A 271,435-nucleotide genomic window follows, 5' to 3' on the forward strand; every position below is an offset into this window, starting at 1 on the left:
AGGAGCCCTGTGTGTGCTGCAGATCTCAGCAAAGCTGCCTTCAGCCAGCACCTACAAACAAGGGGCAAGAGGGAAAAAATAGAAACTTCCAACCTCTAAATCCAAAAGAATTTGTAAATGTGACCCAGATAAACATGACACAGGATGGCTTCCCTGAGTCAGCAGAGAGACTCAAACACCAGCTCACCCCACCTTCTTCTCCACCCTGGCATGTTGGAGAAGCCTGCAAGAGCTGGGGGGTTACTGCAGCACCCCTTTGCCCCCCCAGAACTGCTGCAGCCTCCAGCATGGGTGTGTGCTGCGAAGCCAAAGCTCAGCAGCTTGAAATCAGGAAGGAGGAGGAGGAAGTGGCACCATAAAATACCTGTAACTGAGTATAAAGCTGAAGATGTAGGGCTCCCCTGCTGCCTCTGCTCCAGTTTCTTGCAGATTGACTGTGCACCCCCAGCCTTACCACTTGGAATTACTGTATTATTACCATTACTAAGGTGATAATTTTCATTAACGACTTAACTGCTGGGAGCTGCAGCAGTCCGGATTTTCCATCACAAAGAAGGTGTAGCTGGCTGCAGGGTCCCCCAGGGCCATGCAGGCACTCCTTCCCCCGGCATTCAAGCTCTGATGGAGCTAAATAGGCCAGGTAGATGCCCTCTACCCTGTGCAGAGGGAGGCCAGCACTCCTTTAAGTCTGCTTAGCCCTGTGATCTGCTAACTCTGCCTTTAGGACAAGCTGACAGTCCTCTGGTTGGGTCAGGCTCACTCCACCAACCACGGACAAATCGGAGATTAGGGCATCCAATGCTGAAACACCTGCAGATGGCCACAGGCACCTACCAGCAGGGGCACTTGGAAACTGGGAGCTAGAGAAAAGTACGAGCCTGTGCTCACTAGCCTTGGGTAGAGTTACAGAGAGATGGTGGTGAGTAAAGCGATGCCATGCTACTGTTACTCCTTGGATGGAGATACTCTAGGACAGAAAGCACAGCCTGCAGGTGCAATGCCCCATGCAGGGGGTCTGTGCTGCTGCTGGGCTCAGGCTGTTTCTAGTGAAGTCAGTCTGCAAAGATGAATTTCCTGGGGAGAGCAGAGGCCATGGGCTACAGCTGGGAGTGGTTGGACTTAGATGGGCTGAGTTGCTCTGTGAGTTATGCTGTTGTCATCCCTGACCACTTATTGAATCTAGTCATCTTAGTGCAACCCAGCAACACGTCTCCAGGGCAGCTCAGCATGGAGATCACACTCAGTGAGCCTTCACCAAAGGTCTCCAAACCCATCCCAAATTTCCCCAGACACCCTGATCCACAGAGGTCACTTTTGACTATTGGCAGAGCTGCCCAAAGGATGATTGTGACACTCTGTGGTGCTTGCCAACAAAACTTGGCATCAGTAGCATGTGTCCCACTGCCAATCCAAGGGGTTCTGTTGGCCAAGAGGAGCAGGGAGTGCCTGGGAGCACCACCAGCCTGCCAGGGAGTGAAGGAGGGCAGCGCTCCCCTCCTTGCCATCAAGATGGTCAAAAGCCCAGCTGTGTTGACTGGGCATATTCTTCACTGACGCAGACCACCTTGGTCCAGCAGAGTGCCTGCATCAGCTGCTCGTCATCAATTCAGATATCCCCCTCCCCTCTTCTCAAGGACTTCTGAGAGCAAAAGGCTTGTGGCTACAAAGATTTACACCCCCTTGGCAAGGGTTAACCTCATCTGGCAGCCACTATTGTCTCAGGACAACTTGTCAGTCTGTGCGAACGTGCTGTAATGGATTTGAAGTAGATTGCTCAGCCCACGGAGAGGGTGATGCTGTATTTATTGAATAGACATTAAAAAGAACATTTCTCAATTTCTCAGCGCTGAACTCGAGGTCAATGGATCTTTTTGGCACTGACATGCTGAGTCAACTCCTAGCTTAAAGCTTTTAGAAGGACCAGGGTTAGATGAAAGGATTAGACTCCATCTTTAGCGTTTCCCTGGCAAAATTGTTGGGTGCTAAATCATTTGTGTTGCTGTGTGGTGCTTTGCTTGGCCTTTCCCTGTTACCTTGGAAAAGGAAAAAAACTTCTCCTTTTTTGGATTGAAAAGACACAAGTTGATTATTTCCACTGTGCTGCACTGAGATGAGGTGGATACAAAGTGTGTTGGGCTCCAAAAGACACTGAGCTGTGAAGGAGAAAGCATCTCTGCAGCAAGGTGAGGTGCCATCCCCACCTACCCGATGCCAACAGGGCGCTTGGCTCACTGGGTGCTAGCAGATTCCTTGGGCACTAGTGAGACAGCTTTTAATAACCAGCTAGCAATCCATTGCAGCACTGTGATGCTGGTTGCTGGCTGGATGGTCTGTCTTGGGCACAATGCTTGTGGGAGCCATCTGAGGGGTTTGGAGTTGAGGGGATGAGGTTGTGTTGTGCTCACTGTTACCTAGGCAGACTCTGGAGCAGTGCACCGACCGCAGTAGAGGTTTCCGTGGATGCCGCCCTCCTTGGTGTCACTCGTGCTGCTGCCATTCCCTGTGCTCTCTGGCAATTTTGTTAAGGTACTTCAGTGTCACACTAAGGGCAGGCAGGTCTGGACAAGTCTGTCTAGCTTGTGAGCAAGCCTTGGAAAAGGCATTTTTGGGAAGAGTATGGAACACAGAGTGGTGAGGGATGAGAAACTGCTGCTGTGTTCCCGCTGTGCTTCTGTTGTCAATCATGCTGGCTGCCTGGCAGAGAAGCATGGCTCCCACATCCATCCCATGCCTCTTGGGAGGACCATGCAGGTGGACTGGGCAGCATTTGCTTTATCAGAGGAGGAGGATGTCAGCCTTAGAATCTTAGAGGCCTTTTCCACCTGAAACAGTTCTAAGATCATCCACTCCAACTGTTGACCTAACACTGCCATGGCCATTAAGCCATGTCCCAAAGTGCCATGTCCAAACGTTTCTTGAACACATCCAGGGAGGGTGACTCCACCAGCTCCCTGGGCAGCCTGTTCCAGTGCCTGGGCACTCTTTCTGGAAGGAATTTCCCCCTACTATCCAATCTAAACCTCCCCGGCACAGTTTCAGGCCATTTCCTCTCGTTCTATCACCTGATATGAGGGAGAAGAGACCTACCCCCACCTCACTTGCAACCTCCTTTCAGGTTGGAGCCTTCCTCCAAAGCACTGCCTTCTGTTGCAGCCATCCTGTTTACAGCCAGCATGTTCCATCCTGGCAGCTCTCCCGTGGTCTGCAGAGCCCCATCCTGCAGTCCTTTCTCAGGCCTAATCCCAGTTGCAGCCAGCACCCAGATAGGGTTTCAGGGTTCCTGGTAGTGGTGCAACAAATAAAATGCAGTCCGCCTGCATCATAAAGTCCAATAAAAATGAAACTGAACATCCACTCTGCAGACAGCAAGTACACTGTAAATTTATGAGATCATATCTCCTGGAGGACAGGGTAGTTAAGGGGGGAAGGAAGGGGCTGGCAAAAATGGGAGAGCACGGCCAAGGGGTAGTAAATATGCTTTCAATAATGAAGAGGCCCGATTACCCTCTTTGCAATAAAAACGTGCACAAGGCAGAGCTGCTGTAAAAATTACTCCCGAGCAGCCTGGCGCATTTGCACCTTGTCATCTTGTCAGCTCCATGCAAATTTGCACCGCGCCTGCAGCCGGCGTGGCTCCCCTCTGCAACACTGAGCTGCTGAGGACCGGGTGAGGGTCCTCCCTTCCTCCCTCCCTCCCTCCCTCCCTCGCCATTTCATTTACAGCCCTCCTCACCCCGGCCCTGTCCGCCACCCCCTCCCACCCTGCAAAATGCACTGATTTGCCCGTAACCGTGGCAACCAGCACGGATGCAGGATGCAGGGACGGAGCGGAGGATCGCCAGGGTGCCACTCGTCCTGGGCTCCTCCCCAGCTGCAAGAGGGTGGTGGGAAGGGCAGGGAGATATGGGACGTGGGAGAGCTTTGCCTAGCCCAGCCTCATTCCTGGCTGCATTTCCAGGTGGCATTTCTCCTTTTTGGGGTGCCTTACCTATCCTTCCCATGACTGATGGTACCTCTAGAGCTGTCTAGAGCACACCGGCTGCAATTTGGCTTCCTGTATTTAAAGCAAAAGAACAAGCAGCACCAACCAGAGCAAAGGCTGAGGTCTCATGTCTTTCAAGGTGCTCTGTCGAGTGGTATGGGTGAGGTGATGTAAACAGCAGAGAAACAGCTGCCAGTTGCCTGAGAATCAGCCTGAGCTGTCCTCAAATAAACCACTGCTGGGCCCAGAAGAAAGCAATTACACAGGGACTTAACAGAGCTGATTTAAGAAAGCTGCAGTAATTAAACCTCACACACTTCAGGCTGCGAATTCAGCTCCGACTGCTACCAGGATCCAGTCTTGGAAGGTGAATCTTTTTGGTAGGAGAAGCTGAGTGGATTTAAACTGGGGTAATTCTCCCTCCTCTCTTCCCTGCCTCTTGACCTAGAACCATAGTATATAATCTTAGAAAGCATTGTGTTGGAAGGGACATTCAAAGGTCATCTTGCAGTAAGCAGGGACATCCCCAGGTAGATCAGGTTGCTCACACCCCTATCAAGACTGACCTTAAAATTTGTCTCCAGTGCTGCAGCCTCCACTGTGTCCTTGGGCAACCTGTTCCAGCATTCCATCATCCTCATAGTAAGGAACTTCTTCCCAATGTCCAGTCTAAATCTACTCTTCTCTAGTTTAAAACCCCTGCCCCTAACCCCATAGGTATATGCTTTGTGAACAGTTATTAGGCGTTGCTCTTGCGGGTGGTCTCGCAAAGCAAACACAGAGCAGAGCAAAGCTCCCAGATCTGTTGCTCTCTGCACCAAGATGCACAGCCCAGAGCTGTGTTACTGGGGAACCTGGCAGAGACTTGACTGCTGAGGACAATTTACTAACTTGCTCTGGCAGCCTCAGTGTACAAAATACTGTCCTCCACGGTTCACAACCCTGGTTCGAAGCCTGCTAAAGCTAATGGGAGCCTTTCTTTGGCCTTCAATGAGCTTTGAATTGTGCTGGTGAGGTGGAGGGGAAGCATTGAGTGTCAGGGCCTTATTAAGGATGGATCCAGCTGGGAATGGGTGCTCCCCCGTGGAGGCAGCCCATGAGCCCACTGTGGTGCATGAGCCCTGACCCACTGCTGGAAGCACCATCCGCTAGCCCTCAGCATGCCAGCCGTCGCTGCCCGAGTCACAGGCTTTAGGGATGGAAGAAAGGAGTTGTGGTTATGTAGCTTGACCTCTTCCATTCAAAACAAGATCAAAGGAGGGCTAAGAAAAGGCAGGGGAGGCTGTTGCTCTCTTTAGCTGAATGTAAGATGAATGGGAGAGGAGCTGCAGACTTTGGCTTGCAACAAAGCCACACAATTCAATTAGCAGGAGAAGTCAGATTCTGGAACTGTGACACTAAAGGGATATGGCTGGAGCAGGGAAGGCAGGCAGGGACATTAGAGACAAGGCCTCTTTCCCATCTCATGTCTGTTTGTGTGGGAGATCAGCAAATGAGGGGGATTAGACTTGCTGCAGGTCTCCAGCTGGTGGTTAAAAGGGAAAAGACCATGACAATTACCACAGGGATGGATCTCCAACACACCAGGTAAGAATCTTTAGTGTGCATCTGGCAGCATCATTTAGTTAATCTGGGCATATGTGTTGCTGGGGAAAGAAGATGGTGAGTGGCCATGACCAAGAGTGGAAGAACAGGAAAAAGCCTGTTTCTGATGGTAATTCCTGTAGGAGAAGCCAGATAGGAGTGTGAAAGGTGACCTCTTAGAGCTGCTGGGAAATGACTGAACTGATACTGAGAAGAAGGGGGAAGGAAGGAGAGTGCTCAATCCATGTACAGATCTGAGGACTCCAGTGCCAGCCCATAATGCACAGGTAAGGAAGCTGATCTTGAGGGGGAAAAAGTTGTTAATCGTAGTCCATCACAATTTCTTGTGGGCACACCTCAGGCTATGGTTTTGCAGGAGGGAGGAAATGAAGGGAAAGAGTTTGGATCTGAGAAAGAAACCTGGGGGAAATGAAAAGTAGGTCAGGCCATGGAGATCAAGTACAGAAGTGCAGCATCTACACACAGAGACAAGATCAGATGAGCCAAGGCACATGGTGAGATGCAATTAGCATGGGACATCAAGTGTAACGAAAGATCATTCTAGCAGTACATCAGCAGTCACAGGCAGACCATGGAGGTGTTGGTTTGGTACTCAGGAACAGGGAAAGAGCTCAGCAGATGATGCCAAAACACTGGCATCACATTTGTTTTCCCCCAAGAAGGTTGGTTGTGATCCTAGTCAAGTGCTAGGGAAAAAGGCAGCTATCTTTAAGAAGAGACAAAAGGAGGAATGGGAGAATGATGCAGCTTCACTCTAACTGCAGGTACCAGTAAAGGACTGGGCCTGTAGTCAAGCTTGTGAAACTTAGGAGAAGGGCATGAGACCAGGTGAAAGAGAAGGCTTCAAAGGAAATTGCATCCTGGCTTCACTGGGTGTGGCTGACAGGGTGGTCTCACAAGTGAGGGAGAATCATGGTGCTCAAGGATATGGCATAGTAGTGGCCCTGGTAGAGTTAGATAGTGGTTGGGCTTGGTGATCTTAAAGGTCTTTTCCAACCATAGTGCTTCTCTGAAATGCTAGAGGCTGCCAAAGTGGCCAGAAATCAGACTCTGAGAGGACCTGCCAGAAGTTCAGTGTAGTGCTGAGAGAAGCTGTCAAGAACAGGTGCACAGGGCAGGTCCCACATCCAGCGATGCTTTGTGCTTTCCTTTGTAACCTGGGGTGATGGAAAGGGGCTACAGTTTCCAGCTGATACCAGGCCAGTTGAGAAGGCCACAGTGCTGGAACAAGACTAGCATGCAAAATGACTCAAAGTGGAGACAGGATCTGAGAAAAAAGGTGTGACTTGAGCAAACGTTGGTTTGGGCTTTCAGAAGTAACCTTAGTGGGTGGATTGGTCTGGCAAGTGCAGATGAATAGGTGCTGCTCCCATCTAGGTAAGCAGCATGAGAAGGAGGCTGCCTGAGAGAAAAAGAGGATGCTGTACGGAGAGAAGAGCAGACAAGAACAGGCACAATCAGTTAGGAAATAGGACATGGAAGGTGGCTCAGGTATCCTGCCTGCTCTCATCTCCTTTGGGAAGGGCTGGGGTAAAAAAGTGCAACAGTGCAGTTCGTACAAAGAACTTTTCTTAAGGTTTTAGCCTCCTGAGCTGTGAAAACTCCTTGCGAGGTCATACTGAAGTACAGCAGGTTGTGACCTGCCCTGTGCCATGCGTGGGGAAGGGAGAGCTCTGATGGTTACGCAAGCAAATATCGTCCGTGGTGAAGGGATGGAGCTCTGCCCCTTTCCCACAATGACCTTCATAAATGCTGCACCATCCTCTGAAGCTTTGTGGAGATTTCATAGAGGCAAAATGTCCCTGAGCAGGTGCTGGCGTCTGTGTGCTGCTACTGTCTCAGCTGAAAACAGGCTGGGAAATCACTCCATGAAAATAGCTGTTTGTTGCCATACCAAGGCTGGTAAACCTTTGGGGAGGTAATTCCGGGACGCTGACATTAGAAGAGAATATGCACCTGGCCTTCCTGAACTTGAAGCACACTGAGGAGAGCAAGCACAGCTGTGCTGAAGGTATTCCTGTGAACGGAGGGGGTGTCCCAGGTTCGGTTGGTAAATGGCTACTTCATCTGCTGCCACCCACCATGCTTTTCATGGGGCACAGGTTTTTCTGCAGTGTGGGATTGAGGGAGTTTATTTGCCTCTGCCATATTCAGGTGAATCACAAAGGCATCTTGGAGGGAGAGAACTGAAAGAGATCTTCAGAAGAAGAAGGTGGCAACAGGTTACTGAGATGCAAGAAACCATGCTAGACCATGCCAGCACTTGGGTTATGTCTCCTGCACAGCTTTGGCCTGATCCCTCAGTGTTTTACAGTCCCATTGCCCAAGCAGACAAGGCCTCTTGCAGGTAGGAAAGCACCTGGTGTGAGGACCATCCCTTTCTCACGGCTCACCTAAATCCTAGAGCTCTCAGCTAGTTCTAGGGCCGAATAGAGGCACCCCAAATCCCCACGGTATGGGGGAGCCTGGAGGTGCATCCCTGGGATGCAGTTCTGCCTGTTGCAGAGAGAATATTTCGTTTCAAAGCCCGGCAGATCAGATGCAGCTGGGAGGTGGAGCTGTGCTTATCTCTTGCCTTGTCCAGAAGTTTGAGCAGCGGAACAAATGATCTGGTCATGTTTTTATTGTTCTTCTCCCCCTCCCTTCTATCAAGGAACCATAAACCAGAGATAATGTACAGTTCTCCTTGGCTAATTGTGCTGCCCAGCCACCCGAACGCCATCGCCCCGTGGAGCAAATGCCCTCCATCTTCTCGGCTCTCCCCGAGCCGCTCGGGGACGCGGTGCGCGCCGGCTGCCTTCGCAGCTGGCTGCCGAGCCCTGAGACTCGAGTTTTCCCCGAGGTAATCATTTACTGGGATGCTAATTGGGCCGTCCGCAGAGTGAATTAAAAGGACGCTCCTCCACCAGCTCAGGAGCTGTGGGAATCCTGTGGCCGTGCCCAAAGGGTAGGGGGGATCTGCTGGAGAAGTAACTGGAGCCTGGGAGCCTATTTGCAAGGAAATGAAACTACAAACGTGTCGAAAAACAGCCGCCGGGCTTCACATTTCAAACCCAGAGTGGCATCCAGTGGGTCTGAAAAGCTGTTTAGCAGGTGAGTGCTAGCAGGAAGCACCGTCTCACTTTTGCTGCAGTATTAGCTATTTTCTCTCTTCATTACAACAAAATTAAACGGGGAAAAAATGACTAACTACTTAACTCAATGTAACTAAACCGACTGCAAGCACCCAGTGCTAGGCAAAGCGTTTCTCTCACAGTTCATTTCCACACACACACACACTTGCAGAAGATCCATTTCCAGTAGGTTTAACCCAGAGCTGCCTGTTTTGCTGTGAGGGGCATGGGAAAAAAACAACCCACAACACAAAACGCACAGGACCTTTAAAATCAATACTTTATATTGCCTGGGAACAAAAAAAAAAAAAAAAAAAAAAAAAAAAGAAAGAAAGCTTTTTATTTAGTTTTTTTTTAAAGCCCAACACTTTTGATGAGAAGATGTCAACCATGGCTGCGGCTCCCCGAGGAAGCTCCCTCTACGGGCGATGCTGCAGCAGCGTTGCTCCAGCTCCACTGCTACATCCTCTGCCCGAATCCCACGGGCCAGCTCTGCACAGTGGGCATTAACACTGTAGGAGCAGCTGAGGCTTCCAGACTGTGAAACCTTTAGATTAAATCCTCTCTCTTTTAATTCCACACACACACACCCGCTCTGGAAAAACAGGGATTAAAAAAAAACAACCAACCAACCAAAACCCAAAACAAAACCAGGAAGTGATGGTTATCGGAAGCAGGAGGATGCTCTGGTGCCAGCATGGGGTGCAAGAGGCTGTGCAAGCACAGTGCAAAGGGATGAACGTGTTCAGCTCCAAATGGAAATTTTCGTCTTGTGTTTTTGTGGCTAAAAGCTGCAGCTGAAAACTGCAAAACAGTTTGCAAGAAACTGCTTCCGAATTTCTGCTCGTAAAGGAGATGGGGGCTCGGCGCCTGGTGGGGAACCTAAAGCCCTTTGCACAGTCTCCTCCACTGCAGTCTGGGCTCTGTCCGGTGGTTTTTCAGCCACGTGTGTGCCAAAGTGCTGAAGGCGTTGATGGTGAGCTCAGTCTGCCTTCCCACCACAGCCATGATGGAGAACTGTGTCTCTGACCTCACCCAGCAGCAGAGCTGGAAACATGGAGCCTGGAGGTAAGGATGCCAGTGAGTCTTCTCCCTCACTGACTGCAAGTGGCAAAATTGGTGGTGGCTCCAGATGTTCAGCTTGATTGGACCAAGCCAGATGCTGATCTCCTAGAGCAAGGCAGGGGCCAAGCAGTGGCAGCCATACACTGGTAGCATTGCTCAGGACAGCAGCTGTGGGGTGACACAACCCAGCTCCCAGCTGCATGCCCTCCTACGGGCATTTCAGCTTTGAATGTCCAGTCAAAGTGCACTGAATTCACACACACACACACACACACAGAGGTGCTAGAGTGAACAGTTAGGGCAGCTATTTGCCAGGTGGCAATGGGAAATGCTGAATTTTAATCCCATATAAAAGTCTAGCAAATGCTTCTGCTTTGCATTGCAATGAAAAAAAGCAGAATCTCAGAGTTGCCATCAGAATGAGAATAAAATGGTGCAGAGATATTCTGATTCTGAAATATTGGCACATCTGTAGAGCCAACTGAGAGCCAAAGGGAGAAACATGGTGTTTGTGAAATCTTGCTTTCAGAAGCTGCTGCCTTGGTGGAAGATTTGGCAGGAGGTGTGTCCCGGCACTTGGCAGTGCAGAGCTGAGGCTCGGCAAGCTGAAGCAAAGCAGTTGGTGTTAGTGGCAGAAGATGTGGCCCTTTGGAGCACAGAAGGTATGATTTGTTGGTTGGTTGGTACTGAAGAGAAAACTGGTGTGCTTTCCTCATCTGTTGTCATTCTCCTTCTGCAAAAGATGTTTCCTCCAAGTGACGATGTGATCCAGTGGTCCACCCCAAGGCTTGCAAGCAGTGGCTGGGGTAAGTGGCAAGGAGGGTGTCCTGCTCCATGGCAGCCCATGGATTTCAGCACTGCCCTAGAGGTGCTGAAAAGGCTGAGCCTGTCACAGGGAGGTTTGGGTAAATTTACACAAGTGTTGCTCAAAACGTGGTACTAGAGAGAGTTGATTTTTATCGCTCGTGTTGAAGTCTAGAGAATACTCTCCTCTGTGATACAGTGCTACAAGAAATACCTTAAGCTGATGGAGCAGGGCCAGAGAAGGGCAACAAAGGTGCTGATGGCTCTGAAGAAAAGGTCTCGTGAGCAGCAGCTGAGTGAACTGTGGTACTTCAGTCAGGAGAAGAGGAGGCTGAAGCAGGGATTCGTTGATCTATACAACTCCCTGGAAGGAGGTTGCAGTGAGGTGAGGGTTGGTTTCTTTTTCCTACTATCAAGAGACAGAATAAGAGAAAACAGTCTGAAATTGTGCCAGAGTGGATTTATGTTGGGTATGAGGAAAAACTTCTCTACTGAAACAGTGAGGCATTGGAGCAGGCTGCCACGGGAGGCAGTGGAGCCACTGGCCCTGGCATTCAAAAAATGTGTAGACTTGGCACTTTGGGACATGCCTTAATGGCCATGGCAGTATTAGGTCAATGGTTGGACTGGATGACCTTAGAGGTCTTTTCCAGCCTAAACAATTCTGTGAGTCTGTGCTCACTGGACCAGGGCTCCTTTGCAGTAAAGACTGATTGTGGGCCACAGCAAGACAACTGTCGGTCTTGACACCCAGGCTTAAATCTGTAACTTCTAGCCCAAATTCCCCCCACATTATTAGGGTGTTAGGGGAGGGATGTAAAAATGTAGAACTCCTTAAAGAAAAATGCATGTCATCATCTCTGAGGACAGCTGTGCTGTCCCCAGCATGTGGCCCTGGAGCTGGCAATGATGGCACGGACTGAGTGGTGTCTGAGCTCAGGGATGCCCATGACAGCTCTGCCAAGCTGAGTTATGTGGAGTCATCATGTTAACATACAGGCAGCCAGGAAGATGGGAAGAATACCACCACGCAGAGAACTGTGTTCCCCCCACTGAGCAAAAGACTCTGTGCTTCTATCTAGTTACTATAAAACAGTTTATACTCCTTGTTTGTAAAAAAATAAGAGGGGAAAAAAACCCAAACCCATATCTCACTTCCTCTACTGACAGGCTATGGAGGAAAATAGATGGTTTCTTCTGCTTTTCATATTTCAAACCAAGCAGGCCCCAAAGAAAAGGCAGCAATTAACCACAAGTACCAGCAATATGCTCCTTGTGTTTCCTCTCTCTGGAATTGCCTATGAAGAATCAGTTTGGTGCAAGCTTGTCTACCATCATCTTAAATCTTTCAGCAATGATTTTCCAAGTGAGGCAAGAAAGCAATATAGCTGCCACGCTCACCTTTCAGACCTCTGAGACCATAGAGTCATTGAACTGCTGAGGTGGGAAGAGACTTTCGAGATCATCAAGTCCAACTGCTCACCTAGAGTTCACAATCCCACCACTACTGCTAAGCTGCTACCACTAAACCACATCCCTCAGCACCACATCCACAGGTGTGACCTGTATCACATGTTAAGTCAGGATTTAAACCGTTTACATGTAGTTAGAAATAGGTATTGAATGGTAAGCAGATACTTGACCACAGCTGGAGCAACCTCCACAGAATCACAGATTGTTAGCGGATGGAGGGGCCACCCCCCTGCCAGAGCAGGATCACCTATAGCAGATCACAGAGGAACACACTCAGATGGGTTTTGAATACCTCCAGAGAGGGAGACTCCACAACCAGCCCTGGGCAGCCTGTTGCAGTGTTCTGTCACCCTCACAGTGAAGAAACTCCTCCTCATGCTAACATGAAATTTCCTATGCCTCATATACAGGAGAAGTGAATTCTATAAGCTAAAAAAGAAGGGCAAAATGGTGAAAAGGATATTGACCATGGTGCAGGCCTCTCGTGCCCTGGAATACCTGTGTGCTTGCACACACAGAGATGTGTTTTTCATCTTGCCCTGATACTGTGATACTGTGACCTGCCCTGTCTCTCCAAGTGGCAAGAGGAGAGATACCGGAGCACTGTTTTGCCCACTTCTCCTTTATCACCTTATCATCAACTGCTTGGGCTCTCACCACCTAACTAGCGCTCGCTGTGAGACCAGAGGTAGCTGAACCCTCAGCAGGAATCCAGGCCTGCTGGCTCCTCCTCTACATTGCCTGCACCTAAGCTGGCAGCATCCTGTGACTAACTCTTCTGGACTGGATTTCTCCAAGGGAGGACCAGCGCTTAATTTGGCTGACTCTGCGCTCTGCAGGAGCTCTCATCCATGCCAGCTTGAGTCCTAGCAAAAACCCATCATCATTAGTCCTGGCACGGAAGAGCTCGGACACTCTCCACCGCCGTTCCTGCAGGCTGGGACGTGCTGCACGCTCCCGCAGACGGAAATCCCCTGCTCGGCTCCATTGCAGCCATCAGCCTGCACGCTCTTCTCAGCGGCACTTCTGCCTGCCGCTCCGGCAGGCCACCGCGGTGGGGCCAGAAGCAGCAGCTTTCCCAACGGTGTTGGGGGAGATGACACCACGAATTTGGCTGCACCAGACCTCTGGGCAGGGCTCCCTGCAGTGGGTGTATGGGGCCCACGGGCTTGTTTCTAAGGGTGTTGCCCTAAGTGGTGCCATTTGAGAAGTACCCCAGCTTCATCCTCTAACGAAGTGGTTATGGCAGAGAGCCAAGCACACGCTCTCCTTCACCAGGGTCTTCACTCCAGCTTGCAGCAGATTTTGTCTGGTGTAAGGCAGGGCTTTGGGGTAGGGAGAATCAGGCCAGTGTGCATTTCTCTTTGCTAACACATTGGCAGCCTCTCAATGAACAAACCACTAGAAAACAAATCTGGAGCAGCCCTCGGCTGTAGTGGCCAGACCTCGTCTGTTAACTGGGCTGAAGAGTACCAGCTGCTCGGTTCCTGCCCCAGGGAAGAGAGGCCCTTCTGCTGTGGTCTGGGGACTAGAAATGAGCCTGAACCAACCCCTGCAAACTGGGATGGCTTTTAGACTCCAGCTCTGTCTCCAAATCCAAATTTCATGGCTTTACATGCTCCCTGAACCAATGTCTTGGCTCCAAATACCTCCCTGCTCTAAAAGCACAAACACTATGGTGATGACAACTCTTTTTCTGTCCATCACTCTGTAAAGTGCTGACCTTGAGGTGCTCTGGATTGGGTTTCTCCATCTGCATGGCTGCAGCCAGGGCAGTGCTTGCATTTATACTCTTTTTTTTTTACCCCCCTGGCAGTGGATGCTGGCTTGGCAAAGTGACCTGCATGGTTCGTGCAGCAGTCTGGGGATGTATGACTTGAGGTCCTGCACCCATAAGGGCTTCCTTGCGCCAGGCTATGTTGCAGGAGGAGCTGTGCTCACAGGTACAAAGCCTTCCTTGCCCTAGGAGGAGGCTTCAAAGGTGGCAAAAGAGCAGTATGTAGGGTAGGTGACACTGGAGGCTCCAGGGCCAGGAGCAGCTTGGCAAGGGTGAGTGAGGACAGAGGAAGGAGTGTGTTATTTTGGCTCTTGCAAGGCGTTTTAACTGTGCTTTTGGGAAAGGACCAAGCCTGGAAGCAGTCTTGCCCTTCCTGTGTTTTCTAGTAGCATCTGGCAGCAGCAGTGTAACATCAGCACTTAGACACCAGCTGCGGTCAGGCAGGGCTCTGCATCTGCTGGTAGAAAGCAAGAGATATCCCAACTGCAGATAGAAGAGAGCTGGTGGAAGGAACTTATTGTCCCAACTGTCTAAATCTCACTTGCTTTATGTAGTCAAAAAGACATTGCTCAGCCTTGCTGGGCAAGTGAGGGGAGAAGCTACACTTGTGCCACTTGAAATTTTCTCCGTGCCCTTCAAATGGGAAGTGGTGGTTAAATTCCTCACAGTGAGTTCATCCCAGGTTTGCCCTTTGTGCTGGTGACTGCAGTGGTCCCCACCCTCAGTAGCCCGAGGGCCACGATATACTGCAGAAAGCGTTCAGGGTGTTTCAACACCCCTGCCTTCGCCTGGTGGCTGAGGACACAGCTATCCCTGGGTGAAAGGATGCAGCAGCACTGAGCTATGGCACAATACACATTGCAAAGTCTTGTCGGTGGGGGATGAGATGGATCAGCCAAAGTCCTGAACAGTCCCCAGCAGCACGTCTGAGGTGCCACCACGACCCCAAAGCTGTCGCAGCAGGTGGGCTTGTTCCCTGCACAAGTTGGTGCTCAGCACTCGCCCTGCTGCTGTCTCCCACCTCTCCTCTCCTCCTAGGATTCCCCTCCTGAAGCCGCCTCAACCTGCTGTGGCACCTTCTGTCAAACCTTCATGCGTTTGTCACCAAAATGTTTTGGCAGCAGCAGCATCTCTAGGTTTTGACATAATCTCGACAGGAGACTTTCTCAATTATTACTAATGGAACATTATGCTCCTCTTTGGGAACTCCTGCATGAATAAAAAGGGTCATTAATGACATCTGCACAGAGCCCGGAAATTATTAGTCAATGCTGATACAGTTTTATTTTATTGTTTCAATTTTTATATATCTATTTTCTTAAGCTCCTGGTAATTTCCCACCTTGCCTCCCACCCCCTTTCTCCACAGCCTCCCGTGCGAGCCAGAGCTGAGCTGGGTTATTGCCAACGTTCTTGCTTTTGTGCAGGTAAATGCTATTCCCCTCCCACCCTTGCTTCCCTTTTATTCCCTCTTGGCTTCTTTAAAGATTGTAGCTCTCGTTTCAGTCCCAGGAGATCCTGTCGAAACTTCTTCTGGGCTAGATTTTATTGCCAGTCAAGCTCAAATACTTCTTGGACTTGGAGGAGAAATCAATATTGCCCTGGCCCTACCAAGGCAGTGCTGGAGGGGGAGCAGTAGGACCACATCCTGCTGCCCATGGCCATCAGGGCGGCCTATCGCCTATCACGTGCAGGATGTTGGTGGCACAGGAGAGATGCTGGCAGGAGGGATTGGAGGTGTCCCTAGGTGCTGCACAGCTGAATGTGACAGGGATGCTCAGCTTGGAGCACTTTGTTGGACTTTCTGGATAGCAGATACTAGCTTTTCATGTTCTCCTGCTCAGCACCCCTGAAAATACCCCAAAGCAGGCTTTTTCTTTTTTCTCTTTCTCAGAACGATGGAGTAGTTTTACAAACTGCTGTTTTGCAAAGTAAACAAGCAGGCACCTTGTCCCTCTGCACACTGAGGACCCCCTCACCTCCAGCACCTCCCATGGGGACCTTTGCATCCCAGCTCATTCTGCTGGCTGGCGACAAAGAGACGCAAGCCTTTGCAGAACACGTTGCATTGTGGGGTTTTTAGGTGACCACCTAAAATCCCAGCTGAGGTGAATCCAGGCTGACAGTACTGTTGTTTTTTCTGTGCTGCTCTCAGCACAAAGGTAGCTTAACACATCTTAGGGAGGCATCCCAGCCAGGGAAGGCTTTGCAGAGTGCTTAAAAGGAAAATCAGAGTGGCGTGGTGTTGAGTGGAAGCAACTTCCAACATGAAGGACGTCAGGAGCCAGGGGCTGCCTGCTCACAGGAACATCAAGTAGCTGATGCTTGATGTGAAGAAAAGAGGAAATTCGGGATATGAAGTCTAAAATTGGGAATTTGGGATGTGAAGTCTAAAAGGAGAGAGGCAAAGCTGGTAGAGCTAGATAATGGCTGGACTTGATGATCTTGAAGGTCTTTTCCAACCAAAATGGTTCTATGAAGGCCTTTGTGATAGGGCCCTACAGAAAAGTGACAGAAGAGGAATCTCTGCCCTGAGCCATGTTAAATGCATCTGCAGGTCCTGACTGCTGAGGAGGGGACTGGTGCAGGTGCATGGTGGCCTGGAGGCTGCACCCGTCCCATGTCACATGCCAATAACAGGTTATTGGCTGATGGCAGTGTCAGCGGTGTGTCCAACAGGACAAAAACCTGATGCCATTCCTTCTGCTGTGCCAGCACATATGGTTTGGAGACACAGGGAGGCTCTTTCTGTAGAGGAAAGGGAAATGTTTGGTCAATGTTTAGGCTTTTTGAGGGACCTCCTGTGGTCTGTGGAAGTGGAGAAAGGCTGATGTCTTTGTTAGCTCAAAGCTTGTTTATCTTTTCTGGGTTGGTATTGGCCAAACAAGCTGCAGAGAAGTCGGATACAGCCTTCGGGGAGGATCTCTGCTTCTTGCACCTCCTATGAGACGTCCATCTTCACACTAGACATCTCTAACACTGGTGTATCCAAGGCCCATCTCCAGGTCATAGCCTGGAGGAGACATGGCTGCTGTGGGGCCTAGCTTGCTCAGCAAGACCCACGCAAGGCAAGGATCACCACCCAGGGTGAGGGGTTTGGCCTGGATGGGAGATGTCACTGTTCTCCCAGGGCACACCTGGGGTTTGGACTCATGGCAGAGCTACTGCATATCCCTGGCTAAGGTCGTGCAAGGATTGCTGGTCATGATTCCAACCTGTCATTTAGGGTAAAAGGTTGATGCAGTAACTCTGAAAAGAAAACTGCTAAACAAGAAATAGACTCCTTTGAAAAAAAAGGGGGAAAAAGTCCCTTGGAGAAAAGATATTTCAACCCCTTTTTGATTTATGACCTACTATAGGATATTGAGACATTATTTACAATCGATATATGCTCCTGCAAGACTCCCACTGGAGCCATAGACCCTGCCTGTTAGAGTGGAGACCAGTCAGGCTGCTCCACTGGAGGTTCCAGCCATGTCCTGCTGGAACAGGCTATAAAGCTGGACACAGCTGTATATCTTTCCAAAAGTGGACCTGGTTACACATGTCTTTGGGCAGCTGACACAGGGATATAGTTTAGGGCTAAGACAGCAGTTCAGTAGCAGAAATCAACATTCCTCAACCTCGCCAATAACAAAATCTCCTGCACAACACAAGAGCTCCACAGCCTTAAAGGTGCAAAATGGAGTTGTTCAGCTGAGTTACGATGGCAGCGGGCCAGTTCCGAAGCAAGCGCTGGATTTGAGTCTGGGATTTTTATCTTTAAAGGGGGATTTGCAGACACTTTAAGGAGGGGGGAGGGGGGTTTTATTCAGCGTAAAATTGCGTCCTGGCCAAATTCCAGTTTGGGTAATTCCGTTCTCCTTCTGCAGTGGCTGCAGGACAAAGAGCCATTCATCACGCTCCAAAGTGCGGCAAAGGGCTCCCGCGTTCCGCCGCAGAAGTGCCTGCGCTTGAATCCAAGCGAGAAAGTTTTCTCCCCCTTGCTCAAGGCTGCTCCAGAGAGTAATGGAGCTTGGCACTACTTTAGGATCCTTTTGGGTGAGATACGGGGGCAAGAGCCCTGTCACGCGCCGCTCAGCCTCCATCAAATCTGGGTAAGTAGGGCACTCAGCAAAGCAGGCTCCTTCCAGCTTCCCCTGGCTTGCCTGTCACCTTGAGGACATGCTTGGCTTACCCGAGCGCCTCCAGAGCTCCAGGGGACCTGGCTGGAGCAGGGGAGCTGGAGTTCCTCTCTGCAAACCTGCCATTTTGGAAACACCAATAGGCAAGAGGCTGGGCAGCATCCAGCGGGGCGGGACTCAAGGCCTTGGGGTGCATTCCAAAGCGACTCTGGGGAGCCCGGAAGGAGGCAGGTGCTCTGCCTTCCTCCTCTGAGATCTCCACACAGTCAGAGAAGAAATATTTGCAACTCTTCCTCTGGCTTTCCATCCTAGAGGGGAACTTCCGCAGTGGACTACAGCTTTCAGCAGAAGCAACTGAGCAGCCAAGTAACAGCGTTGCTGCCTTATGCCGCTGGTAGGTCTCTCTGCAGCCGCTCTCTGGTTGTTGGGGCAGAGCAAGGGCCCATAGCAGTGCTCAGGTAGAGACCGTGCAAGGAGGCAGCAGCAGCTAGGTGGGGTGAGGTAGCATCTCTGCCTGCCACCCACTAGCTGACCTGCCAGAGAGCATCCTTGGCCTATGTGCCTTTAGAGTGTCCCTTTAAAGCAATTTGTAGACTGTTATCCTGTATCATTAACCTAATTAGTGTAATTGCCGCCATTTATGTAATGAGTATAAATACTGGAGGAATCCCATAATTAGAAGATGTAATTAGGTAATTAATAGATGACATGGTAACAAAAATCCAGGGGAAACTTCGCAAGGTGGACACTGTGCGTGTGTGTGTTTGTGCATGCGGCTGCTCAGACGTGTCGGCAGTGCTGGGGCCTGTCACAGATGTGCTCTGCAGCTGGCTTCAGCCTGGACCCCCTCCATGCTGCGCCGACAATGCACCTTCAGGTGCTATGAGGAGGCTCTCTTAGATCTCTACAGATCTAGCAGGCAGGCTCTGGAAAGCCAGGATTTACTTAAGAGGCTGATCAGAGCTGTGGCTGTTGCTTTGCCGTGTGGACACTCTTTGCTTTCGGGTCCTGGGAGAAGCAAGGTGAACGTAGCAGAGGTGCGAGACTTGCCCCAGGCTTGGAGTCAGGTTTGCCTTGTGATGCCTCTCTGCTATAGCCAGAGCTGGAGCTGCCTAATGGTCAGCTCCTGCTCCAGCTCCGCCTGACTGGAGGGATGAGAAAGAGCCTCAGACTTGTACTCAGCTGTGTGATAGTCTCATTTTAGTTCTTCTATGGGTTTGGCTGGGAAAAGTGATCAGAACTGGAAATTGTGTTAGTGCTGTGGAGAGCTGGTAAGGCTCCTGCTGTGCCTCAGGAAGTTCATCAGCTGTAAAAGTTTTAGCTGGACCCTTTCTGGTTGTTGAAATGTTGACTTTCTCCTGCTGCTCTTTGTTTCTTGCTCTTCAAAGCCTGTTCATACTTCTAGATCCAAATGCATCTGAAGAAAGTAAGTCACAGTTTAGAAAAGGGATTCTTTGTTATGTTCTTGGTTTGGGTTTTTTTGATTGTTGCTGGTTTTGTTCTTGCATGAGATGATTTGGATTCACAGCTGACACCTGCCAAGAGCAGTTGCTATGACCAGCTTTGTGGCAGAAGAAGTCTCCACATCACAAGCACTCTAATGTTGCTGAGCAGTGGCTGGCTGAAGGGACCATCAGCCCAGGATTTGAGCAGGTTTCCCCCCTTCAGATCTGAACATAAAAAGAGGAAGAGTTCTTGAAAATGCCAGTGGGACCAGCCAGGCCAACTTTGACCCATGTGACAGAAAACATCTTTCAGCCATCAGAATCCAACCCCCTAAAGCAAGCCTTCCATCCAGCCCTCCAAAAAGTAGGAAGGCTCTGCATCCTCCTCACAAAGCAGCTTCCTTTGACACCCTGGAAGGTACTACAGAGTGGCTGAAGGTTTCAGTCCTTCCTTCTGGCCGGATCTGAAATGTGCTCTCCCCCCAAGCTGTTCTCCCAGAAACTGCTGATTGACTTTTTGGAGGAGTCAGTTCCCTTCTCTCTTTGACTCTTCTACTCGTTGCCTCCTAGAGGAAGACTCGGTGATCTTCAAACAACCCTCCTTCAGGGAGCCAGAAATAAGCTCCTTCCCTGCGACTGATCTTGTTGGGACATTTTGCTCACGGTAGTGGTCATGGAGGTGTTGGGTGGAAGGTAGAACTTGATGATCTTGGAGGTCTTTTTCCACCTTAATGATTCTATGATTCTGTGATTTTTATGGCAAGCTCCGGTGCTGTCCCTGAAGATGTGAACGACGCAGCAACATCTAATGGCAAGTTGTAGACCTGGGGCCCTTTGGTCTGGGGAACATATCTCTGGGAAGACCAGTGTGATGCTGAGAACTACATGGATCCTGCTGTATGCTAGAGGGAGAAAATGAACTTTAAGGTCTTTTGTGGATTCAGCTGTGCCTAAGAGAGTGCATGAGCCAGAAGCACGTTGGCTGCAGGGCATCTCCCCTCCAGAGGCCAAGGCTCTCCACATGCCGTGTTGGTTAACCTGTGCATTCTTATTCTGAAGAAGCTGTCGACCTTGTGGCTTTTACTCTTGGTCTTTTCACCTCGTTTTTGAAGTAAGTCCTCTCCAGTAGTTAAGGTATTTTGCACTTCTTGGTGGAGAACTAAAGCTAGCAAGAAGCCACCCCAAGACGTGCAACACTGGAAGCACTAGCAGATAGGACAGGTCAGAGGGGAGAATGTGCAGGCGTTGAGTGGTCAAAGGCTGCTGAGTCCCCAGGACCAGCAGCTAGAGGGAGATATGAATCCACGCTGAGGGACAGCCTTGTTCCTGTCTTCACTCCAAAGACAATTCTCTTGCTTGCTCACCGTTTAGGGTGCATGTACGAGCAGCCACAATGCAGACTTCATTGCATGACATAAGTAATTCTTCAGATCAAAGACTTTTTAAATGGCTCCTGGTGGAATTTCTGGAAAAGTATTCCTTAGTCCTTGTCTCCGTGGGAAATTTTATCAGGTGTGTTGCAATCAGTGCACACAGGTCCACTTACTCCAGGAAGGCTCTGTCTAGACATTTTAATTCCAGTATAAAAAGGGCCTTTTTTACCTTAAGCTGAAATTTGCTTGCTAGTGCCCTTTACTAGGGCCTGCCTCAAGAGTTTAAGAGCCTTCTTCTATGTAGCACTAAGTTTAGGTCTGTTTGAATTCCCACCCTATCCCAAGGCCAGGGGTTTCTGCTCCTGCTATGACTTTGGCTCATGAAGGTGGATTAGTGTTTGGCAGCTCTCTGTGCCCAAGCTAAATGTATAGTTTTGCAGAGCATTTCTGCAGTCCTTCAGCGCTATCCTGCTCTACGCCTCTCTGCTTATGGTTCCCTTGTTCCATGGTCCATGTCCTCCCACTCCAGTGAGATGTGTCCCATGGGGCACCATTCAGTGAAGTCTTCTCCAGCCAAACCTCCTGTTTCTCTGAGGAAGCTGGCTTGTGGGGTTGCTTACTGAAACCCAAATTTGCAAGAACCATGTTGCATTGTGGCTCTTCTCGCACGTTGTGAGCCAAGTCCCAAATGATCCCGGTTTCAGAACTTACTTTAAGGCCACGAAGACTCTTGAGATCAGCCCACTGGCTTTGCAGAGCTGAATGGAGGTGCTGCAGCTTCCACCCTGCAGTCATAGAGAAGTGGTTCCTGGATGTCAGCTCTCTGAACGATGACCTATGAGGAGTACTTGCCCCGCTCTGCTCTGGACCACCCTATGGCTATGGATCAGTGTTAACTTCTACATGTGCTTTCCTTGCCTTTACCTTTATGAAGTACCAAGCATTGACTTATTCCTGGGGTCATGTCCAAACTAACCTAATACAGACCTTTAACATGAGTGAGGAGCAGCCATAGCTTGCCACCTGCTCTCCTCCTATGATGAAAGCCCTTTTGGCTGTGTTTCTGTCTCCCCTTCAAGATCTAACTCTGCCTGAGCTCTGACAAGTTTCATTTTGGTCTTGTATCTCTTGATTTCCTTTGCTGACCTCTCCCCCATCTCATTGCTTTTCCCTTGTAGTCCTGATGCTAAGTGTGAACACCCTTTTCCTATTAAACATGATTCCAGGATCCAAGCCTTGCTCGAATGCTTGTCCCACCTGCATTTCAAACTCCAAAACTCCAATTAAGCAATATTTGGAATTTCCTCCATGGTCAAGTCCTTAAGCTCCTCGGTCACGTCAAGCATGTTAATAGTGGATCGGTTCTGACCTAGCTCTGTGCATCTTCTCCGCTAGGTTTGATTTAGCTATCCAGGATCAACCTGAAGTTGTCTTCTAGAAATGGCCAGCTGCTCGTCAAAGCCATAGCTAAAGAAGCTTCCAAGGAAAACCCCAGTAGTGGGTAGAGGCTTGGGTGTAAGGAGCCTGCTGGGAGCAGTTGTTTGGAAAAGGAAAAGAGAGCAAAACTGTAACTGGGAGCAGTTAATTATACTCCTGTCAAAGATTTCTCCTGGTTCAAAGCAGAATGGATCTGAGGAAGTCATGTGGCTTTTCTTAGGTGAGAGGATCTCAATATTGCTTTTTGCTTTGGGTTTGTCTTTTTTCTTCTTAACTATCACTGCTATTAATCTGCAGATTTATTGGCAGCCAGGAGAGTGTTGCAAAACAATTAGCCTGTGCTACCTTACAGTAACCCTTCCAAGAAGGTGTTCAGATAGAGAATCTCCATGAACTGGTCACTGATACCTTCCAGGTCAGAGTTAGGGCTGTTGCTCTGTAATGAACTCTGTATTTCTTCCTAATTCTTGGGAAAATGAGCTGGGGAGATAGAGTAAGATTTATGATGATCTTAATTAGTTATTTCCTAGCTTTCAAAATGTTTGGGTTTGAGAGATGATGTGATAGATAATTAACTTGTTGTCACAGAGTGACTTTTCAAATGAGATGTTTGCTCTCGAGATGCTCTTCCTCTCGAGGCGCATCGGGTGCGCGCCACTGTATGCACACACGTGCCTCTCTGCACCGGCAAGTGCACGGGCGTGGCTGCAGGGGCAGGGAGCACAGGGCAATGTTCTGCCATTGGCCACCACCCTGGGCCCCATCTCAGCCTGAGCAGAGGGTGCAGCCCTGCTGCGCAGGGTTTGAGAATTCACCCTCCCAAAATAAAATCTACCAGAAATTACCCCCCAATAAAATTTACCAGCCTGGCTCAGACAGCTTGGAAGTAAGCTCAAGGTATGTTTTACAGCAAGCTAAATCTACAAGCATGTACACACAAGGTATTGACATGTATTCACAATTACATACAATTTACAAATGATACAGAGGGCTGCGTGTCAAGAGGGAGGCCACAAACTGCTGCATTGTGAGCCATGACAGGACAAGGGGCAATGGATGTAAACTACACCACAGAAAGTTCCACCTCATCACAAGGGGAAACTTCTTTACTGTGAGGGTCATGGAACACTGGAACAGGCTGCCCAGACAGGTTGTGGAGTCTCCTTCTCTGGAGACTTTCAAAACTTGTATGGATGCATTCCTGTGTGACCTGTGCTAGATTCCATGGTCCTGCTCTGGCAGGGGGGTTGGACTCGATGATCTATGGAGGTCATAGAATAGAATCAACCAGGTTGGAAGAGACCTCCAAGATCATCCAGTCCAACCTAGCACCCAGCCCTATCCAACCAACCAGACCATGGCACTAAGTGCCCCAGACAGGTTTGTCTTGAACACCTCCAGGCATGGTGACTCCACCACCTCCCTGGGCAGCCCATTCCAATGCCAATCACTCTCTCTGTGAATAACTTCCTCCAAACATCCAGCCTAGACCTGCCCTGGCACAGCTTGAGACTGTGTTCCCTTGTTCTGTTGCTGCTTGCCTGGCAGAAGAGACCAACCCCACCTGGCTACAACCTCCCCTCAGGTAGTTGTAGACAGTCCTGTGATACAATCCTCCCTGCTGGACAAAGGAAGCCCAAAAAGGGCCAACGCTGCCACCTTCTCTCCCTCCAGACACAAACCAAGCAAGAAGCAAGATCTCACATGTTACCTGGTCAGTATTCAGTCATGCACAGAGGAGCAGTGGAGGAGTCGGAAGGCAAAGTGAACAAAGAGTGAGAACTTGTTCATACATTGCTGTTTTATCCCTCTTGGCAAACCAGCGAATGCTACAGACCTTAGCATTATTTTCTTTGGACAGCCAGTGCCTTGCTCATTCACTCTGTATTCAAAAGAATGCCCAGAAAGTTCCTCTCTCTTGTTTAGAACTTAAAACCAGAATAGAACCTTAGCTCTGAAACTGCTACACCTGCCAAGGGGATTACTACTGCTGTGTGGCTGCTCTTCTTGCTGTGCTTGTCCTTCCCCTCTTTCTGGAAAGAAGATCCACAGAGGGGATGGGAATTACCACTCTACCCTGCCCTCTCCTGTGTGGGCTCACAGGTGAAGGCCAAAGATAAAACATCTTTGTTTTTTTTGTTTCATGAGATGCCCACATCAGCTACAGGTGCTTGCTCTTATCCCAGCAGTGGGGCAGTCAGGAGGGATGTGTTTGTAATACTTTTTTTTTCCTGCTTTGCCCCCAAAACCAGGAGAGGACAGCAGCCCAGCTCCTCCAGTCCTGCACTAGCAGCTTTTGGGAAGTCCACCAGGGACACCTGCCAGTAACACAGCACTGCTAAAAGATGCAGGTTGGTGACATTTTTTTGCTGAACTAGTACACTGTAAATGAAAGGAACTGTACCCCTCATTGTTGCATCCCTTGGGGCCAGGGAGATGTGGAGAGAGACTCCCCAGGGAAGGCAGAGGGCAGGTTTGCAGTGACCCCAAAGGATGCTGGATGTAGTCCCTGAAGCTGTGGCTGCTGCGATGCCTCGTTGCTTCGGGGACCAGAGCTGCTGTAGAAAGAGAGAGGTCACCTGGAAGCTGATCTGTTTTTCTTTTTCTTTGCCTTTCTTTCACATTTTTCATCAAAGCTTTATAAATAACAGACAAAACCCCTGGGGATAAACCTCCCAACCAGCTGCCTGTTGCAAATACTGCAGGAAACAGGAGGCTGGGGGGCGGGGAGAGGGAAGGAAGACTAAATTTGGTGGCTTTTATTTTTAACAAGGGCTATTTCAATCTGTTTTAAATCCTAATAATAATAAAAAACTGTAGAGCCATGAGAAACTTTTGCCAGTGCAGTGGGAGCCAGCGAAGTTGAGCAGGCACTCCGGCCGGCACGGCACAGACACGGCATCTGTGCCAGCCTCTGCTCTGATGGCTCAGACACAGCCAAGGCCGTTGCAGGGACAGAGAGCTTAGGGACAAAGATGAAGTGATGTTTTTTCAAGGCCTCTCCAGATTTCTCTAGCAAAGCCAAGAGAGGCTCAAACTTACCAAAGCAGCTGAAAGGATGCATCTGCGAGGCCTTGCTTTTCTGCAGGGCTGTTGTTTCTGGGTCCCTGGTGCAGCGCAGTAAGGTTAATAAACCCAAACAGCTGAGCAGAAAGCAAACTCCTCCTTTCCTTTTCCTTCTTGAAAAATTCCATGACAACCTTGTTCCTCCCAGCTGGCCCTTCCTAAACCTTGCTGTTTGCACCGCGTGAAGTCAAAGCGTATAAAGTGACATGGCAGCATCCCCAGGCTCCCCTGGCACTCTTTGGAGAGTGAGGGTGTTAACCTTTGTGTCCTGGCCATGTGCCAGGGTAAGTAATTACATTTGGCCTCCATAAATTAGCCCCACAATTGCAGCCAGGGAGCTGCAGCATCGTTTCCTCCTGGCTGCATGGTGATAGGTGTTGACTGACCTGCTCCACCCCAGCACTGGTTGCATCTTGGTGTGCAGATTGGTGTGGAGGACAGACAGGGGGAGCAGCATGGTCTTCCTCATGCTAATGCTCTGTCAAATTGCTCTGGAGCTACGGCTGCTGTGCAACACCTGCATTCAGTTCTGGGCTCCCCAGTTCTGGAGGGACAGCAATCTACCCGAAAGAGTCCAACAAAGGGCTACAAAGATGGTTAAGGTGCTGTAGCACTGCCCTATGAGGAGAGGGTGAGGGACCTGGGGCTGTTTGGTCTGGTGAAGAGAAGACTTAGAGGAGATCTAATGAATGTTTGTAAATATTGAAGGGCTGGGGGTCAATAGGGAGGGCACAGGCTCTGCTCAGTTGTGCCCTGTGATAGGACAGGGAGCAATGGATATAAACTACAGCATCGGAAGTTCCACAAAGAACTTTTTTACTGTAAGAGTCACGGAGCACTGGAACAGGCTGCCCAGGGAGGTTGTGGAGTCTCCTTCTCTGGAGACTTTAGGACCCATCTGGATGTGCTCCTGCGCAACCTGAGCTAGATTCTGTGGTCTTGCTCTGGCAGGGGGCTTGAATTCGATGATCCATGGAGGTCCCTTCTAACCCCTGACATCCTGTGACCCTGTGAACAGGTCTGCTCCTCACCTATGAAGGGGTCTGCTTCTCAATGCTCCTACGTTTGGGAAAGGGAGGGCAGGGAAGGCAGAGCTGAGTTGGATCAGGCTCCCTACCCTGACAGAGTGACCTGATAAATTGCCACCAGTCAGCTGAACCTCAGTAACAGCCTCTCAGCTCACAGCTAAAATTAGCTGAAGAGGCATGAAGAGAACTGCTGAGAGCTCCCCGGGAGCGCCTGAGCAGCGCTGGCCGGGCAGGGACGCGCGGTGGCTTCGGCCGCCAGACTCCCTGGCCCGGGGTTGCCTCTTCTGCCTGTGGCCTGCTCCCGCCGCGCCCCAGCACTGGCTCGGGGTCAGTCCCTTCTTCTGGCACCCATCTTAAGGGGCTTCCGCGGGTGTCTGCAGCTGGAAGGGGCCGCGGGCGCAGGAAGGATTAACGTTGGGCGCAGTGCGCGGGAAGGGTTAAGGTGAGCCTGGGCACAGCGTCAGCCGCGCCCAGCCGCCCCGCGCAGACGCCGCCCTGCCCTTGGCGAGCCCCAGCTGAGGCAGAGCCTGTGCACATGGAGGGGAGGAGAGTGCAAGCAGAGTTGGGGGGTCTGAGCAGGAGGAGGTGTGCGGGCATGTTCCAGACCACCTTTTGTTGTTGTCCCTTTCAAAGGCTGGCTGCTTGGTCTTCAATCGTCAGGGCTGGGTACTAAGGACTTTGGGATGACCGCACCTCCTCTTCAGGGAACCCAGCAGCCGCCGCATGTGTGCCCTTCCCAGCCTGGCAGCACAGGCCACGGCTCCCGGGGTGGCCTGCAATGGAGTGGTTCCACCTTTGCATAGCTGTTCTGTGTGTGGGAAAGGATTTCAAGAAACAATTGACCAAATGAAACCTCTGTAATGCTTCTAAATACTCAAACACATTAGACATGCCTGCCCAGCTCAGAGATAAATTAGAGCTATTATCACTAGAGCCCAGACAAACAAACGGAGGGCTCTCTCCAAACAGCCCATTCACTCAAGAGACTGGATTTACAAGGGTCAGGGAAGCAGCATGAGCTGCAGGCACCTGCTTTCCTCTGAATCTCATTTAAACTGGCTGTATTGACGGGTGCAGGAGAAGGGAAGAGAGCACCCCCCCTGTCCTTTGGGACCTGGGGAGTCACTTCCATGTGGGAACAGCAGAGCCATGACTGGCATTTTGCACTCCATGTCCATAGCCAAAGCTGGAAGTCAGACTTTGATCTATTTTGCTTTTCTCCTGTGTGACAGTTGGGAGAATGAGGTGCTGGCGCATGTCAGGGAAGCCAATGCCACTTTGCTTTGCCCTTGGGTTTTTGTTTCTGCTTCCAAGGAGGGATGGGCAGCTGAGTTGGTGGAAAGGTGGCATTGAGAGAGAGGTCAGTTCAAATCAGCATCTTGGCCATCAGGAAAACTGCCTGAAAGGGTAAACAGAAGCCAGAGCGTGTATTTTAGGCTTGGTTTTGCATGGCAGCTAAAGGAGGGAAGGAGCAGATGCAGAGACTAAAAGGAGTAAAGAGAATTGATTATTACTCTGCTTCCCTGGCTGCGCTGGGCAGCCTGGGCTCTGGCGCAGGGAGTGCGGCAGCACAGCTTGCCATGGCGGCCAGCAGCACCGTGCCGGGACTCAGAGCCCAGCTCAGGCAGGGTGTCTGGAGAAGGGCCATAGCCAGTGCACAGTGTCAGCAGCTGGCCAGGCCCCACAAGCCAGACTCGGTGTAAGAGGAGGAACGGGGCTGGGAGGACAGGCCAGGCTGCAGGGCGGGGGCTCTGCAGCGCCACGACCCTGAGGCGCTCTCCTGGCAGCTGAGGCCAGCATTGCCCGCAGAGGCTGTGGCAGAGGGTGTTGTTACTCTCTGAGAGGTGCTCTTGAACCCAAAACGGTGGTCCTAAACCGGAGTGTCTCTTTTTGGAAGGCATCCAGTCTCGGTGCACGGCCTCTGACTGATGATGAATTTGCCATTTCCCTTGGTAACCAGACCTGGTGATTAACTCCCCTCGCTGTTCGGAACTGTCTTTTATTTCCCAGTCAAGGTTCCCTCACTCAGTGTTGTCAGCTCTCACTATTTATTTTGGGCTTTGCTGCTTACTGTGCTTTTTACCTGCGAGCCTAACCAGCATGCCAGTCTTTTCACTCTCTGTCTATCTGAGATCAAGTCACGACAAAGATTTTCTTTGACTGCTGAGCAGACAGAGCCCTTTCAGTCCTTTGCAGGGTCGAGCACAGGCAAAGCAAAAGCTGCACTCACCACTGCCTTAAGCATCTCCCAGTGCGTGGGATTTTATTTAAAGTCCCAGCCTCTGCACTTGCACCATTACAAGGATCTTCCATTTCATTTTGTTTGCAGAAACCTGAAAACGTGACCCAAAAGATAAACAAAAATAACAGTACTTTTTGGATTTTACTTTAAATGCATCAAGAGTTTTGTGATGTTCTGGTTTATCGCTGGTTTGCCAAGAGGGGTGGTCAATGCTGGGTTTAGGACTAAAGTAGCAAAGCTGCAACCTTGTCGAGGACACCAGAGAGTTTCAGGGATTTCTCCTTGCATGTGTAGGTAGTTCTTGCAGGTAGAGTAGACATCAGCCCCAAATCCCCACAGCTCTTCCACCTGAGCAGTGCCAGAGTAGGTTTGGTTGATGCAAGTGGCCCATCTGGCCTCATCAGTTATGAATTTCAAGTCTTCATCATCTGCAGGTCTTCTGCATTGCTGGCTGGGCTGAAGGGCACAAACAGCCTCACTGTCAAGGTCCTGCATGTGGAGAGAAAGGGAGTTTGTTTTCCAGCTTCTTTGGAGGGTCAGAGCTCTGCTGGGTTGTCAGCCTCCCTTTGCTGAGCAAATGTGCTTCAGTGATTCCGCAGCTTGGGCTTTGTTTGTCTTCTACCCTGTTTGTCACCCTCCCCATGTCTGCTGGCACAGTGCTGGATGAAGCACTGCGGGGGCCACCTCTGCACAGCTGCAGGGGTTACGGCTGGCTGTGGCAGCACCCTTGGGGAAAGCTGGCAGGTCCTCTGACAAGTACAAACCAGGAGTGTTTCAAACTGAAACAGAAAGATGCCTTCTTTAAAAGTATTGAAATCATGTGTCTCCCCTTTCCTCCTTCCTCTCCCTCTATTTCTTCCCAGGAAAAAACTCTTTGTGAAGTTGAATCCAAAGGAATAGTAGCTTTGAAGGCTGAACCCCAGCTGGCTTTCTGGTGATTTAAAATGTCAACAAGCCCTACTGATTGCAGCCTGTCCCTCTTGTTTCCTCTAGCCCTTGCAATGAAGCTCTACCACATTCTCCACTTCCAGGCTTCAAGATCTGGCCACGGTTACCTGCTATTTCTGCTGCTCAGATGACTCCAGAGGCTGGGAGTTTTGGAGCATGCCTCTAACCACTGTGGGCACTGTACATGTGTGTTATCCCTTCCTTGAAAAGATCAATCTGTTGGTTGGGACCTGCAATGTTTGTGTATCTATTATCAAAAAACGAATCACTTAAAAAGCTGCATCAAGTAGGGATTGATGCCCTAGGGGCTGGTGGAAAACCTATGCTCAGGTTCATGTGGGGACTCCTACAAGGTGAAAGAGAGACTCGTGGGTAGCATATGCCAGTGGTTGTTTTGTTTGCTTTGCATTATATGAGGCCTAAATGAGGGTCAATAAAATACTCTTTGATGGGAATATAGGACAGCAGTGACTTGTGTTGTATGAAATTATCTGAAGAGGTAGGGCTGTGTCCATCTGGCACAACCTGCTCAACTGTGGAGAGGCTGCTTTGCCCCAGTTTTCAGAGCAAGATGCTTTGAGATGCCCAGCCCTGCTCTCACCCCAATGCCCAGGTGCTAAGGGTCAGAAGAAAGACTGCTAGAGGCTCAGCTCCTTGGAATATTACCTTGCATATTTACATGATGATGAGGGAGATGTTTGTGTTTAGATGTCAGTGAATTAAGGAATTAGAAGACAAAGAATAAAACTAATGGTCTTTATTTTCTGAAAAGCAGACACAGTCTTGGCTTTCATTTACTGCAGGAGCAACTGAGAGGTTTTCCTAGCAGAGATCAGAGCTCCAGCTAGTGAAACACAGTAAGAAAGAGATCATGCCTCAGGCAGGAGGCAGACAGACAGACAGACAAGACAGTGCAAGGGAAACAGAAGCAGTGGCTGGTAGTTCAGCACGTTTACAGGAGCCAAAGAGCGGAGTGGAATCACAGGGCCAGCCCTAGCAACCCCAGGCCACAGAACTGGCCTCCTCCATCCCACAGCAATGCTCTTAACATTGACCAAGACATATTTGTTCTTGTGTTGCCCCTGGAGTCGCTGGCTGAAAAACACTTCATGAGGAAACAGAAACACAATGTGTTATTATTTTTTAGGCTACAGTCATTCACACATATTCTCTGCAAAATGGGTATCCTCCCTCTTTTTTTGTCTTCAGCTGCTTCTGCCTGCCTACTATTCCCTGCCTATCAGGCATCTAGCAAAATGAGACACTGCTGATCTTGTCTGGGGAGCTAAAACAGTGCAAATTACCCTCATCTGGAAACCCTTTAGGTTTAAACCTGAGCGCTGCACTTCTGCTGTAGCTCTGTGTCCAAACTGGTGGAGCTAACGACCTGAAGCCTTGGGGAAGTTTGGACACAGGCTGCAACTCCTTCTCCCGGTAATGCACTTCTCAGTGGATTAGGAGAAGCTTCCCTGGCAAACTGGGAAGGAGTCCAAGGCATGGAGCTGGTGTGATAGGAACTGACAGGGCTGGAAATTTGATTTCTGAGTCTTTGTGCCTGTATTCCTTGTGAAAGAAGAGGAGAGAGGGAGCCAGGAGTACTTTGAATCCTGCAATCATTAAAACCAATTCCACTTTTCCTGCCCCTGCCCACCTCCTGATATGTGTGTGAAACAATCTTTACAGCTACACAGCCATCAGATGGTATCGACCTGGCTGTGGAAATTGCTATTGACTGCTGCTGGTGCTGCTCTCTGCACTTCCGTGGCTTTTAAAGTGACACTCTTCAGGTGACTTCACTTTGCACTTGATACAGCCTGGGAAGCTGTGCCTCAGATGGGCTGAGATGAGCATGTGTGGGATTTGCATGTGCCTGTATGTGCAATAAACACCAGCTTCTCTCTTTAGCCAGGAGAAGGACACTCAAGCAAGCAGGAGAGGCTCACTGCACAAACGCTAAGCCTAATGGGAAGATCAGAAATCTGACTTTTGTTGTTTAGGTTTTTTTCCTTTAGTCCATCATGAAGGATTTCCTGTGTCTTGCCACAGGTTTTCTGTGCTTCATTTCCAGCACTAAGCCAAGATAATTTCTTCTATCCTTATGAAGGATCCATCTGGCCCTACATTAGCTGGGCACTATATATGTATATTGATTTCTTGTTTTAAGGGGCTCCTCTGATTCCACATTATGTATTCTCTCTCATCTGCTATAGGTTACAAAGGGGGAAAAACAACCTAGGAAATATTAATATTTGCCTTTTAATGCAAGTGTTTTGTGCAGCCTAAAGAACTCCTTTCATCATGAAACATGAGAACAAGGCTCTGGCTCAGGACTGCAAAAATGCACAGTTTGTTTTCTCTGAGGCAATTTAGTTGACGGTATTTGGTTATTCCAGCACTTGGGGGTTGGAGTTAAGCTGCGATGAGGTGAGATGGCAGAAGTCCTCTGTAAAAGTAACAGACTGACCCCAGCTCCATAGAGTAAATCCAGAGCAATACCATTCTCACATGACTGGCATCACTCAGTGTTTCTGGTGTAGAGAAGGATCTGGGCCTGAACGGAGTAAGCCTACCTCTGTCTACACAGACAAGGTTGCTGTAGCTTGCCTCGGTCATTGAAAGGACTCACTTTGATAACTTAATATCAGAATGCAGGTGTCTTCACCACAGCAGACCAGCCTTTGATCCTAGTGAAGATATCCCCTGCTATTGCTTGGGTTCACCCACCCACAGATGCATAATGCACTGTGCAGGGAAGGTCCCTGGCTGCCTGTGGTGAAGATATGGCAGAGGCTGTCTTCTTCCAGAGCACAGTGGAGCTCCTGAGAGTTCCTTTAGGTACTGCTCCGGGGCCGATGGCAGCACTGTGGCCTCCAGAACATCCACAGTCCATCAGCCAAGCACTGTCTCGGAGGATGCTTGTGGTGGTTTAGGCTGCAACCCACCCCCCCCCACTTTTGGAAATGCCCCAGCTAACTCAGATGTACTCTGGGAATATAAATGAAGCTATTTATTTACAGCAGCACAATATACAAGCAGCTATTTACAATATATATACAGTTATATACAGAAATATACAAAGGAAAAGTAATACAGAAGCACCGCTCCCCTCCCAGAAACCTGAGTCCCCAGGAGGGGTTTTCTGCCACCCCTGCACCTCCCCCTACCCCTCTCAACCTTACCCCAAATCCTGAGAAAGAATAGAGGTGCAGCCAAGAGGTTAAGAAGGGAGGTTAGTGGCAGTGAGGTTAAGGAGATGTGGCTCGGTCTGAAGGCAAAAGCAAAGTGAGAACAAAATGGAGAAATGTTATCTAATGTTTACTTCTTGTTCTCTCAGTTCTCAGCGGGACTGTGAGAGAAGAGACACAACCATTGTTTTTCTTTTTCACAGCTAATTATCTAGTTCTTTTCACCAAAACATTCTAGCCTTTTTCAAACTAGCACAGTGCTACATTATATAGGTTACAGACATAGGCTGAATGTGCTTTGGTAAGTTACAATTCACTGTTGAAGGAGTAAAGCAAGGTGCCAGCTGCAACAGTCTGCCCTCTGCTCTAGACGTGGCAAAGCCTCCATCGGAGTCCAAGCGGCTATTGTGAAGAAATGATTGCTGCTCTTTCTCATAAAATACTGCTTTTGCTCCTCCTCTAGACTCATGTCTTTGACTTCAGCCACATGGCAGTGCCTAGGAGCAGCAGCTGGCCAGATGTGTCCAGAGTATGCATGCAAGGAATCCTCTTTCTTGTCATCTGGAACAGTGACAGCCAGCTTGTGAGCCAGCCTCTTAGCTCAAAAGCAAACAACTACTGCTGTTAGCTCTGAGCAGTCCCTGGCAGCCTTGCTTTTGGGTCACAACACTGGCAAGTTGCTAGTGTCACAGACACATGCCTGTCATTTCCCCACTCTCCAGCCCAAGCCCTGGGAAATGCTCTCCCTGGTTTACACTGAGCCTTGGGGTTCACATCATGAATCTGACCCTTCTCAGCCTGATTCTGTGTCAACCAAATAGGAGGAAGAGCTGGAAATAGAAAAGGGTAGATGTTGAGAGAATATCTTGACAGGGTGTTTTGCATTCCCAGCTGCCATCATTGAGCAGGCTGGGAAGGGAGATGGAGCAGGACTGAGAGATGGGGTTAATTGGGAGTCAGACCTGCTGGTTGCTGTGGACAGAGCTGAGGGGTTCTAGGCAAAAGCAATAGGAGGCCTGGCCTGGAGGGAATTTAAGATGGCAAATACTGCCCTGTGTGCTTGGGGCAGTTCTCTGAGAAAAAGGTATAAGGCACCTCTGGGTGAACACATGTCCCTTTGCTGCTTTTGCATCTGCTGCCCACTCCTGGGGTGGCTGCAGGTCAGTCATGCTTTTCAGTTGGTGAGTGGACAGTTGATGATTATAAAACTCTGACTTTCTTTCCTGCAAAATCAGAATGCTGTGGCTTCCTTTGACTTTACTCCTTTTCCTCTCTGCCCAAGGCAGTCTGCATCTCCTTGGCCACTGCTTCCATTTCTATCCTCATCCTCATCCACCCGACAGAAAGCCAGTGCTCTTTCCACGGGAGCTATGGGGGCTCGTGATGATTTGTCTTTCCCTTGATTTCTGCCAATGTCTTTCTCTCTGCCCTAATTCTTGTATTGCTCCAGAACTAGACTGCCCAAGCTGGGAAAGAACAAATACCTGGAGGAAGGGGCTGAGCTGCCTGAAACACAGAATGAAATTCAGCTTTTTTAAATTTGAGGCCGGGACAACACGAGTTGAGTGGGGTCTTCCCAGCCTGGGCCTTGAAATTCAGGCTTCCATGCAACACCCACCTGGGGACTCTAAAATCTGAAAGCCAGGTCTTTACTGAAAGCACATTGGTACTGCTTCAAATGAGATTTATTGCTTTACATTCCTTGAGGATCTTTCCTAGGACTAAGGGGAAAGCAGCATGTTAGAGTAGACTTTAGAGTTTCACGTGTCCTTTCACTTTCACCAGTGCCAAAAACATGGTGCCTTCATCCTTTCTTCACTCTCTGGCAACTGCCTTCTGGCCCTCATCCAAAATCCACACTGCTTAGGCACCTTGTCTAAGACTGTCACCTCCTTTGGCTCAGCAGGACCTTCTTCCGAAGCCACCATCCCGGTGAGCTCGAGTTTCTGTTCCCAGGGCCGTGCCTTTCCTGTTCAGCGGGTGCTGAGACGATGGTGTCAGTGGGCCAGCCAGTGAACGTGATGCCAGTGCCAGGTGGCTTTGAGCTCGCTGCAAATGTGAACAGTTTTTGCTCTGCAGGCTTCACTCTCATTCAGAGCTAGTGACAACCTGTCCTTTCTAGCTTCCCCTCTGGAGAACAGTGTCCAGGGAGGACAGCCTGCTCCCCCAGTGCAGCTTCTAGCTTAACGTGTTCCACAGTAACCAGGTGCTGCTGGAGTATATATCTGCCCTTATCAAACAAGCAGCCTTTGATAATTTTTCTTTCAGCCGGGCTTAACCTGCCTAAATCTTTCTGGGGTGAGATAAGATATGTGACTTGACAGCAATTCTAGGTGAGATTTTTTCCTCCTGGGAAAGCATGGTAAGAAATTAAGCTCCGTGGGTTTTCTGCCCAGTCAACTAGCAAAAGTGAAGTCCTTGAAGAACTTGGGTTGGGAGTGGGGGCAGGAGAACTGCTGCTGTGATTATTCTGTGGTTATTCTCGCTGCAGCACTGCCTCCATACAAGTGAAAGGCAAGTGCTTTTGACGCCTCTTTGTGACCTGGAAGCCACAAGGAAGTAGTGGTGGCTTGTATTCTTGAAAGACAAGGTCACCAGCAAAGGTGGTGCAAGTGTCTTTGATTTGGCTGACTGTATACAAATAATTTCCATTCACAGGAATTAAAGTGAGCAACCCAGTTTTAGGTTGCTGGCTGTTTGAAATTTGGGGCATTTCAAGGTAGTGTGCAATACAGGGATATTACTGGGAAAGCTGCTGCTAGGAGCACTAGTGAAAATGGATGTCTGCTTGTGAAGCCTATCTGTCCTACAACCTTCAGGGCTTGCCAGGGGACGTGTTTCCTGGGCTGTGAAGAACCAATATGGGACACAATCATATATCAGTGATTATATCGATCACTGTCTCAGACCTGTTCAGTCAAGGGCACTAGCACCTTTTGGAGAGGAACTGTTGCTCCTGCTCTGGGAGTCTGGGCAGGGTGTTGAATGCATGGCAGTGACTGCATGTGAGGGGAAGTGACCCTTTTTTTTAGGGAACGCTGGGTCCACGCTCAAACCAATTAGTAGAATGGAGCTGGGCACAGTGCAGGAGGGACCAGACTGATAATAAGCAAAGTGCTCAAATATGGGAAGTTGGGGAAGAAGCCAAATGAAAATGAAATGAAAGGCTAAGATCCAACTTCAGCAGTTGTGTAGAAAGGATAGGACAGCTGATAACAGGAAAGCTTGCAGGAACACTGGGTCAAAACCCTTGTGAGAGAGACTGGAGGAATCTGTGAACAAGCCAAGGGGGCAATTTTATCAAAGAGAAAGTCAGCAAATTGGAGCTGTCGGCTTGCTTACCACCAGTCTCCCACTGTGATGTCTTTGCTCCCTTCTTTGTAGTGATGGCCAACTTGAGAGGTGCATGACATGGTAGGGCTCTAGCTCTGAGAGCAGCCCATTGGAATGGGCTGCCCAGGGAGGTGGTGGAGTCACTGTCCCTTGAGGTGTTCAGAAAAAGCCTGGATGAGGCACTTAGTGCCATGGTCTGGTTGCTTGGACAGGGCGGGGTGATAGGTTGGACTGGATGGTTTTGGAGGTCTCTTCCAACCTGATTGATTCTATGATTCTAAGTCTTCTTGGCAGACATTTGCACAGGGGAACACCTCCCACCAACTTTACTGCTGCAAAGGGAAAGAGGGCATTTATTTTACCCCTTGACTCAGGGCTGAGGATGACAACTGTTTTTGAGTGGAGCCTCCTTTAAAGAAGGTGAAGTTGGAAACCTGTAGGTGAGCCTCCTCCTTTGCAGCCTTTCTCAGCCTTGGAAATCTGTGGAAAGCATAAGAGAGGAAAATCAACTTTTACCTGACAGTGTACTCCATAAAGACCATTTGAAGGCAGATCAGATTCTGTGGTGGAAAACACCCCAAAACCATGAGCCTGCATCTGAAACACAGCGAGAGTAATGCTAGATATCTCTAGTTCATGAGAGGCAGCAGGCATTTCTTTCACTCTGTTCAAGGTTGATACTATGTGATCACCTTTGGATGTGAACCTCAGTTCTTGCTAGAGGTTCACAGAGGTAAGGCACTTCTTGTCCCTCTGTTTCCTCATCTATGAAAGAAAAACAGAGACATACCTTCTTAATAAATCACCTGAGAGTAGATGTAGCACAAAAGTGAGCCCACTCTGATGGCCGTGCAGAGAAGGTCTCATTTGGAGGCCTGGCTTGAGAGATCTCGTGGAGAAGCTATGGAATGCTCTCATGTGTTTGTCCCTCTGAAGTGGCTTTCTCTTTTAAGAAGTGTGGTGCAGAATGTGAGGCACACTCGATAACAGTGAATTTTACGGCTCTTTCGCATCCTTTGAGGAACATCAGTATTGGCTGAAAGACAGAAAAAGACCTTCTCTCTGTTGAGTCCAAAATGGATCTGCTTTTATTGGAGGACTGTATCACTGCTTTTGTTGATATTTCCTTTGATAGCTTTTACCTGACCTGTTTTCAAATTCCTTGTTGCATTTTGTCAGTCTTCAAAAACTGCCTTTCCTGGCTGAAATTCAGGTTTGGGCTCCAAACAAACGAGGCCAAAAAGATTTTACATATGGCTTGCTACAATGTGGAAGTGCCCAAAGCAGGACGTTCTGCAAGGCAAGCCACCTATTTATTCCCAAGAGGGCAGAGGATTTACTTTAAACAATGCCACTTTCTTTTCAATTACAGATGGTTGTGTATTGGGGTGTGTGTGTGTGTGTGTGGAAATGGCATCAGTTTCTAAGGAAGAGCACGTGAGTGCCATTAAAGGATATGTTGTGCTGTATCAGAAGGTAGCATTTAAGCCAGGGAAAGACTGACTATTGACTATAACTCATTGTAATTATGCCATCTATTTCAAACATGTAAATAAGTTTGGTAGCGCTTACATGTTTATGTCAGCTGTTGGGAGAAGTCGTTTCTCTTTTTGGTAAACTTTGGATGGTGGAGAATTTTGCTACTTGCATTTGAATAAGCCACAAATGAGTTTAGAGTCAAGGAATTTTTGCATGAGGTGAAGCTGAAACCCCTCTCCTGTGGCTGTACTGTTTTAGCCATGTGCAGTTTGTTTGCAATAGTTTGTGAACAGGGAATGTTAATAAGCAATGCATGAATTAAGACATGCCTTTTGTAACAGAATACACCTTGGCCGTGGTAAATTTGCTGTGATGCAAAGGATTGGGTGTGAGGCTAGGAATGGGATGAGTGGGATTCCATTTCTGCTGTCTGGGCAGCTATTCCCACCTCCTTTAAGAGGGATCAGAAGTATTTGGTTCCTTTTCAAAGGGCTTGGAGGTCTACAGATTGAGATGACTCCAGAAGACCCAATTTTTGTGCTGAAGTCTAAGACACAAACCCTGCAAACCCCTGGAATGCTGATTTAATCTGGCACCATGAGTGAAGCTGTGTCTCTGCTAAAATTGATGAGAAAACTCCCTTCACATCTGGGAACTGGGATTCTGCACCAGGGGAAATCACTACGAGCCTGTTTCCCTTCCCTTTGACATTTTCTGTCCTATCAAAAGCCAGAGGAGCAAGGAAGAAGGTTAATGACTAAATTGACAAACAATCAGTTCAAAGCAGCAGCACAGCATTTCCTGGAAAATGTAAGAATCTCCTCTGAAAACCACTTGAGAAGGGACACTGCCATGCTTCAACCCAGAAGAGACCTTCCATACAGAGCTCACTGTGTCATGGGGGCTGCAGCCGCTGGGAAAGGGGAAGGGCTCTGGTTGTTTGCTGTTTGGGTTTTTTGGTGTTAGGTTTGGTTTTCTTTCCATGGACTATATTAAAGGAAAATTGCAGAAGATCACAGCTAACAGCGAAATGCACTGCCACAGAGGTGTCTCAGGTAAAGCTCCTCTGGCAGTTTGTACACTGTTTGGACTCTGGGTTGTCCAGACTTGGGCAGGAAAGCAAACAGATCCATGGCTCTCCTCACCAAAAAAAAAGCCACATGCCAGGAGACCCTTTTTCATTCTGCTGAGGAGCAATGAGGAGGAGATGCTTCCCTTGTGCTGAGAGAACAGAACGTGTTTGGCCTCCGTTTTCAAGGGCTCCATTTGCCACAGCAGTGGTGCATTAACAGCTTGATTTTGCTTTAGTAAATAATGGGAATTATGCTGTGGCTGAGCCAAGATTTTAAACAAGAGGCTCCCATAAACATTTTCCTCAGGAATCTGTGATAAACCAAAGATAGGGTTAGATGTACATGGGGGCAGTGGGGCCACCAGACTTGGAATCCGGCCATCTGCTTCACCGTTGAAACAAAACCACTTTATAGCAACCACAGAGGAGAGAAGAGGAAGCGATGCAGCTTGGCACATACACTTACACTATGTGTGGTGGAAATGTTTATTCTTTATTTCAGAGAGATTTAGTGGGTGTAGAGATAATAGAGCACAGCGCTTGCTGGTGTCTTGGGGAAGGAGGGGTGATGGTGTTTGGGTTTTAAGGGAGTCCAATGTCAGCTCCCATGAGGAGTATTTTCTGTAATACCTATTGCAATCTCACGCACTTGGAAGGCAGGAGGAGACAGAAGAATGAAATGTGCTTTTCAGGAGAAAGGCCCCAGGATTAGCTATCTCTGACAAGAGGGATTTTACAGACTCCAGCAGACAGCAGAGCCAGAGTTCTGGCCAGTTCTGTGTTGGCCCAGTGGCTCCTCCAAGGCCCGGTGCTGGGATGCCTGTCTTGGAGCGGCTCTGATCCACCGTATGAGATGCTGTGGGGCAGGTTCAGACTCCCCAACCCCACAGACAGATTGCCTCGCCCGCACATTTGCCTACACACGCCAGCTCCCCTAGGGCCTTCTGGCTCCTCCTCTCTTACGCCTACCTGGTACGCTGAAGCATGGTGTCATGACCTGGAAGTCAGGGGAAGGATCTGCAATGCAACAGAATCTGTGGGGTCAGCAGGCCACCACATCCTGTGGTCCCCAACGTGCCTGTTTATTCCCCCCCAGCCATCGCTCCCTTTTCTGCTGCACACATTCAGCTCTGCTGTGCTGCCTCTCCTTAGAGCCACTCAGAATCAAACCCTAAAGACCCTGGACTGACCTCTGGGGATGGAAGAGCTCCTGCCAGAGTTTGAGACATCTCCTGTCTAGACGTGGTGTGCAAGCACGTGAAGGGATGACTAAGCGTCTGAAAGTTTGGGGCTTTGGAGAGGAGTCCCCTTGGCTCCTCGTCTCTTGGATAAAGTTCGGTTTCCTTTGGAGCTGTGCAGATAAAGGACATTTTCCTCATTTTTATCCTCCCCCCTCTTTTCTTTTTTTAAGTAAAACTGTGTAGAGAAGTCTTGGGTGAGAAAGCAGAAAGCTTTGATAAAGTTTAGCAAATTGAGAAACACAAAGAATGTGTTGGGTGAGACGTTTCATAGCGACAAAACCCAAAACATCTCACTTTGCCATCTACCGCTTTAAAACATTTCCACGGTTCGAAAGGAATCTCACAACGAAAAGCCATGTTTAGCTTGAAATGACAGAAAGTGCTTCACAAAAGAGTGGAGGCAAAGCAGTTGTCTTATAGATGATTTTCTTCTCTTCGCAGTCCACCTGATGGCTCTTACCCCAACCTGCGCAGAGGTCAGCAGCTGGGACTGAGCCTGTCTTCCCTGGCTCCACGAGAGGCTTGGAGTTGGCAACCCTCAGATCTCAGAAAGGAACAATTGGATGAGATCACCCCCCACAAGAAGCTCTCATCTCACTGTAACTACCTTTCATTTATTCTTTTAAAAATACGCATTTTTAGGCAGGCCTGGCCGCAGGCCCAGCCCTGCTCGCCAGCTGCTGGCCACAGCACACCTCGCTCAGGTCACAGGGAAAACAGAAAGGGGCTTGGGAAGACCTTGCCCTCTGGAGTGACGCCTTCGCATGTAGGTCTGAACGGCAGTCTTGGTGGCCCTGGGACCTGTGCTTGCTTCCCCTGACCTGTCTGGGCAGGTGGGGGACAATCAGGTGTGGGAAGTGGCACTGCTAGCCCACCCTGTGACGTGTCTGAGGTCATGCTTGTGGGACCATGTGGGTCAAGGAAGAAACAGCATCATGAGATGCCAGTGGTTGGAGTTGCAGCTAAGCATCTCCCTGGGGGTTACGCAGAAAGGGGACCCTTGCATCCACCTGGGTTACCAAAGTGGTGCTGGGAGGCAGGGTGCGGGCAGGGGGCTACGGGGAGACACAGCGGCTGCCTGAGGAGTGCTGGGGGCGGTGGGGGGCAGGGAACGCTGGTCATGGGGTCACAGGGAGGGTGAGGGGAAATAGGGTGCTGCAGGGCTGAGGGCAGGTGGGCCGAGGAGAGATGGGGGACCGAGGGGTGCCTGAGGAGAGCACAGGTTGGGCTGAGCGGAACAGCTCTAAGGGGAGGTGGAAGACAGGCTGGAGCCGGGGCTGCGGACAAGACAGGCACAGCTAGGCAAGGCTGGCGGTGAGGCCGCCCTGGGGGCGCAGGCAGCCCGCGCCGCCCCTTCTCCCTGCGCTGGCGGCCGAGGCCGCTTTAAGGCGCGGGCGGGGCGCGGCCCCGGCCCACCTCTGAACCCGGAGATTGACGGGAGGCCGCGGAGGAGGCGGGCGGCCCGCGGGGGCCGGCCTTCCCGCCGCCGCTGCCAATGGCGCTGGGGGGGCGGGGAGGCGCCGCTGCCCCTTCCTCCCCCCGCCCCCCGGGCTTCTCCGTGCCAGTTTGAGGAGTCCGGAGCCGAACAAAAGCAGGCGGCGAGGGCCGGGAGCGGTGCGCGCAGGCCCGGCGGAGGGGTCGGAGGGGGGGCCCGCTGCCGGCCGCGAAGCGCTGTGGGCAGCTAGCCCGCCCCTGAGCCCGGCCTGAGGGTGGGGGGGAAAGTTTGGAGTCCTCCTCTAGAGCGCGGGGGGTCTCCGCCGCGCTCCGGCCCCAGCGCTGCCATCGCGGGCGACCGCTCCGCCCCGCTGCGGCCGTCGCTGTTGCTGCTGCCGCCGCCGGCTCTCCGGGCGCAGACCCTGCCCCGCCGGCTCCTGCCCACGCCGGCCGGCCTGCCCGCTGCCTCCCCGGGCGCGGGGCTGAGCTGCCCTGCTTTTGGAGTCGCCGCCGTTTCCCCTCCCTTCCCCGGAACCCCCCCTCCCTGCCTTTCTCCCTCCCTCCTCCCTCCCTCCCTCCTCCCTTCCTCCCTCCCTCCTCCTCCAGCAGCCAAAGGGATTTTTTTCCCCTTTCTTTTCTCTCTCTCCTTTTTTTTTTTTTTTTTTCCTTCCCCCCCCCCCCCCCTATTTTTCCCTCCTCCTCCTCTTCCTCCCTGCTGCGGAGCCGGGCGCCAGCGTGAAGGATAAATAAAAAGCGAAGAGAAAGAGGCTGGGGAGGAGGAGGAGAAGGGGGGGGGGAGCAAAGAAGAAGAAAGCGAGCAAGAAAAGAAAGCGAGGAGCCAGGCGGCCAGCCCAGCCGCGCCGCTCCCGGCAGCCAGGGCAGGAGGCGGCGGCAGCGGAGCGGGGGCCGGCGGCCGGCGATGGATGACCAGCCGCGGCTGATGCACACGCACAGCGGGGTGGGGATGCCGGGGCACCCGGGCCTGTCCCAGCACATGCAGGATGGACCAGGCGGGGCGGAGGGGGAGGCAGGCAGGAAGCAGGACATCGGAGACATCTTACAGCAGATCATGACCATCACGGACCAGAGTTTGGATGAAGCGCAGGCCAGGTGAGAACGACGGAGGGAGGGGGCAGGTGCCGGGGAAGTTTTCCGGCCCGGCCTTTGTTGTCCGGGTGGGGAAGCGGGCCCGGCCGCGGGAGCACCGCGCACGGACGGGGGCTTCTGCCCCCTAGAAATTCGGGCAGGAGGAGGGAAAAAATGGTGACAAGTTAATCCTTTCTCATCTCCTTTTTTTACCCCTCACCCTTCCAACTTCATGGCGGTTTACGGGGATCGTAGCGCCTACAGCCCGCGCTCTCCCTATTCCCTTCCCCTCCGGGGGTCCCAAACTCGGGCTCGACCGGGGCGGGCGGCCTGGCTGTTGCCAGCCTTTTTTGGGTTGGGGGTTGATTGAAGAGGGAGGTGGTCGGTGAAGCAGGCTGTATGTGCTCTGGTCTCCTCCAGAAGCGGGACAAAGTGCTGCTTAAAAAAAAAAATAGGGGCGTTAATAATGTTCTTTTTCAGGGGCCTGTAGTAGTGGTGTCGTTTATAAGGCCGTGGCTTTTTTGACTTGGGGGATGCATATCATCTTTTCTTAATTCCGGAGGTATATGGAAAAGAAAAAAGGGTGTAAAAACCTGTAACTGAATTTCCCCATTGTAGAGGAGTGTAGACCTAATCTGCACCTTCAGAAGTGCCAGCAGAAGTTGAGGGAAGGGAGGTGAAAAAAACGCCCAAATTTAGGGCACAGTGAAAGGCATCATAATAATTTATAAAGGAAAAAAAGTTGCCCTGAAATGCCTAGCATCCCTATGAAGTGTTCTGGGCTGCAGAGCTGCTAGGTATGGTGTTCATCGCCCTGGCATTCATGCCCCGAGCCGGAGCAGTTTGCTAGAATACATTGTTCCTAGAAAAATGCACTGCACAGCCCCAAAACTTGCATAGTGAGAACTTCCAGAAGGATAAAAGCAGCCCCTAAACCTCAGCTTACGTCCTCCCACCTCCAGAGCCTGTTAAAAGCTCCTGCTTAACGAAGAGGCTTGTTGCTGGACTGATCTTATTAATTTTCTTATGTTCTTGCCGGGGCAGAGTAGGTGTGAGGAGGAGGAGGAAATCATGCACTTTCTCCCCAGCCAGACCTGGGGCAGTGAAGGGATCATCCTTCAGAAAGTTGCAGGAATTGTGCGTGTTCCTGCCTGGATGATTTAGTGTAGTTAATCAAATCAATAAAACCAGAGCAGAGCTAGGTGAGGGCTCTGTGGGTTTGCCTTGCTTGACTATTTCAGCTGCTTCCTCACATGCTCCTTCTTTTTAAAATTATTATCTCTAGCGCTGAGCTGCCAAGCATGCTGTATTTGTCAGCGATGTTTGGTTCTGCATTTCCTCCATCCATCCCGCTATTGCGTGGTTATTTTGTTGCCTCTCTTCTTTTAATGAAGTTTTGGGGAGATCCAAAGTGCCAGTGTGATTTGTAGGAGGGCCCCTACAGCATATGTACGTGATTTGTGTGTACCCAAATGTCTGCACCCATCTGGGTGTGCTGATAAGGGGATGCTGTGGTTCTGCAAGGGTATATACCTTTGAGAGACTTCGTCAGAGACATAAATCTTTTTAACATGTTGTGGGTGGTGGGGTAAGTAGTGTGAATGTTTGCCAGATGTTCACATCGTCGTTTGCGTGTAATTTCGGTTGGTAAACAGAAATCCTGTAACGGGCGCCTGATAGCAGCAGCCCTTTCTACAACTAGGCTCTTGGCTAAATAATTGAATGGCTTAAGGGAAAATAATAAAACCATGCTATTTCTTTGCCTCCGCGGGCACATAGGATGTTTTAAAACCGGCAGGCTAAAGCCACCCCCCCCCCCCCCCAAAAAAAAAAAACCTCCCTCCCCAGAAAGCACAGAAGAAGGGTCAGCTCTGCAAGAGCAGCAGCTGAAGAGAGGTATTGGTAGCATGCCCTCCCCTTCCCCGAAGCAGCTCGCTGTCTGTTGTTAAATGTGCTTACTGTCCCAGTTGTAAAGAATTAGATTTTAACACCTGCAAATAAGCTGAATGTAAGTAGCGTGGAGGCAGAGGAATGGGTTTCTTTCTTCATCCCTGCCTGTGTGCTCCACGCTGGGCGATGGAATTGCCTGAAATTGACAGCTCTAAGCGGAGTATGTATCCAGTGCTGGGGCAAAGGTGGGGTTATTTCCCCTCGGCCTTGCAGTACGAAACTAATAAAGCACATGGCTCGATTTAACATTGGAGATGGGGGACAGAGCCTAATGCTCTCTGTCTTGAACAAGACAGCTGAACCGAGCTTGGCTCCCCAAAGCTGCTGGCTTCGGCTCGGTGCATTGCCTGGCTCGCACCGGCGGTGGGAGCCGCTCGGTGGCAAAGGCGATTTTCAAGCCATTCCTAAATTGGCATAATTCATCTCCTCTGCGCTAGATAAGTGCTTGCTTGCGGCACTGGCGCTCAAGTGCTTGCACGGGAAGGCAGTGAGGCCGAGGGGGCCTAATGGTATCTCCCCCCACCTCTGCACGCACATGCCAGCCGGTGTGGATTTGGAAAGTTGTTCCTCGTGGTGAGATCCTAACCTCCCCCTCCCCTCTTCTCTCTCCAGGAAACATGCTTTAAATTGCCACAGGATGAAGCCAGCCCTTTTTAATGTCTTGTGCGAAATCAAAGAAAAAACAGGTAGGAAACCGATGCTGTTGGTTCTGTGTTTTTTTTTCGCTCTGAGGGTTTCATTCCACCAAGTTTGTGGCCCTCCCTCCTCGTGTAGCAGTATTGAAGTGGGAAGAAATAACTTGCCGGTATTTAATGCTTCTGGCAGTGGACTTGCATGGTGTGGTTTGTGTCTGGAAGGGAAAATATTATGGTTTAATTTCTATTGTATGGTCTCGTTTTATTTATTGCTTTTTCTGGAGAGAATCAGAAATCAAACCCTGTGCAATTCCTCTCTTGCTCTAGTTTCTCCTTTAAGACATGGCACTGCTTAAAAAAAATAATAAATCCTGAAGTGCAGAGTGGGGAGGGGGAGCCTCGACAAAGGGAAATTGTGCAGTTTTGCTGCTGTTTCTGTTCAGGTAAACAGAAGGGTTTCTTGCTTTATTTTTTTTAAAGAAAGGGTTATAATGCTCTTGTCTGCCAATCATCCAGGCTACCTCATGTAAGAGCCAGTTGTCAGTTGCCTTTAGTGAAGGCAATATATTAGATTGTTAGTTACTTTAGGGTACTGTTGTTTTATGGCATGGGGTGTTCTCAGGCTTCTAAAGCAGCTAATGGCATGAGTGCCTTGGTTCTGCTGTTTCCCACTTCCCAGACCTCCTACCATGTACTAACACACTTATAACACATCCCAGGGGGGCATTTAAATTTTAAAAGCAACAATTAAAAAATAGCAGTCATCAATCAAGGGTGATCTTAAACAGCAGATGCTCAGGGAAGGACATTTAGCAACACTCACCGCTTACATATTTGTTGGATTTTTTTTTCATTATTATAGAAAATGGTGGGGGGGATACGTTGGAAATTTAGTAAGGGGAGGTGAGTTGAGTTGTCTCTGCGGTTGACCTTCTGAGACAGAGTTGAACGGTGGGCTTTTGCATGCCGGTCTAGCTGCCTCGTTTGAGCAGGCTGCAAAGTACTTGACTTCTTTCCCCCTCCTCCCCTTTTACAACAAGGACTGTAACAGTCAATAATTCATATCTAAACCATATAAGCAAGGGCATGACATGAATGAAAGTGACAATAAATATGATTGCACACCCAGTTGATATACATTGATAGTTACACATAAAAGGGGAACAGCTTTCAGAAACCTGAATCTCTTTTTTTTTCCCTTTCATATATATATAAAACCTCCTAGTGTGAGCAGCTGATTGAAAATACAATTACATGACTCTTGCAATATATCTGAAATGACTAAGGGGCCCTTTGTTAAACGTTGTTTGTGCAGCGTGTAGTCCAGACAAAGCACCGACCGATGGCATTCGGCTCTCTGAAGTCCTCACGGCTGTGTGGCCCGGTCTGACCTTCCAGAGGAGTCCTTCCTTATGGACTTCCCATTAATATCAAGCAATGGGATTGGTATAGGAATCTCCATACCATTTTTATCATGTAATGTGAGGGAGGCTGCCTGGAGAGAAATTTCACAGGTTTTATAGTGTGAATCACCCCAAAAAAGAAGAGCCACCAAATTCCTTTCCCTCTTTTCTTCTTTACCCTTTTATTTAGTGTGAGACAAAGGAAATGTTTGTCTGTCTTTTCTCCACGTGTTTGCTGCTGCTTACCTTGCCCGTGCCGGCGCGCATTTTGTCAGGGTAACTGATTAATCCCAGTTTGGCTTTGCTACTGGTGCAGTTGTAAAGTTTAAGGGATGAGGAGTCTGTTAGGACCGAAACGTTGTGGAAAAGCCAGGTGACCTCAGGGATGCTGCGGGGGTCCTAGCAGGATGGGGAGCTGTACTTATCTGCAGTGACTGAGTGGGATGATTCCTGTCTCCTAAGGAAAATTAAGAGGGATGGTGTAGGGTGAAACATGCTGCTTGGAAAAAAAGAATTTTCAGGTGTCAGCTGGGGGTGTCTTTTTTTTTTTGCCTTTTGTTGCTGTTGTGCCTGTGTTACTTGGCTGTGGGGCTGCTGTATAGAGGTTCCCAAAGAGGCTGTTGGAACTGGCTTTTAGAGTGTTGTTTATCTAGCCCTGGATATATTTATGGTGAATTATTTTACTTTGCAAATTCAAAGACCTCCTCCCCCTCTGCATCCTCAAAAGTCACACTTCCTAAGGAAGCAAATGGCTGGATGGTTTGGTTTGGTTTTGGTTTATTTATTTTTAATTATTGCTCTCTGGGCTCAAAGCTAGGAAGAAGTTAGCCTTGGTTTCTTTTTTGGGGGGGGCTGAGGGTATCGTCTGCTTCTGGTTGTTTTCTCCTTCCTTGCGGGCAGCGATGTGAAAGTTGAGCCAGCTTCTCTCTTCCCACTCCCATTTTTGCCTGTGTCGAGTTTTGAAATCCTGGTGACTGTTTGTGGTCACTGGTGGGTGTTTGGAAGTGCGTGTGTACATCTTCCCCCCAGGCATTACGATGTGCAGAAATGTGCGTTGAGTTACCCTGCTGCCTGATTTAAGTGACTCCAGAGCCTAACGGAGATTTTACCACCATCTCTCGCAACGTTATGGCTAATATTTCATAGCCTTAACGTTGTCTCGAGCAAACCCAAAGTGTCCATAAAGTTCTTAGAAAAGGAGCTCGTCTTGTGTTGCCCAGAGTTCCCTTTTGCACTTGAGCTCTTCATTTATCGCCAAGCATTTATAAACACTTTAAAAAATAATTCTAATAACACACACACACACAAAGCTCGGTGGGTCGTCTTTTGTCTGTGACCCGGAGGCTTTCTTTTGTGGTGATGTGTGTTTAGAAGTAACAGAAGTTGAGAGGCTTGATCTGAGCGGGAGCACATGGAGGGGGGAGAGGAAATTGCTGCTTAAATATACGTATAAGTTGTCGGCGTTCATTTGGTGTATTTTCACTTGCTCTTGGTGGCTTTGTTGCGAGGGAAGGGGCCGGACTGCCTTCAAATGGCTGGCTGGCTTTTTGGAATAATAATTATGGAAATGGGAGGCATTGTTGTCCTAAATACAATTGATTTCTCCGTCAATAGGGATTGAAATCGGAAATTGCATTGCTGATTTACAGAAAGTTTGGAGACAGGGGGAAGGGCTCTGTCTTTATGGCTTTTTTCCCCCTTGTTTTTTTTCTCTCCTTTTTTAAGCTGTTCTCTGCATGAGCAGAATAGCTAAGCAGAAGAATCAGGCAAGGCGTATGCAGACGTGGGGTCCTTGGATGGCAAACTGGAAAATATCTGCTGTCAAAACGCAGCAGCATCTATTTCAGCTGTGAGCCTTCCCCAACTCCCATCTCGTTCGGCGGGGACCGGCGGGGAGAGGCTGAGCACAGGATATATGACCATTTAATCTGATTCCTCCTCCTTAAGAGCTTTTCCCATCCTTTCACTTTCTCTGCTGTTTTGGGGGAGGTGAAGGCATCCGGCAAATTCTGCTTCTTAAAAAGACCCTGACTTTGTATTTGAAATACCCTGAATTTAATTTTCTTTAACACTCCCCTATTCTGTGCTGAAGGAGTTCGGGTTTAAAAGGCAAATGTACATGGGGGGACGTATGGAGTGGAATATTTATAGACAGCACTGATTAACTGTGCAATTGTTGCTGAATAATGGGTTTGTTTTTTCATTTTTTTAAATTTTAGAACATAATAGCTATATAAGGTGCCTCTTAGCTACCTTTCCCTGTGCATTATCTTCACCAAACTTAACTCAGATCTTTGGAGGAGGTAGGGTTTTTTCCCCCTTCTTTTCTTCTTAACACCCCTTTGTTCTCTCCAGATCTGTGTTCAATTAACACCCCCATCACAGAACTGTAGTCTCTCTTTTTTTTTTTTTAAATGTCTGTTACTGTATTTCACTTCTGACACCTCTCTTATTATTCTTGCCTGCTATTTCTCTTTAATATAGCAATTACGATATAGGGTTTCTTTCTTCTTCCCTCCTTTCTCTTCTCCCCCCTCCCAACTAAAGTCCCACCAAGAGCAGCACAGGGAGAATAGAGGTGGCCGCGATACAGTGTTTTTGGGGTGCAGGACAGAGTTACTAGTGGGGAACACTGGCAATCCCATGGCCCCTGGGATTTTTTTTTGCAGAGCAGGATGGGGCAGCTTGGTTTCCTTCCCCACCTTCCTTGGCTCTTCTCTAGATTTTCAAATCCTGTCCTTCTTACCTTGCATTTCCACTGAGGTTTCCCAAAGCACAGGGGAGAGTTAAATGCCCCAATCCAAGCTTCAGCACGATTTGTGCACCTAAGGCTTCGTTCTGCTCCTGCAAAAGCTCATCGTGCGAGTGCTCGCAGGGGATCGCGGTCCCTGCTCTGCTCTCTGCAGGTCTAGTTCTTGCCTGGCTGCTCTCTCTCCTGCCTTTCAAAGGGGAGGAAACTTTTGCTTTGATATTTATTATTGTATTTTCCTCTAGTAGGAAGGTTTTGAAGGCAAAAGGGATGCTTCTCTCTAGGTGGGGTCTGTGGGGTCTGTAGGGGTAGAGTCTTTCAGCTTCCTGGCATGGCTGCTCATGAGGGCAAGTAAAACATTTTGGGAGAGCAGGGCCCGGAGCCAGCACTGCCCAAAGAAGCCTCCTTGGCTAAATTGCTTCCAGAAACCTGACACTTTCATGGAAAGGGAGGGAAGGGAATTTGCAAGGGGATGGAAGATAGGGATGGTTTGGAAGGGAAGGCAGCCTTTGGGAGCCTTTGGCTTGGTGGTGGAGGGCTGTGTTACTGCAAGAAGAACGACTACCTCTGGGGACTGATTGGGAGGAGATGAAAAACAGTCATCCTGATATGTCTCCATTCCCATCCAAGTAGGTCGTGATGGCTGGAGGGAGCAGGGTGTGGAGGGTTAGACCTGTGTCACTGCAGCAAGTCCTTTTTTCAGGCTCTCCACTTTCAGTGTGGTGCTGTCCATCAGGGATTTTCCAGGGATGGACAACTCCAGAGGATGATATTTGCAAGGAGATTTCTACTTTTCCTTTTTAATTTTACATTTTTCCCCTTCTCCCCTGGTAGCATGTGGTTGGAGCTCTTTGAACAGAGTAGGCTTAATTAGTTTAATCAAAATTGGCCTCCTGCAATCCTCCAGGGGAGGAGATGGGAAGCACAGGGCTGCCAGTGGGCTCTTCTTCCACCTCCTCCCCTTCAGCTCTGCCAGCAAAGCAGAGAAACCAGGCCCGACTCGGTACAGTGTAACCTCTCCTGAGGGACTCCCCACGATTTAGGGAGTGCAGGAGCAAGCATGTTTGGTTTTGCTTCAAGGCTTGTTGGTTTTGTTGGGTTTTTTTTTGTGGGTGCCTGAATTTGAATAGACTTTGCTGTGACTGCAGCAGACTGGGAGGATACTCTTGGAGTGTCTGCTGGGTCCCAGCACTATCTGCCCCATTTGTTTGCTGCTGGAGGATGGATAGGCTTGTCTTCCTGCCCTTTTCCCGTGCTCCCACGTCTGCCAGCCTTTGCCCGCACCAGCCTCCCTAGGCTTTGAGTAGCAGTGACTGTTGGGTGTGTGTCTGGGGAAGCAGGGTGCTGGGAAGTGCTGTGCCGGCAGCCTGCTCTGGCAGCCTTGAACGAGGCACACGGGAGAAGGAATTTTTGTGTTCAGTTAATGCATGCTAGAAATATACCTGCACTAACCAGATGTGGGTGTAAATAACAGCTAACCAGAGCATCCTCCTTGCTGCCACGGGTCTCTCCTGTTCGTCTCCCCTTGCCTCTGCCTGGTCTTAGCAGCAAAGTTGTGTGGGTCAGTCCAGGAAAAGATCTCATTATTTGGCCTTGCAGCTCCAAACGAACAACTCGGAAGATATTTCAGGCCTAAATTTCTCCAGGGGACGATGGTTCAAGTTCTCCTATTTGAGACCTGCGAGGGGATTTCCCCCTCGGAGCGCTGTCTGCAAGCAGAGCTTTTCTAAACGATCTCAAATGTTGCATTTACTCCTGTTAGCAGGCGCGCAGGCTGCGTGCCGGCCCTGGTTTGAGGGCAGCAGCTGCAAACGAGACGTAGAGAAACTCGAGACAATTTCATCATGGCTTGTTTGTTGTTGGTTTTTTTCGGTTTGGTGGTGTGGTTTTTGTTTTCTTCTTCCCCCATCACAAGGAAATTACTGGGTGCAGCAACTGTTTAGAGGAGTAGGGTGGTGGTTTAAACACAAACGGGTTTGTTTGCGGCGAGATACACTAGGGCTGTGCTGGTGCTTCTGCTGAATCAGAGCTGGGGATTTTGACGAGGAGAAGGGAGGAATACGGAATTCCTCCTCTGCCTTTGCTTCAGCACCTCATTCCCCAGCTCCTTCAATCTAGGAGGTTGCTGCTTTCTCTGCTAATGGAGCTCTGCAGAGGGTTTTGTGCTGTCTCGGAAATGAGTTGTGAAGTGTTTTGCTACTGTTTTATTTTTCCTTCCTTTTACGTGGTGCTTTGGGAGGCAGGAGAGCCTGTCGTATTTGCTCAGTACACTAGGGGGTTGGCTTGCAGCTGGTGTAAAATGCCAGGTACCCACTTGGAACGGAGGTTGACTTTGTGTCTGTGTTGTTTTGGTTTGTCTGCTTTTAACATTATTATTCCTACCTTGCATTTCGGTGGCAGTTTTCCTGTACAGCTAATGTCACCCTCTGGTAACACATGCTTTGTTTTGTTTTGGGAATTACTGGGGATGGGGGAGGCTGAGTCACAGATTCTGGCTTCACGGACCCCAGGACAAGATGCCCCTGCTGGGCTCCATGCTTTTGGGCTGAATGTTTAGGCTTTTGGGTGCTGGGCAGGGGAAGATGATGCTCCTTTGTGCTGCAAGGATGTGCACTGTACGGTGCACAGGGGGACTTGGTGCTGGGCTGGGGTTTGGAAAAAGGTAATGTGATTTACAGCAATGGATCTGGTTAATAATCTCCAGCAGCTTCTGTATACTCAGGGGCTGCTTGTATTCCCAGCCAGGTGTTTGCAGACCGGATCAATATGGTCCTATTTGCATGGGGCTGTCCATAATCTAATAGAACAACCTCAATCTGCGTCCTTTGCTTTCCCTGAACATCCACTCAGAGATGATCCCGGTCTGGTTGGACTGGCAAGTGATCCCCACGGCAGGAGAAGCTCTTTGTGAACTGTATGGCCCCTGGACTACCAGCCCAGGAGTTGCTTGTGGTGCCCCAATGCTGCCAGTGGGTACTGGGTGCAAGATTGTGCCCTGCAGCAGAGCCTGAGCTGTGTTACACCTCTGCTTTTTGGGTGCATCAAATGTCTGTAGGCTCTGCGCAGTGCTTTGCAGGCTGTTACCTCCCCAGCATGCTCCAGAGGCATTGACATCAGGGGTCTTCCAGGAAATCCTTCCTCTTGCCATGTTGTTTTTGGGAAGCATCTGCTGGGAACCCTATTTGAAACCAAAAATGATGATTTTCCAAGCTGGGCAATCAGCAGCTTCTGGTGGGAACTGTCTCCAGAGGGGTTGCATCCCCCGGCGACTTAAATAATACGAGGTGGCGGGCGGTATAGGGATAAATTACAGAAAGCCTTGGCCCGAGGAGGCCGTGGGCTGAATACATTTAAGTGTGGTGTTGTCAGGCTGGCAGCAGGGCTGGGGAGGAACTCGGGTGATGCTTTCTTCTGGTGCTGGGGATTGGTTGGGCTGGGATTGCTGGTTTGTAACTATGTCGATGTTAAAAGAAATGGGTGGGGGGAATAGAACGGAAGAATTAAATCTCTCAGCCTTCTGTCTGTGAGCCCTGCCCCTGTGTATTTTTTGAGATGTAAGCTGGAACAGAAAGTCACCTCTACCAGCTCCTGCGATGGTGGCAAAGCTGAGGTGGCAGGAGAACTGGCAGCAGGATGGAGGGGATGTCTGCTGGGGGAAGCTACCTCACTGGACTGCTGTGCCTGCCGAGGAGCAGTGTGCTGCTGCTGCTTCTTGGGGTTCTGGGGAGGATGCCAGCACAGATAATAGAAATTCCCTCTGACACCTAGGGTGAGCAGCACATTGTCACCGTCCTCTCCCTGTCCAGCCTTTTATTTATAGGAGAAGCCTTTCCCAAAATAGCTTTTCTGTGTGCCCTAAACTGATAGGCTGTTTCACGCATGCCACCACCATCCCCTACCCCCTGGCCTCTTACTTTAAATATAACAATAAATTAAAAGGCTCTGGAACAGCCAGTGCTGTGAGGAGCCCCTCTGATCTAAAATGTTAACTTTACTATTTTATTTCAGCCTGTGTGAGAGCCGAGCAGAGCTACCTTTGCAAGTGAGCTGAGCCGCTCTAAATGCTGGTCTCACCTAAGCACAAGCACAGAAACTCGGTTCATCTCCATGTCCCATTTTTGGTTTTGCAGGCAGCAATTTGTAACACCACATTTGGCCCAGCCTGGCTGGGCTGCCTGTCCTCGTTTTATCAGAAGAGGAGAATCAAGTTTCTCTCCTGGTTGGATAGCATTTTCAAATTCCAGAGTGATGTCGATTAGTAGAATTAGCAGTGGCAGGTTAACCGGCAGAAATACCCTTCCAGTTGCAGAGTGCTTGTTGCTGGTCGCTGCTCTTTTCCCAACTCCAGTGGTGCTGGTCCCAGACATGTCTCTGCAGCATGGGGATTTTTCTCTTGGTTCAGCATAACTGTTTCCTTTTGACATTTGATATTTACAAGGCTGGAGCCAAAATGAAAGCAAATCTGCCCGTAACTCTGGAGAGTGTGCCTTTCTAATTTCAACCTTCATGTTTCAAAACCCGAGCTGCTGGTGGGTGTATGTTTGTTTACACACATCCTTTCTTTTTATTTTTTTCTTCCCACCCTGCACAGTGTTTTTTCTGGCAAAACATTAATGATACAATACCTGGGGCCTCTGGATGGGTCAATCTCCAGTTGTAAGCTTTGAATTTGGCTTTTAACTCCCAAGTCTCTAGTATTAGTAGTTGAAAGTGTTTTAACTTAATCTCTTGTGTTTGAGAGGGGCATGTTTATATCCAAAAGTATTGTTGTAATAATACTATTGCGAATACTGCAATAACATGATTACTGCAAATCTCTAGGCAAAAGGCACAGTTCATGGGGTGAAAGAAATGAGTTGGAAGGAGTTGCAGCTGTCAGTTCTGACTTCATAGCACAGGACACTGTTTCCTCTCTGGTACATGTTGTGTGAAGCGTGTGCTTTCCAGAAGGATGTTTGGCCTTGTGTAGGAAACTTTCAGGCCGTGGGATGTGCTGTACCACCCTGATGGAAGTGACACTTTGAAGGGTTAGTGACCCTTGTTTTGCAAAATGTCACCTCTTCTGATATGATTTTGTGAAGCTTCTGGCTGCTGAGAGCAAGGAGCCTGCAGCGGCCCTGCTCCTGGTGCAGTTGCAAGCAGGGGGGGAGCAGGTGGCAGGAATGATGTTTTTGGCAAATGCATTATTCCTCTGGAAGATCCTGGCTGTTAGATCTGGTCAGCAGATGTGGAGTGTTGATCGGTATCGGTGGTGGGTAGGGGAGTTGCAATGTACTTCACTAATGGAGAAAAACCCAAGGAGCTATTCCCTGATTTATGCTTTCGGTGATGTGAAATGAAGCAGTCTGAAGTGCTTTGCTTAGCAAGCTTTTAGCAGACCACTTCTTCCTCCCTGCTTGATGCAGATTTTTCCAGAGACCGTATCTCAGCTCCATCTCTGGGAAGGCAGAGGTGCCTGGTGGGGCATGAACCCCTGAAACGCATCCGGGAAGATGCAAAGCATTGAGCAGGGGAGGAGGGAGTGAGCAATGCCTGCTGTAGCTCACTCCAGAGCCCCGGTGCAGTTCTGTCCCCAAGTGGCTGAAAAGGTCATTTAGCACAATAGCAAACAGTTAATTTTTTTTTACCCTCCCTCAAATAGTCAAATTCTCATCCTTCCTGTGCTGCAGGAGTTTCTGGAGGGGGTGCCCAGGGAAGGATTAGCAGCAGGAGTGCCTGGGCCTGGACTGTTCCTCTCCCGAAGGCCCCTGGCTGCTATTTGCACAACTTGGGGTCTGCCTGCAGCTGGCATTTCCCCCGTTCAGTGGAATTTACTTTCTGCCTGGCAAGGGCATTGGGTAACATTTGCGCACCTGGGCCACTTAAGCTGCAGAGGGGCTGGGGGATGCTGTGAGAAGGTCAGGGGTCTCTGCTTTCCCCATGGGCAGGAGGGAGCAGGGAGTGCAGCTGGTGGGTATTGCGTCCTCCACCTAGGCAGCAAGTGGGAGGGTGAACATGGTGTTATGCAGCCTGGTGGTACCTGCACAACCATTGGGATGCAGTTCTGATGCGGGGCTGTCCCTTGCTGTGCAAAGCTCAGACCCTGCCTGGTTTCTTCTTGCCAGTGGATGGGTTGGGCAGCCAGGTCTGGGCAGCGGGTGTTTGGTTGGTTTCTGTGGCAGGGGGTTTTTGCAGCATTTGTCTGGGAGGGGCGCAGCCTGGGGTGGGATTTGTCCTTAGAAATGGCTCTTCTGCATCCAGATAGAAAGCTGTGGGATTCTGATGCGTGGGCTGTCGAGGGTAGGATGGCACATGCAGTAGAATGATGGCATGGCTGAAGGTTTTAGGGACACTATCTCACAGGCAAATAGGGATTGTTTATTGTGATTTCAAATCCACAAGCAATATGGGAGGAAATGAGGCGCAGTGAAGGGTGGTGTCAGGGGAAGTCCCTGGTCTTTCCATGCTTCCCAGGCAGGTGACAAAGTCCACGTGAGTGGAAGGATGGCATTTTATTTCCCTTTTATTGCAGTATTTGGCCATGGCCTCTTGCAAAGGCAGTGCACCTGACTGGCTGGGTCCTGGGGGGTTTAACAACCAGGGCAGAAGGTGAGTGCTGGAGGGCTATGACACCATGGTGGTTCCAGCCCCAGTTGGGAGCTGTGGACACAGCTATTGGAGCATTTCAATCCTTTGTGCCAAGGAATGCAGCTATAAGTGAGGGCCGTGGATGGACCTGCTTCATCACCTGTAGGCTGCGGTGGAGAAAGGAGCTGGAGCTGTGCAGTTAGGAGAGGTCCCTGAGGTTTGTGTTTGAAAGAAGCTTTGCTAGAGTAATGTTTAAGCTGTTTAATTAGAAGGCTGTCTGCTGAAGAGGGAAACTGCCTCTGTAGGGGTTTCTGGTTATGCCATGTGTCCTTTTCCTGGACCCTCTTGCTTTATTTTGTGTTCATTGCCTTTGCTTCACCATTTTGGGGATATCAGGTCTGCTACCCTAGAGGCAGCCAGGCTTCTATTAGCACCCTTGAGTAGTGATGCTCTCTTTCCTTGGGAGGCTCTGTCCAAGTATTCTTCTCAGCCTCTTGCCCATTGCATGTAGTCAGCAGCCCACTGTCTTCCTCTTGACACATCTTCTCCCTCTGTGCAGATGCTAGTATTGAGTTTGACCCTGATCAGCATGGTTGCCCTTGCAGGCTCCTGGAGGAAGCCCATCTCTGTGGCTCTCTGGAGGGCTTTCTTAGCCTTGATGTGGAGTGTTGAGGAGACCTAAATAAAGATCAAATGAGAAACATACAGAGACAAATGGGAATCAGATTTAGGAAGCAGACGAGACAACCCTTTGGAAAGGGCAAGGGGGTTGTTTGCTTTAATCAGCCTCCTTGGGTTTCAGGCAATAATAAAGCAGATTTGTTTTCTTTAACCTTCTTTTCCCCCAGCCTCCTCTGTTTTCCTCTATTTCTCTTTCTGTTCTCTTAAGAGCCCTGAGTCCAGTAGCCCTGAGCACTCACCTTCTGCAAATGGTCAGGCCAATCCATGTGATTGCTTGTCGTCTTTTTTTTCACCTCCTTCTGTCTAGCTCTCTCTTTTTGGAGCTTGTCACCTCAAGCCAGGCTGCCTTGGCTGGGCTGCTGGGAACAGGTCCCTCCCAGCACCAGAGGAGCATTTCGAACTGCAGTGAGCAGAACAAACTCCTCCAAATGGGCTGAGGTTTTCTGTGGAGTTGATTTGTCCTGGCATGCTCTACTGTGTACTTGAAAGGCAGTCGCTAGGGGCCTGGCCATGCTTGGAGGAGATCAAAGTTGCTCTGTTGGAGGTCCTGGGCAGTGCCTCTGAGACGCTTGAGTTACCTCCAAAGGTGGTGCTTGGGGACCTATCAGTGGCTGGGGTTTGAAAAGAAGGACCTTGTCTTCCTGCCCTTCAGGAGAGGGTTGTTCCCATGCAGAAATGTGCTTCCTTCCCCTTCTCCCTTTTTTCCATAGGCATAATCTTCATGCACAGCAGGTGTATCTTGGGAGGGTTGAGGCCCTGTGTAGCTGTGGGTCAGTGAAGTCCAGCCTTTGATCCCTTCTACTTCCGAGAGTCCTGGTGGTGAGTAATCATCACTCCAAGCAGAGGCCAGGCTGAAGCTGGGATCACTGGTTCCCAAGACCATCTGTGCAGCTGTCTCCTGTGCTGGGCACTGGGCAAGGGAAGTTTCTCCTACCTTGAAGGAGAAAATGTGCCCAGCTGGGGTGGTTTCAGCAGTGCCATCTGTAGCTGAGCTGCTGCAGCATGCAGGGCTGTTGTGGTTGTGTCCCAGGCAAAGCTTCCTCGTGCAGCATTGTTTTTTCCATGTGCTGGTGGCTGGTAGACAAGGAATCTGGATAACCTCTGGCATGTTCTGGTGCATTGTTTTCATGCACTCTCCTGGGCTTTGTAATTAATGTCTGATTAAGGTCTGATTTAGGTAAGATTTCCTATTCTGGAGAGTAAGGTCACCCACCCTGCTGAGATGTGCTAGAGAGAGGCTGGTGGTGAGCAGCCTCCAGTGTATCACGCTCCAGGCAGAGGTTTTGGTGGCGGTCAGAATTGTGTACCAGTCGGCCTCAGGGGTGTCTTCCTGTGTTTAGTGGGTGATGGAGCACTTTGTCCAGTGCACACTTCACTTTCAGTGCTCAGCAGGTCTCTTGTGAAAGCTGCAAAGCTGTGTGTGCAATTGCAGTCGTTTTCCTGTATGGCTTGGCAGACCTTGCATGTAGACTTCGCTGGTGATCTTCGAGGGAGCCTGCGTCTGATCCCAGTGCGGGCATCTTGCTGCTTAGTGAGAGCCGTTCAGGATCAATTTGTGGTGCCAAGGAGGGGCTGATTCAGTTAACGTTTGCAAGACTACCACAGGCCTTTCCAGTTGCAAACTGGTCTGGCTCTGCTTTGAAAAGCAGAGTGAAACAAGTAAGACTATCATGCCCTGTGGTGGCTTTTCCAGGTCCCTGAGGTCAGCACAAGGGAAATAACCTCTGTGGCAATGCAGGGTGAGCATCATGCCTGAACAAGGGTTCAGGGCAGCAGAAATCATGGTTGCAAACCTCCACCCCAGTGTGTAACTGCACTGTGGGCATTCATCTCCCCTACCTCATGCAGGTGGGTGCTAGGGGAGCACACAGGTTCTTCAGTGTTCTGGTTGCATCCCAAAGCTCCTGATCCTAAGCTGCATTTCATCTTCCCATGGTTCCAGAGAGGTCTGTGCATAAGATGCTTCATGTTGCTGCCAGCAAGCTTCCCTTTAACCGCACCACGGTGAGGCTTTCTTTAAATTGTATTTTATTAGGAAATTCCCATTTGGTTGCTTTAAAAAGCCAGCCCTTGTGGCTGGCCCCTGGCCCACTGCTAACAGATTTGTTTGAGAAAAGGCTGCGTTGGCATCTTGCTTTATTGAACATGCCTCCTGGGAAGGCAGTTTGAATATCCTTCTGTCTCCTCGGAGCAGGGAGCTCTCAGGACTGCCTGCCGCCATGGGGATGGGGAATGCTCTCCTCTCCCTTTCCCTCCCACCCCTGCCCCTTGTCTCTCTCTCTTTTTTTTTTTTTTTCCCTTTTACTTTCCAGAGGAGAGAGAGCGCTATGCACCCTGCGTCCCGTTCCATGCAGCTTTTCTCTTTCCCCACGGAGTTCATCCAAAGTTCGTATCCAGACGATGAACAAAGTAGCTCAGACCTTTTCCTGACTCCTCACCCTTTGTCCTCATCGCTTAGTGACCGACAGGAATCAAATGCCACAGACAGGCTGATGGGACAGGGCTGTGTGAGAGTCCAAGGAGGAGTGGAGCTGGATAGACAGAGGGCTCGTGTTTAAATTCTTCTCCCCTTCTCTCTCTCCCAAGAAAGGAGAGCAGCTTTCCCTTTGAAGGGCAGAGGGAGGTGTAGCTTATCTTTTTGCCAGAAAGCAGATAATTTTTTAGTGACAATAGACATAGGGAAGAAGGACCGGATGGAGTTAGCCTCAGCGTTGCACTGGGCGTGCCTCCTGCCGGGAGAGGGGAAGGAAAGGGCTACAGCCTTCTACAGATCAGAGGGATGGAGGCTACTGGTTTGTCTACATCACCTCTCTGTGGACCAGAGGCTTTGGGTTCAGTCCTGGCCCCCAACTGTTTTAAAGGCTGCATTGTCCTGGCTTGGTCTTCCATATTGCACAGAAAGGTGGTTTGGTCTGGTTTTGCCTTGTTCTTGCATCTCACCTGGCTTGACAGCTACCCTTGGGGGCAGTAGGTGGTACCCCACGGAGGGCGTAGGGGAGTGAGGTTTAATGTCAGAGGCCTCCCCCTGCCAGCAGGCAGCATGTGCAGGCTGGTCTAGTTGGGCAGCTGCATGAGTCGGGCTTCTCACTACTACCAAAACCTGGGAGGGGGCTGTTAACCATGCTGGCATTGGTGTGCTCAAGAGACTTGGTTCAGCCTTTCAGGAAGGGGAAGGAACACTTTAGCCTGTTTGTTTGTTAGCACTTGTCTAACTCATTCAGCTGTCAGAACTGGGCTGACTCCTGATGGGTATTTTTCCCTCTTCCAAATGTCCTCACCACTGTTCACCTGCTTTCCTTTTTTAAATGAAAAGTAACGATAACAGCGAAGTCTGGAAAGTTCCAGACGAGGAAAGGATGGCAGCACCTCATGGCAGAGGTGTTGTGGCAGCCAGGCTGGCTGTAGCACCAAGTGCGGCAGAGGTTGGAGGGTAAGGATCTCAAGCCTCCAGGGAGAGGTCTCCATAAAATGCATGATGACCTTCACTTGGGGCTGCTCCTCGAGGTGCTGTGATCCTGCAGAGAGCAGGGCTCTGCTTCAGTCCTGGGTCTTCCTGTGACTGAATGCATTGTGTCTCTCTGTGGCAAACAAGTATCCTCTTCTCAGTCTCCTAAGGGGAACCTCCTGGTGCAAGTCTGGCAGGGTGGCAGGTCTCCTAGAATGTGTTGCCTCTTAAGTCTCTGGAGCAGGTTCCAGGGATGTGATGTGCAGCAGGCTTGGGACCACCCTGTTGGCAAGGAGATGAGAATATACCTTGTATAGAGCAGCTCTGTGCCTGACTCATGCAATTGGACAACGAGGGGGAATGCTGCTGTCAGAAAGTGTTTACATTTGGTCCTTAAATCTTGGGAAGTGCCCTGGAAGCTTTGGGTGAGAGGAGGATCTCTTGAGTTTGTTTTGTATGTGCAAAGAGATTGGTCATGGCTTAACTGAGCAGGAACAAATGTTATCTCCTCTGTTGGCAGAGAAGAAACCAAATTGCTTGGCAAGTCCCGGGAGTGATCAGGGATCTGGGTCAAGTCTCTGTCCCCAGCCCTGGCTGCAGCATTTCACTGGGCTCTGGCCGCTCTCACCGAGCCTGCTGCTGGCGCTGCTTGCAGAGGTCATCTTGGAGGCGGCGGCAAGGGGCTGGGGAGGTCCAGCATTTGCCCTCTTTTGTTTGCCGATTTTGCAGAGCTTGCTGATCTGGGCCCTGGCCAGCTCGTCTGACTCACAGGAATCATTTCACGAGTCTCCTGCACCCTCCATTACCTGATCCGAGTGCTTCCTGGCGTGTCGGCTCTCACCGCCATGCCACCGCCGAGCAGCGGCCGTGAAGGGAGCTGTGCACTTGTGCAGCTTGCGTCTGCCGCAGGCTGCTGCAGAGTGCTGCTGGCAGGGACTGGAGCCCAAGTCTCCCCTGTCACCCTTTGCAATGTGCCCTTTGCTAGCAGCCACCTTTCGTGGCCCTGCAGATGGTCTCTACATCTCTTTACAGAGACACTAGCTCTGTTTGAGAGGCTAACTACAGTTCTTGTTTAAGAGGAGCAAGCTTGGTGGCTTTGTCCCCTGTACTGTGTTACTGGTAGCAGTAGTACTGGGTGCTGTAGGAGGTAGTTTGGGGGATTCACTCTCCTCTTCTCTGGTTGCTGTAGGGCTGCTGTGTTTTTATTCATAAATGCAACTGGTCAGACTCAGAGGAGGATTATGGCAGTGAGAGAGACCTTTTACTATCCACAGGCGACTTCCAGCACTCTGCTGTCTCTGCTAAATGAGGTAAGTCAGCAGGAGGTGACCAAAGTCGACTCAGAACTCCATATGCTGCAAAGTCAGGTCCCTGTTGAGCAAAGGTGGGTGTGAGACACTCTTGGAAGTGCCGTGCCCTGTGAGCTGGGCAGCAGCCTGGAGCTCCTGCCTTCCCGTTGTGCTGTGAAGTATTTTCTTTGCATGTGTCTTTCCCTCCTTGCTGCCACAGGGAAGCGGCTGGGGCATGTTCCCAGCCCAACCTCGTACCCCTGCCAGGTGCTTGGGTTGGCAAAGGGCTGCTGTTGCATCAGGCTGGGCTGCACCCAGTGAGCGTGGGGGAAAGGTCCCCGTGCTTGCAGCAGGAGCATCACTTAGAGTTCCACATTGTGGCTCCTCCAGGAGCTTGGGGAAGTCTGTGGTTCTGTGGCTTGTTTCCATGTGCCACATGTGAATGTTCCCTCCTCTGAGTTCTGGTAACTTGCAAGAGTTGGGTGTTTAGTGGCATTCTGGAAGCCCCAAGCCATCTTGGTCAAGTGGTCTGTGTCTGAAGTTTGCAGGTACCTCGTGGAGAGCTCTAGAGTACAGAAAGGAGATAGTTTGGTACAATCAGGGACTGGCATACCTCAAGAGCTACAGAGCAAACCTCAATTATGGACTGGGTGCTCCTGGACAGCCAGGCCTGGTACAGTAGCAGGAAGATGCTTTTAGGCTCTGCTGAGCAGGCTTGGGGTGGCTTCTTGTTTTGTGACAGTAAGCTGTCAAGGTCTCCAGAGAGGGGAGTTCTGCATCCTTCCAGATGCCTGGACAGTGGGAGCAGGCTTGAGCAGGACTGGGCTGCACCCATCTGGGATGATGGCTGAAGTTTGGGTCTCCTTGAGCTTGAGCCTCCCACTTGCAAGCCCTCGGTGCGGCCTGTTGCTAAAAGGGGAAGGTGATGTTCTGAAACGGCCCTCCTGGGTGACTTGGGACCTTTTCAGCAGAGTTGGAGGCCAAGGGCCGGTAAAAATTAGCTGCTTGTTTGCAGTTGTGGGTTTTCCCCATGGCAGGAGTCTGCACATGAGCCTCCACCAGAAGGGGCTTGGGCTATAGGGGAACACTGCTGTCTGCCTCGATGTGGTGGTGTCTGTCGTGTGACACAGCCTCATCGAGACACTGCAGCTGAGCTCTCCAGCCATCTCCCTCTACCTCTGTTTGCCTCCTCTGTGGTGGTGCCTTTGTCAGCCTGCCGGAGTCCTGCAGTCAGCCCCCCTGAAGTGCCAGCCCTGCCGCGTTCACGTCCTGGCCCCACTCCCTGCCTCTGCCCCAGCATTTATCAGCAACCTCCCTTCCCTCCCAGCCGCCAAATTCCTTCTCCGTGCCGTCATCCTCCGGCCAGAAGCCGCCCCGTCCCCTCTCTCTCCCTCCCTCTCTCCCAAACCAGCCCAGAACTGCTGGGCAAACATTTCTCCTGTTGTTATTACAGTATTCCCATCTGCATACTTAGTCATAAACCCCTTTTAATTCCAGCCTTTTTCTGGGGCGGGGTTAAGAGTTCAAACCCATCATTTTTCTTTTGGGGCCGGAGGCTTACAAAAGCAGCCCGCGGCGAGATTGTTCAGGAAGATGGGGCCAAGAGTGAGTTTAGGGGGAGGAAAAGGGAAAGGAGGCTGTGGGGAGTGGGACTACACACAGATGCTGGCTGTGCATCTCCCCCCCCGCCCCCCACCTCAGGGCATGCTTTGGATGAGGTTTGTGTGAGGTTGGCGGGGGGGGGGGGGGTGTGCTTTCCACCAGCCACCTCCTACTTTCCCCATCCTGTTATTCTCTGGAAAGCTAGAGAAGGATGAGGCTCACCCATTCGTGAGGAGGTGTCAGGTCGTGCTGTTGCTGTGTTGCCTTGTTTGCTGAAGTCTTTGGATAATGGAGTGTCAAAAGCTGGAGAGGAGGGAGAGTGCAGGGTGGGCACCAGCCCTGGCTCTGTGCAGAGACCCTGAGGAGAGCCCCCAGGGCACAAGGTGCTGTCGCTGGTACTTCAGTGATGCTAAGGATGGTGCCCAGCTCACCCCATTCTTACTTTAAAAGGCTGCTGCTCCTTGTTTGGGGTGGTGAGGGCCCTACTTCAGGAGTACTGGCAGTCCCTGCACTTAGTTCCCACCCTCTGCTGGACGGGCCCAGATATCTTTGCATTTCTCCCCAAAATACTGGGATCTGTGGCTTACAAACTGACCTGGGCTTAGTAGGCAGATGTATTATCTCTTCTCCCCGTTGTAGGCTGGCTGTGTTTAATGCCCTGCATTGAAAGGGTTCCCAGGTGCTGGTGCTTCCCACCAGCTTGGTGCCACCTCATTGTGAGGTTTTCCTGTCCTCCATCTGCTTTTCTGTGTCCTGGGTGGTGTGGGCAAGGGAGTGAGGAGCAGAGGGCTCACAGAGGCCTTCCTGTGCAAGGTTCAGTGCCTGTCTCCTGCCCATACTGCTGCTGCAGTCCCTGGACTGGATGCTGACCTGGGTCTGATGGGAGATGCACTTTCCTTCCTCTCCCCCACTCTGGATGTCATGCAGTTACTATCTATGGGCTTGAGAGACATTGGTATCTTCCAGTCCATAGACCTCTCCCCCCACATTAAAAGGTCTTGAGGAGGAAAAGAAATACTAATATGTATTTGGGTTGACAGAAGCATCGTACTGATTTGTGCAGCTCAATTTCCCAACATCTTCCAGTAACCAACTTTTCTTGCTTTACTTTTGAGAAGCATGAAAAAGATGGAAAGGTCTCATATTTACATTTTTGAAATGAAGGCCTTTGCCCTTTTATTAAAAGTATTTCTCTGAAATATGATCTTAGTTTAATATTACAAATACCTGAAGGACAGATCCAGCTCTCAATTGATGCTGTTGCAAAAAAAAAAAAAAAAAAAAAAGTGCCCCCAAACCAAACAGCACAAAACCCAAACAAAAAAAACCCAAACTCTTGAAAGAGCAGGTACCTGGGCAGTTCTGTTTGAGAGTTACTCAAAGGCAGGAGTGCCAAAGTGAAATTTGCAAGAGCAGCTTCCCTTTCTCCTTCTATCGTTTGATCTCCGGTGGTTATGCCACGTGGGCTGTCTGGCTTATTGTGTGTGATCTTTCTCCTGGTTTCCTAAGATGCATGGATGGAGGGTTCCATGTTCCTGTAGCTATTAAGCAGCCACAGGAAAATAATCTAAGTAACATGTGCTGTGTTTTTTAGGAGAAGCTTTCTTAAGAGCTTGCCCCAGTGTAGATGGGCACCATGGTCTTGCAGCTGTATGCGGGCGGATGGAATTGTGGGGCTATCTCAGGCAGGATGGGTGGTTGGAATTTGTATGCAGATTGGCTTTACTCCCGATCCCCTGCCTTGTCATGAGAACTGCACTTCTGGGTGGAGAGATTTGTTTTTTTTCCTATGTGGATTCTGGGTGGTTATTAAGCTGCTGTAGAGGGAAGCTTGTCATACCAGAAATTTGGGTTCAGTCCCCGATAATCCGAGGCACTCGTCCTTCTGATCAGAACAGTTTGGTCTCTCGATGTGATAAGAGTCAGTATGTCTTAGACCTGCACTTTGCTTTTTGCAAGTGGAAAGGCCACGCTGTGAGCAGAAGCTGCTTGTGAGCCCTTCCACACGCCTCTGCCGCGGGGAGAGGGAGCGGCTGGAGCTGGAGGCTGCGACGCTCCTCCAGCTGTGAGCACGCCCGGGATTGTGCGCTGGGAGCGGGGTTCTGCCTACCTGCCCTCGGCATGCTTGGCAAGCCGCGGCTTGCACGGCGTGGCGGGTCCTGCGCCCAGCCTGCCTTGCCTGCTGCATCCTCCCCCTCCTGCTCTAGAGGGTAGCTGGGTGGGTCGTGCTCAGCCACCCACTCCGTTTGTCACTCTCAAGGGGTGCTGCTCCTTCCTCCCCTGCTGCATGGAGTTTTGGAGAGAGGACTTTTCCTCTTTCCTGGTCAGAGGATCTGGCAGTAGGTGCTTTGTTGAACTGTGCTGGCTGCTCAGATGCCTGAGCAGAGGCTTTGCAAGGCACGCGTGGTGTTCATTAGACTCGTTTAGCAGGAAGCTTATGTCTTAGAAAAGGACTGGCTGGCCTGCTTGGTGTGGGGCAGGAGAACAGGCTTAGCTCTTGCGTGGGAGCCAGGAGAGGTGTAGGTTTGGTTTCTGTCATGACATGTTGTTGAGTGATGGTGGTCAGGTCACTCTGCTTCCTTGTTGGCCTGCTTGCACGGCAGGGACATCTGTCTCTGCAGATCTTAAGACTCTTTGATCGATTCAAGCAGCTCAGGTTGTTGCAGAGAGGGGAGCCTGCCTGTTGTCCTTTGCCTGTAGCCTTGCATCCTGCAGAGAAGGTCTGGCTGGGTGATGCAAATCACACCCCTTTACTACCAGGGACTGGATGGGATATTGGGTAGGAGAGAAGCACTGGCAGAGTTAGTATTGAGTTTTCTTCTGAGGAACAGAAGCCATTGATCTCAGAGGCATTGGAAACCTTTCCCCGCTTTCACATATCCACCCCCAGAATTTGAGTATTTGCAGGTGTTGCTCACCCAGGGTGCTGAAGCTGTGTATTGCAATACCATCTATCTCCCACACAGAGCTGTCTCCAGCAGAAGGAAAGCCTGGTGCATGGAAAGGCAGTGGAATTACGTGACCTGTGTCTGAAGATTTCCTTAAATCAGGATGAATTCTATGCTCATTTTGTGTGTGGTTTCTCATTCTTCTGCAAGCAGGGTCCTTGCCTGCCTAAGAAGTTGGAAACATGGAGTGTGTGCACTCCTTTTCCCTCTTGCTTCCCACACAAAAAGATGGATTTGAGATTTCTCCCCTCCCCAGGCTCACCTGTGCCTTTTGCTTTTCTGCTGCCCAGTGCCTTAATTACAGCTGACGAAACACTGCCAATAAATCCTGGGAGAGGTCACCCCTGTCACATGCCAGCCCTGGGACAGGGGACGTGCCATCCCTGCTCCCTCTCTCCCATCAGCATGTTTCCATCACTGCTCCTTAAAGCTCTTTCCCTCTCTTAACGTGCTGCTTGTGTAATTGTTGGCTGTTTGTCCGCTAATGATTATAAATTAGCGGCCGAGTGTATAAAAAGTTAATGAAGTTCTGCCGGTGGAACCATTACGCCTTCCCAGGCTGGCACGTACAGGTCGGCTGAGCCGGTAAGAAAAGCCAGACGCCGAGTCCGGCCTTTCAGGGGATCAGGTTTCAGCTCCCTTGCTCTTTCCCTGCTGTGGGTTTTTTTTTCACCTTGCTGGATGGAGCCAGAGTTGAACGTTGGGAATCCCGAAAGATGGCAGGTGATATTTTTCTTTGCCAAGGAGTGCGAAGTCACCAAACGGCTTGCTTGTCCCCACCATCGCTTATTTCCAACCCTCTTGTTCCACTGTATTGGCGTGGAGCCAGGGCACATCCCCTGCTTGGAATCATCAAATTGTTTCAGTTGAAAAGACCTCTGACATTGAGTCCAGTCACCAAGCCAACGTCACCATGGCTGTTAAACTGTGTCCCAAAGTGCCAAGTCCGCGCACTTCTTGAACGCCTCCGGAGATGGCGACTCCACCAGCTCCCTGGTAGCCTCTTCTGATACCTGACCACTGTTTCAGTAGAGACATTTTTCCTAATGTCCAACCTAAACCTTCCTAGATGCTTGAGGTCTGAGGATTCTCTGGACCTCTCAGTTCTGGCATGTAGCAGCTTTTCTTCTGCACATGGGCTTCTTGGGTGGAAACCAAACATCTCAAACCCCTTGAGCATCTGACCATGACATCGCAAGAATGGCTTCTTCCATTACAGCGCTCATGGGCAAGGTGTCGGAGGTATTTGGAGAAGACAACTATAAATCTGCCAGCCCCTAATTTAGTTTTCTACATTGTTCAGAGCTTCAGCAGGACTTTAACTGTGTGCCCTGACATTTCTCTCCGTGGAGGCAGGTTTGACACAAGGCTTGCTGAAATGGCTGAGTGGTGTGGGGGGAAAAAACAATGGAGAAAGATGATGATATCTTCCTTTCTGCATGTGCAAGTGAGATTTTCCTTTGGAGGTGCCTCTCAGGCTCTGGCACCCCTTCTCTCTAGAAGAGCTGTAGGAACTTGGCAGTGGGGCTGTCTGCTGTCATCATGAAAATTCAAACTGGGAGCAGATACATGTCTGCTCTGTGTGTCTCCGAGAAGCCCATACGGTGTTCTGGCAGCCAAACCCTGGAGGGTGTAGCTGCTGGCCTTGGGATGTGGCAGGCTAAGAGCCTGCCCCTGTAGCTTGCCCGTGGTGGAGGCTTTTCCTGGGCAGCAGTTGCTGTGGACTGGGAATGGAAGGAAAATGAATCTTGTTCAGAGCTTCTGGGAGACAGGACAAGGTCTGCAGAATCAGAGGGACTGTGCAGCCTTACAGCCAGTGCCTGGTTTGGGATGACCTGTGACCTAGCTGTGCCATGTGATGCTTGAGTGCCTTACAGAAGGTGCCATCTTTTCCACTAGACTCAGATTTTTCCCAGATGGGATTTTCTGTGCTCCCGTGGCACTTTTCCCAAGCTTAAGGGTGTGAACACTAGTCCCTGGCTGCCTTCCAGGCTGAGCGATCACTTTTGACATCCCTTATTTTATCCCCCTGCTGCTGGGTTATGCTCAGCAGGGCTCCTTCACAGGGCTGGTGGCCTCCCTCCCCTTCGAAGGAAGGTGCATGTGAGGGCGCTGAGAGGAGGGCGGGAGAAAACGTGAGCCTTTCTGGACCTCTGGGCTATGTTTCAGGGTGGGCTGGAGTCACCAGCCGAGCTGCCTGTCTGTATAGTTGGCACGGGGCAGGAGACAGGCTGCTTGGAGTCAGTGGATGCCTTCCTTTTGATTCAGTCAAATGTTGGAATGGCCTCTGGATTTTGGGACGAGCTCAGTGAACCTCTGTCCAGCTGCTGGCACAGGGATTAACACTGGGAGGCGTGGGTGAAAGCTGGGGCCCCGAGGAGTGTGGTGGAGGCCTGGTGGCCTTGGGCACGTGGTGGGGATTATGGGCAGATGTCCTCCCTGCCGCTCGCAACCCTGGTACTGGTCGTGCCTTTGGGGCTTGGATGCAGGGTTCTGGGATCTGCGTGGCAACCCCTGTGACACAGCCAGAGGAGGAGGGGAGCTACAGATCTCCAGTTCTGGGTGCAAACCTCTTGATGGAACCCCCATGGAAGAGACATCAGCCAGGAGCTGCCGCTTTTCACGAGCTGCTGATGGTGAGAAGGGGAGGCCAAGGAGGGCCCCCAGCCGCTGCTCTGGAGGCCGATGCCTGCCCCGGGCTGGCTTTCGGGGGCGCAAGCATTCCAGGAATTTGTGAGGAATTAGGGGGTGGGTGAGGAGGAGCAGGAGGACTCCTGCAACATGAACCATCTGGCCCCCTCGGTCGCCCTGCGCGGCAGTGTCTGGGATGAAGGAACTGATGGAAGCCAGACGTTGTTTGAGACAATGAAAGCGTATCACACGTTAATGAGAGAATACGCTGGCAGCGCAGCGCCTGGGCCGGGCCGGGCGTGCTCCTGCTGCTCCCCGGCCCGTGCCCGGCACGGTGCCCCGCTGCCCGGCCGCAGCAGCTGCTTTCCCCTCTGCTGTGGGCTTGCTCAGCAAGCCCAGAGTGCTGCCTGCCAGGCACAGTTTTAAGCAGCGGCAGGGTTGAAGGAGAGCAACGTTTTGCTGGGGTGCATGTCCCATCTTGCAGTGAAGGAAAGCATGGTCCCGCTAGGGAGACGGAAAGCAACCTGCAGCCTTCCCCTGCACGTGGTCTAGGGGTGCTTGATCCATTTGCACCTCCTTCATTCCTCCTTACGTACTTATCCCAGGAGCCTGCAGGGCCTCAGGCTTGTGCAGCTCTTCTCTCTCAGTAAATAAAGTGGTTTAGGGCCGGTTTCCTGCCTCCCCTGCTGCAGAACTGCCCTGCAGCCTGTGCCTGGCCTCCCTGAACTCGTGCCTCCAGGACTCAATGCCATGCGTTGCTGCTGCTGGTTTATCAGACCCTGCAGGCTCTGATTTCCTTCCTCTCTTTGTTGACTGATCCCTGTTCCTGCAGGGATGGATTAGACCCTCTCTGATGCTCTTATGGCAGGGCATACAAGCTGGCTGGGGTGGTCGTGGCCTGGTAGGACCACTCTGACTCCTGTGGTTGCCTTCTCCTAGTTGTTCTTGGGGCTGGTTATGGGTGTCTGTACGTCCTCTGCTCCCCATCCTCTCCTGCGAGGGAGATGGGTGCCCTTGGGAAGAAAGCCAGGATGAATTCTTACCTAGAGGACTCTACTGACTATCCAAGCTTAAAGTCAGGCTCTAATTGATCCTACGATTGTACTTTCAGGTCCCTTGGCACCCTTTGTGCTGTGAGTCTCCCCTTAGCAAGGGTCCTGAAGGTGGGAATGGGGAAGTAGAGAGGCCAGTGGGGGGACACGTCTGGAATCTGTACCTCCCAGCCTAACATTTTCAGAGATCTTTCTTCACCTCGGGCGGGAGTGGGGAGCTGAAGGTCCACGACAAAGGCTGCTTTTCTTCTCCAGGCTGATGTTTTCTTAGTGTTGGGTTACACCCCCCTCACTTTGGGGGTGGGTGGGAAGGGGGCATTGATAGAACTTGACACAGCCTACATGATGTAATGTTATTTTTTCGGTACTGAAATGAGGCAGTTTTTCACTCGAGGTCAGCAGAATTTATGTCAAGCTCTGATGGAGGGAGGGAACCTGGGCTGGGGGTATGGGGCGGGGTCCTGGGCCTGACCTTACGCACCCTGGCACCCCTGCCAGCCCTGCTCCAAACCTTGCTGCCTGCACAGAAGTAACAAGAGCACATCACCTCCAGACCTTTTGCTGTTCCCCTTGCCTGGTGCTCAGACCCGAATATTTCAATTAGAATGTATTCTATCAGGAGCAAGGAGTCAGGGCAGCCCACTGCAGCCCCTGCTTTTTGGTGCTTGGGTCCTCAACATCTGTTTCCTATTGCAGGCTCTTTGGAAAAGAGAGCTGGCCCCTCCTCCCATCCCCAGTTTCAGTCCCTATGGAGACCAACATGCGGCTTGGCTTTCCAGGGGTTTGTGTCTCAACCTCCCCTAAGCCTAGATGAGGTTTTTGCTCAAATGAAAATAAACAAACTAAGCTGATTGCAGGCAGCAGGGAGGCTCTTATCTTGCTACATGTATCAGGCCTTACAAAATGTGATCACCCTCGGAGCAGGTTGAGGATGGGGTCTTCAGCCTTACCCAGCCAGGAGGGAAAAAAGGTCGGTAGGCTTGCTGCGTAAGTAGGGTTTGGTGGTGGCAATGTGCAGAGGAAAAGTTGTTTTCATCTTACCGAGAGAAGCTCTGCTTGTTTCTCCTGCTTGAGAGCAAGTGATGCCCCCAGTGTGAGCCCTTCAGCTTGTTGGTGTTGTGACTGCCCTGAGTCGTGACTTGTGTCTTAGCTACTAGCTCGGCTTTCTGTCACGCTCCTTACAGCCGAGATGGTCCAGAGCACGGGAAGCTTCATGTTGCTTTGAGCAGCTGTGGTCTGGATGTGAAGATGTTTGGTAGAACTGTCCCAAGTGGATGGGATGGTTGATTGTGGACCCTGTCAGGATGAGGTCTCCTGTTCCACAGGAGCATTGTTGTGGTTCTCAGCATGCGTCAGTGTTAAAATTGTTGACGTTTTGGAAGAAGCAGTCCCCACTGATGTGGTTGTGAGCTCCAGGAAAGCTGGGACACAGAGGACTTGCATATGGAGGGGACCTGTTGTGGCATCAGTGACCATCTAGTTTGACCTACGGGTGGCTTGGAGAAGCCAGAGCATGGAGCACTTTGTACTGGACTGGCTGGGGAAGGCAGTGTTTTGATGTTTCAGCCTTCCCCAGCCATGCCAATGCCAGCCTGGGCAGATCTGGTGGACTCCTGCAGCATAAAGAGGAAGACAACCCAGAAAGGTTTTCTACTGTATCAGTAGAGATGATGGGTCTGTAACCCCTCCTGGTGTTCTCTGGGTGATCAAAAGTGAAACAGCTCTAGGATGTGAAGTTACTGAGCCTGTTTGCTGTAGTTAGTTAAATCTGTCTGCTTTGTAGTCTGAATTCTCCTCTCTGACCCCCCCCTTCAGTCTGCCAAGCAATTACACTCTGGATCTGGAACTGCAAGAGCTGTCAAGGTCCCCCCTGAGGGAGCTGCACCCCTTGTGAGATAGTGCCGTGCCCCCAGCCCAGTTGTGGTGGAGTTCAGTGGAAGGATAGGAGATGGGTGGGTGAGAGAAGGGAGGTCAGAGGATCGTGTTTCTGGGAAAGCTGCTGTGCTGCTGGCATTTGTCATGGAAAGCTGGAGGTTGCAGCCATGTCCAGATGTGGAGAGATCAACCTAGTGCCCTCCTGCATGGGGAGGGGAGAGGTTCCTCTCTGGCTATTTTAATAGAGCACTGCTGCCATTTGGGATTGCAGGAGGGAGTGGGAAGATGGAGCATGGGGTTGGGAGGGATAAAGCCGGTTGAAAAACAACAGGGAAAAAATCTGAACCTGCAGTCTGCAGGAGCTGACTCTCACTGTGTTTGAGGGTGTAAAAGGAGGTTGTTTCCTTTCCCTTTCCTGAAGCTTTTTCCTGACCTCTTTCAAATCACAAAGCTGTGTCAGGCATTAGCGGCTTTTCTTTTTTGTGGCTGTTGCTTTTGGCCTGAAAGGCAGGAAGCAAACAAAAGCAGTATGTGCTGTGCTGACTGCTGTAAGCCCCTCTCCCCAGAAGAGTGGATGCATTTCAGTGCAATGTTATGGTTGGGGCAGCAGGGAAGGGAGGCTGCTCGACTGTGAACGAATACATCTGCTTGCTTAGGGAGACCTCCCAGTCCTGCTCTGGGGTGTTGCTGACTTCTGAAATGCCTGGGGTGAGGGTGGTACTGGAGCTTTGGCTAGGCTGATGATGGGGTGACTTCTGTGTTCCCTTCCATATCTTGGCCCAGGGTAGGCACCTGTATCACCATCCTGATGCCAAGAGTTGAGAGGAGGTATAGACACTCTCTGACTTTCCTGGGGCTTTTCCCAGATAGCAGCGATGGGGAATTAAGCCCCTTTGCCAACATTCCTGTTCCTGTAGGCTACCAACTGGTCCCGCACTCTCCTGTTCTGTATTTTATCTTCCTGATGATAGTTTCCTGGCTGTGATGCTCCTCTACTATCAGGACCAGCTGCTGCACAAAGGTGCACGCATGTGCGGGACACAAAGGTTGTGCACATGAATGAGTGGAAACTTGAGAAGAGTCTTGAAAGCCTTTATCTCATGGAAGAGGAATTTTTTGACGAACAGTCAGAAATTCATCCGTCTTCTCCTTGTTTTGGCAGTGGTGTCACCCAAAAGGATGTGTCCTACCCATTTCTTAGGGACGTGGCAGGGGAGTGTCTCTTCAGCTGCGCGCAGAGTCCCTGGGCCGCCTTCACCAAGCTTGTTTTATGTCTTTGTTCTAATAAAAAGTTGTGTGCTGCCTCAGCTTTCCAGGCTGTTGCTGCGGTGGTGGTGGTGTTCACTCTCAGCAGCTAAAGAAAACCTCTTGGTTGTTTCCTTGACCAACCTCCCCCACCTTTGTATTAACATTTGGACAAAGATAGCTGCATCTGTGGGCTGTTTTCACTTGCTTTGACATCCTCACAGCTTTAATGAGAATATAATTTCTAATGTGGAGGAGCAGTGGCCTGGCTTGCAGTGGGGTTTGCTCCCCACATCTCGCCAGACAGCAAGCGATGTGTTGGGAACAAACTCGGCAAACTTGGCGCAGGCAGGGGGAGTGTAAGTGAAAGCTAATTGGAAGCAGCCCTGCCTTGCACTCTGCTGGAGCTATTTACAATATCTTTCATGCGGTGACTTATTGAGTTATTCAGTCAAAGGAAAAAAAAAAGCCCTTGCTTATTTATAGCAACAGTGGTAACCACTGATACATGAGCTGGCTTGGACATGGAAGCATCTGTCCTGGTCAAACCTTCAGCTATTAATTCACATCTTTCATTCCCCAGACCTGGATGCATTGAAGCACATATGCAAATATTGCTGTTTGGAGTCACTTTTGGGTAGTTTGAGGCCTTTCAGGCCTTTCTCTTGGGCTCCTGCCTGAGGTCCCATGTCATTGCACCATCCTGGGCTGCTGTCTCTCACTCCCTCCCACTGTGCCATGCCTGGTGGGTGGTGGTGGTTTTCCATCATCAGTTTTTACTGGGGTGGTTGCTCAACGTTGCGTAGTCTGAGCTGGCTGGGTGAGGGTGGTGGCTGGCCTCACATCAGGCCAGCTTTGTCTTGACCCTCGGGAGAGGGAGCGCTCAGTGTTAGTTTCAGAGGGAGGTGTGTGTGTATCTTGCGCTTAGTTTTGGCTGTGAGTGTCCTTGTGCTCAGCAGGGCTGGCCTAAGTCAGTGTGAGGTGTCCTCGGGTCATCCAGCTGGGAAGAGTTTGACTGGGGACACAGCTGCGCTGTGGGGCTCAGCACTGAAGTCTTGAGTGGACCCTGCCCATCATCCCCATTTTATCCAGGCCCCAAAGACCATGTTAGCAGACCTGTGATTGGGAGTTTTCCCTGACTTGTGCTATATCCAGATGATGGGAATGTTAGTGTGGGGAAGACACACGGTGTATGTGATATATCCATCTGCCTGGAAGTACTTGTTCCACCTTCCACATCACCCCAGTTTCCCAGGGGTTGGTTTCTGCCCTCGTGTCTCGCCGATCTTGTTTTTTTTTTGTCTTGTTCAAGCCTGGCACCGATGCTTTTGATGTCTGCAGCCTGCTCTCTGCACGGCTCCTGCAGTACCAGCCCTACGCCTTTCATTACCGCGTTAACAAACTCGAGTTGTGCCTAACGAGGACGCCTCATACGTTATGCTAATGATCAAGAGACATGTTAATGATATTTTAGAAGCCTAATTAGTGGAATATATAACTATATGCAATTTGGTAATGGACTGTGACAAGAAGTTGTTAAAAGGGGGCTTGACAAATCCAGTTGCATGTGGCCTCAGACAAACAGTTGCTGGGAATAGATGATGAGAAGTGGGGTCTCTGCGTGTGTGCATGCATTTGCTTGCATCTCTCCTCCCCATCCTAAGGGGTGTGTGCTTTTGGTGCCTGCACTCGTCAGCCTGACTGACACAAGCTGGGGTTTTGGCTCTGAATTTTCTGCTTCTTGAACTGACGTGACCAAAGCTTCAATTTATGGGCACAGTAATTTTCTCTCTCCATCTGTCGATATCTGCACACATATGTATAAAACACAGTCGGTGAGGCTGCGCTGTGTGCGGCCGAAGCTGTGGTGGACTTGCTGTTTTGTGCTACTTGAAAAGAGGCAGAGCAGTTGGTGGAGCAGGACCTTGTGTGCTGTATGGTCCCCTGACCATCGCATATAATGGTAGCTCTTTCCAAGACACATACAGAGCTGTTCTTGAGCATCCGTGACTTCTAGTCCGTGGGTGAGGACCAAAAGTGATGTGGGACTTCAGTCAAGTAGATCTTGAAAGCACTGCCCTAGCTATGAATGTTAGCAGAAAGTGGGTTCCTTGTTGGCCAATTCTCTTTCCTAAACAGTAGGGAGAGCAGTCTGGCTGTAGATGTCTCTCTCTGGACAATTGCAGATACTTTTCAGGTTTTTTGGGTCAATATGCTTTGGCGCAAGCATGGTTGTAAAGCTGGTTGCTTGGTTCAAAGCCAGGGCTGAGTGTTTTGAATTCTGACCCTCCTGCCTTGGCTGGTTTTGAGAGTAGCTTGAGTCTTAAGAAAACAAGCTAGATATAAGCTCAAAGAAGTGCCAGCTGGAGGGGGTGATTTGGTGGCCAGCACCTCTGATTGGACTCTGGGGCCTGTCTTGTGTGGAAAAATGCAGAATCTGTGCCTTAGAATCACGGAATTGTCAAGGCTGGAAGCAACCTCAAGCATCACTTAGTTTCACCCCTGCTGCCATGAGGAGGGACACCTCACAGTCTGTCAGGTTGCTCAGAGCCTTCTCCAACAGGCCTTTGAAAACTTCCAAGGGTGGGGCCTCCACCACCTCCCTGAGCAGTCTGTTCCAGTGTCTCACCCCCCTCATGGTGAAGAACTTAGGCTTCCCGTGTTGTGGACAGGAGCGTGGATGACCATCTAACAATAGCAGAGTGGCTGTTAACCCATTTCAGACTCACTGGGGTTGTAGACTCCTTCCTTGTGTATCTGGCATCTTTTCTGCTTCGTAGAAGTGAAGCCTCCTCCTGGCATCCTATGAGAGGGGAAACGTGGTTTCTCTTCCAGGTTCTGCTCTGTCACTGCTGCATGACTTGGAGCAACTTCTGGTGTTGCTATACTGGAAACTTTGATGTGGGGACAGCAGTGGGAAGTAAGCTGAAGAGAGGACAAAGGGTTAACAGTATTAATTCTTGTCACTTATGAAGCAGTGCCAGTTACTAGATCTGATTTCTTGATACCAAGCCTAATTCTTGTCCGTCCTTAATGACTTCCCAGTTCTCCCAGCTGTATCCTGAGAGCTGCACCGTTTCATTACTTTGTGCCTCTTTGCATGTGTGACTTCTGTACCTGCCCTAAAACCAGGACTTTAATAAGATTAAATTCCCATTTAAACTCTTGCTTGCTTATTATGCGAATATATGCACAGTGCCTTTCTCTGGGAAGGAGGCCCTGCACTGAAGGGACAGGAGAAGATGTACATAGCCTTACAAAGGGCTTCCAAGTGGAAAGTTGAGAGGAGTGGGATCAGATGGTCTTGTGCAGTGTGGAGATAAGCTCCCATCCTGAGTGTTCATCTGGGCAGCATGGGTGTCTGTGGTCCAGGGGCTGCTGTCTGTTTCAGCTAGAAGTGATGATGCATCTGTCACGAGGAACTGACCCTAAGGCAGCTCACTGCCAGTGGGGCTGCCCAAAATGTTTGAATTGAGAATTTGCAGCTGCTTTGAAGCTTGGAGAACTTTCATTCTATTGATTTTCCTCCTCTCTTTTTTAAAAGATGTTAAATTTCTTTTACTTATTTGGTTTTCTTTCCCCCTGCTAATAACTAAATTATAATGAGGCTCCCAGTGGGACTTAAAAATATATTTAAAAAAAAAAAAAAAAAGCCTCCTGCAGAAATTATTCCCCCCCTTCTCTTCTTGCCAGTGCAATCCTTTCTGCATAATGGCTCTTTGTCTCGCTGGCGGATAGGCACAGGGGAGGCCAGGACTCGGCGGTACGGCAGCAGTTGCGTACCGAAGAGTTTCTTGCCGTCCTTGGCCAAATGGCACAAAGTTCCCCTTGGAGGGGGACTGCAAACTGTGCACCCCCGAGCCCCAGGAAGCCTGTGCATTTCATGCCTGGGTACCGCCCTGCCTGGTTTGTGCTGGGCCTCAGATGAGCTCACTTCATCCAGCATCCCTGCTGTGAGACAGGTATAATAAAGTAGGAGAATCTTAACACTCCGCAATTTCATTCCATGGATCAAAGATCAAAGCAGAGGAATACACAGTGACCATAAAATTAACTGCTTTTTCAATTTTACAATGCTTTCAGTGATAAAGAATCATATAAATTTAATATTAATTAAACACTTAGCTTTTAACCTCCTCCTGCATCTACTTTTGGCTCCTTGTTGGGGAAAAATTAATTGGGCATCTTAAATCTTGCATTACTAAATGCTTTGACAGGGGGTTTCAAAAGCACTTAGAACTCGAGCGAAATGTATTTGCACCATTCGTCCTTCCACTCACCTAATTGAAAATCTTGGAGGGGAAAAGGAGGGGGCAGGGAAGAGGAAAGAAAAAAAAGTACCCTTTTATGAGTTTGTTTCTAAAAAGGAAGAAAAAGGGGGGAAGGAAAGAGGCATAACTTATAGCTGCTCTTACGATCTCGGCTTTAATTCAATCCCCGTCACACTTAGCACCTCGCAAAATGGAAGCGATTGATCTTCTATTACAGATGGCCTATCGATCAGGAGCCGGGGGCTGGCGGCACGCTGCCGCTTGTGCCCGGGCACAGTCGTCTCCCTCGCTGCCCTCCGGCTCCAACTCTGTCCACATTGTGCGTTGGTTGTGCGGGGAAGATACAACCATCACTGTGCGTCTCTGCCTGCCTACCGGTATGGTAATGTATGTTATTAGCTTCCCAACCACTGAAACGCAGCTGCCTTTGGGGTAGAGCCCAGCAAGTGGCTTTTTAGTGGCAAACAGCAACGCTTCATGAATGTGCGAGGAAGGAATTGCAAAATACTACCCTCACGATCCAAACCGGAAAGGTTCAGTGGGAGGAAAGCTCTTGGAAATCAGTAATGTTGCAAAAGACCTAAGGAGCACAGCAGAGAGCAAATTAGATGTGTTATTTGCAGTGTGGTTTGGCAAAAAGGGTAGCAGTGGGCTTTCTGGGCTGCAGAGGCCACACTTGATAGAGCAGCAGAGATCTTAGTTCCTTTTCCTAGCTGGGTATGGCATGTGTCTCTAGACATCTTATTAATGCAACGATTCTGGTGAGATAAATGGAGTTTCAGGAACTCCAGATGTATGAGATTGGAGCTGGGGAGTTACAGACAGAAATACTCCCTTCGTGGTGGAGCCTCGTTAATTTCCATGGCAGACCAGGAGACCCACCAGCAGCCACTCTCCAAGGGGATGTTAGGTGCTATCACATGGTAGGAAACACCTTGATGGAGAGGAATGTAAGAAAATAAATGAGTGAGCCACTCCAGGATGTTGAGTAGAAGCTTTTTAGTTGCCTCTTTGTACCGTTCCTTTGCCCAGCATCCTAGAGTTCCACAGGCTCTTTTGTAAATGCAAAAGAGTCTTAGCAGCAGCAGAACCTTTCGCAGGCTTTTCTCCTGAGGTCTTGGCTGCAGCTGGTGGAAAGCCAGACTCTTGGTGTGCACTAATGGAGCTGTGCAGGCATGATGCAGGCAGCTTGATGGTGAGCCTGAGAAATTGGAGATGCCCCTAAAGCAGCTATGTGAGTGAATGTGGTCCAAGACTGAACTTCAGGATTGAGATTTTTGAGCAGCATGGAATGAATGATTGCCTTGTTGGTCCTCTATCTGGGATCCTCCTTCTGAGTTTGAACTCAGACATTCCCCTTGATTTTGGGGATGGTTATAGTAGTATTTTTTAAAAAAAAGACACCCTCCCCTTTGCCAAGTACAGGGAGCAAGTCCTGCCACTTTGCTGCTCTGTGGAGGAGGAGTGTGGGTCTGGGTCAGATGGTGCAGAGCTGCTGAATGGACGACACAGAGCTGTCCCTGAGCTAGGATCTGGGTGGTGAAATTCAGGGTGGACAAAGGATGAATTGAAAAGCAAGGGCAGGGTCTAAATAGCATTGCTGGGGATTGTACTACAGGGGGCAAAAGCTGTAAGGAGCTGGAGGTATTTTGCAGCATCCAGGTGGTTGGCTCTGGTATACGTAGTTCCTTTTGCATTTTGAGCTCTCTTCTTTGCAAGATTCATTCCAAGCTGAGGAAATGGGGGAAAGCAGAATAACCTGGTGCAGATCATCATGGACACATTCCAGGAGGCTGTTCTGTTGGATTGTTTTATTTTTTTCCCCCTTTTTTTCATTTCTTTGAGGATTTCCCCATCCCATTCTTGGCTGGTTGAGCGCCTTTTTTTTAGTGGGGATCTCATACATGATGCTATCCCTGATGATGATGCTGAGAACCAGATGGTTCAGCAGACCAGTTTGAGGACTAATCATTTAAAAGGCTGGTGTGGCAGTGCCTGAAGCAGGCAAAGTTCCTTGCTGGAGCAGCGAAGCCTCTGCACACAGTAGCAGGTGTAGGAGACAACAGGATCTTTTCTGTACCATTTTAGGCTGCTGGAAAAAGTGCCTAAGTTGTGGTACTGGTCTTTTATGACCAAGCAGTGCCTCATTTTCTTTCCCCTGGAAATCAGGGGCCTCACCTCTTCCCTTGCTGACCCTGAATCCCTGAATTCAGTCCTGGGAAAATGAGTTGTGATTTGTGTGTCCACTTTGCCTGCTGGGGTCTCGCCCTTTACTTATAAGCAAAGGGGCTGACACTTGCACGCAGAGTTTTGATGGACTGATTTATTCTAAAATCTCTTGGGTTGGATGGAATGGAGGAATGAAGGAGCTGTAGTGTTGACACTGCAGTGACTCCACACGGGCCCTTGCAAACGGTGTTTGGGGTGGATGAGGAATGTTCCTACCTTCAGGTGTGTAAATAAATCCCAGGCTTTGCATATTTTGGATATGGCAGACAGTCCTCGCTTGCAGACTGGTGTGTTCAATAAACATGTTTTCAAACAAGACTAGACAAAGATTATGCCAATATCCAAAGACACTTCTGAAGTTTGATGCTAAGCATTCCATGTCACCATGGGTAATTATTTGCTTCCATCTTCCCCCTAGAAACTACCAGTGCTGGGCTGGAGGCTGGCTGTTACTTAAATAAAAGGCTTAGGTTACCCCCAGCTCTCTGTATGCAGCTGTGGAAATGCTTTGATACGGCTTATCCTCCAGGATCCATAAGAATAGTCATTGAGAAACCACATTACACCAGCGAGGATTTCCTAAGTAGTCCTTTGTGCTTCAGAGTGTAAGATAACGTTAAGGAGAGGACACAGTGCAGTGCTGCTCCCCTGCCATCCCCAGCAGCAGCAATAATGAGCTGAGAAAAGTGCTGTGGGGATGTGCTCTGCTTCCCTCTCCCCAGTGGTTCCAGTTTTAAAGGTTTCCATTTCTTTAGGATTGCCAACAGAAGGTTGCATGGGTGAGGGGGTGCCCTCGAGGCATGGTTGGTGACCCTGCTGTACGCTAGTGTGGTATAGACAACATGGGACCTGGGGCCATGACACAGCTTTTGATGGGGCTTTGCATGGTCAGAAAGGTGATGCTGTGAAGGAGGCTGGGGGGAAGATACTGGGGCGGGATCAGCAGTGATTTTAAACGAGGGTATTCCTGCTGGTGATGGAGGAGCTTTACCCATTTACACCAGCTGGGACTCATCTTGTTTTTGTGCTGCATGCCTGCAGCTGCTCGCAGGGCAGTGAGCGTCAAGCTGCTGGGTTTGGCTTGTGTTTAAACCCTTTTGGTAGTTTCCCTGTATTGCTACTGGGAGAAGCTGAGCAGCCTTGTTCCTAGCCAAATTGGAAAAGCAGACCTGGGATCTCAAACAACTGAAATGCTTTAAAAAAATTTGGTTGTTCTTCAGAATCTTAAACAGAGATGTGCAGAGTGTGTGCCTATGGCACGCCTGTGTGCATGTGCAGCTTGTGGTGGATGTAACTCAAGCCTCGTCAAAATGATTTCATGCTTTAACGAAACTGAGACAAATGCAGGTTTTGGTAAGAAGGGGAAATATTTCAGCTTTGGTTGGTGCCTGAAGCAAAGCAGCTTTGAGTGGTGAAGCTGGAAGGGGTCAGGATTGCTACAGTGCCAAAGAGGCTACAGGCAGCACAGTCGAAGGGTGTTTGGAGCATTGTTGCAGGTGCAAGAGGTGTTTGGAAAAAACCTGTATCAACCAAAACCTCTTTAATTCATTGTGAGCAGTAGGTAAATGAAGCCTGGTCTGCATGGTGATCCTGTGGCACAGAGACTGGCTGGTCTGAGTGTTTGAATATGGGGCACAACTTGCCTCAGCAGCCTTTACCCCAGTGTAGGAGTCTGCTGTCCTGCAAAGCTCCCCCCATCTCAGTATATACCCTGGGCTCTTTTGAGGGGGTGTATAATGAATCCTGAGTTTGCTGGTTTCCTCTCTCTTGTGTTCAGGCTCTTAGTGGTGCAGCGCAGCAAGGGCCTGAAGGCAGATATGGTTCAGTACCGGTCACTTTGCCAGAGCTGGCAGGAGGAAGAAAGTGTTTGAATCTGGGTCAGTCACTCATTGATGCTCCTTGGGGAGGCTCTAGTTTCTTGCTCGTATGAGAATGGGATTGCCCAGTTACGTTCAGAAAGGCTGTGAAATGTGAGGGAGCTCTTGTTACCTGCTCCAGCCACGGAAAATTAACTCTGTGCCTGCAGTTTGCTCTGGGGAACTTAGCAGTCTTTTGGCTCTAATTCATGATATTTTCTTTGGCTTCTCCCTCTAGTCCCTTTCCGTAAAAGTAAGTAAAAGGGAAAAAAGGTGGGCAGTGGAGAGGGGAAAGTGGCTGCAAAAGAGCGAATACACCAGCAAGGAGTGTAGACCTCGTGAAGCCTTTGGTCCCACCAAGGGCAGGAACAGTGTAACCGAGCCAAGATAGGCACTGCAGGCAAAGCCTGCCCATGCTGCCGCCTGCTGCTGTAAGAGTGCTTCATTCCTCCACAGAGAGTATGCTCACTTCCTTCAGCCCTTGGAAGAGGGCTTAAAGCCAGCGTCATCATAGCACCAACAGCACTTCCATCTCTGCCTGAAGTGAGGTTGCTTGCACCCTGCCTGCCTTCTTGCCAGAGCCATATCTCCATCCACCCAAGGCCCATTTCTGCTTGGCTCCGACATGTGGAGCTTCATGTCCTTGCACCTCTGTTGAGTGCAGAAAGCTCTGTGCTGCGGCTGGGTGCACGGAGGGGAAAGGAGACCCTGATGCCCTGCTGCAGGCAAAGCCCCATCCCCAGCTTCTGGGGACATCAGTGCTGGCCTCCTCTGCCTGCTACCCGCTCCCCCTCCTCCTGCTCTCCTTCCTGCCATCGGAAGGAGGGAAAGAAAAGGAGGAACAACCATATGAAAAAAATGTTAATTTATTAATCACAGAATATATAGCAGTTCATCTGAAATGCTGTTGCTATGCCAACACCCTGGGAGTTTATTTTCTTAATCCAGGAGCGAAGTGTTTGGTCCCCCGCTCTCCTGCTGAGCTATTTGAATATGTTGCTGCTGCCGCCGTATCTGTTTAAAAGGGGGAAGGAGGAAAAAGGCAGGGGGAAAAAAAAAGTAGGCTAAACCACCAAAGCAGTCAGATGCAAAGCAGTAAGAAGCCTTTCTCAGTACGACTTAGTAAAAATGACACAAATTAATATACTCTACTTAAACCAGACCAAGATTAATGCTTCTCTTTCAGAGCAGCTTAGTCCAACTGTCACTCGACAAGCGTTTGTCGGACAAAATCAACACTAATCAACATTTATTCCTCTCTTGCCCTTGGGTCTGAGGAGCGTAGAGCGGGCTGCGCCATTCTCCGGCTCGTCTCGCCACGCTTTTCACCCTCCATCCAGCACCGCCATATATCACCCTTCCTCTCTGTGCTTCTGCTCGTACGGATCCACACGCTCAGCTATCAGGCTACATTAGAGGCATGATAGATTTTCTGTTTTAATTTACATCTATTATATTACAACATAACCGATCTTGATACAGTGGAGACCAGTGTCTCCTACAGCCAGACTCTTTGGGAAGCTTTCTGCATTAACTTATTAGGGCTGGTTGAAAAGTGGCTTTGGATAGACTCTCCTCACCTCTGAGTGTTGAGTGAAGGTGTTGTGGTGCATCTCACTGCAGGGAAGCCTGTGGCTGTCCTGCTTGGCTTGCTGTGGAGCTGGGATGCAATGGCTTTAGAGAGGATGGGCTGCCGAGAACTGCTTGGTGCTGTTGCTGCAGATTGGACACCAAGGTGCTTTATAACTGAAGCCTGGACTACACCTTGCCGTGCTCTGTGGTGCTGCCTCAGACCTTTTAATGGGATGGTAGGGAGAAGGACTGAAACCAGTTGTTTTGGGAGGGTGAGGTCTCAGCATACCTCTTGGGTATCTTTCCACTCTGTGCAGGGATGCCAGAGTGCTGAGTGTCCAGCTCATGCAGGGTGGCAGGCTTTCATTAAGATTCACAGCTCGTTTCTGGTGCCATGTACTGGTTCCTGCTGTACTCGTGAAGCTGGGGAAGGGACAGGGTCCGTGCTAAGGCCTACCTGGGCAGATTTCACTAGATCTTGGGCAGGGTTTGGGCTCTGTCTGGCTTTCCCTTTGAACATTAGATTTGCCTTGTCTGGTTGTCCAGAGGGTCTGTGGGGAGCAGAAAAAGGCAGGAGAGTGGAAGAAACTGGAGCATGTTGTGCTTGTTTCCTCTCCGATGAGCAGAAAACTGGTGAAGGTCGTGATGCTGCTGCACCCAGCTTGGCCTGAAGAGCTCTTCCTGCCCTTGCAGCTTTAGGGTTATTAAAATGGGAGGGAAGGAATCCCTCCTCCACTTTCCTGTTTTTTACTGCTTGTGTTCAGTGCTCTCTTCCTCTGATTTCCCTGGGCAGAGCACTCACTTGGGTGATCTATATTTTTTTCCAGTGCAAGAGACAGCTGCATAAGCCTTGGAGAAGACTTTGCCTTACAGTCTCCCAGTTGGAGTGTATAGGAGTTAGGCTCTCTTAGGCAGGCTAAAACAAGGTGATCCTTGCTCTCCTTAGCCCAGAGGACAGCAAACAGTTTTGCTTCAGAGACCGAAGGAGTAAATGTAAGCCAGATGAGAAACAGCAAGAAACACAATGTTCAAACAACTTTCTCTTCAGGTTGTGTGTGCAGATACAAATCCATCTAGGGAGGTAGTAAGCTCACGTTTGTAAGGGTGTCCAGAACAGGTTAGAAGAATATTTGTTAGGAATATTCTGTTCCACTGTTGGAGAAAGGGTCAGTCTGTTTGTGTCTGCCCACCACTTCCTCTGCTGATTTGGGGTGTGAGAGGCCATTCTGGTGCTGGGTCTCTCAGTAGAAGATTGATGCTGATGTGGTTAGCATGTGTTGTACTCCAGCTGATTGTAGCTAAGAGGATGAGGTTTGACCTGTATTTGGATTGTTGGGTGTAACCCTGAGCCTGGTGCTCACTCTCATGGGTTCTTTGTCCCTGGGTGTCCAACACATGATGTTCCCATCACTGATCTTGTCTCCGTAGCATGCTGTGGGTGATGAATCAGTGCTCCCAGGGACGGGATCCAGTTAGAAAGTTACAGTCCGTCTCTTGGGTCAAAGCTGGGGGATTTTGCTGGGGAATCCTATGTTCCACTTTTGCCATAGGTCCTTTTTGCCCATGTTGCCAAATGTGGTTTGGAAAGCGTGATTTCTTCATGGAGAAGAAGGCTGGTGAGAGCTGCAAGACAGACTGTTGCTGCTCTTCTCTGCTCTTGTGACCTCCATCAGATTTGCACGGAGGCTGCTGGCAAAGCGTTGGAACATGCTTCTCAGCCTGGACTGAAGACTGGGTTCAGGGAGCTGGTGGGATCTCTCTGCCTTTCTCTCTCTGCTGGTGTGAAGGAAGATTTGATTAATGTGGGCACTTTAGCACAAGTGCCATTTTCCAGGCTGTAGCTCTTGGCACAGGGAGTGCTGCCGGACCGGAGCAGAGGAGAACTGCAGGCAGTGTTTGTGTGCTGGGCCCTTTATGGCATGCCAGGAGGGGAGCACCCTGCTTCTCCCGTCCCTGCTCTTCGCTGCTCAGCAGTAAAGTAAATGATGCTTGGTATAACTTTGCACTTGCAGGATTGCAACTCAATTTGAAAACAGCCCCAAACTCCAGAACCAGGAGGGGCTCTGTAAGCAAGCTCATCCCTGCAAACCCACTTCGTTAATTTTAATGGTGGGAGAAATTCTCCAGCTGGAGAGAGAGGGGAGGCAGAGATGCTGAAGCTGGAGTGCCAGCAGCCCTCAGGGATGGGAGGACAGCAGCAAGTCCTAGCCTGTGGGAGATTGGCCAGGGACAGACTTCTCTGAGGAGTCCTGGCTCTTTTGATGACTCGTAAATTAGCTGGGCTCCCGTTCCAGCTCTGAACAATGGTCTTGAGCAAAGGCGCCAGGGACCACAAGGCTGGGTGGGGACTGTTTGCTCCAAGGCTGCTCCAGGCTGTGGGGCTCTGCCAGCTCCTCAGGGAGGTTTTTGGAAAGTAGATAACGTGCCCAGGAATTAATGCTGTTTATAAAGCACTTGGAAGAGGGGAAGTGCCATAGAAGCACTGTAACTAATAGAAACTGTAAATGATGTTCTGCCTGGACATTGTCGCAGCTGATGTATATGTAAGGAAAAGCACCTCCATTAGCACTAGGGAAAATTGTTCCTCCTCCAGTGCTGGGGCTAAAGCAACCAGATTTATTTCTCTTAATTGTCTGCAGGACCTGAGGTCTACCTGTCCCTTGGTCCTGGAAGTAGGTTGTGCCCATGAACAGCAAAGCTTTGCTGAGTGTCCTTGCTTTCAACAGATGCTTAGCTGCCTGTGCTTGAGGTGCTCTGTCTCTGTTGCAGAGATGGCTCAGATCTGGCTGATGGAGAAGCTTGGGATGATTATGATTCATAATCGTGATCAAAGCTGCACAAGTCTGGAACAAACTGGTCATTACTTGAAGAAGTGGGCAAGTTTGCCGTGGGATGGTTCTGGGCCAGGATGGTCGTGGGGCCTTTGCATCCTGGTAAAAATGAGGAAGAAGGCATCCCTTTGGTGGTATCATACGAAGTGACAGTGGAGAGATGTTCCTGCTCCCCTCAGTGAGATATGCAAGCTGATTTGGGGCAACTAGTATGAAATGGGTGGAACTGGTGCTGTGTACTGAGCATGTATTGTCCTTGCAAAACTGAAGGATTCAGGCGCTGTTTTCCAGCCTAGATGTCTCACATAAAGCCAGGTCAGAGCTGTTGTCAATACCTTCTGCTGCAGTGCTGTTTCCAAGAGATGTGCTTTTTAATGACATATTTATGCTGCAGAAAGTCTTGCGTTTGTTTTCTTTGAGGATCTAGCACAAACTGCATCTGTCTAACCCATGCTCTCATTTACCTCACTGTGCTGGGGATGGGGTGAAGTGAAGAAAATCTCCACCACCTTCTCGTTGTTGTGAACCTTTTCTTCATGTTTCTGGTGATGTGTTTCCGTAGCTGTGACTCAGGAGCTCTGGTCAGCACAGCTCCCCCCGACCTATTCTCCCAGAGTGAACTGGGGCTGGGCTCCGGGATCCATATATAGCTCTTGGAGACATTCTCTGAGATGCTGGCTGGTTTCTGTCCAGCTTTGGATGTACTTTGCTCACTGAGAAGCTGGGCTATTCCCTGAGCCGGAATATGGTGTTGGGCCCTGCCCAAGTCTGAAGGCATTTGCCTTATAAGCATAGGAACAGTCAGTTTCTATACAAATGTTTTTGTAAGGGCTGTAAACCACGGTGCTTTGGAGTGTGAGCCAGCTGCTGCACGCTGAGCTCGCAGGAAACTTCCCCATGAGCATCTCAGCCCAAGCTCCTTCTCCAGGGGGCTGCTTCTGATGGTGTCTGCAAACCCGAAAGCTGCTTGCGCCAGGAATGGTCTGGCAGCAATGGGCAAGGGATGAGGTGAGACAGGGCAAGGCTTACCCTGCTCCTGCTGGCTCCTGGGTGCTGTTGGCATGGTCAAGCAGCCCTGAAGGAGCTGGGTGATGACACCAACCACCTCTCCCAGGAAATTTGTGGATCTCTGTATGTGTGCAGGTAACCATGGTCCCCCAAGAGTGTCATCTTTCTGTGGCAGCCAGGGTGACTTTGGAGGCAGAAGATGGCATAGCAGGACTTAGTAAGTGACTGCCTCCTGGGTCACCGCCTGCCAGGGTCACCTGGCTGCTCAGCTGCATATTAGGGATGCTTTTCCCTGCCGGTGAAAGGGCAAAAGAGGGATCCTGGTGGAGGAGGAGGAGGGAGGGGAGGACTGGCAGCCCCTCTAGACCTCACCCACTGGGCTGGCTGTGTCTGGAGCAGGCCCAAAGGAGGTGTGGGAGGAGTCAGGGCAGAAGGGAGGAAGAAGAGGGTGCAGATGTATTTCATGAGCCTGAGCAGGCCTTTCAGGGTTGCCTGTGCCTCAGTGTCCCCAGGTGTAAAGCCAATGCTATTGCAAATCATCTTAGCCGTTCTGTCTTGTTTTTTCATGCAAAACACTACTGAACCTGGGTTGAAAGCAAGGTCGAAAGGGGGCCTGTGTAGCAGCGAGTGACAGGCCAGGTAGGAAGCCTAGTGGCCAAAGCTGACTTTTTTTCTGCAGAGCCACGGCTGGAGCAGGTCTCCCCACGGGAGGCAGTCAGACCCATCTGTGTTTAATGGGGACCACACAACACGGCAGCTGGCCCCGGGCCCAGAGATACTCTTGTAACTTAATAGTGCCCTGTGGAGGCATAGTGCTGTAAAGGGGCTACAGAGGTTTTAAAAGGTATTTAGGGGCCTGGGGCTGCAGAAGAGGGGTCCTGCAAACTGTTTAAAATCTGCATGCTGCCCACCTTGGGCATCTGCCCTTACATGCTCCCAGGCTACCGGGATCATGTTCCTCCAAGGGAGAGCCTGGCCGCAGGCTGCGGGGATAGCAGATGCTTTCCTCTGCTGGGGCCTCGCCTCCAGCCGCAGCGGGCGACAGTCTTGAAAGGTCTCCAAAGTCTGCCAGAGTGACTTGGGGAGCCTGGGTTAGGATGAGTGCTCTGAGTCACAATGGCTTCTCTTCTGGTGATTTTGTCCTGAGAGCCATTGAGGCCCTGTTGACCCTGCACAAAGTCTCCTTGGTGGCAAGCACTTGCTGTCTGATCTCAGAGAAATGGGGTGGTTTGAGGCGCTCCACCAGGGCTGGTGCTCAAAGCCCTGCATTTCTCCTATGTGGTAAAACAGGGCAGGAGAACAAGCTGATTCAGCAGAGAGGCCCTGTAGAAGGTGTTTGGTAGAGCTTCTAGGTGTGCTTTTGGGGTATGCAGGGAGACCTGTTTCTGCCTGGTGTCCCAGCACAGCTGCTGTGTGCTGTTCGCTGAAGGGGGATGGCTCTTGGGAGGAGCTTGAAGGAGACGTGCCTAGCCTGCCAGGTGGGGATATGGGGAATGCTGGGGGCTGGGAGCTGTGAGGACATCCATCAATCTGCCCAGCTGGCTGCTGGAGGGGTGTCAGAAGGCAACAGCTTTCTGTCGCTGCTGACCTGGGTTGGGGTTGAACTTCTGACCTGGAGATAAAAGCCTTTCTCCTCCCTCCCTGGCTCCAGTGCCCTTTTCCTTGAATTGCCCAGGCTCACACGCCTGCACCCAGCCAGGCCCACAATGGAGAAAGGTCACTTATTGTGCTGCTGCCCTTCTGCATCCTGTTTTCCTTGGTACCCTCACCATAAGGCCATCTGGCTCCACCAAAAGCCTACCTGCCTCCTGCTTTCCTTCCTTGTGCTCTGCTTGCCACGTCTTTCACCGTCAGCTTGCGGAAGTGTGCCAGCAACCGTGGAGCGCCAAGGTGAAAGGAGAAGGGCTGATGGCCCTTTGGCTGGAGATGTTGCTGTGCTTTCATGACACAGAGGCAACTTCATGGAATTCCACCCTGTGTCCTTGGAGCCGACAGAGCTGGGAAGTCTTAGGCATGGAGATGTGAGAGGTCTCCCCATGCTTGTCCTCCTTCTTGGTGCCTCAGCTGGGGAGGGAGGAACAGAGTCCGTGCGAACACGTGTTACGTCTGCCGCTAATTCTGCGATTGGAAATGAAGCAACAAAGGGAGGTGGTGCAGCATGAGGATAGTTTAACCTTGATAAAACAGTGATTTCACCAAGGATGATGTTCTCCCATCTATCTTCATCCATCAAGGCGCTGCTGAAATATGCTGATGAAGCCTGTGGCTTGGAGTACAGTGCAGCTAAATGGGGCGTTGCAAGCGCTCTCTGTCCCCCCGTGACAAGGTGCTGTTACTTACTGTCCAAATTTAGTACAGAGAACAGCATGAACCACTGCCTTTTGCTCTGTGGGCCAGGGTGGGATGTGGCCAGGGCTGTGTCCCCTCTGGAAAGTCAAAGATGATGGTGGCATCTCAGCATATTGCTTAATTTCCCCCTTGCCTTTAGTGCCAGTGAGAGTGCGAGCACAGGCGCAGGAAATGAATTCTACTCCACTGTATAAATGCCTTTCCCTCCCTAGCAGAGGGCGAAATTCAGCCATGACATAGGCCAGGTTTGCAGGTAAGAAGAGGGTCTTGTTGCCTCTGGTTGAACATCAGCCAGTGGGTCTGCTCTGTGGAGGCACTGGGAAATCCTAGGGCATTGCTGCTGTTGGGCTCCGGCGCGTTTTGCCCATGTGCTGCGGCGGAGTAGCAGCAATTAAGCTTTGTTTATATGGGGTTTCCCAGCTTGCAGGGTGGGAGGTGACAGTACGTGGGTGTGAGCACTGCGTGTGAGCTGCTCCTCAAGTTTTGGGGATTAGCAGCGTGGGCCAAGTGCCACAGTCTTTTTTGGTCAGGTATCTGAAGGCGGTTTACTGGCTGCGTGTGAGCGCAAATGTCGATAGGTCAGCAGTAAACCGAGCCCCGTAACCTGAGCTGTTCTACCCGATCCTGCTGGGGCCGGCTGCCTCGCCAGGGCGACGTCACACGCAGCCCCAGAGCTGTCAACCCGGGTTTCAGCGACGGTGTCCCTGTGTCTGAGCTGGGCTGTGGCAATGCCAGGGCAAGGTGGCATCTCCTCGCTGGAGGAAGGAGCAAGATGGAGCTGGCAGGGAGAGTTGCTCTGTTTCAGCTGTGCTGTGAATGCTGCAGGGAGATAAATGACTGAGTGCTGCTGCTGGCCTGGGTCCATCCTGACACCAGGTGGACCACAGGGTTTAAGATCCTTTCCGAGTGCAGGCACGGCTCGTCTCCAGCCAACCCTTCCTCGTGCAACTGGAGTTTTTCTTCCTGGGTTGTCCTTCCAAGAGCTGACAAGGTGTGTGTTACCTCCAGGCCTCCTTCCAGACTTGTGCTTGCCATGTGGTAAAGTTGTCTGTAAAGCTTGTACTGTCAGCAGGGCTCTGACGCTGCTCCAGAGCTGCTCTCTGTAAATTGCCCAGACAGGTGATGCCTCCTTACAGACAAGGCATGTGGTGAAGGCTGGGTAGCTCACTCTGGACACTGAGAGGGTAGCTGTTGAAGGACATGTCCATCCAGCCCAGCGCAAGGCTGGCATAACCTGCTATGAGGAGGACAGCCTGATTGAAGGCTGCCACCCCTTGGATTCGGAGACCAGAGCACTGTGATTTCACACCCTTAGAGCTCACTCTGCCTTTAGTCTTCTGGGCACCGTGCTTCATGTCAGACCTCTGTCAGTTGTCACCTAAGATACCACTCAACTACAGTAAGACCATCTGCAGCTCAGCTGTCTCCAGGCATAGGCAGCACCCTAGAGCTAGCTAAGCCCACATTTCTCCTCTATCCCTCCAGCAAGCTCACTGGTTGGTTATTGACAACTCAAACTTTGTGCTGATTTCTCTTCTCCTCAGACATTTCATGGGATACCTTGGGAGCCAGTGCTTGGGGTGGTTGTCTGATGCAGGGCATAGCCTGGTCAGCTTGTAGCATGGCTGTTTCTTCCCCTTCTCAGCCTCTTGTGCTCCCATTCTCTCATTGCTGCTTCCACTCCTGATGCATTCAGGAGCATTTGGGGGGGGGTGGGGGGGGGGGAGCTGACAAAAGAAATGAATTATGCATAAGGAATTAATTTCCTTGATGAATAGGGACTTAAAAACTCAATTGCCATTCGCTTTCAAGGGATGCTTGGGGGAGTGGGGGGTGAGAATAAAGGCAGAGGATGGAGTGAAGAGTGAAAAACTGAGCCTGGAAGTGTTCCTGGCCTTTGAGTGGACTTAGGGAAACAGCCCTGGGTCATTTAAACCATATGATGGGTCCCATGTTCCCATCAACGTGTGGGGTTCTTTGCTGGGGTGGAAATCAGGGTGGTGAAGATGCAGCAAACCTAGCAGTGCATCTGTTAGAGCCATCCCTTGCTGAGAATGGGAAGAGAAAGGGGCCCAATGAGGATTTGGCAATGTAAAGGATGGGGAAACTGAGGCAGGTGTGTATGTATGACTTGTACAGGCCAAGGTCCAATACAGGAGTAGTGCTTGGGGCTGTTGTGCTCCAGAAATTTGCCTTTTTTTTTCCCCTCATGTGCCCTTCCCTCTTTCATGCTGCTGTGTCCTGGGAGCAGAGCCAGCAACTGGGAGCACTAAAAGCACTGGAGTGAAGATGCTGTAAAAGAGCCTTCTGTAAGCTTTGCCCAGTAAGAAAAACTTGCCCCTAGACCAAAGCAGAAAATCCAAATTCCTGATGGGAAGACAGCATCTGTCAGCCCAAGTGATGTGCCTGGCATCAGGCAGATGTGCTCTTGTGCTCTGTGCTTGTGCACCTGGGAAGAAGACTCTTCTCTTGCTGGAGGTACGGGACAGGCCAACGTTTTGGAGGAAAGAAAAAGTCTGGTTTTGATGCCAGACATTCTTTGGTTGAGAAGTATTTCACCTTGCAGAATACAAGAGGTATTGGTGGAAGGTCTGACATGGCTGTTGCACTGGCCGATGAGACGGTGGGCAGAGCGAAGCAGAGAAGGAAGCCGTGCTGGGCCCTCAGCTCGTTGGCAGAATTAGCACTGGGCAGGTCAGTTCAGTGTTCTTGTCTTCCCCCAGGTCTGGTTTCTCAAGGCCTGTGTGGCTCTTCCAGGTCTATTGCTTCTCTTGGCTCTCCTGCCACCTGTGCAGCTTGGAGTAGCCTTCTCAAATGAAGAGCCCCATCCTCCTGAAGAGTACTTTCAGGAGAGGGGACTAGGAGCTGGATGAGGAGGATGCTCGAAAATGGTGTTTGGAGATGGAGGAGAAGCTGCGCTGTGGCCTGTGCTGGAGGCTAAGCTGGACAGCTGTTGGCCAGCTCTTTGCTGGTGGGCAGCAACTCTGCAACCATTCTATTGGGTTTTAGACACACTCTCTGATGGTCCTGCAGACCCAGATCCTGCAAGGGAAGCAGGCTGTCACTGTCCTGACCTGGTATCCTTGCAGTCCAGCATCAAAAGTGGTGAGCTGATGTAGACAGATAGTTTTCTCCTAGGACTCGCACTGTTCCTGCCCTCTGCAACTTGCATGTTGCCCTTTAAATGTTGCTGTCTCACTAGGACTCGCATACCTGGATACTCATGGACTTGGGATGTAGGCTTGCAGGTCAGCACAATTATTTTCAGAATTGGAGAGCATTGTCAACATTGAGAGAAATGGTGCCAGGAATGGTTCTGGGTTCATGTAGCACCTTGGCGTGCCAGGAGCACTATCTGTGCCTTGGGATGTGTCCCTGTGCTGCACATCAGTCTTGTGGAACAGCAAAGCTCAGTCCTCTCTTGCTTGTTGTGCGATGAGCCTGGGAAATTTGTGCAATACCTGTCCCACCCAGCTTCCCTGTGCTGGTCGGGAAAGGCAGAGGTGTGCTTCAGGCAAAGATGGCATCTCCAAAACCCCTGGGAGCAGTTTTGCAGAGTTCAGGATTGTGCTGTCCATCTGGAAGGAGGTGGCCTGAGTTCCTCCTGCCATGGAAGCAAACCGAAGGAGGGTGAATGCCTGGGGAAGGGTGGTTTTAATCTCTTCTCTTTTCCATCTCCTCCTTGGCTGCTTTTCCCTTTCCTGGGCAGAGGGGATTTTGGAAGCTGTCGCTTTGCATCGTATGGCTGAGGAAAGGTCTCTACCTGCCTTATTTTGTCCCTTTCGCTGTCAGGGCTGACAGTGCTCATGTTTATTTCATCCGGCGTGGCGGCTGTCTCGTTTCCCTATCCTCCGATGTCATTAGCGTGCCGAGAGCAGGGCCTGCAGTGCTCAGCCTAATGAATTCCACTGTGGCTCTTCCCTCCCCACCTCGTTACCAAAGCTCAAGGTGTCAAATTAAACCCGGCCGGGGAAAGGAGAGAGCAAGGCACAAAAGGAGAAGGGGAGAGGGAGGACGCATGTTGTAGGGGTTCCTTTGGCTCTAGGTCTTCTTCTTCCACCTATTTTTCCTTTAAGCTGTGTCCTTTGCACCTGAGGTTGCTTTTTGAGGCTTGGATGTGTTATTGTACCAAAGGTGGTGACTTTGCCCACAGCCCTGACTCTGCTTCTGTTCGGGTGGGAGGAGGAATGTCTTTTTTTTGTCTCTGCTTGGCACCCTTTGCCCTTGCTCAGTCCTGTCCATGCTGTCTGGCCACATGGGAGACATTGGTGGGTGTGAAAAAGTGCCATTTTAAAATCCAGGTGGTGGTTTCTGCACTCCTAATGCACCTTCTGGGTTGTGGCCTCAAGCTGGGATGAGTTTTGCAGGATGTTTTAAATGAAAGTTGTCTGGCAGAGAGGCACCTGTGCGTTCTGGGTGACAAGCGGCTGAGTATGAGCTAGCAGCATGCCCAGGTGCTCAGGAAAGCCAGTGGCATCCTGGCTGGTAGTAGCTGGGATGCTGGGAAGCCAGGGCCCTCTGACACCCTGAGTTTGACATGTTGGGTCCACTGGTGCATGCTGCTGAGAGACTTAGCTTGGAGAACTCCAGCCTGTGTGACCAAGTGGCACTTGCTGTACAGGAAGGTGTAATGGCCTGTGGCATTTGTTTTTTGTTTTGCCTTGTTTCCTGAGAGAGGACTGTGTGGTGAGAAGGGGGGACAGGCTCCTGCCCCTGTCTGTGGAGTGGAGCAGTGTCCCTGTCTGCCTGAGGAACCTGCCTGTTGATCCCTCAGCCTGAGGAACAGAGCAAGTGCTCCACCACCAACCCCAGCAAATCTTAGGTGAAAGGAAGAAGATCCAGAGGAAGGGGAGGCCAGATGTGGCTGTTACCTCCTCCTTCAAGCTCACTGAAGGAGCAAGAGCAGGATGTGGGGACATGTGATCAGGCAGGCTCAGGCTTTGGACCTGTGGCCTGGATCTGTGGCTTGTGGTGGTGACTTTTAACCCTGTGTAAGTAGCCAGGATGCAGCTGAATGCACCGGGAGGTGAGCAGAAATTTCACATGCAATTGGAACTGCAAAAGGAGAGTGGAGGGAGAGGCAAGATTTAATCACCTCAGCTGGCCCTGGGCCAAGACCACCAAGGTTCAGACACCTCTCCGTTGCAAGAGATGCTGGGGGAGCATAATTGGCATAAGTCATCAGCCATTTGGCACCCTGTGGTGTGTTGTCTGTGCAGTGTCCCAGTGCTGCAGACTGGGGAGTATTAAGGCTTTTCTGGAAAGAGGCTGAAAGCCACTGACCTGGGCAGCTCCTGAGGCTGTGTTGTGGTACTAGGTGTCAGTGGAAGGGATTCCAAAACTGCCAGCCAGCAGGTGAAGGAAACAGTCCTGGTGGGTTTTGTCTGTGGTTCCTGGTGCATTGGCCACTTCCTTGGCAGGTTGGCATAGAGGCTGAATGGGTATTTCAGGCCCTGTGCAAATGTCCTCCTTGCCCGACCCCACTTGCTTCTCAATAAGGACATGGGACCAGAGATGCTGTGAAGGCAGGACGAGCCTCTCCAGCAGCACCTGGCTTGCTAACTGCGGTGTCTTGCATGGGCCGTGGTGAGCTCCCTGGACTGGTGTGTTGCTGAAGATCTGCAGAGGAGTTAAGTGATTTGAAAACTTGCTGAAGGGACAGTCTGTGGTAAAGCAGGAATGTTTCTCTTGCTCTGTCCTGGAAGAAGGCAGGAGAAAAGCCAGGCAAGCATCCCCTTGGCCCCAAAGACTCTGAAGAACAAATTATGCAGCAAAAAGGGGTAAGTGTGGCTTAAAATGGACTCAGTCTATCAACCTGTTGCATGTAGATATTGCCACTTTTTCTCACCATGGGAGGCACTGAAATGCAGCCAAGTCATCTTGATTTGAGTGGTTCATATTGTGTCCTCTCAGCTGGCTGGTAATAGTGAGTCTGTCCCCTCCTTCTTCTCTGAAGACCTGGGAGATTAAAGTCTTGTGTGACCTGAACAGCCTCTTTTATTGGGAAAGCAGGAAGGTGTTGTGTGGCAAACACCTGTGTGATGTAGGGGTGTCTGGGGGTTTCAAGGTGGCTAGGCCAGGCCAGGCTGAAGGTACATCTGGCTGAACCATGCTTGTCGCTGAAGCCTGGTTCAGGAGCAAAAAAGGATAAATCAAGAGTAAAGTGCCTCTTTGCTGGTGTCCCTCCCAGACCCCTGCAGTGGGCAGCAGTATAGCCAGCAATGCTCAACACAAGTTCTCTCACCCAGCTGGGTGGCTTTTGTTTTGATCAGTGTGTAAAGCTGCTTGTGTGGTGTGTGACAGGGGACAGGTCAATCTGCACTGTGCCTTGACTTCTCCATCTGGGCACAGAGGTTGATAACACGTTTCCTTCTGCTCTGGAGTGTGGAGAAGACAAGTTCATTCAAGCACTTTGAAGTTTTCTGAAAAGCACTGGAGAAGGACAGAGGTTTATTAATTGTTGCTGAGAATATCTGTCAGTCCTGTGTAAGGAGCTGCTGGGTGAATTTCTGCTGTCTCTTCTGTCTAGAAGAAGGTAGTGACAGTACTGAAACGACGAGAGTGGGGCTGTCATTCTCATGGAAATCAGTCCTGCCGGCTGACAACCTCCCAGTTTAGAGGAGCTGCATATCCAGGTTCTGATGGGACGTAAGGCTCCGCCCTGGTGTGTAGCTGTGGAGGCCTGTCCAGCCTTTGCCTTCAGGTGGAGCTATGAACATGTAGACATTATTTGGTTGGCAGTGGCCTTTTTTTTCCGGAAAGGACCTGCTAGCTGGGCTTTGGGTGCTCCTTGTTCCTTTTGACGTCATCCGATGGGAGACTTGAGGTGCAGGTGAGTTGGCAGTAATGGGGAGTTGTCACAGCATGTGCAAAACAGATGGCTCTTGGGGATGATGGATTCATGCCTGACTAATACTTGGCCTCAGTTACCTGATAAACCTCTCCAGAGTACTAAACCGTAATTTCTCTGCAGCTATTAGACTCACACTGAAGCAGGTATTAAGTTCTCATCTGGCTCACACTCTGGTTTGATGAGCATCTCGGGGTCTGCAGCTCTGCTGGGCATGTGTTGCAGGCACAGAGCTTGCTGCTTTGTGGTGCTGCCTAAAGAGCCTGTCCCTTACAACTTGGGAGTGGAGGTGCAGATATCCCTGCAGAACCATGGAGCCTTTCTTCCCTCAAGCCAGGCCATTGTCACCTCTTTGCTTTCACCCTAGTGAAAGTCTGTGACGCTTACTGGTCTCACAGGGTCTGACCGTTCTGATGGGGTGCTTTGCCTTGCTTGAAGTGGCGCGGTTCAAAGTGAACGTGGTGCTGGGAACTTGACTGTGGTAGACAGTGTGTCCTGTAGTTTTGAAGCAGGGAGATTGCCACATTCTGAAGTTGAAGACGACAGGGAGAGCGGCAGTATTCCTTGGTGACGAATCTTGGTGGGGTAGCAAAGTGTCCCTGACAACGAAGACCATGGCAAACCAACTCACCTCAAACACTGTGTACGGGTGAGCACTGACCACTACCATCAGAGCCTGGGCTGTGTGCCTGCCTCTGCTGAAACGCCTCCTTCCTCCCTGGGTGCTGCTGTGCATCTCCGTCCACTACTCCAGATGGGCTCCGTGGTGCCCTTCTGCCGCAGAGTTGGATGTCCCAAACTCGTCTTGCTCAGCCCTGCACTCTCCCACTCCTGCACTGACACTTGACATCTTTCTCACTGAATTTGGCAGTGCCGGGCCAGGCTTTCTTGCCAGTGTGGCAACAACCACGGCTCCCAGCTTGTTAGACTGAAAGAATGTGCCGTTTTAATTAATGATATGTAAATATCCTTGAATGGGCCGCATTTGCATATTAAGAGAGATTTGCGGAATCTGCGGAGTAATATATTTTAATTAAGGATTAATTAAAAATAATGGGAATTTCATTTCGCCTGGCAGAATCCGTTTAGATCTCCGCACATGTCTGCTCGTGAGCCCAGTCGGAGCGCGCTGCCGGTGCCGCAGCCCGCAGCTGGGGCCAGCCGTCAGTGCCTCTCCTCTCCCAGCCGGGTCCCCAGCCCGCCGGCGGAGCTGAGCAACCGGTCCCCTCGGCCACTCGGCCCAGCTCTGGGTTTTGGGGCTGCTTTTTTATATTCTTTATGGCAAAATAAGCAAATGGCTGTGAGACACGGAACACTAGTTGTGTTGGCAATTATGTTAATAGCATGCTATTAGGCTATGATTCTATATGAGCAATTGGGGAGAAGAAATGCCTTACTGAGAGAGAATGATACAACAGACGTCTGTCTTATTGATATAGCTCCAGAGGAGCTTTCTGCATAATTACACTCGGCCACTTTTTGGAGGTGGGGGAGAAGCTGCGGCCATGGGATGGAGAGGAGAGCAGCCCCCCAGCACTCGCCTTCCTCTGAGGCAGGGATCCAATGGGATGCCCTCAAGATGCTCCTCCAGGTAAGGATTTGGTACTTGGCTGCAACAGGCCAAGCGTCCAGTTGTCCTCTGAGCAGTTTGCTCTGGATTGCACTGCAGAAGAAGGCATGTATCCCGCACTGGTGGCTGAAGGGACGCTGTAGAGATCTGGAGACCTTGGCAGAAGCCAGAGCTTGGTGAATGGACCTCAGGCCTTGGTGACTAGACCCCAAGGTTTGATTGCTTTGAGACATGGTGATGGGAAGTTCAATGGAGAACCTCATGGCTTCATTTGCAAAGCTGGCCTGACCAGTTCATGCCAAACCAAAAGATACGTGACTCCAGTGTGTCTGATGAGGACCAGAGGGTTGGTGAGGGTTGAGGTGGGTGAGGAACAGGATAGAGGGACAGCAGTGGAAGAGTGAAGGTGCTGGTCCCTCCACCCTGCTTGTTTTTTCTCGATGCTAAGCCAGCTGCAGCATACTGAATGCAAATGGAGAAATGCAGTTTGTGGTAAGTGTCCGCTAATAAATAACCTCTGAGTCTTCTCCCTATCAGGCAGTGACATCCTGCATTTCTCTTCCCCGCTGCACCAGCCCAAGACATTTAATGATGTGGTGCTCCTTACGGGATGTGCCGCCCATGCTAAATATCTCCAGCCTTCACAAAATGGTGGGCAAGGGAGCCCAGCCAGGCTCTGGCAGCCCCACAGCTCTCCCCTGCAGACCTGGGCAGAGAGGTGGATGGTGGCGGTGGAGGTGGCGGCGGCAGCAGCAGCACGGCACCCCTCCTCCCCCACTGCCAGTGCCTGGCTCAGACCCCTCCACCGCACTCACCCGCAGTCACTGGAGGATTTCATTAACTGCACGAAGTAAAAAATAATCAATTTCAGATGTTCCCAGTGTTTGTGGTAATGGTCTCTCTAACCATTCTGATTAGCCGAGTGAAATGGAATTTTTCTTTTAAATTACACGGCGTTGACGTTAAATATAGGCAAACTTTGTGTGCGGGGGGAGGGGCAGCCCTTTTGCATTCATCCCTGCCCGCCACTCGCCTTATCTTTCCATCTCACCAAAATCTCCAGCGACTTCTTTCTGCTGCCCATTGGCCCAGGATATTTTTTTCCTCTAGGCTGTGTGAAATGTTTTGGGCTGGGTGTGGGGGAGTACATCTTTCCCCTTTATTTATGTATATATATATTTGGGGTTTTTAAAAGTGTTTTCCATGGTGCTTTTGGCTGCAGGCAGTGCCACTGCCAGGCCAGTCTCCTTGCCCTCGTTCTCTCGGCTTCTTGCCTCCATGCCCTTGGCTGCGTGCATGGTTTTGCGTTGCTGTTGCTGCTCTGCTCCTTTGCTTTGCAGTTTCCCTTCGGCGTCCCGCGCGGTGCAGTCCGCAGTGAAATCGATAGCGAGAGCCATAGCCGTGTGCCTTGGGGACCAGCCTGGGCTCCTTCCTCCTGGTGCTCATACTAACCTCCCTTGCCTAGCCCTTTCTCTCCCCAGGCTGAAATTTTTAGGCTCCAAACGAGTCTGCAGCAGCCCTTCCATTATTAATTTTATCCCCCCCTCTTTTATTTATTTTTCATGCCTTTTCCCCCTGCCTCCCTTTTCTCCCCCTCTCGCCAGTGTGTGGCGGTGGCTGCGGGCGGGCGCCGGTACAGCACAGCCCAGCCCGCGCTTTGGACTTCTCCTTTTGATAAGCTGTCATCCCCCAACCCCGCACGGGGATTTGATCAGAGCGCTCTCTCGACCCCGTGGAAGACATTAAACACCCTCCCAGACCCTTTTCTCTGTCTCCATCTCAGAACCTTTCACTCTCCTTTAATGAGAATTTCTCCTAATTATTTCAGTGGCTGCAGCACAGGGACCGCAGTGTAGTTAGATCTTGATACCAGGACGTGACTGTTATGCTGATAAAGGCAAAAGATCAATAATTTAGGCCCTAGCGTTAATGGCAGAGCTGAGAGCTTAAGTGTCTGCATTCAGGTTTAGTCCTGAAGCTTCCTGGACTATTAATGATTTCCAGAGGAATTCCACCCCCCTCTTTCCCTGTGCTGCCGTTGCTTTTTCCCCAGTCCTGTCTCTTTTTAACCCCCCTCTCCTCAGTTTTTCTTTTATCGTTGGTTTTTTTAAGTTGTTTTCCTGCTCTGCAGCCCTTCTGCTTTGCTTTTGGGTTGCCCCTGAACTTCCATCCCTCAGTTTATCTGAGGGTGCAGTGATGTGTTAGGGCACAGGATGAGGGAGTGGAACCTGGGCTGGGGGTAAGCACTGAAGGGGGGGTACAAAAATATCCCCATTTCCTCCTGTTTTGCTTTGGAGGGTGCAAGATGAGGCCCCCTTAGAAGGTCAGCACCACGGCTGTTTCTGGGTGATGGGTTGGGTTGCCTTCTGCAGTAGCTGGAGGTTTCCATTTGCAGTGGAGCTGCCATGCAGTGTGGTGTTGCAGTTTGGGGTTACCTTCAGCCCCACATGGGCCCATGCCCTGGTCACTCATCCTGTGACCCCTGCCACAGTACCCATGGGTGTATGTGGAGGGGGAATACACCACTGGGCACGAAATGCTGCTGTGCTCTGTTGTCTCTGTTTCCATACACACCTGCCAAGCCCTCAGTGCAGCCCCTTTCCTCCTCCTCTGTGCCCTCAAAGACCATTTTTTGCTGCAGAAACTCCTGTTCCTGTCCTTCCAGGGGGCTGTTGGCAGCAGGAGGGAATGTGCGCTGTGTTTTCTCTGTAGAAGCATGATTCCTACTTCCCTGACCTTGTCCATTGGGAAAGATCCTGGCACCACTTGGTGCAGAATTTGGTTTGACCCAGGGATGTTGCTGTTTTGGGGTGTGACAGGGGAACATGAAATGTATCTGCCAAAAATTCCAGTGCTCTGTGCTTCTTTCGTCCCAGCACTACAATCCATTTGCCTTCTTAACGGTTGGACTTGATGATCCTGGGAGTCTTTTCTAACTGGAATGTTTCTGTGATTCTTGCTCCCTGGGTTTCCTCTCCCAGACTGGGGCATCTGAGTCAGTCTCTGGTTGTCTGGGAAGTGTTTGGAGGCCCAGGATGGATAGGGGGAAGTTTGAGAGAAGAGGGGTGGGAAATATTAACCAGTTTTCTAGTGAGTCATAAGCACTTTCCTCGGCTGCTTTTTTTTTTCATTCTGAGCCTGTTAGTACTTGAGGATTCAGGAAATACTGAGTTGATTTGAAAGAAGATGACAAATGATGAAGGGAAATTGAGGGATAAAGACTGTTATTTAGCCATGAGGAGCCTTGCCTGGGAAACACTGCAATACACATTAGCTGGTTAATGGGAATTTTGCCTGGCTTATCTGTGTCCTGATAAGGGGAGAGAGATCAGAGGTATGTGGATTTTGTGGCTGTCCTTTGCTGCAAAGGGGATGGGGAGGATTTCTTCAGACTTGCAGTGTCCATTTGCTCTGCTGCTCCAGGCCTCTCCTGAGGATCACTGCCTCTGGCTTGGCACTGATCTCGCCAGTCTTCCACTGCTGTCCCTGATCTGGGCAGGAATTGGCAGAGCATCTGCTGTCCCTAGCAGTGTCAAGAAGCATCTCATATGTTCTGAGTGCCACAAACCAGGCACCTCAGGGCAGCTGGAAGTACTGACTTTGTTTTCTAAGGATGTCTTAAGCTGTGGAGGATGCCTCACCATTAAGGCTCGATCTTTCCTGAGATTCAGTGATACTGTCTGGTGTGCTTTCTGATACAAAATGCTGCTAGTCTCGTCTCTACCAGGACTCCCAGAGCTTTGAGAGGGGAAATGACCAAAAATGTGAGTATCCAAGAGGAAGCTGGCAGTACTGTGAGTGCCAGTGAGCTCTTCCAGCTGCAGAGCTGAGATACTGTCTGGTTTCTTCCTTTCCCTTTGCTAGCAGCTGAAGGGCCATGCTGGCATCCAGGGGATGACAGTGTGCTCCTTTGCATACCCGTGGCTTGGCTGGGCTTGGACAGGCAGGACAGGCTGGGGGTTGGTGAGAAGCCCTGTAGCTCCACAGTCTACTGGGCTCCACCTAGCAGGCTCATCTTGGCAGGGCTAGCCAGAGGATAAATTAGTTTCAGCTTACTGTAGTCAGAGAAGTATAGCAATATAGCTGAGGACATGGAGGGAAAACGTCTAGGCAGTGCAAACAGGCTTGTTGGTTTTTATGTGGTGGCATTACTTGGGGTTGGAGTGAAGACCCTTGAAAGCAGGTCTTTAAAGAGGACAAAAACCGGTGGTTCCGTGGCGTTGCGAAACGCGCGTGCTCACACGGGCACATGCGCAGCGTGCCAGCGCGCAGAGTGCCGGGTGGCAGAGGTGTGGGAATCTGAGGTGCTGGCCTGGTTGATGCAGGCTCTGTTGTTGAGGTGCTCCATGGAGTAAAGGAGCCCTGTGGTGACATTTCTTCATGCCAAGTAGGGATCTACTCCTGATTATTGAAAAAACCCAAGGGCCAACCTTGCTGGAGACATGTCTGTGTGGGATCTAGGGCCAGTCCTCTGCTGTCACAAGCGGTCACCTCCTGTTACCCAGGCAAGAAACCTGAGCAGTGTCTTTGGGGCCATTTTGACATTCCTTCTTACCTTTTCTGGTGAGTCTCCATTTATTCACCTGTGCTGGAGGTACCACAGCCACCCCACCACCTAAGTGTTTCCCAGTCATGTTCTGTGTTTACACCTGGGTGTCCATGTGCCAAATTCATTTGATTCCAACAGGATCATCCTTATGCAAGCCTGCCTGAGGCACGTGTTGGGTTTGCTAGGCTCGGTTAAGAGGCTGATTTCGGGATGCTGCGGCCTTAGGCCTTATAGATTGAGTATCTGCAGAGCTTGTCTCAGCAAGCTGTAGAGAGGAGAGGACTTTGAGGACAAATAAGAGTAGATGTAGGTTTTTCTAACCACCAGACTGGTGGCAAAGGAGGGAAGGATTCCCCAAAGCTCCACTGCTGTTTGTTGCGGATAGCCCTGGGGAGCAGGTATTTGTATCTGCAGCGTTAATGGAGAGGCTGAATTGAATCATGCATGCCGTCGGGGGAGCGGTAAAAGCCATTTACAAAAGAAGCCAGGAGAAGATCAGTAGAAACACACACAAACCCTAAAAATCCCAATGTGATGCCTGAATAATCACCCATTTGTCTGGGGAAAGAGATTAATCCAGCCAGGGTTCAGTTTAACAGGATTATTGAACGTGGAGGGGAGGCAGAGGGAGGGAAGGATCTGGGATTTTCCATGCAACTTCAGACCATGGATCTTTCTTTTCCAGTGGCCCTGACAGAACAGGCAAGCTTCAGAATCATAGAATCATAGAATCAACCAGGTTGGAAGAGACCTCCAAGATCATCCAGTCCAACCTATCACCCAGCCCTATCCAGTCAACCAGACCATGGCACTAAGTGCCTCATCCAGTCTTTTCTTGAAGACCCCCAGGGACGGTGCCTCCACCACCTCCCTGGGCAGCCCATTCCAATGGGAAATCACTCTCTCTGTGAAGAACTTCTTCCTAATATCCAGCCTATACCTACCCTGGCACAGCTTGAGACTGTGTCCCCTTGTTCTATTGCTGGTTGCCTGGGAGAAGAGGCCACCCCCCACCTGGCTACAATGCCCCTTCAGGAGCTGGGATGGCTTTGCTAGATGTCAAGGGTGAGGTGTAGCAGGATAGTTGGGATGACAGAGGTCTGACATGGTCCTTCACTTCATGTTGTCCCTCTGGTCAGCTTGGTTACCCAAGGATCTCTTTGGAGTAGAGACTGTGTTTGATGCTGTGTGCTCATGGGGAGCTGAAACTGGAAACCAGGCAGGTTTTAACTCTGCTACCTCAAAGAAATACGTATTTTGTCCAACCAATCTCATGAAGTCCAGTTGTGGTCCCAAAGGGCTGCAGACAGGTCAGTTGTGTTCATTGCAATGCTACTGGAAACATCTGACTTGGGAGAAGTTCAGACAGAAACCCAGGGAGAATTTTAGGCAGGGATATAGACCTTCATTAGCCTCTGATGGGCAAGGAAGGGACTTCAGCTGAGGCTGGGTTAGTCCGTCGATATCAAGGGACAGTCCTGTCTCCTGAAGCACCTGATGCAGTGCCACTGAGCCGGAAGATGAGCCGACGAGGGAGGCAGCCAGGCTGGATGGGCAGGGAGCTGCTGAAGGAATTAAAGATTAAAAAGAGAGTGTATCACCTTTGGAAAAGAGGGGAGGTGTCCCAGGAGAAGTTCAAGGAAGTTGCTAGGTCTTGTAGAGGAAAAATTAGAGAGGCAAAAGCCCACTTGGAGCTCAGGCTGGCCATGGCTGCCAAGGAAAATAAAAAGTGTTTCTTTAAATATATGAATGGCAGAGAAGGGCCAAGGACAACCTCCAGTCCTTACTAGATAGAGATGGGAACATAGTAACAAAGGATGAGGAAAAGGCAGAGGTGCTTAACACCTTCTTTGCCTCAATCTTCACTAGTGGGACAGGTTGTCTCCAGGACAGCTGGACTCCTGAAGTGGTGGATGGAGTCAGGGACCAGTACAGTCCCCCTCTAATCCATGAGGAAGCAGTAAGGGATCTGCTAAGTCACTTGGATCCTCACAAGTCCATGGGACCGGATGGGATCCACCCTAGGGTGCTGAGAGAGCTGGCAGCTGAGCTGGCCAAGCCACTCTCCATCATTTATCAGCAGTCCTGGCTCACTGGAGAGGTCCCTGAAGACTGGAAGCTGGCCAATGTGATTCCCATACACAAGAAGGGTCGTAAGGAGGAGCCAGAAAACTACAGACCTGTGAGCCTGACCTCAGTGCCAGGCAAGGTCATGGAACAGGTCATCTTGGGTGCCATCACAAAGCACCTACAGGATAGCCAAGGGATCAGGCCCAGCCAGCATGGGTTTAGGAAGGGCAGGTCCTGCCTCACCAACCTGATCTCCTTTTATGATCAGGTTACCCGCCTGGTGAATGTGGGGCAGGCTGTGGATGTAGTCTACTTGGACTTCAGCAAAGCCTTTGACACTGCCACAAGAAGCTCCTAGCCAAGCTGGCAGATCATGGTTTGGACAGATTCACTCTGTGCTGGATCAAGAACTGGCTGGATGGCAGAGCTCAGAGAGTGGTGGTGAATGGTGCCACATCCAGTTGGCAGCCAGTCACAAGTGGTGTTCCCCAAGGATCAGTGCTGGGCCCAGTCCTGTTCAATATCTTTATTGATGATCTGGACGAGGGCATTGAGTCCAGCATCAGTAAGTTTGCAGATGACACCAAGCTAGGAGCAGGTGTTGATCTGTTGGAAGGTAGGAGAGCCCTGCAGAGGGACCTGGACAGGCTGGATGGGTGGGCAGAGGCCAATGGGATGAGATTTAACAAGGCCAAGTGCAGGGTTCTGCACTTTGGCCACAATAACCCCAAGCAGTGCTACAGGCTGGAGACTGAGTGGCTGGAGAGCAGCCAGGAGGAAAGGGACCTGGGGGTACTGATAAATAGTAAGCTGAAGATGAGCCAGCAGTGTGCCCAGGTGGCCAAGAGAGCCAATGGCATCCTGGCCTGCATCAGGAACAGTGTGGCCAGTAGGACAAGGGAGGTTATTCTTCCCCTGTACTCAGCACTGGTCAGGCCACACCTTGAGTACTGTGTCCAGTTCTGGGCCCCTCAATTCAAGAAAGATGTTGAGGTGCTGGAACATGTCCAGAGAAGGGCAACGAAGCTGGTGAGGGGCCTGGAACACAAATCCTATGAGGAGAGGCTGAGGGAGCTGGGCCTGTTTAGCCTGGAGAAGAGGAGGCTCAGGGGTGATCTTATTACTGTCTACAACTACCTGAAGGGGCATTGTAGCCAGGTGGGGGTTGGCCTCTTCTCCCAGGTAACCAGCAATAAAACAAGGGGACACAGTCTCAAGTTGTGCCAGGGTAGGTATAGGCTGGATGTTAGGAAGAAGTTTTTCACAGAGAGAGTGATTTCCCATTGGAATGGGCTGCCCAGGGAGGTGGTGGAGGCACCGTCCCTGGGGGTCTTCAAGAAAAGACTGGATGAGGCACTCAGTGCCATGGTCTAGTTGACTGGCTAGGGCTGGGTGATAGGTTGGACTGGATGATCTTGGAGGTCTCTTCCAACCTGGTTGATTCTATGATTCTATGATTCTATGCTGATGAAAACCCTTTTAATGGGCTAATCCCCTAGAAGGTGTTTTCTGTCCCTGAGTGCTTGGCGGCCTTGCCAGTTCTCATGGCAGTTCTCCTGTTGTAAGCTCCCTTCAAGGCATTAATGTGTTTTCTTCTTAAAACAACTTTTAGCCAAGGAGATAATGTAGATGAGAAGGGAGCCAGTGCTGCTGCCTCTACATCATCCCCACAAAGTGGATCACACAAAAGAAAGTGAAAGGAGAAATGTTTCTATGGCATTGCCAGCATTCATGTGCAGCTAGGTAACAGCATGTGCATGTGCCTGCATCCCTTTGTGCCTGCTGTATGACAGAAAGCAACCACAGTGTCTCTGCAGTGCTTCCAGAGAGCTGTTGATATGCTGTCAGGGGCTGTAACTTCTAGATCTACCTTATGTTCAAGGGGTCTTGCATATTCGGTGATCAGAGAAGCAGGAGAATAAAAGTGGGAGCAAAACGAGTGGGCAGCTCGTTGTGTGGTGTCTTCCTCCATGCTCTCACCTGCCTTGGCTCTTCAAGTGGGTATTTGTTTGTCTTTTGACTCCATTTTTTGCAAGCAGGGGGACTGTGCTGGAGCTTCCCCCTTCCTTTTGGGTAGCGATGAGTGTGTTTAGGGAGAGGTGGGTTAAACAAAGCCCTTGACATCCACATAAGCAACAGGTCACTGTTTCATAAAGGCATGATTTTCCTGTTATGGTGTTTCCGTGTCTCTTAACTCACAGATGAGTTGTAACAAGCCTTTCCTCAAGGAGCATCACCTCTTACAGCCCTGAGAGTAGTAAAATTGATGTCTTTCCAGCCATTCTTTCTTCATCTTGTCCTGCTCTTCACTGTGCAGCAGGACCCCACGCCCTTTTCTGGACTTTGTTTGCTTCCCATTTTTCCACTCTAAGGCATCCCCACTCTCCATCCCTGGCCTTCTTTGCTCATTTCACTGCACAGTTTCTGCCGGCTCAATTTATCCAGCAGTGCTTGCTAGGAGCCAATGGTCAGAGATGGAGAAACCAGAGACACTTTCATCCTTACCTGCTGTTCCGTGAGGAATGATGTGTAGATGAACAGGCATGTACAGCCTGTGGATCTCCAAAACCATGTAGAGGAGTGCAGGCTACCAGTGAGCAAATCTGCTCAAACATTTGAATCTTCATGTGTTAGCTAGAATAGCGTTTGGGTTGGAAAGAGATATGTGTGATGGGTCCTCACCAGCACATCTGGCCGCCTGGCCCTCTGAGGCAAGCTGTATGGACTAGGCAGAGTGTTTTTGAAGTGAGGTCTGGCTTTTGGTACTGGACTGAGAATCCCCAGTCTTTAAGAGGTTGCTCTGCAGCACAGCCCTGGGGAAAGTATTGCTGTTATTTAATGTGATGGACATGGTGGACTGAGGAGTCTGGAAAGACCCAGGGGGCTTCCAGCACAGATATCTTCCTTCCATCTCCAGTGTGTTCTGTGGTTTGTTGTAGTTGCAAACACTCATCAGAGCCTGTTCTCAAGGAAATATTTCCCAGTGTAGGTTGGGAGCCTTTCTCTGGAGATACATGGGATTGCTGAAGGCTGCACCCCAAGGTAAGCAGCCAAGTAGAGCCACCTCTTTCCTAACATCTGCTCCTTCTTAAGTCATTTAAATAGTAAATAAACTCCAGCAGGTTTTGCAGAGGGGTGAGGTTGGGGCTCTGCTTGGCCGTCACTTCTCCATGCTGGGGCTGTGCTGAGCTAGGAATGAATGATTGGGACTCAACAAAGTGTTTAAACACCAGAATTGAAATTAATGTCCCCTCATTGCTGGTGAGGCTGCCAATACATTACAGCAAGCACCTTCCCAAAGTGAAATGAATGTTTGTTTATCCTCATGAAATATACATCAAAACATGTTGGTGGGAGAGGCCACTAACAAGAGAACAGGCCAGCTCTCTTTAATTCCCAGCTGTGAGCAGACGTTGCTCCTCTCCTCTTTTCTCCTCTGTGGGCTTTATTTTTGAAGCCTAACCTGTCCACAGCTGTGTATCCAAAAGCATTAATATGGCTTTAATGAAAACTCGGGTTGATCTGTCCAAAGATATTGATGAGCAGTCCTCAATCGTATTAATCTTCTCATTGCGGGAGGAAATGAAGGTGGTGAGCAGGGCCATCAGGTGCTGCTGGAAGACAAGGGTGAGCTGGGAGCAGGGATGGCTACCACTGCCTGGCCCCACGTCTGGAGTTGGACCTTTTTCTGGCTGCAGGTTGAGTTTCTTCTTCTGGGGCCGGGGGCAGTGCTTTTAGAAACTGGAACCAGAGTGGCTGTGCCTTGGCTGGACTGCACGCCGCAATTCCAGGCCGGTATTTAACATTAGAATCATTAAGCTTCCGCCAATAAATCCATTACTGTTAATTATATTGAAGAGGCTAACGATCCGTCGACAATATTCCACCATCGATTGCCATTCGTGTTGAATGGCCACCTCGCCTTTGGTCCGTGCCAGGCCACGTTTTGAGGGGCTCCCTCCTCTCCTTGGCAGCTTTGGCAGCGGTGTGCTGCTCCTGCCGCCCCCTTCTCCCCCAGCGCAGGCCGCTCCTTGATAGGAGCGCGCTGCACTTCTTTATGGCTTATGGCAAACTGCCTTGATTACTTCTACTGTTGTACCCATTATGTGAATTAAATATGTATTCAGTTGCATGCTGCTTGCGTTGTTATTGCAGGGTGACATATGGTAGTGACTCAATTAGAATGAAACTAGCATTAGATAACCCTTCTGATTACATGCATCCCAACCCGCTCGGCAGCCTGGCTGTTGCCGCCGCTGCTTTGCCTGATCTCCCGTTATCGGCAAGCCGTGGGTTTCATTAGCTGTTAGCACCTCCAGAGGTGGGCTGTAGGCAGGAGCATGGCAAGAGGAGGCTGTGCAGGATGAGGCTGCGGCCCGTGGGCCCTCAGCTGCAGCTGGGCCCATGACCTCTTGCAGGAAGGATGCTCGCAGGGATACTTACAGCAATGTAGAAGTGCTTGCAGTGATACAGTGATGCTTGCAGCTATGCAGTGATGCATTGCTTGCACACTAGCTCTCTCCCCCATGGCCTACCATCATCACCCTCTTTACCTTTTCTTATGGTAGCACCTGGGTTTTTAGGAGCCCAGAAGCACCTGAGCTTGGGCCCATCCACTGGCTGCCAGCCAGGTGTGCTGTGATGGATAGTGCCAGGGCAGCACAGCCCTTTGCAACCAGCTGTCTGTGCCTAGGCAAAGCTTTTGCAGAGTTGGAGGATGTCCTCAAGCAGCTGCAAAGAGGGCTTACGTTTGGTTTGGTAGATGGCTGCTTCTGGCTCTGGTAAGTGCCACCAAGCTTTCTGTAAAGGAAAGGCATGACAGAGCTGGTGATTTTATTTTCTTCCATGTAAATCAAGTGCCTGGTGAGAAATGTCTTGATAGGAGCTGATCTTTTTAGCTTCTGGGATTGGAGATCACAGGGTGGTGGTGGGTGGCTTTGGCACTGCTGCCCTCTGGTGTGCACACTGACTGCTCCCTGGGGTGCCTGGGACGACTGCATGTAACCAAAAGATTTTCTGCTTCCTCAGTTCCCTTCTGTCCTGCAAAAACCAGCTCAAATCTTAGGTTTCTTGAAGCTAGCAAGGATGGATTCCTTGCACTGTTTCTGGCCCTGAGAAAACTCTTCTGTGGGCACCAGCAGAAGATGCTGTTGGTTCTGCAAGTGAGTCTCCAGCTTTGAATTTTGGCAAGAGGAAGCCTGGATGTCTTAGATGCACCACACAGCAGCCAAACTTGGCATGACTACTGATAGCCACTGGATAGTCGCATGCACTGTGTGGCCCTAGAGTTTGGAGGGTAACTGAAAGAAGGTGTGAGCACCTCCTGCTGCCAAGCTCACTGCTTTTACTCTGTAGCTTGGTGAAACTGTTTGTCAGCAAATCCTGACACAAATAGAAAACAGATTAATTATATAAACATGATTGTGTTGCAGAAACAAATCTCAGTTTATGAACCCCTTGCAAATGCTTCTCTGCGAAGGATGCTCGCCGGTCGTGCTGCCATCGGTCCCAGCACCCAGCGTCTCCTCCGGAGCTGGGCAGAGGGAGGGAGCTTTATAAATCGAGTAGCGACAGCGATCAGGCAGTAAATAACACACTTCCCACTGACAGGGCTTAGCTAAATACAAATTTTATCTGGGCACGTATATAGCTATTGAGGGGGATAGTTGTGAATGGAAAATAATACAGCTTGAAAAAAGGGGGAAGGGAGGAAAAAAGGCACTTGTGGATTTTTTTTCCCACATCTGAGCTCAGAGTTTGGTTTGCATCTTTCATTGCTCCCTAATTCTTTGTATTTCTGCTGCGTGCTCCCCGTGCGAGCGTGCCTCTGTGTGCGCACACGTGGGCCTGCATGCACATTATGCTGTCAGGCCTCTGCGGGAAGCTTTATTCTTGCTTTTGCAAGTGGGATGTTTCTTTTCGCAGCGGAATAAAGGCCTTTCCCAGCAGAGGACTGGCAGGCTGTGGCAAAGATAGTTGCTCCTGCAGTCCTAATCTTTTGAGCCCGTTCCGGACAGTAGCCCAAAGCTCATTAGCAGCCTTTCTGGCTCAGGGTTTTCTGGGTGGCTTTGGGGGCTATGAAGCCCATCTTGTGGTGCAAAGAACAGTGAACCTGAACTGTGCCACCCCTCTCCAGGGAAATCTTGGAGAGGATGCTTGGGTGCAAGCATTGTCCATCTCTGGCCAAGTTCTTCAAATTTTAGATGCTCATGAGAGCTTGGTGCTGGCTTTGCTCAGGGGTCCCTCCTGCGGAGGTGATGCTCTTCACTTGCAAGGAGTGAGAGCAGACGGTTCATTTCCCGAACGTGAAGCCTATGTGGTTGGTTGGTATGTTTTCCACCCAGAGCAGAGTTTGCAGGGTGAGCTGGGGGGATGGTGTGATGGTCTTGCAGGATCTGTCCCTCTGTTGCTTGCCTTGCTATTGCTTGTGTTGCTTTCGGCTAGAAAACCGTCAGCTCATACAAATGACTGACAGCAGCCAGCATCAGCCCTTGGCAGGTATGTAAACAAAAGAAGGAACCGTTTTCTGTTTGCTCTTTTTTTCCCCTTTCTTTTTTTCTTTTATATTCTCTCTCTCTTCCCCCCCCTCCCGTTTTTTTTTTTTTTTTTTTGATGTCTTGGAGTCATCAAGCATGATGTAGCCTCCATGCATGTCCCTGTCCAGAGGTGGTGTTGGCCTTGTCTGGTGTCAAGCTGGAGGGTGTCAGCTTGATTTCGGAGCGGCTGGAAACAAAGGGACTGGAGAAAGAAATAACTAACTGCGTGGCTGTGAGGATGGTTACCTGCTTCTTATGTTTTGAGTCCTCCAAACCTCCCTCTCCTCCAAGCATCCCCTTTGGCCCTCACATGTGTTTCCTCCTCATCTTTCTGCCGTGGGCGGGTGCTTCCCTGCTGGTCTCTGTAAGCTGCCAAGTGAGCACAGCCCCCGAGTCTGTAGGGCTGTCAAGGGCTATGTCTTTCTCCGATTGATTGGAAAAGTTCTTGTGCATGGATTTATTTCTTCAAATTTTTTTCTTCAATGAAAACCACCACCTGAGCAGGTCTCTGTCATGCCTACACATCTCATGCAGAAAGCAGATGAGCTCACAGACAGTGACTTAAATACCAACATGCTCCTATCCAGGAAAAAAAAGACAAGCAAAAATACTGAAAAGGTGGATTTTTTTTTCTGCTTAATTTTCAGTTTCTAAAGTGACAGGTAGTTGCTTGGGTTTGTTTTTATTACTTGTATTATTATTATTATATATTTGGGAATGGTTCCCCTTTTCCCTCGCTATCCCGGCTGCTGGGGTTGCCCATGTTGCTGAAGAAAGGAGCAGGCAAACCTTGGAGCTGTGACCACACACTTGATTTTGGCTCCAGGGAATTTCTCAGGAGTGAACGGGGATGGGAAATGCTGTTGAGGCTGGTAAATCACAAACAGGAGTGGATTAAGTGGATTAGTGATTTCTGACCAGGGGCTGGTATGGAGCAGGTGGGGTTTTGCTTGCTGCTGCTGTGGGGTCTGTGGGGGTTATGGTAGGTGATCCTCCAGCTCTGAGAGCTGCAGCTCCTTTCTCTCTTGCTGCTTGTCCTCTGCTCTCCCAAACTATCCTCTGCAAGCACTGCCTGGCCCATTTCTGCTTTGGGTGCAGGCAGCTGCCTGCACTCACCTTTGGCTGGTGGAGGTGTTGAAAGGAAGCTGGGGTGCAGTCTCCTGCATCCTTCTCCCCTAAGCCACCCTGTCCCTGGGGACGGGAGCAGTGGACTGAATTGGAAGCATTGTGCTCCAAGAGTCTTCTAGCCCTTCATTTGGGCAGGAAGGAAACTGCACTTTTAGTCCTCCTTTCTCTCTTGCTCTCTTTTTCTCCTTTCCCTTCCTCAAAAACAACCCAACCAAAAACCCAAACCAAAAAACCCAACAATAACAAACCACTAACAAACCCACAAAAAATAAAATAAACCCCCAGCAGAAAGCAAGCTGTGATACTGTCGGGCCTGGCGTTGATGTTATTTATTTTCCTCAGTTGCTGCTCTGGAAGCCCAGAGTTGACAGAGCGGTTTTGTAGAATAGAAACATTATAGACTGTTACTGTCAGAGTGTTAAATGTGATGGATAGAGAAATACAGGGGAGGGAGGGGACTTTACACTAGCCATGTCTGCCAGCGAGGGTGCTCATGGGAGAATAAACCATCCGCATATAAGAAATGAATGAGGTAATGTGGCGGGAGGTAATGGACTCTTGCAACAGAGATGCGCCTTGCTGGCTGGACTTAACCCTCGCCACTCTGCTGGCCAGACAGGGCAGAATGGAAGGGCATGGGCCCCACTCCCTGGGGCCCTGACATCTGGCATGTTCTGGGATAGGATGCTGAGGTGAGGTGGGAGGAGCTGGGTCCCGTGGAGCTAAGGGGAGTACTGCCTGGGTCCCTGCAGACTCACCCTTTCTCACAGCAGCTCTTGCCACATGCCCAGGGTGGAGCATCTTCACAGTGAGCACCTAGAGATTTATTCGTGGCTCATTAGCAAAGGCACCTGTGCTGCTTGGGAGGTCCACAGGGATGAAGCCATTGGCAAGCAGCAGCCCAATGGCTTCCTTGAGGTGGCTGTGGTTTGGGGTCCTGCTGAGGGTGTGTATGGGTGTCTTGGTGTCTCAACTATCAAGGTGGGGAGCACAGGGCAGGAGAAGAGAGAGATAGTCTTTGATCAGGCCTTTCTGTTTTGTCAGTGTCAGGGGTACTGGGAAGTTGAGAGGCTTCGTATTCATTTGTCTGATTGTGTAGAGTGCGAAGCTGGAGTCCAGAACTGAAATCCCATGGTTATGGTGCTCAGTTTGTGCTTCAAACATCGTTTCTTGTGCCTGGAGGAACTAGTTGAGTGGGGAGAAGCCCTGACAGTTGGTGCTCTTCCAGCTCTGTGGCTGCCCCTGGGGAGGGCAGACGTCTTCTGGTTCACATCAGTGGCTTTTCCAGTCGTCCATTTAACTATCAAATTGTAATTTGAAGGCTAAAGAGCGTTTGGTGCTTGTTTCTTTCCTTTCTCCTCACAGACCCCCTCTGTAGCTCTCTCCCAAGGAGACCCTGTGGGCAGTGTTATCTCCTGCCTGCAGAACCACAGAATCACAGTGCTTTGTGTTGGAGGAGCCATCAAAGATTATCTAGTGCATCCCCAGGCCGTGGGCAGGGAAACCTTTCACAAGATCAGGCTGCTTAAATTTAGCCCCATCCAACTTGGCCTTGAACACTTCCAGTGATGGGGCATCTACAGCTTCTCTGGGCAGCCTCTCCCAGTGTCTCACCACCCTCACCATAAAACATTCCCCTCGTTTATCTAATGTAAATCTTCTCCTGTCAGTTTAAAACCCTTACTCCTTGTCCTAGCACTACAGGCCCAGGTAGAAAGTCTCTCTTTGTTGTTCCTACAAGGATGATGGGCTTGCAGGGGGTGAGATGCCTCGGGGCGGGGGCCAGCCTGGATGCGGGGCATTGTGCAGCCCTGGCAGCTCTCACGGCCCCTTCCCTTCATGCTCTGCTGGGTGTCCAGCCTGGCTGCGCAAAGTTTGTCGTGGTCGCTGCGTGTGAGTAATTAAATTACTTCCCTGTGCATTTTTCCCTCGCTGACTTTTGCCCACCACCTTATCTCCAGCTCATGGAGCTTCCTTCACACATCCTTGGAGGAATGTCTCAGCCTTCGTGAGGCCTTGCTAACCTTGTTGCTCGTGTTCTCGTCAAAGGTACTGCTGGCTCATGCTCTTCTCTTGGGAGTAGACTTACTAAGCAGTAGTGGGCAGGCCTTCTACACTCATGGCCTTGCTGAGCAAAACCATTTCTTCTCTCTTCCACCTCGTAACTAACCTTTAGCCTTGCTTTTTGCTGGGAGAAGGGTTAAATTTGATGAAATTTGATGAATCTTTTGGAGGACTCCAGACAACACCAGCTGTGCTTCGTGCCTCCTGTTGCTGGGTGTGCAGCAAATGTAATACATCACTGAGGTAGGTTTTCTTCTTCCTTACAGGCACTGCTAGTTAATCTTGGTGGTATCATGTCCATCTCCAGGCTTTATCCTATCTATTTATCATTTTAGCTGGTACTGAAGTGAGACTCACAAGTCGGTGAGTCTGTGGCTCATCTCACTCCATTTTTTAAAAATAGGGTATGACACTTTGTGTCCTCTAGTGTAATGAGAGATTGAGCTGCTAATGAAAATATGCAATCATTTTATTTCTGAGTCCCTGCAGAACTCTAAAGCAGGTATTATCTGGTCCTGGTGACTCCTCATTTTTCATTATCCAAACGTGTTTTAACATCACTACTTCTGACATCTCAATCTCTGATTGAGCCTTGGCTTTGCCACCTGAATGATGGCCCATGCTCAAGGATCACATTGTGTTGGGTTGCTGAAAGCTTTGCACCCAGCAGATGCCACCACACCAGCTCCTCTTGAGATCAGCTCTAGGTGGATGGTATCGAGATTCAGGCTTGCTGTAGGTCCTGTGACAGAATTCATCCTTGTCTTGGTTTGTGAGCTCCCAGCTAGTTAAAAATTGCATCATGTGTTTGTGGAATGGATGAATTTGAGGAATGGCTTTGTATTTGCATGCTGCTTCTTTGGGGCCTGAATCAGCTTTCTTTGGGATTCTCTGAGAATCCCCGAAATGTTTTTGTCTAGGAGGTGTCTGGCTGCTCTGGCTCGAACCTCTTAACCTGGGCATTCTAGTGCTGGGCCTGCCCTCTCCACTGGACAATGTTGGAGAAGCAGGAGAAGCCAATCTTGAACGAAAATCTCTTTCCCATGACAGTGCAACAGGAAGATGCCAGTGACAGGGGACACACACTGCCTGCCCCAGGGGTGCAGCCACAGTGTCAGCAGGGGGCCCTGGCGATGGCAGCCTCCCCATTCAGGGGCAGCTGTTTGTACCCCTAGCACTCTGAGAACTGTTCCTCAAATCGCTTTTATGTTTCTTTTTTCCCAAGCTTTGTGCTCCAAATCAGCTTGATTTGGTAAAAGGCTTCCACGGCAGCACATCCCAGGTAATTTATTCCCGGGTGCTGTAGTCTGAAGCAAAGCAGAGCAGAGGACCTCCAGTCACAGCTGTGCGCACACGCAAAAAGTTAAGTATTCTTGCTTTCGCTGACAGTACAAAGGTGTCATATACGAGAAGGATTGACACAGACCAAAGGGTCTTGTGGGAAATATGATAATAACTATAAAGAAGACAGATTATTCCCCAGTTGCCAACATTCAAACCTTTTTACAGTCAGTTCAAACATATAAAACTTTATTGCTGTAGCAGAAAGGGGAACAATTTCTGGTTGCACAGCTTTCCCAGGGCTGGGTTTATACTGTCTGTGTTATTGCTCTATAGTGGCATTTTAAAGTTTATTGAACAAGACTTTTACAATTGAAGGAAGTATATAAAACTGTAAATTTATTAGATTTTTCAGGATAAGTGCCCTTTCTAGTTGTGCTCAAGAATTCGGAGCTACAAGGAACTGCTAGTTACAAGACTTATTAATATTAAAGACTGAGAGCGCGCACATTTTATACCTTAACTGATCTAAAAAATAACATTATGGTGTTACTGAAAATCCGAGCTGTCACCCGGCAGGGCGTGTGGAATGTTTGTGTGCGTTGTGTGCGTATCGACAGTCTGTATCCGTGTGCAGGTAGATGTGCGTCTGTAGGCAGAGCGTGTCTAGGTATGGCTTGTGGGGGTGCCCAGGCGCGTGCCGCGTGAGCGCGTTTGGTGTGTAAACAAACAAGTGCGTGTGTGTGAGCACAAACATCTAAATGAACTGAGGTTCCGTGCAGGGTTTTATTTGCATGCACATTTAGCTCCTGTATTCCTCAGCACTTCATGGTGTGGAGCCTTGGCGCATCCGCAAGGCTTTGAGGTGATGTGGAAATAGACCGAAGAGGGTGCCTAGGTGGGTGCGATGGTTCCGTTGTGCCTGGCTGTGTGTGCTGTTCGCTGGCATCGCTGCGTAGCTCGCCTGCGAAGACCTCCAGTATGTGAATTTGTACATTTATGCATGATTTACACCGTGTTCACCGTTCACCTGGTGATGTTCTTTGCCTAAAACCAGTATGTGGTGGTGGGATGGTGTGTTCCAAAGAGCTGGGTGCATGTCCCTACCTCCTGCCTTCTCCTTAGAACTGTGGCCGAGTAACAGCAGTTGTAAATTTGCAGGGGCTGAATTCTCTGGTCGGCATATTTGCTCAAGGCTGCTTATGCAGCAAAATCAGGCTGTAATGCTGCCAGAGACAGCTCTGGGAGAGCTCATCCCACATACAATCTGGGGGAAACCCTGCTCTTGAAGAGGCTCTCCTCTAAGTTTCCTTTTTCCAGCTTGGGGATAATTTCACCTGATTATGTGATTCAAATTAAACTAACTCATAAATCTGCTCTTCTATCTGCCGCATGCGGAGCGTTGCCTGCTCACCATGGTGGCTGCAGTGAGCATCTAAGTGGGTTTTGCACTGCAGTAGCTGTGGTGAGCATTTAAGAGTTCATTCTTGGATGGGGATGTCTGCTGGAGTAAAGGCTGTTGTGAAATGCCTCTCACTGGGCCTGGGGGCTGGGAATATATCTGTCAGCTCAGGATAGTCTTCTTCCACCGCTCTTCTCTGCTGGACCAGCAGAGCCACAGAAGTAGAGGCTTTCAACTTTGGTGTCTGCAGTGGTAACTTGGAAGGGTCAGCGAGTGCTTTGGAGGCTGAATAGGAGCAAGCAGAAGCACCATGAAATGACAGTGAAGGCAAGGAAGTCAATAAGCCCTGAATCTTTTATGAGACCTTGGATATTCTGATCACAGCTCTGCTGGCACTGAGCTAGGAATACAGATTATCTGAGAAAGCATCCGTGACTTGAAGCTCAGTCCTGGATCTTCTTCAGTTTTTTAGCCTGCCTCCCCATATTGTCTTTTTGATGTTGTTTTCTCCTGGCGGGGGGGTTCCCCTTTTTCTCCTGTGTTTTGCCTACAGTGGGGGCAGAGCCCAGGTGTGATTTCTGGGAGCCAAGGCTGGCTGGAGAGGAGAGTGGGAAGAAGGTTAGTGCAGCTAATGGGGGCTAAGAGCCTTATCCCTGCACACTGTAACAAAACCAGGAAGCAGCACTGCATGGCCTGAGTCGCAAGAGAAGGAAAGCCCTGGGATCCCTTGTGATCCCTCGCTGCACGGCGTGGCCGTGCTGGAATCGCAAGGGTTCTTGCTGAATTCATTCTGGGTTTGGAAGCAAGAAGGAGGAGGATGGGGAGGAGGTAAAAAAAAAAAGACCCCTACATTGAGATGAATTTATGCCTGAGCTAGTCTTGGGAATGCAAATGTGTTTAAGACTCTCTGAGCTGAACCACCCCTTTTGGGAAGAGGGAGGGGGGAAAGGGAGGGGAAAAAAAGAAGTATGACACAGAAGGGACACCAGGAGAATATGAAATGAGGGTGTGTGGCCCCTCCTCCTGAGCTCTGCCGAGCTGGCATACAGGCACGCAGTGAGGAAATGCCAGGATGCTATGTGGAGGGGCAATCCATGGAGGTGCTGCACTCCAGTGGCAACCCGTCGCTCTGCCTCCATCCCCCATGGAGAGGTGGGCACAGGTGCCTCCCCACCATTCTTTGCCCTCTTGCCCCCCACTCGCACTAGCCTGGCCAAAAACACCTGCTGATAAGACAGAGCCCCACTGGGACTGGTCAGAGCTCTCCCAGCGTCATAGGGATGCTCACCCAGAGGTCCATGAAGCGGAGGGGAGGAAGGCAGCAGGGAGAGGAGAAAGCTGGCAGCGAGCAGGAGGGAGGAGGGCTGCAGGAGGAGATGAGAACCCACTGCCAATTGGGCAGTTGTGTCTGTTGTCTGGAGGCTGCTGCTAACCACTCGTTACAATTAAAATGAAGTGTCCGTCAGCGGCTATCTTCGCTGTGTGGCCCATATGTTTCTGAGCTGATACTGTCCGGATTATTCTGTTTGGGAGGACGATAACGGCTGTTTATAACCTTGGCAAAGACTGAGCCCTAATCAGGCTGGAGCACATTTTCACCGACTGGCTGATAACGGGCTGTTAGCTGCCTTATCGCTGGGGAGAGATAGGCCAAAATAAGCAGATCTGTGAGCACAGGAGCCCAACCAAGAGGCACATACTCTGGCCTGGCCTTTATTTTTAGATGCTCTTTTCTTTCTTATTTCCCCCCTTCCCCCTCCTTTTCCTGGCTGATTTCAGAGAGAAGGGGAGGATTATTTCATCAGAAGAGGAGGGAGGGAGGCAGCAATTCTGTTCATGTGGGTAAAATGGGGTGGCAGGAAAGGGGTGCAAAACTAATCCAGGGGTGTTGCATTGCTTTCTGTGTGCCTCACAGTTACCTTGTGGGCCCCTCTGCTGCTGAGGGCATTTCCATCTTTAGGAAGAAGAGTGAAGTATATCTGTCCTCCTCCTCAGCATCTCTTTCTCTTGCCTTCTGCTTACTTGGTGTTCCTTTCTCTGGTGCTGGCCCTCTGAAATAGGGCAATGGGCTGGTTTTGGGGTGGAATTGGTTTTGTGCATAGGAAAGGTGTTTTGAAAGCAGTTCTACTGAGCTTTCTCCCCAAAATGGGATTACTTGGAAAAGGTGATGTACAGCAGTGAGACCTGGGCACTGCTGCTGCAGACACAGGACCAGAGCGTCTTGAAATCATGTGCAGTTGGATACCTAATGAACCCAGTTTTCCAAAAGGCAGCCTCTCATTGAGGGTGGTGAGAACATCTTCCCAGTCTGCACTGGCACTTGACTATTCCCAGCGCCTGAGACAACCTGGTGTTGTTTGTGATGCAGTTGTGTGATCCCAGACATGCCACCCTGGTGTAGCCCAAGTCTTGCTCCATCGTGCTCATGTCTCTGCTCTTGAATCTTCCAGTGGAAATGGTCCAGATCTCCCAGTGCTGCTCTTCCCTCCACTGCTCAGGCTCTGCCTTGAAGTCCCAGGCAGGTGTTCAAATAAATAATGCAGCTAAAAATACCTTTTGGCAGCAGCTGGGAGTTGTTGCGAGTGGCAGTGCCGGAGTGGTGGGAATACAGCATCCTGACTCCGCGGGCAGGTGCGTCTGCGTGCTCCGGAAAAGAGCGAGCAAGTGCTGCGCAGACAAGGGTCTGCCGCCTCCTGGGTGTGCCGTGGTCCCTCCGGCAAGCTGAGGCACTGATTCTGAGCTCCCCGGCTTTGCAGCAGGCATCGCCTTCACTGAGGTTGACTTTCAGTGTAAAGATGCTGCTGAGAGGACCCAAGCAGACACATCCTAGCTTCTGGAGGACTGTCACACCGGCCCTGCATCTTGAACAGTATCCCCTTTGGGGAAGGCTTTGCAGGCTGGATAGTGCAGCTGCTCGTAGGGAAGGAGACTGAGCTCTTCCCAGGCATATCCTGGTCCTGCAAAAGCACTTAGCATCTCGGGCTTTCAGTGTGCTTTGCTGGAACTGGCTGTTTTAAAGTCTCCCACAAACCCCTTCTGCTGGCTGCCCTTTCCAGGGGAGTTGTCCCACCCGAAGACAGCTCATTGTGGCTTCTCCCCCTCCCTTCATTCACCAGGACCTCAGTGGGTGTGGTGGGCTCCATCTCTGCTAAGCACTTGTCTCCTGGCTCTGCTAGGAGGAGACCCTTAGAGAACTCTCCCAGCAGCAAGTTGTTGGACGACAGATTTAATTATTGCAGCAGGAACGTTGCTCAGAGCAGACCATCCTTCAACTGGCTGCAAACAAAACCAACCTTGGTTTTCCTCTTGCCCAAATGATAGCAAACTGTTTGCTGCGGGTCGTTGATGCTCCCACTCCGCTGAGCAGAGGAGGAGGGATTGTAGACTGCTCCTCTGCTATGCCAATATATTTTAGGGAGCACTGGCCACCTTCTTCACCAGCTGTGGACCTTTCAGTGGGTTGTCCTTGTGTGCATCAGCTTGGGGAGCAAACATGGTGTTGATGGAGAGCAAAGCTTGTTGCAGAGTCCCAAAGCAGAACATGCCAGAGTGCAAGGCTGGGGAAGCTGGGATACTCCTAAGGTTAATGCTGCTTGGCGAGGGCTTGAGACTTTGTCCTGTTCATCCTGTTCATAGTGCTGGCCAAAGCTGTGACAGCCCTTCAATACTGGCAGCTCTTGCTTTGCCCTCCCTCTAGGAGCAGATGAGGAGGCTGGTGAGGTGGTTGTGGTGGCCAAGGGTCACCCGTGGTGTGGTTGATGCTTGAGTGCCACTGTCTCATTGCATATTTGGCCATGGCTCCTTTTGAGGCTCAAAAAGGTGAAGCCAAATGGTGTGCTGGAAAACCTTCCCGATTCCAAGGGAGATGCTGTCTAGGAATTGCTGGCAGCTTTTCCAGGCTTTTTGAGTGTGTTTGGCCTGTTCTTACAGGAGAAGTGCAAGCACGGTGCAAAATCAGCTAAGGCTGGACCATCTTTTGGAGTCAAAACACATTCTGGCTATGTTGTGGTGTTCCAGCAGTGGTGTGGTGGTCCAGCACATGCCCCCAGAAACATGTCCGTGGAGACTTATCTCAGTCCGCAGGGCTGGGGGGTTTGCTGCAGCTCAGCAGCCTGCTGCCGGCCCGTGAAATGCAATCAGAGCTGTGCGAATGCCACGAGCCAGGGCAAGCTGACTCTTCCCATCTCATCCCGCAGAGAACAAACAGAGCTCAAGGTAAAGCGCTGAAATTTCACCGTGACCTTTTCTTAAAGCATTATAATCAAGTTGAACGTTTCCAGTTGTCCCACTAATGTTTGCCCCATGGGAGAAGGCGTCCTGCTTTGAGGGAGGATGTTTGTGGCAACAAGCGTGCCTGCCCCGGGAGCTCATGGTGCTGGATGCCAAATGCCTGCTGGGGAAGCGGGGGGCAGAGGGCTGTGGCTGCTCCCTGCCTCCTGCTGTAATGCAGCCAGGGGAAGGAATCTGCTGAACGTTCTGCATCTGCTACAGCCTTTGCTCAGGGCTCTTCAACACATGGATTGTAAAACACACACCGCCTGGCGTGTCGCTGGGCACCCGTAAGGCCTCCCAAGTGTGATTTCAAGACATTGCTGTTGGCTTGGACGGTGGGATTAGCAGCACTCGCCTGCATACAGGTTGAGATTGGCTTGAGGCAACTTTGGCCAGGAACTGGAGCAGCTTGATCCAAGGATATGCAGAGACAGCCTTCAGAAGTCCATCTTTGGATATAGAGGAGGCCTTTCTGGGGAGAAAAGATGAGCTGTGTTTATGCTGCTGTGTCTGCTAGACCCTTCTTGAGGTCATGATCTCTCTATACTGGTGCCTTGTCGTACTGTGCTCAGCCTTCTGCGTGCAGGAACATCTCTCTTCAGTGTGAACAGGCAACTGTCCATCCTGTGTTCCCTAGTCCCAGTGGCTTGCGTGCCACAGACTGAGGTTTCCATGTCCTTCAACTAGCAATGGAGAAGGTGGTGCTGTCTGCTTTGATAAAGGGGACAAGGTCTGCTTGGTGCCCTGCTCTGATGCCCAGAGCCACACGAGTGACCCATCCAAGCACAGCTGGATGGGAAGGCTAGGAGTGTGGGCCAGCTTGCTCTGGGGAGGGAAGATGTTTCTGCAGATCCTTCTCCATCCGGGACACTCTCCTGCAGTTTGGCTCAAAATGCCCATGACCTTCAGGCAGAATTTTTCTGTCACTACCAGATCTCTCAAAGATGTTTAAGGGATGAAGGATGGAGATACCCCTTTGTGTGTGAGTGGTGATGGTGAGAGCAGTAGTGCCAGGGTGGGGGCACACACAAGGCTGAAAACATCCCTTCTCTGGAAGCATGCATTGGCCTCACCAGCCTTGCTAGCTTGTGACCACCTCTTGAAGCAACTGAGTGCTTACAGCTGCACCCACACATGGTGTGATCTCTTCTGCCTGCTGTATCCAACCACTCTGTGCCCTCCTGTACCCACAGTGCTTGCTTTTGTCCTGCAAAGCGAGGGTCCCCTCCAGCTTCTTGCACGTGCTGGCACCACTGACATTTAGCTCTGCTGGCTGCCAACAATGCACGTGTATGAGGAGGGTGACAGGGGGCTGGCCCCCGCCCTGTGACCTCTGCAGACACAGAGCTGCTGCCACGTGTGGCTGCAGGGGGTCAGCTTTATTTCTGAAATGTCTCCTTACAGCATTCTAGCAACCCCGGGTGGGTTTTGGGTGGGGTGCTGCTGCTTCCCAAGGGCTTCCTCCAGGCAGCAGCTCTGTTTGCACAAGGCATTGGATTCAGCTGCAGTGGTTCCAGCATGGAAAATCGAGTTCACTATATTGCTGATGTCTTGTCTGAACTGGCTGTATGCAATGTCATCGAGTACTGTGATCTGTGTGGTGCTTGGGACCTCAGGAGATGCACATCTTGGCTGTGATTTGTCCCAGATGGTGGCTTAAGTGTGGTGCTAGTGTGATACAAGTGGGTGGCTGCGTGCTGGGAGGGTTTCAGGGTGGCAGCTCCCAGGTCATCTTGCTTTATCTCCCTCCCATGCATACCTAGAGGTCCTCAAGATGTGATGATGCCCTACCTGTTTCCTTCCAGAGGGTGAACGGTGCTTGCCATTGACCTGCCTTATGCTGCCTTTGTGAGAAGGGCTCAGTCTCACTTTTGGGGGTCGGTCGCCATGCATCCTGTGCTGTGGGCAGGGCGATCTCGGGAAGCTGCTGCCACGTGGATGTTGTCCAAGTGGCGATGGTGTCTTCCTAGGCTCAGATGTAGTCATTCCACAGGAGATGGGATGATCTGGAAACCAAAGCATGAGACCACTAAGAGGCACAGCATTAAAGGTAGTGGTCTCCTTGGTAGCCCACGGTAGGGCAGAGCGATGAAGCATGGTCTGCAGACTGCTGTGGGAGGCAGATCTGGTCTGTGCACGTGTCTGCTTGGGCTTGCTCCTCATTCCCAGCCATAAACCACTAATGGAGCAGCCTCCTAGACCAGCACACAAGTGCCCCCTCCCCACCTTGGTGCCTACTCCCATGTTCCCCTTCACCTTCCTCCCTGGGGCGGACAGAGAACCCCATTTCCCTCCTCCTTGGGCAGGTCTTCCTCACACAAAATGGCTCCCTCCAAGCTCCCCCTCTGCTTCCCCATCCTTCCCTTCCCCAAAAGTTTCTTGCTCTGGGGTTCGCCGCAGAGCTGTCCTCTGTCTCAGTTGTTCCTGGCTGTCAGAGGTTATATATATCTGCTCTGCTCATGCTCATCCTCTGTAACCATTTTCTGCTACAGAATCTTCTGGCTGCTCGTTGAAGCCTTAATCCGTAATGCAGCGATCAATGGGTGTGCGCCTTTACCACTCGGATGCTCATTTTTTAATCCCCACTGCCTCCTTCAATGTCATCCCTTCCCATTTTTCTTTATAGAATTTCAAGTCTACTGTACCTGCTGATTACTTAGCAGAGACCGCTGGACATCTCCCTTAATTAATTCCATCGATTTCTCAAATCCCACAAGGTTTGGGGTCCTTAGATTTCTGAAGCAGCTAAATGGAATGTCTAAATTCCGACATTTTCCCTCTATAAATTGTTTTGCCAGGGAGACGCTGGGAGGCAGCGCTCGGCTTTATTTATTTGGAGGTGATCTTAGCCCCGGAGCCGTCCCTGTCCTTGCTGCGAGCACCGAGGAGGGCATTGGGAGGGGTTGCCGCTCACCTTCATCGCCAGGCCGTGCCCCCTCCATGCCAGGGATGCTTTAGCAGAGCCGTGATCCTCCTCTCTCTGCCACACATCCCAGGAGCAGCATCCTCCCGGCGAGGGAGCAGGGTGGGACCAGCCTCGGGAAGGGAGTCAGCTCCTGGAAGGGGCCTGTTTACCAGTTGGGCCCTCGCGGCGAGCGGCTGGGGAAGACTCTGTTGCTATGCACAGGGAGCTTAATTTTATTACTACTCTCTGCTATTTAATGCCTGTCTCTCAGGCAGCTGGTGATGTTTTAATGAAGCTGGAATTGCATAGTCTGTAGCACTGGATAATCGTAAGCTGCCGAGTCAGAATCAAATTAATAATTCATGAAATTAAAGTGTATAATTAATTCAAACTGCAGATGAGGAGGGACCTGAGTCCTCGGCCTGAAAGGAGGCACACACATGTCCGTAAGACGTGTGTCTGTGTGCAGCCCTCTGCAGTCACAGCTGTAGCTGCGCCGGGCCCCTGGCGAGCCTGGCCAGGTCTGCTGCCTTTTGCCCTCCTAGCTCCAGGTCGTTGGGCTGTGCTGCCTGCCTGGGCTGTAGCTATAAAGGTTTTGATTGGCTTTGCTTGGGAACTTACACACCCACATTCTGTTTTCAGGTTAGGATGTCCATGCTAGCATTTGGTCCAGAAAGGGTAGTTTTGCCCAGGGAGGTGGTTGAATCACTGACCCTGGATGCATTTGAAAGTCTTTTGGGGATATGGTTTAGGGTGCGCCTTGTAGAGTAAGGGCATGGGTTGGACTTGGTGATGCTGAAGGTCTTTTCCAACCTACCTGTTTCTGTGGTTCTGAGACACTTGGTGTCTGGGGAAGCCTGTGCTGCCATGTCGCAGGGTATGGCCACGTCTCCTTTTCTCTGGAGAAGAGCAGCAGGGTAGACCTTCTCCCTCATGGTGGTGTTGTGGTTGCTTATGTTTTCTCATTTCACCTGGTGCAAGATTTCTGGAACTAGAGCAACCAGTGGGTTGCTTCTTGAAGGACTCCTGCAGTGAGAACTGTTTAGCCCTGCAAAGGTGGGAAAAGGTCAAATTGCTGGAGTTAATAGTTGTCTCACCAGCACAGGGGAGGATGTTTCCTGTGGTGATTTCCCTGTGAATCGTGTTGCAAAGAGCAGGAACATGTGTTTCTGGCTACAATAAGGAAAAGCGAAAGGGACCCAGTTTGCTACTTATGCAGGTCAGAGCCATCATGAGGAGGTAGGCCTGAAGTTTGAGATGTAACAGCTGTGAGTGGGTAGGGCAGCTGGGCTGAGCAGCACTGGAGGCTTAGGGAGCATTTGACTTTGGGTGTAGTGGGACCCAATGGCAGCATAGTTGATCTGTCTTGTAAAAGACACTGACTTGGTGCCCATATTGCTGCACATCTTTGCCAACATTGAGAGAGGTGATCAGCAGCTAAATAAGCAGAGGAGGTTGCACCACCTCTGTGCTCTCTCTTGTGGACAGGGGTCTCATGTCCTAATCCAGGGTTAGATGGCTGGGAGTTGTCTTGGGAGGCAGTTCTCGTGAGCCTTTTAGTGCATGGGGCTTCCTTTGTATGTGCAGAGATGAAGCTTTGTAGCTAAGCGAGATCAGAGGAAATTTGGATACGAAGACACGCGCAAGCCGAAGTGAAACATCTGCTGGGGTCTGAAATCGCTGTCCTCCCAAGAGCGGCGAGTGCCCTGTGCTTTGGAAACCTGCTGGTGTGCCCAAGTTAGGATGTCAAGTACTTTGCATCTTTGGAGGCTGCATCTTGAGCGTCTGTGGTCTGTACCAGATACCTGTTGGCTGACACCTGGGGAGGAGAAGCAGGCCCAGCTATGCTCTCCTGCCGCCACATGAAAGCATCTGAGGTCGTTGCTGCTTCTGTAGCAGAGCCCTGTGCCGCATCCTTTTTGCCTGTCTGGAACTGGCTTTGCCGATTTGGTTACAGCCTTCCACTTTGTGTTACTTTTGTACAAAACAAAATGTTGGCTTTCTGGGCTTGAGGGGTGCATTTCTTGAAAACATTTGTGAATCTTTTATTCATATGAATTATTTTTTTCTAGAGAGCAGTGTGGCTGCAGCAAGATAATATGATTTGCTGTAAAAGCCATAGCTGTGGAGGGTCCGAGGTACAAAGCCAATGGAGTATTTGTTCAGAAAACTACTGATTGAAAAGGAATTGCACTGAAAGGACAGTGTGAGTTCATCCTGGGGGTGCGAATCAGCAACCCTCCCCACTCTTAAGTTGACTGCAAAATCCTTTTCCCTGCAGTGGGCACACACTCTTGCACCAGGTGCAGCTATCTCAAGGTAGCATCCATGTTCAGATGGGATTTGGTGGAGCAGCACTTCTGTCTGCTTAGTTTTCCCTGCTCCATTTTGTGGCTGGTAGCCCTGGGGGCTAAGGGACACCGTGATTCCCTTTGGGATGGGAGGCACGTTGTGGATTCCCCTTTCTCCAACTGAGACACAGAGAGCCAAGTGCATTTCTGAGCCAGGCGGACATTGGATGTTGGCTCTTTGGTTGCTGTTTGAGCGGTTGGTTGGGTTTCAGTGGTAATGAGGGAATCTGTCCTGGTGCAAAATCAAAACAGAGATGGAGAAGCCTCATATTTTTCTGCGAGACTCCTACTTGCACAGGAAATTCAAAAAGTTGCTTTGATTTTTGCAGTCAGGGGCAAATGCAGCTCTTTTCTGTGTTTCATAAAGGGAGGTTCTTATGATCAGTTCCAGGACCTGTTGCAGCTGCTGGCTTTGGCAGTCCTGAACAGTTTTAGCTCCAAGGAAAGAGACAATATTTCGGTATCAAAGGGTTTTTTTACCACTCTGCCCAGGCTTCAGGAGCATAGGTATACCACCCATCTACCCTGACCTGGATGATGAAAAGGCAAGATATGCAGGGCCTTCATGCTCGTTAATTGCATGCAATTAAGCCCTGAAGCTTTTGCCATACCTGCTGACATCAAGCAATCGCTTTTGGGCCGTTGTGGTTGCAGTTCTGCTCTTGAAATCCTATTGGCATCTCCCTGCCTTAATGAAAATCTTTGTCCCAGGCTTTGGGGTGCTGGTGGGGCCTAGAAGAGCATTAAGATCTTTTAGTGAATTGTCCCCAGTCTTTTTCTAATAGCTCAGAGCCAACCGTGTGTCCTGGCCACGTGGGATGAAGGCATGAAACAGAGTCAGCATGGCACTATTTACTCCCTGAGCACTTTCAGCATTCAAACATGACAGGCTGTAGCTGAGCCTCTCACATGCTGCTTCACCTCTCTCCATTTGTGGTTTCTCCACCGTAGGAAGAAAGGGAAGGGAAGGATTTACCCTTCCCTGTGAGCGTGGCTAAACATCGCCAAAGGTCTCCAAGGTTGCTGGCACTAGTTAAATGCTGAGAGGATTAATAACAACCTGCCCTGGTTTTGCTAACGTGCACCCCTTTGGAGCCCAGACATTCCATTATTATTATTGTAGCTCACAGGACACAGGGAAGCTAAGGAGTGATGCTGACCTCACCTCCATTGCTCTGCCTTCATCTTGCTTGGTCGTCTCCTGCCCAGTGCCTGCCCACAGCGTGAGTGGTTTATACACCAAGCTCTGAGCAGCTCCTGCTCTCTGGAGGGTGTGAGGGAGCCCAGTGGCTCCTTGGCCCCATGCTGGCTTATCCCCACCACCTTGGGGTAGGCTAGGCTGGTTGAGGGGATAACGGGGGAGCCTTTGGCTCTTGGGCTGAAGCTGTTCACTCCTTGCAGATCTTTGCAGCTCTAGGAGTCAGTCAGATGGGGAGTGAGGAGAGGGCAGGGGGAGCAGAGGCTGGGGGTGCAAGCCTGGCAGAAGGGGTTACTGCCAAATGCAAACAAAAACGTGATGCAAATGAACTGTTTGCAACAGGTAGCCTTAATCAGATGCTGTCAGATGAATTCAGCATCTCTGATTGTCGCCTGCACTAGCCTCCCGTTCAGAAGCCCTCATCTGCTCCAGATGTGGTTTAATTTACTGCGACTTGGCTAATTACTGTAATTAAGGATTAATTACTGTTAATTACTTTCACATAAACTCAACGCCAGTCAAAGAGCGGAGCCTTATGAAGCCTGCCACAGCAGTGAACATGAACTCAGCAGCTTGGGTGGGCCCGCCAGGTCCTAGGGGTGATCCCGAGCTGGTACCCACCACCCAGATGGCCCTCTGACCCTAGCCCTTGCCCCACGGGTCACTCCTTTCCCGCCCCTCCTGAAGCTTGTGGGCACGTGTGGCAGGGCTCCAGATGGCATCCAGCAAGCCAGCCACTGTTATTATCATTAATAATTAGATAGAAGGGGGATTTGCTGTGCAAACGCTGGTTAGGAAGGGGCAGCCAGCAGCATCTCCGGCAGGCTCTTGAAAGATGCAACACATTAAGCACCTTGCCTATCTCTAGCCTTTCCCGTTGTTGCTCCCACCCACCACTTTCCTCTACCACTGCTGCCTCAGCTGGGGGCTTTGTTGGAGGCCCTCAGTATTCGAGAGAGCCAAAACTGTTACCTTTCACCAATGTCATGCACGCAAAAAGGTGCTTTGGCGGACGAGGGAAGGAATCAACCCTGTGCTTAAGGGAAAAATCAGTGGTGATGTGTCGGGGAGCACCAAAATGATTCATGGACATGGTGTGCAGTATTCCTGTGGGATGCAGGGGTCTGCTGGTGGCAGAGGACTTGCCCTTCTTCCCTGGCTCCTTTAGACTTGTTAGGCTCAGCATCTATTTGCCTTATTAGTTTTAAAAGTCCTGGGCCTTTTTCCACCACAGCAGAGGGAAGAAGACCCTGTCAGGGAGGGGATGAGATGCGGCAGCAGTGGCAGCAAAGCAGGGACTGTACCATGTCATGTCCTCACCCGTTGCCCACAGCCCTGGCTCAGTCTTGTGGCTGTGTGTATAATATGAAGGCAAGATGGGGAGAGAAAAATCGGCATGATTAGATGGGTATTGTTCTATTAGATCTCTGCCTGCTTGCTCTTGTGTCTCAGCATTTGAAGATGAAACATATTCATTTAGCTCCCAGGATGAATGGTTTTAATAAGGGGAGCAAGATGAGGTGGGGTAGTCCTGATGACTTCAGAGACCCATCAGCTCTCCCCCTAAGGCCATTTTGGTGATGACATAGGCCACACGACCATTAATGCCACAATCAGGACAAGTTTTCCGTGTCCCTGTGAATCCTTCAGCTGGGAAGAGCGTGTTTTAGAGCCCAGGAGGAGATGTGTATCAGCAGTAATCGGATTGAGCCTCAGGGGAGGGCAGGCAGGGGGTTGAAGCAAGGGCTCCCAGGATGCAGTTCCCGAGGGGAAATGAGGAGGAGCAGGGATGCAGTCTGGCTGCCTGAGGGGGCTTCAGAGGGCAGTGTCTGCTGGACTGCCACCTTCCCCACATCCGGACACGTGGCAGACGCCGTCCTGCATAGGGGCCGAGACCTTGCAGCGCTCATTAGTTATTTCTGCCTTTGCCATTCCCCCCAGCCCTGACTGCTTCACTGCCATCGCCCTCCAGGCTGGCCATGACCTTCTTAAATCCCAAATCATGATAATTCCCTTTACTAGGAACATCTCTGGGACAGGGAAGTGACACTGTGCCGCTGCCGGTGTCCGTGTGCCCCGACCTTGCGCTCTGGAGCCGGCAGCGTGGGGAGGCAGTGTGCTCCAGAGAGCGAAACCGGGGAGCCAGCCGGCTCCGGCTGTCAGCTCCGCTCAGCGCGGCTGTCAGGCGCAGGGATGCGCAGGGCCTCATTGCTTTAATTGACACCTTCCCCTCTCATCCCACGCTCGGCCGTCCCACCCTTATCCTTCCCTTCGTCTTCCTTCTGCTCCCTAGGAGGAAGCGAAGTGTGGTCCAGCCCTTTTCCTTGCTCTTGTTCCTCTGGAGCCAAGGCTGAGGGAGAAGTGGGGAGACCAGGCTGGGTTCAGGAGCCCAGTTGGCATCCTTCACATGACAGTTTTGTGTGTGCTGATCTTCCCAAACACTGCAGCATCCCCTGTGGATTTCCTTGCCCCTGTCCTTTTCCAGGGACAGAAATGTCTTGTGGCAGAAATTCCATGCAGAAATGTCTTGTGGCAGCACTCCTGGGTAATTGCTGCCCATGGAAGAACCGGAGCCTGAAGACCTGTAGGATTTCTGGTCACACCTTGCTGTTTTGGAGGCATCTCTGTGTGCTTGTCAGTGAAGAGCAAGGGCTGATTGCTTTGTGGAGCATGTACCGGTCGTGCTGCAGGGCCTTATGAAACCCGAAGGAGGGGGCCAGGGGAGCTGTTGGATGGCTTCATCTTCCCCAGTCTTCTCTGATGCAAATTGTGCCTCTCACATCAGGGCGTCCTGCTGAAACAGCCTGCTTCTTTCTGAGCCAGAAGGGGAGGTAAATGACCATTATATGCCAAGGGTTTGGGGCTGGTGCCCTCTTCCTGGAAGGGACAGCAAAGGCATCTTCTCTCTTTCCGAAATGAATGGGAACCAGCAGAGCTTGGGTCTCTTGTCCGTCAGCAGCTGCAGGCACAGACTGTGACTTGGCCTGAGCAGGACCAAGGTTTTTTCTAGAAGGTTGTTCAGGGTGAGGGGCCTGTGTGGAAAATCCCATGTCAGGAGCTCCAGGTGCAATGAGTGCTCTGGGGAAATCGAGATAGGCAGTACCTGGGACTGGTGCCTAGGCCAGCTGTGATGGCAGCCTCCTCTGCCTGCTGTGTGTTAATGACTCCTGTCCCCATCTCTCATACCACTCGACCCTGGCCACTCCATCCAGCACTCCAAAACTTACCTACTGTAGCTAGCAGAGGCTCCATAGTTAATCTTTCCCTTGGATGGAAGTCTTAGAAAGCTTTGCTGTGCCCATGGCTGGTTGTGTAGGCACCAAACCACCCTTCCTCGCCTGTGCCTGCCGGGAACACGCCGTGCAAATAAAAAGCAGCTGCCCTCCCTCTTCCCCAGGCTTCCCTTGCTGGGGGTCTTGTGAACCAGCTCACCTCTGATGTTCGACCCAGGCGGCTGGCACAGGCACCGGGGAGAGATCTCTTGTGGGCTGTGCTGCCTTTGCTCTGTTTGTTTTAGAGATGGGAGCCCTTTGATGTCTGCCTTGGCAGCTCGGGTTCTGCCAGGAGGCTCGGAGCAGCCTGTGTAATTAGCCCAGAAAAATGCCGCTTTCATGTGGGTTGGGAGACCCAAGCGGAGAAGAGATTTCCAAGGGGCTTTGTTCTGCTGTGGAAAAATGTTGTTTGGGGCTTGGTGGGTTTTGACAGAGCGCTTCTTGCCCTTCCCTTTTTCTCCTACTGTGGGATGGAGCTTGGGGGGTTTGGCAGGGAAAAGCACACGTGGCAAGCTGCTGCTGTGGGAGACAGGCCCCTAAGTGCTGGGCTGGGGTTTTGGGGGCGTGCAGAAGTGCCTTGTGCTTGAGCAAGGGATCAGCCAGAGCCATGCCCCAGCTGGACCAAGGAAAGAGTCAAACAATCTCAATCTAGATATTGTGGAATTGTTTCCTATGCCCTAAAGAGCACCCAAGGCAGGCTGCTGCTCTCAGGTCCTGATGGTCCCTGCCTGCAGGTGTTGCTGGCTGCACAAGTGTCTACCAAGAGGCAGAGCAGACTGATGTAATCTCTCGCTGTTGAGTCCATGCTCTCTCAGCAAGCTCTTGAGCCAGTGATTGCCATGGGTGGGTCACGTTTGGCAGGTCCATGTTTGTTGTCCTAGGGTGGTGAGAGCCCCCATGGCTGCACTGTGACTCAGAGCCCCCATGGCTGTGCTGTGACTGTGTGGTGAGAGCCCCCATGGCTGTGCTGTGACTCTGTGTGGTGAGAGCCCCCATGGCTGTGCTGTGACTCTGTGTGGTGAGAGCCCCCATGGCTGTGCTGTGACTTTGGGCTTCCTTTCTTACACCAGGCATGTGAAAAAGCACAGGGCCTTGGCATGGCAGGTTGTGGTTTCAGTTTTGCTTTTTACCTGCCTTTCCCTCTGCCTGTAAATCAGGGGGCTTTGGCAGCGGGATGGGTACAAGGTGCCAAGATCTGTGTCCCTGCCTGTGTGGCAGTTATCCATGTGCCTGCCTCACGATATGGAAGCTTTCCAGTGAAGCAGTTTTCATTCCCAGTTGTTAGTGGGTACAAGCCCAGGTGATTCTTCTCCTCGTGGCTCCCAGGCACATGGCACGATTGCAAAGCAGCTATTTGCTTTCCTCTAGCTTTTTGGTCCCAGTAGGGTACTGCTGACCTCATTGCACCTCTGCATCCACCAAGCCTTCAGCTCCATGCATCATCTATCCTAGATGGTCCAGGATCAGCACAAGAAGCATCTTTCTACAGCTGTTGCCCTGAGAGGGATTTTGACCCTTTCCTGCCTTCTTTGGAGTGGGGAATGGGTGCATTATTTTTTGCATGCTTTTTGCATCCAGGTCCTCCCAGTTGCAGTGGCACTAGCAAATAGGGGCCAGAGGTACTCTGGCAGGAAAGGCAGAGATGTCTTCCTAGCCCAGGAGGTAGAAATGTTGGAAAACTAGTTTTCAGGATCCTGGGCACTTGGGAACATATTTATGTCAAGGTAATGGTGAGGGTCTGCTCTGATCTTCCCTGTGTGGCAGGTTCTTTCCATCCCAGAGAGTGGTGGTGAATGGTGCCACGTCTAGCTGGCAGTTGGCACCAGTGGTGTGCCCCAGGGATCAGTGCTGGGCCCAGTCCTGTTCAATGTCTTTATTGATGCTCTGGAGCAGGGGATTGAGTCCAGCATCAGCAAGTTTGCAGATGACACCAAGCTAGGAGCAGGTGTGGAGCTGTTGGAGGGCAGGAGAGCCCTGCAGAGTGACCTGTCCAGGCTGGATGGGTGGGCAGAGGCCAATGGGATGAGATTGAACAAGACTAAGAGGAAGGTTCTACACTTTGACCACAACAACCCCAAGCAGCACTACAGGCTGGGGCAGAGTGGCTGAGAGCAGCCAGGCAGAGAGGGAGCTGGGGGTGCTGGGAGAGAGGAGCTGAAGATGAGGCAGCAGTGCCCAGGTGGGCAGCAGAGCCAATGGCATCCTGGGCTGGCTCAGGAGCAGTGTGGGCAGCAGGACAAGGGAGGTTCTTGTGCCCCTGTGCTCAGCACTGCTCAGGCCACCCCTTGAGTGCTGTGTCCAGTTCTGGGCTCCTCCATTGCAGAGAGCTGTTGAGGTGCTGGAAGGTGTCCAGAGAAGGGCAGCAAGGCTGGGGAGGGGCCTGGAGCACAGCCCTGTGAGGAGAGGCTGAGGGAGCTGGGGGGGTGCAGCCTGCAGAAGAGGAGGCTCAGGGCAGAGCTCATTGCTGCCTGCAGCTGCCTGCAGGGAGGCTGTATCCAGGTGGGGTTGGGCTCTTCTGCCAGGCAGCCAGCAACAGAACAAGGGGACACAGCCTCAAGCTGTGCCAGGGGAGGTCTAGGCTGGCTGTTAGGAGGAAGTTGTTGTCAGAGAGAGTGATTGGCATTGGAATGGGCTGCCCAGGGAGGTGGTGGAGTCGCTGTGCCTGGAGCTGTTGAAGCCAAGCCTGGCTGGGGCACTTAGTGCCATGGTCTGGTTGACTGGGCAGGGCTGGGGGCTGGGTTGGGCTGGGTGGGCTTGGAGGGCTCTGCCAACCGTTTAAAAAAAAAAGGCAAGCAGCAAGAGGCAGGGAGCACTTGGGAAGCTGAGCAGTGCATGGGTTTTATTTTTCCCCCACTTTTTTCTCCCCTGAGATTGAAAGCCACAAGAAGCAAGCCAAACCCACCCAACAAACCCTAACCAAGAGAAAATTCATTACTTTTCTCCACAAAGCGGGGCTGACGCACAGAGCTAGCTGCTGTGAGCATGGGCAGAGATCTTGCCCTCTGCTTGTTATTTCTCTTGTCTTGCTTGGAGACCTCGTGCCATCTTCCTGCCTTGAAGGGAGCCGTGGGCCCTCCCCAGGGAGGCCTCTGCTCTTCCTAGGTCTGATTCCTTCAGCTTTTGCTTTGGAGGATGAGTGGATGCAATGGAGCCCTCCGCACATGGGGTCGGGGTCCCAGGTGCCCACACCTGCTGTGGGTGTGTACGTAGAGGGTGTGGGTTGTGCAGAGGAGTGTGGTGTTTAGAGCACGTTAATGAGCACGCGGGAGAGCAGAGAAAGTGGATCAGTTATGGTTCCGATCTGGCTGCTGTCAAAATACGGTGCTATTTTGACGGTTGCTTTGTCTTTGCTCTCCCAGCAATATGAAGGTAGTTTCTTAGCAACAAAACTGTGTTCGCAAACAACACCAGTGAAAAACAAGCCCCTAGAAGAAGAGGAGGCGGTCTCAAAAGCGCCACTCCTGCGTGTCCCCTGGCCCTGCCGCAGCCAGGAATTGGACGGAGAACATCTCAGACGGTGGCAGGCATCTGCCCATGGTCGTGGGGCTGTGTGAGCACTGCCCTGCTGCTCCCTTGGGTGGGTTGCTTGGGATATGATCGCTGTTGCTTCTGCAGATGGGTAAATTGAGGCAGCCTGGAGGGGCAGAGCGTCGTGGGGGTGGCCTTTGGGTGGCATGGGAGGGGTTGAACTTCTGCTGAATACTTGCCCCGCGGTGGCTGGCAGGCACTGCCTCTGACCGCTCTTGGCTAAGATCTTCTCCAGGGTCTTGTCCCTGCATCTCAGATGGATCCCAGAAGGAGGGCAGGAGGGAGCTGCCTGCAAATGATTTTGGCAGTGGTTCTCCTGTGCAATTTGGAGCGTCTCTCCTTTGAAGGCGGCACTGGGCCTGGTGTCTGTGCTGACGTTGGAGTCCATGCGAGCAAGCAGTTCCCCCAGCCAAGTATCTGCCAGGCTGTGTCGGGAGAACTTTTATCATTTCTGTCACAGACATCACAACTCGCTTGTCTTACCATACATCTTCCTAAATGTGACAGAATATTCAGCTGTTATTAATTGAATACTCTCTAATTTAACTGCTTAGCAGGAGGGAGAGTGACTGGTTTGTCTCAGCATGGAGAGCTGCCATTGGGGGTGCACGAGGTTTTGGAGTGTGAGGAAGTGATTTGGGGTGCAAAATGGGGCTTTTGGACTTGTTAGTATGGGCCTTCTGCCCTGCACGGGCCTGATCCTGAGCTTTATCCTTTCAAGAAAGGGCTCCAACATCTGCCATGGCTTCTGGCCCTAGGGCACATGGCCAAGCCCAGACTGGAGATGCTGAGGACATTGCTGCCTCTCTACCCCATCCAGGCAAAGGTGAAGCGACACCCTAGGAGCATGGCCGAGAACTAATGGGTGCCTGGGAGGGAAGATGGTTTGGATTGAGTTTGTCCCAACCTCCATTCAAATGCCTGCATGTGGCATTTGAGGTGGATGAGTGTATCCTTCTCTGCTGAGCTGCAGGAAGCAAAGCTCAGCCCCTTTGGTGGGCTCCTCCCCTCTATCGCAGTGCCTGTGGTGACCTGTCTGCTCAATCCTTGGCAGATCCCGGTTATGGCTGCTTGTTCTCCTCCTCCTTATGTAGCTCCAGAAGCTGTAGAGATGTCCCATGTGCAGACTGGTTTTTATGGAAGAGTTGCTGAGGAGATCAGCTCCTTTGTGGGCTGTGAGAGGCAGCCCTCCTTGCTCTCACCTGCGTGCAGGCTGGTGGGGGACCATCTCCTCCAGCTTACCCCAGCCCCGTGCCTGCCTGCACACATGCGGGCTCACATCTCTCTGCTGCTCTGCCAGAAAGTTCAAACCTGGAGTCAAGTTTATTGTTTCTATCTCGTTTATTTTAAGTATAGTTTTACACTTTATTATATGCTGTGACATCTTAAATGGAGCCTGTCACTCTATCTTGACTACTGCTAGGGGCTACAGCCACTTACTGTGTCAGACTTTTCGGCAGCCCTGATTAACGATATCAAAACGAATGGATCCCAGCAAAGGCACCAGCACAAAAATCAAGGGATGATTTGCATATTCAGGTGATGTGTGGCATCAAGAGGTGATGGCTGGTGCAGGGACTGCACCAACATCCCCTGTGGACCCACAGATCTGCTGCTGCACATCCCTCTGTACGGGACCTGCATGTCTCGGTAAGGTTGGTGCACAACTTGCACGTGTTGGTGTCGTTGGTGCACGCCTACATTTGGTTTACTGGGTATCTTCAGCCAAAAGGAAGAAGCCTTACTCCTCTTTCCCAGAGTCTTTTCATCTCCCTGGATAATATATCAATTAAGATAGCTAAATGGAATAATATTTTCTTTTTCTCTCTCCTGAGCCTGTTGGGACACATTGCAGCATTACCCATACGAATGCTTTGCTTTTCTCTGTCCTCTTTTTTTTTTTTTTTTCTTTCCCTGAAAGTAACATTTTGTTAGGTTAATTCATGCACTGAAAAAACAAACTTTCCGTTCTTCCAGTCCAATCTCCACTTACAAGTCAGGTTTTTGTAACCCTGTCATTAAAATGCGAGGTAGCCTACAGTAATTTGAATATTTCATTCTGCCGGCTGCTAATGCACTCTGCATTACAGATGGTACTTGCTCCATCCTTCTGGACTGGGTTCAATTATAAATGAAAGTAGGGAGCTGAGATTTGTCTTTTTGTCTCTGCTTAGTTAGAATAACACAATAAAGCTTGATGGGTAGGAATTCCTCAAGCTGCCTCCTCTTTGCCTGCGATGTCTCCCGTGTAGCTTTCTCCTCTCCATAGCAGGTCCCGCTTGCCTTTCAAGTCGAGCCCGGAGTATTTAGATTGGCAGTGGCAAGGTCTTTCACAAGTCATTTTTGGCTGGGATCCGGTTTATCCCCTCTTTTGGAAGTGCTCAGTACAGTCCTCCTTTTTCTCTCTGTTTATTTGCTGGCCTCTGTGTCCTCTTTTCGCATCCTAGGCAGGGAGCGGTGGTAGGAGAAAGCTGCTTTGGCTGGAGAGGGAGGTTGGTACATGGCTCTCGCGATGATGGGGCCACTCCTGGATCTGTAGGGGATATCACTGCTCTGCAGCGTCGTCCTTTCTAAAGCAGGACAGCAGCAACAACCCAGTCCTCAGATGGAGAGAGGTGATGGGGATGCAGAGCAGCCCTCCATCAGTTGCTGCTGTGGGCTAGTCCCGAAGAATAACTCGTCCCAGTCCCCTGGGAACGACAGGGCCCCTGGAGATCCAAAGAAAACATTTACCTCTGCTCCGTGATTAACAAAAGGGGGGGGGTCAGGAGCCTACAGCCCAGCTGCACAGGAGCTCTATATTACATACAGATGCCTTCCCCATGCAGTTAAAGCAATATTGCTGAGGGAGTCGGAGGAGGTGAGGGCAGGGCTTTCAATTTGGTTTTACATTTACAAGGACCAGATGGCCTTGCTGGAGATGATCTTTGATCTGGGACACAGACGGAGTTTGGAAAAGAGGGGGTTTGGGTTGGGTTGGGGGTTTTTTTGCTCCCTTTTTAATCTCCTCTCTATGGCAGGGGCCTCTCTTGTAGGAGCAGGGGGAAGCTGTGTATCCCTCTGTCTGACCAGTGTGCCCTGGGGCTGGGTGTCAGCCCCCCTCTGCCCCAGGGTGCTGCCTGACCATGCGGATGGGTGGGCTTGGTGGTAAAGCTCCGAGCGAGATCGTCCAGGGTAGAAGGCAGAGCCAGATCCTATTACTTCACCGCCCCGCAGCACAGAAATCTGCGTCAACAACCTCTTGCGAGGAATATAATTAAACACACTCAGGCGGCTCCCAACAGCAACGCCACTCATTGATCCTTTTTTATTGTCTTCCCCTATTTTCTCTGGCGCCTCCAGCAGCGCCGAGGTGCAGGGCTCTCTCCTCCCCTCTCGCCTGTTTTGGATTTCTTTCTTCCCCCCACATGTTTTGAACCAAGCAGGAGCGAAAGCAGCCGATCCTATTTCACAAGTGCTTGGACTCTCGCAGCACTCTCCCTCCTGTCCAAACAGATCGTTTACAGAAGGGGCCTCTATTTAAAGAAGGAACTGAACGTTCAGAGCTGCTTTCTGGCCTTAAAACACTGCTGCCCGGCTGTTGCCTTTCAGAGAGTCGGGCTTTGTCTGGCACACGCAAGGACCAGGCTTGATGCCAGGCTCAGCAGGTTGACATGGTAGTGCGAGGGGCTGAGCGTCATGCAGAAGGTGTGCTCCTGTATTTGCCTGGGGTGAAGGAAGCCCAGCAGCGCTGGGTTCCACATAGCACGCCTTAGCCATGGCAGTTTGATGGACCATCTAGGCTTGGGCAGGCTTTGTCTCTTTGTGGTTCTCTGAGACAAGCTTGCAAACCAAGCAGATGGAAGAAGAGCTTCCGGGTGGGCTTTGTCATCTATGTGTAGCCTAGAGAGAAAGATCTTGTGTAAAGGAAGCCTGTGAGGAGTTAGGGGAGCATTTAGTACTGGAGAGCTTTGGCGCTTCTAAAACACAGGAGTGGCATCCATGCGGGCTCTAGGTTCTGTCACCTGCGTGACATCTCTAAGGCTGTGAAGTGGCCTATTGTTGTCCCAGTACAGGCCACCACTGAAAGTAGATGCCCGAGATTGTCTGGTGAGCTGCATCTAGATAGTGGCTATGCTACAGGAGGTGACTGGGATTTCCAGTGCCTGTAGTTACAGTTGCTTCTTGTGCTTTGGGTTTGGATATCCTTGTAGGCATGTAACTTTCGGATTTCTCATGGAGAGGGCTTTGGATCACCTTGTACCATGGCAGAAGTCCTCCTGGGGAGGAGGGGTGGTTTGTAATGTGCCTGGAGCAGGAACCCTTGGCTCTCAAGGAAGAGCAGTGTCCAGTCTCCTCGCGGGGCAAAGACTGAGCCATGGCTGACCCACAGGAGACAATTACCAATGGCAGACAGTTCCGATCCTCTCGTAGTTGCCGAGGCTATAATTGTTTCTCCTGTGCCAGGGCAGCAGGTTTCTTACTGCAAAACACGTCCCTGAAGTCTCACCCTGGGCGGAGAGTCTTTGCGTAATCGTTGCTCGTTTCTCTGCTGCTTCTTCCCTGCCCGCACGCACACCCAGAGACGTTAGCTGCGTCTGCAGCCGCTTCCTCCCAGCACCGGGGAGGAGGCTGCCCTCGGGCAAGCAGAAGAGCTCCTGGGTCGCATGAGAAGTTCACTGCTGCAGATGGGAACGCAGTTCTCGGAGATTCTGGGCACGGAGCGTGGCAGTAGGCAGGGAGCAAGGGGGGCCCTCGGCAGTGGAAGGAGAGGAGGTGGCCTAGGGGACTCCGCCGTGGGAAGCTGTGACACGTCTGTCCCCAGCTTTTGGTAGAGATGTCTGTCGTGGGTTTGTGCTGCCCGGGATGAAACCCCACTGTGTTACATCCTGGGATGGCTTGGCTCTGGGGCCTGGATAATCTCTCCCGAGTCCAGCCCGTGGCGGTGCAGCAGGTACCTGCAAATTGCTCAGCAAGCCCCGGCCTTGAGGGGGACGCTGCCACCTGATGAGCTGCAAGCCAGCTGTCCTTGGGCACAGCCTCACAGGTTATCTTACCTGAAGGATGGCAGGAGGAGGGAACCTGAAACACAGCTTCTCGGCTTGGCCTCGCAGCAGTCTTTCACCTATCACAGGATATCAGGGGTTGGAAGGGACCCAAGGAGATCATCGAGTCCAGTCCCCAGCCTGTGACTTTATGCGTTGAGCAGCCGGTCACAGGCTGAGTGTCCAGGGGAGATGACCTTTCAGAGAGGGGAGCAGGCTGGAAAGACAGCTTCCTTCGGGGGGAAAACCTCTCTTTGTTCCTACTCAGTTTTCAGGGCTTGGCCTGGGGCGGTCAAAATGGGACCCTTGTCCTCTGAGGGGCTCTGGAGGCCCCACTTCTCATTAGCAGATTCAGTTCATTCAAAGGACCCGTTTCTTTTCAGCAAGGGGGATTCATATGCAAAGCACCGCGCAGATCCCAGCCCTACTGGCGTTTGGAGTGGGGGTGTTTATGGCTGGACTTGTCCTGGGAGCAATCCAGTCTTTTGTTTGCTGATTTGTTCCTGCAGGGCTTAGGGAGCCTCATGTCCACTCCATTCTCCAGGACAAGATGTGTTTCCAGGCACCACCAAGTCCAAGGCATCTCCTGAGGTGGAAACAATAACTTATTCTGTCCATCAGGGACAATTTACTCTCTTGGTGCTGCAGAGAGGACTCCAGTCCATCACCCAAACTCCACCAGAGGAAAATGAGGTCCTGGCACAGCAGGGACCAAGGCAAAGCCCTGTGTTTAGCCATCTCTTCTGTTCACAATAGCAAAATCTCTCTTTTTTTGTCCCATATCACAATTTAGGCATGGAAAAAAACCCAGGCACACTCCAAGAAGTGTGAGAAGGGAAAACACGTGTGCACCTTTGTGTTAGTCTTTCTCCCCTCCGCTGCCTGTAATGCCAATTTACCATCCTAGCCACCAGCTTTTCTCCACTGTAGATGCTACTCCCCTGAGCCAGGCCTGCCCTGGTGGTCAATTAGCTGGATTACATCTTCTGCTCAGTCCTGGCCCAACAACAGAGCAGCACTGAATCTCACCCTGCTTGCCTTTATCTGCTGCAGCTTCTGCTCCAAACAGCTGGAGGTCGGTCCCATCCCCCACCCATGGCAGGGGCCGGGGCAAAGCGGAGGAGAGTAGGATGGAGGAGGCTGGGTGGCCATGGGTAGTCTCTTGTGGTGTGGTTGGTGTGGCTGGAGAATTTGAAACACGCTGGGTTAGCCTCTGCAGATAAGGGATTGATGACACTTTGCAGCTGTAACTGGAGCCTGCTAATCCTGCCCTGCTTAGGAAAGGGAAAACTGCTCTGCAAGATAAGCCCAGAGCAGATGGCTCCAGCCTAGCTCCCCAGCAGCAGCCTGCTTCGTGGCCAGAGCACAAGCCTGGTGTGGGGATGCGTGGGCTGCTCCGTGTGTGTGTGGACAAAATCTATCCTTGCTTTTCCAAAGAAGGAGGTCCAAAGCAGGTTTGACCCCTTTGTGCCCACAGTTTGGCTCTGGGGTGATGAGTCTCTGGTTTGCAGAGTGTTACTGAAGAAAGTGGATGTGCTTAATTAGGTGGAGTTGTGAGGGTTTGCTGTACCAGGGGGCTGCAGCAAAGGTGGGCCTGAAGCTGCTGTAACTGGAAGGAGAGGAGGTGTTTTGCCCACCAGTGGGGTGATTGGCCTGGTTTGGTCAGCTCATTTTTAATGTCTACAAGGGTTTCCAGCCTGCTTTCTGCACCTAAACCACCTCTGCTCAGCAATCTGCTTGTGGTGCAAGAGGTACAATCAGCTCTGATTTCTGAGTGTACCTACCCTCAAAGCTCAGGTGGGAACACCACAGCTGGGAGTTTCACTGCTGAGGGCAACCAGCTTGTGGTGAATCATCCATGAGTAGACCCAGCTTGTGGAGTCAAGACTGGAAAGAAAAAAAACCACAAAAGTTTTACATTTGATCTGCAGTGCTTCTTTTGACCACAGTGTAGCAAGAACCAGGTGTGCAGGGACAGGGTCTAAAGGTTCTGTACCCATCTTGGTCACTGACCACTAGTCAGCAGGAGGAGGATGGTGGAACTGGAAAAACGAGCTCTTCGCTTCATTCAGTGTCTCAGGGAGACACATTCCTCTGGGCATCTGATTGCTGATAAACACTGCAACATTGTGCCTTATTTTTCTGGCTATTTTGGATCATTTAGGGAGAACTTTTCCCCACCTCAACATGTTAGTGATGATTTTCCAGACCTTTTGATTGTTTTGCTGCCGTATCCTTGCTTGTTATGGGAACCCTATTGGCATTTGGTTGGGAGAGAACTGATGCAAACTCTGTGCCAGTGCTATGAAAACACAAGTCTCTTCTGCAGCTTCCATGGCACATGCAGGCTGCATCCTCCTGAAGTGAGGGAGAGCTGCTGCTGGGAGCTGAGAAGCTTTCTGGCATGTGATAAATTCCCTCCTCCCATTTCCCACGCCCTAAAATCACATTTTAGGGTAATTCAGACTTTTTTTTTAAAATTTGGGTTGGATTGAGCACATAATTGGGGCTTCTCCACCCTAGAAAGATGGGAAGTTACTGGTTTGGTTGCTTTGAAATTGACCCATTTTGGTTATTAAAGAAAAAGGAGGAGGGGGAAAACAATAATGTGAAATGGAGGGAATCATAAAATCACAGAACTTTAGAGGTCGGAAGCAACCTCCAGAGATGATCAAAGCAGCAGCACTCAGGGCAGTTCACACAGGAGTGCATCCAGGTGGGTTTTGAAAGTGTCCAGAGAAAGAGACTCCACAACCTCTCTGGGCAGCCTGCTCAGTGCTCTGTCACCCTCACTGTAAAGAAGCTTCTCCTCATGTCACTTTTGATTCAGGAAACAGTTCTGATTTATCTGAATTTGGGTTGTGATATGAGTTTCCAAAACTGATAGTGGGTAGGAGAGTGCTGGGGGAAGTGCCTTCTGCTGTTGGTCTTGGCCTTGGCTGGGTTTCTGGTTGTTAGCTATGGCTGGCATTGGCTTCTGGGTCTAGATGAACTCTGAGATGATGTGACTTACTTCTGTCTCTATGGGGTTACATATCTTATCACAGTTAGGTGTGCTGTATGCACTCCTCTGAAGCAGGTCCAGAGGAGAGCAATGAAACTGATGAGGGGGCTGGAGGAAAAGTTGCATCAGGAAAGGCTGAGGGAGCTGGCGTTGTTCAGCCTGGAGAAGAGGAGACTTAAAGGGGACCTTACCACTCTCTACAACTACCTACAATGAAGTTGCAGTCAGGTGGGGGTTGGACTCTTCTCCCAGGCAACTAGTGACAGGACAAGAAGCTGCATCAGGGAGTTTTAGATTGAATATTAGGAGCACTTCCTCACAGAGTGATTAGGCATTGGAATGGGCTGCCCAGGGAGGTGGTGGAGTCACCATCCCTGGGGACCTTAAAGAGAAGATTGGATGTGGCACTTGGTGGCATGGTTTAGCTGATGTTGTGGTGTTAGGTTATAGGCTGGACTTGGTGATCTCAGAGGTCTTTTACAGCCTCAATGATTCTATGACTTGAAGGACCACTTCTCCACCTTCAAAAGCGTCTGTCACAAAGTAGTTGAAGTGCCTTGTGTCCAAACAGCCCTGATGGGTGTTCTTGTGTTGAGAGAGGAGGTGGCTTTGTGAGAACCTTGGGTAGCTTTGCAATGCTTACAGATACAAGCCTCTCTCTTGATTTATTGCCAAGATTTTGGGTTTGATTTGTGGCTTTAGGCCCTGAAAGATGGTGGCAGAAGCAACCCATCAGTTTCACAACGTTCCTCCTTTTTTCTGGATGATAAATAAAAAAATAAGTAGATACACAAAAAAGCCATTTTGCCAGCTGTAATTTTCCATGCTTCATCTCATGGCAACCTGTTTTGGAAAATCTGAGCAAAAAGTCTGTTCATGCATTTGGAAGTTTTGGAAAGGTTGGAGTGAGGAGGGGGGAACCTTTATGTTGATTGTAAGAAAAAAGCCTAACTTCTCCTAATTCCTGCTGTCTGGAAAGGTGTGTGTCTGTGCAGTCGGAAGTTTCTGGCTTACATTTTTGTTGGAAATAGATGTTTGTGTTTTGATGCTGATTTTTATTATGGCTTTTTGTAAACGTTGAATAGCCTGGAGAAGAGGAGGCTCCGGAGGGGGACATTATCGCTGCCTACAGCCACCTGGGAGGAGGCTGTGGCCTGGTGGGGGTCGGTCTCTTCTTCCAGGCAACCAGTGACAGAATAAGAAGATGCAGTCTCAAGCTGCACCCAGGGGAGGTTTAGGCTGGATGTGAAGAAGTTGTTCTTCATAGAAGGAGTGATTGGCATTGGGATGGGCTGCCCAGGGAGGTGGTGGAGTCACCCTCCCTGGAGGTGTTTAAAAAGAGACTGGATGTGGCACACAGTGCCATGGTTTAGCTGATTAGATCATGTTGGGTGTTAGGTTGGACTTGATGGTCTCAAAGGTCTTTTCCAACCTGACTGATTCTGTGATAAAATCCAACCGAGGTGATTATTTAACATCAAAAAGTGCTCCACCAAGATTGTTGATGCCTGTTGAAGGTGGACACTGTGAGCTTTGCTGAAAAGACATTTACATTGGCATCTCTTGCATAGATCCTTGAACTGGTGGTGTGCAGACCCAGCTGGAGGTGCTTTAGTATCCTTCACAAAGCTCTGAGAATTCATTTATTCCTCCTGAGTGTAGGGTCTTGAAGGTGGCTTTGTGTTCAAAGAGGAGATTCGAGACACTGGAGTTTCTTTTGTGTCTGGGATTTGCTGTTGCAGAAGAAAGTAGGCTGCAAATATACTTGCCTAGGAAAAAAACCCTGGACTTTAGGTAGATACATGGGGTCTGGGGGCTGAAAAGCAGAAAGCACAAGAGCACAAAGAAGTTTGGGAAGAGCAGCTCAAGCCCATGCTACCATAGATTGATCTGGAGAAGAGAGGGCTCCAAAGAGACATAATAGTGGCCTCCCAGTACCTGAAGGGTACAAGGCCTACAAGAAGGATGGAGAGAGACTGTTTACAAGGGCCTGTAGGGATAGGACAAGGGGCAGTGGCTTCGAACTAGAGAACAGCAGATTTAGAGTGGATATTACGAACAAGTTCTTTACCGTGAGGGTAGTGGAATACCAGAACAGGTTGCCCAGGGAGGTGCTTGAGACTATCTCCAAGGTAAAGCTTGACAGGGCTCTGGGCAACCTGATCTAGTTGAGGATGCCCCTGCTGACTGCAGTGGGTGTAGATGACTTTTGGAAGTCCCTTCCAACCCAAACCTTTCCATAACTACATCTCTCCTGACTTGGTTGTGACTATACGTATGAGGAGGACGTGGACAGCTAGCCACAAGCCATTTAACATGTACCTGTCCTCAAATAAGAGGCAGATACAGGAGCATTTTCCTGTCCGGTTCAGTGCTGTTGATCTTCAACATTCACAAATGTGTAGTGAAGCTCCAGGGGGTATTGAAATCAGCTTCAAATAAGGTGATTCATGACTAGCGGTATTAGCAGGCACATTTGCTGCATCGTGGCTGTCCTCTAAGCTGGCTGTTGGTGTAGACCTGGTAAATATATTTAAGGAAAACCAGTGAGCTCTTCTGAATCTTGAATTTGGGTCTTCACAAGCCCAAGTGAATATTGCAGATGGTGGTTAAATTCCGACAGGTCGGAAGAGGGCTGACATTAAATGGGTGTTTCAAAGCCTGGCTGTGATCTGCGTGAGTCTGGGCAGGAGTTTTGGAGTTCCTGGGGAGTAGCTGCCATGCCTTCATCATCCCTACCACCCTAGAGGGACACCCACCTGCCCTGAAAAAGATTTAGGCTAAAGCTTGTTTATCCAGTGTGTGGGTGACTTGTCCATGCTTCAGTGACAGATGAGCACCTTGGTGGGGAAGGAGGCATCTCACTCTGCTAGATGAGAGGATAATGAGAGTAGCCAGCAGTGCTCTACCAGCCTGTCAAGCATCTCTGGTTTTCCCATGGGAAAGTCACACCAAAGGCCATCACAACCCAAGCAAAGGAATTTTCTGCCTCTCTTGAAACTCCGTGTTGGGTGAGTTGTTCTCCCCCCCGTACATCTTAGGCACAGTGGAGGCAGGAAAGAAAACCCTTCTGAAAATCACAGCCTAATTACTCCCATCTGCTCCGGCACTGCTTCCCATTTCTGCCTGCCAGGATGCTTGTCTCCGATGCTAAGTAGCACATTATTTTCGATAAGTTGCAATCATTTACTTGAAATCTCTTTCTCCTTTAAAATGTCCCCCTGGAAAGGCAATTCAGCAAGTTGGCAATGGGCAGAAACAACCACAAGAAAACCTGTCCAGAGGCAGCCCAGCGCGGGCAGGACAGCGAGCACACATCCTGCACTCTTTAAACCTCACAGCAGGTTTCTTCCAAGGGTGGGTTTGCTTAAATGTCCAGCTGCTGCCACCAGCCCTTGGCTGGTGGTGTCAGCACACAAAGCTGTAGAAGCCAGCTCATGCAGCTGGGAATGGCTCTTAACCAGGCAGTCCCAGCAAATTCCGTGGGACCATGCTTTTGACTGATGGAAGTCAATGGAGAGTTGAGGAACCAATGACTGTGCTGGCTCTGGAGGACCTCTGCTTTCATCATCCACTCAGATTGGCTTCATGCCACTCAGTGTAGTGTGTCATCTTATTCCAAGAGGTCCCTGTTGCATCTCTGAGGAGGCTGTTCCTACTGCTTCACCTTGTCATAGCCTCCTCTAGTGTCTTCTACTTGGTCTTTGGCTTCTGTGCTGTCCGGCCCCTAGCTGTGTATGGGCAAACACATGCAGCAACACCCAAGGGGAGGCATGGGGATGAGAAATGGCAGGGAACGCTGTACCACTGCAGCTGACATGCCCTTGCCAGTGGATATATCCCATGCTGGGATTCTGGCCAGGACAGGCTCCTGCTTCCCACATCTCTTCAGCTTGAGGACACTGACTACAGTAGGAGAAATTGTCCTTTCTGGAAGAAAGGTAGAGCTTGAAGGTTTGAGCATCCTCGTCTGTTGTTTTGCCTGTGTTGCCCATGCACCTCTGAGCTGGATGATTTGGAGAGGCTGGAAATTAAAGAGGTGCTAAGATAAAGCACTTTGGGGTGGCCTTGGAGGAGAGAGGTGGTTGTATGCTTGGCTCCTGTGTGAGCTGGCTTCTCAGGTTCTTTTGGAGAAATGCTTCCAGGAAAACGGAGTAAATAAAGCAGGGAATGTTGACAATGACTTAGAGGACCAGGAGAAATCTGGTAGCTATGTTTGTGGATTTCTTAGGTGTTTTCACAACCCCAGGCTATGCCCTGGGTTTTAAAGGCACCTTGTCTGGCAAAGGCTGTTTCTCCTGCCCTGTGGCCCCAGCCTGTATGTATGTCAGGCTGCATGACTGCCCTAGCACCCGTGAACACGAGGCACGTGTTGGGTGCTGGCTGTCCGTCTCGTGTGAGCGTGGAGCTTGCTGCTTTGCAGGTTCTCCTCAGAGATCACAAGGTTGGTGGGAAACATCTTGGAGCATCTTAAAGCTTTGCTGACTTGATGCAGTTTTCATCCTGTGCCCCCGAATTGCAGGGCAGGCAAGGAGCCCGGGACCTATTTTTGGCTTTGTCTCCTCACCTCATTCCCAAAGGCCAGTCCTTCTGTCACCTCTCTTTGTCCTGTATCACAGCCACACTGCTAAGCCAGCCTAGGACTGGGACTTGGATGCCGTTCTCTACACACGGTGGCTGTGACACCTTACTCAAGAGGGAGAAGCAAGAGTGTGCACTGGGAGCCATTTCCCAGCTGCTGGAATAGGTCTCCGTGACCCTGGTGACGTCTGTGACCAGACCGCAGGCTGGTGGCTTGGCGGTCCCCAGCTGCTGGCATCGTTGCCCGTGGCCCTGCTATGACCACGCTCCTCAGTTCCCCTCTGCGGTCAGCACTTCGCATGGTGCAAGGCGCGCAGCTCGGCTTTGCTTTTTAAAACACACAACACACAGATGTGTGTACTTACACCTCCGCGTGTGCGTTCATCTGTTTTTAAATGTCACATATATGGAAACGGCTGTGGAGGCAGTGCGGGACCTCGGCGAGCGCCGAGCACCCTCTAGTGGCATTCGTCACGGCTCCGGGGGCTGCCAAGCCGTCAGCAACGCAGCCAAGGACAGAAAGTCTTGCATGAATTTTCCTCCCCCCGGCTGCCAGTCGCTATCTCTTTTTGTTCTTCCCTTCCCCCTCCACCCCCCATCTCTTTAGTCGGGATCAGCACATGGTGGGTCCTTGGAATGCCAGGGCAGACATGCTGGGGGTGCCGCTGGACGGCCAAGGATCACTCTGCTTTATTTATTACATTTTAACTTGGTGGGAAAGCTGCAGCGGGTTGGGTGCTGCCTGTGTCGGCCCACCCTGACTTCCCAGCTGGCAGAGCGGGAGCTGCAGCCTATCATGGGGGACGTTTGTGAGGGTGAGAGCTGCCCAGCACCCCGGGCATCCTGGCAAGAGGTAGGCTGGAGCTGGGCACAGCGCTGGGAAGAAAAAAAGGAGCTTTTAAATAATCATTTTGTCTTCTCAGCTGAGCACAGCCTTCGAGGGGTAAATAGGCAGCATCACTTCTGCTTAGCCACCTTGTCTTTTCCATTTATTTACTCCCCAGCTACGTTCTGAACTGGCAGTCAAGTCCAGGGCATCCCTACACAGCCTCGGCTGGGTTTGGGTCTCTGCTGCAGGGACTGGTGTCCATCCGTGGGGTGCTGGGGATGCACAGCACAGCCGGTGGGTGCCGGTCCCAGTGCGTTGCACAGCAGTAAAGCTCAGGGGTTATGCAGTGCTTTTCATCAGAAAGCAGCTCTCTAAATATAAGCTAATTAATCACTCGTGCCTACCTGTCAGGTCAGTGATTCCTGAGATTTTTAATCTAAACATATTTTCCCTTTCGAAATCCACATGCACCTGTTTTTGGCAACTGCACGTTTGGATTTGTTTATTTGGGGAGTTCTATTTTTTTTTCACCTGTGTTGTTTTGCGTTTGGGCTTTTGATGTGCTTTAATTCAGTGGTATTTTTGCTGTCCTGGAAGAATAGCAATGTGATTTTTTTTTTTTCCCTAGGAAGTTTGTCTCTCACATTCTAGCACTTCCCCACTTCCCTCTTGTTAAGGATTTTGGCTACATTTACCTCCTGCTTTAGTTTATGGACTGCAGACCCCGAAACATTTTCTGGATGGAATCTGAAACCCCTCGGATTTATTCCGCAGCAAAGCACGCAGCTGGGTGCCAGCGGTGCCATGGGAAGCCTCCTACGGTGAGGGGAGATGCTGATCCTGTCACCTCAGGGCTCAGCAACTGGCACCCAGCTCCAAATCTGACACCGTGCCCCCGTCGCTCCATACAGAAACGACCCTCCCTGCTGTGGAATTGCTTACTACTAACTCATCTTACTGGCAGTGTTCCGTGGCTGGGCGTTTTTCTAGCTTCCCTTTTCCCTGGCCTTCCCACCTTTGTGGGTGCTGGATAGCTTAGTCAGAAAAATGCCAATACATGCAAAGAATATTTTCAGCAGAGTTTGAAGCTTGGAACAGAAGAGGGGTTTAGTGTTAGCCAGGCCTCTCAACAGGCTCTTTTACTTCTGTTTTACACTGGTAGTAGCTATGTTTAGCTTAGAGTGAGGAGGACCATGCTTAGTATATGGCCTTTTTCTTTTACCTCCTGTGCTTTTTACTTCTTATTGCCAACTGATTTTAGACATTTTTTGTTTTTAATGATGAGGAAAAATCCCTTGCTCTGGTTCACACTTCAGATTTAGAGGGTCAAGTTCATCTGGAGTGTGAGCAAGCATGGTTCTGTTAAAATCCATGCAGCCTTGTTCCCTGCTCTGGATGTGCACCAGCATGTGCCTGGGGGAGTGTTTGCAAGGTGTTCTGAGCTCCCCATCCTGAGACGGGGGGGGGAAAACAATGTTCGATTCTCACAGAAAATGCCCTTTTTGTTCACTCATTGAGGATTTATTTTGCAGTTGCATACATCTGCACATGTGGCAGTCTCAGGTTGTGCTTCTGTTGTGGGACACACAGAGGAGCACACAGAGTACCTCTCTCTCTCAGGTCTGTGAGATCCTGAGCAGCTGAAATGCTCCCATTTTTTATTTTTATCCCAGGAAAGCCCTTGCAGGAGAAGGACTTTTACTCAAAACAATAACTGGTGTGGGGAATACAAAGAAGGGAGGAAAATTCTCTCCTCAGAAAGTCACTCTGCACAGATTAATTTATTGCTGCCTCTTCTCTCAGCACAGTTTAGGCTTCACTGGAATGCCTGAGTTGTAAAACAGAAAGCGTTTTCTAAAGAATAAAATATATTTTGTATGGGTTTGGGCCTGTTTTTCCACTCTGCAGCTAAAAGCATGGCCTTGCAAGCCCTCTCCCTCTGTGTTTAAAGCTGGGGAAACAGAGCCACCATCAGCCCTGGGGTCTCTGTGTCTTCCTCTGCCATCTGGGGTTGATGGCTGCTGCAAACGGTGTGGGGTCAGGCATAAATGACATGTTGGGTGGCATTAGAGAACCTCAGGGCAAGCCGAGGTCTGGAATAGAAAGTTGGGAGTCTCTAGCCCATAACTGAGCCAGGACATGAGTCTGGCAGCAAGAACTGATATGTTTCTTCTTGTTATGATTGGTGTTGCTAGCAGTTGTGCTGCATACTTGAACACAAAGTGTGGCTTTCTGGGTTACCTCTGCAGTGAGCTCTCTGGTGGCTCTGCCCTACTTCTTCCCCGTGGAGAGCTGGTGTGCCCTCCTCACTGCTGCTGGGCTGGAGAGCCATGGAGCTGTGCTTGTTAGTGAGCACTTGCAGCACCAGGACTCAGGCTGCCTGTTGGGGTACCCGTGGGAAATGACAAAATGCCCCTGTGATGGGCACTGAGCCCATCCCATCCAACTAGGGTGAGCATCCCCTTCCCTGAGCTAAGCCCTCGCTCCCTTTTGTGTCTCCTGCAGTGCTGAGTATCCGGGGAGCACAAGAAGAGGAGCCCACAGACCCCCAGCTGATGCGGTTAGACAACATGCTCCTGGCCGAGGGAGTGGCAGGCCCCGAAAAAGGAGGCGGCTCGGCCGCTGCGGCTGCCGCTGCTGCAGCGTCAGGAGGAGCAGGCTCCGACAACTCGGTGGAGCACTCCGACTACAGAGCCAAACTCTCCCAGATCCGACAGATCTACCACACGGAGCTGGAGAAGTACGAGCAGGTAACAGGCTCCTTCATGATGGAGGGCTGGGCTGGTACTGGTGGGACGGTGGGAGCGGGTTCTGGGGCAGCCAGGAGAGCTAACGTCCGTTGCCAGCACCGTGCAGTGGACATGCACAGTCTGGATCGCTGCTGACATCTGTTGTTAGGAGCATACAGGCAAATGCAGGTAGTTGCCATTGCAGTGTAAACGAGCTCCTCTAGGTGTGGGAGAGTTGGGTTTTTGTGCTGGGATGCTGTGCCACAATAGACTGGGCACGTGCTGCCCCTTTGGTTTTCACTTTTCACTTTTCACTCCTCCCTAATCCTTTGCCAGAAACTTGCCCTGGGAAAAGGGAGTGCTTTTCGACGTGCTGGATCAGTGCAGGCGTTTTTCCAAGCAAGGATTGAATCAAAATCTTCCCTGCCTATTTTTTCTGCTTGAAAAGTTCTTTTTCTAGAGAAAATGATTCTTAGAAAAAAAGTAAAAGCAAAACTCTGGGTCATGAATGCAGCTATGGGTAACAGTGACAACTGCATGAAAAGCTTCACAGGGCAGCACTCACAACCTGCTTCTTTCAGATGTTTCCAGATGTTTTGCAGAGCTCTCTTCGCTGCTGCGTGGTTTGCCTTTGTGATGAATGTGATTTCTACCCTGAGGTTATGGAGTGTGAATAAGGAAGTATCCCTCATTTTTTGGGTGCAGAACAGGCTCAACAGCCAGAGGCCAAGCAGCATTTTGAGTCTTTGGTTTAATGCCTTCTCTGCCAACGTGATGGGGCTGTGAGCAGTTGTTGGTGCTGGATGAGCCACCCCAGCCCCCATTTTACCTGGTTAACTGGATATGTGGTGAGGCTGGGGCATGTCTCACCCCTTCAGGTATTGTGTTGAAGCTGTTGATGATCATATTCAGATCTACCCACCTGGTGTGGAGCAACCTTAGCAATGTGCCTCTGAGTCAGGATGGCCAGGCAGGGCTCTAGTGTTGGAGAACCTGAGTGTTGGTCACACCATAAAATGCATTTCAGCAGAGGGTTAGAAGGGGAGGGGAGTGACAGGCCCCAGGGAGCAGCCAAGGGGGTAGGTTGGAAGAATGACCTTTGGTGTCTATCCTCAGCTCTTGCTGTCGCTTCCTCAAGGCACAGAGACTGGGTGGTGTGGCACAGTGGAGCCTCAGCCATCTCGAGTGGGTAGGAGTGGAAAGCGTGTCAGGGCTTATCTTTCAGCCTCTGGGCTGAAGAGGGAGAGACACCCTATGTCCTCTGTCATGTAAGCCCAAGGAGAGACCCTGCCACAGCCTTCAGGGAAGGACCTTCTGCTCCTTCCTTCCCTTGGTTGAGAGCATTTATTGTTTGCTTTTCTGATCTTGTTTCTGTATCATTTTTGCTCCTCAAAGGGACATCTAGGCGAGAGAAGCCTTTATCCCAGCCCCATGGGGGCTTCTCACAACTGAGGACAGGGTCAGGTTTGCCACCAATTTAAATCTGCAGATGACTGTGTCAGTCTACATCTTCAGTATCATCACCCACTGTCCTACAAAACTGGGGTTCAGGGTTTCTCAGTCTCCACTCCCCCTCCCTCCAGTGCCATTGTCAGTGGCTGAGGGTGCTCGGTGCCTGGCTTCTGATGGCGTCTGGCTGCTACTGTGACAGCACAGCACTCACTGGCAATTTTGCTTTTATTGCTCTTTATTTCACACCAGGAGGAGACGAGCTGAAATTGCTTGGGCATCTAGGAGCAAAGAGGCACCTAGCTGAGCTTGCTCTGGGAGATGGGAGCTGTCTGCTAGAGCTGGTGATGGGCATTTGAAGGGGCGCTGCTGGCCTCAGGGATGTCTCCTTGTTGAGTCTGAGCTGTGGGTGTGGATTCATCTTGGAAGGGTGGGAGACAGTCAGTCAAGCTTGTGTTGTCAGTCCACATAGTCAATGTTTCTTTTCACCGATAGCTCTTTTTTCCCCATTGTGGGGTGGGAACTGGGGGCACTGCCCCTGCAGCAGCTGTCTGCATCCCAGGAGCATTGACCAAAGGCTTGTTGAGCCATCAGTGTTTGAATGCTGTTCTCAGCCTGGTTTTTTGGGCTTGGTTCTGGGAATTGGAGGGTCCTGTCTTTCTTGCGAGTTTCTTGTGAGGATGGCTGAAAGGGCAGTGAAGTGGCCCTCAGTGTCCCTTTGACTTTTCTCACTGCCCTGTCCTCACAGCACAGCATGGGGACAGCAGAAGCAGCCAGGCAATGCTGTGCCAGCAGCAAACTAATTGGGATTATTACCTTCTTGCCCTGAGTTGTCAAGACTCCTGCCTCACTCAAGCTTTAATTATTATGGTTATTTACTTCTTATCTGATGTGCTAAGAGCACAGAGCAGTGCTGTTGTCTCTGAGCTGCTCCTGTGAAGCACGAGGGGCTCTACATGACATGCCCTGCTGGGGTCCAGCTAGGGCAGCAGGAGCAGGGACAGCAGGTCAAAAGGTTCATGGTCTTCCTCAGATACATCAACAGCTCCTTCAGTCCCATCCAGAAAAACAGTGTCAGGGACTTCCACCATGCCTTGAGAGACACTTGGGGCTTCACCTGCCCTTGCTCCATCTTTGAACCCTGATAGCAAAGAAGTTGGCTCCTGCCTTTCTCAACACGTTTATTGAGACTCTCTTATGCCCTCTGTTTGGCAGATGAGAAAAACTTCTCTCCCCACTGAGAGCCAGCACATTCTTGCTGTGGGTTTACCTTAACAGTCCCCAGCCACTTGTGTCACTTATGTCAACAGTCCCCTGCACTTGTGTCACCTCTCTGAGCAGCGTTGCCTCTGTACTGCCCTCAACATCACGGAATGACCTTCCGATCCTGGGGTTTCTTTTGCTTTTCTTGCCATTCCAGGCATGCAATGAATTCACCACCCACGTGATGAACCTGCTGCGTGAGCAGAGCCGGACCCGACCCATCTCACCGAAGGAGATAGAGCGGATGGTGAGCATCATCCACCGCAAGTTCAGCTCCATCCAGATGCAGCTGAAGCAGAGCACGTGTGAAGCCGTCATGATCTTGCGCTCCCGTTTTCTGGATGCACGGTGAGTTCACCCCACCAAGCACATCTCTCTCTCTATGCACCAGGCAGTGCTATTCAGGGCTGGGAGAGATGTTTTGGGGTTCTGGAGTGAATTCAGATCTACCTGGAGTGAGTGCAGAGGAGAACAATGAATCTGGGGAAGGGCCTAGAGAATAAATCTTATGTGGAGTGACTGAAGGAGCTGGGTATAGTTAGTTTGACAAAGAGGAGGCTGAGGGGAGACCTCATTGCTGTCTACAGCTACCTGAAAGGACATCGTGGAAAGAATTCCCCAAGTTGGTAACATGCAGGCTGTGGCTTGGGGTGAGGAGAGGCAGCTGCACAGACAACGCCCAGCTGTAAATGGAACAGACTTCCCTAAGGATAAATCCTGCACTGCTTTGTCAGCACAGAGCTTTGCAGAGTTGCAGTGATGTCTGTGACCCAGGGCATCCAGGTGTTGGGAGTCACCTTCCCAGGTGGAGGAGATAGGGAATGGAGACTGACTTGCTTTGGAAGGTTCTGAGAGGAATCACATGCAAGGTGTGGATGGGAAGCTGCCTGGGCATGAATCTATTGCACTCCCAGCAGCAGGGGACAGAGGGAAGGAAGTGGGGAAAGCCAGAGTATCTAAAGTTACATTTCTGTTTCTGGATCCCTGGCACTGATTCCCTTTCCTTTTCTTTCCTTTCTATTTCCTTCTCTTTCCTCATGCCAAGGCGGAAGAGACGAAACTTCAACAAGCAGGCTACGGAAATCCTGAATGAGTATTTCTATTCCCATCTCAGCAACCCTTACCCCAGTGAGGAAGCCAAAGAAGAGCTAGCCAAGAAATGCGGCATCACAGTCTCACAGGTGAGAGAGCTCAGAAACGCAACAAAGACAGCTACTGCTAATGGGAACCCTTGGCACGGTGGAGGATGCTCTCAGCCTCAGTCAAGTCAGTCATGTCCCAGTGCTGAGCATTTCATTACTAAATGAGTGCAGCACAAGTTAGTGTAAATGGGTGGGAGAGCAGATGGCAGACTTGCAGACTGAAGTCATGGATGGCAAAGGAGAGTTTGGAAGAGAATTTAGGAGGGATGAAGACTTCATGGAGTGACAGCTGTGTATGTAGCCAAGGAGTTAACAGCTCAATAGAAATGATGTGGAGTGACCCACAGAGGTAGAGTCTTCTCAAAGAGTTAGTGCTGAGCTGGCTTACAAGAAGAGCTCGTTTGAGCTGCAAGTCCATTCTTCAAGCCAAGGGGTTTGAAGGCAGTAGGAAGAATTGCTCAGATTTTGCTCAATAAGGTAGAACGGACAAGGTCGTGGTGGGAAGGCTCTGGGTCAGACAGGCTGATGGTCATAGTTTGTGCTCAAGGAGGGTGGGCTCTCTCGGGGTCGTTTCTCTCTGTCATTACTCTTGTGCTGCTGAACATGACATCTCCCTGACTTGCTTAGCCCTCAAAGTCAATAAAGACAAATTGAGTTATTTCCGTACATTCAAGGCAGCCATGTTGCTTTGACCTGGGAGCTGCTGGGATTTGTAGGAGTGCAGTCAGTCCTTGAAGTGTTCAGCTGTGCATTGCTCAGGCCTGCCCTTCTTTATACCCCCTCTTTCTGCAGCACACTGTGTAACTGAAGGTCAATCTATATGGCCTCTGGTAGTCCTGTGCTCGTGTGAGCTTAGTGCTCCCTCTAGGCTCCCACTGCCTTCCCCATCGTGGACCACTTTCCAGCTCCAGGCACATGCCTGTTTGTCACTTGAGTAAACTGAAGACAGTGGTAGCATCTGGTGTCCTTGTGAGAGCATGTCTGACTTCAGCAGGAGCCACAGCATCCAAGGGTAGGTGTCGTCACCATGTTGAATGCCTGCTGAGTGACTCCGATTGCGTCCCCTGGGTCAGAAGACTCAAGTGTTGATTCTACACGGAGCTGTCTATGGGAAACAGCAGACGCTGGCTTAAGTAAAACTACAGCTGGCCTGATGCTTGCCCTCTCACATTTAATTCATCTGTTCACACTTACAACTTTTCCCTTGCAAAGAGAAAATGCCCAGGGGAAATGCTGCATTTAGGGTTTTTCTGATCACGCTGTTTCAAGGCTGCTTCATGCAGCAGTCTCCAGGATCTTCCTCCTTTCTTTGTCCAAAGGCGGTAGAAACAAACACACATCCAGGTCTCTGCTATTGCTGAAGCTAAGTGGGAACATGGGACTGCATGAATCTGGAGCATGGAAGGAGAGTTGATCTGAACTGAAAAGGCTAACGAAGGCAGGTTCTTTGCTTCACAGCTTTTAAGATGATTGTTTGCGGTGGCCGTTTATCCTAACTTCTTTCCCTGTGACCCTCAGAGTTCACTCACTGGCTGCAACATTTGAAGACAGGAGAGCTGTTGTAGAGAAATGCCCAAGTGGGAAGATCATGAAGGAGCATGCTCTCATTAATGAGAAAGCTTGACCAAGAAGTAGAATGGAGCTCCTTGCGAGCAGCAGCTGCTCCTGCTGTCTTTGAAGTCTTCATTCTCAGATCTGTATTGGTGATGGTCAGTTACTACCTTTTGTCTCTGCAAGCCTCTGCAGGGTATAGTTTCCTTTTCCTGCTCTGCAGCCGCACGAGGTTGTACCTGCAGTTCAGGAGCTTGTAAATAGGTGCATGAAGCCACCTCTGCAGCTTCATGTCTATGGAAGCTGCTGAATGCTCTGGGAACATTGCAGATAGAAAGAAAAAAACATGGGTTTCAGTTTGCCCCAAGCCAGAACAATTTTGCTGAGTTGAGGGGGAAATTGTGAGCTTCCCGAGGTGAACATCCAGTATTGTTTTCTCTGCATTGGTGCTTGGACAGTCAATTTGGAAGGGATAGCAATGATATACTTGCTCACTAGCAAGCAAAGGCAGACTGTCCTTGGAGATCCTCCATAGAGGTTGATCTGCTAGTTCAAGATTGCAGCACCAAGCAATCCTAGGAGTGCTGAAGCTCTTCTGAGGGAGCTGAAGTATCCTCTGGCATTTGCCTGTGCTCTTTTTCCTGATGAGCTCTCTTAAATAAGGCTGGTAGTGGCTGGAAGTTGTCTTCTGCTTAGAGATGGGCATGTAGAAAGACATTCTTCTGATGCTCTGTGTTGTTGAAAAAGTTGAGAGATGCTTCCCAAACTGTAAGCTGAATATTTCCCAGGTCTTCTCTGAAGTTGTTCTGTGTGACATAGCATCCACAAGTGAACAGGATTATCATCAGCAGAGACTTCAGGAGTGCTGAGTTCTTGCTGGTTTAGGAGGCACCCTGACATTTCCCCTGGGAAGCAGTTCTGCCCAGATACCACAGCCTGCTTTCCCAGACTTGGGAGTTAAGCTATCATTGTGACATGCAGACTTTGGGTTGTTTATCCAGACACCCGGCAGGCTGTCCCAGTGACCTTTCTGTCAAGCATTCATACTGCTGATCCCAGGACAGTCTGCAAAGATCAAAGCTTGGACCTCTCCTTGGGGCTGCTTGAAGTTCACGCATTGTGCTGCTGCACGCCCAGGGAAATGGCTTTGCTGGACTGGCATGAGCAGAGCTGCAACACTTCATTCTGCCTTCAGATCTGACCCATCATTTCTAGCCACCCAGTGTGAAGTTCACTGCCCTTCTTTATGTCTTTTGAAATAAATCCACTAGCCCCATCCAGGACACTTCTAGGTGCATAGATACATCAGACTCATACTGGTCTTTGAACAAACACAGTGGAAGCATCTCCTGCCTTGTTTCCTGGGACCAGAGTTAGGTCTTAGGAGGAGCCCTGTGATCCCTCTCCAGCCTTCCCATGGAGCTAAAGTACATTCAGCTGAATGAAGAACATCCACTTCTGGCCTTCTGGACTGATGTCACTCAGATGGATCAAAAGCAGTACCAAGGCAATCATGTGTGTCAGCCAGGCCTGAATAATTTCACAGGATGTTCTCCCTGTAAGCCACACTGCCTCCTCCAAAGGGAGGAGAAGGGGTATCTAGGAATCAGGACATCTGTCCCTGTCAAAGAGATACTGGGGAGAAGGCAATTAAAAAGTTCTCCAAAGGACACCTGCTTGTTAAATTGTGCCATTTGACTTTCTCAGGTGATACTTCTCTGGAACGAGTCTAGTGGTTCCTGTGGATCCCCTCAGTGGATGTCCTATCTGCAGAGGAACCAAAGATACCTGCACAAACTCGGTGCTCGCAGGGGGGTTCCATCAGCTTACCTGGGCTTAGTGTGGCACAGCGTCCTGTTGTGAGAACTGAAATTTACCCCCAGGGTAAATTCCCAAATGCACTCAGAACTTGGAAGCAAAAGGAAAGTTGCATTTACAAAATTTGGCTTATCTATAGAAGCACCAAATGCAGTGGACACTTATAAAGCATATTTCATGTATTTGCAACTCAGCAACAATACGAGAACCCTCTTGTACAATAATTTAGCCTCCCTCCACCCCAGGCAGCCCAGAGGAACCGCTAGCAGCCACCTCCTCCTCCTGCCTTTCTCTTCCCAGTACCTCACAGACACAATATGAGTCAGTTGAGCCAGCAGAGGGTCAGAAGGGACATAAGGGAGCCATGCAAGCAAGCAAAGCTGTGGAGAGAAAGAAGTGAGAAAGGGCAAAGCAAGTTTAAGCTGTCCAGCAAACAAATGAGATGATACAAACCTATCAGTTATTATTCTGTCTCCAATCCCTAACTTGCTTTACGTTCAACTCAAACTCTGGGAAATTCCTGTTCTTGTTTGCACTTAGGAACTAGGCTAAAGTACTGGCTCTAAACCATAGATAGAAGGTGCTTCCTTCCACAGCTGGGAAAACAGGGGGGAGGGGGAAGGAGTATGCAGTGCTTCACCTGACCTAATCCTCCTTCCTCAGCCAGCCATGCTCACCGGAACCGAACGTTAATGTCTTTGTCTTCTCTTGAACTCGCCCTAGGTATCAAACTGGTTTGGAAATAAGAGAATCCGGTACAAGAAGAACATAGGTAAATTTCAAGAGGAAGCCAATATTTATGCTGCCAAAACGGCTGTCACGGCTACCAATGTGTCAGCCCATGGAAGCCAGGCTAACTCACCCTCAACTCCCAATTCAGCTGGTTAGTTTTTACGTTTGTTTTATTTTGGGTCGTTAGTGTTTGGTTTTTTGGTTTGTTTCCCCTCTCCCTCTAATCTCTTCTCTCTTGTTTTCTCCTTTTGGTTATTTCAGCTTTTATTTTCTGGATTTGATGGACTTAGTTGTGTGATCTTTACAAAAAAGCAAAAAGAGAGCTGGGTTTGGTTTTGGGGGTTGTTTTCTGGGGGGCTGTGGGGGGTGTACTTTATTTTCTTTACTTTCTTCCCCCTCTTTTTTTTCGTTTGGTTTTTTTTTTCCCTGTTCCTCTTCCCTGTTCTGTGTTTTTGTTGGCAAAATGGTATGATCAGACCTTGTGACTGATGGTGCCACCTTGGGGGGGTCATGTGCATGGACGGTAAGCAAAAGCAGAAACGTGGTCTGAAAACAGATGCTGGTTGCACTTTGTGGGGAGGAAAACTTAATTAAGTAGTCGTTGTGTAATGATTTGTATAATGAATGGGGCCAAAGCATGAGTGTCCCTAACAGATAAACCCCAGCATTCCTGGGGTGTCCTGACTCATGCTGTGTGGGGTAGATTTGTGTCCTTTAGTTGTCTCTCTGTTGTGGTTACCTTTTATTGCTTACATGACAGTGTCTGAATCACCTGCAAGAGTGTGCTCTGTGTGAACTTTATTTTCCCTTTGTGTCAGAATGATCCAGGGAACTCCATGAGTTGTTCTCCTTCCCTTTCTCCTTTTCATGCCCATCTGCTGTGGTTTCCATTTGTTTATTTTGAGGGTCAAAGGCATAGAGCACTTTGCCCAGATGTCAACTCCTCCGCTTGAGAATGATGCTTAGTTCATGCGTGGCTCCTGCCCTGGGGATGACCAACCCAAAAATGACTCCAGGCTGTGGTTGTCCGGTTGCAGTGGAAAACTGAGATGTGTTTAAAAGGAGGGGGAAAAGTGAACTTCTGGGTGCTGTGTACTTTGTTATCCATGCAAATACCTATGTGCCTGGTTTATTTTAGGGGGGGGGGAGTGAGAGAGAGAGTGGAAATGTGTCGCTCTTGTGCCTTTGAGCTTGATGTCTGCTCTGTCGCTGGGGTGTGACACTTGGTGTTATCAGGTAGGCTACTGAGAGGAAGGAAACAATGGGGGTGAGAGAGGATGGTGGACAGAAGTGGTACACTGTGCAAGTGCTGGTTGCTGTCAGGGCATGCTTCTATGGTGAGTGCAACCCTTCCTCTGACAGGTATCAGGGGAAGTACCCCCAGATCTTGAGAACTGGAATGGAAAGTGGAGAGCTGGGGGGTCAAATAAAGGGAGGAACCACTAGCATGGGTCTCTGGCTGATCTCCCAAACCAACCTCCCAGAAGAAAGGCAAAGGCAGTTCATCACCCATAAGTTAATGAGGGTTTCCAGTCTGTGCTGGGGACCTCATCCATGGACCTTGCAGAGACTCCTGTGGGTGGCTTGCACAGAAGCAAGTGGTAGATGGACTGTGCAGTGGGGAGGTGTCCCTGTTCACAAACCCTTGATTTACAGATGTGTTACTTGCTAGGGGTCTGCACCTCAGAGCCACCAAGGGTGGAGAGGTTGCAGGTCAGAAATACTGCTGGAGGGTATCTCTCCTACCACCTGTGTGCCCAGCGAGCAAGCTGTGCTGTCTGTTGTGGCTAGACCAAGGTGCTCAGAAGCCTCAGGTGGATGTGGCAGGTGATTTGCAGGAATTATGTTGAATCCTTTTAGTTTGTTCCCCCCCACCACTTTTCTTTCCATTGTTTGAACTACTGAGGATTTAACTGTGGCTTTGGAAGTGTCATCCTTTCCAGAGAGCTCACTCAAGGCACCTGGTCAAGTGGGATCTCTTGATATTAGCACTCCTCTGTAGGAAAGACTGGAGGGTAGAGCTGTGTGTGTTAAGGGATACCTGCTGCCTGCAACGCTGGCCTGCAACCTGCATCATCTTGCACCAAAGACACAGTTTTGCCTCTTGCCATCTTTATTCAACTACAGTCAGATCCAAAGGTCTGGAATAGCAAGGGAAGAGCTTCAAAATACTTCAATGAGTTTGGAGCTGGCCTGCACTTAGTGGAATAAGTATTTCCCTAGTGCCTGCCCAGTTCAATAGTGCTCCCACGTGAGGCTGTTCTTCACCTTCCCCACCAGCAGGAGCTTGGCTCTTTCAAAGACAGATTGGCTGATACCCTGCAGTAAATGGCTCAGATAGTCCCTGGGTAACACTACGCTTTCAAGGAAGGACAAACAGTCTTGTTATTAACAGGTATCCCTTGAGCTCCTGGGCCCTCTTTCTGTCTCACTTGACTGCACTCCAGAAACACTGACCTCTTTTCACATGCCTAATGTAGCAGTGGTGCTGAAGCAGCACAGTGGTGCCAGGGGAGCCTGGAGGCCAGGGAAATCCTTCTTCCCCACAAAATGAGGTGTTTCTAACCTGGCCCAGATCCCACCACCTTCCCTGTGCTCTGTAGCAGTGGCAGAGTAGTGGTGAAGCCTCTCTGTCAGCACTGCAGTAGTCTCTGGAATCAGTTTGCAGACAGTGGGTTTGAATGTCTTTGCAAGGCCTCTCCTGAGAAGACAGCTAGAAGTGCCCTGGGATTTTATCTCTGTCAGTGACATCCCAGGTTGAGATCTGCCCTGGTGAACAACACAGATGTAGCAGCTCAGTCAAGCATCCCTGCACTGTCGCACTGTTGGGCAAAGGCATATCCCGAGGACATCTGGAGTTGTGTCACCTCCTGTGCTTCATGTTGTCATGTAGGCTCTAGCAGCACAAAGCACATCTCTACACACTAGGTCTGAAACACCTGTCTGAGGATTTGGAAGGTGATGTCAAGGGCCATGAGTCACCCAGATGTGCTGAAATTCCATGGGACAAATACGGAAGGGGATGAAGAGGTGAAGGACTAGGACGGATGATGCCTGTCCTTTTACAGCAAGGACTTGGCTCTTTTTTCCCATTTGATGGAGATGTGTAGGACCTTCTGGTTTATATACACTGTAGGGCATTGTAGAAAGAAAGAGAGTAGGCAGAGGACAGATCGTAAGAAAGAAGTGACCAGCAATGTAGTCCCTGGAGGGCTGTGATCATGGAAGAGGTGGTGGAACTGGATGCAGTGGGACCTGGGACAGAAGCTAAATTCATTTCTGCTATGGCTGCACAGGCCCATCTGTTCTCTGCGCTGATGCCCACGTTATCAGAGATTGGTGAATGGCTACAGTCAGTCAAAGAGATTGGCCACACATTGACAAGGGCAAGGATTGCATCTGTCTAGCCATCTGGCACGTTCAAAGCAGGGTCCCCCATCCTCAGTCACCCAGGCCTGAATGTCAAACACCTTTTCATCCTGAATATGCAGTCGGGCTTTATCAGCCAGATGTTCAAATAAGCTGAGATGTCTGGCTCATTTGGGCTAACAACTCCCCATCCTCACTTTGATTGCCTGGACAATCTCAGCACAAAAACCACATGGCAAATGAAAGCTGTTTTATGTGGGCAGACCCTTTTGCCAGCCAGAGTCCTCAAGGGCCACACACAGGTGATGACATCCAGTGAAATCTTCCATGCAGAGCAGCCAAAATTGTCCTGAACTGTGTTTAACTGCTCACGCTTTTGTTTTGTAACAACCTTCTTGAGAGGTGCTGATGGAAAGAATTGTGCTCTCTGGAAATGTTTCACCAAGCACAGGCCTGATTATTGTATCTTATCTTCTCTGCCTTCCTCCACTTGTGGCAACCACTTGTCCAGAGCACAGCACTGCAGAGGACCCTGCTTCAGCAGAGAGGCTATTCTGATCATGGTCTCACTGTCTTGAGTGCTGGTTGGCAAGTGAAAATGAACAAATACCCTGCTGGATCACCCCAGGCTTCAAGACCTACAGTCAAACTCGATGACTTTGTCCAGCTACGTGGTTCATCAAGTTCTTTTATCTTTGGTCATTGTAGAAACACAAGGAAAAGTTACAGGGGAGGCAAATTCTGTGCTCTCAGTACATGTGTCACTGCTGTTGTTCAACTAGGAATCTTGTGTGTATGACCCAAGTTAGCTTTAGTGGGTCAGTGGGCTGGACCTCTGCCTCATTTTATGGCAGGTGGCATGAGACAGCAGGTGTGGATGGCTTGATTTCAGCTCCAGTGAATACCATTGCTCTATTTGGGTTTTTTTAATACCATTTAAATTGCTGGTTACTTCAGGGAAGAGGAATTGTTGGAGGTCCTGGAAAGTATGGGGTGGAAGCTGAGACTGTCAAAACATTAGAGGAGCTGAAGATGCTCTGAAGAGCTGGAGATGTGATGAAGAAATATCAGCGGTCAAGCTTGGAACATTTTTGAATTGGAGGCAAACTTTGAGGCAAACTCATCAGAGATGTTAGGGCAGAAAGAGATCTCTTGGTGGGCATCATTTCAATGTAGACTTTTACCCAGTGCAAGATCCATTGGCAAGATCTGACTGCCATAGCTTGTTTAAACATTTCCAGTGCTGAAGCTGATGATGAAACCAGTAGACACTCAAGACTAAGGAGGAGTCGTTACAGGTCTTGGTTCAGTACGATCATGGAATGGAATCATAGAATGGTTTAGGTTGGAAGGGACCTCAAAGATCATGTAGTTCCAACCACCTGCCATAGGCACTAGAACAGGTCACTCAGGGCCTCATCCAGCCTAGCCTTGAATGCCTCCAGGGAGGGAGCATCCACAACCTCCTGGGGCAACCTGTTCCAGCGTTTCACCACCCTCATGGTAAAGAACTTCTTCCTAACATCTAACTTCAATCTCCCCTCTTCCACTTTAAACCCATTACCCCTCATCCTGTCATTACAAGACCTTGTCAATAATCCATTGCAAGCCTTCCTATAGGCCCCCTTCAGATACTGGATGGCCACTGCAAGGTCTCCTTGAAGCCTTCTCTTCTTCAGGCTGAAGAGCCCCAGCTCTCGTAGCCTGGATGTCTGGATGCTGAAGATGAACCACTGTTTCACACTGCTGCAAGTCATGAAAAGTGTTGTTTTTTTCTGTCTGAGCACAACAGCATCAAGGGACCTCATGCCAAAATCAGAGTTCTAAGATAGTTGTTACCTCTCAGTTCCTGAGGAGCCCCACATCAAACTACAACCACTGAAGACCTTTGGTGTGTTCACAATGAAGCCTTTCAGAGGATCAGGTTAGAGTTATGACAGAGCCTCCTCTAGCAAAAGGATTTGACTTGTATTCCTGGATCTTGTCTCCATGTAGGATACCAGAGTCATAATTTTCAGGGCTCTTCACATTCCTTCCTCCTCAGGCACTGGAGTACATCAGCCCCTCTTAGCCATGTCTCTGAGACTTTGGGCCCTTGTAATTTTCATATGTGGCTGGTATGTAGGCAGCAGAGTGCTGAAGCAGCAGAGCTGCAGCGCAAAGGGCTGCCTGCAGTTACAGCTCTGATGCAGATGCATCCGTACATGCAGGGCCGTTGGTATGCGCATATTTATCCCTGCATCCACATCAGCAGAAGACATATTTACCATTTAGGGGGGCACACAGATTGTGAAAACACCCTGTGCCAGTAGCCCTCTAGATCTTGAAGTGACGCCTCCTGTGCTCCCCATGATTTCCCAAACAACACTGCCCTTCAGAACTGGAGTTTGTGGCTGTTGGTTTATCTCCTCCCTCCCAGTCTCAGTTTTACAACCAGCTTTTGTTAAGTCTCAATAAAATATTAGTTAAGTTTATGGCATTTTTATTTGTTATTATTGTTACAATTTTCTTTTGGTAGGGGGAAGAGAGATGAATTTTTTTTGTTCTGGGGGTATAGAGATAGTAGTGTCCTGTCCGGTGCTCAGGGGTTCCCAAGTCCTCTTCCCAGCTCTACCAGTGATTAATATTTATGTGATCTCAAAGGTTTCTGCTCACCTTAAGAGGAGACTGTTCTCTGCTCTTTGTGAGCAGTAGCTGCCACGGCCTTTGATTCCCAGCCAACGCAGGAGTATGAAGCCATGTTCCTATCCTTTGCATATGCTGGTGGTCAAAGTGATCATTCAGAAAGTGGAGTAGGAAGCATCTTTGTGGATGTGAGAAGTGCCCATCTTCATGCTTACAGTTGAGCAGTGTCAGGGTTGGCAATCCTTATTCTGCCAGTTCCTTTCCTTAGTTTTTTTAAAATATTTTTAAAATAGCAAGTACCCTGAGAGCTTGGGAAGTGACAGGAGCCCTTTGCCAGCTGAGCAGAGGAGGTGATGGCTACAGCTGCCTTCTGACTAGTCCTGGTTATTTTGTGCAGCACTGTGGGATTGCTCTCTGGAACAGGTTGGGCAGGGGTGACACTGAGCACAGACAATGAGCTATTCCTAGCTCTGCTCTCTCCAGGTGCCAGTGGGAGGGTCAAGACAAAGACTCACTGTGCTCGAGATGTGTCTTTGTCTTGACTGTCTTGGACATTTTACCTAGCAATGGTGTTTCTGCTTTCCTTCAATTCTGAGAATTGCTAGCACCTGACAAAAGCCAGTTACAAAGAGAGCAGCAGAGACTTCAGTGAACATTAAGTCTCCAGCATAGACCTCTCACTTGTGCCCTAACCTTTCTCGGAGGTGGCTTTTTGTCAGAGGAGCTTTCCTAGTCCGCCTCTAGCGTAGAGCTGGGGTCTGTCCAGAATGTTTGTTCCTTCTACAGCAAAGGGAGGGGAATTGGCAGGCATTTCTCAGAACTTAAACATGAGCCATAGTTGGGCAGTTCCACCAGGACTTTGGTTGCCAGTCTTCCAAGCTGGAAGTGGTGGTGGAGAAGCTGAGAAGAGTGTATCTGGGGTTGGAGCTGAAAGTATAGCTGACCTGGGCCCCTGAAGTCTCTCCTTTCCAAGGCTAACGTCATGTATATAACCAAACCTTGCACGTTGAGCTGTCTCACACTTAACGCGCTGATCTGCACGACAAGCTCTGAAATAATCCCACACAGCCTTTTTATTTATTTTTAACCCCTTCCCTCCTTCCCCACCTGCCACTTACGTGATGGATTTGTAGCTGAGGGAGGTGCTCAGATGGCACAGCTGGGAGCAGACAAACTTGTTTTTGCAGAGGCAGGAGGTTTTGGGTTTTTTAATGTTTTCTTTTCCTTCTGCCCCCCTGAGCTGTCCTCACCATGACCGTGTTTAGCATAACACTGACAACTGGTGCATGCAGTGGGGAATTTGCTTACAGAGCTCGTTCCTCTGGGGCAGCTGGCCCGGGAGGGCTGTGACACCCTTGCGGTGTCTCATAGCTAATCACAATGAGATACACTTGCCAATGTGATGGGTACTGGGAGTCTGGCCCAGGTGCCTTCATGTTTTTCCTAGTCTTCTCTCCTGGTGCTCTGTAGTTCTCACCAGTGATAATTTCCTAATGTCCTGAAGGCAAATCCCACAGACTGCTCCCTTGCAGAGCTCCTTGTGGCTCAGCAGGAGCTCCAGCCATGGAACTGGATTGTGTCTGGATGTGTTCACCCTGCAGAGAACTCTGTAATGCAGATTTACCCACCCCAATCTGAGCTTCTCAAAACCAGCAGTTGTGTGGGACTGGTTCTTCCTGCTAAAAAGGCTTCTGCTCTTGATAACGAGGCTTGTTTTGGGTAATTCTGTTCTCCAGTGCAATCTGCCAGGTGGACACATCCAACATCCAAGATTGTTAAAGCTTCCTGAAGGATTTTGCTGCTCTGAAATGAAGGGAAAGGGCTGTCCGAGTTTTCTAGTATGAGTTTTATCTTGGTTGAAAGCATGAAGAATCCTTCCTCCAGCTGAGGAGCTGTCAAAGAATGTTCTTGGCATTGAGCTGTAACAACATGTGGCTTTGAATAACCTCAAGAGTGCATCCTTTTGTTTTGTTTTGCTTGCTCTGTTCTTCATACTACTAACCTGACTGTGTTTTGGTTTTGTGGTTTGCTTTGCATGTTGTTCCTTCCTCTTGGCTGAGAGTCATGGGGTGGATCTTTTTCCTTTCTATGATTCAGGTGCCTCACTCTTTCCTTTCCAGGTTCTTCCAGTTCTTTTAACATGTCAAACTCTGGAGATTTGTTCATGAGCGTGCAGTCTCTCAATGGGGATTCTTACCAAGGGGCCCAGGTTGGAGCCAACGTGCAGTCACAGGTAGGGACCCATCCGATGTACTGCCAGTGAATGCATTAGTGTTGGAGGAGCCTTTGATTGTATTGGCACTTCTCCCTCACGTCCGAAAAGAGCAAATCTCAACCAGCACAAACCAACACTTAAAAAAGGCAAACCAAACCGGAAAACCAACCACCAAAACAAACCAATCCAAAAGAAACCAAAACCAAACACCCAAACAAACCAACAACCATGGTCTTGAGGAGACTTGCCCACACTTTGTGAATGCATTTGGCTCTGGCTTGATAGTCATAGTAGGAGAAGAGGAGGTTTAGGAGGACAGGCATGAACTCAAAACAGATGAGGCTTAGGTTCTGCTTACTTTATTCTTCCAAAGCAAGGGGCCAGACATATGGACTGGTGTCTCATTTTACAAGGCTTCCACTAACACCTTTGGTGCCAAACCAAGTGTCTGCTGAGAGGCAAGAAATGTTCAAGCACACAGATAGTTTTTTTCTTTTTAACTTATTTATTTCTGATTAAAAGCCACACTTCACCATCTCCCGACCTCCCCAGAGCACACACAGCCACACCAGCCATGTACCTGCCAGACCGAGCAAGAGACCTTTGAGCAGCATTATGCAGACATCAACTCATGCTTTGGGCAAGAAAGAATTTGAAATAGCCAGGAACTCACTCAGGGGTCCCACCTCCCATCCAATGTCCAGGTGTGCCACGAGTCCACTGTTTGGCATCTAAGGCTCTGTACTGTGTTGGGAGACAACCACTTTGATGCTTCTGCGCTGGGCAAGGAGAGCTCTCTAAAGCCGAGGCTGCTCCCTTTGCAGTGCTGGATGCAGCGCAAGCGTGTGCCAGCCATGAGCAATGAGATGTGCTTGCCATGTGTGCTGCTGCTGGGGCTGGGCTAGGGAAGTGGAGGGAGAGGAACAGGGCATCCAGATGAGAGCTGCTGGTGCCCTTGCCATGGTAGGTATGTCTTCTTCTTGGGCACTCCCAACGAAGGCACTCAGCCAACTCTGAGGATCTTCTTCCACTGCTGCAATCTTCCCAGTGCTTGGGGCCAAAGGCTGGAAGACATTAGGTTTGGCCGGATGATCTTGGAGGTCTCTTCCAGCCTGGTTGATTCTATGCTTCTATGAATAGGGGTAAGAACATGGTGCACAGTGGAATGAGTTGAGTGCAGTGGTGGAGCTGGCTGCAGGAATGTTCTCCAGGAGGTCCCACACCACATTTGCCACGCTCTTCTCCCTCTCCACTCTTTGTCACAAGACTTGGGACCAAGAAGAGCATGAAAAAGCCACTGAGGCGGGTGGGGAGGGGGTGACAAGGGAAGCAGGAGTGGTCCTTTGGCTCAGTTCTCACCACAAGACCTACTGTGTCTGTCTTTCCTCCCTCTTTGAAGTACATATTATTCTTATTTAATTATTATTACTGCTTGTTTTTATCATGCCAAAGATGAAGCGAAGCAGCTTTGCCCACTAACCTTACATTCACTCTAATTTGTCTCTTTGTTGTCCTTGGTCTGTTTAGGTGGATACCCTTCGCCATGTTATCAGCCAGACAGGAGGATACAGTGACGGACTCGCAGCAAGTCAGATGTATAGTCCGCAGGGCATCAGTGTAAGGAAAAAAAATTAGGCTTGGGTTCTTGTTTTGTTTTATTTTCATTTTTGTTCTCTCACTACCAATTATTTCAAAGCCATAGGGCTCAGAATGCCACTTAGTAGGACTTGTCTTTGCTTTTACGGTCACCTAGTTTATTGCTTCTGTATCGGTCACGCCAACGGCAGAGCTCTGCCCACAAAAAAAGTGGCGACCGGGCAGGCTTTGTGCAGGCAGCTGGCGTCTAGGACTGTCAGAGGCGATCAGTGTTTGCCCGGCACCTGCGGCCACATGCACTCGGCCGAGAGGAGCTGCTAAACAGGTGACACCTCGTGTAACCACGGTAGGGAGTGTCACTGCAAGCACCATGGTCTGGAGGTGGCTCCACACGGAGGCCAAAGGCACCGTCCTGGAGCGCCCATCTAAAAATAACTCGTCCCTGGCTGCCGTCCGAAAGTGTGGCGGCAGTGGGGTTGGTTGTCAGCAGCAACGATTGCAAATAAAGGGAGGGAAAAACCAAATGAAGCCAACCTATGTCAACCCAAGAAAACCTCGCCCAACAGGACTGGGGGAGGATGCGAGGGGGAGGGCGGTCTCCCGAGCATCTTCTCCTTGTTCTTGGGTGCGCTGGCGGGTTCTGACTAGCATGAAAATTCGTAGCGACAAGCTGTGTCGCGCTGGGGGAAATCGATCAGACACACACAAGGAGAACCCAGTGTAGATTCGGGACAGCAATCCAACTTCATTTCTCAGATCAATCGTCCTCCATCTCAGCAGTGGTGACAGCAAGCTGGGAGAAGAGGGCAGCCTGGAAAAGGAGGCTGTGAGTGGATGGTGGCAGTGGTGTCCAGGGTGGCACAGAGGAGGGGTCTGCTAGCCTTTGGACACGGCTGGTTGCCGTGGTCTCCATCAGGGAGTTTGAAGGTTGAGGTGGCTTCAGGCTGAACAGGAAGGCAGTAGTCCTCTAGGTGGGATGGTAGTCCTGCTGCTGAGCACCCCAGTGAGGTGTGCCATCCAGTCCCATCACCCTCACAACTCAAGACTTGTGCTGTTTGTCACCTTGGATGTCGCCATCTTTGGGCCCTCGTGGTGCTGCAGGGAGAAGGTGCAGATGGAGGGGTGTGGTGGGATGGGGGCCTGTGCTCCCCTCTCCTGTGGGTGCTGGGGCTTAGCAGGCAGCTTGACGTCAGGAAGCAGAGAAGCAGGGAGGATTTGTGAAGTAATGTAATTGAACATGTGCAGATAATTATGTCTCATTACATAAGCCCGTTGCAAGAACGGCACTTGGAAATGCCAGATGAAAGAGCCTATCGTTCCGCATTAACTTCTCCGCGCACTGAATTTATTCCCTTTCTGGCTTTCTAATACTGGGAGAGTAAATGAATCGCAGGCTGATCATGATAAGAGATGATACTTTTGTATAAATTAAAATACCCCCGAGGAAAGAGGCTGAGCTGATTACAGTTCCACTTGGCTCAGAAAATAACAGTGGGCTGGGTTAAGCCAAAATTTTTGGGGGGGAGAAGCGTTGCTACTGGGGATTATGAGACAGGGAGACTGTCATGGTGGAGAGGAGAAGAAAGAGGCAGTGGGAACTCAAAAGCTGAAGAGGACGAGGAGAAGCTGGACTGCTGTTTCTGGCTGCGGTAATGGTGGAACCAGCATTGGTATCAGTGGCACTGGGCATTGATGGGCTGAGAGAGGCAGCGGCTCAGCTCTATACCCTGTACTTCACAAACAGGATCTGGCGTGTTGCAATCTGATGACTTGGTCTGGCTTTAGGGAAAGCAGTAGCCCAAATTGGTTGCTGTTCAGACAGGACAGGGTGGGAAGAGGGCAAACACACCCAGATTTGTGAGGCACCACTCCATTTCCCTACAAAGCTGTGGTGGGCATGGGGAGTGAGGCAGGGAGTCCAAATCTGAGCAGGTAGCGTAGGAAGCATCTTCCAGGTCATCTCTCTGTTCCTAAATGTTTTTCTTCTCCTGTAAGCCAGGCAGCATGCTCCTGCTTGTAGCTGTTACTGCCATTTTATTGTCTTCCCATCCAGCTAGGTCCTTCAGTGGACCACAGCTGGTCCACCCCTGAAGTGCAGCTGCCCTGGGGACCCTGGGCAAGGTCCTGAGGATCTCCTCAGTACAGGCAGGATTTCTGTCTAGTAGCAGGCAGGGCATCCCTGCCTCTGCCCTGAACCCTTTAATGCCAAGGAAGGGTAACTGGATATGGAGGAAAGCTGCTAGTGACACAGTCCCCGTGTCACCCAAGCATCCCCATGAGCTGCTGGAAAGAGATGAGCTGAAACCTAGTCAAGAGCCCTGTCACAATGATGTTTGCACAGGACTGAGGTTAAGTCATCCCCGGAGCCCGTCAGGGCTGGGAAGTCAGCGGCAGGTTGCCCAGCTCCACCGCTGCAAACCTTGGCAGGGGAGACTGTGCTCAGGATTTGCCTGCCTTGATGCAAGATGAATTTTTAAATGTGTGTAAGTCATGACAGCTGAGGACAGGGATCCACCCAAAGCCCCATTCCCTCTGTGGCTGTGCTGCTTGATGGCTGACAGGCTGCTCCGCGGGGCAGAAAGGGCTGGAATCGGCTCTGCATCATTAGCAGGATAATGGGCAGTGTCCTAGCCCCTGCCTTCTCCATGGCCCTCGGTGGTGGCTGAAGCAGAGTGAGAACAGCTGCCTTCTTCACAGCACCAGTCACAGAGAGGGGTGGGGGTGCTTTTGGTGGTGGAGGGGTGATAGAAGCAGATCAAGGATACCCAGACTTGAGTAGCAGTGAGAGGAAGGAGGGTGCCCCCATGCTGAAAAGAGGGGATGTTTGGGGGCTGAGCCAGTCCCTTCTCCATGTTTTAAGTTTGAGATGTTTTGCACTGTTAAGGGTCTGCCACCTCTACACCCACACAGAGGTCCCTACAGCTTGAGGTTTCAAAGCAGTTAGATGTTCAGGTTCTGGAGGGTTCCAGTAGAAGTGGAGTCTTTATGGTGGCAATGACCCTCTGGAGGATGTGCCCAGGTGGCCAAGAGAGCCAGTGGCATCCTGGCCTGCATCAGGAATGGTGTGGCCAGCAGGAGCAGGGAGGTCATTCTGCCCCTGTACTCTGCACTGCTTAGACCACACCTTGAGTACTGTGTTCAGTTCTGGGCCCTCCAGTTTAGAAGGGACATTGAGATGCTTGAGCGTGTCCAGAGAAGGGCGACGAGGCTGGGGAGAGGCCTTGAGCACAGCCCTACGAGGAGAGGCTGAGGGAGCTGGGATTGGTTAGCCTGGAGAAGAGGAGGCTCAGGGGAGACCTTATTGCTGTCTGCAACTACCTGAGGGGTGGTTGTGGCCAGGAGGAGGTTGCTCTCTTCTCTCAGATGGCCAGCACCAGAACAAGAGGACACAGCCTCAGGCTGTGCCAGGGGAAATTCAGGCTTGAGGTGAGGAGAAAGTTCTTCCCTGAGAGAGTCATTGGACACTGGAATGGGCTGCCCGGGGAGGTAGTGGAGTCGCCGTCCCTGGAGCTGTTCAAGGCAGGACTGGACGTGGCACTTGGTGCCATGGTCTGGCCTTGAGCTCTGTGGTAAAGGGTTGGACTTGATGATCTATGAGGTCTCTTCCAACCTTGGTGATACTGTGATCTCAGCTCAAAACTTCACCCTTCCTACCACTGCCCAGTGGTCCTAAATCCACAAAGTTTTAGGCCCTACCTGCTAATCAACAAATGAGCTATAAAGAAAAACCCCTTTCAGAAACATATTTGTTGAGCTTTAACTTCCAGATAATGTGGAAGTCTGAAATAAGGGGCTGGGTTTTCAGACTAACCAGAGTTTTTTATTGCAAACCAGCATTGTGCAGAGCTGTGTCTGTCACCAGGATGGTGGTGGTCAGCAGCACCATGTGCTATTGAGAATTGCCTCCACTGCTGTTGAGAGGAACCCTGGGCAGTGAGGCCTATAGGAGATAAGACCTTTTGGCTTGTGCTGAGACACTCTTCTCTAGGAACTTAAGCCTTGGAAAGAAAGTTCTTGCTCTTTTCCTCATCAAGCTACAGTCGGTTGTTGCAATCGTGACCTGGTATATGTAAGTTGGTCTAGCAGCACGTCAGTGCCTGAGTTACATCCATCAAAGCAGCTTGAATCTGCTCTGAAGAGTGCTGCCATGACCCTTGGAAAGCGATGGCCAGACAAGGCTTGCATTCTGTGGTGTGTAATAAGAACTTCAATGCATATCATGCAGAGACTCTGATATAAGCTCTTAAAAGCTTAGAGGTCTGAAACCTCCTAGAGGCTACTTCCCATCTGTCAGGCTTGCTGGTATCTGGTGTGTTTGGAAGCTGAGCTGACACTGCCTCATTGGTGAGACAAGGATTTGGTTACAAGTGTAACGTCAAGACAGCCTCCATGTGAAGTGGAAGGTGCCTGAAAAAATTGGCAGACAGGTGTCTGTCTCCCAGCTTCACAGGTGAAGAGCCAACCAGATTTGCTGCAGGTGACAAAAGTGGTGTGAGATCTGTGGGAAAGGGCACCAAAACTGGTTACTTCAGCAATCCATTACCAGCATTTGGCCTGTCACTGAAGACTTGCCCATGCTCTTGCACCTGAGATGGCATATGAAAAGATGTCATGGAGACCATTGCTGTATCTTTGGCTTCTGCCCCTCCTGAAGAGGTCAGAGCTGTATGCAGAGACTACCCAGAGGATCTGCAAGGAGCAGCAACCTCCTCAGAAGACACACTCATCTTCAAGGGAGATCTCAAGGGGTTTAATGCATTCAGTTCCCAAGGGATTCCCTTGCTTCAGAGAGAGGCAAGGCTGCTGAGTAGAATTGGATGCATCCTGCTCATGGCTTGGAATGTGCAGCAACAAAGTGAACTCCAGGAAAGGAGGGATGAGTGTTGATGGTGCCTGTGCACCCTCTGCATGGGGAAAGATCCAACCTTCTCATGGAGGGCTTGTCTGTACTAAAGAATGGTGTCAAGGTGATAGTCATGGCCAAACTTGGGGCCTCTATTCTATCACTTGACCTGCCCAGGCTGGAGGAGCAGGAGGGGGTGGAGTCTGTGGAGGGTGCCCAAATCCAGGTTGTGCTCTCCCCAACATTTAACTGACCTCCTGAATGCAGCCAAGCTGGTAATCAGCACCATGACCACCTACTATACACAAAAGGCTGATGCCCAGTTAGGAGTACCACAGGGCTCCCAGCAGGCAGGCTGCTAAACATTGAGGCATTGCAAGATTTACAGCAGGAATGTGCTGGAGTGCGTCCAGAGAAGGGCCATGAGAATGAACAGAGGGCTGGAGCACCTTGCCCACGGATACAGACTGAGAGGGTTGAGATTATTCAGTATGGACAGAAGGCTCTGAGGAGACCTTACTGTGGCCTTCTAGGGGGGCCTACAAGAAAGCTGGTGAAGGACTTTCTAGTGTCAGATAGCGATGGGACTAGGGGAATGGAGCAAAACTAGAAGTGGGTAGATTCAGACTGGACATTGGGAAGAAGTTCTTCACCGTGAGGGTGGTGAGACACTGGCACAGGTTGCCCAGGGAGGTGGTGGAAGCCTCATCCCTGGAAATTTTTAAGGCCAGGCTGCATGTGGCTCTGAGCAGCCTGATCTAGTGTGAGGCATCCCTGCCCATGGCAGGGGGCTGGAGATAGATGATCCTTGAGGTCTCTTCCAGCGCTGATAATTCTCTGATTCCAAGATGTTCTGCTTCTTGCTGCTTCCAACCACAGCATGCAAAAGCCTCACTAAAAATAGTTGAGCACAATAGGGACAGAGGCCTGCTCAGCACAGCCCCCTCTGCTCTCCCCCTCCTGCTCGCTGTAATGACCCTGCAAACACTAAATGACATCTGAGTGCATTAAGCAGCAAACTCTCCGGTGACATAGCAATTACAGCTCTGAAATAGATTTGGTGCGTCACGGAAGATAAGGGTTTTGAAAGTTTCTGTTGTGATTATAGCTTGTAACTCCAACAAATAACAGGCTTGGTAATAAGAGGCTGCCAGCACAGCTATTGTGGTTCTCTCTCACTGATGGCACGTAAATTGCTATTAATGTCCTAAGTGTACTTGAATATGCCAGTCTCAGGGCGGTGGAGTTGGCTCTGTGTCTCTTTTTATGTGGCCTGTCACAGCCAGGCTGATAATCTACAGTAATTGCTGCCTCTTGCAGCAGTCCAAGACGTGCAAAGGTGGATATTGCATCTTGGGGAGTGCAGGGATGGTGGGACGGGGCACGGCTGCTGGTGGAAGCTAGTGGTGGGGGGTGGACATGGTGAGGGCTTTTCACAGGCAAGGAGCATGCAGGGGTACTAATGTCTGCATAGTCTGGTTTCATGCTTGCACCCATGAGTGAAGTGGAGCAGGATTTGCTAACCTGCTAGCGAGCTCAGGCCATGATTTCTGCTGTTGCCTGAATGCCTTTGCAAGGGAAGAACAGGCAAGCCCGTTGTCTGTGTGCACATCTCTGACTTTCTTGCTTTGTGCATGTCCCACTGCAAGGTGCTTCCATCCCTCAAAATGAAGGTCCACATGGTTTGCCTGTGGTCACCTCTTTGCTCCCCTGTTGGCTGCCTCTTGGCCAGGCAGGAGCTGGTCAAAAGCATGGACAACCTGCTGGTGAGTCCCAGACAGATGCTTGGCACTGTGAGGCTTTTTCTGTTCTTACCCTCTTGGTGGTCTCTAGGGGGTCTCAGCAGGTGGCACCAGTGATGGATGCTCTGCACTGGAGGCAGCAGGACAAGCAGCTGGGGAGGGTGAAGCAGCCTGGCGCATCTGAAACAGGACAGAAACTACTACTGACTCAAGCTTGGGCAGAAGGATTAATTAGCTAAGCACTGAATCAATGTCAGGAGCGAGCAGAGGAGGTTGGGTGGGCATCTGCTCCCCTCCAAAGGGGATGGCAACTGCAGAGTTGCAGCTTCTGTGCTCTGCTGGCTCCTGCCTACAGCAGCCGGGGCTCTCCAGTAGCTCTGCTCTCAAGAGGGTGGAGAATTTGGCTCTGTGTCTGTTTTAGGAGAAGAAACAAGTTGTCTGTTGTGTTTTGCTGTATGAATCCTCAAATGGGATATAGAGGTGGAACCTCTGTTGCACAGCGGTTTGGGACCCCTTGAGGAGGAGGTGTGATGAGGAGCATGGAGGACCAGAAATTGGCTTGTGGATCTACTGCAAAGCAAGGAGGGGACTGTGTTGTTGGGAGCAGGGAGCCATCCCAAATCCCCATACTCAGCCTTCATGGTGGTGGGAGAGGCGTTTGGGCAATGTCTTCCCTGTAAGCAGACTTGGCGCTGATGGCTTCCCCTGTGCAGGGACCACACAGGAGGAAGGGTACTCAAAGGCAGTGGTGGGTGATGTAGAGCAATGCTGGGGGACACAGTCCAGAGGTCCCTTGGAACCCTTTGCTTGTGCTGTGCTTTCATAGGGCCTGGGTCCAGATAACATTGCAGGATGGAATTTCTGGAGTGAAATGTTTGCTATTTTCTCCTTCTGTATGGAGAAGGGTCCTGCTGGGGAGTGAAAAATCCCCAACCAGCTACAGTTCAGGGTTCCTGCAGAAATGTGTGTTTCTCCAGGGGTAGAACTCCCATAAACACTTGCAGTTTACCAAAAGCCCTGCTTTTGATGGAATTATTTACAGCCCCATTCTACTGATGGAGGCCCATGGCCTGTGGTGGGTTGTGGGAGCTGGAGGGGACGTCTTTGCCTCCCGCACTGGCACCTGCTGAGGGAGAAGCAGTGGGATGCAAGGCGAATGGGTGTCCTGAGTGGGGCCAGGCATGCTGTTTGGTGGCTGACATCTCTCTGCCTCCCTTCCCACAGGCTAATGGAGGTTGGCAAGACGCTACTACCCCGTCATCAGTGACCTCCCCCACAGAAGGCCCTGGCAGCGTTCACTCTGATACCTCCAACTGATCTCCCAGCAAATTGCATCCCTGGCTGAGCCGGCCCCGGCGGGGGCGGGAGGGGAGGGGGCCTCTCCTAACACCGCAGCAGTCAGACTGGAGGTGAACCCAATCAGCACACATAAGAAGACTCCTTCTCTTCTCTTCTCTTCGTCGGGATGCTTTTTTCAGCCAATCTGGACACTTCTTTATACTCTCTTCCCTTTCTTTTCTGGGTAGAAGCCGCTCTCCCCATCCCTGGCCACCACCACAACACCGCTCCCTTCCCCTCCTTGGCCCTTCCCACCACCGAAGGAAGTGTCAACAGATAAAAGGATTTTCAGGAGGAAAAGCAAAAATCCACCACCGCTACTCAAATGCACCCCAAAGCAGTGCACGGCCTCGTGCTGGGCATCTTCCTGAGGAACCACAACCGTACCTCAGTCACATCTTGCTCCTTGATTAGCAGGCAGCCCCCAGCCCCTGTCTCTTGTGCTACCTCTCCATAGGGAACCACCATCGCAGCCCTGCTGCCGCCTGGTCTCTGCTGGCCGTGGCCACTGCCAGCACCAACCTGCACCCAGCCCTGCCTTGGTGAGCTGTGCCCTAGGCGCTGCCAGTGACCACGCAGGTGGATGCAGCACCCAGTGCACGTAGGAGAAGGAGCCAGCACGTTTCCCTTTGCTTCCAAAAGGTGCTGGCCCATTCCCAGCCCCAGGGAGACCACTGGCACTTCCTGGTCCCTGCCCTGCTCCACCACCCATCCCAAAGCTAGAGGAGCCATGAAACCCCAGAGTCCTCCCTGCCTGCTGTTGGGAGGGGAGGAGAGGAGGGAAGGGACTGAGGCAGAGGTGGACAAGAAGTAGCCATCACTGATAAAGGTGCTGAGCCCTTCCACAGTGTCGCACAAGGTCAGGCATGGATGACTGATGGGATGCCATCAATTTTCTCACAGCAATGGGAAGGGCCAACAGTGGAGTTTTTCCTGGCAAGGGAAGTGCTGTGAGGTGTTGGCTCATGGTTTTGGGAGCATGTCATGCTGTAGAGGAGATGGGGGTCCCCAGTGCAGGTAGCACCCACAGAGGCTGATGGCACCCATGGCATTCCCAGAGTCCTTCCATGCAGGCAGCAAGGGACAGGCAGCAGGATGCCAGAGGATGGATGTAGTGGGGTGAGCGCAGCAGCTGCTGTTTGTAACAGTTAATGCAACAGGTTTGCTTGAAGGTGATGCCCTCTGGGATGGGTGAGTGCTCCTCTTGAGCATGTCTCTCTGCTGAAGCTACTGATTTTATCCCTCTGGGAGTAGCTCTGGGCAGTGGCATGCTAAGCCATGGGAGGATTTGAGAGGTTTCTGACCAGCTTTTCTAATCCACTCTGGACAGCCATTGATGGGTGGTAATCAAGACTTCATCCTGCAGAAACACCCTTTCAGACGGCTGATGCTGGGAGGATATGGCCTTGATCGAAGAGCAGGGTGAGAAGGCATCAGTTTGCCTGGACAAGAGGCAGAACTCTGTGCCAAGCAGTACTTATGGCTGCCAGTCCCTCCAGTGGGCACAAGGAGGCTGAGCCAGCCTGCAGCAGGACTCTGGGTGCTGTGGGGACCAGTGGTTGCAGCATGTTGGGCACTTTGCGATGGATCCAAACGCCTCTTGGCCACATCTCATGCTCTTGCATGTCTATGCCCACCCTGCCTGTACTAGTGCCAGCCATCTTGAGATGGAAACTGCCAGCACAGAGCAACATTAAGCAGGAACCGTTTCAAATGAAAGTGCTCCCAGAAAAGTTTCCATCCTTCTGCTGGAAAAAATAAATGGTGATCAGTCTGTAGGCCACAGTGGTGGTGTGTCCACAGCTCTGACATGCTTTCAGCTTGCAGCTCAGGGCCAGCAGCAGCACTCACCTGAGGTGGAGATGAAGCCTGCTTTGCCTTGGGCAAAGGCACAGAAGGCTCTTAAATGCCCACTCTGAAATTTGTGACCTTCCTCCAAATATGACAGATCCTAATCCAGTGAGTTTTCTGTTTCTGAGCTGGTGGGATCAGAGTAGGACATGAAAGGTGGATGAGAAGCAGCACAAGCTGCAACCTGCTTGCTGCTCTTACGTCTCCAGTGGTGGGATGCTTCTGGCTGCTTTCGCATCTGTGCCCAGGGATGGGGCCGTGTCACAGAGCATGATGTGACATGGGAGATGGAGGGCTGCCTCCCAGCTGGAAATGTATTAGGGGCAATGTGAAGGTCGCTTCCCTTTGATGACAGTTCGGAGGTGCTGCCCGTCTTCCCCAGCCGTGCACCTTCCTGCTCTCCTCCCCAGTGCAGCCTTTTAACCATTTGCAGCTTCTTGTAGGTGAAGCTGTCCCAGCAACTCATTTCAGGGACATGGAACTGGACCAGCTCTGTCCTCTGGAGTAGCAACAGTGCTGTGCCTGTGGGAATGCCACGGTACCTCTTGGAAACCAACCAGGGATGAGCCAGAACCACCCACTTCCCACCGCCGTGCCAGGGCTGCTGACCCTTGCCCTGCACCCTGATGCATCCTGCCTGCACCCCCTGTCCAGGCACCTCACCTGCTCCCCCATGGTACTTTGCAGGTTTGGTCCCTCCAGTTTGCCTTGGCTCAGCCACTCGCTTGCCTCTTTCTTTTCTTTTTTATGTTTGGATTTTGTTTCTCCTCCGCTTCCCTCCCTCTCCCAACCCCTGAGTGTTGTGGCTTTGTTTTCTTCCTCTCTTTTTTTTTTTAATGATTAATTTTTTTCTGCCCAGAAAAACCTGACTTCGATACCAAAAAAAAAAACCAACAAAAAAAAAAACTAAACAAAAAAAAACCCCACACAAAAAAGCCCTAAACAAAAAACCCTCAAAGAAAAAAAACCCACAAAAAACCCCTGCAGAAAGTAAAAAAAATAAAAACACACAAAAAAAGAAAAACCACAAAAAACTCAATGATTCTTTCAGCTTTATTAACATTTTCCATTGTTTCTTGCGATTTGTGTCTCGTTCTTTGTAGTATTGATGATAACGAACATTTGATAATGAATGTTCTTGTATATTCAGATAAAGGAGGAAAAAACCAAACAAAACCAAAAACTCAGTCGGAATTTAATAGTGTTTATAATAAAAGAATAAAAACAAAAACAGTGACCCTCTTAGCACGCGAAACTGAGCAGGGGGAAGGAAGGTCCCAGCCCTGTTCTTTCTGTGGCAACAAGCGCTTCATTCCTGTACAGTTTATAACACCGAACTACCTACATTTGTCCTCTTCTCCTTTCTTCATTTTGTTTTCCTTCCTTTCGTTGCCTTTCTTTGGGTTTCTTTTTGTTTTGGGTTTGGTTCTTTGCGTGGTTTGGGTTAGCTCCCCCCATGTTCTCGCGTTTGTGAGTTAGTTCCAGAAGGCTAGGAGCAGTGTAGAGTCGTGCACACTCGTTTTCTCCTTTACGCCACGTTTAAGAAGTGACAGTCATCCATTTTGTAGGACTTGGAAAAGAACAAAAAAAAAAGGGTTGGAATAGTGAGCATTAATAGGTACAGTCTAACACTTTATGCTTCTTTATGTTGAGACCCAGAAATTGCCTTTTATTTTTTATTCTATTTTTAATTAAAGCTGTTAAGGGTTTTTTTGCATTATTGGGGGGGGGGGGGGGGGGCTTTGATGGTGATGATGATGCTGGGTTGATTTGGACCTGTCCCAGATGATGGCCTTGCCACTTGTCCTGCACTTCTGAGCTGTGACCCATGTGATGTGAAAAGTGATGGTGGTGTTTTGGGGGGGGGGGGGGGAGATTGATGTTCTCTACATAGTCCTCACTTCTCTTGGTGCCCGGCCCCAGAAGATCCTGAGGTTGCTGCTCTGGGGCTGGGCCGGGCAACTGCAGCTCTGGAGAAGGACATAATCCTGAAGAGTTTTGAGGAGGAGGTGATGAGGAATCGGGTGCTGAGACCTCATGGGTCTCCATGCCTGGGGGCAATACCAGGCTGCCTGGAAGTGGTGAAAGGGCATGAATCTTGCCCAGAACGTGTGCTTCAGCTGTCTTATGCTCTGCCCTGAATCCTGGCAGCACCTGTGCCCTGAGGATTTGCTGCAAGAGCCCTGCTGGCTTGGAGGTGCCCATCAAGCCACCGGCAGGTCTTGGCCCCAGATAGGAGGGACTCGGAGAAAAGAAGGAGGCAACCTCATTTCCACCGTGGAGCTCTCTGAGGATAGGTTCTCACCACCCTGGTCCCAAGCCCTGTCTGCACAAGGGTGCTGGAAGGATGAGGGATAAGGAATGGGATGTGACAGCCTCCTAACCGTGGCAGGACATGGCCAAAAAGCCCCCAGAGGTAACCCAAAATGTCAGTGGCTGCAGGGTGGGGTTCAAGGAAAGTGCTGAGGCAGCCACTGGTTATCATCACTGGACTCTTCTGCTCTTCCCAGAACAAGCAACGGAGCTTTTCACATCACTGAATGGTTTAGGGTTTGAGGGTGTTACTTTTAATCCAAGGCTTCCTGGAGTCCTTTTGTTTTCATACACCTTTGTTGTTTCGATTATGATTATTACTATTAAGATACGATGTAAGTCGGACGCTGCCTGGGGGGGGTTGGTTTTATGAGTTTGCCTTTTTTTGTCATTGCTCTTGCAAAGCTCTTTCCCTTCTGCAGGTGGTCCACTTGCTTTGCTTTTCTATTTTCCACTTTTTTTTTTTCTGTTTTTTTCTTTTAATTTCTTCTATTTTTTTAAAAATTTCCCCTCTTCCTAATGGATTCCAAATAGTAAACAAAACAAACAAACAAACAAAAACTTTAAAAAAAAAAGGAAGAAAAAAAGCCTCTCTGTTCCGACCTGGTTTTGAAACTTTTAAGCTTTTCTGCTTCTGTAAAGAGAAAAAAAGAGAAAAAAAAAAAAAAAAGAAAAAAAGCCTCTTGTCTTTCTGATCCCAATGGAGACTTTTATGTTCTATGACGATACTAACAAGGTGTAGGTTTTACAGTTTCCTGATTTGTACTGGTAATGCATATTCCAAATAAATAGTTTCTTTTGTTGCAAAAAAAAAAATACAAAAAAACCCAACCTGAACCCACCCCTGGTGTGTTTTTTAGGGGAGGGAGAAGAAGAAAGTGAAATAACAGGCGGGGGCCTCTCCCCCGTGGGGGTGCAGGGGGCAGGAAGGGTTTGGGGTGCAGCGGGCTGGAGAGCAAGAGCAGGAGCCCAGCGCTCAGTCCTGCTGCTGGAGCGCTGGGCTTGCAGGACGAGTCCCTGCTGCTCCCTCTTTCCCCGGGGCAGGGGGAGCTGTGTGCCGCAGAGGCACAGCTCTTTCTCCGTGCAGAAAGTGGTTCCAGCCTCGCGTTTTCGCTCCTCAGCTTTTCTGGAAACTTTGGTGCTCTTCTTTCAAAAACCAAAAGCCAGAATGGAGATTTTCTTTGAGACACGCAGGGCGGGAGCAGGGCTGGGGAGCAGGAGGAGGGTTGTTGGTTTCTTGTGCTTTTCTGAGGACAATGACTTAAAAAAACAACAACAACAAAAACAACAAAAAAATTAAGAGCAAAAATGAAAATGTAAGAAGAACTTAGAACTTCTTAGAGTCTCTGTGTGGGATGAAAACCAGGACAGCTCTGCCATGTGCCCGGAGGTAGAGGTATTTGGATGAAAAAGGGAGTGGGTGGAAAGGGTAATTGTGTTTCCCCAGCTCCCAGGCTGCAGAAGGGCGGCAGGATCCGTGCCATAAACCCCTCCGACACTCCATGGGGACCAAAGCTGAGGGAAAGAACCCCTGGAGGAGGCAGCGTCGGAATTCTGGAGCTCGCCCGGACTTGCTGCCCTGCGCCTCCATGGATTTCTTGTCAATGATTATTCAATCTCCAGCCTGACCTTTCTCGTCTAAATAACACGGCAATATCAGCACGGGCCAGCCTCCAGCTCCGGCTGCGAATTAACTGTATCGCTCTCCAGCAGGAGACCTGGGGAGCCCCCCCGGCCGCCGCGCTGCCAGACCGCCCCAGGAGCTCTCTCTCAGCACCAGTGCTCTCCTAATACCGGTTTAAATATCATCTGGGCTCCCAGCTGTTTAATTCTAATAAATGCTCATCCCGGTTCCAAGCAGAGAAATGCTAAGTCTCACTGGGCCCTGATGAGAAAATCACCCCAAAAAGGCAAGTGCCAGGATGGGATGCTTGGAAGAGGTGAGGCAATGCTGTCAGGGCTGGGGGTTGGACGTGATGATCTCCTTGGGTCCCTTCCAACCCCTAAGATCCTGTGATCCCTTTAGTCACTGGGATGGGTCTGAGTTGTGCCGCAGCTCTCCCAGGAACGGTCCCCTGCTAAAAGGAGGTGATTTTTAAGGTGAGTAAAGGGCACACGCTGCCTCTCTGCGTGTTTAGGGGTGGGTGGAGGATCTGCACTGGCTGCAGCATCCTCTCTCCCTCACTGGCAGCTTGTGGATAAAAGAAATCAAATCTGTGTGAACCAATCTGGAATGTTTCTGTTTTCCTTGCTTTCAGCCACTTGCCTCTCTCTGCATCGACTCCTTTTCTTTCTGCTGGTGCTGCCTGTCCTTCCCCTGCCACTGTCTCACCCTTGGGATACTTTTTCCCCTGTTTCTTCCCTTTTGGACAGCCACATTCAGCCCTGGGTGAGAAGAAAGCCCAAGGATAGGCTCCTGCACCTTTCCTATTTCACATCATAGTAGCTTAAGCCAATATGTTGTGTGCACCAGGCCCCACAGCTGTGCACAGCAGAAGCTGCAAAAGGCTTTTGGTGAGCAGAAGCCTATGGCTGGGTGACATGCCAACACTCTAGGGTGTGCTAGATTGCTCCCAGCTCTCTGACGTGAGTCACAGAACTGTTGAGGTTGGAAGGAATCTTTGAGCTCATCAAGTCCAACCCCTTGCCTGGAGCTCACAATCTCACCACTGTTACCAAGCTGCTATCACTAAGCCACGTCCCTCAGTACCACATCCAAATGGCTTTCAAATACCTTCAGGGATGATGACACCACAACTTCCCTGGGCAGCCTCTTCCAATTCCTGATAACCCTTTGTGTAGAGAAACTCGAACCTCCCCGGCACAACTTGACTGGTGCAATGCCTTTTGCACTGTTTTCTCCCCCATACTGGGAGAGCTAGGTCTGTTTAACTTAGAGAAGAAGGTGCTGGGGCTGGGGGTCTCTTACTAATAGTAGCAAATATCTAAGGAGTTGGTGTCAGGGCTATGGGCCCAGACTCTTCTCAGTGGTTGCCAGTGAGAGGACAAGAGGTAATAGGCAGCAGTCTGAACAAAGGAAGTCCCATCTAACCGTGAGAGGGAGCTTTCCTTTGAGGGCAACAGAGCACTGGAACAGGCTGCCCAGGGGCATTCTGGAGTCTCCCTCTCTGGAGATATTCAACACCTGCCTGGATGCATTCCTGTGTGACCCACTCTAGGTGTCCCTGCTCTGGCAGGGGGGTTGGACTGGATGCTCTTCCAAGGTTCCTTCCAGCCCCTGACATTCTGTGATTCTGGGATATTGTTGTGCTTTAGGTGGTCCTGCTCTCTGGCAGGAGGTTGGACTTGGTGATATTCAGAGGTCCCTTCCAACCGCTGTAATTCATTCTGTGATCTTCCGGCATCTCCTCCACCCTGTCTGGGGGCTGGAGTCCTACCCACTGCCACCCATCGCCACAGTGTGAGCTCCATCCCAGAGCCACCACCAGCCAGCATCACCTGTCACCGGGGCCAGCTGCGGGCGCAGCACTCCCCAGTCATTCGCCGTCCTTCCCTGCTAAGCGAGGGGTTGGGAGGCATTAAAGTTATGGTCTGCAGTAAAGGCGCTGCTCGCCCGTGCCCGGCGGCTCAATATACGGCAGAGGTTCCACCTATAAAAGGCAGGGGTGATGGCTGCCTCCAGTTCAGCGCCAGTCTATAACTTACAACCTCCATAAACCTGAGTGGGTCTCACAAGCCAGTCCATCAGTCTTTGGAGTAATTCTGCTTTGTAGTAAAATATTTTACTGTGCCCTGGGTGCAGGCAGCTCCCCACTGCTGGGCGGGAAAGGGGGAGGTGGTGGTGGCTGTGCCTAGGTCCTTCCACTGCTGGCACCGTGGGGATAGTGTGGAAGGGTGGAACTGGCCATGGGGAGCCCTAGGAGCCTGGAACATAAAATAAAGTCAGATTAAATTAAATTAAGCCAAAACAAAATAAGATTTACATAAAATAAAATAAAGGTTAAATTAAATCGAACCAAAGCAATGCAAACTGAAATAAAATGGAACGAAACCGAATAAGATAAAGACATGAAATAAATAACATAAAATAAAACAAGACAAAGCAAAATAAAAACATAAAGAATGTAAAATAAAAACATAAAGAATGTAAAATAAAGCAAAACAGAAACAAAAATAAAAGTAAAGCAAAATAAAATTAAAAAATAATGACATAAAATGGAATAAAATAATAAAAGCAATAAATAAATAGAATTAAAGCTTAAAATAAATAACATTTTAAGCCCCAAACAAAATGAAACAGCATAAAATAGCATAAAAGATAATACAATACAATAAAAATAATAACGGAACAAAAGATCTAAAATTACCTTAGATAGAACGAAATAAATTACATAAAATAAAACTAAATTTAGAGAAGGGTGACCTGCCTGCAGGCGTGATCTGTTGGGAACGTGTGCTGCACCTTTTAATTACTGCTAATGAGGCAGGGTTTTAACAGCTTCACAGGGGACAGGCGGGGTCCTTCTGTGTGCAGGCTGGTGGAGGTGTCAGTGCGGTGGTGCTGTGCTGGGGGCTGCACAGGGGTAGTGGTGCTGGGATGCAGAGTGCCCGGAGAGTAGGAGCGTGGTGAGGAAGGAGCCCAGAGGAGGAGAAGGCAGGTGCATGGGCACTGCCTGGTCACGGCTGTGGGTGCCATGACACGGAGGCAAGGCTGGATGACCAAGCAGAAGGAATATATATTTAAAAGAGAAAAAGAGAAAAAGAGAAATGCCATCACCTCCTCACCACCCTGTGCACCCCCAAAGTCGACCCTGTTTGCCTGCAGCCGTGGCTGGCCCCAGGGCAGGGCATCAGAGAGGGCAGATGAGCCCAGCTAATTAAAACTGCAAATGAGCAAATGAGGGAGGGGCCGCACGGCTGCTGTAGCCTTCCAAAGGTGCAAATTACAAGTGGGGTTCAGCGGCAGCTTCTCCTCCAGAGGCAAGTCTCCCACCATCCTGTGGCCACCATCCTGACTGGATGGGCAGCCCCTGCCCGCACCTGGTGGGAATTGGTCCTTCCTCCACATGAAGCAACCTCCAGAGCTGGGAAGAGGGGACAAAGGAAGGATATGAGAAAATAAAGTGTTGGTTTAAAACAAAGAAACAAAACCCTCCAAAGAACGTAGCAACAACCAAAAAAAAAAAAAAAAAAAAAAAAAAAAAAACCCAAAAAAAAAAAAAAAAAAACACCCAATTTTTTGCTGATTTGGAGAGGTTTCTTTTCCTTTGTTTTCTTCTCATGTTCTGTGGGAAAAGGATTCTTCTGTATTAAAAGAGAGACAAATGCTCACAAAATCAAATTACACAGGGACTAAAGCAGCCCAGCTCCTGCCAGTGGCACTGGCCATGCTGGAGCCCATGCCACAAATGCCTCATTTCTGCTCTGTCCATCACTACACAGCTTGGTGGCATCAGAACATTCAAAAGATGTTTGGAAATGCTGCCCTAGCTTGACTCGTAAAACCCGAGCTGAATTCAACCAGCAAGGAGAGGAAACTAAGCCTTTGGTGTGGCCCATGTGGGCTGTGTCCAGATCAGTGACCCAAGCTAAGTTTGCCCTCCTGTTCCTTACAGAAACATGCAGGGTTTGCCCAGTTCTGCTGGGTTTTGGGGTGGTCCATGTTGGTTGTGTTCAGAGCAACCACCCAAGCTAAGCTGGTCCTCCTGTTCCTTACAGAAACCAGAATGCTTTTGCCCAATTCTCCTGGTTTTTTGGGGTGATTTGGCAGCAGCAGGCACAGGCAGGAGCGATGAGCTTGTGCTGAGCCGTGCCAGCGATTCCCCCACTCGCTGACTCAGCTCCAGCATGGCTTCCTTGTCCTGCTGCTAATTAGGCTCCAGCCTCTCATCTTGTTAATAAGTTTCCAGTTCATTTGCATTTAAAAAAAAACGAAGGAAGGAAAAGAGAGTGGAAGCTTGCAGCTCGTTGTACCTTCAACACGTGGCTAAGCCTTATTAAGCTATTTCACCTTTTGTGGTGGCACAGGAGCTCCTGCTCGGTGCAGGCAGGCATGGGCAGTGCAGGGCTCTCCAGCCATATGAAAATGCTGCTCAGAACAGAGGATTTCAGCTGCAGAAATCTGTGTCTGTAGTTTGCAGCACTGCTAGAGCCTGATGGAGGCATTCAGTGGGTGAATCCCATCGAGCTGCCTCCAAACTGGGCCTTCAGGACACACGCAAGCATTGCACATCATGCCTTGCCCAGCTAAAGAAAAGGGCCTGTGCCAGTGAGACCCTGCTGCTGTCCAGTCCCCTCTCTTGTCAAGATCCCCTCGCTTATTGAGGCACACACACACACACACATCCCCTTTCAGTTCAGCCCTGTCTCCTATTGAGAACCCCTCCCTTCAGGTGAGACCCTTCCCCTTCTATTGAGACTCTCACTCTCTCCTACCCAGACCCCCTTCTCCTATCAAGGTTTGTCTCCTGCTGAGACCTCTCACCTGCTAAGATCTCCTATTCAGATACCCTCTCAGAGAGCTCTTCCCCTACTGAGATTCCTGTCTCCTATCAAGACTTCTTCTATCCGAATCTCTTCCCTATCAAATCCCTTCCTCTGCTACTAAGACTTTCTCTCATATCCAGACCTCTCCTCTCTCTCTATAGATACACCCTACACTGGCTACACGTTGGCACAGCACCCTGAGGTGCTGGACACTCATACTCAGACAGACCCATGAAAGGCAGAAGCACCCCTGGGATGACATCCATCCTCTCAGGTACGAGCAGGAGCAGAAGTGAAGCTGCCATCCCAGCTGTGACCACAAAGCTTATTTGCTGACGATTAATTAACCTGGGACAAAGAGGTTTGTGAGGGAAGTGGGGAGCGCCTGGAGCCTGGCCAGCATGGGGACAGAGGGTTCCTGGCCACCAACACTGACAGCTGCCTGGTGCCAAAGCAGGGCTCTGAGACAGTGCCTCTGCTTCCAGCATGGATGAGCTGGTGAAAAAGACTGCTGTGCAAAAGAGCTGGCAGCTACACAGCTGTGACCACTGTGTGCAAGAGAAGGCATAAATACAACTATAGAAAGCATTTACACCCAGCTGTGTGTATGTACATAAGTGGAGATGACTCAGTACTGTGCTAGCTCCCAGCACCTACAACCCCTTGGGATTTGTACCTCTGGTGAGCCCAGGGAATGAGCTCCATGCTTGGAAAACTATGAGGGAACTGCAGTGGAGGTGGACATGCCCACCACCACAGAGCTCTTCCAGGCACAGAAGATGTCCTGCAGCAGGTTCACCAGCCACTGCAGCTGGTGTCAGTGTTGGGGTGACATGATGTACCATGGGTCACCCCACCCACCAGTGTCAGCCTTGGAGGCCAGGTTTCTGCATGCATGGTGTGTGTCACAGCATCCGTGCTCTGCAATGCCTGGTGCAGAGGAGTGTGGAGACAAGCAGCTGCTGGGAGAGGCATTTGATGGGAAACCTCATGCACTGGAGGAAGTGTGGAGGGACAGACATAATCCTCAGCCACTTCAGACCGGTCGGTCCACCCAGCTAATGATGGGCAGTGGTGGTAGCCAAGAGGTTTGCAGGGCAGTGGGGCTGTGGACTCACTACACAGAGGGGATGACCCCACGAGTCCCAGGGATCGGGGTGTCTGTCTCTGGATAGCAGTGATGGTGCTCTGATGCTCCATGCAGAGCTTGGGCACAAAACATACTTTTGAACTTCCCAAATTCCCTTACCAGCCAGAACGGATCCTCCTGAGGTCACACAGCGTTGGTGGCACTTGCCTGCATGGGAACACTCATCCATGCTATCCCTACCCACCCACATTGCTACCTGTGGCTCATGACCCATTTTGCACCTGATCAGAGGAAAAGGCATTTGAGGAACTTCCACAGCTCACTGCAGGACAAAGTTAATGAAGCTTTTTTTGCCATGCTAGTGGAGAAAGCCTTAGCAGAGCTATTGGCTGCTGGTGCTGTGCGTGTCCCTGCTGCCCCAGAAAAGTGCACTGTGGTGAATTGCTGCCACAGCTTTAACCAGTGCTTCCACACTCACGTCCTACAAACCTAATTGGCTCTGAAGCCCAGCTTCTTTTGTGGCTTTGGGCATCTGCTGATAACCCGCTCCCCCTGGTTTCTTTAGCCCTGGCTGTCCATGGGGAGCTGAACATGGGAATGATGTTTCCCCTGCCCTTGCACACGCTCCCCACTGCCTTCTGAATGGAGGTGAATGTGAGCCAGTTTAGAGGTAGAGACCAGAAACCAGTCTGGACAGTCATTTCTGCTGTCTGCAGGTGGTTTCTCATCATGGCACAGGGAAAGCCTTTGAGGCTTGATAGGGCTCTGGCAACCTAGGTGACCCAGAGCTGTCCTGAGACCGTGTCAGCATGTCTGGGGATACATCTGACAACCCCCTGCCCCTTAGGGCAAGAGTCCCAGCTTGGTCCCCCAGGTCTTTGGTGCTGTCAGCTTGGCCTCGATCCTCTATTAATACAAGCATGTTCCTTGCTAAGCTCTGGATGCCAGGGCTGGGCTGAAAAATTATACTTCACAGGGATGTATCCAAACTCCAACAAGAGTCTGGGTACTGGCACCTCGCAGCAGCTAAGCGCCAGCAACAACATCATCTCTTCCTCCTTTCAGAAACCTGAAAGCTTGATGTGTGCTGGAAGGGAAGAAAATCCCAAACACCCAGGCCACGGGCTGCAGAGGAGGTTTTGAAGCTGATTGTGGCTGAAGGCTTGTGGGGAGCATCCCAGCAGGCCCCCGCTGAGCTGGACCAGGTGGAGGGGTGCCCATGGGCACACCTGTCTGGGGCGATCAGGGCTTCGGCCTGTCTACTGAGTGTCCTCTGAAGGTCACCCAGGCTGTCCCTGTCCTCAGGCTCTCTCCTGGCTGTGCAGACGCTGCCTTTTGTCGGGAGGTAATAGCTGGTGTGTGACTGCAGCAATAACTCTTCCTCCCTCAGCGCGCTTCTTGGTGGGATGGCTGTGGCCAGGACTGCTTCTCCACAGGCTGATCCGTGTGGCCCAGCAGTGTGCCTGTCTTGCCTGGCTTTCTCCAAGCCATTCCTGCTGATGGAGAGCAGGGAGGTGCTGGCCCATCCAGCCAGAGCGGCGGCGGAGGGAGAGATGCTGCACCCGGGGCAGCACAGTGAGAAGCAGCTGGAAATGGGACTGCCAAGCCAAATGCAGACTGAGACCTTGCTGGCACTGCTGTGGAGTAGAGGAACAGCCTGCGTCCTGCTGTGGGCCTTGGATGCCATGAAGGTATGTGGAAAGGACACCTTTTATTGTGCTGCTCTGGGTGTGGCACAGCCTACAAAGACATGTGCTGGGGCCCATCCTGTTGGCAGCATCTGAAAGAAACCCCACCATGCTGTAGCACTTACCCTCCTTCACTAGCAAGATGGGGGTCCTCCCTCCAGTTCTTGGTAGGTGCCAACCAGCCTGGAGACAGCAGCATCCTGGCCAGGGTGTAAGAGGGTACGGATATCTAAAGGGAGAGATTAATGTCCCCGTGGCTGACACAAGAGCTGTGCACCTTCACATCCTGGTTTATCCCTTTCAGTATGGGAGACAGCAGAGACCAGTTAACACTGGTCCAACATCACCATCAATGTGAGCCATGCAAACCTATGCCAGCATGAAGCTTCAAAGCCAAAGGAAATCTTTTCCAGGTGTCCTGAGAGGGACAGCACTCTTAGGTCAGGCACTGCCTGCATTGCCCCTTGTGTAGCAGGACAATTTTCTGGCCACACAGCCCCACAGGCACCCCTGCTACCCCTCCACCAGACACCTGCATCTCCAGCAGCAGCACTGACCCTTGGCAGCAGGACAGCCTCTCTCCCTGCCCTTTGATCACCCCACTGCTGACAGCTTCCCTGAGGATGTTTTGTTGGTGGTGTCACCCTTGACCATTAGCTCTTCACGCATGACTATAACGAGACATCTCCGATGCGGTGCCGCCCGCAGCCGGCAACTTCAGGGAGCAATTAAAGCCGAATGAGTCACCGCGGGTGAGAGCATCTTCGACTGCATATCTCCACCACTCTCCCTGCCCCACATCACCCTTTCTCCCCAGACTGACCCAAAATGCCTTTTCCTCACCTTTTAGGTCAAGGTACCCAGAGGAAAGGGCTGCAAAATGGGCATGATGGGGTCGATGGCTCAGGAGCCAGGTGCAGCACCAGCAGAAGGTGACTCATCCCCAGGTACAGGGTTTTGGAGGCATCCTGGCTCTGTCTTGTTGAGTGTCCCATCTTGGTGGGCTTGTTGGGGATCTTCTCTGCTCCTGCTCATATGCTGTGATTTTAAGACCAGGGAGGCCAAGGCAGTGGCATTTTTATGTGATTAGCTGCTGAGATGAACGTTAATTAGCTTTCAATTTCCATAAAGTACTCCACTGACAGAAAGATTAGTTAAACCTGCTCATAGCTGCTGAGGATCACTTGGAAATTAGGCAGGGGTGGAGGAGGGGCGAGGGGGTAAGATAACAGGGAGACGTGGGAAAGAGGGTCCAAAATGTGGTCTCTGAGCCTTTCAGTGGGGGAAAGACAGCAGCACTCTGCAGGCCTCCCACATGCAACATGAGGGATATAAGTGATGAGAGGAGACAAAAATGAAAATCCAGGGATATTTCTGGGGCCATACTCCACAGAAAAGGTGTGTTGCTCTGGCAGCTCACTGCTGACTCCCTTCTTGTCCCCTCAGGTGGAAGGGGAGGCTAAGCCAACTCACCCAGCAATAGCACCCACAGTAAACACAGCCCCTAAGCTCTGGGGATTGAGGGTTCATGTTTTGATGCTTTTGTGCATTTTTCCCCTCCTTCCCAGAACCCCCTCCAAAGTAACACCCCCCCCGCCACCGTGTGAGCCGGTGCAACCCGGGGGTGCTGTGGATCTGCCACGTGACGCTGTGGAAGTGAATTGCAAATGACACTTCATTAACGGCTTGAATAAAGCTGTTTTCCCTCTTTTCTGCTATGCCCGAAAGCAACGGTAATCCTGCGTGCAAAGCGCTCTTCCAAACCCCAAACGAATCCAGCCCAGCTGAGAGGCATTCTGGCAGGGGGTTTGGCCCCCACGTGTCCTCTCCCCATCAGTACCTGGCTTCCGGGGTGCAGCGATGCTCCTTGCGAAGGACAGGAAAGCAGCGGGTGAAAAGGGGTAGATGCTCGGGGAGGGGCATCCGTACCCTGGAGTGGGACAGGATGCCCAAATGCTTTTGGGGAAGGTTTGGGTTCCCAAGAGGGAAAGAGAGCACTTCACCATGGGACAAGGTGCTTAATGCTCAGGGCAGCCCAGCGAAGTGGGGTGGAGGAGCGGTCACATGCTGTCGGATGCCTTGCCCAGGACGTTCTGTTTGATGCTGCAGCCTGAGCACAGCAGACATCGGAGCCCTGGCAAACCCAGCCTGGACCACAGTATCCCTCTTCCCACTGCTGGAGAGGAAAGGAGAGAGCCCAATGGGAAGCAGCAAGTGCTAGTGGTGCCCAGGCTGCGTGACCGTTCTCTGGGACCATGCCCAATTGGCTGCAGGGTGCCGGGTGGTGGGAGGAAGGGATGGAGCCACGATGCCCTTGGAGAGCGTGGCGCGCAGCTGGGCACAGCACGGCATCCCTGTCATGGCCCCTTCCCAAGCCAGCTGAGACCCCAGGCACCAGCTCGGCACAACGAGGGGGAGCACTCGCCCAGCCAGCACCCCACTGCGCCCACCCAAATCACTCCCTCAGTACCCGTGACAGGGGTCTCCAAAGCTACAAGCGTGGCTTTTTTTCCCCTTATGTGGCCATAGGTACCCCACTCTGTGACCCACGATGCCAGGCGGGGGCTATAGCCCCTTGTCAGGGCGAGCAGCTCCCGTCCCCGCTCCCGCCTTTGACGTTATGCGGCTGGACAGAGGGATGTCTGGGCGAATCATTTTCAACGCTCTTCCATATTCATAATGGGCTAAATATAGGGGAGCAAAGTGGGACCTGGCGGGCAAAGCCCTCCCCGTGGTCAGAGCCGATGACTTCTCCACCGAGATGAAATGCCGGAGTCAGCCCCGCCGTGGCCGCGGGGGCCACAGGGAATCGTACCCCGCCACCCCCACGACCGAGGCACAGTTGTTCAGGGGCTGTGGGTTTGGTTTTTTGTGCTTTAGCTCCCGTTAGCCAAATTCAAAAATCACGTTTTCAGCCGGTCGAAGGAGGCAGCAGAGCAGCCCAGGAGGGAGTCTGCCGGCCCCAGCACACCCCCGCACCCCTACACCCTCCCCACAGTCCTCTTCATTAAGCGAGAAGGTTAATGATTTCAATTAGGGAAAAGGCAAGCAGCTAAATGAGTATAAATAAAGCTTTTCCTGAGCCGTGGCAGAGAATGGGTAGGAAGGGTGAGGGAAGAACGGAGCTCATGGGGCCGGTGCGGGGCTCCGAAAGGAAAACATGCACAGCAGGAAAAAGTGCTGCCCACTCCACCGATGCCAACAAATTGATGACTTTTACCTCCATGGCTCCCCTCCTGGTAGTCCCTGAGGAATAAAGTGCCTATCAGTGGCTTTCCTGCAAGCCCAGCACCGCCCCACTCTCTCACTGTCCCCAGCGGTCCCCAGCCGCGCCTGTGGCTGAAGCTACCCTTGGCTTGATTCACACCAAGAAAAAAGTACTGTGGGAAGCTAAAATCAGTCCCACGACATGGGAAAAGGCACCGTCTGCCTTGGCTGTCACAGGGCCTGGCAGCCCCACCAGAGCTGGCAATTAATGAGCACAGGAAACAGCAACACAGAAAATAAACAATCGAGCCCAGCAAGCAGCACTTGAAGTATTATGGGTAACATCACAGAATCACAATAATCATAGATCACATAGGAACACATCCAGGTAGGCCTGGGAAGTCCCCAGAGACAGAGACTCCACCACCTCCCTGGGCAGCCTATTCTGGTGCTCTGCCACCCCCAGAAGTAAAGAAATCCCTTCTCCTGTTTAGATGAGAAATAAACTTCCAAATAAAGTTTATTCACCAGCAAATGTGCTGATCTCCGGCGCCAGGGCCCCTGCCTGTTTGTGGAGAGGCGCAGAAAGGTGATCTCTGGCCAGAGCATCCTGAGGGGTTCCACGTTGGGAGTCCCAGGGGTGCCCTCCTTGTCACCACCAGTTTTCTGGCTGCATGGCAGCTCCCGTGCCAAGCACAGTCCTAGGCAGGGTCTGGCACAGGAAGGCTGTCGTGCACAGCACATAGAATTTCTTCTCCTGTTGTGAGTTTGCAATTCAGAGGGAGGGGTTTAAAAATGGAGGCAGATTCTGTACTGGGGTTTGAATTCACGTATTTTGGGGCATCTGGTGTTTGAATAGCAAAGTGTGCCACTTCCAGCAAAAACAGCTCCTGCACTGGGCTGGATTAGCAGGAACTAGAAGCTGGTGCTTCAAGTTTGTCTGAATGCAAAGCAAGAAGGCAGTGTGTAGGTGTGTGCCTGTGTGCCCTCCATGGCATAGCACAGGAACATGGGCACAAGCAGCCAAACCTGCTAGGAACAGCCCATCAGCCCTCTGAGAAGATGGCTGCAGATAGGTCTGGTGGTGTCTTAGGAATCCCAGACCATCTCTGCCTTCTTTAGCCCAACCAGCACTCACCAACAGTTGGTAGCTTTGGTTGAGCAGTGGGGAAACCCTCAGCATCAGCTGACCAGTGAGGATGAGAATGGGCTGTCAGGGTGGCACTGCCAGATTGCTGCGGTGACAAGTTCCTGCCCTTGGTGTCCTCCAGCACATTTTCCCCATGTGAGACCTCAGCACTATTTTTCCCCTGAAAAAAAAAAAAAAAAAAAAAAAAAAAAAGGTGTTCTGTGACTCCTGGGAAAGGTAAGAGAGAGTCCAGCCCCCGCACTCGACAGATGCATGGCTGCTTTAATAGAGGAGCCAATAAATAAACCAGGAGAGATTTTTCAAGCTTTCATTCATTTTTGATAGAGAGAAATTATTCCTATTCCTCTATAAATATACATTAAAAAGTTCTTGCTAGGGAGCTAGGAGCTCCCAGCACAATTTCCAGGTCCCTCAGTTTTACCCAGTGGCACCCACAGTGCATTTTAAAGCCCCAGCTTTGGGAACCAAGGGCTTGGGTGAGAATATCTTGCATTGGAAATCAACCACCACAAAGCCTCTGTCTGTCTGGTGGAAGAAGCAAGCCAAGCACCCTGAAAGCCTAACCGTGGGAAGATTCATTTTAATTAGTTTGATTAATTTACAGAATGAAGGCTTTTTAAAAAAGCATTTTAAGCTGATCCCCTGATTTTGGAAAGGCTGAGCTTGGCAGCACGGAGTGGCCATGCCTGTCTCCTCTTTTAACTGTCAAATGCAAAGACATTCAAGTGGTCCAGGGAAAGCAGCTCTCTTTGCTGTGCTTCCAGCAAAAACCTTCTCAGTGCTGACCATGGCATGGCAGAGTCACAGAATCCCAGAATTGTCAGGGTTGGAAGGGACTTCAAAGATCATTTAGCTCCAAACCCCCTGCCCTGGGCAAGGACATCTCACACCAGATCAGGTTGCTCAGAGTATCATGCAGCCTGGCCTTAAAGACCTCCAGGAATGAGGCTTCCACCACCTCCCTGGTCAGCCTGAGTCTCACCACCCTCGTGGTGAAGAACTTCTTCCTAATGACCAGTCTGAATCCACCCACTTCTAGTTTTGCTCCATTCCCCCCAGTCCTAACTCTATCCGACACCCTAAAAAGTCCCTCCCCAACTGTCCTGTAGGTCCCCTTCAGATACTGGAAGGCCACAATAAAGTCTCCTCAGAGCCACCTCTTCTCCAGGCTGAGGCAGCCCCAACTCTGTCCTCATAGGAGAGCTGCTCCAATCCACTGATCATCTTCCTGGCCTTTCTATGGACACACTCCAGCACATCCAAATCTTTCCTGTAATGGGGGCTTCAGAAATGGACTCAGTCTGGAGTCCCAAACCTCATCCTTGGACCTCGAGAATGCCTTTCACTTCACCTCTGAGATACATTTAGTAACTCGCCTTAATATTGATGCCCTCTGCACACCTCGCTGCGGAAGGACTCCCAGCCTTGGCCAGCATAATGATCTGTTCAATATTAACAGTCTTCATCTGTCAAAGCTCACCACTGTCTGCCTGTCCTCCCACTGCGGCCCCAAACACTGCCTGCCAGCCCTCTGCAAACCACCTGGAGAAGCCAAGGGTGGTTTTGAGAATGTCTCCCACTGCTGATTTAGGGACTGGACCAAATCACAAGAAGCTGCCATCTCTACCATCCAGAAAGGTTCATTTCTCTCAACTTGTTAGTCTCCTCCTGTCTGATGGACCAAGGAAGCACCAAGGCAGCTGCTGGCTTTAGCCAGACCAAACGAGACTGATACTTGGTGTCCAGAAGAGCCAACTGAAGGGGATGACACAGCTAAAGACCTGCAGCCATAGCCCAAATCTCAAGGTAAAGACAAGGAGCCCTTCTCGATGTAACTTGCTGTGAAGGCCCAAGAGACCTCTGAGGAGCTGCAGCTAGCCCCAGCCTTGCAACCCCAATTTATTCTTCCCCAATACCTGCAGCTCCATGAGACATTGCTTGTTTTGAGACACACTTGCTATGCCCATGCAAGGCCTGACCAACATGGTGCCCACAAAGAAGGGTTCTCCCTGCAATCCCTGCCTTTAGCCCCACCTCGCATAAAGCTGTGTCAGCGACCTTGTCCAAGGAAGTCACATCGCCAAGATCAGCAAACCACGGCCAGACTGGTGGCATGAGCATCTTGTGTAGGATCTAAGACCTCAACCAACTTCAGATGAGCCAAGGCAGGCTCAGGGTGGGGGGCTGCCATCCGTGGCACAGCAGTCATCATGGGGATGGCAAGTGAGATAAAAAGGTTTTTTTCTAGTTGATTCTTTATGCTATTAGGGCCTTTCCCTCTGGGTAAGTGTGAAGTCTGCCTCTTCCCTGGCTGTTATAAAAAGTCAGGGCTAAAATCCCCCTGGGAGTGGGGAAGGCAGATAATCCTCACTCCTCCTGACCTTCTTTTCCTCATCTCTTTGCAAGGTTATTGCAGTTCCTCGGTAGTAGCTGCTCTATGTGATAAATTCCTTCCCTCCCCAAACCAAAAAAAGACAATGCACTCTGGGAACCCTTCATCCAGAGGGGGCCCTGTGGCCAGAGCCAAGTGCCTCGCTCCCTCACGCTGTCACCCAGGTGGTTATTTCTCAGCCAACTGGCAATGCACATCTTCTGCTAGAAGGACAAAGGTGGTGGTGGTGGTAGTGGTGAAACAGGAAAAAATGCCTTAAATCCCCCAAACTTCCAGCCCATTCCTTCCTCCTCTGCAGAACAAACAGCTAAAGGCACTCTCCTCCAATATCAGACATCTGTCCCCAAGGCTGAGAAGTTGTGTGAGGAATTCCAGCAGCAAAAGGGGGATTTTTTCCTCTGCTTTGTTAATAAAGTCCCCAATTTACAGGGTTTGCACCAAGAAAGTGCTGATGCAGCCTTGGCTGCCACAGCACTCATGGTGTGAGGACGTAGGGATGCAGGGGTGCAGGGATGAGGGGATGCAGTGGTATAGGGAGGCAGGGGTGCAGGGATGAGAGCATGAAGGCATTAGAGGATACAAGGGTGGCAAGAATGAGGGGGTGAGGAATTGTAGAGGTGTGAGGATAAAAGGGTGCAGAGATGCAGGTATGTAGGGATGCAGGAAAGCGGGTATTTGGGGATGTAGGCAGGGAAAAGGAGCCACGCAGGGCAGGGTTGCTGCAGCTCCTTGCCTTTAATGACAGGCTAATCACTTCCATCGATGCTGGTTTAGGGCTGGGAGTCTGGAAATCCCAGGGCTGCTAGGCGGCTTGTGCGTGGCTCCAGCTACCTCTAGTGGAAAGCAGACAGAAGCAGCTGCCCTCGGCTGCTCCACTTTCACCTCAAGGGTTTGATTTACTTCAAAGGGTTTTTGCATCCACCTACTGGGAATTCTTATTGTAGTACTTAGCTGTGAGAAATTCTTCAACCCGTCACTCTCAGCCCAAACAGAGATGTATACGACTAAGTCTAGCACTTAATCCTGATGTTGAGTGGCCTTTCTCTTGCAGAAAGGCCAGGATCTGCTCATCCTGAACAATTGGGTTAGGTGCAGAAGCTCCATCATAAGACCTCAAGCTGCTCCAGATAGTCTCAGCACCTCAAGCATCCCCTCAGCAGAGTGGCCAGGGATTTTTGCAAGAGCATAAGCTGGGATCAGGGGCCCACGTTTCAGGTACGTGGCATGGTGCTTTGAGATCTGGCAAGACCCTGTCAGCTCCCTGTAAGGCCACTCAGCAAGGCTGGGCAGCTTTCTGCTTGAGTACGCTGTGCCATCAGCAGCCACTGAGACACATTCTCAGTGAGCACTGCAGCCTGGAAGCAAACGAGGAAAGCAGGTGTTCAGCAGAGGAGCTGTCACCATCACTGCTGCAATAGGCACACTCTTGCTGCAAAGGTGCATGGCTGCGAAGAGCTGTCTCAGGCATCAGAGATGGACACAACAGGATTTCCTTTGAAGCAAAGGGTTTCAGGGGCCCAGGGCAGAGACTAATTTGTGGGATTTCCTAGGTGCAACTGCACGGAGACCCAAAGCATGTACTGCTCCCTCACAGCCCAAACCTCATTTCCACATGAGCTGAAGTGCTTTCATTTCAAAAAAGAAAGAACAATCTACGTATTCACATTAACCCAGGAGCTGGCACTTTCTGAAAGGTCCCCAGCTGACCACCCTTAATAACAGCAAAGCAGCAAGAGGAGGCAACAGCTACAGTCAGAGTAGGGCCAACTCCTCAGCCCTTCAACACCACCTGGTCCTGCACCCAGAAACAACTGCTGTTTAAAATCATGCCTGTGGCCCAGAAAGAAACAGACACGTTTTTTGTTACCTCAGACAAGCTCTGGCCGCACTGCCTGGGAGAGACCTCTCCAAACAAACCTGGAACAGGGCGATGGAGAGCAAGGCAGCTAGTTGTGCCCAAACCAGAACCCACTTTTTCTTGCTCCTCTTTGTGCTGGCACCCGAATGCAAGGGGAGGGAGCCTTGCCATCTCCTCCCTCTTTCAGAAGTCTCTGAAAACAGTTGCAAAAAAATGGTTAACAAGCTCTAAGTGTCAGGGACAAGTGGGGCTGATGGGAAGGATTAGACATTAATGAGAGCCATCTTCCAAAGCATCCATCACTTCACTTTCATGAGTTTCTTAATGTGGTGGGAACGCTGCCATGGCTGGATTCCTTTTATTTAAAGCAGAGATAAAAAACTGGAGAGGTATTAATATTAATTAAGAGACAGACATTTGCAGAAACTTTCTTTACCCCACATCACACCCAGCGCTCAGCCCTGCTTCAGGGAACAACCAGATTTTTTTCCAGAAAGGACTAAATTGTGCTGCAGAATTTATGAGTCTTTGTCACTTCTGATGTGACTTCTATCCCACAGGGCAGGAAGTGAAGGCTGTGCCAGATGAAAGCTGCTTACAACCCAATTCTCTGTCCCAGGGCACATTGCAAATGTTTCCATTTTTCTCAAAATTCCCTGTGGAATTTCAGAACCAGAGAAAAAGTCCTGCCCCGATGCTGAAAATAAGGTCTTAATTTTTGAGAAGCAAGAAAATAAAACAGTTGGAGGCAAATGCTTTTGGCTGGCATGCTTGCCCGGGGAGGTGTGGAGAGAGGAGCTACAGGAGGCAGGCTCTACTGGACAGGCATTGCACAGCCCTGCAGTGGTCTGGGGGCATAGGTAGTGGCACTTCCACTCTGGGGGAGGGCATGAACCAGAAGGACATGTGCAAGAGAGTTCCCATTGCAACGTGGTGCTTAGCCCATGGCAAGTCGCCCTGTGGTCCTCACCGGCTGCGGGAGGGTTAATTCCCAAGCCCCAGGATATTGTGGTTTTAATTGATGGGTGGCAGAGTCGCCCGGCCCTGGTCGTCAGGCTTCGCTTTTCACTGCCGTTTGTCTCTTTGGGTTTTTGTCAAACTTTGTCCTTGATCTGTGCAAAAGGGACTTCTCAGCCAAATGCTATCGCCAGATGACAGCGAGTAAAGCGATGAGCTGTGCTTGGGAGTTGTGTAATGACATGACACGCTGGAAGCACCCTGGCAGACGCAGGTACCTGATAACAGATGGGGGAAACTGAGGACCGGGAGCTGCTGCTTCTCCGTGAGAGCACCACAAAACTTCGGTCACCTTTCCTGGTTTTCTGCACCAAGTGCACCCTAAAAGAAGTGGGAGAGCAGAAGGTGAGTACTGAGGTTAGCACAGGCTCCTCTGTCTGTGGACACCCTGAGGGTTGAGGGAATGTCCTCTGTGTAGCCAGGCTTGCCAGATCTGGAGTCAATCTGTACAAAATCAGGGGAGAATTGGGCTAGGAAATGGGTAGCATTACCATCTTCTTCCCCTGTAAGAGTGGTTGGAGGGACACTCCTCCTTGGTGTGATCTCTCCTGAAAGCCACTCAGCCACTGAGACTGGCAGGACTCCAAAGTGAGCACACATCAGCCCCAAGAGAGTCACACAGTACAGGTGTCCATGTCATCACTGCTGTCCTCGGAAGGCTGTCCCACTGCTTAAACACAAACAGAAGAAGTCTAGGGAGCTCATTCAAGTGAGCTGAGGGTTCTCGGTGAAACACTTGCTGGGTGCTGTAAGGCAGAGCCAGTTCCTGTGTTAACTACAGGGATTGGAATAGGGGCAGGCTGGGGGAGAAGCAAAGGCAGGGCAAGATCATGTGAAAGAGGGAAACCGAGGCACGCAGGCCTGCCTCTCCCTGAGCTAACCAGGGTGAATTTACCACACCCTGCTCATCATGGCATTGAGAGGGTGATCAAAAGTTGCAGGAGACCTGGCTGTTGAACGTGGCTGGCTGATCCTTCCCTGACATATGCCTGTTCTTTGCTGGCAAAGGCCAGCAGAGCTCAAGGCAACAGGGACCACCACTCAGGGAGATGTTGCTTCAGGCTGGGGGAGGTACCTGCTCTCCTCTTGTTGCTGCCGGGGGACCACGCAGCAGGCAGAGGAGCACAGCTGCACCATTGCTTTGAGTTCAGCTCTGGAAATAAAAGTTGGATGTGGGGGGAGGAACAACAGAAAGGACTTTGTAACCTTATTGAAAAGCTTTTGGCTGACGAAATATGACATGCATGGAGGAGAACAAAAGCAATAAAAACAAATAAACAGATCTGGGCGGGGGGACACCAGATGAATTTGCAGTGGGCAACGAGGAAGAAAAGGACTGTGGGTCGGTGGGGCTCCTGCCACAGACCCTTAAGCAAGGACGCGGCCCCAGTCCCTGCACCTCCTGCCCTGCAGCCCATCTGTCGTTCAAGACTTGGCCACGAGATGGAGGCTGCTGCCCACGGAGAGAAGCTGAAGCAGTCCCACTGAGAGGTCCCCAGGCAGTTGTGGAGCCTTCAGCTGCTGTCCCACTTCTCCTGAAGACAGGCTGAGGTCGTCCGTGCAATGCAAAGCAATGCTTTGGGGATGGATTGGGATTTGTCTCCAGAGCGTTTCCAAAGATGACTGCTGCATCTTCATCTTCCAGGTCGCCACAAAGCAGGTCACCCAAAGTAGGTGCTTGCTGCAATTCCAATTGCCTGGAGCAAACAGGTAGCAGGGGGCTGCTTCCCTTCTCTCCTGCACCACTGTGCACCACGGGAGCCCAGAGACGTCTGGGCAGGCAGAGAGAGGGTGGTGTGGCCTCCTCTCTGTGAGTGTCCTTCCAGACAGGAGCATCTGTTGGGAATTTTTGTGAGGCATTCCCAGCAGAAAAAAATCAGGTTTCAGTGTGACACTCATGGGATTGCTTTTTCAACTGGTTAGCAGGAAAATTAGGGAAAAGTGGGGAGGAGGGAGGGCCAGGGGGTTGGGGTGCTTGCTGCTCCTATGCCTCTTTGGTGAGTGGAACTGGAGCTGCAATGCCTGGCTCTTGCTATGCATGCTGGGGCAAAGAAGGAAACATCCCCAAACCGCCTTTTTGGTCAACATTTTCCTGTAAAAAAAGGGCCTGCTGTCTGTATTCTGTGGAAGTTGTATGCCTTCCCAGGGAGAAAGGAATCCTGTCTGCCCAAATGTCGTGCAGCTGCAAGCACAGCCTTGTCCCCAGGGTGCAGGGGAGGTGCCTGGGTCTCTGGGTGCCCAGGCCAGAGCAATGCTAGGGAGGGATCACACTGAGGTTTAAGAGCAGGCCAGATGAGTCTTTGAGCAGCCTGGTCTAGTGGGAGGTGTCCCTGCCTGTGGCAGGAGGGCTGGAACAAGATCTTTAAGGTCCCTTCCAACCCAAAGCACTCTACAAATCTATGGTTTCTAGGAAAGTGGGGTCCTTGCAAAGGGCGAGAACAAAGCACTCTGCCTTTCGCACCTCCTCCTGGCAGCAGCCAAACCCTGGCAGCATTAACATTTGCCGGTGTGGTGACCCATCTCCCACCAACCCAAGGAAGGGACAATACGGCGCAAAGGGGCAGTACGGGCACAAGCACCCACTGCCACCCTGGCAGGGCCACCGCACCCAGGGCATGGGGCAGGGGTGCTGCCACGGCCCCGTGGCGGAGGTGATTAATTAGCGGTGCGGCGGCGCTGAACATGTGTCGGCCTCCACGTCTGCCCCCCGACAGCAGGGCTCCGCCAGCGAGGTGTCGCTGCTTTCCCGCTCACCTCCTTCCCCGACGTAATTGGCTGCGACATCCGCACCAGCTGCTCCGAGAGGCAAAACCCCTGCCCGGCACCCCGACCGCGGGCAGCTCCTGCCACGGTGCAGCGTGGGTCGCTGGAATTGGGTCCCCGTAGACAGCTGTGGTGTCAGGATCAGCGAGTGGCGTCCTTCCCAGCGAGTCCTCAGGCACTGAGGAAGCAAAGGCAGGCAGATGTCATTCCACACCTCGTTCTGCAAACCTTTGGATGTGGAGGAGTTTGGTGGGGCGCTGTTTTCTCATCCTGCATTAGTGATTAATACAAACATTAGTAGCTTGCTGGGGGCCATGGGCTCAGTAAAGCTCTTGGCAGCTGCTTTTAGGTGGGGTGGGATGATGAAAAACGTTTGGAGCCTTTCAGGTGGAGCCCTGCAGGCAGAGGGGCAGGGCAGCTGGTACACCCCGGGCTGTGCAGGTAACCAGCACAGGCAGGGCTTCTTAAGAAGCTTGTAAGGAGCTTATGAGGCAAGTCCTGCCTTTGTTATCCCCAAGCAAGTTGCTATGTGGGGTGCACTGGGATCTCAGCACTCCTGGGCATATCCTGTGAAATCCTACCCTTCCTCTGGCAGACCCAAAGAGAGAAAACACCTCGTTAAGCAAGCTTCCTCAGTTTTCCAAGCCAGGTCTCAGAAGGGGCTTTCCATGAGCTCCATGAGCATGGCAGCTGCCGTTCCAAGGCTCAGCCTCCCCGTCAGGAGCCCACTCCTCCCCAGAAGCCCTTAGTGCATTCCCCTCTTCTGCCTGCCTATTTTCACAGAACTTGTAGGAACTTAATTATCTTTGAGACTTCTCCCCCTGTCAAACCAGACTGCAACAGGCCAGAAGCGTTCAAGAGATAATAAAGGGGATGGACAGGCAGCAAGCACGGGAGCACCAGCTCCTCTGCAAACAAGGTCAAAACCATTCCTCCTTCCTAGGAGGGGCCAACCCGAGTGTGAGGACAGAGTGAAGCCTGGCTCAGCCCTCCCCTAGCCACAAGTGGGAATTGGGAGGATGAAGAGGTGAGGGATGCTGGTGCTGGCCATCAAGCAGCAGGCCAGTAATAACCTCATTATGAGGCTGGAGATGCTGGGGAAGGGGAGGGGGGCAGATGCCGTCCTTCTGCCAGTAAGTTGTCAGCCTGTCTCCTGCCTCTCACCTTGCTTCTCATTAGCTCCCTGCCGTGCTGCCGCGTGGGCAGATGGGGCAGGTTCCATGTCCGCCTGCCACCAACGTGCCGGGGAGCACTGGCTTCTGCACTGCTTCCCCGTGCATCCCCCTGGTCTGCACTGCAGGGCAGAGATGCTCTTCTCAGGACTGGGTCAGGGCATGGCTGGTGCACATCATGCTTCCCAGGTTGCAGATGGGTGGATACATTCACCAGCTGTCTGGCCAAAGTGACCCCTCTGTGTCCTGGTGTGCTATCTCTCCACTGGGAGGGCAAGCTGGAAGCAAGAAAGCTCTCTGAGATCTGCAGTGCCACAGCCTCAGTGGTCCTTGCAGGACCAAGATGCTTGAAGCAACCAGACGTCTAGCTTTACTCAGCCTAAAGCAGCCAGGCCCACACCCTAGAATGAGGGTACATCCCATGCCTGGGCAGCTCAGGTCTGTGCTTTGGGTGCACAGGGTGTTAAGCACACCATCACTTTAAGGACCAAGGGTGCTCTCTGGCAATCCAAAGCCATACCACATGCAGAATGTGTTCCTGCCAGAGGAAGACAAGAGACATCCTCCAGCAACAGCGGCCAGCCCCAAAGGCAGGAGAGGGACCAAGAAAAATATGAGCCTGAGCCCAAGTCACCAGCAAGGACCAAGCCAGATAGGATGTCACAAACAGAAGGAAAGGGGTATGAGATTGGTTGGTCATTTCCTCCTAGATCCCATCTCCAGAAAAGGGGCTTCTACACACCACTGCAATGTCCCACATGCCTCAATTCTTTCCAGAGTGATAGATATATCTCCTGGGGACACAAGCCTATGCTCCCCACCAGAACAAAGCCAAGTACAAACCTCTGTATTTGTCCATAATGAGCAATGTTTCCACAGTGGATGGGTATTCCCAGACTGCTGTGTTATCCACCAGCACAGCCGTATCTTGAGAGAAAGGGCTTCCCTCAGTTGTGACCTGGAAGGACCATTTCCAGTTGTGGTGGTTTCTGCTCTCCTTTTCCTGCATGGTCATTCTTCAAGGCTATGGGCTCCTGATGCCACAGTTGTCCTGCCAAGGTGACAGTGCACATATCCATGTACCACAAGAGCATGAACCTGAAGAAAGTGTGGATGTTCTGCTCAAGCCCAAGTGTGCCATGGTGCCCTTGAGGACTTGCTCTGGTGGTCTGAAGAAAGAGCTCTGAGGAGCCCCTAGGCAGGAGGGACCTGCAGCAGAGTGATTGTTGAGCCATATTACCATGAGAAGAGACATATTTCTCCAAGATGTATTCCTTTCAGGTAAGTGCCCAAAGTCTGAACAATTTTATCATGTTCAGTCACCCCGGTACCATCTTTGGTCTTGGCTACTCAATACCACCTGGATAAGAAGTACCAAAATATCAAATTAAGGTGTTGAAAGGAGGATGGAGGGGTCTCCTCCACACCCTTGCACCAGCTTTCCCACCTCTTCCTGTGTCCAGCTTCTTCTGCCACTCCTTACCAGAAAGGTCCATTTCTCTTTCTAACTGTAATGATTTCCCCCTTTCCACAGCAAATTTGTGTGCTCCTCCCATGGCAGCAACCTGCACAGCCCAGCATAGATTCTCCAGGCTCCCGCGTCCCTCCTGGCCATGCTCGGGCTGGCCCAGCTCTGGCCATAACCACAGTGGTGGCTACAGCACTGACTGTCGTGGTCTGGCCCAAAACAGACATTCTCAAGCTAATGGTTGCCTAAAACAGCATCCGAGCTCACCATGGATGAGCCTTTTCCGTTGTCCAAAAGCAAACTGAGACACCTCCGCACCGAAACTGCAGCAGCCTCAACAGCAGCCATCTGCCAGGCTGTGGCTCTTCACATCAGGGGACAACCTGGACATGGAAATGGCATTAATTTTTTTCTGATGCTATAGGCACTTGGATAAAGCCAGGGAGGCTTTTTTTGGAGGAGTAGCAGAAATACCCCTTTAGTTCCCTCCATTTCCCCCACATCCAGTCTGTGAAGCCAGCACAGTCCTGCCAGCTCCTTGCCTCTCACAGGGCACCACAGGAATGTCCCAATCGCCAACAGAGCTGAGAAAACACCTCCGCCCCAGAGCAACCGTGTTTATTGAAGTCCTCAGCCCCACAGAAGGGAGGGGGAACGGGGTGGGCAGCAAGCCTTGCCTCAGCCCAAGGACCAGAACCCCAAACCGAGCAGCATTTCCATGCTAACTGGGGCAAAACACAGGCTGTTTTCCTCCTTTTGTGCACTCAGGCTGCAGCAGAGGGGAAGGAGCTTTGAAGGCATGCAGTACCTGTGCGAAGCAGAGGGGGTGGGGGAGCATGCAAGCGTACAGAGCTATTAATTAAAATTGCTCAGTCAGATGCTATAGAGAGATTAGTTGTCACATTGTGTTAATGGCAAGCTTGGCAACGCCGCGAGAAGGGGCAGGACTGCCCGCCGTCCCCTCAGCTGCTCAAGTGCCACGTTTATACCCAGCCAGAATGACTAATTGGCAGGCTTTGTCGAACAGAAGCCCCCTTGTTATTGGGAAGAGTTTGGTGCCTTAATGAAGGAGAGGGAGGAAAGGGACATGCGGATACCAAGCAGCTGCAGCCACCTCCAAGGTGGAGGTCCTGTGGGGAGAGATAGCCACAGTCCTGTTCTCCTGGGGATGGGGAGCATGGCAAAGCCCGGGGCTGTGGGGTGGCTCAGCACCAAGTTCTTCACCAGTGCTGCAAACCGCTGGTTGTACCCAGAGCTGAGTTCTGTTAAAGAAGCAGAATTGTATGTGTGGATATCCCCCCAGCCACAGGGGATGAGCACAGGACAGGACCCGCCCTGCTCTGCAGTTCATCCTCCCCTTTAGTTTTCTGCTTCATTGTCTTGCTACAAGGAGGAAGGAAGCACAGAAAAAAAGCTGGAGGAAGCTCTTGAAAGGCATCTCCAGAGGAGCTTCACAGTCTTGGTTACTGGAGGCTACTCAGCGCAGGCTAGGCAAGCACAGAGTCTGGCCTGTCTTGCATCAGGGCATGCAGCAGGAGGCCCTCAGAGCCTGGTTTAGGCTCCCTTTCAAATTCCTGAATCCAAAATTCACTCATTTTTTGGCATAATAGCTCCTCATCTGGGCCCTTCATCCCCTTCTCACTAGCCACAGGTAAGTGCTGAGCTCCATGCCTGGGCAGAGATCCTGGCAAACCTTCTGGTGAAGACAGATGTTGGTGAAGCAGAAAAGCAGAGATATGTTTGGTCTTAGCACCATAACCTTCGAAAGGCTCAACTGCAGTGGTCAGTGTTTCTGCCCTCTGATGGGCAGCCCTAGTGCAGAGGAGCAGGACCCGGAGGAAAACACTCTTCTCCCCATTCCGCGGAGGAGGGCAGCTCAGGTGTGAAGTCACAAAGGTGTTCAGCACCTTCGAGGCATGCACAGTTTATGCACCTTGAGATCTTGTCCCAGCTGATTTGCCAACTTGTCCCTTGAACAAGTGACAGCCAGAAAACTAAGGTACAGCGTGACTGTGCCACCAGGCTCAGGGACCTGCCTAGATGTCTGTTTGCACGAGGTTTTGTACCTGGTGGTTAGATAGCCCAGCCTAACCAGCACAGATCCCACAGGCCTGAATAGCCAGCTCCCTCCCCGTCCCAAACGCCGCCTTAGCTTGCGGATTCAGGCTGCTCCAGAGGGAAACAGGGAGCACCTGGGGATGCTGCCACAGGACAGCAGTTCCCTCCTCCCACCAGCAATAGTTTGAGAAACTCTAGAGCAAGGAGCCTTGTGTTGGGGATAGCAGCAAGTTTCCAAGCTGACCTGCTGCCTCAAGCTGTAGCCTTCTGATTGCCATTGGGTGAGGACAGATGAACCCCCATTGCTGCTGAACAAATCCAGTCATGCTCAGTGGGTCTGCAGTGGGAAGGTGACTCCCTGCTTGTGGAGAGTTAGCACAGGGTAGAGGACCTCTCCAGGCCCACAGCATGTCACTGTGCCAGGCCCAGATGGAGTTATTTGAGTCCAAATCTGACCTCTGTGCTGCCTTACCTGTTTGTTGCTACCCAGACAGGCTCTCTCCAGGTTAGTTCAATCATATGTACCCTCTAACCATCAGGAACCCCAGCTGTGTTTCACAGCCATGACTACAACTGGATCTTTTCAGCCATCCTCCAAGCTGTGTATGAAGATGAAGCAGAAAGGTCATCATCAACACCAATTGTTCCTTGAGGCCTGGAGGCCAGGTTTGAGTAGGGTGGTATGGGAGAGAGAGATGTAGAAGTGTGATGTCATTCACACCTTCAAACAGCCTGGCCCTAAACAGTTTCACAGAGGTCACTGCATTCAGTCCTGCTACTCATCTGCCTTGGCCCGAGGGTCTACTTGCACATGACCCATGGACCTGATGCTCAGAGCAGTTCACAGCAGAATATGGACCCTCTCAATGCACTTCTCTCTGTGCTGGTTTTCTGCTATTCTACTTTTTAACTTCACCATTTCGCAAGCCCTTTCTGCAGGATTTCTGCAAGGTACTGGTTGCCCCTCAGCAGAGACAGTAAGGGAATGTGTCCCAAAGGCTCTGCTTCCTTTGCAACTCAGACTTCTGCAAACTTACTCTTTCATACTCAATCTTTTGTTTCCTAGACGTCATGCTGAGCTGTGACTAGACCTAAGCAAAGAAAACCAGTCTTGGGCCCAAACTTTTCTTTTGTTCTCCGCTTTTGACCACTTTTAAAGTCATGCACTGCCATCTCCTATGCAGCACTTGCTTGTCACAGGAGACACTTTGCTCGTGTATTTGAGGCCAAGTTCTAATCACTGAATGTAATAGGGCAAGATGAGTGATAGATTGACACAATTCATTTCCATGTTCCCACTAGTAACATTGATTTGGGGGCATTCAGTCTTTACAAGTCACTGTGAGCACAAGGGAAAGCTTGACTCTGAAGTAAAGGTCAAAAGGGTGTTCAGATGATCATATGGGAGCTCAACTGTTTAAATGCCCTTGGAGTTTTGAAGTCTGCCCCACTCACAAATCTGGGAGTTGCCTCTGATTGCATTTGCTAAGGAAGGATCCAGTGCCAAGGTTATGTGGACACGTCTCTTGTACTCTGTCAACTTCCCTGAGCCTGTCCATTTACAGAGCACATGTAAAGATAGAGTTCCATTTGCTATTGATCTTCTGAAGACTGGCTCTAGCACTTAGTTCTTTCCCTCTTCATCTGAACAGGTACTGATAGTGGCTAACCCTATCCTTTATTCCTGCTGTAGCAGCCCTTACACTGCATCATCAACCCTTGCTAACAGGATACCTGCCTACCTTTACCATACCTTCCAACTGAAAGAACACAGGTCCCAAGAGAGTCTCAGTCATGAACAATCAGTTAGTGGATGCATGGGAGACAGGTCCCACCTGGCCTTTACACTGCTGGATGATGCTCTGAAACAAACAAGTCAGGAGGTGCCTCTTCTAGCCTTGATACTGACAACACCGGTTGTCTTCTGGCTTATGGGTTGGAGATGCCAGCTTGAGATCTGGAGCAATTTTTCTCTAGGCAGAGAACTCCACAGACCTGTGAGAATCAGTAAGAGGGTGGCAAATGTAAAACACTGTTAAAACATCCTATAAAGACTGATTTCATGGTCAGGTAAGTGTGTTCCAGCTTCGGAGACACTAAGGACAGAGGAACAACAGAGGTCCACACAGTTTACAACCTCAGCCCATCTGAGGGTAACTCTGATGGCTGATGCACCCTTCCCACACAGTCTTTGTGACCTGTATTTCTCCACCCCTTCTTTCCATGACTCCAGCATGAAGACTTATTAGGAGAGTCCCAGTCCCAAACACATGACCCACTACCATGTCTTTTCCCAATTCCATTTTCTCCAAGTCCCACTGCCCTCAGCCTTTGTGTGTGTGCCTTACAGCCATTTTTGATATGAATCCATGGTATGTCTCTTCTGAGGCATAACAGCTCCTCACAGACGCAATTTCTCCTTGGTACAGACATGCATGCAGATGTCCTCCCTTCACACACTTGTTTTCTGAAAGCAAAACCTCCCAGCTGGGGAAATCAGGGTGTTTGGACACAAGAAAATTGAATTCAGTAGCAAGTGGAGAAGCAAATAATTTTCCAATCCTGCCTGGATCCTTCCTTGGAAGATTCAACACAAGCTACTGGGCTTACCAATCTGCTAGCCAGGAACACTCCTGACTCCTCCTGGCCCCATGCATCCATCTCTAAGGATGCTCCCTGCCTTTCTATCCCCAGTCCCAAGATTTCTGTCTCCCCAGTCCTGCCCCATCCTTTCCCCTCCACCCATCCAGCATGCCCTGCTGTTGAACAAAGCTTGTCCCAAGAAAACCACCCCAGAAGCAGGTGAGCAACCTCAAAAAGCAGCCCTGCTATGCGCGGCATTCGCGCTCGCCAGCCAAGCCGGGAGATTCACCTGTGCCGCCCAGACAGTGAAGAATTGTTTGGAGCAAAACACTGTGCAATCAAGTGGAGATAGCAGAGGCAATGGGGTCAGGCAGGCTGCCTGGGGCATCTTTCATCTCCACCTTCGGGAGGTGGGGTGTAAAGTGTGCACTGGCTGGGCCCAAGGTGGGCTCAAAGGCAGCCTTGTTCTGCCAGCTATCTGCCATCTCTCTGATGTCACACGTTTCATTTGGGCAGCTCACTTCAAAGGCCTCCTTCTCATGCTCACTCGCCCCTTTCTCTCTTCTGGGCTTGGACTTTGCCATTGGAGGAATACCAGCCCAGCTTTCCAAACAGCACTGTGCTGTGCAAAAAAACAGAATATCAAAGATGCTTAAAGAGCAGCTGCCCACATTAACCCAATTCAAGCAGGGCAGGGCTGGGACAGCTACTAGGAAACCAAGGTCTGTCCCTCTCATTCCATCTTAATGATGTTGAGATGTTCTCTACAGCAATAGAAAATCTGGGCCTATCCCCCAGCACCCCAAATCCTCCTCCACTGAAGAGAGTCTCCCTCCCATATCTGCATCCATTTGCTACATTTGTCCTAGATCCTGCCAGCCACACCTGCAGCCCCATGCAGAGGTCCAGGTTTAGCTAGCATTTTTAGGACAGCATTAAACCCCAATCTGAACCACACCAAACACCACCTGGGCATACAGCAGCAGGCTATGCAGCATCCACCTGCACACTTGCTGGGTACCTTGAGGCACATCCTGCAGGCAGGAGGCCAAAATACCAGCTACGATGCGTTGGTCATACCAAGATGAGACATCTTGCTCAGCTGCAGCCTCTTATTGAACAACTGTATCTCTGCCAAGCTATACCAAGTAATCCAACTCTGCACAAGAGAAAGATGGCATTTCCAGAGGCCAATAAGACTCTGGGTGCAAGTTGCCTGCTGGGAGAACGTGCGTCTCAGCGAGCGAAGCCCAAAGAGCAGAACGTGTTCACAGGCCATCACAAAGACCCTGGTCAGAAGCCATTTCCAGTTCTTGTCCTAGGCATGCAAAAATCTCCCATGCCCTCAGTTAAGCACTGGACTTACAGTGTTTTAGTTTGGGCATTTGGCAAAGGCAGTTACAAGCTTTTTTCCCCCCAATTGGAAGCTATGCAGTGTAGGAAGCACCTTCCTTCCAGAAACTGGGGGTTTAGAAGCTGAACAGGACAGCTGAGGGAGGAGAGAGGTGGGAGGTGTGCTGGTGCCCAGCAGGGACTCAGGGGAGAAGCTGTTAGGGTCACACTACCATACAGTCACCTACATCAGCACACCCACTGCCTTGCACCACCCCCTCCCCATAGCAGCCACTTCACCACACGGACAGGAGCTATTCTTTGGCTCACCTCTACACTGATGCTGTTTCGGTCTTGGTGAAAACAGTAGGAAAAAGTGGCACCAAAATCCAAATAAAAAGATGCAAATTCCAGTATAAGGAATAAAGCTCACACCTACTCCACTGAGCCGTACTGGCGTGTCTGGATGGCAGGCTATGACTTCTCTAGCTCAAACCAAGCCTGTCTGAAAGGCAGCTGACAGTTTGTCTCACTTGAGTGGTGCTGTGACTCCAGCCGCCGCCAGGCTGCACAGGCAGCAGTACTCCCCAAATCGCCCTATCTTCTGCTCGCGTTCTGCTACCCTCCCTCAGACAGGCATGAGCAGAGATGTGCTGCTGTTGCTCTTCTGCCCAAGCTCTCTCAGGAACCTCCAGCCCTGAGCCCTATCTCAGCAGCATCTTACGCCATGGAGAAGAGCAAATACAGTTGGCATTGAGGAAGGTGTTCTGGGGTCTTGGGGAACATAATGTCAGCAATCCCTAGAGGTAATTTCTCAATATGGAAAGCTCAAAGAGAATCGCAGGTACCCCAAATTCCAGCCACGTCAGCAGCAGCCTTTGGTCCCCAACCCGAGTATCCATGGGAGGATTTAAAGACCTTGCAGAACTTACTGGCAGGTATTAAAAGTTCACTGGAGCTGTAATAGCAATCTGTCAGCCTGCTGCTAATCCGTCTTGACAGAAACTTTATAAGAAGCTGAAGCGTGTTAAGTAGTCCTGCAGTTTCATCAGAGCAAAGGCAAGGAGAGTGGTTTAAAGCCAAGGCACTTTTCCTTGGACCTCTGACCAAAAGCCCAAGGGCTAGCTCAGGCTTTGACTCTCTCCTGAAGGAGAAAAAGCAGAGACCCCTTTAGAAAGCCCCATCACCCAGGCAGCAGCACCCTGAGCACCCAGTGGGGCGTCCCACAGGCAGCTGGGCACAGGCAGCAAGACACAATAGAGGCTCTGTGGGGGACAGTACAACCAGAGGGATGCTCACAGGGCCCATCCGATGCACCTGTGCTCACCTTCGAGTCAGGAATGCAAATAATTCACATCTGCAAATCCTGGGAAACCCATTAGGGCTGAAAGCGGATCCGCTCAGCCCGCGAGGGAGCTTGCCCAGGTCCGCGTGTTGCCGCGGTTAGGAGGGACGTTTGGATGGGCTGCTTGTCACAGAGCTCTCAGCCCAGGCTGCCTCACACAGATGGCGTGCCGAGAGCGGCATTTTGTGCCCTCCGATCCACGGATGCTAACAGACAGGACAACCAGGTGCACCCTTCCGGGAAAAGCGGCTCAGAGGGTGTCTCCCAGGGCAGCCAGCCTGCTGCATGAGGGGCACAGCGGCTCCCCACCAGAATACCACAGCACACCAAAAGCACGGCTCAGAGCAAGACTGACACCTGCCCCGCACTGAAGGACAGATTCCCACTGCTCTCTGACACGATGGGGAGGCTTCCAGACACACTGTAGGTGTTATTACGGCCCAGCAGCCGAGATGGCTTGTCCAGCGGATTCCTGCAGCAGCAGGACTGCAAACACATTGCAGGACCAAGTTTGTGTGTGTTGGCACCGGTCTGAATAGTCCCTGCAGTCAGTTTGCTCTGGAGCAGATGGCAAAGTTTCATCACCACCTCTGTATTTCACTGCTCTATTTCCCATGGACCTCCCAGGCCTTGTGCCTTCCAGCTAAGGGTCCTGCTCCCTCACTGAAGCATTCCATGTGACAGAAAGCCCCACCGGGACCACCGTTACCATATCACACCCACCAGGAACAAAGTTATCAGAGTGACTCAAGACAAAAAGAAGTTTGCACACAGTTAACTCCCCGTAAGAGTCTCCAGACTCTTTCAGCCTCGTGTTCACTGGAGCTTGCTGCAAAAAGAGAGGAGGAGAGAGAGATCTTTAGCTAGAAAGAAGAGTAAAAAACTTTCTCTTATGACCCTGCCAAGACACCAGCCACCTAGGTCAGAGGATGGTCAATAACAGCTTATCCCTGCCCTGTTTTGCCAGGTGTCCCAGGGGGAAGGAATGAGCCAGCAGCAGTAGTGCTTCTCCTCCACAATTCCAGCACATCAAGGGTACTCATGGATCTCCCCTCAGCTGATGAAAACTCATGGGGTTCCTCAGGCAGAGAAACTTGTTGGCCAGAAGGATTCAGTAGTAGCCCCTGAGACTCTGATCTCCTTTGTGCATCCTGCTGGTGGGCAGTGCAACTCCTGCCTCACCCTCACACCTCAGCGGTGGGCATGACATGGTAGCAGTCCTCTCCAAAGCAATTCTTGAAGCCCAGCAAGGGCTGTGCTCTTGCTGAAGTCTCCCCATCCAGTGGAAGAGAAGCAGGGGACAGACTTATAGGTCACTTCAACACATTTTTATGCAAGGTCCACAGAAATATTTTTAGCTTAGTCAACAGAAGTCAGACAGTAGCCCCAAACATCTTTTCAGCAAGTTGATGACAGGCCATGCAGTCACACAAGCATTGTCTGAGTAGAAAAGCAAGGTGGGAAAGAAGGAAGAGCCACCAGCAGCCTTGCTGGAAATGCAGAGTGGGACCTGTAATAGCAGCTAAAAATGGATTATGTGTCCTGGGGAGATGGGGAGGAGGTTGTGATATAGCACAACAAACTCAACACAGCATGAAGGCTGCCAGCAAGAGCTAGTAGATGTGGACCTGATAATCCACTATGCAAGCTTAGCATGCAGGGAGCCTACCAGCTTCTTCCTTAGGAAGCACCTTGAAACAATCCCAGAGAAATTCACAAATTGGCATTGTCATCTTTTACTGAGCCCTGCTTCCCCCCAGCACCTTGTCATCATCTTCCCCAGGAGCAGAGGTGCTCCCAAGTAACCAGATCCCCCCCAGCCACAAAGCACCTACTGTACTCCTCCCGATGCTATCGCGTGGGGCTGGCCGGGCGCACGCGGTCAGGCAGCACCTAAGCTCGGGTGGCCCAGGGCTGAGGGGTGAAACAAGACTCTTCCTCCTCCCCCAGCATGCCACAGATTTGAGGCCATCATGGGGAGGACCGAAAATGCCACAGCTCCTCTGCTTATTCATATTTCACAGGGAAGCTCTTCCCTCCAGCCCTGGCCAACACGCTCCCCACCAGGCGCTTCTGTCAATCCCTTCACAAAAGCCAGCACTGCCGCAAACATTTGTTAGCTCCTCATGAGCTCCTGGCTGGCGGTGAGCTGGTCACATCAACAGCTGATTTCTATTTCCAGTAAAGGGGAAAAAAATAAGCAAGTCGGGGAAACAGCTGTTAAACTGCGGGAGTAATCAATTAGGAGGCAATTTCATCATCTTGAATAAGCTTGTTTGCACTTAAAAGCTTTCTAAAGGAAGCCATTAGCCTCTAATTGATGAGAGCTGTAAAGCCCAGGGAAGAAGTGAAGCAGCTCAGTCTGTACAACCATTTCTGGGGCATGCCATGAGCTGAGTCCCTCCACTGCCTCCCAACACATTGCAACGCCCTTGAAGATAGCATCTGCCTTTGGGAGTCTTCAAAAGTCTAACTCCTTGCCAATGACTCACTGACACTTTTCTCTGCATTCAGGGTCCCTTCCCCACCTCGCACTCCCAGGTAGCTCAGCTTGCTGTGAGAAGGCTACTGCTCAGCCACCAGCTATGCTGGACTCCTCTGCCACCGGCTGCAGAAGCCTGACCATACTCAGACAACTGCTGCTGGACCTTCTCTTATTTCTCATACTTCAAATCTGAGGATCAAAACAGGCTTTCAGATGGTTCATGGTGCCTCTCCTCAGGCTTCCTAATCACCCGTAGTGCGTCTGTTCCTTTTGTCTTAACAGTGAAGGGGCCACCTCCTCTTCCCTAACTACCCCAGTCACAGCTGCAGCTAATATCCCCCTTTTCAGATGAGCTGCTCTGTCCTCTAACCACCGTATCCTGCCTGAGCTTCTCACCCTGCCTGCAGCTCTTCCACCTCAGCCTTTGTTGAAAAGCCTCCTCCAGAGGCACTTTTGCCCTGAGAGGTGAGACTTCGATGTGCCCCAGCCCTCAGGTCTTCTGCTGGCAGTGCTGGGATGTCACCGCTCCTTCCTCACTTCTCCACCTACTCCAGGAGGAGACAGAGCAGCCAACAGTCAGTTATAGCTTCTGGCAGGCTAATCCTTTTGGAAGAGTTTCACCAGTCTTCTCTTCCCAAACTCCTCAGGGACTCTCCAGTTACTCCCAAACACCTACATGCAATTGGCTGCAGAGCCAAACTCTCCAACCCTGGGACAGCAGCTCAAGGTTGTCAGGACAACACAATCAGCCACCCAAGGCACAGGCGTTATGCTCCATCTCTGGTTCCATGATCTCATCCTATATTTTCCATACCGTCCCTGCTTCCTTCAGCAAGTGGGTGAAGTTGCTCACTGCTCCCATCTCCTCCTCACTCCCCATTCAGCCTCAGGGCCCTCTGTGCTCACACATGATTTTGAGCCTGTGTTGAGCACAGACTTGTTTGCTCACAGATGCTCTTGAGAAGCCCGAGGCTCCCTGGATCTCTTCCTTCACAGACCCTCCTCTTCAGACCAGACATTGTTGTCTCTGCACCACAAAAGGAGAGATAGAGCTACTGGGAGCCAGCCACTGTCAGAGCACTGATATGAGATACCAAAGCTCATCTCTCCAGAGCACTAATCCTGTTTGTGCTTTCTGAGAGTCCTAAATAAGACTGGTCAGAAAAAGGTCATAAGCTCTTCACCCAGCTTGAAGCCACCAAGTCGATAAGAAGCCTAGGGCAATGCCTGCTGGGGTTCACCTCTAGCTCCCCACCTCTGTGCCACAGGGTCTGCCTGCCTCCTGCCACGAATTTACTCTGCCCTGAGACTGTGAGTCAACCCACCAAGCATCCCTCTGAATGAGCCTCCTGTTCTCGGGGTCATCAGAGGAGAAATCTGATCTCCTCTCTGAAGCAGCGGCTCAGAGGGCCCGAGGCAGTGGGAATCTGCTGTTCTTCACTGAAAGTGCTGTCACTATTTGATCACTTGGAGTGTTTTGACATGGTTTGCAGTTCGGTACGCTCATCCTCAGCCTGTGAACTTACACGTGTCAACCAGGCAAGCACGTCAGCCTCCACGACAGTGTCTAGGAGGTCTACAGCTGACAAGATAATCTTTTCATGACCAACACTATTGCCACTCAGAGAAATGGAGACAAGAATTTAGCCTGATCTCCCGCCAGATAGGAAGCTATTATTCACCCTTTTACACCTGAAGAGCTTCTAACCTTTCTCCTGCCTCTCCGTGGCAAGTCGTCACCAGTTCATAAGGCTTTCTCTAAAAACAAGCTTCCCATGCAGATGATGAGCAGCGGAAGAGAAGACTTAGCAAAGGCAAGTCACAGATTTGGACAGCTGGTGTTACCTGGGATCTTGCTCACAGACCTAGCATAAGGCCAAGGCACTCATCCTCAGTGGTTTGAGCCCTATCATGTGTCACAAAACAAGCGTTTTCTAATGATGGGTGACATTCTGTGCCCAGAACAGCATCAGTGTAGATAGCAGACATCTGGCAAATGATTTCACTCTGGAAAGGTGACAGAAGCAGCCAAAGCTCTGGTCTTTTCCCGTCAGAAAAGCAGCATTTTCTACCTCCCATGCCCAGTTCCAGGGAAATATTCTGCATGTGGCTTCCCTGGAATTTGTGCCCTCTCCACCTCAGATGTGCCAAAAGATGACCTACTGATGTTGGAACACAAGAAACTATCCTGCAGGCTCTTTTTTGTGTGTGAATAGGTGCCCAATACACATAAGAAAGCAACTCCCACCCTGCCAGGCTGGAAACACCCTGTGCAGCAAGGGGCTGGGGAGGTGGCTGTGCACTGGGGGGCACCATGGGCCTCCTCACTGTGCCAAGCTCTTCTTTGCTGCAAAGCTGTCCACTTCGGGGTCTCATAGTGGCCACATCTCAGCTGGCAGAAGCCAGCACAGCTCCACTGACTTCAGTTACATGCTGAGCCACACCATTTTGAGCAAGGCAAGGATCCAGTTCTCCAAATGGAGGTGGTTTTCCTAGATAGCATCTGCTACCAAGGTGACATGCTTCCAGGAATGTTGCTTGCTCCAGCTTCTGTGTCTGAGCACTAGAAGTCTCCCAGAAATACCAAGATTTGAACCTCCAGATGCAAACCCAGCCAGCATTTTAGAAGTGTCATTTTGAGTTTCACTCCAGTTTACATCTGCCACATGCTCCTGTACCATCCATTCACAAGGAGCAAGTTAATTAACATAATATCACTCAGAGCTAGCTTGCTCCTGCTATCAGTATCATCTAATCAGAGTCCCCAACTGAAAAGTAATCTCTGACTTGATCTTTCCTTGGCCACTGAGCAGTGTCTGAACAGAGGGGGCTTTGTTTTGAGTCACTAGACGCAAAGGTCAGCTCCCAACCTTTTTCCTGGCATTGCCCTTGCCTTGGAGAGCAAGGTAGAGCCTATTTTCACATCAGACCTTGTTGTTTTCTGCCTGGCTTTGACAAGAAGATATCATTTGTCTAAAGAGAGTCATGCTCCAGGCCGATAGCAGGCTTAGACATGCACAATATGGCAAAGCAGCACCATGAAAGTATGCCCCAGGGGGGCAGTCCTAAATGTAGCAAACCCACCACCCATCCAGGGGTATCCAGCAACCCACCTGGCCTGACAAGAAGTCACCTGCCACACAGTGACCCCATCACCTGCAGAAGATAAGGCCCAGCCAGTTTTCTTTTGGCAAGATCCATCCACACCCTGAAATAAGGCACAAGAGAATATGAAACACAGATGACAGGAGGACCCACATCTGCTGCCACATTGCACAGCTGCTAGCTGGACTTGTGCTCAGGTGGTGTCAAGCACACAAGGCAGCTTGCAGAAGGAAGACTGGTTTAAAACTGTGAATGCTACTGATTTTACCAGACAAATTTCTGTTCCCTTGCACAGTACTGATCCTTCTCTAAAATTACATAGTGTCTGCAATAATTCTCTACATCTCCACACACACCCTGTGAGATGCTGCTGTTACAGCATGTCCCTGCGTCTTAAACACAGGAAGCCACTCTGTGTGGCAGGGCCTTATGGGGGTTTATTGGGGGGGGGGGGGGGGGGGGGGGAAGTAATTTGGTAAGTAAAAAATTGATAGTTAGGCTGACGGAAAGCCAGACTGATGCAAGTGAACATTCTTCAGGCAGGAGGTAGCTGTGGGTGGCAAAGATAAACCGTTCATCTCTAAAAAGGTTTGTTGGCGTTTTTAAGGAGAAGCTTTAAACACAATGTTTTTGAGAGCATCCAAGCGAGGGGAATTTTTAAGGCAATTTTGGTAACCATTTTTGAAAACTCCTCTTTTCCTGTTGCAGGCCTGGGTGGTGTTAACCCAGCCATTGCCTACAGCCAGATCCCACAGATCAGGCTCATGGGTCACAGCAGCTCCTCCACAACACATGTGATCTGCCTCCCCCCTTTCCACAAGAAAAGCAGCAGTCCACCTCCAGCCCCCGGTGACTAACAGCCTCACCCCAGCCCAGACCCCCTCTGCTCCACTAGCACCAGTCCCAAGCCAGCACTGGGTGCTGTGGAACAAAGCAGATGCTGCTGAGCTGGGCCTGCTGGGGGATTTTGCAGCAGTTGCAGTCCCTCGGGAGCAGTGATCTTCTGTCCTGAAACAGAGCGAAATCCAGGCTCTTCCTAGAAAACTACAACCTGCACAACTAAAATCACAACTTCTCTTCACACAGGCACACCATTTCAGAATATTTTTTTCCTGCAGGTTGGACTTGGAAAATATTTTATAGCACAGAAACAGCAGAGCAGTGCCTGAAGGGCAGGAAGAACAACTTGTTTTGAACATCTAAGACTGAGGGTTCCTATCCTACCTTTGGTGGCACCAACACATATTCATAGAACCTCTCCACGGCAGGGAGCTGTGACGAGGGCAACACTTCTTGGGAAATACTCACCCCTACCTTTCAGCCAGCCCTAGGCTGGAATCCCTCCATGGCTCTGCTGTGGAAGGTCAAGATTCACAATGAAGAGAGAGCACTAATGGAGCAGGTGGAGAAATGGCCTGTAGAAACGTTTTCCCACTCTCGAAATCCACTTGCCCTGGAGAAGGACAAACATCTCTCACCCATGCTCTGCTCAGTGAGCCGAGATGGCACTCAGGGATGTGAGGGTACCAATGAAGTCTGCAGGGTGTTTCCAACCAAGAGCTCATGTTTGGGAAAATGTATTGCTACTAACCTGGCTGTCCTGGCTTCTCCAGATCTCCTTGAATACCAAGAGCACTCTGTGGGCTAGTGTAAACATGGAGCAGAATTCCCTGATGGTACAAACACAGATGAATCCATGAAGGGACCTGGCCCCAGAGGGCTGCTCTTGTCGTAGAGAAGGTTGACCTCTCTATCTACTTTGTCCCTTCAGCTGTAACTTGTTTCCACTACAACCAACTAGTAGACATTTATAGCAGAACTCTCTCACATTTGAGCCCTCCTGTGCTCAGTGGAGAACCCCAGCAGGCCCCTCACTACCATTCAGCTGGAGTTGGAAACAGGTGTGTGACATTCCAGGCCCTCCAGTCTCCACTATACCCTACCCAACTCGTTGCTGACTTTCTTTCCCTCTCCAAGTGAAGGGGACAATCCAGACAAGAAAAGACCAAGCTTTTATTTTATTTCTTTTTCCAGAGATCTTTTTTTTTTTGTCTTTGTAATTTCATCTTGGTGCTTGATTTCTGACAGTGTGTCGGCATCTCCTGCTGGGTCAGCCATCTCCAGACCCAGCTACATTCAGTGTCAGACCATATGGTGGCCATGAGCCAATGTGTTGAGCCTCACAGTCACTTGCATGACTTCAGGGGTTGTCACTTACATCATATGTGAACAGCAGCACAAAAGGACACAATGCATGAAAATGAGAGTGGGGATGAGGTGAGGGTCACGTGAAGGCTCCACCCTAAGGAGACCTTTCCCCAGGTTCCCACAGCTCTGGCAAAGATGCACCTGAGCACAGGGTGGAAAATGCAGGGTTTCCCCTCATTTCTTATTTGTCCAAAGGGCTGTGGTGTTTTCCAGAGCCTGGGCAGCAGGTCACACTGCTCTAGCATATTTGAGGGTACTACATGGGGTCGCAGGCAGAGGCAGGCTGGATCCTGCCATGGGGAAGGAGAGAGGTGATGCAGAGAAGCATGGCTGAGCCTCTATGTGGCAGAATGCCTACCAGCTCCAGCAGTGTTGTCCACTCCACAATGACATTCTGGACATGTCCTGTTGTGGGAACAGGACCTGGCCACCGTGCTGTCCCCATCGATCTGCTAGTGCAGGAGCAGGTCCTTGGATTCAGTCCCACTTTTTGTTTCAACAGGACCTCAAAACCGGTAGGGCAACCTGAGAGCACCAAAAGTATCCAACCCCAAACCTACCACCTGATGTTCCTCCCCTGCCACTGGGCGTTTGCAACCTAAACATAACCTTTATAAAAAGTAAATTATTTCATCTCATAACTTAAGTGCACTGAGTATTCCCTTAAATATGGTTCACACTGAAAATAAAGTTACTTTTGCTGTACAGTAAATTTCTGATAGAAATAAACTTTGTTGCTACAATCTGGTGGGTGTGGCCGCGCAGGACATCGCCCGCAGCCCCACGGCTGGGCACACGCACGCACCGCTGCGTGCCCGCACACACGCACACACACGGCCCCGGCGGCGGCGGCGGGGACGACGTTAGGGGTTTCTAGCTTTCTAGATTCGCATGGCAACATCTATCTCAAAAGTCTCTCTGTTCAAACAGCAAAGCGCTCCAGCCGGTGGCGGGAGCAGAGAGAAACCCCGCCGCAAAGCTCCCCCCGTGGCTCCCCAAAAGCGTGGTCAGCTTTTCAAATTTCGAAGCCTGGCTGATGCTGGGAGGGGCGGGAGGGGGGCTCCCCCGTGAAGAGCAGTAGTTTTGTCCTTGCTGACGCTCCTATTCAAGGCGGGGTGGACGGGACAGGGCGCTGGGATGCTCCCTCGGGAAGGGTTTCCCCCTCCCCCTGCCTTTCGCCCTGCCGAAATGAGAAATTTGGTTGCCCGTTTGAAACTTGAAAATCCACCAGCCAGCTGCAAAAAACACTCCTGTCCCTAATCCTAGGCTCCTAAGAGAAACATGAAACTATGCAACCCATAACTTAACTCGTTCCTTGGGAATCCCAAGCTACAACACATTGTTTGACAGCATCCCGGCAGGGTCGCCCCCCTCTCCCTCCCAACCCCGCAGGCTCAGGAGCCCCCCCGCGGGCAGCACGGTGGCCTGGGCTGCCCCGTGCCGGGGACCACTCCATGCTCAGGAGGTGAAGTAGGAGTTCTGCATGGAATAGAGGTGATCGATAGGGTTCCCCACTCGTGCCTGGAGCGGTCCCGCATCTGCCGTGGCAAGGAAGCAGTCGCCCAGGTTGCTCAGTGAGGTATCATCACTATCCAAGTCGTGGAAGAGGGGCTCAGCGCCTTGGGAAACAGGGAAAGTGCAGAAAAGCTTCAGAGGTTGCTTTCTCCTCCAGTAGCTTGACAGTGATCAGTACTCCCACCATTTGCAGAGTAAGGATTCAGGAGTGAGAGGACCACTGTCTTCCCAGAAATCACTGCACCCCGAGACACGCCCTCACCACACAGCCCCCCGGCCCCCTCCCCCCCCCCCCCCCCCCCCCCCATCTCGGTATCTCTTCAAAGGAGAGAAGACAAGAGGCAAACCCTGAAGCCTCACCGTAGGGGTGCATGTGGTCTCCGGGCATCTGGGGTGGGGTGAGCCCTTGCCGGAAGGGGTCAGAGCTGTAGACACTTTGCTCCATGCTCAGCAGCTGCTGGGGAGGTGGCAGAGTTGTGTAGGGGTTCAACATCCCCTCCAGGCCCGTGCTGCCACTGCTATTCGTCTGGGCTGGAAGACAAGAGCAAGTCATTGGCACAACTGGGCTGCTGCATTTTGGGGGTCCTTTGGGAAGCCCTGAGATGGCTCTGACTTTGAGCACGGGGAGAGATGGATGCCAGAGCGGTACCTGAGCTCAGGCGCTGTGTGTTTTGCTGATCCTGTTGTTGCTGCTGTTGCCTCCTGGCAAGCTTCTTCATCTGGCCAAAGAAGAAGACAAAAAAGTGAGATGAAATAGTTTCCCAGCCAGAGCAAGAAGGAAGGAGAGCCCCAGCCCCTCCTACCCACCTTTGCTCTCTGGTTCTGGAACCAGACCTGCACCACACGGACACTCAGCCCTGTCTCGGCTGCCAGCGTCTCCCGCACCTTGGGGAAAGGAATGACAGTGACCCACTCAGCTTTCTGGGGAACTTTGGGAGGGGACAAAGTAACCAGGGCAAGTCCTTGCCCAGCATCTAGGATGTCACCAGAGGCTAGAGGTGGTTAAGGATGGGACCTTCTCCCCATACCTTCCTGCAGGGCTTGGAGGAGACCTCAAATGATGCCTTGAATGCCCTCCGCTGCTGTGTGGTCAGGATTGTCCGGGGTCTCTTGGGCCGCTTGTGATCCTTCCCATCCTCAATGCCCTTCCCTGAGGTTTGGCCCATTTTGCAGATGCTGTCCTCATCATCACTTTTGCCTAAGGGGAGAAATCCAAAGCAGGTCCTTTACAGATGACAGGTAGTGCATGTCCAAAATAATCTGAGGGAGTGAAAACAAGCTGATGTTGATGAAGCTCTACTTGTGAGTGCAAGGAGCCGAGGCTTGGGGCTGGCCACCCCAGGGCAGCTCAGAAACATGGAGAGGTGATGTGGCATATGGTTTGTGGTTGCTCAGACAGATGTGCTTTTTGGTTCTTCTTTTCCCAGTCTGGGCAGCTGCCATGCAAAACCCTGAGATATCTGATTTTCCCTTCATCAGACCCAAATCTGCCTGCTCCACAGGGATTTCCTGCCAGGCCACAGCTGGGGCCAAATCTGGATGGAGAAACATAGCTCACATTCACGTGAGAGGACAGCAGCCATTCAGGAACCCCTTTTTCCCTGGGGTTGTCCTCTAGCCCAGCTGGGTACCAGTCATCTGGTCCCTCTGCCCCGATAGCCCAGGCTGGTAGAGGTCAGGATGGACAGAGATGCTCAGAGAGGGCAATGTGTTAGCCAAGACCTCACAAATTCCTCCTGATTTGTCTTACCATGGAGGTCAACTCTATTTAGGGCACAGACTTTAAATCACAAAAGAAAAGGGGTATCTTTTTTTTGCCTGTGATTTCTACCTTCCATTGAGTTTTACTTCTCCCTGGACAGAAGTCCAGGCTGCTTCAGGCTTCACTGCTTGGCTACTGGCTGCAATGTGCTGCTCCATTGCATTCCCAGGCATTGGTGTGTCCCTCCCTGATACTCTGCTGCTTAAGGCCATCAGGCAGGAAATGGTCCAGGAAAGCAGGTAGCATTGTCCTTCCTCTTACCAACTCTCCTCATTTGCTGCATCACCACCATGTTGATGACATTGCTTGCTCAGCTAGGTGTGGGAGGGCTGTAATGCAGGTCTGACAGCACAGGTCCTCCTCTCTCACAAGCTGTAAATCACTTACAGCCTTTTCCAGAAAGCTCTCCACCATCCATCTGGGAACTGGTAATGGACATGATGTGCTGATTTGATGCAGATTGCAAGGCTGCACTCCCATCCCTGAGCTGCTGCATCTCTGGGAGATGGGGATGCACTAGGGGATGTGAGCCTGACCTAGAGTAATTCAGGGCAAAATCAGGTTAGTTAGGACCCCATGACAAGAATTCATCATGGATCACACACATTAGGAAAGTCTGAATCCAATGGCAGCCCAGCTGCTGAATGGGGAAAGGCAGGAGCAGATCTCTGGGGCAAAGGGAGGCAATTATCTCAGCAGAGGAGCAAGGATGCTGCCAGGTACCAGTTACCTTTTTGGTCCATGCTGCTGGGCTCTCTTCTGGGCTCACCAGCCAATACAGAGATCTTCCCTGTAGCAAGGGCTGGGTAGGCTGGGACAGGGAGAGACTTTCACATTGGTGATCTCTAAACAGCCTGAAGTTTGGTGTTGTACCCTGGGACCCAGAGCATTTCTGCTGCTCACTCATGGCACATCCACAGCAAGCCCGTGCTAGCAGCACCACTGACAGAAAAGACAAACTGCTGCTTTCTTGCATGTGCTGATGTGAGGGACATAGCAATGCAGCAAGTCTGAGGGTCCTAGCACTGGGGACACCCATGGTGTGGAGTCTCTGATGGTTAACAGGGCCGAGCAGAAGCTGCCATTGTCTCCTTCTCAATACCAGCCACAAGCAGAATCTCTGCTTTCTGAGGCCGTCCTGCAGCCTGAGGGAATTAATTTTACTGGAAGGGTAGAGATGTTTACAAATGCTGGGAGAAGGACTGTCAACCAATGGAGACATTTCAATGCCTGAGCCTCTTAGTACCCTAACATGAGGTGAGCATCTCAATCTTCCCTAACGTGAGGTGAGCATTTCAATCTCCTCCACTTTGGGACAGACAGAACCCAACATAGGGGAGCCAGAGGCTTATGGACTCTGTCAAACAAATGATGCTCCAAATCCACACCAAGGAGAAAAATGCTCTCAGAGCAGCCCCTCGCCTCGAGCCCTCCCCTCCTCCAACACCTGCTCCCCAAATCCCTCCCAGTGTCAAAGGGAAAGAAGGAAAACTGAAGCCGGATTTGGCGGGGTATTACTTTTAATTAACTCTCCCTTTCAAGCCTTTCCCCACCAAGGAGGGGGAAGAAATTAATGAGTGTCTGGGGCTGCCCCTGACGTCACCTGGGAAGGGGCTGGGGCGATAGATATTGTGCGGCATGCCCTCGGTCCGACCTGCCAAGCCCGCGTCCCATCGCCGGGGCCAGGACATTCCTCGCCCGGGAGGATTTAGGGAGAGGAGAAACGTTAGGACGCTTTTAATTGGAAAATGGGGTCCTCTTTCAGAGGGGCTTGTTTACTCAGGCTGGGCGGCAGAGGCGTGGGGGAGGCAGTAATTGAAGCGAGGGTTTGGGAGATTACAGACAACATATGGCTCGCTTTTTATCCGCGCCTTCTCATAAAGTGGCCTTTGGTGCGCGGCAGCTGGGGGGAGGGAGGGTGGGGGCGGGGGGGGCTCAGAGCAGCGAAGCGGGGGACAGGGGAGAAGTTGAACAAGCACATCTCATGCTGCTGGTGAAAGGACATGGTGTAGTGGTCACAGTGGTGCTGGGTTGATGATTGAGTTTGGGCTGGATGATTTACAGAATGTATTGGGTTGATGACCTCAAAGGTCATCTTGTCCGACAGCCCTGCAGTGAGCAGGGACACCTTTTCCAGCCTCAGTGATTCCACGATTCTATGACATGGCACTTTGGGACATGGTTTAGTGGTCATGGTACTGTTGGGCTGATGGTTGGACTTGGTGACCTTAGAGGTTTTTTCCATCCTTAATGATTCTAAGGGTGTCCAGGAGTGCTGCCAGGCTGCGGACACCCCAGTGCATCCTCTGGCATGGTGATGGGGTCTCCAGGGTGGGGAAAAACTGTATCACGCTAAGCATCCCTGTGGGAAACGCACCTAGGCTGGCCCCCAACATGCCAATGTCCCCTGAGCCCCATGACATCCCAAGACAAATTATTGGTGGCAACCAAAACCTGGTGGGGACAGTGGCTGGCTAAAATATGCGCTCTGAAGGGAGATGGGAAGGGCTGACCCACTTAGGTCAGAGGCTGCCAGGGGCTCTGAATTGGGTTTCCAACCAATCAAGGAGTTGCCATGTCTTTTTGACCCCTACACTAGTCTGCTGCATCCCTCAGGCCTCAGCTGGAGTTTCCACCAAAATAAGTCTTTCCCCATGAGGTTTTGAAGCTTAGGCTCTTCGTTTGGCCAGAGCCCCTGGCAGCAGGGCTGGACCATGGGCCAATTAGTCACTGGGGAGGAAACACTCCCCAACCTTTCCCAAACTGCCCTTTTCCTCTACTAGGAATAAATCCAAACTGTTGTGGCCAATTCACTTATTTTCCTGCATGACATCTCCTCAGTGGTTCCTTTTTTAACTGAAAGAGTTTGCACATCCCAGAGGAAAAAATAATAATTCTTCAATCAATTAAGGACTTTCCCAGGGCTAAGGCAAGAGCCAGTGTTGAATCCGGCTGCTTTCCTGCCTCTCCATCTCCTCCAGTGCTGGGCTATCACTCACCATCTCTCTCCAGACACCTCCTCCCATTGCCTCACTCTTTATTTTTCAAATGTCATCACTGCTATGTGGGGAGAGGATTTTTTCTATAGAGCAAGAGGGCTTGCAGAGCTCAGACAGCGCCAGGCGCAGGCAGTGCTGCAAACCAGCCAAACTCTCTCTGCAGAGGAGCACGACACTAAAGAGAGAGGCTTTGAGCAACATCTGTTCCACCTCCACCAAAACCATCTCTGAGCCCCCATGCATCATCTCCCAGATGCAGCATCGTCTGGCTCTCAGCACCAGGTTTTGCCGTGTCAATGACCTGCCCTGCTTCACACCCCCAACAATCCCCTCCTAAATGGCCTATAATGCTGATTTCTATGGAGCTCTTTTAATCCAGTGCTTGGCTGTAGCAGGGACCAGACAGGTTCCCCACAGCCCTTGCCTGTGCACAGCGTTTCAAAGGATAATCCTTCTCCTCACACAGCAGATCTTCCCCAGATGCTGGTGTTAAAGTGGACCCAGTGACCCAGGCACACAGCATCCTTGAGAGGATCTAGGCTCTGCAAGGAAGGTGTTAACATGAAGGTTTCTGCTAGCAGATCATTTCCACCCACCCCTGCCCCCATTGCTGAGCTTTCATACTAAATTTGTCTTCCTGGGAAATATCCAAATTTGATTTGCTTTGACTGTAAAGACATATTTTAATGTTGCTCTTATGCTCTGGGTAACATGACCCAGCAGTGACCTCCTGCCTGCAGCAGGATGCCATCCCCTTGATCACCTCTAGCCGTGGTGCCATCCCTCTTGGGGGCCCCCTTGGCTCTATGGTGTCTTCACAGTGTCACCATGCTGGGTCTGCAGTCTGGCCATCAGCCACTAGGGAAGTTTCTGAGGGCAGAAGATTTGCAGGCTCCCTGCTGCCAGTTCATGTTTTAGTCTCGTGCCTCAGTTTCCCTTTACTATGAAAAAGGATGGTCACAGAAGTAGTGACTCATTTCTTGCACTCAGCCTCTCTAGACTCAAAGACAGGGGTGATGAGGCACAGGGGAGCATCACAGAAGGTTTAGTTCAAGGTAATCATGGTAATGCTTGGGACCATTTTTTGGTTTTAGTTAGAAAACTCTCTCTCACAGCGTGTTTACACCAGGGCTTGGAGATGTTACCTTTGGCTAGCATGGCTGTCCCTCCTGCACCTGGCAAGGTTGTAGACCCCTTGGGATGGGGTGCTGGTACCCTGCACAGACCAGGAGCACAAACCCTTACAGAAACAAGCCTAATGAGGTGGGATGGTCTCCAGAGCATCCTGCTGCCCAGGTCCCCACTCATGCCCTTGCCACCAGGGCTGGAGATACTCTGACTGGAGAATGCAACAGTGGACCACCATGTAAAGGCTTAGGGCATCAAGCCCAAACCTTGCCTCCAGGCCCCACCACGCTCTCTGGGGCTTCAGGGTAGGACCAACCAGGGAGACGCCAGGTACGGGCGGCCCCTTACCAGAATCCGACAGAGCCGGGCTCACCAAGCTCAGCAGCTCCCGCTCCTTCTCGTAGTCGCCCTTACAGAGGAGCTGCCCTTCCTTCAGCACAAACTCGTCACCCTTCTGCAGGCGCCGCTCGCAGACACAGCAGCAGAAGCACCGCAGGTGGTAGACACTCTTCTGGGCGCGCATTACCAGCTCACTGGGCGCAATGGCCTCCAGGCACCCGGCACACTTCACTGCAAAGAGCCTGGGGGAGCAAGAGGAGACCTTGGTGAGACACTTGGCAGCACTGTGCCTGTACCTGGGGAATGGTACAGCCCTGGGGACAAGGGATGTTACACTCGTGGTAGGAGGTAGGTGTTGGCACCTCACTGGCGCTTTGATTGCCTTGAGGCATTGAGCACAAAGGCACTGACATCCCACAGTGACACAGTCTGCTCTGTGGTCATGAGGGATGCTGCCTCTGCATCAGTTTTGGTATTTTTGGTTGACCTGGTACCATGCCCTTACTGTGAATGTGGTTAAAGGACAAAGACCCCAAAGCCAAGATGCTCTGAGTGAAAAGCAAAGAGGCTTCAAACCCAATCAGCTACCACCACCACAAGATTTACCACATTTGCATGAGTTTTATCAAGCCAAGCTTACATGTCCATCTGCATCTGGCAATAAGGAGTTGCTGGAGATGGCAATGGGGCCAGTGAGCTCACTCTCGTCTCTCAACAAACGTCTGCAGAAAGCATTAGTGCCCATGGTCACCCACAAACCACCCACCCCTTTGTCTTAGTTCATTGGAACAGCCACCTTCCTGGTTGCCAAACACATCACAAATGTCCAATACATTACAAAAATCTCCATGGCAGCAAGTTAAGTTAAGGCTGGTGACAGACTGAAGTCTTGATGTTTCAAAAGGAAGAGAGAAAGCTCAGCTTGTTCCTTGACATCGATGTGACAGTGTTTGAAGCACCCCGAATTGTAGAGTTCCCACTGGGCTTGTTCTTGAAGCCAGTCATAATAACGACACAGCAATAACACTTTTGGGTGAAGCAGAGCCTTCCTTTCTCTGGCTTTAAACGTCCTCACTGAGCAGCTCAGTAGCACGATCAGTGATTTACAGCCAGGGAAGCTGTGGTGAGCAGAGAGGAGGCATTGGCCATCAGTGCTGGCCTGAGAGGACTTGGAGGCCCCTGGAGCTGAACCCTGGGATTTGCTTTAGGTGAATGAGATGTTTTCTGCAATACAGATCTTTGAAGGTATTAAACCAGAGCCTCTTTGTGACCCCCAGAGATATCTGTGGTTTTGGCTTGGGGCCCATAAAGAAAAAAAATCACTCTTTACCCATTCTCATCCTAAACATCTGTGGGAACTGAAAGTTGTTATTCCCCTGTCTTCATGACTTTGGCCCAGAAAGAGAAGGCAGCAGTCAACATACATCCTGCAGAGGTTATCTCCGAGCATCACCCATGTCCCAGCCCCAGGGATGCCCCAGGGACCTGAGGAGAGCACAGCATCCAGCCTTCTACAAGCCTCGGATAGCTCCTACCACTATGGTCCCCATTTCATAGATCATCCCCAGGGGAGACCTTCGAGGCCAGGGCATTGTGGGGATGGAGAGGGGAAGGGCAGCCCTGCAGCCACCAGCAGGCTTTCAATCTTCTCTCTGTTACAAAAAAACACAGAGGAATGAAAAGTGTTGAGTCAGCCCCATTTCAACAAGGAGAGGAACAGACTCATACAAAATCCTCACAGCAAAACCATCTGAAAACAGGGATAATTGAAAAAAGTTTTTTTTTGTGACGAGCCCAACAGCTCATAAAACAAGGTGACAGGGACAGAGCAAGACACATGTGGGGCTTTGTGGCCCCAGAGATAGCTCCTGAGAAGGCAGCACCCATCACATCAGAGCAGCTGCTGAACAGAAGCTCCCAGCAGCAAAGGTGCAGTCCCTGCTCCCAAGAAACCCCAGCCTGGCTTCCTTTCACCTTTTCACTGCTTTAGTTGCACTAAGCTTCAGAGGCAAACAGCTGCCCAATGGATGTGCCACACATCAGCAGTGCCAGACAGCCTTTGGGGCTGGGTATCAAGGGCATGAAAGGGCGGGAACAAGGCTCCCAAACGTAGCCCATTTTATTGTCATCAGCTCCCTCCCACCTTGGGGTCCTCTTGCAGATGCTTCATGCCAGCATGTGTGCTATGCTGGCTCCCTCCCAGCTTTGCCCAAAGGGATGTGGTGCATCACTATCCCCACGCCAGCCAAATCCTGGGCACAAATTATAGCATCCCCCAAGAAGTAGGTAAGGGGGATTATAAAGCTTTATAAAACACTGTTATCACTACAGGAAGTAGAAATTCATCCCCCCAAAAAGGTGGAGGTCAGGAAGTTTTTTATTCCAGACAATGCTGTTAGTGGCTTCTGTGCCTGTACATCCAAATTTAATTTCCCAGGTTAGCATCCAACTGTCTGCCTCAAAAATGTATGTTCCTGTGCCTGCCCTAGGAGGACGGGTATGTATATTCCCTTGAAAGCATCACTGCTGAAGGGTCATTTCTTCCTCTCTTGTTTCAGCACGGAGAAAAGCAGGCTTGTATTAACATTTCTATAGTTACTTTGTCTTTAATTATGTCTCTTTTATGTCAAAGTGGAGGCCATTCATATTCATCTGGTAACACATTCTCCATCCTGTGTAAATGACATTTAAGCCCTACCTGTTGGGATTGCTAATTGCCCTCAGTAATAAAATATTGATAAGCCATTACCTTACTGTTATCTAATCTTCACAAATGAAAGTGCCTCAAATCTCAATTTCCAAGGCACTGATTAAAGAGCCATAAACCTTTGCCGATTAGACGCAGTGGCATCAGCCCAGCGATGGATGTTTCTCAGCCCAAAGGTTGCACAACAGGGAGGTGTGAGATTTAGGCAAGTGGCTGCCTGATATTCAACACTTACAGCTATGCTTAGATCACTGAATAAAATCACTTCATTTCCAGACTGCTGAGTCCCCAGCAGCTCCCCATGAGGGATGTCAGACAGATCAGTCCCTGCCCAGCACGGGACTCCCCCACCGCAGGGCAACGTGAGACACAAACCCCCATAAAATCTCTGCCATAGTATGACACTGGAAAGAGTTCCACGAGAAACCCAGATCTTGGGTGCTAAAAAGACACAGGCACATCAACCACAGCCAACAACAGAAAGTAATAGGAGAGAGCAAAAAGCATCTCTGGTTTCCCAGCTCTCTATAGCCATGCGCTGGAGTTGTTCAGCCTGGAGACAAGGAGGCTCAGTGGAGACCTTATTGCTCTCCACAACTGCCTGAAAGGAGCTTGTAGCCATGTGGGGGTTGGTCTCTTCACCCAGGCAACCAGTGACAGAACAAGAGGACACAGTCTTAAACTGTGCCAGGACAGGTTTAGGCTGGACGTCACGAAGTTCTGCATGGAAAGAGTGATTGGCATTGGAATGGGCTGCCCAGGGAGATGGTGAAGTCACCATCCCTGGAGGTGTTTAAGAGGAGGCTGATGAGGCACTTAGTGCCATGGGTTAGTTAATTATAAGGGCTAGGTGATAGGTTGGACTTGATGATCCTAGTGGTCTTGTCCAACCTGGTTAATTCTGTGATTCTGCGAACCAGACCTGGACAGTACCAACATCTCCACAGGGACTGTGGAGAGAGAGCATGCATGGATAGCTGCTCACACAGATAACCCCAGAAGAACAAATCCATGCATGGAGCACCCACATGTGCATTATCCATGCATGGATAATCACAGAATCACAGAATTCCTTAGATTGCAAGAGCCCTTCAAGCTCATCGAGTCCAATCATTAGTTTCACACTGACAAGTCCTTGACTAAACCAAACCCCTCAGCACAACATCTAAGCACTGTGAATAGCTATGGTTGGAAAGGGCCACTAGGGTCATCCAGTCCAACCTTCATCACCAGACCACAGCCTCAAGCACCACATCCACTCTCCTTTTAAACACCTCCAGGGATGGCAACTCCACCACTCCCTGGGCAGCCTGTTCCAGTGCCTGACCACCGGCTCAGGAAAGAACTTCCTCCCAACAGCCAACCTAAACCTCCCCTGATGCAACTTGAGGCCATTTCCTCTTGTCCTATCATTAGTAATTCAGGAGAAGAGACCAGCTCCAGCCTCACTACAACCTCCTTTTAGGTAGTTGTAGAGGGCAATAAGGTCCCCTCTCAGGCCCATCTTCTCCAGACTAAGCACCTCCAGCTCCCTCAGCTGCTCCTCACAGGCCATGTTTGCCAGACCTCTCCCCAGCCTTGTCACCTGTCTCTGCACCCACTCCAGCACCTCAGTGTCCCATGCATAGATCATTCCACTCAGGAATAACTTCATTTTGGGGTAGCCTCACATGGGATAACTCCGGTAGGGACAACCCCTGCAGGGATAACTCAGCTGAAACACAGTTGGGTGTTCTCCTTTCTGCAGAGAAATTCACTGCCAGCACCAGATCCGGCGACTTAATATTTCTGCCCGAGCACAGCACAACAGCCTGGATCTGAGCATGTTTTGCTCCACCTCTGGAATCTTCAGCTCCGTGCCCAGCACCCCCCAGCTGCAAGCAGCAGGCTGCACAGCAAATGCCATCTTTTCTCCCCTCTTTGTGCCTCCCTGCAGCTGCAAAGGAGACTTGGAGATTACGTTTCATTAAGGGGGGGTCTGCACAGAAGAGAAGGACAGGCCCTACCCAGGGACTTCAACGGGTTTTAAAACAAGGACAAATCACCAACCTCTAAATTGCAACAGGAGCACCTTCGTTTCTGCCATCCTTGAGATGCTGTGGGCTTTAATTCTTGGCAGATTTTATTTTTCCTCTGTAGCCCAGGGTTCAGAAGTTAAATCAGGCCTATCTGGCAGCTTTTGGGTTTGTCTAACCACGTATGGAGCTGGCCAGCACAGGAAAGGACACCAGCCATGGTTACCCACTCAGCAACATGATGCTTGGTGGAAGCCCAGCCTGCCGTGGGGAGCTCATCAAAGTGCTGCCAGTGAGTATTTGTAAATCAAATCAAACCCACTCAGCTCAGGAAGACCTGGAACAAAAATACAGCAATGCAAGATTTTTTTGCATAGCACACACATTTTGTTTCTGATCTTAAAAGTATTCCTGTTCCTCTGCTCATTAACCTGTGTGACTTATTTAACTTTTTTTTTTCCTCCCACACTCAGGTCCTTTTTGAGATGGCAACCTGCAGCTTTGAACAGAAAGGTGCTGGTGCTGAGTTTCAAGAAAAACCTTGAAGCAAGGTTGTTTATCCTGGAGAAGAGGAGGCTCAGGGCAGAGCTCATTGCTGTCTACAACTGCCTGAAGGGAGGCTGTAGCCAGGTGGGGTTGGGCTCTGCTGCCAGGCAACCAGCAACAGGACAAGGGGACACAGCCTCAAGTTGTGCCGGGGGAGGTTTAGGCTGGATGTTAGGAGGAAGTTGTTGTCAGAGAGAGTGATTGGCATTGGAATGGGCTGCCCAGGGAGGTGGTGGAGTCACAGTCCCTGGAGGTGTTGAAGCCAAGCCTGGCTGAGGCACTTAGTGCCATGGTCTGGTTGACTGGGTAGGGCTGGGTGCTAGGTTGGACTGGCTGAGCTTGGAGGTCTCTTCCAACCTGGCTGATTCTATGATTTTGTCATTGCCAAAATGGAAGCATTCCTACTGGAAGACCCCCAGATGAACCAGCCAACATTGCAGACATCCCCTTTCCCCTGGGACATGGTCTCATTCTTCTCACAGTTCTTTCTCCTTGAGAGACCCAGCCCAGACTTCTCTTTGGGGTTTCCCTCTCATACAGCATCAGTGAAACCCAGAAAATTCGACACATGGTTGAAGCCATCTCTGGGGCAGCACATCCCATCCCCAGGGCACCGATAGAGGGGGAGCAGTGTGGGCAGCCTCCAATTCCCACCAGAGCCACCACCTCCTCTTTCTCCCTTTATTTTGAGGTGACAGTTGAAAGGGGCCGTGACTGACAGGCGCTTCCCGGCTGCTGCCTGTCTGCGTGTGCCGCATACAAACACAGCCCCTCTGAGCCTCCCCGGGGAAGGGGCAGTGGGTCAGGGACACTGATATGAGGTACTGGCAGACCCACCTCAAACGCTGCATGGGGCAAGGCAGGGCAGCTCTGCTTTCCTCCCTGTCCTCACCAGCCTCACCCTGGCATGCGGTCAGGCAGGCAAGGGTAACCCCTGAGTGACCCTGGTCAAGGGCTGAGGCAGGCACCAATGGCACTGGTGCCTACAAAGTGGCCTCTCTGCCAGGGAAGCCCACAGCAGATGCATCCACAGGGCTGCTGGGTTTTCCAGTGCCTCGGTGCAGATACCTGACCAGACCAACTCCTGCTCTCACTATGGCCTATGCAGAGACTGCGCAGACTCCAGCTGTCTCACACAGGGAGTTCCAGCCCAGCCATGCTCACAACCATCTCCACCACTGGCTTTCTGGAGACTCCCCGACCAGAACCACGACCATGGGGGTAAGCCAGCTGCCAGGCACAGCACAAGAGACAAGAGGTGCATGAAGAGGCTGGCAATGAGTGCTGGCGGCGAGCTGCCGGGCTTTCTTTGTAGGGAGCAAGGACATCAGATTGAGTTGTCTTGGCATCAGCTCATCTTCTCACTCACTGTCACTTGTCGGAAGAGGGAACAGCAGCACCAGGTCCTCAATGGGCTGGTAGTGGAAAAATGCCAGTTGCTGTCAACCCTGACTTCATGGCTTGGCAACAAGTTGCCGTCCCATTGCTGCTGGGTTCATGTCACCCTGTCCCTTCCTCTGGCCCTGATGGGGTGAAAGAATGAGGCAGAGGGCACGGACTGTGGCTGGACAGAAAGGGGGGATGGATCACCATCCTTTGTGCATGGTGCCTGTGAGGGCATTCTCTGGCTGCAGCCACAGGGGAACCACGAGGGGGTCCAAGGCTGTAGGAGCAACTAAGAAAGGGCTGAGTCCCTCTCAGCACTCCAGCAAGCAGGCTGGTATGTCCTGGGCATGGGAAGAACGTTTCACAGGCCAACCTAGCATCAGCAATCCCAGCGGCCTCCAAACCCACCCCAGGTCTCTAGGATCCCAGGCGATGGAAGAAAGCAACCACAGCTGCCCTCACCTTCCTTCCCTGCGCACCCCAAACTCTTGGAGAGCTCTCTGGTGGGATAGTGGAGGGATGTTTTCTCCAGGGCTGTTCTCCTGACCCTTCTCCAGTCTCACAGCTCCCTCCCCCTGAGGCGGACAAGTGTTCGCTTTACTGCCTGGCAACGGGGCCGGGGCTAAGCTTGCTAAAATATGAGTGTTTTTTGGCTGGAGTACCAGAAGGCTGCAGTCCTACAGAGAGAAAAAAATTGAGCACTCCATGCCATGGCTCCAGAAAGGGGGAGAATTAGGTTTCACACCGAGCAGGCTGGACCATGGCATTCTTTAGTTAATGCTTAACAAACGCCCAAACAAAAGCAGCCAAGTTGGCTGCATGTTTGTAAAATGTATTCTCAGCAGATTCGGGTTCACTGGAGAACTCACTCACTCTGCAGCAAGTGGTGCTTCCCCGGTTTTTTTTCCTTCCTTCTTTTAATTTCCCTTCTCCTCCCTTCCCCCTCTGCTCAAGCCCTTCTCGTTCCTGCTGCCTGAATGCGTTTTCTGACACTTGAAGGGGACATGGCAACCAGGCTGAAACAGGCTTATGTCACCCCAGAGGCTGATGTGAGCTCGCCTCTGCAACCCCAGAGTGCAAGCTTTTTCTGGGATCCTGCTGAGCTACTGCCAGCAGCCAGGGATGGAGAGCCCAAAAAGCCAACCTTCAGGCTCTCACAAATCCACCCCTCAGTGGTGGCTCTGTTCTTCAAGAGAGCAGGGAAAGCAAGGAAGGGAAGGGAAGCATCAGAGCCATGACGTTCACTGTCCTTCACCTAACCCAGGGTCCAAATGCAGCAACCCTTCTCTATCCAGCGTCCCACTCTGCTGCACATCCTAAACCTCCACACCTCCTGGCCTTGGAAAACCCAACACAGTGGTGGATGTCAACAAGCACAACTTGTTTTCAAATACAGAGCTGCTCTCTAGGGACAACCAGGGCACAGAGAAGTGAGACAAACCTGTCAAAGTAATCCCACAGGCTTTGGAGGTGTTAAACTGGTGGGTCCATGCATGGGCATCTTGCAGCAGCATCCGTAGTCAAACTTCTGCCCTGATGAGAGCACCTAAGAAGGTCCCACGTCCCCTTCCTGGAGCCTACTTACTGCCACAATGGACATCAGTGACAAGGGACACACTGGGGAAGTGGTGACAAAGCAGAAAGGGGGGCAGCAGAGGAGGGTGTTGGTGCCAGGCTGTTTAACTCCACTTCTGCTGCATGTGAACCATCTGAGACTTCACTGGGAAGAACACCTTCATCTCAGCTTCCTGGACAAGGTCCAGAAGTGGTCACTTGACATGCCCCAGACCCTCCAGAGACTATGTCAGGGCACGCAGGGGCACTGCTAGAATGAAGAGGTTAACCAAACAGACAAATGAAGCCTTCCCAGCAAACAGCTGCTGCCAAAATACACTGGCAACCCTCAAGCCTTCTCTACACCAAAACAAAGGGTCGAGCAAGTGCACAGCTTCAAAAGGTGATTTAAGTTGCTCCATTCCTGGTCAAGAACATAACTAACAAGACTTTTACCAGCAAGGTCTTATAGGACCTGATGGCTCTAGGCCCCCTTCAGAAGCAGTCAAAAAGTTACCTGCTGGGTAAGGCCACGAGAATAAGACCAAAATGCTGATTTTCTTTCCCGCTTCCCTAAAGGCTGCTGCTTGTTCTGTTCCCTCCCCCCCCCCCCCCCCCCTCCATAGCACTGTGTAGCATAAGACAGGAAGTTGTGTCCACAGCCTCTATCAAGGATCTGGGTTTGGAGGTGGAAGAGACACAGGTAAGAGGGGAAGAGACACACTCAATATTCCATCTTAGCCCAGACTCCATCTTAATGGAGACAATCCTAAGGATTGATCCCTTCCAGCCCACAGCACAGCAGCTCTTCATCCCAGCCAATGCATCTCCCACTAAGCTGCATTTCAAGCAGCGACCTCCTCCCCCCCGGCCATGCCCCCAGGAAAGCAAGGATAATTGAAAACCCACAATATCACTAGTCAAATTTAATATTGAGAGCGAGCAAGCGGGAGCCAGAGGTCAGAATTAATTACACCTCACCATATTTCAGCACGCTGCCTCAGCTCCCTGTCCTTTCCTTGGGGAGCAGAGCTTCCACAGAGAGGTCGACAGACATTATTAGAAAGGACTGATTTAAATGTACCCCCAGGAGCTTTTCAGCTTGTCTCTTCAGAGCCTTTGTTTGTACTGAGATTAATGGGGAGGCAAATGAGGAAAAGCAAAGTCACCAGGAGCAAGAGGATGTGCCATCTCCACCACTGCTGCCACCTCCACTCTGCTCTGGCTGGTTTGTAAGCAGGGCAGGAATAACCAGGAGAGTGGAAAACGCTGGTGGTGTCATTCATTTGGGGGATAGAAATGTGATGATCCTGAAGCTTGTATTTTGCTTTCAAAGAATCAGAAATCCTGGCTAAAACTCTCTGCAGTCTGATTTTCCTACCCTCCTGGGGATTTTACACACTCACTGTTTTTTTGATGTGCTGCATCCCCGTGGGGGAAGGAAAAACTTTTGTACTGTTCCAGCCTAGGAATTGTATGTGTGTGTATATACATCTATATGTGTGTGTGTGTGTACACACACATAGATGTATATAAAATACAGTTACTTGTTTCCGCAAGTCATTGTATTTGCTTTTGGGCTTTTTGTAAACCTCCTGTGAATTAAAATGAAGACTGAAACAAACCTGAAGAGTAAAATCTTTCTATTTTTCCACTCCAAATTTCAAGGGTGGGGGAAGGGGTAAGAGGGGAGAAGAAGAAAAAAACAACAAAAAACCCAAAGAAGTTTGCAAAGCAAAACAGGAAGAGCATTCGGCTGTAGTGGGAAAGTTGTGAAATCTTACTCAGAGATAGTCAGCACTGACGGGACTGGCCCCAGGCCCAACCAACCTGATGCAGCATCCTAGCCAGCCCCACTTCAGGCAAAGGGCTGGGGACCTCCAGCAACACCTCAAATTTACCTACAAATCCACCTTGTACCAACGAGTTAAAAGAGGAATCAGGCAAACACAGGGGACTGAGTTCACACGCGACTTGGTGCCACAGGTCCGACCTCAGGCTCAGCACAACCCAGACCCCCAGCTGCCCAGGGCAGCACCAGGCTCCCTTGACTTTTGAGTGGCTTTCCCAGTACATGACTATCAAGGGCAGCACGGGGGCTGCTGGCTGCTCTCAAGTCTCCTAGGCTACAATCACAGCTTGTGTTTTCCTTCATTAAACAGAAAACTCATGTGTGTCCCCCCAAGGGCTCTCCCAGCATCCAGGGATGGGGCCCGCAGGACTCACTGCCTCCCAGGTGTTTAAAATTCACAGGGCGTTTGCGGCCGACGTGCCAAGGAGGCAAACCCTCGTCAGGAGACAGCCAATATCCTGCCAAGCTTCCCGGTGCTCCGGCGGCTATAAAAATCGCTCAGCTGTATAAAAGTTAAACAGAGTAAACTAAGTCAGACCCAGAGACCAGCTGCTTCAGACCACCTCGGCAAACAGAGATCCGCAGCAGCACACCGGGCACCGCCAGCAGGGAGGTATCAGTCTCCAGGCTGGCTTATTTCTTGCCTTATCTTTTATTTCCATGTGCCCCAGCTCACCCTCACGCAGGGTTTTGCATCAATATCATCTGCATGTGTTGTCAAGTTGTCGGGATGGGGTTGTTTCGCTTTTTCCGTTTCCACAATGGGAAGCAGCTGTTGCGGTTAGCAGGGCTGCTCCAAAGCAAGAGCCGCGCTGCGCAGGGAGCGATCTCCGAAGAGGCATCCTTCATTCACAGCTCCGTGCACTAGAGAGCACTCTAGCATGTGTTTCCATGAAGTTTGCGAACTACTCGGCTGAACAAGCGCGCTGGAAATGCCAGAGGAATATGCTCTGGAATGAATGGAAATATTCGTCTAAAAAGACGTTAAATTTAAGCCATCTTTTCCTCCGCCGCCACTCCACCCCCCACCTTTCACCAAGCTCATGGTGCAGCTCTCTTCTAGCCTGTGCTCTCTGAAGAAACAAATGCTCAGGGAGCGTTTTACACCCTCAGCAGCACCCGAAGCAGGGCTGTGGTGACAGATGACGGCAAGCGGGGGATTTTCTCATGCCATCGGTGGTCTGGGGATGTGTCAGCAGAGGAAGCTCCACCGGCTGCCATCCCAGCATCAACCTGCTCCCAGATGACATCTCACGCATAGAGAAGCAGAGCTGCTCTGCCCTTCATGGGTCTGAGCACCAGTTCCCTGGAGGGGTTGAGCATCCTAGAAGGGCTCAGTCTCATAATAAATAGAGATAAAACTTGGGGGAAATTTACAGCCAAATGTTTAAAATTCACTTGCTTCTCTACAGTTTTTTCCTCTTCAGTCTGGGAGGAGTCTACATTTTTAGCCAACACTCCCTTGAAAGTTCATTGTTACATCGAACCAAATCCAAACCTCTTTTTGATTTCTATGTAGCAACAGCATTTAAAGGTTGCTTCAGCAGCCATGAATACTCCTCCAAAAGCCTCTAATCAATGTCAGTAAATAAGAAGCAGTCTCAGATCCTGATGTCAATTAGAGAGGTCATTATGGGGGGAAAGACGCCCAGAAGGATGCAAGGTGGCCTAACGGTGCTCAGTGTCAGAGCTGGTTCAGAGTTTTGCTATAAAACCGCCTCCCTTCTTCTACCTTGCTCTATTTTACACACACACACACACACACATATGTACATACATTATATGTTTTTTCCTGAAAAAATCCTTGCCTTCCACAGAAGGTTTTTAGTTTTGTTTTTTCTTCAATTAAAAAATTAGCCCAAGGGGATGCCTCTGGTTCAAGTCTCTTGGGTACCAAAAGGCTGTGCACGAGAGTGCTGAGTAACCTGCAGAAGAGGGATCCCAACACTCTAGTCCCATCTGGCAAAAGCCCTGGCAAGACTCCATCTTACCACTCCCAACCCAAAACATTTTTCTGAAGCTTTTTGATCTGGAAAGAAAAAATGTTTTGTTGGTATGGTTTGTTTTTTTTCCCCACAAGAATTTTGATGTTCACACCACAGTGTGCTGAGGCTGAGCACCAACACACTCAAACTTCCTTCCAGACATAAACCATCAATACTCTGCACCACACATCCCTCAAACTCCACGGCACTCATAGTGCTCCCTGGTGTGCTCCCAAGGACGTAGGAGGAAAAAGCAGCGGGACAAAGGTGCGGAGACATCCCTGTTCCCTGTGGCACCACTGGGCTCCTGCTGCAGTCATGGTTGCAGGGATGTGGGACCAGTGCCCAGCTTGCTGGGCTACCTGAGACAGGTCCCAGTGCTGCCAAGGTGCTAGGATGAGCTTTTGATAGATTAGATGGTAAAAGCAAACACACTTTCTCTAGGAAACAGGTCCCTGGCACTTGTCTGCTCAGAGTTATCACAGCGTTGAGACAGCAGCCCTCCCCAGCAGCCTCCGGTGGCCATCGAGGCAGGATATTACTTTGTTGCTTATTCATTTTATTGCTTTCCTTTCTAAATATTTGCTTGGCAGGGAAAGGATTCTCTTTACACAGTATCTGTTTTTACAGGTCATTTGAATTTCTGGCACTCTCAATCCCTCTTTCCCTCCAATTGCATTTGCAAAACAAATATTGATTGTATCAATTAGCTGCAAACCCCTCATGGAAGATGGCTCAATGCCTTCAGCCAGGAGAAGGCTCTCCTGGCCCCAGAATAGGTGCTAGTAAATGAAAAGCTGGTGGGATGGAAGCCCACGGAGCAGTAATGTCAGGGCTTGGCTCTACAGGCTGCCAACTGGACCTCTGAAAGGCAAAAGGAAAAATGATGTTGCTAATCCTTTCAGCCAAATCTCTGAAAGCAACCAAAATTAAAGCTGGGGTGTCCCCTCACACCTAAGACAACTATAAACCACCCTGTGTCTGTTTTGCAGTCTGAAACCCAATGACTGCAAGCAAGAGAGACCACAAATGCCACCCATCAGCAATAGCAGATGTGTCCACGCAGTAGGTTAGATCTAACTCCCAAAGCCACTCATCTCCAGCAGAACTGCCTTTTTTTTTTTTTTTTCCACTGAAAACTAAATGCACCAGCTCAATGGGATGGAAGTGAGGTAATAAAGACACTCCCCTTCTGCTGCCCCAATGCTGGGGAGTCCCTTCCAGCTCAGCTCTTTTGCCTGAGATGTGATAACCTTCAGGCAGCAGCAGGGGAACACTTCCCCTGCCTGCCCCAGCAGCACTTCCTCGCTAGATGTTTTTTTTTCAAAGGATGGATGATAAAGGAGCACACAAGTGGGGTACTTGGCCACAGAGTGAAGAACCACAGTGACACCTTCTTGCAAAAATACATCCTCTCAATTAAAAACAAACATTTTAGCTGAAAATTAATCTTCCTCCCCCAAAATTTGTCTGTGGGTTTTGCCTGTGCAGTGATGGACTTTTCTGAGCTACCTCACCAAAAGCAACAGGCATGTTCAACCCAAGTACCACGTTACACTTTTCCACACTGATTTCATTGCTCTGCGTTCTACTTGTGGTTTCCTTGGGAGGCTTCATTTAAGTCCTCACTGCCACAAGGAGAAAGGAAGGAAAGATCTCAGGGTAAAACCAGTCAGCTTTAGAAACTTGCTGTGTTTTGCTCCAACGCAGTCTAAATAACATTTAAAAGAGCAGATGAGGTCCCTGAATGACACAGTGGTGTGAGTGGCAGCTGGGATCCTTCACCCTGCACCTGGAGAGCTGCACCAGCCTTTGGTGGCTCTTATCAGCCCCCTGGGATGAAGGTGCCCAGCCTTGGCTGGGATGCTGATGCCAGATCTGTTGCCACAGCCCTACAGTTTCCAACCCACTCAACCACTACTGCTAATGCATTCAGAGCACAGTGTTAAATGTGTCCTGCCTGTGTCAAAAGTCACAGCCCAAGGCAAAGGTGTGTAGGGGGCGGCAAGTAGTGTGGCTGCTGGATTAGCCAACAAGATGGAAGTCCCCAAGTAGAGCCTTCTAGGGCCAGGATGTGGACTAATCTGCTGCCACAGTGCAAGAGAGATGCTGGATACAGTTAGCAGCCAGTCCATCCCAGAGACAATTCGGGGATGCCCAGTCTGAGAAAAGACTTTTTTTCCCCAAAAAAATACTGCAAATCCCAGAAAGCAGAGGCATTCCACAGCCCCCCTGATATTCCTGCATCCTAGGTGAGGAGGACTGCCCACACAGCATCCAGGAAAAAACTTTTTACCCAAAAACATGGAATATATTCCCTCTCTACCATTTTCTGAATCACAGCAGGAAGGATTCAGGTTCTCCCGGTAATGTTGGGGTAAAATGAGACAAGAAAACAGAGCAGTTGCCCTCCCACAGCCTCAGAGTGTAAGGTCTGATGCCTACAGGGGTGTCAGGTCCCCAGGCTGCCTGAGCTAAAGCCAGAACAGAGATGTCAGTCTACAGAATGTTGACACATAAGCTGTCGATACATAAGCTGATGCCATCTGATGACAGCATACACACATCCAGCGTCCCCAGTTGGAGGGTGTGAAGCAGATGCCTGGTTAAGAGAAAAGGAGGGACCAGCCACAAACTGCTCACACTCCTCCGCAGCTTGGACACTACAAGGCCATTTGGCTCTGTGTTTTGGACTTGGGCCAATCTCTCCAGTTTAAAGCAGCTGAATGGAACCCAAAGGCTCATTAAGCTGGTCTGTTTGGAGCTGGTTCTACCAGCAGGACATTTTATCCCAATGAGATGTCAATGTTTCTCTTTTCAGCTAAGAGGGATTTGGGCTAAGCAAGAGAAGGCAGCTCTTACAGCCAGGGCAGCACTGACAGCTCCCAGAATGTCACCTGGGTGAAACGGGTGACAGCAGCTGCTGGAGGCTGCATGCCCACACAGCCTGGGACAGGGTGAGAATCTCACCTTTTCACCTTTTCCCTGCTACCTCCTCCCATTTTAAGCTGGAATGCATCAGGAATGGGAGCTCTCAGGCCAGCAAGTCCCACAGGCTCAGAAAAAAACAGTCAAAGAGCCCAGCGCTTATCCTCAGCTCATGTCAAATGAGATGGTGGGAAAACAAAGGCCAGGAGCCCTGCTTTGTTTTGCCAGCCTGTCTCCTGGACATGCAGGGCAGAGGCAGCCTGGATCGCCCTCCCTTGTGTCAAACCACCCGTGCAGCCGTTCCCTACCAGTGTCGTCCCTTAGAAGACACCAATGGTGCCACCTCACAACCTTGCTGAGCCCTCTAAAGGTCAGCACTGAAGGCACGTCCACCACATATGGTGATTAGTTCTCCATGGGCCTGTCCATCCCTCCACTGCAGCTGGGTGAACAATTCACAGCGCATAAATTTATCTAGCAGCCCTCAGCCCACGTGCTGCTGGGCAGCCTGCAGAGAGGCTGCATCCCATCCCACCCCTTTGGGTTTCTTGGCCGGCACTCAAGCTCCCGGCCCTGGCCGGTTCGCAATCAGTCAAGAGCCACATGTCATCTCCTTGGGCCACACCTGCACAGACCTACCCAAAGCACGTGGCTGGAGGGCCTGCAGCAGCACTGGCACACCTTGCTGTAAGCTGCTCCTGGTTCTTTGTGCTACCTCCAGGAGGTGACCGGGCGTGGGGGGTTGTGTTCAAAAATAGGCTCTGCGGGGGCAAACTCTGCCTGATGAGAGCAGTGTGGCTGGAACAAACCACACCTCCTCTGTGCACGAAGGCAATGACTGCTGCAGATGCCGGCCAAGGCTGGCTCTCCGCCTGTCCTCACCCCATCTAACCATCTCTTTGCTTACCTCTCTGCCTATTTATAGATGTGGAAGGCCTTTGCACAGCACCCGGGCAGCCAGAGGGTTGAGTGTAGAGGTGGGATGGCAAATACCACTCTTTAACCTTCCAAAGTCATTCTCCTTCTGTCTCCCAAGAGAGCTTGGCATGCACCCAGCCTTTGAGAAGAGACCTTGAGGCCAGTCAGAAAATGCTTCTTAGGCTTACATCCATTGTCAGCATGGCCCTGTCGGGGTTCATAAACCACCCTGTACTGCATCCTGATGAGCTTTTCCTGTGGGAGCACCCACACTCATGCAGACATAAACATCTCTCTGCAAAGCCAAACCAGATAAAGTAATCGAGGTGAGGTAAGAGGCACAGAGCAACCCACAGAATTCAGAGAGAGTGACGGGAAGGATCCAGGCCAGTATGAGCCCTGATATGATCATTGGCAATTGCAATTAGGGGCTAATTAGCATGTTATTAACATTAACAGGAGATCACAAACTGGAGAGGACCCTGGAGAAATTAAAAAAAAACAAAGCCAACAACAAAGCACCAAAGGAAATTCAGCTTGGAAAACTTTTGCAGCTGAGGGGAAGAGAACATCCAGAGCAGATGCTGCAGCAGAAAGAGGAAGGTAGGAGCAGGGAAGCAGAAAGCAGTTCTGTGTGGGAGTGGTGTGTTGGGCAGGTGAAGGAAGCTACCCTACAAGCCAGGCCATGGGTCTTGCCAAGGAGCAGCTCAGTGAGTGGGGCAGTCTGCAAAGTTTCACCAGGACAGCTGAAGAAGGACCAGGACTATACACACTAGTGACCCTCAGGGCATGCTGCTGGGGTGAGGTTGTGCTTTGTAGGAAAAAGGCATATCTCAGGTGGAACTGTTACTTGCAACTTGACTTAATATGCAGCTGTTTAACTCTGCTTGGGCTGAAGAAGCATCATCACAGGAACACCTCTCCAAGCGGTGGCTGAGGACTGTCACACTCACCCTGGCTGGGGTTAGCAGAGCTAATGGCAGTGGTTACACTATTAGAAGTGACATCTTCTCCCCAGGTGTACATAGAAGCAGTCCCTCCTCCTCTGCAGAGCCTCACATTGCCACCTTCACTCGTTGCAAAGCCCCAGTATCTTCCTCACCATATAAGCCCCTGGACTGCCTGGTAAAAGCTGAACTGTCACTGTCCTATGGGACATGGAACAAAAGGTGGGACGTCCTGGCAGTGCTAGTCCTGGTATCCCTGATAGTCTACACTTACTGTTGAGATAGACAGAATTATTTTCTTGTAAAAAGCCCCTGTAGTAAGTCCAACGACCAAGGTGGAGTAACCTAAGCATCTTTCTTACAGAGAACTTACTAGAACTGCACTTGCTGGTGTGAAAAAGGTGCCTGTAAAACCAGGCAGGGAGCAAGTGCTAAAGGAGGAAGGGTGGCAGCCCTCCTCACACTGCTCTGCCAGCCTCAAGTGAGACAGACAAAATGGTGCAAAGTAGCCCTTCAGCAGCAGGAGGGACTTTGACCATTCCCATGGAAAAGGAGAGCAAGGTTGCAAGGGCTGGGCTCATTAAAAGCACCTTTCATTACCAGTGCCTGGTAATTCAGGTGGACCGAGCAGGACCCAAGACTCTGCCACTTGTCCCCACCTCCTGGGAACAAGGAAAGTCACGCCAGTCATGTTATGGTGTCTCCTCCAAACTGCTGCTGTCTCTCCTAATGTCTGATCAGTCCAGTGCTTCCCTGGACCATTTAGTGGGTTTAAAACTGTGACCAATATACAGAAACTTCAGATTTCAAACTCATCAGGCACAGCGCTGCAGCTCCAAAGCCTCTGGGCTCTGCAGCTGCCCAGCATAGGGAAGCGGCAGCACTTCCATCACCCAAAGGGGGATTAAAGCGATTCCTGGTGCACGAGTATCTGGAAGCAGGCAGGGAGGAGGGAATATGCCTTCCCATGATTTGTGGGCCATTCTTAGGCTGTCCTTGCTGCCAGGTCTTGGGCAATTTGATGACTTTTGTTGCAAACTGTAAGAACAGGAGACATACCCGAAGGAGGAAACTTGCATTCCACTCGCCTAAGAAATCCCTTCTCACTTTCCCCCAGATCACACATACACCCAGCCTCTCAGCCTCTCCATGCTGGCTTGGATACCAGCTCCCCTCCCACACTTAGATGACCTACTCATCCAAAAATGGCCAGGGCCCACAGCCGGGGCGTTATCCTCTCCTCCTTTCCTTCCCTGCCTGCGTGCTGCCTGCGTAGCCCTGATGGAAGCCAGGAGGGAGACTTCACCCTTCTGGAAAGTGCCAGATAGAAACAGTCTCTACCAGCAGCAGTGTAAAGGGGACCTCCAAGCCTCCACAGGCAGCTTTCAAGTTGCACCCAAAGCACCTCCACACCTCCTCTTCCAGAGATGTCCCTCGTGGTTTGCAAGATATGGATGCTGTATTCCACTGCCCTCATCTCCCAGAAAAAAAATCCATATTGGGCACTCCCTGTCTCTGGGACCAGTGGTACCCAAAGCCAGACAAGGATGTGACCCACTGGACAGAGGTGATGGACATGGCAGCAGATGTGGCACGCAAGGTCACTGTGCCTTGATTTTTACATCTCCCCTTCCTTAGGTGCTTTCTCTGTAGGAAACAGAGGCAAGAAAGGACTCACACAGAGCTGAAGCACAGCAGAAATAAGACCTCGGGCCATAAGGCCATGTGTTGACAACAGAATGCAAAAGCCTGCCCAAGAGATTGAGTCTGCTGTGAAAGCCTATGGAGAAGGTATGCATCGGGAGGAAAACCATCTGAGCATGAATAGAGTCCAAATCAATGCAACACAAAGACCCTGGTTAGGGAACCGTCTTGTGAGAGGTTCTCCCTGCTTACTTCCACAGCACATCACCACTGAAGACTAACCATGTCACCTGCCAATCTGCTGAACACCTTCTGAGCTGTTATCTCTCCAGGTAGTGAAAGCAAAAACTGACCTGCATGTCACCAGCATGGAAAGGTGCTTCCAAGCCACCTCCCCAGAGGAAGAAAGCAGAGGATGCACTTCACAACAGTGCAAAGTCTCTCCATCCTCATGGCTATCACAAGGCACTTCTGACTTCTACCTGCATACCCCCAGAAACCATTCATCAGGCTGAGTAAAACTCACCTCAAAAACAAAATTTCATCCCAGTGTCAGCTGCGCTGCTCTGGACAGCTTCTCACTGGTGAAAAGGTGAAGCTGAGGCCTCACATGAAAACTGTGGGGAGAAACCCGGCAGCACTGGGTTAAGCAAGACCCTGCAATCTGGCCATGGGGTGTTTGCCTCAGCAATCTTGGCTTTGCAACAGGTTTGCAGGTCCATTTAACAAAGTAAGACAGAAAATTGGACACCAATGCCTGCTCTGCGGAGCGAGAGCTGCCCTGCTCCAAGCCCATCTCACCAGAGGCTCCTGTATTTCTTTTCCTTCTTTCTGAAAAAGAATAAAGACAACCCCCAAGCTCAGACCTAGATCAAACACAACCTCACACTTGCTTAATGGGGATGACCAGCACTGGAGTGGTAGGAATGAAGCACAGTCCTCACATGGACCTTCCCGCATCAGTTTCCACACCCAGCTGGATTTAAGGCTTCTTGGTTGGGGTGGGACCCTTCTGAGTAAGAGTAGAAAATGCGCTGGGGTGGATCCCTCTGTTTCCTATTCCAGGAAGGCCAGAGCCCCTTTGAACTCTGTCCTTGTGCCAGAGAGAGTGAAATCTGGAGATACAGAAACACACATCCCAAAGCTAATCTAGCCTTGTACTTCCCCTGGTGTCACACACTCACCCTGAAAACAAGACCAAGCTGTGCACGTGCCAGGCAGCCCCCGTCAGACTGAGGAGCAGGTCGCGATCTTCTGTGCTGACATGAACATGCAGCCAAATAGCAGCCACTGGACTTGATCCTTTAAGCACCAGTGCCTCACTCCAGGCACCCAGCAAGATCGTTACGAGATCTGGAGGCAGCCTAGTCACTGCCTGCTCTCCCTGCAAGAGCTGCCTCATGAAAGGAGGGGTAAATCCCACAGCAGTGCTCTCATTGCATAGGTATTGGCTTTGGGAAATACTTTTTAGCTACTGGCAAAAGGTGCTTTGGTTTTTTCACCCCCATGCCTGCCCTTTCTAACAAGAATGGTTTAACACTGTTTGCTCAGCTCCCCAGCTCTTGCCAGCAAGCAGCATAATCCAAACATTTGGGGAAAACCCAACATGCATCCCAGATGATAAAAGCAGGTATGTCACCAAAGGCCACAAGCATCCCTAAACTCTGCCCCTCTGGGGCAGGGGGAGCCTGAGGAAGGCCAAACCAGCAGAGGTAGCAAGCAAATGAAAGATGTTGCTGAAAGGAAAGGCAGCAAACAGCCCCACACGCCAGCATCTTCCTGTGAAATACCTCAGCAGCCTTGTCCGTGGGTTAGGGAGTTAGTGAGGAGTAGCTGGGGCCTCCCAGAAACCTCCAAACAGCTTTAGAACAGTCCCTGGCATGTGTGGAGAGATGGATGCACATTTCAGGGCAGAGTACAAAAGCAAGATCGGACACCACACTCAAAGTGCTCCTGTGAAGTGGGTCCCTGGGGCGAGTTCAGGAAAGACACAGGACCACCTGAGACACCCATGCCAAAGGTGCCTCGGTGCTGCTGCAGGAGGCGCCAGATGCAATGGACATCCTCAGCCCCTCACAAACAGCCCCATCATGGGCTGCTCCTCCAGGAACCGCTGCAGCTTTACAATGCACCTTTGGACACAGCAGATCCCTGTTCCACTCTCTAACGCTGCTCGTTATTGCGGCATGTAAAACAAACCCTTTGATAATCTCATTTTCCAGGTTGTAAATTCCCTCATTGATCGCTGGGATAAGGGCACAGGGGGAGCCTCTCCTCATTGCTTCTAGTGATCTCAAGAGCTTCAACGCGGAAGATCAGCAAACTATTATCTAATCTACTTCCCTCCATCCCATTGCTTACGGATTTACAACACACAACCTTCCCTGAAATGGTTTCTGGTAAATTCTTTGAAAGCTTTTCTGGTCCTCACATCATGGTCAGGGTCAACCACACATTAATGGCAAAGCATTTATGCACTGATAACTCATTCCCTGGCAAGTGAGTTTGTTTATAATAACTTTTTAATTCAGGAAGCAATTAATAGTTGCCATAAACCCAACAAATTTCTCTTGGCCGAGGGCCATAAAGCCTTGACTTGCTTTGGGGTAATCAGAAGCCTCCACCTCAGCAGACAAGGTAAACCCTAATTCTGAATAACCAGTGCAAGGAATCTCCATGCGGTCACTACTCTGGAGGGCTGTGACTCCAGCTTTCCCAGGCAGCTCAAGGTGAGGGTTTCAGGGAACAGCACGGGCAGTGCCATTCAGTCAGACCCAAACATCTTCCAGCTTTCATAAAGTCAAAACTAGAAGTGCACTAGAAGTGCTCCAAACTGAAAAGTAGGGGAGGGCTTCATTGAATCCCTTGAATCTTGGACACAGAGCTTTAAAATCCAAAAAGCCACAGGTAATGCTGTGGATGGAGTCAGACTTGCAGCAGAACCTGTAAACCTGACAAGGCATCCCACAAAAAGGCAGAAAAACCTGGTCCCTGGAGCCAAACATCCAACCCTCACAATGAAAACTTGGTCCCTGGAGCCTGGCAGCCTCTGCTTACAGCAAACAACCACAGCCCCTGGAAAGTGAAGGCAGAAGCATCCACCCACAGTGCTTCCTCCTTTCCAACCAGCACAGACACCTCTCAAGGAGAGAGGATCCATTTAGTGCCTCGAACTAAACTCACGGGCTGGTGGCAGAGCTCCCTGGGTTTTAGGAGACAAGCTCCCTTTCCACACTGGTCCCTTTGCAGCCATCAGAAAGCAATGATTTCCAGGCTTACCCCTCTGCACTAGGGTTCAACCATCTGCAGACAGGCCTGTGCATATCCTCTTCCTAATCCTTCATGCACAGTCCCTAGACAGTCCCTGACTTTGATTATTTTCTGGCAGGAGAGAAGCACCATGTTAACCCCCATGTGCAGGCTGCAGCCTGAGCATCTCGCAGCACATCCCAACCTGGGTCCAAATCATAAATGAAACTTTCATGTAACAAGAGAACTGGGGAGGGCCAACTGCCTGTTTGTATTTTAAACCCTTGCTAGTTATTATCTGACGATCTGTCTGTGAAGTCCTTTCTAATTGCTTGATACAGTGAGAGTCCAAAAACATTTATTTACTGATGAAAACCATGGGAGGCTCTTCCCAAGAGGATGGTCATGTGTTCCAGCAAGGGCTGGAAGACCATGAACAGAGCAGGCAGCAATATCACTGTGCTGGTTGTCCTTCACATCAAGGACTCTGTGCTCCATTACCTCTACCACCAAACCTTGCTCTGCACAGCAGGTCCCCCAGCCTCAGTCGTTACTGGGAGGCATTTTAAGAAACTAAGAGTGAGGGAACATTGTCCATATGTATGGTGGAAAGCCCTGTCCTTAGCATGATGCTGTAAAACTCCCAGAGGCTGGAGACACAGACGGTCACAGAATCACAATATGTTAGAGGTTTGAAGTGAACTCCACAGATCATTGAGTCCAACCTCCCTGCCAGAGCAGGGCCATAGAATCTAGTGCAGGTTGCACAGGAACACGTCCAGACAGGTTTTGAAATTCTCCACAGGAGATGACTCCACAATGTCACTGGCCAGCCTGACAGGCTCTGGTTAAGGGACAGTGGTTTCCAGGTGTGAAGACTGTTGGTGGCACACAGGAAACCCCTACAGGGCTGCAGGACAGATGTGAGCAGGGTTTGCATCCATGTTGATCCAAGGAGCACACCCTGCAATGGGAGAAGTGCACTGCAGTCTCAGTGGCTGGGAGCAAAATTGCCTCCATCTCCAAGCCTGAGCTCCCAAGGTGCCCAAGGCTTTGCCCCCAGAGGCAACAGAGCCCTGCGAGAAGGCTCAGTGTCCAGGAAAGGCTGCAGAGAGGAGCCGCCCCTCTGGCCCCAAGCTCAGTGCTGACCTTGACAGGCAGGGCAGGCGGCTGCCCTGGCCGGCGTCATATGACCCGTTACAAATGGGGACAGGCTCTGCTCAGAGGTTACACCGCAGCACAGATTTAAGGCTCCGGAGTGCTCCCCGTCCCACCGGCACAATTCCTGGCAGGGGCTCAGCAGTCGCCCACCACTGTTAAGTGGCCAAGTGCCATCGTACTGGTTGGGCTCCAGGCACAGGAGGACTTCGTTCCCTATTTCTGACCAGAGAGATTCTTCAGCTGATGGATGACACCACGGAGATGATGAATTCTCCAGCAGTGAGTGGGCCTTGAAGTAGCAAGTAGTGGGGATGTGGAAAATACCCTGTTCCCAAAAGCCTTCACTTGCCTGAGAAAGGTAACCAAGTGCTGAATTAAAAATGTTGCATTGAAGGCAGCCTGACTAGGAGGTCCATGAAGACATCCTTGGAGAGAAGGATGCTTTGCTGGACATCAGAGGAACAAGCAGATGGAATGGAGCCATCTTCAGAGAGACCAATGCCTGGGGACTTCACAGCCCAGGCATAAGAAAGAAAGGTTCGACACTAGGCAGAACTGTCCCTGCAGCCATCCTACCACAAGCTCCTCCAGAGCCGCACTGGCTGTTTTCAGAGGAAGAACAGGTAGATGCTACTCTGCAGCAGAGCCCAGGAAAGGCACAGGACAGGCAGGGTGGGAAAGACCCTCCCAGCAAATCTGGTCACAGTGCAGAAGTGAGCCAGGCCCTGCCACTCCCTCCTCCTCCTCTTCTTCCCTTTCCTTTCAACTGGCCTCAACCTTCTGTTTCTGGAGCAGCAAGAGGCAACTCTGTGGATGCTGCTGAGGGGCCCTGAACCAGCTCAGGGTATAACCTCAGGATGAAAACAGTGTCCCTGGAACAGAGCAGTGGGGAAAACAGGCAGGAGGGCCCATGTGCGTGCAGGATGACTTCTGTGCTCAACAGAGGTCCCATGCTAGCAGCCAGGTTTCTGATAATGGGCTGCCTGCTCTGATCTGCAGGCTCAGATTGCAGGGAGAGGGGATGCTGTGCTTGGGTGGCAGGCTCATGGTGAGCAGGATGCACAGCCTTCAGGCCTCTCTGTACACAAACCCAGCATCTGCTGCTGCTGGTCCAGTTTGCCCTCCAACCTGCGTGGAGACCCCAGCACCTTCCCAGCTGCAGTGCTAATGAAAGGAAAGGACGTTGCTGTGTCAGTCAGGTTGGGATGCTCAGAGCAGGACCTTGCCAGGTCAGGTGTCCTAAGCATCTGATGCTAAGAAAAGACCAGGCTGGGAGTGCCAGCATGGAGACGATGGAGCCTGGTCAGACCAGCAACAAGATGACAGAAAACATCGTCAGGCCACAGGCTATTTTTATCAGCAAGGACCAACACTTAATACTCTTCTATCTCCCACAAAATGTCACTTGAGCTCCAGCAGAAAGTTTACACCACTCACAGACAAGGGCTGAGATCTAAGCACCTAATCCCTGCTCCAGTCAAAAGTTTTAGTGGGATTGGCAGTGTCTGGGCTGGGGAACATGAGAAGAAAAAACAACTTTCCCCTGAGAAATGAGGACTGGAACAGAGGAGAGGCACTACAGACATCTACCCTCTGAGCATCATGTCCTTCTACAGTGCCACCTGCCACATCTGCAGGAAACAAGGTACTTTGTAGGCTCTAGACCTATATCATGGCCTCCCCACAAGCTCAATCAGACTTCAGCTACTCTAAGCAGGTGTTCAGAAGGATGAGGAAAGCAAGATGTTCAGCAACCTACTCACTGAACGCCAGAGCCCCCAGCAGCAGAAGGGCCAAGAGGAACAGGATGGGTTTGGCCCAGCCCAAAGCATGATTTTGAAGCAGATTATGGCAGGACACTACATGGAGATTTTTCTACCACCCATCTTGACACTTCTCCCCTCTCCATCATGCAGGTCTAATTACTTCAAACACCATCTCCCCACCCCCTTTTTTACTCCCTTTCCTTTCGCTGCAAAGCCCAGACCCAGACTCGCCTGGGGCGCGCTGCGCAGAGGCCTCCCCCCTTAATAAAGCCAAGGCAGTGCAAGGCTGTTATTAACAGTGGCCTGCCCTCCGCTCTCTGCCGGCAGTGGGAATATTGCACTGGTAATCCCCAGGGAATGCCTCGCTCTGCCCCGGCAGCTGATGCAATAACACAGGTCTGGTGCTGCCCTTTCATATTGCTGGGAATGTAAACGCCAGTGCGGTCCTCTCTCAGGTGCCCCCATACGTTGCAAGCAGTGTTTAATATCAGAGATGGATGGATGGCTCCTCCTATCAAGCATAAGATAGCTGAGATTTAGCACGGCAGCTGCTGGAGGTTTTTTTTCCTGAGAAGGGTGAAAAGCAGAGAGCAAAGATCTCCGGGTTGAGACAGAGTCATGGTGAAACAAGCTATGACATGGAGATGTCCAGCGAGCTCAGAAAATTAGGGTACCTCATGAGGGGCTTGCATAGAAACTCACAGGAGGTGAATTTTGCCAGGGACAAAAAGGCGTAAGCTGACCCCTGCCTCAGAACTGCCCTCAAACTCCTAACCCAGGTGGCCTTTCCTCGTGCTGTCTTTTTTACAACGAAAAGCAAAAAGCAGTCAGGCTGCAGGTGTGGGCAAGGAGAGGACCCGGTGGAGAACAGGGCTGGCTGAGCCACACAGAGCTCTGCAGCCCCCAGGAATTGCAGGGGCGCCCCGCAGTGAACGGGACATGGCCACGATATCCTAGCAGGATGTGCAGCAATTTGGCACAAGTGAATAACGGATAGACAAGGAAAACCAGCTCTGCTAGCTCCAGAGAACTTCTCTTATAGCAAGGAGCAGGGTAAGAACCCTGGGGAATATAATGCTGAGGCAAAACCCACATTCCTGAGATGGCCAAGAAGTGATCACATCTACCTCCCTCCATTTCCCATTTCTAAGATCCATTTCTGAAGCATCACGAGCCAGGAAACTTTGGTTGATTGGACAGAGTTACAGCAAACACACACACACACAAAATCTTATGGCTGAAACTTAGACAGTCTCCACAAACATCTTGCATATTTTCAAGGACACTGAGGAAATACACAATTTTCCCCACCCCCTTTTGTGGAAAAATAACAAAAAGTGTGCCCTGAAGGGGAAAGTGATTTAGAACTACTTTGAAAACACAGAGCATAAAAAGCCTGCAATTATTTCTCTGCCAAGAGCTTGTCAGTTTGAAAATCTCCCCTCTTGAACCACTAATCCTTATGGAAAGAAAAATGCCACTTCGGCAAGAAGCATCTTTGGTTTGCTGCACTTTTCCAGCACCAGAGCACCAAAGGGGAAGATACAGATTTGGATTTCATTTCATTAGCACTTTTCTCTCGCAATTTGTCTGATCTACTTCCCCAGCCAAGCAAGCAGACCTATTAAGCATTGTCCCAAGGTGAGGACAGTGGTTGCTTTGTGTGAGAACCACACTCCGCAGGCCAGGAAGAGAAAGACCAAGGCCGATGTTTGGAAGCAGAAGTCCTTAGAGCAGGCAAAAATAACTCAGCATATTTACTTCAAAAGCCAAGGATTCAGGGATTTCCTGGTATTTTTGTTATGGGGTTTGGAAATAGTGTAAGGACTGTATTGGCAGGGAAACTGCATGTTCTCTGGAGAAAGGGAATGGGCCAGCAGGATGCATTTGGGCTCTCTGGTTTAGCTGCCAGATTCATCACTTTTGGTCACCCCTCCTGGATATGTGATATGAGATGCCTCTAAACTCAGTTAGTCATGGAGAAACTGTCCCACAAAGCTAGTTGTGTCTTCATACCTACCCCAGCAGCAAAGCATTAACCATGTTTCTTCAGTCTTCCCTCCATCCATGAGGAGCTACAGATTAGTCATGAAGCAAGACAAGGAGGAGGAGGCAGGAGCGCAGAGTGCTTGGCCAGAGGTCATTTCTGCTGTGAACCCTTACCATGAAACTGAAAACAGATCTGGCAGAGATTCACAATGCATCACATCTGCAGAGAAAGCTTCTTCCCTAGCCCCATAGCAGCCGACTGCTTGGAGTCTCAGCTCCCCGTTTTAGCAGGCAAGCAAATGGTGAAGAGATGAGTTTGGTGCTGCAGAGGAGACTCCCGTAGAGAACCTACTACAGTCAGAGATGCTTTGGGTCTTGTTAGGACCCAATTGGAGACTACCAGAGCTACACAGAGTAGATGAGTTGTCCAGATCCTGCTGCACCCTGCCACCAGTGCTGCACGGGTTTAGAGATTCAGAGCAGAGGGCATCCGTCACACACATATCTTACACTGCAGGGGCCAGAGAAATCTCATCTGTGCCATGGGCAGCTTTCCCCATGCCAAGAATGAGCACCTCGCCTGGATCTAAGTTCCCTATGAATAACCCTTCACCCATCTCTGATGTCTTCTCCCATTACTTTCTCCTAACACAGCTGTGTAACAGCACCTTCCATCAACACGCAGTTTAATGTCCTCTAGGTAATGTGTGCAGGAAACCTTTCCTCCTTTCAGGTTAACGCTCCTGTGAGCCAGAGCTGAAACAATCTTGGACTCAAGAGCCCAACCCACAAGACTTCAGGCTTCATGAAACTTTTAAGCCAGTCCATTGAGGTTGCCCTTTCAGCCTTTCATAATTATGGATGCAGAAAGAAGGAACAACATTCACCTGAGCAGACATCAAGAACATTCGAACAGTTAATGGCTTTCCTAACAGAGCTCCATGTTGCTGTTTAAAAGGGTCTGCTCAATACCACTCCAACACTATACCCAGCAGCGGAGATGCTGAGATATGCATAATTCAGTAGCTCAGTTTCCCATCACCAACTCAACTGGCCACGTATTTGGCTCAAGTGAGAATCAAGGCACACGAGCCTGAGCCTTCCAACCAAAACAGAGACAGCACACACACACAAGCCAGGAGACTGCCCGGGTTTGCAGATACAGTTCAAGTGATTAAGGTGCTCTCAGCTCTCCCTGAAGCAAAGACCTGGAGCTCAGCAAGTACACTGGGCAATTCAAACCTTGGCTTGGCTGAACTGTGTGCTCCAGATGAGCCTCTTAATTCCCTTCAGCCCTTACAGGAACCTACAGAATGTGGTCTGCAAGTATAGAGCTGCCCCATCCTCCACACCCAGCGTGGGGCTGGGGTCCAGTATACCTGACGTGCACACAGCACAGCTGTCCTTCCCTTCTCTCCTGTCACCTGGATGATCCTCTCTAAACCAGAAGTAGAGAAGATGCCCCAAAAGTGGGCTGCAGGGCATTCCCAATCTGGGCTCAACTCAGAACTAATTCGGCAAGAGTTCTGTGCTTGCACCTTGATGTCCACCTCCATTCTCAGCACTCTTGAATTCATTCATCAGAATCACTCTTGTGGAGACAACCATGAACATGTCCCATTTCTCTTGTGGCATTTCCCTCCTCCTATTTAGATACCTCACTGCAGAGGTTAACAACGTTCAGTGTCAGACACTGTTTTCCAGGGAATAAAGACTCAATGGGGCCAGTAAATGCTGAGCACAATGAAAGCTTCCCTATGTTTTTATGACGTTGGGGGTTGGAGGTAAGAGATAACAACACTGACTCTTTTCAGTAAAACTGCTGCAGCTGAGAATTGCCTTCAGGTCCCTTAATCTATTGCTCTCCTCTTTCCAAGTTTCTGCTGCTAAATGCTTCCTTGAGCTTTCAATAGGGAAGAGAAAATTCCCACCTTTTTCTTCTTGAGTGATGTTACCCAGTGAAAAATCAACCCCTAATATGACCTCACTGGCCCCAGGCAGGAAAGAAGGAGCCCTCAGGACACGGAGGCTCCAGGATCACTCAAGGGGCTCTGTTGCACAAAAACAGAGGAGATGATGCACATCTCAAAGAGACAACTCACATCCAAACACTGAATTCCCCAGAAATCACTCTTGGCCTCTTGTGCTTTTAAGATCTCACTTGGCAACCTTGCAGGGCAGAGAATCTTGCCCGGAGGGATTCTAGGGGCTCACCACCCCACCGTGATGGTGGTGATCATTCCAGAGGAACAGACGTACCAGGGAAGGAGATTTTGCACGGTGGCAGCAGGGGTGGAGGACAATGGGGCCAGGAGCGATGGTCACATGAAAAGGGATTTGTTCCGCTGTCAAGGACAGAAAGGTCTCCCCAAGAGCTGCGCTAGGAAATGAAACCTACAAGGGAAGGAGAGGGGTAGGGAGTGTCAAGAGACAATATCCAGATGACAGCAATGGGGAGACAGCTGGAAAGGATCAAGGCTGAGGAAGCTTCCTCCAGTGTGCTCTGCCCCTCAAGGTATTTCCCTCAAGAAGAAGTAGGATGTCTCCATGCAGGATGAGCCTTCCATGTGCACTTGTGGAACCCCAGTGACCCTCGGACAAGGGGAAGCATCACTGCCTGGCAGAATGTGCCAGGACACAGACAGTAGTTCTCCTGTAAATTCTTAACCCTGAATCCTGCTGATCTTTGCCTGGAAGAAGCTCGTGCCTCTGTAACACAAGCTCTTTCACCCTTCACCAGAGGTAGCCAAGGTAGAAAACACAAAGACAGGCACAACATAGAATTTAGGGACATCAGGAGAGAGGCAGATAATTCGTCCTCAGCATCCAACTGACCTAGAAAGATGCACTTGTGATGATTAATGAAACCTTTTTGTAGCTAGATCCACATTTTTATCTCTATTTCACGGGTGAAGGAGCCAAGCTCCTTCTCCTGTGTGCAACTGTGGCTCACCATACCCAGACCAAGCAGCAATGCAGGAAACCTGAACCCAAACCAGAATCATATCTACAGGCACGAGAAACGCCCTCCAGCAAACAGGTAGGTTCCTGCAAGCACACAGTGCAAATTGAGAAAGTAAATACTTTCCTTTGAACACGACGTAATTTTGCCCCTGTATGTACTGAGAAACACATACAACACCCTGCTGAAAAGCCAATTTTTTGTGGGAGAAGAGACCATTTCCAGATATTCATCCTGCAAAGCATGAAGCACGGAAGGATCACTGAGGACGAGCTGAAGAAATTAGTCTTTTGATAATAAGAACCCAACAAAACAGATAAGCAAGGAGAAGGAGACATCTGACAGGAAAAAAAACCACCAGCACCTAGAGCGCCGTGTGCCCCTGTTGCCAGTGCAGCCCCAGCATGGCACCGCTTAGCCTGCCCCATACCTTTTGCAAAATCTCCAGGATCTGGCTGTCCGTAAATATTTGAGGTGGGAAGCCAGGGGTTACAGGGGTTGCCTCTCCTGGGCAACCAAGGTTTGATGATCTTAATATACAACCACCCACCAAAACTCAAACAGAGCTGCAGTGAGATGCCTGGGACAGCCTGGGTGCATCCATTGCCCCTGAGGGCAAACAGCCCCAGGAGAAGACAGCCAGGGACCAGCTGGCTTCCTTCTGTCCAGGCAGAAGTACCGAGGGATAAAACTGAAGTTACGGGCTTGTGTAAGCACGGCTGTAGGCTTTCTCACACCTCTGCTCAGTGATGACTGTGTCAAGGAACATCGCTGCTCCCCCTCCCTTCTGAAACCTCTTACAAATACACAGAAATGCAAATTTCTCATGAAAACACATTTACGAGGGGGAACTATTTGGGGTCATGCTTAGTATTCCACATTAATAAAACTCAAATATTTTATCCCTGCTACTCATTACTCCACTACAGAAGGGATGCTTGATTAAATTGCAGAGGCAGAGTTTTCCAGGCCTCCTGTGTTTGCGCCAGTGTCTGCATCCTGTGCTTACATCTGCAGAGGGCATGAGCCAGAGACAAAATGGAACACAAAGAGACAAAGAGCATCTTGAGAAGACAACTATTCAGGACATGGGACATATTGAGCAACCCCATTGGCTGCACACCATAGGGTTCACTAGCAGTGGGAAACTGTTAACCTAAATCCAAACCTGATTCAAACCACTTCAGTCAGAAGCAGGCAAACCTTCATCCCTAAAGTCCTCCTTCTCCCACCATAAGGTAGAGGGTGTTTTGGTGTTCACCCCAGGTCAAACCCTGGAATGAGTGTGCAGGATTAGAGTCATAAACTGCTGTGAGTTTGGGTATGTTGAGGCCTCCCCACTGTTGCCATAGGGACCAGGGGAGGCAGCAGAGCTCAGCCTCCCTGACAGCACAGGGAGCCACCAGCAAATCCTGCCCACGTACTGGCCAGCTAACATCCAAAACCACCCAAACCCAGCATCTCTAAAAACAGCTGGGATTGACCACGGCATTTGGCTTAGGCTCTGCTGAAGAGCTCTGCAAGGAAAAGCTTAGCTAGAAACCAAATTGTGGGCTGTCTGAAACCCATGGCTTGGCAAACCCCTCCTTGTGCCTGGCGGCTGTGAGCAGGTGAAGAACCGGCAAGGCGAGGGCTGGAGAAGACCCCAGCTGTCTCTCCAGCTGGTGGAGACCAAATTCTCATCAAACTTAAACAAACCCCCTTTCTTCCCTCAGTCTATTTCTTTTCAGTGCCTTCATCAAGACTGCAAAGGTCCAAAGCAATTTCCCCACATCCAACTGCCTCGCCAGGGGCAAGAAAATTAAAGGAAAGGGGGTGGGGGTGGGGGTGGGGAAATGTGGATCCAAAATAAGGTGGCAGAAAGCATGGAGGAAGCATGGAGGGTCCCAAGGACGCTCAGGTCCCAGCTCTGCCAGCACTGACCTGCAGCCTCCAGGGTCCCACTGCCAATGAGCAGGAGAAAATGACCCCAAAGCCACCCTCGTCCCCACCATGGAAGGACAGATGATGAGTATATTCAACTGCCTCACTCCCAAGCTGCCAAATGTTGCTTCTTTCCAGGCCTTTTCATGAAGCATTAATTGTAAGACTCAAATCTAATTAAGGGCAGGAGGATGAGGCAAGAAGCCAAGTCTCTCCTCCACTCCCTTTGGAAAGAGAGAGTCCTGCAAGCATCATACAGGAGGATGGTGGGTGGCAGAGATGGGATCCTGAGAGTCCTCAGGTTTCCAGCTTGGACCTCACAGCAGCCTCCATAACATCCCTCTCATCACCACATCCTGTTGCTGCTTCTCTGCTTCCTGCCCCCGATGGCGTAACAAAGCAAATGGATAACAAAGGGTGAAGGACCAAGCCCAGCTGTACCTACCACCACAACCCTGGTGGGTATGAGGCCACATTTGGCTTCCACAGAGCCATGCTCATCCCAGCCTGCAAAGAGTCAGTGTGTTTCCTCTGGGAGCTCTGGGAAAGGGAGTGAGGACAGAGAGTTTTCCGAGAAAGACATTGTGATGGGTGGGGATGGAAAGCACCAGAAGAGAAGGTTGAGGGGTGGAAAAAAGGACCAACAAGGGAGACAGCATGATGCAGATCTGCCTTGTGCTCTTCCAGGCCTGATCATCCTCTAGCCCAGGTCAATTGTGGAAGCCCAAATTAGCACCAATATCCTCTCTAGAAGAAGGGAAGAGGACCTCTGGAGCGTACAACACACATTAGCTGGGATGACCCCAGGCTCTCTGGAGAGGCAGTTCTCTCCCATCAGCTACTAGAGGAGCAAAAAGTACCATTTCTCCAGGTGGGAGAAGACAAAGGATCACATAGAGCCAGCGCAAAACCCCCAGACCATATGAAGTCTCCAGGCAGGGGGATCAAGCTGTCCTAAAGGGTCCAGCATCAACATCAACCTATTCTTTAAATCCATTTGGGATTATCCCCTTCACAATCCTTCTGGGCCAGGGAAGCAGTGCCACGGCACACAGCTAGTTGTACAGTTACATTCACTACTCATGTTAAGCAAGATAAACAACTACCATGCTTCAACCCTCTTCCCCCTCTCTCCTCTATGGCAGGAGCTGCCAGACAGGCAAGAGGAGGCTGCGCTGCCCCAAGCCAGGCAGCTCCCACCTTCCTCTCAGGCAGAGCCAGCCACCCACCACCGGGACCACACCACTGGGAACTCAGGTTCATCTCCCATGGGAAGATATTTGGTGTGACTTTAACACCCAATAGCAACACTTGCTTTTGTGCATGTTCAGAGGTTCAAAGGAATTTTTTTGTTTCCTTTGTGGCTGGGATGATGTACCTGCTGTTTTTAATTCACAGAGGAGAAGGTGGAGGCACCCACACAACGCCATAACTCCAGGACCAGGGCATTTTGGAGCCAAGCAGGGGGAACTTTGCAATGACGGCACAGAAACTGGCAAGGGCACAGAGCTATCAAGCCGTGCAAAGACAGGGCAAGCATCACACAACTGCCTCACTCAGCCGGGGAGCCCGGCACGGCAGTGGCCCCTCCACCGCTGATGCCCACATGCCAGGCCTGCTCCAAGATGTGCTGGCCATCTGCTCCTGCCAGCCGGGGCTGGGGCCAGCGCTCTGTGCTGTGGTTGGGGACGTGCCAAGCTGTCCTGCCATCACCACGCTCCCCAGCTGCACCCCCTGTCACGACCGCACCGCTGACAGTGCTCCTGGTACCCAGAACTGGCCATCAGGGTTTCTGCACACTGTCGGCATCACCCACAGCAGGGCTTCAGGATGGAGATGTCCCCACAGGACCAGGTCATCTCTATGGCTCTGGCTCTGCTTGGCCCATGCAAACCCATGATGAAACACATCTGGGTGAGTGGAGCTCAGCCATTCCCATCCTTATGCAGATTTTAAGCTTCCAGAGCAACCCTGCTCTCATAGCTTCCAGCACCTCTCCCCATGTAAGGCCAGATTCGACATTGTCCCCCTTCAGATCTGCCACTGCAAAAGCCCATCCCCCTGGTACCTAACAGAGGCCCCAAAGCTGAGACGCGTCCCCAGGGCTGCTCTGCAGTCAGGGAGCCAGCCAGGGCGAAGCCTGAACCTTGTCATAGTTGAGGCTTATCAGGTTTGGACACGCGCCGGGGGCTGCTGCGGGATTCAGGATGTTCTGTAACAAACGTCCTCTGCCCCAAATAGATACCATCCCAGGGGCACTGGCTTGAGCAGTACCTCCCAAGAGTGTTCCCTGCCAGCTCTGTGGAAAATGGTCCAAGAACGATCCCCTTGCCCCCCAACTCTCCAGCCTGTATCGCTGTCCAAACTGCCCACATGTCCTGAGCTGCAGCACGGGACACCCCAAAGAGATGCTGAGACCTGGCCCAGCACACCCAGTCTTTAAACTATTCTTCTCCAGGTCCTCTCCCAAGGTCTTCCTCTTTATGAAAGACAAAGAAATGTAAAACATGTGTTTTAATAAATGATTCCTCAATTTCTAGAGTCCAGCAAGTCAGATGCTTGCTTAAAACTATCCGTAACACTTTCCATGGGTGTTTTTATAACTAAAGGCAAAACTCTGCCATCTCTCACTCCATCATTAACTCTCTGCAACCTTGTTACAGAGCTCAAACTGATTGCTGAGATAGGTGTCAGAAAATATTACACTTATTCATCTCTGGTAAAAAAGGCTAAAAACAAACAAACAAACAAAACAAAACAAAACCAAACCGAAACAAAAAAAAACAAACAAACAAACAAAAAAAACCCACCAAAACAAAACCACAAAAACCCCAAACAAAATCAAACAAACTAAAACAAAATAAAACCAAACCAAAACCAACCGCAATCACCACGGCGCTGACACCATAGGATATCAAAGGCTTTCCTGACATTCTCGGCACCACAGAGACCCCCCGGTGCTCCCACCCAAGGAGAGGTCCCTGTAGTCCAGCTGCACCGGCATGGCTGCCGGTGTCACGGGGAGGATCGGCTGCTTTACACTATCGACGCTTTACACCATCGTGCTGCTTGAGGAGCATCAGTCAACCGCGATAATTAACCAGCTATCAAGATAATTAGCTCAGTCCAAGAGCCGTGGCTCTTCCCCTGTGTGTTTCCTCGCTGAAAGCCGGGTTAATCAGCATCGGCACTGCAGTGGAGGCAAGCACAGTGCTCCTGCACTCAGGGAAAATGCTTAGCCTAAAAAAGTGAACAGGCTTTTTTTTTTTTTTTTTTTTTTTTCTTTTTTTGGGGGGGGTGGGGGGGTGTGGGAGGGAGGAGAGTGATTTTTGTTAAATAGAGTCACATGTAAAACTCAGAGCCCCCAAAGGGAACAGCTCTTTGGGACTCTGCTCCTTATCCTTGCTACCCCCAGGTAAGGAGTCGCAGCAACCAGCACGGCAGAGAGCCTCCCTGGGGGGATAGAGAAATCAGGGACATGGACCTGCTACCCCATGCCAAAAAAACCCAAACCAACAACCAGAAAATTAAATTCAGGAGGACGACAATGTGATAGCAAAGAACAGGAGGGTGCAGGTGGGGAAGAGACCAGCAGCAATTCAGGGCTAAAACCCTCACACCTGAGAGAGATTGCCTACTGCAGAGCCCGCGTCCCGGCTCGGGCAGAAGTCCCCAGCCCAGATGCAGCTGGGAAATAACCAGATAAACGGTGCCACTGACGGAGCCCAGGAAATATTTGCCACACTTCACTTTTGGTCTCAGTCATCCTTATCTTTCCCGACAGTGAGATAGGCACAGCAAGAAGCCAAATGCAGCATCAATTTCTTTCACAGCCAGGAGACCCTCCAAGAAGAGGGTTTCAAGTGCGAACCAGCTTCCAGAACCCAGAAGCTGCAGCAAAACGTACAGAGAAGCTGCAAGCTGGAAAGACATTTCTGTGCTGACGTTCACCCCAACTTCTCCTTAATGATTCAAAGAGAGGCACTGATAGAGCAGAAAAGGCGAGTTAAATTGTGTCAGAAACATACGGGAACCGGTAGGCCAAATGCCTCGGGACAAAGAGGCAGCAGCACGCCCTGCCCGGGCGGATTCGTGCCGGAGGCACCGCGCCGCGCTCCTCTCGGCTCCCGCAGCAAACTCTTCCTCTGTCGCGAACATCCGAAAGCAACTCGCGCGCAAATTCTGCTTTCAATTTGCCTTGTATCCATAGTGATCAAACTCAGACCCACAATACGGGACTGAAAGGGATTCTAAAAAGCAAAACTTGAAGAAGGCCTGCAGCAAGGCTAGCCCCCTGCGCACTCTCAGCCCACCGGAGGCCAGGGACGAGAACATCACCGGCGACTGTTTTCCTGTATAAGAGCGAGCTGGGAATTAAATTCTGGGGCTCTAGCAGCCGTGCTATTGCCACGGTGAGGGATCTGGCCCTCTCTCCACATCCTTCTCAAGAAATAACCAGCCTGGAGGCAATACAAATGTAACTGTTCTGAAAGCCGGATGAGGAGAAGGGTCCTGCAGGGCTGGCAAGAGTGAGATGAGCAGGACAAAACGAAAGCAGCTGCAGGAGAGAAAACACTCACCGACCTCCTTCCCATTCCCGCTGGAAAGGTTTTTCTTTAAAAAAGAAAAACAACTTTCTCAGTGTCTTTTCTCCCCCAGCTCCACATTTGCCAAAAAAGAAGCATCAGGGCTTGAAATTTTAACCACCTACATCTAAATTTCCTGTTCCAACACGGCCTCAGGCACAGGCAAAGCCTCTGGTGTGTGACAGCAAACATTCCAAATTTAGCGGGGCCTTCCCTGATTCCTGACGAGAGCCTCCATTTCCCCATATGACTGGGGGAGTAATATCATTGCTCTGTCTATATGGATATCAGCAAAATCACTCTATCCAGGGCTGGGTCAGTAGGATATAACATTTCTCCTACAGATGCTCAGCAGCAGTACAAAGCCAGAAGAGACAGGAAAAGAGTTTGTCCCTTCCCTCTCCAGCCCTGGGTGTCTTACAGGATCATGACAAAACGATTTGAGTTCCCAAGGCACGAACAGAGCACAACAAAACATGTCAGAATGACATGCAGCTCGCCATGCAGCACGATAAGGCTGGGACACACAGGGAAGTGAGAAAATATTGAGCCTCTGGTCTTATGGCAGGGCACTAGGGGTTGGTGGGCAACGGGAGCAGAGTAAGAGGGGCTCATCAGGGGATAGAGGGTCACCTACTTCTCATAGTCCAGCTTGCAGTAGAGCTTCTTGTCCCGATAGAAGCAGGTGGTCTGCAGGGGCTCCTTGCAGGATGCACACTGGACACACTGCTCATGCCACAGGCTGTCGTTGAGGCGCAGCAAGAACCGATCCGAAATGACTCGCTGGCACCCTTCGCACACCGACTTAGGGGTCGCGGCTCTGCCTGCGGGGAAGGAGTCGGGGACGGGGGTGGGTGGAGGAAGAAGCAGACAGGGAGACGAAGCAGGCAAGGATAGAGAGAGGATCCAAATACTTTCACTTCCCCCGCACAAGCTGGTGGGTCAGAATGGGCCAGAAAGGTGTTGGTGCTGCTCTGGGGGGCACCTGTGCCTTAGGGGGGCCCTGTGCGGGGTACATTGCCCCCAATTTCGTTCCCCTTGGTAAGGCGGCGGCCAAGCGCAGCTCGAAAAGAAGGCGATTGTGTGAAACCGATATTAAAACGAATAAAATAAAATAAAATAATTTCTTTATTATTCAATACAAAGGAAAGGCCTTCGTTGCCCTGGGGGCGGGAAGGGCCGCGCAATTTAATACAACTGTGGAACGAAACGGGAGTGCGGAGGGCGGACGCCGCGGGCACGCCGCGGGCACGCCGCGGGCAAAAGGAGCGGCTGGCGGCGGGCATAAACTGGCCGCGAGGAGAAGCGGCCCCCGGGCCTCCTCAGCATCCCCTGTGCCTATCGCCCGGGGCTCGCCAGGCTGTGCCCCACCCTGGGAGGGAGACCCCCGACTTACCCAGAAGGGAGGAAAAGGGAGCCGCGGGGTCCAGTGCACTCTGTAAAGTCTCCTCCATCTTCAGCCCGTCCAGCATGGTGGGGAGCCGGGCAGGGTGAAGGGGCCTCGCCGTCCGCCTACCAACAGAGCACAGCTCCGCTACGTTCAGTCCGTCCGCCGCTCCCGCCGCTCCAGGATGGAGCTTTTCTGCCCCGGCTGCCCACCGTCTCCCCAACGCATCCCACTCCCCCCGCCCTCCCTGCCTCCGACCGAGAGAAACTCCTGCCCCAGATCCCCGCACTTCGGCTTCGCAGCCCCTGCCTCAGATGGGCTTAACACATCTCACTAGCCCCGCGGCCCCGAATTGGGAAGCAGTCGGTCCCGGGTTTCCCCGAGGCAGCGGTGAGGGAGGATGCCGGGCTGCCGTCGGTAGAGCTCGGCTGTTTACCTGGGGCGTCCCGGGCGGTGCCTTCCTGAGGACAACCGACGGGAGACGTGTCCGCAGCCAGAACTCCAGGGGGGTCCTGCGGCAGCTGTTGCCTCCCCAGCTTGGTCTCCCCCGGCACTGCCCAGGTTGGGGAGAGATCCTCGACCCCGTGGACGGCTTCGGAGCGGAGAGCACCAAACTGCGGAGGAGCGCCCGTCCGACTGCTGCCAAGGCACATTTCCTGGAGCTGATACCTCCCTGCCCGACCCCCACCCCCTGCCCTGCCCTCCCCTCTCCACCCCACTCGAAATAAGTTTCCACCCCGCTCTCTTGCCTAGCTGCAGGCAGTGGACCCGCCACGCCTCGAGGGGCCGGCGGCCCTTTCTGGCTCCGGGGGGCACGGCCGGGCCGGGCCGCACCGCGCCGCGGGCAGCGGGACGGTCCCGGCTTCGATCCGTTCCCTGCTTCACGTTTTTATCTTGTTTCCTTAGACAGCAACAGAAAAGAAGAAAAAGAGAAAGAGAAAGGACAAGGCGGGGGGGAGGGGGGGGGGGGAAGAATAAAAAGAAAAAAGAAGAAGGAGAAAAAGAAAAAAGTATAGCGCGGTGCTCTGCCGCCGCCGCTCTCCCTGTAATCAAAGCGGCTGGAAAGCAGCTGTCCACTCCCAGGAAAAGCCGGAGATGGGAGATTTTAGGGGAAGCTGGTTCCCAGCCCGGGGCCGGATGCGGGTCCCGGCGGGGACGTGTTCCCCGGCGCTGCTCATCGTCCCGGGTATCTCGCTCTCGCCGTTCGGTAGACTTAAGGAAAATAAGTGCTGGAAGGAGAAGAGGGGGGAAACTAGCCGGAGAGCTGCCCCGGAGGGCTGCTCGCCTCTGATCGCTGAGGGTGCCAGAATCGCGGAAGCGGCCCCGGGGCAGCGCCACTCGTGCTCCGCCAAACCGCAGCGGATTCGGGGAGGGAAGATTCCTGCCCGGGTGTGGAAGATGGAACTTAGAGCCCCTCGCAGCCCCTACGATTTCCCATCTCGCCTGGCTTTGCTGTCACTCCTGCCTGGCGGGGCTCTCTGGTTATCGAGGAGTTTCACGGACCCGCAGACCTGGAGGCACCGGCCAGGGCAGCGTACCTGCCGCTGACAGAGCAGCCTGGGCAGGGGGGCCGCGGCTTCCTCCCACACAGTGGAGAGCTGAATGGCTCCTCGTCGGCTGGCAGGGGACAAACGGCTGCAGAGCTGCGAGGGACCCGCCACAGGCTGGTGGATGATGGGGAAGCTTTTAGGGGCCTTACCTCCTGTTCTCACGAGCGACTTTGGCACCAGGGGCAAGAGTGCTCCCAGGATCGCCACGGGGCATCCTCCTCACCAAGTGATCCTCCCACTCAGATGACACGGGTGATGCAGGGACCAAGGTCTTGTCTTTTGAGAGCTCATAGGAAGGAGAAAGGTCACAAAGGCTAGTAGGGGTGGGTCACCACCTTGCCAAAATCACATGGGAGAGGGAATCGGTGTCCTGAGACAGCCCCACTGTATCACAGTACTAATACTGGGAGCTTGGGCATGAAACCGTTGGTATTATCACACAAGTCAGCATGAAACAGCTCTGATCCCTGACATCCAGAAATCTGAGCTGCAGCAGGGAGTACTAGTCTCTGATGCCTTCATCTTTGTCACCCCTGAAGGTCTCAAGCCAAGTTTCTGAGTAGCCAGGTCAAAGCCACCTTGCCAAGACATTAACCCGGCAAGGACTGCAGCATGATCAAGAGCTCCAGGCACCACGTGCTGTTCTTCCTCCCTGTACAAGTCAGCACAATCACCCCACCCTACCCCAGCTGCAGAGCTGCATGCAGGGCAGCAGATTCTTGTTACCCAGATAGGAGCCAATCCCATGGGGTGGGAATGTCATCCTTCCACTAGGACCCTGTACAGGGCAGACTGGCCATGAGATTTGATCGGATTGGAGATGCAGGAATAGCTGGGAAGGAAGACATTCTTTCCTAGATGTCACCCTGTGGTGTTCTCTCTCCTCTCCCAGCAGGGAGGGTTCTGGAGGTTGTCCTGCCTTACAGCTCTCCTGCACGACTCCTGGCCCAGCCTCTCAAGGATCAGGCTTGAGGGACTGGCCCAGTGCAGAACACTGCGGGGGCTGCAGTGGGGTGTTGCTGACCATGGTTTACACGCATCCACCGGTTGCCACATAGATCACAGCTACTGGAGCCCACTGTCTCATGCAAAGGATGGTCACCAGGTGAACCAGTAAAATGTGCAAGAAATGCACTCCAAAAGCACATCCTCATCTTGGACAAATGCCTTACAAGAGATGGGGAGCAGCTCACTACAGTTTCTGAAGGCAAGGGCTTCTGTAATTAGCTCACTCAGGGTTGAATCAGGTGCAGCAGACCACAGCATCAGCAGCTGAAGAGAATTAAACCAGAGGAGAAACAGGACTAGGCTTTTTCCTTTTAGCTGCAGGGTCTGCAGTCAGCCATACATTACAAAAGCTGGTCTGGGAAAACTGGCAATAAACAGAAGCTACCTACCAGATTAACATACCCACAGCACTGGAGAGGGGTGACATGTCTACTCAACCATCTCCCTGCTGGAAGACAGAGATGCCTAGCTCTCATGTTTTGTGCTAAGGAGCTTGAGTGGGCCAGCAGGTCCCCACCACTCAGAGCTGAAAGGAGCTCCGAGGGCAGATAGCCACAGTCACTGCAACAGACAGTAAGGAGACAAATTCCTTCTCCAGTAACACCTTAACTCTGGCCAGCAAAGCAGATGCAGAACCATGCAGGAGTAGGGAGGGTTGATATCAGAAGCAGGCACACAGGAGACCAAGGAAGGAAGTGGTTACAAATTTTGCTTCTTTATATGTGCTTCAGCCACCTCTTTTGGGAGAGCAGTCACTGGACCAGCTAACCAGCATCATCAGGATGCCTGTAATACCAACTTAACACAGCAGACAAAGCCCCAGTCTGCCCAGAAACATCCACACACACCACATAACCCTCTTTATCAGGGCTGCTTTCTCCTTCCTACCACCATCAGCCCCTTTACAGGCATCAGCTGCTGCTCATCCAGCTGGGATGACCAGACTTGGAGGGAGGGGCAAATCAGAAACCAGCCCGCATCCCTGTTAAGCACCCCTGGAGTGTTTCTTCCTTTAGCGTCTAAATTACCCAAACCAAGACGCTCTGGGGTAGAGCTAATTGCACAGAGGGCATAGGGAGAGACAAGGGATGCGGGGCAGCAGTCACTGGCCTTGCCGAGGTAGAGGCTGGTCCTTGTCCACTCATTCTGACAAACCCCTGAAGATCCGTCAGGGTTCCTCTATGTCATGCTTCGCACCACAATATGCCTTCCCATGAACTAAAAGTCGTCATCCCGGGGGTCCTCTCGGAGAGAACTCTGACCATGAGCTAGCAATGTGCCCTTGTGGCCAAGAAGGCGAATGGCATCCTGGGGTGTATTAGAAGGGGTGTGGACGAGGAAGATTCTCCTTCTGCTCTGTTTTACTCCGGTGAGGACACTTTCAGAATATTGTGTCCAGTTCTGGGCTTCTCAGTTCAAGACCTCATGGAACTGCTTCAAAGAGTCCAGCACAGAGCCACAAAGATGATGGAGTGAAGCATCTTCCTTATGAGGAAGAGCTGAGGGAGCTGGATCTCCTTAGCTTGCAGTAGAGGAGACTGAGGGGTGAACTCATCCATGTTTATAAAGATGTGAAGGGTGAAGTTAAGGAGAATAGAGCCAGGCTCTGCTCAGTATGTCCCATGACAGGACAAGGGACAATGGGTGCAAGGTGGAGCATAGGAGGTTCCACGTTAACATAAGGAAAAACTTTTTCACTGTGAGGGTGACAAAGCACTGGAACAGGCTGTCCAGAGAGGTTGAGGAATCTCCTTCTCTGGGTACAAAACCCACCTGGATGCATGCCTGTGTGACCTACACCAGCGATCCTGCTCTGGCAGGGTGATTGGACTGGATGATCTTTCAAGGTCACTTCCAACCCCCAACGTTCCTTGATTCTGTGATCCTCCAAAAGATGGTATACACACTGCTTCCCACTCCCACCATCAGCTCTGAGGAGCCCCACATGTCTCCTCATTAGTGTAATCCCTCCTCTTCCCTGTGTCTTCTGGTTCTCTATGAGGTACCAAGTCAGCACAGCCTCTCCAGCTCCCTGCATGGACCTTTGATGGGACAGCAGAAAGCTGGATGGGATAGAAAAGGGACAAGCAGAGGTATCAAGCAGCAAAGAAAGAATCTCAGGGGAGCTCAGGTGTGCTGGTGAAGGCAGTTCAAGGCTCATCCCAGACAAGGAAACCTCAAGGAAAGGCCATTGATGGTAGCACTCAGTTCAGAGTCACACCATCAGTGTCTGAAAGCTATTTCAGGTCTATAGGACATGCTCTGGAATTCATCAGGAAGCCCAGAGCTGAACTGAATGCAAACCAGTTGAAATCTTTACATCTTGGGATTTGTTTGGTTAGGTTTTCCATTTGTGGTAGGTTTTTGTTCATTTGGGGGTTTGGGGGTTTTTAAAATTCTCAATCCAGAGCTGCTGTTGTTGAACTCCAGTAGAAACTGAAGCAGCCACGCAGAACCCCAATGAAGACAGGATAGGAAAACACACCAGCTGGATTTCTACCCAAGAAACCAATCCAGCTTAGCACAAACAACACAGAGGTTAGAGGCTTTCTGATTTTCCAATGTCCCCATCATAAATGGCCAAATCCATTCGTTTTTGAAGTCTCCTCCATGAAGCACTACAGAGCGACCAGCTCAGAATTAATAAATGCTTTGAAATGTTCGGGCCTGTGCATTCAGACAAAGCTTGTATATGGCAGGAGGGTCCTGTTGCTAATGACAAGAAAGTCCTAGAGATGTGATGCATGGTGGGAAGAGAACATGGCACTTTACATTGCACCAGCTATTCCCAGAGCAAAAGGAAAATGTCAGAGCTTAATCTGAGGCTACGAGGGTTTTCATGTGGAAGTGAATGACTGCTTCTGCCGACAAAGCGGTAGCAAGACCAAGGAATTGCAATTTAGCAAGAGCAGAATTCAGAGCAGATAGGAGGAACCACATTTCAGTAGCTGGACGCTGATACATTCTCACTGTTACACCTGAGAAGTGGCTGATGTCTGGATTTTGAAGGCACCATCATGACACACTGTCTGCAAGGAAAGCTTACCATATAGGAAGGGACTCCAGCACGTCTTCATTTTAGCTCTCTTCCAGAGCTGGGGCTTAATGCATGTGCAAGGGCAGAAATTTTGTGTTATCCATGACAGTGATTTCCACTATTTAATGAAAACCAGGGTTTTGCAGGGATGCAGACTGAGTAAGCTTCAGCCATGCCAAACTGCAGTTCTTCTGCAGCAATTTATCCTGAAGGAAAACCATACCAGTGGGGTTTGCTCCTCAGAGTGTGCAGAGAGACTGGCCTCTAAGCTTTGCAGTGTTGTGGGGACTGCTGCTCTTGGAGAGCATTTTGATGCTGCTGTTTAAAGGTCCACAACATGAATGAGGAACGTGAGGGCAGGACCAAATCTGGGAGAGTACATCAAGCCTCAGGTCCTCAATGCCTGTAGATAGAGCTCCTTTATTTAAACCACCAAACCCAAGACCAGGGAGTTCAAGAGCAAAACTCACGGTTTCATAGTCCAAAAAGAGCTCAGCTGCTCCATAACTTCTTTCCTCTGCACAGGACAGCTGTCCACTACTCTAAGTAGTTTCTTATTTGCAGAAGCTGTACTCTGTGTCTCATGGTCTCACCAGCCTACAAAAGAAAGGGTGGAGGACTGTGTGGTGGGGCAGATGTTAGGCAGATGATTAAGCACACCATTTTTTTTAAAGCCCACTAGTCATCTGAAGAAAGAAGAAGAGCCCTTCTTGAAGTGCAACCTGGACACTTCATGGCCCAGAACCCAGAGACCACCTTTCTGGGTCTCAAGATAAACTGCTTAGAGTAGAGGTGTCAGGAGCTACAGGCAGCCACTTTGTGCCTTCCTGCCGCAGTCCTGGTTATTATATCTAATTACTTCCAACTTCAAGAAGTGACTGTTGATGCAGTCAGTAGTCTGTAGTCAGTAGAGATCAGCATTGAGACAGTCAAGGTGAATCACTCATGAGACTTAGCAAGCTCTGCTTGCATGTGCAAGGCAATGGGGGCTGTGTGCTGGATCCCACTCTTCTATGCAGTTTGCTTTTCTCTGTTGCCTATGTGTCAAGCTGTTCTGCCAATGTGGAGTATCAGGGCCTCTGAATTCTTCACTGTGTACTTAAGCCACCAAGAAGCATCACACTGCCTCCATTAAATTCATTATTAGAGAGGTTTGAGCATGGCCCAAAGCACCTTTGGATGCCTTGGCCAAATTAAACTCCAACCTTGCAGCTCCATCGACTTAGGATCACAGCTGCAACAACTGTGTGCTGAGGACAGCTTGAGAGCTCCTGAGAGAGACAGCACCACTGGTATGGAAATACTTTCTCCTCTCTAGCAGACACACTCCAGAGCCAAAGCACACTCTAAGTTATCACTGACTGCTGCTGGGCTCAAAAATAGCACTTGGACACTGTCTTAGCCAGAGTCTTCCCGCAGGCATGAAGACCCTCAGGCCTTTCTCTACATATTTCAACAAAGAAACATTAATACCATATGATCTGTCTTCAGCCAGTGGCTTCAGCTCCTGCAGTCCTTCTTTTGCTAGTGACAAGAAACCCCCTTGATTGAAACCATCAAACCTGAGAGCAGGGAGGGTCAAGAGAAACTCAAGGCTTTACAATCAGAAAAGTACCCTAACCTAGCTATCTGGGACCACCTCTGAGAAGCCCACAGCTCTTGGAGGGGACAGCCTGCAGCAGCCCAGGCTGGAGGTAACCTCTATGCAGATGAATGGTGTGGGTACGATCCCAGC

At 50.8% G+C, this 271,435-nt stretch overlaps 2 protein-coding genes and 5 long non-coding RNA genes across 13 annotated transcripts; 2 read left to right on the forward strand and 5 right to left on the reverse strand.

The window, feature by feature from the left end:
- Positions 1-13,951: 13,951 nt before the first annotated feature.
- On the forward strand, positions 13,952-40,793 carry LOC135177774 (uncharacterized). Of its 2 annotated transcripts, none has more exons than XR_010303151.1 (6): positions 13,952-14,046; positions 15,188-15,245; positions 17,691-17,915; positions 18,255-18,336; positions 24,450-24,548; positions 40,233-40,793. It is a non-coding gene; the product is annotated as an uncharacterized LOC135177774 (long non-coding RNA). The 2 variants fall into 2 exon arrangements; XR_010303150.1 differs by lacking the exon at positions 40,233-40,793 and adding an exon at positions 29,527-30,082.
- Positions 40,794-41,906: 1,113 nt separating this feature from the next.
- On the forward strand, positions 41,907-178,407 carry PBX1 (PBX homeobox 1). 3 transcript variants are annotated; one of them, XM_064148234.1, is made up of 9 exons: positions 41,907-42,335; positions 44,874-44,947; positions 149,419-149,663; positions 152,512-152,702; positions 153,400-153,535; positions 157,589-157,748; positions 165,712-165,824; positions 167,334-167,423; positions 175,212-178,407. In XM_064148234.1, the coding sequence occupies exons 1-9, from the start codon at positions 42,145-42,147 to the stop codon at positions 175,302-175,304; spliced, it is 1,293 nt and encodes a 430-aa protein (XP_064004304.1). In that variant the 5' UTR covers positions 41,907-42,144; the 3' UTR covers positions 175,305-178,407. The 3 variants fall into 3 exon arrangements, with proteins under 3 accessions (XP_064004304.1, XP_064004305.1, XP_064004306.1); XM_064148235.1 differs by lacking the exon at positions 165,712-165,824 and having other exon boundaries at positions 175,212-175,301; XM_064148236.1 differs by lacking the exons at positions 41,907-42,335; positions 44,874-44,947 and adding an exon at positions 114,582-114,628.
- A 19,025-nt stretch (positions 178,408-197,432) lies between these two features.
- LOC135177777 (uncharacterized) lies at positions 197,433-201,268 on the reverse strand. 2 transcript variants are annotated; one of them, XR_010303157.1, is made up of 4 exons: positions 201,093-201,268; positions 198,830-199,008; positions 198,557-198,659; positions 197,433-197,514 (listed from the first exon to the last, which is right to left on the reverse strand). It is a non-coding gene; the product is annotated as an uncharacterized LOC135177777 (long non-coding RNA). The 2 variants fall into 2 exon arrangements; XR_010303156.1 differs by lacking the exon at positions 197,433-197,514 and having other exon boundaries at positions 197,607-198,659.
- Positions 201,269-201,645: 377 nt separating this feature from the next.
- LOC135177775 (uncharacterized) lies at positions 201,646-205,279 on the reverse strand. Its single transcript, XR_010303152.1, has 3 exons — positions 204,009-205,279; positions 203,117-203,633; positions 201,646-202,551 (listed from the first exon to the last, which is right to left on the reverse strand). It is a non-coding gene; the product is annotated as an uncharacterized LOC135177775 (long non-coding RNA).
- A 993-nt stretch (positions 205,280-206,272) lies between these two features.
- Positions 206,273-214,073, reverse strand: LOC135177776 (uncharacterized). Of its 3 annotated transcripts, XR_010303155.1 has the most exons (4): positions 212,895-214,073; positions 211,042-212,569; positions 207,553-207,794; positions 206,273-206,398 (listed from the first exon to the last, which is right to left on the reverse strand). It is a non-coding gene; the product is annotated as an uncharacterized LOC135177776 (long non-coding RNA). The 3 variants fall into 3 exon arrangements; XR_010303153.1 differs by having other exon boundaries at positions 206,273-207,794; XR_010303154.1 differs by having other exon boundaries at positions 206,273-207,794; positions 212,891-214,073.
- Positions 214,074-217,118: 3,045 nt separating this feature from the next.
- Positions 217,119-219,676, reverse strand: LOC135177779 (uncharacterized). The gene is made up of 3 exons (XR_010303158.1): positions 218,241-219,676; positions 217,964-218,102; positions 217,119-217,657 (listed from the first exon to the last, which is right to left on the reverse strand). It is a non-coding gene; the product is annotated as an uncharacterized LOC135177779 (long non-coding RNA).
- Positions 219,677-219,684: 8 nt separating this feature from the next.
- Positions 219,685-264,937, reverse strand: LMX1A (LIM homeobox transcription factor 1 alpha). Its single transcript, XM_064148237.1, has 9 exons — positions 264,542-264,937; positions 264,115-264,230; positions 263,356-263,542; positions 226,610-226,842; positions 221,401-221,570; positions 221,180-221,257; positions 221,022-221,091; positions 220,733-220,903; positions 219,685-220,476 (listed from the first exon to the last, which is right to left on the reverse strand). The coding sequence occupies exons 2-9, from the start codon at positions 264,188-264,190 to the stop codon at positions 220,316-220,318; spliced, it is 1,146 nt and encodes a 381-aa protein (XP_064004307.1). The 5' UTR covers positions 264,191-264,230; positions 264,542-264,937; the 3' UTR covers positions 219,685-220,315.
- Positions 264,938-271,435: the final 6,498 nt, after the last annotated feature.

The sequence above is a fragment of the Pogoniulus pusillus genome, chromosome 8 (genome assembly GCF_015220805.1).
Source record: "Pogoniulus pusillus isolate bPogPus1 chromosome 8, bPogPus1.pri, whole genome shotgun sequence".
NCBI classification, from domain to species: domain Eukaryota; kingdom Metazoa; phylum Chordata; class Aves; order Piciformes; family Lybiidae; genus Pogoniulus; species Pogoniulus pusillus.

Excerpts from the sequence above, each read along its gene's own strand:
- PBX1 (XM_064148234.1), top strand. The coding sequence starts at position 42,145 with ATGGATGACCAGCCGCGGCTGATGCACACGCACAGCGGGGTGGGGATG. Across the intron at positions 152,703-153,399 it reads TCCCGTTTTCTGGATGCACG|GCGGAAGAGACGAAACTTCA; the intron begins GTGAGTTCACCC and ends CCTCATGCCAAG. Across the intron at positions 165,825-167,333 it reads GAGCCAACGTGCAGTCACAG|GTGGATACCCTTCGCCATGT; the intron begins GTAGGGACCCAT and ends TGGTCTGTTTAG.
- LMX1A (XM_064148237.1), bottom strand. The coding sequence starts at position 264,190 with ATGCTGGACGGGCTGAAGATGGAGGAGACTTTACAGAGTGCACTGGAC. Across the intron at positions 221,092-221,179 it reads TCCAGAACCAGAGAGCAAAG|ATGAAGAAGCTTGCCAGGAG; the intron begins GTGGGTAGGAGG and ends TTCTTTGGCCAG. Across the intron at positions 220,904-221,021 it reads CACACAGCGCCTGAGCTCAG|CCCAGACGAATAGCAGTGGC; the intron begins GTACCGCTCTGG and ends CTTGTCTTCCAG.